General features: G+C 40.0%; 8 protein-coding genes and 1 long non-coding RNA gene across 11 annotated transcripts; 5 read left to right on the top strand and 4 right to left on the bottom strand.

The window, feature by feature from the left end:
- The first annotated feature begins 39,245 nt into the window (after window positions 1-39,245).
- LOC121902111 lies at window positions 39,246-49,240 on the top strand. 2 transcript variants are annotated; one of them, XR_006097465.1, is made up of 3 exons: window positions 39,246-41,470; window positions 48,407-48,519; window positions 48,856-49,240. It is a non-coding gene; the product is annotated as an uncharacterized LOC121902111 (long non-coding RNA). The 2 variants fall into 2 exon arrangements; XR_006097464.1 differs by having other exon boundaries at window positions 48,804-49,240.
- Window positions 49,241-81,538: 32,298 nt separating this feature from the next.
- Window positions 81,539-85,762, bottom strand: spry1 (sprouty homolog 1, antagonist of FGF signaling (Drosophila)). Its single transcript, XM_042419967.1, has 2 exons — window positions 85,085-85,762; window positions 81,539-83,589 (listed from the first exon to the last, which is right to left on the bottom strand). Exon 2 carries the CDS (start codon window positions 83,532-83,534, stop codon window positions 82,446-82,448), a length of 1,089 nt encoding a protein of 362 aa, XP_042275901.1. The 5' UTR covers window positions 83,535-83,589; window positions 85,085-85,762; the 3' UTR covers window positions 81,539-82,445.
- A 2,571-nt stretch (window positions 85,763-88,333) lies between these two features.
- spata5 (spermatogenesis associated 5) lies at window positions 88,334-211,278 on the bottom strand. The gene is made up of 17 exons (XM_042418430.1): window positions 210,351-211,278; window positions 209,066-209,190; window positions 208,648-208,805; window positions 207,856-207,914; window positions 206,258-206,905; window positions 205,538-205,667; window positions 205,335-205,391; window positions 204,728-204,851; window positions 198,567-198,668; window positions 198,100-198,253; window positions 185,583-185,737; window positions 178,414-178,623; window positions 174,653-174,706; window positions 174,248-174,327; window positions 168,097-168,223; window positions 111,175-111,339; window positions 88,334-88,554 (listed from the first exon to the last, which is right to left on the bottom strand). The coding sequence occupies exons 1-17, from the start codon at window positions 210,520-210,522 to the stop codon at window positions 88,375-88,377; spliced, it is 2,700 nt and encodes an 899-aa protein (XP_042274364.1). The 5' UTR covers window positions 210,523-211,278; the 3' UTR covers window positions 88,334-88,374.
- A 29-nt stretch (window positions 211,279-211,307) lies between these two features.
- On the top strand, window positions 211,308-227,134 carry nudt6 (nudix (nucleoside diphosphate linked moiety X)-type motif 6). Its single transcript, XM_042418431.1, has 5 exons — window positions 211,308-211,673; window positions 213,056-213,259; window positions 221,529-221,584; window positions 225,941-225,995; window positions 226,404-227,134. The coding sequence occupies exons 1-5, from the start codon at window positions 211,421-211,423 to the stop codon at window positions 226,784-226,786; spliced, it is 951 nt and encodes a 316-aa protein (XP_042274365.1). The 5' UTR covers window positions 211,308-211,420; the 3' UTR covers window positions 226,787-227,134.
- An 8-nt stretch (window positions 227,135-227,142) lies between these two features.
- fgf2 (fibroblast growth factor 2) lies at window positions 227,143-237,635 on the bottom strand. The gene is made up of 3 exons (XM_042418434.1): window positions 235,408-237,635; window positions 231,963-232,066; window positions 227,143-228,402 (listed from the first exon to the last, which is right to left on the bottom strand). Exons 1-3 carry the CDS (start codon window positions 235,583-235,585, stop codon window positions 228,217-228,219), a joined length of 468 nt encoding a protein of 155 aa, XP_042274368.1. The 5' UTR covers window positions 235,586-237,635; the 3' UTR covers window positions 227,143-228,216.
- Window positions 237,636-240,407: 2,772 nt separating this feature from the next.
- On the bottom strand, window positions 240,408-244,778 carry bbs12 (Bardet-Biedl syndrome 12). Of its 2 annotated transcripts, none has more exons than XM_042419421.1 (2): window positions 244,702-244,778; window positions 240,408-242,555 (listed from the first exon to the last, which is right to left on the bottom strand). In XM_042419421.1, exon 2 carries the CDS (start codon window positions 242,541-242,543, stop codon window positions 240,588-240,590), a length of 1,956 nt encoding a protein of 651 aa, XP_042275355.1. In that variant the 5' UTR covers window positions 242,544-242,555; window positions 244,702-244,778; the 3' UTR covers window positions 240,408-240,587. The 2 variants fall into 2 exon arrangements, with proteins under 2 accessions (XP_042275355.1, XP_042275354.1); XM_042419420.1 differs by lacking the exon at window positions 244,702-244,778 and adding an exon at window positions 244,153-244,285.
- Window positions 244,369-246,687, top strand: cetn4 (centrin 4). Its single transcript, XM_042419422.1, has 5 exons — window positions 244,369-244,473; window positions 244,743-244,898; window positions 244,981-245,109; window positions 245,542-245,679; window positions 246,413-246,687. The coding sequence occupies exons 1-5, from the start codon at window positions 244,471-244,473 to the stop codon at window positions 246,500-246,502; spliced, it is 516 nt and encodes a 171-aa protein (XP_042275356.1). The 5' UTR covers window positions 244,369-244,470; the 3' UTR covers window positions 246,503-246,687.
- Window positions 246,688-257,756: 11,069 nt separating this feature from the next.
- On the top strand, window positions 257,757-261,609 carry LOC121902408 (interleukin-15-like). Its single transcript, XM_042419694.1, has 6 exons — window positions 257,757-257,888; window positions 257,990-258,028; window positions 259,998-260,120; window positions 260,214-260,252; window positions 260,405-260,485; window positions 260,770-261,609. The coding sequence occupies exons 1-6, from the start codon at window positions 257,757-257,759 to the stop codon at window positions 260,788-260,790; spliced, it is 435 nt and encodes a 144-aa protein (XP_042275628.1). The 3' UTR covers window positions 260,791-261,609.
- A 19,641-nt stretch (window positions 261,610-281,250) lies between these two features.
- LOC121902011 (interleukin-15-like) lies at window positions 281,251-284,495 on the top strand. The gene is made up of 4 exons (XM_042419168.1): window positions 281,251-281,578; window positions 281,677-281,715; window positions 282,169-282,312; window positions 282,431-284,495. The coding sequence occupies exons 1-4, from the start codon at window positions 281,462-281,464 to the stop codon at window positions 282,560-282,562; spliced, it is 432 nt and encodes a 143-aa protein (XP_042275102.1). The 5' UTR covers window positions 281,251-281,461; the 3' UTR covers window positions 282,563-284,495.
- The last annotated feature ends 3,863 nt before the right edge of the window (window positions 284,496-288,358 follow it).

Genomic DNA, 288,358 nt, shown 5'->3' with positions numbered 1-288,358 from the left:
TTCACATTTGGCCATTACATCTGCAGTTGGAAAAGTCAATTTCAACAGCACATTATATAAGCTCAAATGCTGAGGCGAATGCTAAGGCGGATAAACAATTATATTTTTCCAGATGAGACCCCGCTGACGTTCGTCTACCCCCGCTGGTGATGAAATCGCATGAGATCAAGTTGCTGGAATGCACCAGTGGTCTCGGTTCTACTGGGACTAATCGGTGGGGTTTGCTGAGCCTCACATGGACACACGGGGCTCGCATCTGATCCCAAACAGCTGCTTAGCAGACAGGGCCTGCAACTGAGAATGCCCGATCCAAGGCCCTGCTCCAGTCCAGGCAGGCACATTTGAAAAACATTGCTCTGACCCTCAGAAGGTCTCGACCCCGCAGTAAATGTATTTTGGCATATTTGGTTGGGAAAAGCACCTGTTTCTCTGCTGAGTGTTTTTGGAGTGAGTTATTTTCAGCATTCCTTTGTGTTTGCAGCAGACCTTTGCTGGATCTGTTAGTAAGTAGTGTTAAAGGAAATTTTAATTCTTCGCAGACTTTTAAACTCCCACAATACCTTTAAAAAGGTTCAAGTGCTCCGTAGTTAGGAGTTAGATGTTAGGAAAGTTTTTATTCTGTTTCATTTTGTGTCATATGTGCAATTTCATCAGCGAAAATCACACACAGTATGTAAAAAAAAAACAAATCGAGAAAGACATGTGAATTCACTGACCGGATGTAGCAACACTGAGTAGAGTGCACAATAGAAACATTTAATGTAGTTATGATTCAGTTGTGATCTCATAGTGTGAACTCTGTGAACTACTGAGGTTGTGAATGTGGGCATTCAGGCCGAAAAACAGCTCTGCGTTAAAACAACGCAAGGGGCTGTGTTGGCGGGGGCTGCGTTGCTTCAGGTACCAATGAGACTGGAAATATGATACAGGAGGGCCTATCAGATGCCGAAACATTGCACAGCACTTTGTAATATTCTGAGTTATCAAGGTGACAATCATTTTATCTTAGTAGAGATACACTGTTCACATTACAAAGGAATCTATCAGTATTGCATTTAATGGCTAATGGAGCACCCCACCAGATGACGCTGCACTGCTTACATGCAGGTCACAAATGGTGCCACTGTCCTGTTTCACAAATGATTGTCACTCTCAAAGATAAATTTGCGAGTCCTACAGTCCCCTTGTCTGCCCGTGCATGGGTCGAAATTATGGTGTTTCTTTTGTTGAGTAAAATGTATCAAAATTAACGTGAAAGAAAATGATCTAAAATTGCAAATCGCAGCTTGCATGTTGCAAATTTGGTGAAATAGGCCCCTGGTTCAACTTTTACTTTTTTTTTTTTTTTTTAAGATGACCTTGCTTTTTTTTTTGCCAGAGCCCTCTGTGTTGGATCCCCAGCTGTGTCGTCAGACAGGCCTCATTCAAATGAATGAGAGGGCTGCATTTTTTCACACAGGGCTAAAGTTGGTCTGAAAGCGGATATATGACGAAGTGATAATACTGTCGGGTGAGTGTTGATTTCCTGTTGTTGTCATCTGGCAGCTATTTCACATGAGGATAATTAGAGAAATTAGCCACCATGTGGAATGTTTTCTCTTGACAGAGTGAGAGGGAAGCCTTCCAGGAGTGCTCTCAGTTCCTGATTCATAGTTCCTGACCGGCCCTCAAGACACACACACACACACACACACACACTTTATCCCTCAGTTTTACAACCACTATCTTTCCCTCTCAGCCTCTTTGGTTCTCTTTTTTTTTTCCTCCTGTAGATCACACACCATGTATGCACACACACGCTAACAGACACACAAAAACCAGAGCTCCTTTTCGAACTGAACCAGATGTTTTACATTAAAAAGCAGCAAGGCTCTCTTCTGAAACCCTCCACTGAAGAGTACAGTCAGTCTCCCTCTCATTATTCTTCTGTATTTACATCTGCCTAGATCTCCTTTGTTCATACTGTCTGTGTCAGACTGGAATTCACTCACTTATGTTCACTATCTGACACTGGAAGGGTCAACAAGTGTTCAACTTTAAACATCAACTTTTACTTTTAAATCTTCCCTACAACCTTTTTATCTTAATGCAGTCAAATGCAGTTTCCAGCCATGACACCTGTCATTCACTGCTTTTAAATAATATGTAAACCCACAGGCCATCCGCAATTTAAAAAAAAAAAAATTCTAACATTTACTAGATTTTTGGATGGGTCATATTAATTTTAATTGTGTTTAATTTCCTATATTATAACCTTTCTAGCATTCTACATTCTCACAGTAATGGTGCTGACCTGTAATATAATGGCCCTGCTCACTGTGATGATTCTCTATTGACGTGTATCAGTGTTCTGTTCAACATCTACATGCTTGCACTAGCTCAGATTATGGAAAACAACAACATATGTCACCATAATTATGCAGACGACACACAAATTTATATAACCGTATCACCAGGGGACTATGGTCCAATACATGCACTGAGCACAACGATTGGATGTGCCAGAATTTTATTCAATTAAACAAAGACAAAACTGAAGTAATTGTTTTTGGAGCCAAGGAAGAACGATTAAAAGTCATCACTGAGCTTCAGTCGGTAGTGTTAAAAACCACAAACCAAGCCAGAAATCTTGGTGTAGTCATCAACTCAGACCTGAATTTCAACAGCCACATTAAGACAATTACAAATGCAGCCTGCTATCACTTGAAAGATATATCAAGAATTGAGGACTTATGTCTCAGCAGGATCTGGAAAAACATGTCCATGCTTTTATCTTCAGTAGACTCGACTACTGTAACAGTGTCTTCGCAGGTCTCCCTAAAAAAAAATCGATCAAACAGCTGCAGCTGATCCAGAATGCAGTTCTCAGATCTTTACCCAGGCCTCCTTTCTGTTAAAGGATTGATTTTAAACTACCACTGTTGGTTTGTAAAGTACTGAATGGTTTAGGGCCAAAATACATTTATGATCTGCTGCTACATTATGAACCATCCAGACCTCTTAGGTCGTCTGGGACAGGTCTGCTTTCTTTCCACAGCATCAAAACTAAACATAGAGAGGCAGCTTTTAGTTTTTATGTTCCACATATCTGGAACAAACTAACAGAAAACTGCAGGTCTGTTGCAACTCTCAGTTCTTTTAAATCAAGACTGTTTGCCGCTGCCTTTTATTAAACCGAATTTGAGTTTTCGTTAATATCTTACACCGCACTGTAACTTTTACTCTCCTGTTATTTATTTATTATTTTTATTTCCAATTTAACGCTTTTTAAATTGTATTTAAATGTCTTTTTATATTGCCTTGTGTTGCTTTTATATTCAGTCTTGATGCCTCTTATGTTTTATCTAAAGCAAAGTGCTTTACATAGCCTTGTTGTTGAAATGTGCTATACAAATAAACTTGCCATGCCTATGATAAGGTGGCAAACAGAAAAGAAGGCGCTGTTTTTAAAACACTGAGTAATTCACCTTTAAGAGGTTTTGTAGTTCCTCCATAGCTGTGGATGTCCGTTTCACTCCTATGTTCTTATTATGGTTTGGCTATGGTCTGTCAAAACCCACATACTTGGCAAAATATGAAAACCACCAAAAGACACTGATTTGATAGAAAAATAATATAAACACTTCATCAAACCAATGGGAGCTTCAGTGTTTGATCTCAAAATGCAAAACTTTCTGCTAGTGATTTGCATAAAAAACGATGCTGCTAAACAGGCAGTGTCAGCTGAGTCACCAGGGTAAGTGGCATCAAACATCTTGCATGATATTCAGATTTGGATGGGGATTTTTTAGTGGAGTGTGAGTTTTAAATATTGCATGGAAGAATACACAACAAGAAGATTATGTAAACCAGTTAGATTTGCTGTATTTTGGATAAAAGTCCAACCTCTGACACATCATCAAGGTAAGCAACACTGCTCATTCTGCTATACCTATTGCATGTAAACGCACAAAAGTATCCAAATGTGATGGAAATTTGATCAGTTATTTTAACGAGAAAAGAAATGCATGTTGCAGCTTTCAGTGGTGTTTCAGCGCTTTGTAAATTTTGAGCTCCCCTCAGTGAGATTTACTACACTGCTGTCCATCCAAAGTCTAAGCACTGGGTGGTAGAACTGATACAGGAAGTGCTCTTAAATTAGTGCCATCTTTTCTCGAAACCCTCCTCCACCTCCACCTCATCCCTCCTAACTCCTACTGCTCTCCACCTAACCCTCTACTCCCACTTCCTGACTATGACAGCCAGGATCCTGTCCTGACATTCCAGCTCTGCCCTCCACCACCACCACCGCCACTTCTCATATCCCATCTCATCTCATCACACTCCTCCCGGCATACCTTTCATTTTAGTATTTTGTCAGAGCGTTATTTCAAATGCTAATAGGATTCCTCCTCGCAGGAATTCCACCAGTTGATGTTAGCTGGCGGAGCATGTACTGAAGGGCTCCGAGGTGAAGCACAGCAGTGGGATCCTCATATCTTTTTTACTCTTAATGGTTTGGTTTTAGATTAAGGCATTTTTGAAATAGAATCTATTAATAAAGAATGTGACACAGTCTGACTCCAGTGTGTATCCCAAAAATATTTTCTGTGAAATGAAAACACTAATAATGACTATGAGTTCATAAAATATGATATTCATATTCTGAGCAGTTGGATGTTTTTATCTGTGTTGAAATAACTCCAATTGAAAATGCAAAACTTTCACACACAAAAAAAGTTTCATAAGAACAAGCAAGCCAGCTTGCTAGCTTGTTGCCATGGTGTTTGGTGTTTGGGGTGATACTGCCATGATACTGCAGGTTTTTGCTGAAGTGTTACAAGGTGGTTGGCTTGTTTGATCTTTGCTAAATGGTTTCTAAGACATTTGGGGTGGCTGCCATGTTGTGGTGGTAAGGTTTTTTAAGGGTGGTTGCTAAGTTGCTGCTTGTTACTACGTGGTTGCTACAATGTTGCTTGGGCTAGCAGAGACTTCTGGCAGGTTGTTGGTTGCCAAAGTGTCGCCAAGGTTTTGCTAAATGGTTGCTAGGTCATTATTTGTAGTTTTGTGTTTGTAAGATCCTCATCAGCTTCCAGTGATGTGATTGCCAATTTTACTTTTTCTTTTTTCTTATTGCTACAGTACATGGTTGGTAGAATAGTATTTGTAGTTGCTATCATGTCACTACGTGTTAACTATGATTCACACCTGGGCTCTGGCTCTGATGTGTGAAAGCTGGAGCATTAGAGTGACTCCACAACAACAAATAACACTCACATTGTGTTTCTGCAAAGTATGAAAGCTGTCAGCTGCTGACCACAGCACAACTACTATGAAAATACATACTAATACTGCTACTACCTCCTATTTGTAATGTTATGATGATTAGGGAATTAAGCCACCTTCTACTGTTGCACACACTGTAAGTCATTCTGGATAAAAGTGTTACCTAAATTGGTGAAATGTAAATGATTATGATTGCAATTTTAACTGAAAGGATCCTGGGTAATTGGACACGGGGGTGGGGGTTAATGGGAGTCAGGACATGGTTAAGGTTAGAAATAGAAGGAGAGCGCTTTATGAGGCTTTTAGCCTCTGAATGTTACGGCAACGTCACTTTTGCTCTAAAGACAAATTGCACTGGAAATATATGGCCCATAAAGTCTGTCAAACCTCGGTGCATGTGTGGCAAAGCATGAAAACTTGCCATAAATGGAAACCAAAAAAAGAAAGAAAAAAGCAAAGAAAAATTGGTTGATGTCTGGTCGTGTGTGCCATGTGTCAGAGAAAAGGAGACATAGAGGGGGGCTCCACCATATGTGCATTTCTAATGCATATATTAGGTGGTTTAACAGGTATAACTGTTACAGTGTGGCAGTTCAACGTCAGCGTATAGACAGCTAAATAACTAGCTGCTGTTGTGGAAAAAGCATTTTTTTTCTTACCTTAATTTAGACTTTGTTTCATGTTTTATGAACCATTGAAACTTCTAACAAAGCTAATTCTTTCAAGCATAATGTGTCTGCTACTAAAAAAATAAGCCTTCCTTTCTTCATCATGAAAAATTTAATTTTGTGGCTATAGAGACATGCTCCGTAGCCTTTTAATAACGCTGATGCCTCGGCTGTAGGAGAGTTGTTCCCATGCAATATTGCAGGTGTTCTCTTTCCCTTAGTCACTGCAAAGTACAAATGTGAAGCCAACCATGATACAATGCCCTATGACCTCGCCATCATGTCCCATTAAGAAACTGATGTCCTGCAGGTGTAACTGTGACTCCATTATGCGTCATCCCTGTAATCTCAGATGGTCTTCTGAAATCTGAATTTATTGCGATAAATTGGGCTAAAATTTTGCATTTTTGTTATGACTCCATTGTTCATGAACCTGGATGACTCTGGAGATTGTATGCAGTAGTTTGGGGGGGGTGGAAATTTGACTAATGCACGATATAAAAAACATCTTAAGTTTAAACCACCACTTGTTTAGTAAGATAACCAACACCAATCTGAGTTGCTGTACCAGACTTGTTATAGGTGGCATTCTTACACAACCTTACACAACCCAACAACCCTGCATCCTCTGCAGTTGTTTCTTTAGGACACAGACATACTTGACATTGTTTTGGCCTTGCTTTCTCTTTGTTTATGTAGCTTCTTAAGGAAGTGACCTGGAACAATTGGCTTAAAATCAACAAGACTTAACACAGATACTTGGAAGTGCTTTGCAAAGAGGCCTGGAGAGAACATGCTTGAAGGCATTATTTCTGCCCGATAGATGAGATCCTTATTAAACAACACACACATCACCTGAATGTAGGCAGACAGGTTAGAGTTATGTACTGTGTAAATTATGGAAACACACAAACTTGTAGTGTTTGACAGAAAGTTGTATGAGGTTACGAATATACACATTTAATAAGGTTAAATAAATGCTGCATTGCTGTTGTATAATTTCCTTTTCACTCTGTTATCTATACCTTGTTATCTCGGCTTGCACAGAGATTGCAGCAACTCCCATCGGAATCTGAAAGTCTTAACGATAGGTATATTTGTTGGGTCAGTGGATTAGTGAGCACTTAGGGGGGACGTAGGGGATGGATATGGAGGGGACGTGAATGCGAAGCTTGAAAATTGTATCGAAGGATGCCGGTGTTGGGTTTCCCATCAGCTAGGCTAGCTGGCGTAACCCTCTCCCTTTCCAGTTCAGGGGTCAGAGTTCACACAACAGGCCTGGGGCCTCCGAAATGAGCTGGCTGGAGAGAGGTGAGGGGGACGGCCTGAGCATAAAGTGCACGAAAAGTTCACAGAGAAAGTAGATTGTAATAATTTATTGTTTCATAACTACCCACTTGGTTTTAGTGGTTAATATGGATGGTTACTGGACACAGAAACCCGAAAGATGCAGATTCCTGCTTTCTGAGCTGTTGACTACCCATCAAATATCTGAATGTTGCCATATTAGGAAAAAAAGGAAAAGTTCAAAATGCTAAATATGAGCACTTCTGGAAAAAGGACGTAAAATATCGAGGATTCAGTCTGCATTCTCAAAATATTCTTTCTGTGTCAACTAAAGACCCAAACCATTTATCATGTGATTTATCTTATATTTACTTTTGTTTATATGATTTCAGTTCATCATTCTTTTCCAACATCTAAATGGGGACCCTCTTGTTAAAGCTCTTTGTGCTTTTAGACATTATACAGGAGAGAATGAGCACTGAGTTGAAACTAGATAAGACAGGAACCCTTGCCGTCCTGGTACACAACCATTTGGATGACTTAAGGCCAACGTCATAGGGGTATGTAACCTCTGGCAAAGGGGTTAACAAGGCATTATGGTCATTACTGAAGGAGCAGCAGTCCCCCCTCCTTGAAAACTACCTGTAAATTATAGAGCTGATGCATATCAATTTTCAGGGCTACGCTAAGTACCACCTAAAGGCAAGCTAATCTTTGGCGCTGAGACACTGAACATGGGCTTAGGGTTCTGGGTGTGTTCACTTTGAGATAAGGAGAGATACTTTCTGTTCATGATCATGTGACAAACTCAGGGGTCAAAAGTTTCCACTACAGACAATGGTAGAGACTGTGTGTGGTGTTTTGTCAGAATTTCTATTATACAGCATACACAGTATCTGGGCAGCTATATCTGTTTGTAATGAACTAAAAAAGATTTAGATTTCCTAAGGTAAAGTCAGATAAAGAATAATAATGTCAAACAATTTTAATAACATTTTGAGGCTTTAATTTGTATTATAAATGTAAAACACTGTGCACAAAATATCAAGTTCTGCCTTTTCCATAAAATAAAATACAAATACAACAATGTAAAATTACTCCATTACAAGTAAAAGTCCTGCATGAAATATCCCACCTAAGTAAAAGTACATAAGTATTATGAGCTTGATGTAGTTAAAGTATTGCAGTGAAGTAGTGGTTTGGTCCCTCTGACTGATATATTATTATATATGACATCATTAGATTATTAATAGTGAAGCATCAGTGTTAGAGCAGCATGTTACTGTTGTAGCTGCTGGAGGTGAAGCTAGTTTCAACTACTTTATATACAGTTAGCTAGTTTAGTCCAGTGGTGCCCAACCTAGGGGTCGAGGCCCCTCCAAAGGGTCAGCAGATAAATCTGAGGGGTTGTGAGATGATTAATGGGAGAGGAAAGAAGAAAAAACAAAGTTGTGATACATATATCTGTTTTCAGTTTTTGGACTTTTTCTCTAATCTTTGATTTTTGGTGAAATATTGGATCATTTGAACATTTATTGAAATGAAAGCATGTGAGAAGTTTAGAGGGAAAAATCACTATTTGGTGGAGCTGTTAACAACTCATAGACATGTGAAATGTGACCCCGACTACACACTGTTTTTTGTAAGACGTCAAAAGCCAAAAAGGTTGGAAACCACTGGTATCATCTTTAATAATGTGTTGTATTTTAAAAGCTTGTTATATTATCCATTGTGTCGAATCTTCATCTGAAAAGTAACTGAAGCTGTTAAATAAACGTAGTGAAGTAGAAAGTACAATATTCCCTCTGAAATGTAGTGGAATAGAAATATAAGTAGCATAAAATGAAATACTTAAGTAGAGTACAAGTACCTCAAAATTAAGTACAGTACTTGAGTGAATTAACTACTGTAATTTCTGGTTTGGATGAATAAATTTAAAGGTTTTTAAAGCTAATCAACTAAGCATTTATGCAACAGAATAATAAAAGAAGAAAGAAAGACTATTGTTGGCGAGTCCAACTTTCTCTATTAACTCACTAGAGCTGAAAAAGAAAGTTCTTAATTTACTTTTATGTGATTTCATCTGGGTGGTGAAGTTTTTATACCACTATAAATACTATGGATTACTGCGGGAAATGTGGATTTGAAAAATAATTACTTTGACAGTGTTACTCGTAAAGATCTACCAACTAGCATCTACCTTTGTTATCTGGCATCAGCTGTCATACAGAAGTTGCTTCAAGCCACATACTGTATATGAAACAGTTTACAGGTTTTTGGGATAGCGGTGCTGGTTGCGTCCAATACGCAACATGTTGGTCAACCAACAAGTCCTCCGAATTAAATGACCACATAGGTCATTTGTACCTGCTCTCTAGAAAAGATCATGGTTTGGGTTAAAATGATCACTTGAAACATGATTAAACAAAGCAACCATTCTCGTCATGGCAACAGTAAACACCACATTACGGTTTTTAAAAAAAATGTCCCAACTTGCAGTTGAAAACATGACACACATAGTTGGAAATGGGAAGCTAACAGCAGCCTCCTGCAGCTTTTGTCACTTTTTGCCATCTAACTAACTATATAAACCATCCACCAAACCCGCCTCCACCTCATCAGGAAGTCACCTTATATTGACGTCATCTGAACTGCGTCACTTCCCCGGGTCATAATTACTATGGCCACTAGATGGCATCTGTCACTCAAACGTAACTAAAGGTCATTTTTGGCAACTGAATTTACAACCTATAGTGTCGTTATTCTTGGAAGGACAAGCTTTTTAATCCCAGTTCCCAAACTTCCACACAGCTACCAGAGAGAGAGTGGTACAAAATGTCCATCTTAAAGTCCTTTGATCTTTTATTCAGTCTTAAAATCTTTATTAAAACAAGTCTTTTAAAATCTGTGTAGGGATAAGTTACTTTGATTTGTTTTTAATAAGCCAGATCACTCCATTTATCTCAGAATAACGACTCTTGATGTAATCACTTACAGCATTTGCTGCAATCATACCAATTTGTTGGTGGTGGGGGGGGGGGAATACTGTAAAGCAGTCAGTATACAGTATGTAGTAGGATTCAAACAACTATCTAAATCAATAACCAGTAACTTTTTTTGGAATACTGGATATTCATAATAACATTCACAGGGTCTTTTCTTTCTTATTTTCCACAGCTGCATGACTGTCCAGCAAGTTTCATCAAGTACACTGCTCTTCCTTCTTCCACACTCTCTATCCCTTTTATTCACAACACCCCCGGCTCCTATCAACAAACCCCCTGAGCAATGGGGAATGGGTCATATAAAGGAAACCGGGAGTCTTTTTATATCCGTTTACTGTTAGTGTTAGCAGCCATTTATGACTCCACTGGCTCCAGTGACGTGGGATACGGGGCAAAGGGAGAGCAGGCAGTCTCCTCCAAAGCTATTCAGCGTCTCATAACCTTGAAGCCTTTTCCTTTTTACTGCCATTAAAGTGCGTCTGGGAGTAAACCCCCCGTGTGGGCCCTGGCGGTAATGAGGCTCCTTCTCGCTGACTTCAAATGATCCAGGGTGTCAGAGACCGCTTTCTTTGGAAAAGGTTCTAACGCACTTCCTGGCTGGTTCATTTAACTGACGGTGAAGCTCTGTGCTGACTGTATCGGTAATTGTGTCACTTGAGAATTAAATATTTATATCGTGGTTTGAATTCACTGTCTGATAGTTAAATTATCCATCTGCCATGAGCGAATAAGAGCACAGTTATGTCTGAAAAATAATATGGAAATATGGTAAAAATCTTTCATGCTATAGAAGCCATTTATAGATAAAACACCAGAATTAAACCTTGTCAGTATTCTCAACCTTACCATAACCAAATCTCAAAACTGAACTGAACTGAATTCTATTGTGATTACATTTGGAAGTGAGATATACCTCCTATCTTTATGAAACTTACAAAATAACTAAAAACATGAACGTTAAATCATTCTTGAGATACTTTTACACCATTCAACTCCATTAATATTTTGAATCCTAGTATAAGGGATGGAAAAACCATTTTTCAACTATTAGGATAGCTAAAAATTTGGGATTTAAGTCCTGAATTTAGAAAATAATTCCCAAATTTAGTCATAAAAAGACCAGTGTTCCAATACATATCTCTGTGCCAAACTGAGACTAACTACAAGGCAAATTCTACTGTATAATGTGAAAAACATGATTATACAGTAATTAATAAAACATAGGCTAATCATCAACAAACAGCCTCCACACCTCAGTTTCCGTTATACTCTTAGACATGAATTTATGACATTCTGCACATTCCAGGATGCAGTGCTGTAATTCACTTTTCTGGTGTGTCAACTTCTCTACGTGCTGCCCCACCTACTTCTGCATCAATCGGTTATGTCCTAGAAGTCCTGTCAACAACCCCTAACAGAAATTGTAGCTTTAAATCACATCTAAGGGCCTTTAAATGTAGCTACTGAAGTTGTAGGTAGAACATCATGGCCTGTCCAGAGCATAATCTTGTAGCTGTGCTACAGTCTGGTTTGATAATACTAGAAATTTGTATCTGTACATCGTCTACACTAGATTCTCATTGTGTAATTGTTGAACATGAGAACAAAATGGCAGGCTTTTTGTGAATGAATTTATATATTGCACTGAACTCGGAGAGAGGAGGTTGGGATGGATGGCAGGCGTACAACAAGCAGCACTTTGGTTAAGGTTAGTGACAGATCGGGGTTTGGCTTAAATGTTAATGAACATGTATTAAACCAGGACCATCTTTCTTTAATCTTAACCAAGTCATAACAGTATTAACATTTCTGAAACTTGCCAAATATGTTAATTTACAATATTTTCTCATTATGTTGAGAGAAAACACAATTTTAGCTAGCATTACCTTTCCTGCAAAACATAATTGTTTTATATGAACATCATTTCTAGGAGACACGGTTGCATTGAACCACTTGGAAGCATCTAGTGTACATGCATTATGTTTGCCCACTGTTTCTCTCAGTTATTTAGGTTTTTCTTTTTAAATGTCACCCAGACAAAGACTGTTAATTTGTTGGGAGCTATTAGTACAGTGTGCAGATATTTTTTCTTCCGTCAGTCAGAATTTTTGATCCAGCAAATAAATAAAATGTGTGCTCTACTTTACTCTTGTAGCTGGAGAAAGAATCCTTGAAATGTTGTCTGCTATCAAACGTTATGTCAGTAGTGCTGGAACACATTCAGTCATGATAACATCGTCTAATGTTTGTGTTAACAGTTCAGGTAGAAATAAGAAAAGAGAAACAATATCATGCAACAAACTGCACAGAAATCATCTAACAGGAGAACATCAGCAAAAACCTTTGTGTGTCTGTCCCTCTCTCGCTGTTTCATCCTTCCGCCCTCAAATCAAAACAGCCCTCATCTTCTCATCCTCTTGCCCCCCCTCAGTTTGAACCCCTCATTGTGCCCTGACAACATCAGCATGACCACTTCTCCCCTGCCATGACATGCAGTATTCCCAGATAAATCAGGTTTATACCCCGACACTCCCCTCTTTTACCTCTAAGAAGCTTGAGACCATCACAGCCTACTGAAGTCAAAGGGAAACCCCCTGGGAGAAAGGGGATCTTCGCTAAATCGATCAGCAGAACAGGATCTAATGTTTGCACAGAAATACTTCTGGCACTACTGGAGCAATTCATTACAAGTAATTGCACTTTTCTTTACATAACTCTCTTCCTAAAGTATCAATAAATATACATAATTGTGGATCCGGTGTTTACTTTCTACTGACAAAACATTAGAAGACAGCCGTTTCAGTGAAAATGCCTGTACAACAAGAAACCAAACCAAAACTTATGTCCGGCCTCCACCTCTGTAAAACAGAGGAAACACTCAGCTCAAGTCTAATTAAATACTGTGTACTTTGGAGAACTTGTAAATTCAAAATCTGTCTCAGAAAGTGAGGTTAAATTAAAGAATTAGACAAGTTGAGTGCACTCTAAATGCATATGCGAGCCATTAAGTCAAATATCAAACCGCAGATTTGTCAAACTCTTGTTCGCTCTTGCACAAACTTTTCCGTCATGCATCTTTTTAATGTCCTCTTATTCAGTTTGTTGTGGTCATCGCTTTCCTGCAGTGTGACAGGCCGGCCTCGTCACTCTTACGGGAGAGTGTAAAATGTCTTTCTGTTATGCACACTCCCCCTGACAAAAAATAACCCTTACCATGACCGAATGAACCAATGAACCAAAGTAGGCCATGACAGAAACACAGTCCTTAAATTTATTGAACTCAGCATCTTCCCTGGGTCACGTTTGCTTTTACTTCATCCTGCATGAACTCAGGGTCTTTAACACAAGTTCACAGCACAAACAATACAAGCCGCCTGTAATAAGTTCCTATGTGCTGACTCGCCTGGCTGCTCATGACCACCTTAAAACTGTACTATCACTGGTGTAATGTTTAACTAGTGTGTGGCAATTTTGCTCAGACAAAGAGGCCAGATACGGAGTTGTTCATTAAAAGCACCAAATTGATTATTTCCTTCCTGTTGTTTGCTTGTCATACAGGGCTTTCGGGTTTACTTCCGAACCTGAGCTCACACAATGACCTTATCTAAGCAAGGGAGCTGATTGTGTAACCATTGCCCTCCAGTTATCGCTGTACCATGGCCAAAGTTAATAGCCGCTTCCCTTTTTTTCGTGGAATTGGCACTAGCTGCAAGGCATTCGTCAGAAGTATTGGAACCAGCGGCCTGTTTGTGAAATGAGATATTGATTCAAAGGAATAGGTATACCTCAGAGAAAGCTATGGCAGAAGTAACTCTGAATGACTTGTTTGGACACGACTGTAAGACGAGCATGCTAGATGCTAAGGCTAATTTTGCATTTGGAAGGAAGTAAAGGAGAAAACTTGTGAGATTTATGTAGTAAACACAGTTTAAATGACTGCCAAACTGTAAATGACTGCGGTAAAACTGGCTTAAGTTGACTGTCTTTTATATTTCCTATGAAGGGGTCAACACATCCACATAATTAAATGACAGTATAAGTCTAAAATTCTGCCGGCAAAAAACGATCTATAGTTACGCTGATGCCAACTAGCTACCATAGTAATGCACTCCAGTATGACTCATAGGACTGTAATATGCCGCTTTCCAAAACCGTTACAAATCACTGTTGAAAAATAATTATGTTTATGGTGTGACAACACTGTGGTTACGGTCTGGTTAGGTTTAGGCACAAAAACCACTTGGTTAGGGTTGGGGAAAGATCATGGTTTTGGTTAAAATGATCAGTTGAATCATGGTTTATACTTCCCTAAAGTTATGCAACCTATGTCATCATGGAAACAGTAAACACCACGATGTTACGGTTTTTAAAAGAATGTTCCGACTCATGCTTGGAAACGGGAAGTGAACACTGGTCTCCTGCAGCAAAGTCCACTTTTTCCCCATCCACCCAGCCCGCCTTCTCCTAATAAGGCAAAACCATCTTATGAAGTCACCTTATCTTGACATCATCTGAACTGCGTCACTTCCCCGGGTCATTATTACTACAGCCGCTAGATGTCGTAAAGGTAAGTATTAGGTCATTTTTGCTGGTCTGAATTTTAGACCTATACTGTCGTTTTTCTTGTGAGGACGGGCTGGAAGGGGGCCTTTGTATTAGTGGAGACAGGTGTATTGTATAGCTCACCATACATTGCTGCTAAGAGTATCAAAGCAAACAACCACACCTTTTGTGCAGGTCATTTAGCTGTGTTAATCATACATGGAGCACACGCACGAGTAACTGTTCACCTGGCTTGCTGCTTTGGTGATTTGTGTGTGTGTGTGCACGTGTGTGTGCATGTGTGCTTGTATAATACAGATTACAAGCTGGTGTGTTGTTTCTGGCAGGTCCTCAGAGTTGTGCAGGTAAAGTGCTGAAGCATTCAGGAGAGGTGAAATCACCCGAGGTAGGTATTTGTAGTGTTTCATATGCCAAGGGGTGATTAATATCTGTCACATTCTTAGGTTTCATAGGTTGCCTGTGTGACTGTGTGTGAATATGCACTTGTGTTTGTGTTAGAGTGCAAAGCTGTAACACTAGCAATATTCAAATATGTAAGAGCAAGGCTAGAAAAAAAGAAGGTAGAAGGTTAAAGGTAAATTGAGCAATATTCTTAGTAAAAGTGAATATTCTGATAAAGATGCATTTGTTTATTTTTGTTTCTTATGTGACACAAACTGTTGTCTGTAGTCCTACAGTACTAGGCGACACAATTGCACATCACAATGGAAAGACATGCTCGGATGCAAACAGATGCAGATTTGCGTTAACTGAAAGAGTTGACTGAAATGAAGATGTTTCAGCAAAAAGTTAGCAAAGGTTAAAATACCCCCAACTGTATGACTCCACTTCATACATGATGATACAAGATGAGAGAAAAAAAGAGGGGGTATTGAGGAATGTAACAGAAACACCTGGATTTACTGGCAGGTTTTGAAATCAGCCTGAATCTGAGCTTATAAATATCGGTGCATGTTATTAGCTTGGTAGAAGAAATGTTTGTACTTGTGGTTCATTGTCTTTCTATGGTAAACTGTCCAGTATTCACATTTGCAATGAAAGAAAGTGAAAAAAAAGAGCAAAAATTTGCTTCACATTCAAATCTCATGGTGGCTTTAACTACAATATATCCCAACATCTGCTATTTTCACTTACAGAAAAAATTGACAAATTGACATTCCAACATCTGGAAAGGAGCGACAGAACATCAAAGTGCCATATCATAGCGACTTCATATGGAGCCCGTCAACACTCACCCAACATCTACCACATAAATGATCGTGATGATGATAGGACGAAAATAGAATACACTGAATACTTTACATTACAAATACTTTAGAAAAGCACACGGCTACTGTTGCGAACCATTTATCTGACCTTTATCTGACATAAAAAAATACATATCTAATAGTGGCCATGTACTATAACAAATCAAAAACGTGTCTGTAGATCAATTTAAATATACACATTAACATATTTTCCATTATCTGAAGATTAAATAAGTGAAAAGTGGAAGATACTTTGATCACTGTGGTAAAAGCTGTTAAGTATCTGAAATATGTGTAGAAATTTTACATATTATGCACTCAATATTAATTGAATCAGGAAGATTCTCAGCTGAGTTGCATTGAAATTTCTCAACCTATATGACTTTTTATAAAGGAAAAAATAAGATGTTTGATTGACTGTATATGTACATGTGCAGGTCACTTAAAGTTGACACAGAGTTAAGAGTTAGTGAAGCAATAACACTAGCCATATTCACATTGTGTTTTATTTGGCAAATCATTCCTTCATATCTAAGATCTGCCCCATTTAGGCATAAGGAGCTGTCGGGGGGGGGGGGGGGAGTGTTTGTGTTACTCACACATCCACAGTGTACAGCAGTGGTTAGTTCATGACTCATCTGAATTCATTTGACCATGGGATGAGAAAAATAATCAGTTTAAAAGACTCTGCAGTAAAAAAAAAAAAAACTTTATACAAACTTTCAACACTTATTTCCAAGAGTTCTGGTGAGTAACGCTGGTGCCAAGCAACACTGAGTCAACTTCCTTGGCAACATACGCAGGTCCAAAAATGTGTGTGTAAAAGCTCTGTGCTGTTTACATGACTCTGTTCTTTTACTCATGAGAACTCATGACCTCAAGTTACATTAAATGCAAAGGTTTTGCGTGTGAGTCAGCTGGGAAATATGCTAGGTTTTTCTGAATTGATGATCAAATGTAGTCAAATTTGGGCATGCTATGTATTCAATGTTTTTTATCACATTTTGTAGCTTCTACGTATAATCATTTGTGATTATGTGTTACATGTATTGTGGAGATTATGATTCACCAGCTTTCACTTATGCAGTCACTTTAGAAACAATGTGCTACCTGCCTGTGATGTAAATGTAAATGCAATGAATATGAACATATACATTGTCTCCAGCTTGTACAAGTGACAGCAATCATGACCACATTCTTGTAGGAAGATTTTGTTTGTGTGCCAAATGATGACTAATTGCAAGCGTCATGCATTAGGAGCAAATGAGTGCCTCATTAATATTTGTCACATGTGTCTCAAAGAAATTGTGTCAGCACATCTTGACTGCAAATGCACGGGGGCTTGTAAATCTCAGGCCTTTAGAGACTTATAACAACAAATTTATCTCTGGCGATTGCATTTCATGGGTCTGTGTGAAGTAAACCACACCAAAAGCTGTCATTAATGCCGTATTTTCATGGCAGATACAAAGTGGAGGACATGAAAGCGGCTCATTATTCAATATTTACACATGGCGCTTTGTAGTGCACTCCACAGAAGCTTTCCATTTAAAACTTGAAATCCATCAGAAAGATCCCCCTCGTTTCTCATCTGGTGGGAACTGCTAATAATGAATCTCGCACTATTGGTTATGGCTTTTATAGTGATTGGTAGTTTCTTTTGAAACTCTGGGCAAGATGGAAGCATTCTGGGCTATTAACACATTTCAAGGTCTGCATACCAAATCTGCAAACATGTTTTCACTCTGGTTGATGTTTTGAAGGAAATTATGCAGAATTCAGACAATTTACTACACACTAGGACCTCCAGGGGCCTAGACAATATGGAATCAATCATTACACTGACTCAATATTTGACTTTTTTTAGCCATGTAGCGACGTAGCTCTATGGATGCTAATGTAGGTTTCTCAGTTGGTCGGTCCACCACTTTGATCCAGACAACAACTATTGGATGGATTGCCATGAAATTTTGTACAGATATTCATGGTTCCCTTAGGGTGAATATTCCTGACGTTGGGGATACCCTGACTTTTCATCTAGTGCCACCAGCGGGTCAAAGTTTCCACTTGTGATGCTGTGAAATATCTCCACATTTACTGGATTGCAGTTGTAGAAAAATTTGTGTACAAATATTCAAGGCTTCCAGACGATGAATCCAAATGATTTTGCTGATCCCCTGACTTTTCTTCTCGCACCTCCGTGAGGTTGGCATGGTTTTTAGTGAAATATCTTGACAATTATTGGATAGATTACTATGAAATTTGGCACAGACATTAATTTCCCCCTCAGGATAAATTGTAATAACTTTAGTGATATCTTAATTCATCCAGCGCCATCATCGAGTCAATTTTTTTATATGTCCAACACTTTGGTTTTTGATCAAATACCTACAAAATGAATGACTTTCCCATCAGCCTCAGCTGTACTTGTGTTCAACGCTAATTAGCAAATGTTAGCATGCTAACACAGTAAACATTCGCATTTAGCTCAAAACACTGCTGTGTCAAAATACATTTTCACAGAGCTGCTAGCATGGCTATTGTCTCTTTTGGACTTTTGTCAGTAATTTTGGCCTTGGTGCATTGAGTACATGTGTATTTTTGAACACAAGAACTAAAGTCAAAGGCTATGCTCAAGCCAACGTGTACAGAAGATTAAATTAATTTACCAAACACTTCAACACTGACAACACCTAATAGTTGTTTTCCTGTCCATAAAACCGTTTTTCAGCCCCGTCTGTCGCGAACGTTAAAAATAATGAGCGCTTTCAATCCTATAAATGTACTCAAGATATTTTGCATGCTGAGTGCACATCCTGTGAAAAAGAATATTATGTCTGGTGCTAAATTTTCATTAGCACAATAGTAACTGGCAGCACAGCACCAATATAATAACACAGTAAGGGGGCGACATAAACCTGTCACACCAGCTAAAATGGATGGGCCCTGGCCAGAGGGGGCTAAACGGGACCTAAATCAATTTGAGTGAGGAGACTAGAGGAGTGGAGGAGGGCTCGCGGGGGGTTGTACTAGTGTATACCCTCGGACTTGAGGAGGGAGGGGAGGAAGAAGTATTTGTGTCTGTCTGTTGAGGTTCCCTATGTGAGGGTGTCAGTGAGGCCCAGGAAAGGCTCCAGGCTCAGCCTCCCTCTCCCTCCCGCCCCTCTGCGGATCCTCTTCTGGCTCCAGTCAGGCTCTGGCTCTGATTAATAGCCACCGGAGGTGTCCAACGATGGCTGATAAGGGACCCCCATCCACCCCTCCCTCCTCTGGAACAGAAGGGCTCGTAACAAGCTAGCTCTCTCTCTTTCTCCTCCTCTGGCACTCAGGGAAGCCAATTAACCACATCTTAAAACTCAGGAGCGGTGACAACTGGTCTGGGCCTCTGGCTGAGGGCCGCGATGTAACAGTGGTGTTCACTTGGAGGACACTGCCACACATTTAACCTTGAATCTAAAGCCTTGGGTCAAAGGTTAGAACTGCTTATGTGTCTCTCTTGGGGACACAGCGCTGCATTTCTAAGCTAATTAGTTAATCAATTTGTTTACCACGAGGAATCCTCGTTAATGCAGCCAAAGCATAATCATTTCCCAAACAATTCAACAACCGCAACTGCCCCCCCCCCCCTCTCTCCGCTTTGCTGAGATTTTGTTCCCAGGCTCATCGAGAGAGCAGAGACAAGAAAAAAGGAATTGCTGAATAGGAGAGGGGGGGTTCCTCTGTTCCAGACAAGAACACAAGCTTATCCCAGCAGCCAGTTTCTCTATTTTTTAACTTGATGGCCAACGTTACAGGTGATCAAAGGACTGAACCCTAGGAAGGGGCTTAGGGCACAGCAGTGCGGCCAAAGGGATTGCTTCCCGGTGATTTGTAAGCAGGAAAAGACTTTTGACATGAAAGACAGCTTAAACAGCAGAGGAATAACAATAAACCAGCTGTAAAATGCTTCTTGTTGCAGCTGAATTGATGCAGAGGGTGGCTCCCACAACTATTTTTCTCTTGCTTTTTTTGTGGGTGTCTGGCATTTCCTACCGAGCCATTTCTACAGTCACATGCACACAACAAAAGGCTACATCTGAGGGGGTGGGGTGCCTGGGGTCTTAGGGGTAAAGAGATGCTTTGTGCTGGGGATATTGTGAAATCAGATGACTCCCATTTCTTTTCACTGGAGCTATGTTCGAAATTTGGTCGTATTCTTTGCCGTGACAAAAGTGCAGTTTCCTATTGAAGGATTAGTCCCAAAATGCAATTTTAATGGATCAGTTGATTATAAGTAAAAAAAAAAATAGATGCTTTAAATGAAACAGATGTTGTCCATGTGGACCTACTCTTTTATCAAGCCCGCAAACATCAAGGACCATAGTTATTCTGTTACATTTCTTGTGGCACGATCATATTAAAGCACAATAAGACAAAGTAAAGCACTTATTTTCATTTATATGCTGCATTCTGTGCTGTTTAGAGTTTGTAGGAAGTATATCAACTCAAATTATATCGCCACTACAACACTTTAGATTTGTTATCCTTCTGTACAAACGTAAGCAGTCTAAAACAACAGTACAGCAACAACAAGTGGTGTCTCGAGGATCCACTATGCCATGTAAATTGAGGGTCACTGACAGAGGAAGCCATCAGTAGGCAGTAAGCTTGCTAGCTTGGCTACTGTACTGTAAAAAGGTAATCAGTGAAAGAGCAGACAACATAACTCCTCAAGATTAATTAAAAGAACAGTAAGTTCTATGAAACATTATTTACATTTCCCCATTTAGGTTGGATTTTCCATACAAGGAAATACTTATATTTGTAATATGAATGTAAGCCCAATTGCCAAGTTTTCCAATGTAAAATTAATGATCACAAGAGAAATAAAAACCTCAATTAGCAATTGTGTTACTTTACTAATTGCTCAACAACAAAAGTAATTAGCTGCATTACTTTCAATACTCAGCACAAGATACCTTTAAAAATTCCAAAACCTTCACACTCACGCACTGTATCTTCTTTTTTCTACACATGTAGAAATAGAAAATGAGATGCTGTAGTTTAACAAGCATAGTGCTATGATAGTCAGCTCTGGTGACTACACACTGAAGTCTGCCTAAGCTAGAGAAGTCAGAAGCACAGAAGTTATTGCAAACTAGCTTAGGCTATGCACCTGTCCAGTTTCTGTAACACATTACAAAGTAATTTATTACTGCACAACACTGTTCAGTACATAACAACTGCCACAGAATTCTCCTATTCTGGTGAACTGACAAAGCTTCTACCACATACTATGTTCAAAAGGCTTTGCTGTAAAAAGTATCAGGTAATTTTTGAAAGCTCTAACACTAAGTTGAACCCATGGTGATATATAACATAATAGTGAAACAATATAGTCTGCATGGCATCCCCTTGTGTCGCTACCTTGCTGAGGTGTTGAGGCTTGTGTGCCTCCGTGACTCTGAAGGCTATACCGGTGTGGGTAATACCCCCAGCAGGTCCAACCAAACCAGGCAAGTTTCAGGGTAGAGGCCCGATGATGCCAATGGATGCCAACAGTGACCACTATCTGGTGACAACTGACATCAAGCTGAAACTCCAGGAAGTAAAACAGCAGGGTCAATGCAGGAGACAACTCAACATCGGTAAACTGAAATGTCAGAATATCAGCAAAGAGTTTGTGTTGGAGCTGAGAAATTGCTTCAGTGCTCTTGGTGCCCTGGCGGATTCAACTGATGTGGAATATCCACACCTAATAGAAAACCATCAAGATCACCTATGTTGAGACAGCTGCCAAGATCCTGGGCTACAGAGAAAAGGAGAACAAGGAGTGGCTGACACCTGGCACTTGGCAAAAAATAGAGCAAAGAAAACTAACTTAAGGCCAAGATGCTGAACATCAAGTAACTGAGGCTTCAGAAACAGGTCCAAGAAGACCAAGGGTAAGGAGGTCAAAAAGAATGCAAGGAATGACCAAAGGGCCTTTGTTGAGATGTTAGCCTGCAAAGCAGAATCGGCAGCTGCAAGAGGTGAAATAAGTGTTGTATACAAAATCAAAAAACAACTCTGTGCTATGAACATCGGCCAGTCTCCTCTTGTAAAAGACGAACAGGCAGCGAGATGGGTGCTGTACTTCCATGAAGTCCTCAACTGCCCTGAACCGGTACATCCTGCTAACCCCACACTTGCAGGTAACATATTCAACATCAACACCAACCCCTTGACTGAAATAGAAGTCAAGAGTGCCATTATAACAACAAAGAATGGCAAAGCTGCAAGCATTGACTCCATTCATGCCAAGATGCTGAAGGCTGACCTCAACACCTCAGTTAAGGTTCTCACAGACCTGTTCAGAAACATCTGGGGCATAAATGTCATTCTTTAGGACTGGGCCAAAGGTCTGATTGTCAAAATTCCAAAGAAAGGCAATCTACAAAACTGCAACAACTGGCGAGGCATCACATTGCTATCCATACCATTTGCAGAGTCTTGCTGGGCAGAATTGACATGGCGATTGACACCAAACTGAGACAAGAACAGGCAGGCCTCAGGAAAGGAAGAGGGTGCAGTGACCAGATCTTTACACTAAAGAGCATCATTGAGCAATGCTTAGAGTGGAACGATCCATTACACATCAATTTTATCAACTTCCAGTTTTTGACAGCTTACACCAGGACACCCTGTCCTATGGAGTTCCTCCTAAAATGACTGCATTTATGAGGATGTTTTACCATCAATTTGAGTGTAGTATCACCATAAATGGCAACCTCACTGAATGTTTTCCCGTGGAATCTGGTGTACGCCAGGGATGTATCATCTTCCCCATTCTCTTCTTGATTGCCATCAACTGGAGCATGTGAAAAACCACCTCAGACAAGTCCAGAGGCATCCAGTGGACTTTCTTCACTCAGCTAGAACATCTTGATTGTGCTGATGACCTGGCTATCCTCTCCACAAATCAAGGTGGGTTTGAACATTAACATCTCCAAAACCCAAGCATAAATTTAACACTGCATGCACCAATCACTGTGGACGGTAACTCTCGATAATGTCGAAGAGCACATATTTGGGAAGCCTCCTCAGTAAGAGCAATGCATGCAGCAAAGACATCAGCATAAGGCTCGGGAAAGCTTACAGTGCATTTGGAAGCCTTCAAACCATCTGGAAGTCAAAGCAGTACAGCCTAAAAAACAAGATCTGGCTGTATAACAGCAATGTTAAATCAGTTATGCTGCATGGCTCGGAATGCTGGCAAGTGGTTGAGAGTGACATGAAAAAGATCAATGCATTCCACAATATATGTCTCCGGAAGATATATCACATCTTTTGGCCAGAAAAGATGTCCAACGAGGACCTGTGCAAAAACACATAATGTCGCAATGTGGTGCTAGAAATTAAACATCATCAGCTCTAATGGCTCGGACAGGTCCTCAGAATGGACCAGGACCGCATTCCTAAAGATGCCTTGAGATGGACTCCACCTGGAGAGAGGAAACAAGGGAGGCCAAAAACAATCTGGCGGAGAACTGTGACCTCGGAACTGAAAAGGGCTAATCTAACTTCAGGCGAGGCACAACATGCTGCACAGGATAGGACCAGATGGAAGCAGATAGTCACAGCCTTATGATCCACAGGCAACAAACAGGATTAAGTAAGTAAGTTCTTCTTCTGTATATTCTTGTTACTGTTCCAAAAAAATGTAAAAAGGCATCACTTCCTGTACATAAAAGGACTACATCTTGGAATGTCCTCCCTGACACTGGGAGCTTAAAACCGAAAATATTAAACTGTTTATTAACTGGCTGAAGCGATGGATGAAAATGTTGTATATTATTACTTTAAAGAAAAAAGTAATCAGATGGATCTGATATGTGGGAAAGAGCTGGAAGGATTTCAACTCCTGTATGACAGCTGTTGAAAATACCCTGTTAGTCCTGGAAATCCTCACAGCCCGGCTGCAGTGACACATGTGACATGTTAGTGTATTTCATGACAGAGATTTAGGCTGATGCCTAAGCCACTGGCCATGTTCAAAAGCACTGTCAGGACAGGGAGGAGGTGAAAAAAAAAGAAGAAAACGAATAAGGATAAACTTCCTGTGGGAGGAATGTGGCTGCTACCCATCACAGCTGGAATCTGCGGGGTCACATACCAGGGGAATGGTAAATATTTAACATTTAATTTCCTTGCTGTAAGGTAGACCGGACACAGAGCACAGCAACTCCATATTATAGAGAGTCTGAAACACGTAGGTGAGGACTCATGGGGGAAAAGATGTATAAAATGAAGAGAGGTTGTTAAAATATTTAGACAAAACTCCCAGCCTCTCTGGACTATAAGCCTACAGTGTCAATATTGATGGTATTTTTAATAATGCATGGCGAGAAGAGACTTTCTGCTGTGGAACGCATGTATTTTTTGAATCGCATATGTAAATATAGAAAAACTGGTCATTTTTAATACTGAGGTTGTCATTAAACTGCATGACCAGCTTACTTTGCTATGATTTTATTCCCTCAACATATGGATCTTACTGTAAAAGGGATTTTAAAGATGACAGAGCAAAGAGCAAAACAAACTTTGCCCTTATACAGTGTTTCTTCAGCCTCAAATTCCAAGATGGCCACCACACATATGTTCTCTCCTGCTTTACTACCTGGCCTTGCCTTACTTTATGAAGAGCCTATTGTGCTCTAACCTAGTTTCCTAACAGATGATTCATAGTCTGTCAGGGCTAGATCTGAAGTGTACACAGCAGAGGGAGACGGTCAAATGACAGACTTGTCCGTATCCTCGTTCAGACAAAAGGAAAGCTAAGAACCCAGCCCTGAAGGCACAGCAGAGAGCGACTTGACAAGTTTTTTTTTTCTTCTTTTCAGTCATCTGGCAGGGATCCTTTTAATATCAGGTGCTGTAGTGATGGGATATCGATATCAGCGAGGCTGGCTTCAAAGCTTGTATTTGGCTTTGTGCATATTTACATTAACCCATTCCATTGAGAGCTGTCTGTGTTGAGGAATACACTTCTGGACAGAAACATCTTTGTATCATGTAAGGTTTAATGTTAATGTGAGGATTACAGTGATGCAAGTGGGACTTTCCCAACAGCATGACAATAATAATTTGTTGTATTTTCATAAAAACAAATCTCTGTTTTGCCAATCCTCACAGTCATCAATCACATCAATCACTAATTAGTGATTTAAACTGTCAAGTTCAATTTTTGAAGCTTTCACATCTTCTGCTGTAAAATGTCTATATTTTCACTAGAAAAACATTCAACGAACCTTTTCAGACATGAATTACGCAACATTGTTGTCTTTATCTGTCTGTTGAAGTAATAGCTTTTCATCATTCAGACATATGTATATGAATATTTACAGTACATAAATATTTGCTGTGGCATTATTTGGACATGACCAGACTGTTAAGGAAAAAGCCGCAATGCAGTAATGCACCACGAAATAACAGTGTTTGCTGCTCTCTCACGGGCTGCATCAGTGGTGGATGTTAAAACTTCTCTTGCTGTTGAAACTTTAATTAATGACCGGACTTGTGCCTTATTAAAAGAGCTGCAGGAATTTTAATGTACAGTAACAGTCAAAAGTTTGGACACGCTTTCTCATTCAAGAGAATGGGAAAGTGTGTCTATGGGCGCCAGGTCATGTTTTAAAAAGGTGGAGCAAACTTGGAAAGATACATAATTAGTGGGGGATGAAGGGGGGGGGGTTCTCCCACAAGGAAAAAATTGTAATTTAAAACAAATTTCTTGCATTTCTTCACCACCTAACCTCTTGGAATAAGTCAAGAAACAGCCACCTGCACTAGTCTAGATTAGTTAGATTGAGGGTGCTGTGAAAACCAAGAATGCATCAAGAACAGTATATAATTGGACGGATCAGAACAGGAAATGATTATCAGAAGAATGGCTATTTCATTTTTATGGCACAAGAGGAGAGGCAGAGACGCTGTGCTGCTGCCAGAAGAGCCGCTGACTGAGATTACTCTGAGCAGCATGCATGGGAATAAATTACAATAAAATAGATTTGTGTATATTTCTCACTCTCTCGCTGATGGTCTGAATAACTCACTGCTGCACGGTGCTGTTGTTGTGTTGTGCTGCTCTGTCTTGTCTGTCTGCACTGTCAGTGTCCACTTTTCGCGCTGCGACTTTAACAGTTATAAATTTGTTTTCAACTGTGTGCGAAAATGGACGTGTGGCTTGAGAGCGTGTGATAAGTGTCAATTGTGTGAGTCTCATGGTCAATGCATGAGAGTTGACAGCCCTGTTAGTAGCCACCTTACACTTTAAAGAGCCGACTCGGATTCGGCTCCTTCGCGTACGTCCCATCTGCACAGCCGAATCCTGTCAGCAAGCCAACGTTAGGTGGCGGGCTGGCAAAGTTAGGTAACGCTGACTCGCAAATCAGTTCGCAATTCGGTGACAGTATAGTCCTATTTTTAGCTAATTTAAAGTTTGGCTGGAGTCATACACTACATACACTAGCCTATCTTTTCCTATGTTCTATTTTCAGTCACTGATCGCTGAAAGGTATGTATTTCATCTCTGTAAACAGTCTTCTATGTGGATTGACAGACTGTGATTGACAGTGAAAGCATGCTGTGGCAAATGATCAGCGACGGGTTTGACTGAACCAACTCAAAGGGTGGTCCACAAATGGATTATTATTTTTATCAGTTGCTGAAAAGAGTAAAATGATCACTGATATAGGCTGCTTAAATATAATCACCTGATTGTGGGGGCTGTATAATGGTATAATGGTTAATTTTTATAAAGAGAAAAGTGTCATAGCAAAACCCTAACTTTGCTCCTCCTAATGGAATACTGAGGATCCATTCGCTCCACTTGCTCCATTGCTCAGGCGCCTATAGTTGTGTCCAAACTTTTGACTGGTACTGTATGTCCAACCTGTAGTAAGACTGCCACTGGCTTCATCAGACTTGAGGCTGACATGTAATCGTCAAGGTGCATGTTTGTTCAATTCTTCAAACAATCATTCATTCAAATAAAGTTTTTTTCCCCTGAACAGCTATTGTCTGATATACCTCAGCTGGAGAAAAAAATCTGTAGTTTACAGGAAGTGATGTGTTTAATGTTTGGGCTGCAGTGGAAACACCAAAGGCATCACCAAAGTATTAGAAAAATAAACATAAGACAAGTCTACAGCCACACTTGCAGCTCTGTAAGGTTGTATTTCAGCTCAGTACTGCTTTGTGCTTAATGCTAACTCACAATGACAATGCAGATTTTTAGCATGTACAATGTTTACCTTGTTATTTTAGTTTTTTTATTTAAAAAATGACCTGATGATGGTGCTAGATGAAAAGTTAAGGGATCACCAAAGTTTTTACAATTCATCCTAAATGAGTCTGTAAATTTCACATCAGTCCATCTGATGTTAATTGAAACATTTCACTCAGACCCACAAATGTCAACTTCATGGTGCCCCCATCCAATAGTTTTTGAGATATTTCAGTCAGGGCCAAACTAGTGGACCAACTGACCATCCGACCATCCAAGAGACAGACCAGCTCTACCGTTTCTAGAGCCATGCCGGTAGTGCAGCTAAAAAGCTAAAAAACAAGAATTTCATCAAGTTAAATTCTTCAGGCCTTGTTGACCTTTTTACCTCAAAGGGACTGACCTGTATAAATAAAGATTAAATGATTCAGTTCCTTTCAAATTATGCTATAGTACTGCAAATCCTTGGCATAATCCTAAAAAAAATGTTGTGCTGGAAAACACTAGAAAGGATGTTCTGTTCATCTGAGAAACCCAGTAACAAGAGGATGTTCTCTCCGTGTGACAAATCCAGTAACGTGTCCTGAAACAGAACTGAAATGCGTAGTGTAAATGCTTTTGGCCCTAGTGTACTGCCAGTGAGGAAATTGAACAGTCATGGAAGTGAGAGGAAGGAGGAATGACTGTGTCTGGACTCTCTCACAGATATCCCTCCAGACTGTTTAGTTGACTCACTGAATGACGCAGGCTCCGGCATAGTTTCGCTTACTTCCTGGAAGTCGAGCGCTGGGGTTGCCTTGAAATTACTAAGACGACCATCATCGTGTACTCCCAGTCATGGAAACGGTGAAAACACTCACTGACTCCTCACAGACTTCTGCATCGTGCACCAAAAACGTGAAACATCTGGATCTTATTTTCAAATAAAGCTTATTTTGAAAATGTGGTGGGTTACTTTGGCACCATGACTTTCTATAAATATTTAGCTGTTATGAGCATCCAGAATAAGACATTTTAAGAGGGAACAGTTTCTGAATGTGCCAATTTTGCAGGTGTTTTGAAACAGAAACTTAAAACTCACTGATGACAGACTGTAAGTCCATAGAAATATTCAAATAGTGGCACAAAATTACAGGAATGCATTGTCAAAGTCATTCTAATCAAGAAATATCTTGATTGACAACATTTTGCTTAGGAAGATAAAATGCCCCTGACATATCTGGAAATAATGGTCCTAGATTTATTTTCTTGTCTTCATCACTTAAGTGGCAACAATAGATTTTGCATGTGAGCTCTCCTCCTAGAATGTAAAATAGCTTGAGTATGTTTTGATATAGTGTTTCCCCTCCACTTAGCACATAATGAGGCACAGCTTGCTTTGCATCTTGTCCATCCATCTCCTCATGCCAAACTGTGTCAACAAGTTTGTAAGAGAAACAAAGAAAAGTCAACTGAGGGCCTGTTCTCCACAACTGCACAACTCTTTTTTTAGCCAAAGCAGTGAAATGACTCTAGGGGTGACGATGTCTGTTGGTCAGTAATGAAAGTTACAGACATTCATGATACCCAGATGATGAAGCCTATGAACTATGGTGGTCTCCTCACTTTTCTTATGTCACCACCATGATGTCAAACTTTGTATTTGTGCAGTACTTTGGTTTATACCATGACCTTTGCGCTACCTGCACTCCCACTACTACTCCTGTGTTTTTGCACTATAATTTGCATGTTACTTTTTTTTTTTTTTTTTTTGCACATGTAACAACTTGGTGGTCATATATTATACGTATGTAACCGTATATTCCTTTTTTAATTTCTTCTTTAATGCTACTTTTTTATACTTTGTTCTATTTGATTGCCAAATTGATTGTTTTATTCTATTCTACTTTAATTTTTTTAATTAGTTATTTAATTTAATGTCTACGTGCTTAGCGTGGAGGGGGCATAATGACAATTAAAATGAATCTTGAACCTTAACGTAATGTCCATCAGCCTCAACTGTACTTTTCATGCTAATTAGCAAATGTTAGCATTTTAAACTGAGATGATTAACAATTACACGGTAAATATTATACCTGCTGAACAACAGCATGTTAGCATTGTCATATTGAGCTGGTTAACATGCTAACTTTAGCATTTAGCTCAAAGCATTGCGGTACCTTGGCTATAAGTGCAGCCTCACCGGGCCACTAGTCTGGTTGTAGTCTGTTTAAGCTACAAGCCATAAACATGCTAAGGAAAAGCCTGGTTGCAGCTTTTCTTGTTGAGGGATAGTTGAAAACTTGTTAGGTAGTGAGTAAATGTTTGCTGTGAGTCTGCACATGCTAAACACAGGGAAAAAGTAAGAATTAGTCACCAGTACTGCTAAGAGATGTGTCTGATGGACATGAAACCCGATACTCATTTAAGAAAAAAAAAAAAAAGATTGGTGTTGAACTGAGATTTGTCTCCCACACTTGTGCAATTGTACATCGGAGGCATCCTGTTTATGTGGCCATGGTTGTTCCGGGGGGATTGGCTCAGGCCGCATCACGGTGCTGCAGCCCAACAGCTGGGAATGGCCTCTCAGTCTGACAAGACATGCCGTTCCTATGACAAATACCCGTAGAGCAACAGTAACATGTGTCTCCCACCCCCACGAGTCAACCCCCCCACAATCCTATCCCATCCCACCCCCCCCACACAAAGCTGCACAGTGTACTTAATGAATAGCACACTTGGGGCTGCAGGGGTTTTTGCCGGAACAGTGAGGGGGGAAAAAAACGGCCCCCGGTGACCTCTGAGGGCCATCTGAGATAATAAATCCATGACCCTGAGTTCCGGAGTGCTTTGGGCAAGGTTGGGGTGGCAAATTTCCCACTTCCACAATATCAGATGTTAACGGTAATTCCTTTTAGCCAATGTGTAATAGCGCAGGAATGTCTTCTCCCCAGCCTCATCTAGGGCTGGTGGAATCTGTTGAAAATGTGTGACAGCTGTGAAAGTTGGCCAGCCCCAGCCTGTGAATGTATAAGATTTGGACGCGATTCAGGACTGAGGGGTGCAGGGTGAGGTGCAGTGGGGAAGGGAGGGAGGGAGGGAGGACTTCTGTTGTTGTGGTGAAGTTCGCTTGCTTGCTCCTCTTCTTCTCTCCTCCTCTTCTTCTACTGCCCTCTGCTCATTAAGGAGGAGTGGCCAAGAAGAACTTTTCCATCCAGTGAGAATGAGGAGTAATTCAATGAATGCGATTAGTTTGGGAGTGTTTAAGTGAATTAGTGAATGTTACCATACATTTAGTACGTCTTTAATACTTTTTTATGACTTTTAAAATTGTGCATTCCTACAGATTATATATTTGATGAGTTCTGTGACTGTCAGAACTATCAGCTTTTTTTTAGTTTATTTGTTTGTTTGTTTTTAGATGCGTAGCAGCTAATTTACTGTCAGGGGGCGGCAGAGTCTCCACAAGGGTCATTGTCAGACTAATTCTACACGTGCCAACTTGCAGCACCCTACAGTATATGAAAGGAAACCAACAGCAGGAACAGATGTTTCAGACTGCAGATGTAAACACGTCGACGTTGCCACCTACAGCCAAGGAGAGTAATAACTGTTGCAGTTTTTAACATTTATGCCACCTGCAGGCAATGAGTGTCACGGTTACAGGGGTGTTGCTGTTTTTGACATTTTACACTTACCTCTTAAAAAACAATTGATGCAAAACACTGCAAAAGACGTGTGTGTTATCTTATTGCCTACACATGGCACAGGTTGGACTGAAATTGCATGCGCCACCACTCTGCAGGATATTAGCTGGTGACAATAAGTGTCCTTATAGAAAACCATTTTCCACTCTTTCTAAAAAACTAACACACAATTTCAGATGGCTTTTTAGAGGTTTAAAGGTTGTTAGAGGTGTAAATATAAAAATACATTTGACTTGGCTCATGTTATGACAAATGTTTGAGCAAAAAGCAGATTTAATAGTGCTTGGCACTGGGCCTTAAGTAGATAAAACAAATAATAAGAAAGAGGGTCTAAGTCATCCAAACCATAAATAGATACTTGATGGATAACTGGTTGTGTTGTTGTGAGCAGTTCTGAGCAAAATTACTCCTGCATCATGATTCTGAATGAAAGTCTGAAACATATTAACGTGCTTAAAAAACAAAATTTGAAACCAATAATATAAAGACTATAATTATAACTCTGGCACTGATTTGGGGGCTTGTGCTTCCTCAAACAAAATACGTTACCCATAGAATGACTGCATTTACAGGCTCTGGACAACACGTTAGACGTCACCTTACATAGCAGAAATTAAAATGCTTTTCCAGTTGCTGCAATTTCTCAAGCTCCTCAACAGACAGCTGTGGCCATCTGCACGTCTGGAAAAAGGAAAAGCTTGTGGAGGAAAGAGGGGGAGGAGGAGATGTTTTGCTGGATCTTCGCAGATTCCACGGTGATTAGGAGCACCTTCTCTTCTCTTTTCTTCACGTAATGCCTTTGAACGCGAGGTTGAGGATTACTAATTGGATTAAATGGAGCCAGTGACATATGTATATTGCACTTTTCACCGGTGCAGAGTGTGTAATCTGGCCATTTACTGACCTTTTTTTCCCCCTATGATGTCCCAAAAGAACATCAGAGTCAACAACGATGAAGTCAAGATCACAGATGTTTGTTTTGTTTTTTTTTAAAATTTGTTTATTAATTTATTGGTTGGGAACATGAAGACACTATGGTGATTGCACTGTTCTGCCCAAAGATCACCTGTTGCTCAAACAGTGTGGGCTGGACTGTGATGTTTTTGTGGATGGCACATTCATGTTTATGCTAAAAATGTAACATGCATCACTTATTCAGGGCCGGGAAAGCTCTGCCTTATACTGGAAGTTTTGGGCAGTATATATGCAGTGAAAAAGGTAGAGAAGAGGCATTAGTTGAGTATGAGTACCAAGGCAGTCCTGCTATTGTGTTAAATTAGTTTGCAACAGATGGCAACATGGCAACATTTTTCTCATTCTGCTGGTGAAAATGCTGGAGAATATAACTTAGACGCAGGCTATGATGCAACAGGCAGTCATAGGTCCACAGGTTCACACATGGTCACCAAATATTCTATAAGAGTTAGTTTTGTTCCCTCTCATCCTCTACATGTAAATGGAAGAAGCCAAGCGCAACAATTGTCAATGGAGCTGTGGGACGTGGCACTGGCGCGGCACTCTGCCCACCCTGCCCCACTGTCGTAATCAGCCCAAGAGGCAGGATGGGGGGGTGGGGGGCGGTGGCAGCAGATAGTATTTCTCCTGGGCCAAAAGGCGCTGCCCAGACAGAGAGCTCTTTGTTGCCCCCCTTTAAGAACGGCTTTCACTTTGCAATTGTGGAGGTAATTCCAGCGCTGTGCCCCATGAATTTTTTTCCTCCTCTCCCCCCCCCACCCCCCCTGCCAAAATCGTGACCTGCAATCGGAAAGACCTTTCAGCCATGGTTGCCTGGTTGTCAGTTCTCAGTGAGTGTGCAGTGCGATGATAGCATTACATTACTAAACAAAGAGATTGAAATTTCAATGCAGGGGGGACTGAGGTGGGAAAACATGTTAAATGCAGGTTCAGTTGCCAGATTAAACACCTGTTTGATTACTCGAGTGGAGATTAGATAAAATACTGATTTACAAATCCAACGTGCAGTCTGAGCAAATTATCACAAACATGTTGAGACCCCACTGCAGGAAGACATGAACCACAAAATGTCAATTCTCCAGCACTTTGAAAGTGAAATAATCAACACATTGCTATTTCCTGTGATATGGGTACAACATGCCCTCAGGTAAGAATTTGAGTTATATAGCAGCACTATTCAAGGTGGCTTTAATGAGGAGGAGTGTTTCATCTCTACAGGGATCGAATGTTCACACTATTTATCAAAAAATGTTGGTTTCTGGCTGAAAATCTCCTTACAGATGAGATGGCAGACTAAGAAATTTAAGAGTGAAATACAAAAGCGTCTTCTATGTAGCTTAACTTCATTAAAGAGAAAGCTTAACTCAGTAACTGCTTCACCACCTCAACCCGCACCACAGACCATCAAGACGTCATTTAGGTTTGGAGAGTGTGCTCTTTTGTGATGACATACTACAGTACTTTGGGGTTTTTTGAAGTCCAAAAAATCCAAAGTTACCCCATGCTTACATTTGGCCCATGAATATGCCTGCTGCAGCTTTAAAAGCAAAGTTTGACCGGTTTCAGAAGGCTCAGTAAAACTGAAAAGGAGGTAGACTCAACACATAGTCACTCAAAAACTTAACTTAGCCAACAATAGGACAGTGTACATTACATCATCATTGAAATGCATCTCCTACGGAGCCTAGCAAAGGCAAAATAGCATTATCTATTAGTGTCATATTCTAAAGTGTGACAAATTCAAATATCATTGATTTTATGACACATTCTTTATGGCAGAAAATGCTTTTAAATAATACAATTAAAAGGCAATCAAATGTTATTGTGTTTGTGTGTGTCAGGACTGGCCATTGACCATTGATATATGAAAACATGTATGCATATTTAAAATATTATACATATCTAAACATAAGTCTGCATTTCATGTTTAGTATTTGTATTCATTTTAATGCCTTTTGTTTATTGTATTATTGTGTTATGTGTAATATGTCAACTGTAGTGTCACTAGTCACTAAGTCAATCATACATGGGGCAAACTGAAAAAAGTTTCACAAAATCATAACTCAACATCCAGTCCACTTGTTAGCTTTTTCCAGAACTTTCAGGCATAACTCACTGTCTTTACCAGACAGGCAACATCTTTGTCAAACGCCATTTGGTCAGTTGCGATGGAGAGGTCTCGATTTCATCACGTGACCAAAGTCTGGAACTTTGTTCACGTGATAACAGATGGTCATACAAGGGAGGGAGACCATAAGGCCTGTATCTGTTCAAGGATGGCCACTGGCATGACTGAGCAAATCCAGTCAGCCTATGAAGAATGTCAGTGGACTTTGGGTTAAGATTATTTTGTCAAACTATTTCCAAGTTCAAGATGAAACGTTCACACTCAAACTGAAGTATAAACTAAACAATGAGGGCATTGCATTATACTATTGCAGACTACATAAAAAACATCATGCAGAGGAAAAGGCACCTGTTATTACTGTATATTGATGCTACCGTACTGTTTAAAATTGTTAAAAATGCAAATACACATTCAACAGTATAAACAGGGATGTCAAAATAGGAATAAATACTAAAAGAGGGGAGATAAGACAAGAGAGGGGACTGGGAAGAAACGTGACCCACCAAAACTCCCTCCTGCCCGCCACTCCCTTGCACTTCGCATCGGTGTACTCCTCTCCTTCCTATTGAGGATGCATTCCTGGCGCACCACACCCAAGATCATTGTAATGAAAATTCCTGTGCCAATGCCAAAAGGATCCAGTTGCCACTAATCCTTTTGGGGAGCATCACCTGATCCCTGGGCCGGCGCAGGTTAGGACTGCAGCCTTGCCAATGATTGGAGGTGCTTGAAACATGGATGGAGTGTGTGTATGTGAGGGTTAGTGACAGTCAATAGCGGCTGAAAACCCATCTGTTGAAGAAATATTTCATGATACCTTCATCCCCTTGATTCACATCCACCTCTGCTTCCTCTAATATGTTCCTCACTTCAGGCTCTCATAACCTTTCCTGGAATTACTGTCATATATGATCATCATAGCAACACAGGAATATTTTGTTACTGTTGGTTCGTGTTTTTGCTATGAGCCTCACACTCTGTAACGTCGGGCTGTTTGTAATGTCAGAGTTTAATGTTATGTTTAAGCTTACTCCGCTGTCAGACTCATAGTTAGTCACACTTAATAAAAGCGTCAGCTGAATTTATGAAATAAAAAAATCTCAAAATGTAAACAGCTCGTCAGATAAACACTGAGTGTGAAGCGGTGGGAGAGAAATGAGAAATACATCTCACTGTTTTCCAAAAGAGCCAATGATTCAAATAGCTAAAACTAAAACAAACACACCACAAAATACAGTTTAATCATTTCCTCTGGCAAAGCCTGCATTGTCTGGGGGCATTATCATCAAACCGCAAAGGAAAGATATGTTCCATGTGATTTCATATGAGTCCGGCCCACTCAGAGAGCAGAAAAAGTTGTGTATTTTTGTGTCTGCAACACCAGGCTGCTCCTGTTACGAGAACCTTTTTGAGCGGTAACTTGGAAAGAGAACTTGATCTGAGTCAACTGATACAGGGATCAGTGTGGGAGTGAAAAGAATAGGGTGGAAAAGAGAAAGGATGACATTGCTGTTTTCGCCCTTTTTTTTACCTTCATTGATACATATTTTTCTTTAAAATTTCTTCACTTTGATCCATGGGAACTGTATGCAGTCATGACAAGTTTTGGCCATTAGAACAGTCACAGGTAGAAGAAGAAGAGGTACTTTATTGATCCACGTGGGGGAAACTGATCCTCTGCATTTGAGCCATCCTATACACACAGTAGGAGCATTGGGCAGCCACAGTGCAGCACCTGGGCACCAACTCCAGTTCTTTTGCCAGTGCCTTGGTCAGGAGCACTGACAGGAGTATTAATCCTTACATACATGTCTTTTGATGATGGGAGGAAACTAGACCCAGAAGAAACTCACACAAACATGGGGAGAACATTCAAACTCCACACAACTCCACGCCAGAGTTTGAACCCAGGACCTTTTTGCTTTGAGGCAACAATGCTAACCACTGAGCCACCATGCTGCTATAGTGGTCAAGAGAGTGGAGAATCTTAGTCATTTAGTTCATTTACATTCATTATGGAGCCTGGAACATACTACAGTTTATTGGGTGCTTGTTGGGTGGTTGTTATTGTGGTATCAATACAAAGACAAGGCGTGGGAATTTTGTTTTAGGGTACAGAGGTTTGAATGAGATGTGGTCGACTTCCCATCAGGAACAAAAACAAATTGGAGAATGCACAATAAATCGAAAGAAACAAAAGAACTCAACTTAATTTGCTGATAGTTTCAATGAGGTTATGAACTAAAGCAGAAATGACTCCTCCTGCTTTATTGTGGTTCTTCAGATGCAATGGAAACAAAAACAAACACAAATGTACTAAAAGACTTTGTCTTTCCTGAGTTGGCTCCTGAGTACAGTTTCTTAGAATTTATAGTTTGCAGAAAATAGTGTAAACTATGGGTTTCATATGTGGTGGTTGGATAACTCCTTATTAGAAGAAACAGAAGCATGAAGATGGATATCTCTCTTCAGCAGCACTACGCAACTAACCAATCAGAAGCAAGGAGGAGTTAGAATAGTTAAATGCAAGGAAAACCAAGGCAAATTCAACAGTTTATTGGAAAACTTGGAAAACTTAAATGTATAAATATGTAAATAATTAACCATGTCAACATGAATATGTAAATAGTTACCTCTGAAAATATTGTACAAAGTAATAAACAGTTTTAGTAAATTAATTCAAATATATGAATTAACTTCTAAACCTTACTATAATTTGTGTGTTTTATAATAATATGAGACAGGATTTAACATCAATGGAAAGTAATCATGACAATCATTATATCCTTTAGAAATACACTGTTCTCATTAAGTTGGAATCTACTCAGAATCTGTGCATATTCAAAGAAAGTAAAATCTGGAGTCAACAAAAAGGTTCACTTAGTTTATCTTTTTTTTTTCTAAGAGTAATTTATTTTTCTTCTCTGCTGCTACAGCAACATGCAGCACAGTCATCACTTGAACTCCCAAAAAATTTTGCACATACTTGGCATTGCATTGCTGGGTGATGTTGAACTGGGTTAAAGCAAAAGTTTAGCCATATTCAACTTTTTTTGATGGGTTGGCTCATGTTTTTTGTTTGTTTTGCCAATGTCCTCAACAGAACTTCAATATAATCTAGTGGTATTATTGACATAAATGAGACTGTGTTTTTTGACACAGCACTACTGTGACTGAATACAGCCTACCAGACTCTAATTGGTCAGTAAGACCTATTTGTTCTCCTTTTGTACTTAATCAATCATGATAAAGTCAACTCAGATCACCTGAGTGCAGAAAATGTTGACCCTCGCAAAGTCAGTGGCCTAAAACACAATGAACATCATCTTCAGTGTCAGAGACAAATAATCAGACGGGGAGATAAAAGACAGAAATATCAGTTCCTCCATCCACAGCAGCCTCAACAGACCAGAATGCAATGCAACCACAATACAGGTTGCAGTTAAGCTGTCAGTAACTTGTATAACCCAGATGGATACAACAAGTCCAGGCCTGCTCTCTGGAGGATGACAAAGCTATTCTGGGAAATGTAGGAGTAGATAATATCAATATATACAGTATATGTATAGCAAAGTAAGTAAAGTTTTCCTTTACCGTCATGGATATTGGTTAAATAAACATACCAACCTTCAACCTTCTTTTTCCTTAGAGTCTCTGTCTCCTATAATGTGTACCGACATTCACTTTTTTCATCTTCTGTCGTCCTCTCTTTCTGAGAGGCTTTCGTAAAAGATACTTTCATCTCCTTCATCAACCTATGGCAGTGAATGTTCTTGCTTGGAAATACAGCATATCTGATTTCTGCTTTCAGATCCTGATGAGCCAAAACGCATGTTTCCAAATCTTGATTTAAAACAAGCGCGCTGCTAAAAGCATGGAGGAAATCACTAATGAAAACTTGGCAGAAGCTAACCACCTATATATCACCCTCGCATGAATGTTACATGAGCTTTTAATTTACAGCATTAAAACATGCAACGACTGCATTACTATTTACCTTTCCATATCCGATAGCCCCGGCCGGTTGCCATGGGGTTTCAGTCATATCCAATCCCGGCCCCTTTGGCACACACTCTTATCTCTGTTTAAATATCCGGTTACTTCCCCCTCTGGTCCAGGCACACAGAGACATGTCATTAAGAGCAGTATCTCTCCCCAGTCCAGGCTTCCTTCCTGTGCGCGTGGTGACGGATTGATTTTCTGCGGTAGGGATCCACTGCAAGAAATATTCAACTAAACAGGTTATTTAATCTAGTGTTGAGTCCTAAAATGTCTTTTTTTTCTCCTCAAAGAAGGAAAAACAACCAAAAGGAGAGAGAGATGATTTCACTTTTCTACAATTGTTTCCAGAAAATTCTACAGCCAAGTGACATCAACTCAAAATAAGTGGCGTGATTGAGCTTCTTATCACATTTTCCAATAATTTAGTAGTTTTTTTAGGAAGTGAAGTTGCACAGGAAAAGAGATGAAATTGTGCCACATCACAATCAAACTTCTTAATTTCATGAAATGATATTTAAGTGGAATCAAGTCATCTATAACTTTTATCGACCTCCAGTCGTGACTATGAAACTGCAAAACTGGAATCTAAATCAGTATTGTACTGTACTGTTTGTACTTAATTTTATCTTATAATAACCACCTGGAGTGAAGTGAAACATTACAACCAGCACGTTCACCATGTTTGGAGATGCTCTGCATACACTGCTACTGACTGTAGTTTATTGGATTTGTTGGGTCGCAGCTGTCTGATGTTAATGGAACCAAAACCATCTCACTGCATCCCTACAATTAATAATATATTCTCAATTACATAACTGCACCGTTCAATGGAAATGTCATAAACAATTATTTAAACAATTATCGATACTTGCGTCTTCTCTATGATGGCTGTTTTTAGTGTGGCGGTTCTGAACAGACTCATCAGACGATGATGGATGACATGTCGTACTAACGCCTTCTTTTTGAGCAAATATGAAAGTAGATAGAAAGATAGTTGTTGAGGTAGTAACCTTTTAAACATGCTTATACAGGCTTAGTGTTGTTCTATACAAAACAGAACCAGCAACAGATTGAACTTACTGAACACAAGCAGCACTTAAATGTTGTGGCATCATGAGCAGCGATTCAAACGCTTACTGATGTGAGTTTAAACGATGATGCAATCAAACATAATCAGTGTCTACAAATCTTTGTACTTAACTGTACAATTTGAATAAGAGAAGTGATAAATGATTTCCACAATAATACAGTAAGTTGCAGTGAAAATCTCACTCTTTGCACTTGCAAGACCGAGCAACATGGAGTGTTAAAGTGGATATTTCTTACAGTGGAGTCTTGGGTCTGTGGCTTGGCGTCTGCTCTCCGGAGCAGCCCTTGGTACCCACAGGGGTCAAATCTCCCTCCTCTGTTTCTGGAAGAACAGAGGCTGTTAAGAGAGGCCTACACTCCAGTATCTTTACAAATCAATGGAAGCACTTCCTCTCTCCTTGTCCTCCACATGCACTGAGGACATATCGATTACAGCAATATACGTAATACATTCCCGTGTTTCTTCACTGCTTGTAAATATACAGCCTGATTCCTGGTCATGTAAAGAGGAGAACTCTTGCCTGCGAGGGTTTGTTCCTCATTTTAAGAGAGTTCATTTTTCATGCTTCACCAAAACCCCTGGTCATGGCTGTGGAGCAGTCTTAGCTGTATGGGGATAAATGCACAAGGGTTGCACAAGGGTTGCCCTTAAAGCCATCACAGCCACAGCTGTGCAGAATGAACACCCCAAAACGACACATTTATCTTGAGGTATAAAATTTTCTTTCAGCACCCCTGCTCTCCCACAGGTTTCGTCATGATCATGTTACACATCCTTGCCGTAAGAACGCGGGGAGGGGGGCAGCTTTTGCACGTCTTTATCATAAAAATGTTTGTCCATTGTACAGATGCCCTGCAGTTGAACTCTTAGGGAGAGTAAACAGAGGGGGGAATGGCTATGCAGGCCTTTCCTTCTCTTTCAGCTGCACTAATGATGTTGTGCCGGACCACAGCTGTTTCTTCATGGCAGGTGTGCAAGTGGGAGCCACAGCAGACTGCACTCGGCTCGGATCGGAGGAATGCCAAAAACAAGACGGAAGGAGAGGAGACGGGGCGCATAGCGAGGCGGAGAAACGAATATCCACACAAGATACAGCTCCCCGAGCTCCCAGAAAGCTGGATACAATATTCAATTGAGAATTTCCCCTCAACACCTGGCCACCGGCATGAGTAGGATATTGATGTGGGTCCCGCGCCAGAGCCCCACAGCTTGACTCATTTGAAATCCTCTGGCGATTTCATGCAGTATTTAGCCAAAATGCTTGGACAAGAACTTGTCTGGAGTTCTTTCCTGAGACGGGGGACATAGCCAGTATGTCTTGAATATGCACTCTGCTTGGTCTGGGCCATGAGGATAGAAATGGCCCAGAGATCATTTCCTGTTTGGAACTCTACCGGATCAGGAGCAGAGAGAGGGGAAAATATGCAAAGAATATTTGCTGTGTGGATTGGAGGAGATCACAGAGTGGATTACTACAAGATTATTGTAAGGCTGTATGTACTGTACAAAGGAAGAGAAACCTGCTTTTTAATAGTTTGAGGTGTAGATTTGATCTTTTCTTGAACTTCCTGAGGTTTTCTTTGAACTGCCATGAAAAGCTCAGATCTGAGCTAAAATCTGAAAACGCTGACATTATGTCATTGTAGAAATTCACTTTGTTTGAGACTCCTTTATTCTGCCTTTATTGCAGATCCTCTGATTTGCCTCTCGTGATGCAGTTTCATACTTACAACATTCATAATAATCACTCTCATCTACTTTTTCACTGTCAGATTCAAGCTGAAAAACTAAAATTAAAAAAACATAGTATCATAAATTATTATAATACTATTAAAACCAAACTTATTGAAGCTTAACTGGTACAGAAACCTTTATATGTATGAAGAAACACCACCCAAATCCAAGAATTTACCAGAAAAGATGCAGGAGTAGGAGTCCCTGGTGAATCTGTGGGCTGCAGCATGTGCAATAGGTTCAGTACTGGGGGTCTAATTAAGACTCATGACATATTTTTACTCCTCCCTCTTCCTTTTCCAATTGATATTCTCCGTTCTATCTTGTCTAATAAAGCAGTAAAAGGCTTAAAATATAAATCTTTGGATATTGCTTTTGAGTAGGAAGTGAGACCAGAGTGAGACCTCTGTTCTCCCTCGACTAGCACCTCTAGCTAATATTAAAGCCGAGGCCATACGTGGTAAATATTAGCTTTTCTCTCCCGTGTTGACAGTGTGTGCTTTTCCACACACACACGGAACAAAGGTCTGCCATATTGCACACCCACCTGGGAACTTAGATGGGACAGAGTGGAGGTAGGTGTTCATTGCTTAACAGTGGTGGCTTTTCATTGTGTGACTTATGATTATGCAGTTGAAAGGCCCCCTCAGACCGGATGTGTAATGTTGATAATGGGAACAGGAGGCTCATTCTGCTGCTGCTGTGGATACGACATCCAGATAAAGTGGAAATCTGTGTGATCCTCGTTTTGTATATCCTCTTGATCTTTGCTGCTAAGCGCTCGTTGTCCTTGCAGTCTCACTCCGTGTCCACTACTGGGATGTATTTTCGCATACATTTTTGTAGTTTAAAGAAGTTTCTGTAAGCGGCTCATGTTTCTTTGACTAATCAGCCGTGTTGGCTATCACTGCTACCCTGCCTGTTCTCTTTAGATTTGATGGTTTTCATTTTCTTCTTTTACAGTGTTTACCTATGTTGTCACTCTAGATTAAACTAATTAGAACCACAGGGTGTCAGACATTTTAAATGTATTTATATGTAAACACCAGGGATTATTACTTAAAGATCCCCTCCAGACATGTTTTGGGATATATAAAATCTGCTACTTGGAATAATAAATTGTGTCTTTTTCATTTTTCCAGGAAAAACGTTCAGATACGATCCTTCAAACTGCCACATCTCCTTCTGCCTCATTAAAAATCCAGAATCTGAGGATATGCAAATATTTTTCATTTTCAAGTCCATTCTCAGTGTATGTGCCCTGGAGGCTTCAAGTTTCCACATCACACTTGTGTAAATTGCACACTGGACTACAATTAGCTCCGAACTTGTTATGATGTCACAATTCATGCTCATAGGTACACGCCTTAAACTCAGATTTTCAATTTGCGCAGAGAAACTTTCCTTCTTCAGCAGATGAATTTAAAAACAGCCTTTTACAGTCAAACTCTGCATATACCGTTCATCATTCTGCACAATGAAGCTCAAGCTCCAACTGAAGGAACAAGAAGAAAAACACATTTTTGACTGGAGGGGGACTTTAAATGAAAATTCAGTGTTGTTGTTGTCTCATACAATCACACAGGTTGGACAAAAATACAAAATCGCTTATTTGGAGGTGGAACTAAAAGGGAACCGTCCTCAAAATGTTGGTTATAATCACTGATGGCATTCAGCTTGCTTAATGTTGCCAGCCTGACCAAACAAAGTTCTTGGAAAGCGTAATGCCTTATCTCTGGACCAATTAGTTTCCCCATTTTCTTTTCCAAAATACTGTGTTATCATCTAATCGCTTGTGTTCCATCATCTGTTGGACTCGATGTGTGTGTGGCGATGTATTTTTGCGCCCTCAGATCCAACCAATGGAGACGGTGAGTAAAATGTTACCATTGCCAAAACTATGAAAAATAAGTCCTGAGTTGTAAGAAAAAAAAAAGAAAAGAAAAGAAAGAAAAAGTAGAAATGTAAACACACTAGTAAATTTAGAAATGTTTGGCTGAATTTAGTTCCAGCCCAGTCTTGCCAACCGTACACATGCATGCATGCTCACAAACACATAAAAAAGCATTGCCTGTCTACTCAAGTGTTTTACTTAGCTATAGTCCCTGAAACCAGGGTTCCAATGCAGTATGGAAAAGTATGGAATTTGATTTTAGTAATTTCCAGGTCAAGTATAGAAAAAAGAAAAGAGAGTATAGAAAATATTTGCGTTTCCAGACTATTGCCCATATTCTGTTTTCTAGGATAAACATACAAGCAGAGTGTTTGCCATAGCGTTTGGAGCAGTTAGCCAGTGTAGCCAAAATGTTTACCACTGTGTGAGAGAGAGTGCCGGCCAGAGCGAGCTTGATGTCGTTGAATGCAAGGCAAGAAGTCTGGTGTGCAACTGAACAGGCGCTTCTACGCAGAGTTGCCTCTACACCTGTACGTCGCAGCCTGCAAAACAGCTCTGCCCCAAGTGCCTTATAACTGCACCACATCTGGACATTCGCAAATTAGTTTGAAAGAAAATGCAGCAATATCTTTGAATTGCATATAAACACAGCATCACAAATAACCAAATATTAAGCTGAACGTTTATGAGTTATGCAGTGATGTAGTTATCAGAACAGTAAACAGACTATCTTTCCTGCATAAGGAAACCATACCTTTATGGCTTCGTTCATCATCGTTTCCATGGACACGGTGAATCCATGGAAACGAGTCTGCACAGACGCCATGGAAATTGAATTATCTAACTTTTTTCAACTCATTTTTGGTTCTTATTTATAAAAAAGAATAAAAAATATGGAGGGAACAATAATATAAAATAATTTATTCAATATATTATGGGAAAATAATACAAGTATAGGTAACATCAGTTAGTTTACTCCCTCTTTGGGCAGATGTTTGACAGTGGAACATCGTCCAACTTTTTGCATAGTAATGTGGACTGAACAGCCACAACGGGTAAATGCAAGTATTCCAAGGGTTGGCTAGACAATCCCAAATATAAAGCCTGGTTGGCTAAGAATTCCAAATGGGAAAAGACAGCTAGATGCAAACTTTGTGTAAAATCGTTTGACATCTCCAACATGGTGGAGGCGGCAGTTGTAAGCCGTATGCAAGAGCAAAAGCACTGTTGTCTTGTCACGGCATCCCCTGCACTCAGAGTCACGTTTTTGGCCCAAACTAATGTGAGACCAAGACCGACCACAACAAGTACTGAACCTGCCAACATTTTATTTACATAATAAACATCTAGCTATTTGCACTTAGATGTCAAATATGGTCTGAGTCTAAGTCTAGAAATTTGAGTCTGGAAAAGTATGGAATTTTTTGAAACGGAAAACGTGTAGGACCCCTGTGAAACGCTTTGGCTTGGAAAACAGGGGGAGCTCAGATGGAGCTTTTCTCCTCCAGTTGAAAATGTAAACTAGAATCTAAAAGAAAGAGAGACGATTTCCTTAACCAAAGATTTTTTCTTTCACATTAGGCAAAACAAACCTAGAACATGCATCATTATCGCTCAGGTGTTAGCAAACAAACTGTCCCAGCATGCTCCTTGGCTCAGAGCACTGGAAGGTCAGGAGTCAGTTCCTAAAAAGAGCCAAATACCAGCATCAGAGGCCCTATCAGACTGGCAGCGCCTCCTCCCCTTCTCCTCCTTCCTCAACCACCTTCCCTAAGTCCCCCCCTCCTCCTCCCACTTCCTCCCCACCTCCTTCTCTTCCCTCTTTGGCCTGCCAGTGTGGTTTGCCTTGGCTGACTGATAATAAGAGACACAAAAATCCTCTTATCCCCCCCTCCTTTTCTCTCCGCTGAAATGAGTCACTTCCTTGCCAGGGCCTCGGTTGCTGGACCGCCGCCAGGAGATACCCTGCTATTTATTGCCCCGTTTCCACCCCAGAAAAGGGGAGCCTGGGAAGGCGTTTTCAGAGGAGTCTACACACACACACACACTGAAACTCTCAGCGTGCATCCACACAAATACAAATCCAACAACACATCCACACAAAGACACACACATACAGAGAAAAGCCAAGCATGCTCAGGCACACACACTTCCTGGCCTGGTTTTAAGCATCCGACAGGACCCAGAACACGTTCTAGTTGGATTCCACGATTGATGTTTGCGTTCCTCCCCCGAGCTGCTAGCCTGCCTGCCTTTAAGGTCTCCGTTTTCCGTGACGTCCCACCGGGAGCCGGGGAGATTTATGTCCCTTTCCCGGCATTTTTCAGAAGAAAACGGCCTTGCTTTTTCTGACCACACATGCGACGCACAAACACAGTCTTGTGAGGAGGCACACAAACAGTCTCTCATGATAAAACCAGATATGGCTAGAGCTATAGCACAGCATAATTTTTAACACAGACATTTTGTACACAGAGACCATCTTTCATGACTATAACAGATAAGCATAGGGCAGATCATACCACAGAAGCAGTCTGCAGCTTTGCATAAGTTTAAATTTTGCAAAGTGTTAAATTCCTGCACATACGTGGAACACGCTAACCTGGGGTCAATTCATCTATTCATACAGAGCTTCAGAGCATACTCATGCACACCCACACACAAAATCAGACACCCATGCACTTAACCCTCATAGTCAAATACAACCACATACACACACAGTCTCACACACAGGATCCTTGTGAATCCAAAACATTCCTTTCAGCTCAAGTTCAGGCACATCCCCCTAATAGAGGGGTTTGCACTTTTATTCATGGGCCTTTCTTTGGAATATGGCTGCTTTATAAGTATCAGCCTAGTACTTGTTGGGCCTTTTTTTCACTACACTACATTGTCCTTCCAGCATTGCTTTGGAACGCAGAGGATTGTGATTTAAATGGCTTTTGAGTACTCCTAATCCACCGGAGGCACATAAGTCACACAAAGGTAGCTCCGAAAGGCCGGGCGAATTCCACCGAGCAAAGAGGAAGTCTTAAATCCCAAGCTTCGCTTAAATACCACGGAGGTGACTTATTAATGGAATGATTTTGACTTGTGTGTATAGATGACTCTTGATCGAGTGTGATGGGCTCAGGTGGCTGGAAATAACACTAATAGAGCATGACAAAGGACGTAGACAAATAGAAATTCTTTGGTTTTCTTTCCAGTGTTCCAATGTTTCCAGTCTACAGGCAGAAAAGTCCACTTACAAAGGACAAAGAAACACAGACGTGTGTGCACACATCCAGGCTGTGATGTATGGGCACGCGAGCAAATATTAAAGATTTCATTCCGGTTTGTGTATATTCATTTTGAAGAGATGGCTACCTGACATGCATGAGTTTTAAAATCGGTTGCATCTCTAGTCGTAATAATACAGATAATGTACATTACCATTATTCTGTAAGCCCAGACATAGTTTTTGTCAAACTGAGCAAAACCTGTGGTATGTTTTATACTGAAACACCTGCATATGCACAACAAACGCACAATGGATGTCCATACAAACAAACACACACACAGAAACAACTTTTACTGTATATTTATATATATTTAGTTACATGTAATGTGTCTATAGGGATTTAGACTCACTTTAGGTCTTTCTGCATTGTACAACTTTCTAAAATATCAATTTTTCATTTCATTTTCCAATGAAATTAAAACGGAGAAACATGAAAATGATTAGAAGTAATAGAAAATATTAGAAATGAGAAATAAAGCAACTGACTGGCTTTTGAAAACGTGCAAAATATGATGTTGCTTCCAAGCACTTGTCAGTAAGCTCTTTTGTGCTGCACTGCACAGACCTGTTTCTGAAAGCATTTGCAAAAACTTTTTATACGGCTTGTTTTAGCCTCCCCAAGTGCCAGATGGGTGGGGTTTGACACAAACAGCAGGACAATGCACTGACTGTTAGGACGTTTTTACAATAAAACGAAAGCATTCGAAACTTAATGACTAATTTACATGATTGACAGCGTTAGACGAAAATATCTGACCTATCGCATAAACCCCACCCAAAAAAGAACTGATTTGATGATAAACTGAAACATCTAAATTTAGCTCATCCTGGAGGCAAAACCTCTCAACACAAACAAAAGTTTGGGTTGTATCTTTAAAGGAAACAAGCTCTTGCAGCTTTCCAATCCATCATCGTACAGTTGGTGCCGTTCCATCTAATGTCAGATATTTATATGATATAACTGAGATGTTTTGGCCTGTTTGAGGCTGTATGTAGCTACAGTGATTGGGTGTATGGATGGATCATCTTTTGTCTAATAACCTGTGTTCAATTCCCAGTGACACCAAGCAGCAACCCTACTGAAGTGCCTTTAAAAACATTCTGAATCCATAACAACTCCACAGTTGCTGTTCTCTGGCTGAACTTGACCTTTAACCTTCTTGGCTGCAAGCATGAATATTTCTTTTGGTAGTCAATATTACACAACAATTAAAAAAACCCACATATCTATTTCAAGTAAATGATAACACTCCTAGACACATATGAAAGCTGTGTAGTTTCAAAAATTATGCAAGATCATTTTCTTTCCATCAAACATGTGGTCCAACACTGATGATGCTGCCAATCAATGACTGACATTGATTGGTCTGATGATGAAGCTATAAATAAGTGTCGACATTTTCAACCTAATAAAAAGCTTTAACTACTGTTGACTCAGTTGCTTTTCTCTCTATCAGTACATTTTTAAGAGATGATGCATCTTAGCAGTAAAGTCAACATATCGCCGAGTTATGTGTTTTGAAGCTTTTAAACCTATAAACTATTAAAAAAAAACGTACGTGATTGACCTTAATGAACTAACTATGAACTAACATAACTATGTCACATATAATTTTATGTTTCACTTTTGTGTTTCACTTTTAGTTTTGGTATTTAATGTTTCTTCTGGTTTCAGTTTGTGCGATCAGATTTGTTTTTGACAACCCCGATAAGTATGCTTCCTCCCATGTGCAAGTATTGAGTATTTTAGGTAGTTCTTAAATTATCTGTGCAAATAAAACTCAATCAAATCAAAAATAGTCCAATTTAGTTTGAACCTGTGGCAACGACACCCAATGTGTTCCTTATTTCTTCATGCTTGGGAAGTGACATGGTTGTTGTTCATAACATGTTTTTGACTCACTCTTCCCTGCCAATTCACTTGCCTGTCATCATGCATCTATTTGCTCTATAAAATTGATTACCTGAGGGTAAAGATATTAAAGAGGAAGAGTGAAATGTAGATAGGGGGGCTTAGAAATGAGAACAGAGAGAGAAAGAGGGAGAATAGGAGGAAAGGGCAAGAAACAGGAGAGGAGGGGAGGAGGGTGACAGCAGGGATGGTGGAGGCGGACGTGGGAGGTGGTAAAGAGAAAAAAATCTGACATTTATTCTACACTTTCTTTCAGTTATGGAAGTCATCAAAGTCAATTTCCTTTACTGGCGAGATAAGATCAGTCAAATGAAACCTTTTCTGGGGGCTGGAGGGGGTTAATATGTTAGCTGGACTGAGAGTAACTCAGGCACTAACGGCAGCATGTTTTGTTTTTTTTTTCTTTACCTTGTCCTGAGGCCCAGGGTGATCCATTGCTGAAAAGAGCGCAGAACAGCTCCATGGTAACTGAGGGAGCTGTTAGTGTAACTGAGGCCTCAGACAACTAAGGACCAGATGATGAATGAATAATATCATGGTAACCAGTGTTTTTAGTGTATATTTGTACTCTGAAACTGAATAATGTTAAATATGTTGCATGCATGTATCTTTTTACAGTTCTGTATACTTTATACTCACTTATTTAATTACCTGAATACATGCTGCTGCTGCCATTTTACACAGCTTTGTGTACTTTTCCCCAGAAACATACATTCTAGTCAAATTGCAAGTTGCAAGTTTTAACAAATTTACAACAAATGACATGTACTTAACATCACAACTAAGCGTTCTGTTTACTTCTGTATGAAAATCTATTGCCAGAGTCTTGGAAACAAATTGAAGTATTTTTGAGGGATTGTTTTCCCTTTATTAGAAGGAGGACAGTAGAGAGCAGACAGGAAATGAGGGAAGAGAGAAGAGGGATAACATGCAACAAAGGTCCCTGGCCAGACTCAAACAGGGGACATTGCAATTACATGGTCAGCATGATGCCGCCAGACTCTTGAAACTTGCTTGAGTTATGTACCGTGCACATATCTGCTTTATAGAGTACAGAGAGTTGCATTAATATTTGTCAATGGTGCATTATTGTTTTGAGGGAATTAGATGCAGACCTTTCAAGTCAATCTGCACTTAAACTGCCTTACTACATAACATTAAGGTAATATTGACGTGTATTAATGCAGACCATATGATGACGAATGGAAACCAATGATTACATCAAAGTCTTTAACAGTATAGCCTGCATTTAAAAACAATCAGAAAAAAATGTATACATGGTTGATTGTGTATGTTTAAATAAACATAATTTCAAAAATGTTACATAAACTACGTTTTTCTTTGCTGTGTGCAAAGTTTCTTATATTTCATCATCATGTCTCATCGTAATGAAGCTAAAAGAACTTTGCTCTACTTGATCTCCAGGCTTTACATCATGTACCAAGTCGGTTTTCCATTTTTTTTACTTCTAAATTAAAATTACATTAGATTTATAGGTACGTTTGGTAAATGTGCATGTTTGGTGGGTTCAAATGTCTCAAAAGAAAGTTAATGACCTCAGTACTCAGAAAAAGTAATAACTTTATTTCAATTGCACTTTTGAAAACCTGAATACAGTCCTGCAAAAGTGATGGGATAAAAGTCTACGGTCAACAGTCTCACTGTTGTTACTCATTCATGCTTCTTGTTTTTCATTTGGATGAAATCGGGTCAAATTTTTGTGTCAGTAAGAAGGGACTTGGCACACTTCTGTTGCAGCCCTATTTTGTAATTTAAGATAATTCAAGGGTATTTTTATGTCTCAATCTGTTTTAAATGTTTTGGCAACATCTACTGACGGCATTTTCTTGAGATGCACAGGTTGTAGTCTGCACTTGAGTAATAAACAGGTCACATATAGTATATTAATGTGATGCATCAGTGGGTGTAAGACCTGCTGAAGGACTATATTCCCCTGTTGGGACCATTGGTGGATGAAGTATTTAGATCCTTTACTTGAGTAAAAGTACCAGTACAGCTAGCTCAGTGTGTTAGCAGCATGTTACTGTTGTAGCTGCTGGAGGTGGAGCTAGTTTCAACTACTTTATATATAATTAGCTTGTTTAGTCCAGTGGTTCCCAACCTAGGGGTCAGGCCCCTCTAAAGGGTCACCAGATAAATCTGAGGGGTTGTGAGATGATTAATGGGAGAGGAAAGAAAGTTATTGGACTTTTTCTCCAATCTTAGATTTTTGGTGAAATATTGGATCATTTGAACATTTATTGAAATGAAACCATGTGAGAATTTTGGAGGGAAAAATCACTATTTGGTGGAGCTGTTAACAACTCATAGACATCTGAAATGTGACCCCGACTACACACTGCTTTTTGTAAGACGTCAAAAGCCAAAAACATTGAAAACCACTGGCTTTATCTTTTATAATATGTTGTATTTTAAAAGCTTGTTATATTATCCATTGTGTCAAATCCTCATCTGAAAAGTAATTAAGTAAGAAAGTACAATATTTCCATCTGAAATGTAGTGAAGTGGAAGTATATAGTAGCATAAAATGGAAATACTCAAGTAAAGTAGAAATACCTCAAAATTGTAAGTACAGTACTTGAGTAAATGTACTTAGTTACTTTCCACGACTGTTTGGGACCTTAGAGACAGAATGGAAAGCATAAACACTCACTGAGCCCCTGTGATGTTTTTCAAGTGCTTAACAGCTCAATCTCTCTTAAAATAATTACACCTGAAAGGCAAAGATCCATCACAACTGCCCCGGTCTGGAAATTGCCCTCAGATGGGCACACACACAGAGAGAGGCAACATTTGTAAGCTATTATGACTAGCCTTTCTTTCTCTTCCCCTTCCTTCTCTATCTCTTCTTCTTCTTTTTAAACCTTTACTCTGTGGATGATGATGATGATGAAGCAGGATGTGGTTGGAAGACACAGACTGACCATGTTGAACATTGTGTCTGTATGTTTGTGTTTTTGTTTCCAAAAACACATGCTGAGATGTGAGTTGAAGTGGTATAAGCTTTGATATTCTATATTTAGCAATAACATTAGCACTGACATGAATTATGATTTTAGATTTTGCATTTGCATTAGAATTATTGTTATTATTATTAGCATACTATTATTAGTATTTATGTAAGTGTATAGCAGCCAAGTCGAAACATTTAATAAGTTTAAGTCCTATTCATTTTCTCCATAGGCGACATAAGGCGACCAGCAGTCAGGGCACTATCAGGGCTTGATTGGACATTAAACTCTCCTGGTTGAATCATCAGTAAAAATAGATGAACAACTGTGTTAGAAAACATCAATTTATTTGACAAACAAAAATATAAGGACTAACTATAAGACTAAGTTAAGACACATCCTATCCCTGACCTAGAAATTTTGTTGCAATGAGCTGAATCTCAAGATTACACCTTGTAATGACTTAAAGGAAAACTTGGGTTTGATCAGTTATGATAACACTGTTTTTACCAAAGTAATTGCTGAAATCTGGGAATATGGTGACTAAAAATAAATCAGATATGGCAAGAAACACAAGCAGTCCCATGGGTATAACCATAAATGTTATAAACAAGGCCCCGTTCAGACGTATTGGAAAAGAAAGCCAAGGTGAACGGTGGCCTAAAATTATTAAAGGAGACATATCATACACATTTCCAGGTCTATATGTATATTTTGGGGCTCTAATGGAATATGTTTGTATGATTTACAGTTCAAAAAACTCTTATTATTCATCTTATTTATCTTATACTGGCCCTTTACGCAGCCCTTCAGTTCAGCCTCTGTCTGAAAGGCTGTTTTAGCTCCTGTCTCTTTAAGGTCCCCCACTGATGAGCTCACTCTGTTCTGATTGGCCGGCTTCCAGAAGCTTCTTCTCAGCAGACTGTCGCAGGCTATGTAAACAAAAAGCAGTAGTCAGATTACAATTCTTTTTCTCGTTCTTTACTCAAAATGGAAACTTTTCAAATACATACGTACACGATTAACCCGTTAAACAATCTTAGCAACAAAGGCTATGAAACGGACGGCCATTTGTGGACCTACGTGAACAATCACCATCATGAAGAGGAGGAAGTAGAGGTAACACTGCAAATGAAGTGAAATGAAATGAGTTCAGAGCAGGCTAAAGCTGTGGCTTTTGACTTGCAGGGAGCATTTACATATGTTAACCTCAAGTTTTTCAGATAGCATAGACATCTGACATCATAACAGTCTAAAAATAATAGAAAATCACAAAAAACATGATAAGTCCCCTTTAAACAAACTATAAACTGACCTACAGTACTTCACTGTAAGTCAACAGACAGCCAGAGCTACAAAAGTAAATCCCAAATTCTAATAAACCACGCTTATCTATCTCAATAATACATTGATCGGTTTAATCCAGTTCACTTTTAGATTCTGGGTCAACTATGGCGCGGTGTTTGGTTCCCAGTTGCAACAACAAAGCTTTGCTAGCTGTGATTCACACCTGTAGCTCACATCTTCATAGCAACAGCCAGTAATATTTAGAAACATTCGCCATACCACACTGATGGAAAAAATGTGACCACCAGATAGGCCATAACATAAAAGTATACCATCGTAAACTATCCGGGAGACTCCTGTGTTTCTATCTTGAGTAACATCATTAAAATAAATCCTTTAAATGCTCATTTACATCGGGGAAAATAATTCCAGAGTCAGAAGCAAGTAGGAGGAGTACAGTATTTCTAGCAAGATTTTAATAGGTGGCGTGCTTTAATCCAAGGAGCACTTTTCAGAGCTTTTCAGAGATTAAACACCATACTGTCAAAACATCCTTCACTGGAAACTACCAGCATTAGATTAATAGTTTGCTTAAATAAAGCACACTGTTGTGCTCAGCCCCTGCGGTACACTGTCCCATAAAAGTGAAGCATACAGTACAAGTTTACACTCTAGGCCTAAGCATGTTACAGTCCAAGCTGCTGTTGTTCTGAAGGCCAGCGATACAGAGCTAGTTAATGTTTACCCAGAAAATATGTAATTGCAGACTTCCCCCTAATAAACTGTTCCAGAATGCAGACCACAATCCTCCTCCTGTAACATTATTATTATCTACAGGCCTCTGGGACTGACTCCCTCTCTCTCCCTCTGAGCCTCTTACACACACACAAACACACATATGCATTCATACACACATCTTTAAATAGAAAGATGATACAACCAAATGAAAAACATGTTTAACTAAAGTTTGGATAGCCTGTCCAGCCTGTTCTGAAATGAAAACTCTTCCACATCTTGACCAACCACCGCATACGGAACCGCATTTTGTTGTTTTGTAGATTAAGCTACACAACTTTGATATGAGGCCAAAACATATTAAGTTTTTTTCATTTGCATTTTAAAAGGTTAGATTTCTTAACAAAGGACTAACAGTCCTTAGCGCCAAAAGTACTGTTGAAGTCGTTCTACTTAGTCTCTGCATTTACTGTACTTTGTCTTTGTAGGTGAAAGCTTCCAACATACAGATGACTGAAATCTAATCTTAAACTATTGATAAATGAGTAAAACATACAGAACACATCATGCTCTTTGAACTCTGTCTGATGAAACGTCACAGCATTGCAGCAGCAGAGTGTAGAGTTCTGGTGTAGGAGAGCAAAATGAAGCCAAATAGCCCAATATTTGTTCATGTTGCTTCCTCCTCAGGATCCATCATACAGTAATGAAGTAATGTAGAATACATTTCCTAACCCTAATATTTTTTTATTGCTTTATGGATCCACCAATCATAATGATAGAAAAGGAGGAACTCCAATAGCCAATGCTTGCCAAAAATTGGGCTGATATTTCTCTCCATGAACAAACAAATATTAATCAGAAATGCATACGTCTGCCAAATTACGTTTCCTCATCTGTGAGAAGCCTCGATCATCAGACTTTCCCTTGAAGAAATAGTTCAGCATTTTGGGAAATACACAAATTCACTTTCTTTCCGAAAGTGAGGTGAGAAGATCGATTTCACGCTCATGTCATTAGCTTAGCTTAGCATAAAGACTGAAAGCAGCAGAAAAAGCTAGTCTGGCTCAAGTTAAAAAATCCACTCAACAAAACATCTGTTTGTTCATTCTGTACACAAACAGAAATGTAAAGAAAACAATATTTTAGAAGTTTTACATACTATATATGCGACCTATACTTGACGAACAACAGACAGACTTCCAGGACTTGTCTTAACAGTGACTTTGCCAGGCAACGTAACTCTGGCTTAAACTGTGAATTGTAGTTTTTACGTTTCTGTCTGCATATAGATCAAACAAATGAGAAACTTGTAAATTAGTGAGCTTTAGAGGTGTTGGTAGGTGCATATTTGAACTTTGAACAGAGTGGGAGCTATGCTAATTTTCTCCCTGCTTCTAGTCTTCATGCTAAGCTAGGCTAATTGCTTCCAGGCTCCAGCTGCACATTTAAGACACAAGCATGAAAGTGGTTTTCATCTCCTCTTTTTACTGTTCGAACAACAGCCAATAAGTGTTTTTACCAACTGAATAGTCAACTTTTAAGTAATTAAACAATACATTCAAGTCTGTGGGAGACTAGAAAATACTTCTTTCATTTGAGAAACATGTGCAGTTGCTCTTGAGGCTTTAAACGATTTCCACAGCGACAGGGAATTTCATACATATCATCCAAGCCACAACAGGTGAATTTGGTCAACAAAGGTCAACAGGAGAGCTTGTGTGCAGAGGAATAAATCAGTCCTTTCAATCTTGCAAACATCAATATCATCAGGTAAAAAATATAGCAGTAAAACCTTCTTTTCATTTTCCCTTGGATTGAAGACTGACATGGTTTTGTATATGTTGAGAACAGTAAACAACTGAAGTGTCTGAGTTACCTGGAGAAAATCTCATTGTGTAAATACAATCTCATTTGGAAAATACAATAATAAGCATTCTTTTCTTCATTCCTGAAAAAACACATTTTGCAGATATATGGGTTTTCCGTGACAGCAGTGATATTTCTTAAACACAGGCTTAGGGTTTTACCCAGCAGCTCCGGAAGAATGTTAATATTCAGGTCAGATAAAAAAGTAACTCCCCGTTTCCGGCCACAGCTGTAATTTTTACGCCGCAAAGTAACGCTGGATCTCCCAGTTGAGGCTGAGGTTGGCTGACGTCGCTTACATTCATGATTGCCGTCTGTAACATGTCTTTAAAAGACCATTTGGGATGGAATTATTTTATGCTGGATTATTTTTACATTCTTCTTGGGCTTTTTGTCATTTTGGAGCACTAGCTGTAGCTGACTCCTTCATTTTCCTGTCCTTTTCTCAACAACTTATTGGTTTCTGCTCTGCTTTCAATGTAATAAGAGTGGGCATCTGCCTCCAAGTCTGCCCAGTTTAATATATAGAGACAAATTGCATTACCTCAGTACTGAGAGCCGGTGTAAACAGCCAAGATGGCCACCATGTCATTACTGGGACTTTCCTTTGTGAAGGTACTGCACAGCTGTTGCTATTTGTGGTACAATGGTGAAAAGTTAAAGTACCTGGAACAGTAAATTATGACTGCTACTTCCCCTTTCGAGTAATAAATCCCAACCTAAGAATGTTGTTCAGCATTGTGAGTAGTGTCATTGATCCTCCCTCAGGCCACATACTAGATGACAGCCCTGAGAAATGTGACAAATTTCTTTCCTTCTTTTAGAGGCTGCATATCTCCCCGATTCTTCAACTACTGTAGAGAAGCCCTGTGCAGTTTTTCCTGCTCATTCAATCCAATTTCTCTATCTTCACTGACTGATATAATGACGAGAATGAAAATGAAAACCTCAACTTGTCCTTTAGATGTTCTTCCTGTAAAATTTCTAAAGGGCGATTTTAGTACAGTTCACCCCCGTTCTCTGTTGACAGGTTCTGTTCCTGAATTTCTTAAAACTGCTCTTGTTCAACCACGCTTTCAAAGAAACGTCTCTTGATCTCTTGTATTTTAACAATTTTAGGCCTATTTCTAAGCTCCCATTTTTAGCTAAGGTTTTAGAAAAGATTGTAGATTGCTTTAAAAAAAAAAAAAAAAACTATTGAAACCGCTCTTCTCAAATAATAATAATGTCTTATTGCTGTCAGCTGATGCTGGCCATAAATCCATTCTTGTTCTCCTGGACCTAAGCGCAGCATTTGATACCATTGACCATGATATTCACTTGGACCATCTTGAAAACTGGGTTGGTACCAGTGACACTGCTCTGAAATGGTTCAGGTCCCACCTAAAAGACAGATGTTTCTGTATTGGTATAATAATGGCTACAATGGATTAGACCCTTTCTTTTTGCCAAAAATCTGTTAAACTCTCATTCACGCTTTCATAACCAGTCGACTAGACTATCGTAATTCTGTGCTTTCTGGCATCAGCAAAAAATCCCTCGCCCACCTCCAGCTCATCTTAAACTCTACTGCCAGGATTTTAACTCGGTCTAGGAAACATGATCACATTTCACTGATCCTGGCTTCCCTCCACTGGCTACCTGTTGCTTTTAGAATAGATTTTAAGACTTTATTGATTACTTACAAAGCTCTAAGAGGCCTTGCCCCAAGCTATCTATCACATCTCTTATTGCTTTATGTCCCTTCCTGCTCCCTCAGATCATAGGATGCGTCACTTCTTGTTGTTTCAAAGTCCAGATTGATACATAAAGTGGATAGATCCTTTGCGGTCAGGGCTCCTAGACTTTGGAACGACCTGCCGGAGTAGATCAGGGCCGCCAACTCTATCTCCTCTCTTAAATCACTGTTAAAAACCCTTATATTATCTTATATTTTATGGCATTTTAGTTTAATGTGCTTAGATTTTATGGCTTTCAGTTTGTTTTTGCATTTTAAATGTGTTCTGTTTTTATTGTAAAGCACAAATGAAGGAGATGACACAGTACCAGTACCATACAGGCCTAACAGGATGCAGACTCCATGCCTTAGCACCCATCAATAAAAAACAAACAAACAAACATGGAGCAGGGCAGGTGAGGATAACAATAAATCACAAGTCCATTCAAATGGCTCCTGATGCCAAAGTCAAATTCAGTCATTGAAACACAGTGAAGGGAGGTGGGGTCTATGAAGAGGAGTGTTTTTCTTCTTCACTCCTTGTGGGAAAAAAAGGGGGCTCAGGACATGCTGGCATCCCATGAAACACTGAAAGGGGGTGGATGGTGGAGGTGGAGGTGGTGGTGATGGTGGTGGGGTGCAATTTCTTTCTTTTTTCTCCCCTTCCTCTAACTCCACACTGCCTCACTGCCCTCAACTCCGCCCCTTCCGTGAGATGGGAGGTGGTCGAGGAGTGTGTGCGTTGTGTGTATGTGTGTGTGTTTGTGTGTGTGTGTGGAAAGTGTTGGGGGGGGCTCTTGTTGAAGCCGAACGAAGTGGAACCTCTTGCATTGTCTCCGCTCCTGCACCCCACCCCCTCATTGCCTCACCCCCTGTCTCCCTCCTCCTTTCTCCAGGGACAAAGAATGCCCTGAATGCCTGGCGTCTCCTGCAGTGTCAAATAACTAAAGGATAGGTGGAGTGGTGCAAGCGCCCAGGAAGAAAAGGAAGACGAAGATGAAGAATCAGAGGAAGTTATAGTTATAGTTGAATTAGTCATTATTTCTTAGGTTGTCTATTTAAGTACAGTATTTATGTCTGTCTGTCCAATATCAACATTGTCATTACCTTCCAAAACAACCCATATGAGTGATGTCTAATCTGCCACCTATGGTTGAGGGTTGGTTAAGCTTAGGCACCTAAAACTACTTGTTTAAGGTTAAGGGAAGTTTGCAATCATGGTTTAAAGAATGGTTGCAGAGTGAGACACTATGTGTACCGAACCATCCACCCAAACATCTCTTCTAGGAAGATCTGCAGCAGTAAACAATGTCATAATCCTTCCACCTTTTCTTTTGAGGCTGGAATCATGGATTTCCAGAAATAGATGTAAATGTCTCTGCAGGTCTATTCAAAGAAGGGTGTAGGTCACAGAAGCTTGCAGACTATCCAACACACACACCTCCCAAATCTTAATAACATGTCATGTGGACTTGAGTGCCAAGCAAGCTGATTGATTAATCCAACTCCTACGGGGAGGTGGGTTTGTAATGGAAAAAAGTAAAGGTTATACTAAAAATCCATACAAATATAAAAGAAGCAGCCAGTTCAATGACTCATTTCATATTACTTATTGAAAATGTTACTAATTACTCAACAGCAAAAGTAATTGGTTACATTACTCATTATGTTTTTATTATTTATTTATTCATTGGGACCATGTGCAGTGTTACCATTTGATGTACGGTACCAGAGTTAGCTTATAGCTAATTTTCATCTGCAGTCCCTTCAGCAGGTCACAATTAAAACATATAACAGCACAATAACAAATAGTACAAAGCAAAAAAACACACAGGACACATAATACAAAATACAAAGCTACTAACAATAGCACATCACATACACCCACAATGTCAAGAAGAAATGACTAATGTATTCTTGTCAAATTAAAAGCAAGACTTTTTAATTTGGTTTTAAACATACTGATGGAACTGCAGCTCTTCATATCATCAGGTATGGCATTCCACTGAGTTGTGGCTTTCACAGAGAATGCTGACTGCTGAAATGCGATGCGACGAAATGGTATGGCACAATCTCGTGTAGAGGATGTTCTGGAGGATCTAATAGAATTTACTGAGTGATTGTACAAAAAGTCATGTAGAGGAGGAGGGGCTAAACCATTTAAAATTTTATTAACTAAGCACAAATTTGAAAATAATATAAAATTCTCAAAGCTCGGTAATTTGTATTTCTCCAGTACCCTACAGTGATGGAAATACATTGGCTGTCCAGAGGTTTTAGAGATTAGAGGTTTTTGTTTGTTATAACAACTCAAGGGGTCTTATGGTTGTTTCTCCAGCCTGCCCCCAACATGTGATGCAATAAGACATATGGGAAAGAATCATAGCATGCATAAATATATTGGCTGCATCCAAAGAGAGACAGTTTCTAATATGTCTAAAATTTGCTAAGTTGTACTTTATGGTTTTAACCATTTTCTAACATGTCTCTTAGTTCAAATTTGCATATGGTGTCACACAAAGATATTTAAAATCAGTGACTATGTCAGTCCTTCGATGAGAATATCAGAGGTTGTACCATGGTTTTAGAGAAAAACATACCCTTTGTCTTGTTTACATTTAGACTCAGACATGATTGATCAAGCCAATGTGTGATCCTTTCCAATGCAATTGTTAGCTTAGCAGCAGCTAACTCAGCTGTTTTTGCATGTGTGTACACAACAGTGTCATCTGCATACATTTGCAGTTCTTCATCATGACATTGTTGAGGGAGATCATTAATATATAGGCTAAATAATAGGGGACCTACATTACGTTTGTTACACAGATCTGTCAAAGATGTCTTTAAAAGCCTAAACATTCACATACCATATTTTCTGTATTTAGCATGTGGAAAAAGAAAATGAGATACAGATATTGTTTTTTAACAAGCAGCCAGTCTATGCTTAGGCTACGGTAGTTATTTACCATCAATGGCAATGTGGTAATGTAGCCTATGTCAATGGCTAACATTAGCAAGCCAGCTAAGAACACACAACATGTAAATGAAACGACTTTGGAGTTACCAGGAAGCATCTTTACTCATCTCTTCATAGAAGCTAACCACTTCCTCCCACCTCTAGCTAACATGTATCCAACTAATCTGTCCACTGAGCGCACAGAGAGGAAATTGACTGCAAGCCTCCATCAAAATCCCACAAAGACAGCAAACAAGCCAACCTCCCAAAATGCATCACTGAGAGTATTAACTGTAATGTACTTATGACTGAAAAACATAATCACATTTCTGTAATTTGCTACTAAATAATGCCTGTTACTGCCCAACACTGGAGATGACAGATTGATGCTGTTGTGATTAAGGAGTAATGAGGAAAGACACAGGACAGAGAGATTGCGTCAAGTTCAAGGTTATTACTGCACAAACAATAAACCATAAATTTACAGTCTGTCCTTTTACAGAATCATAATTTCCTCACAGCCCAGCAGGAGATATTCCAAGGCCAGGGTTTGGAAACCACTATTTTACTGTATATGTCCAATCATCTACTCTACTTCTACCCTAAGACTTTTCCAAGGGAGTAAAAACATGGTGCTTCCTTCTTTGTTACAGAAAGCATTTAAATAAATGACCTATGCCGTCATTTCTCTGGAGAGGATCATTATTTGCGCAACCACAAGACGTTGCTTGTCAGGTTGCCAACAATGGTTGTTTTAAGCATTGTTGTTTTTTCTAGCAGCTAGGCAGTAAAGCTTAATATATGCATGTAGAGTTGTTCTGATAGCAATACCAGTATCAGAAATGCCTCCAATACTGCCTAAAATGTTGGATTGGGTATTAGCAAGTATGTGAAGCTGTGCGCCGATCTGATACCACATCATTTATTAATAAACTTTAAAATAGTTTCACACCTGGATAAAACAGCAGTTTTCCCAGAATTCAGTTCTTCTTCGCCACTCCAGAACAGCAGCCTACACAGCAAGCTGCACTGTGCAGCCACTGGCAACTACTGTTTTAGGGCGGTGAAGAAGAATTGATCTCTGGCAAATAGTTCAATGGGAAAAATGGTATCAGAACATCTCTATGTGCATCCAAATCAGTATTATTTATCAGTATTATGCCTCATGATGACTGATTATTTTAACATTTTTCTTTTCCCACAGTTTAGATTTGAACAAGTCAAACTACATTAATCCCCTTTTAGTTTGATTGAGGATGAGAGTGGATAGTTCCATTTTTTTGATTTCATGCAGCAAAATAAAATCCAATAATTTCATGGGATACTGATTTTCTTCCTGCACTGAACAGCTCTGAAATGTTCACTGGCAACGTTTAAACCCGTATTTCACTAGTTGCTGAAAACATATCCCAAAGTAGTCTTATGAAACTAGTAGTGTGGTTTTAAAATTATGTCCCCCGAGGTTTACATTCACATCTACAAACACACACATAGCTCTCTATTTCACATGCACACACCCACTTAGACACACTGCAGCCCTATCATACAGTGAATGTAATGGGTGACTGTGCTAATTGCTGCAGCACTCCAAATTATCAAGAACACCACGGCCTCACAACCACATGAAATCATCTTATCCCGCAAGCAGTGCGTACAGAAAAACACCATCCATCAAGCTATCATACTAACCCCATTCTCTTCCAAAGGTAGGAAGTGAAATTCTCTCATACGTCGTGAGAAGTATGACTTCATCCTCAAAGCACACCATCCATTACAGACCACAGTTCAAAGTCAAACTCGAATTGAATACTTTGGTTTGTTTTCATCCGGACTGTGCACCGGACGAGCTGGACTTACTGCATCAGAACAACTTGAATTGTTCTAAATATACTGTCAGCCACAAGAGAGAACAATGATTTGATGTTCAGACTGGCCAAAGTTACTGGTACTTTTTGTATTTGCCAATGTGGGAAAAAAAAACTCACTCCATCTGGTGCACACAGATCAAAACAAAAGGCAAGAAATATTTGGACATAGCATCTGAACAAGCTCTGGTTCAAATTCCTTTTTTACATGCATATAATCACATAAACCAGGAGTTATCCATGAGATGTTCACTGTTTTGACAGTATCTGTATATTCACTTCAGTTGAAAGTACCAAATAATATGACTCCATCCAGATCTAGTTGCGCAAAAGCAGGTATGTTCAGTAGTCTATTTTAAACAAAGAAATCATAAAACTGAGGTGTTACTGGCTACAGACCAACACTCCCAACATCTCCCAGTGCCCTCCCATTTTGTTGTATCTCCTGAGAAACTACAGTAATTTGCATGGCCCACAAACTTTATGATGAATAATCATCATACACGGATCCATAAGTCTTGTATGTTTGTCTGACGTTACCCAAGTCGCCAGATCATCCATGAAACACAATCTATATACACAATCCACACACTACATACAATTTCAACCCATCTGTCACCACAACATGGCAACCAACAACCTACAACCCGATTCAAGGGGTATGTGCGCAGCTGCTCTCTGCGCAGGCAGGCGGGCCAGATAACTTAGCTGTTGTCAAAATGTCAGGACTAAGAAAGCCACATGTGCATACTCATACTCACTTATACACACATACTTACAAGCATACAACAACAACACTCAGAAGCAAATGCATATGTAGACACACTTATTAATATTATGTTGATGGAATGATAAACATTAATATAAATTGATATGTATTTTCAAACCTAAATGTTGGCAGGTATGCTAGATATGTTAATAAGCAGAATTTGATGCAACTACTGTAATTTCAAAGGGGCACTTTACTATTAACTAGGCTATTTTCAGTTTACTCATCATAAACGGCACTACTCAACCTGTGAAAACTGTTGTATAATGTCTCCTCTGAATGGACTTTGTATAGCCTGAGAAAATGTCATCCGGGTTATCCTTAGTTTGGGCTTAAGACTTCAAATGTTTAACAGAAAGTGTTGAAACTGTGTTACAAACTCACACTTGTGGTATTTGAAAGATGTGTTTTTACCATGTAAGGAGAGTCTGACCAAAAGGTGCTATTAATTGCATTATGGGTAATGAAGGATCCAGCATTTTTGCCCCATACTAGAGACTGAAAACAAGAATATATCAGCATCTGCAGCATCCATTTCCACAATTACTTTAAAAAAATGTGTCTCTCACAAGTCACTTAACTTTATGGAAGTGCAATACATTTGCTGAAGTCCCCCACTAATAGTGAACTGATGACATGTGTTTGGGAACAAAGCCCATCTCACTTTAATGTATTGTACAATAAGACATTTTATTGCACAGTTTTAAGCTGTAAACTCATACTTAAATATAATTTAACTGCTAGTGAGTTTTGTGTACATCAAAGATTTATAATACAGTTTCTGTCGGCAGGGTCTCATTCAGGTTCTGAAATAAAGTAGCATCAAAAGGACTAAACATGTGTAAACCTTTTGAGGAAAAGAGATATACACTTTTCATTGCAGACATTGTGGTCTTTTATCATCAGGATTATATATAATGAAATTCAATAATCATCCTATATGCTATACAGTGAATGCACATATACTTCACCAATGAGTTAACAATAAGTTTTTAAACATATTATGGTGTATCATAATTTTTTTTCCTCTCCAGATACTGCTTTTGAACAATATAGATATTTGCCTTAAGTATAAAATGTCATTTGATTCAAGTTTTTTGCCAGAGTTTCAAACCAGTCAAGGACCACCAGGTGGCATCGTGCAGATTTCCCTACTTTTGGTGCCATTTGGCAGGATACCACCAACAGTGGCTTACCAGCAGAGATAGGATGAAAGTTTGGCTTAGTGCTGATCGCTGGCAAGATATGCAACTGCTTAGCAAATGGTCCATTCTACAGAGGAAAACTGCAGTAACTATGCCACAGCGTGACGTTGTAACTTTTTTTTTCTTGGTCAAATAAATTTCTTTCATCTGTTGATCAAAACCATGGTGGGCTTCAGATATGAGGAGACTGTGTAGAAAGATTTGGTTTGGTTTCAAAGGGTTTTGTGGATAAAGTTGGACTTCTGTCTGTGCAAACTCACTCTCTAACCAAGGAGGTTGAATTTCTGAGTTCACTGGATAGATATGCTGTAGAAAGATAGCAAAGTTTACAACTAAAACAAAACGATAGCTTTTAAAAATGTATTTGTTTGAAAGAATAAGATTGTTTGAACTGAATCAATGTGTAATAAACACGTTCTATCATTTTTATCATACAAAAGCAATCAAAGTTTTGCCAAAAGAAAGAAAATTTAGTGAAAAAATGAAGTAAAAAGCAGCTGCAGTAACAGACACAATGACAGACATGGATGCAGCAGACACATGATGTTTGTATTGAGAAATAATCAGACTGCACTTTTTGTCTGCTCTTGCTGACATGAGATATGAGCTGCAGGATGGAGAGGAAAAGCAGAGGGAACGGCTGAGAGCCAGAAATTAAATGTGCATGTGTGCGTGTACAGAGTGACAGAGTCCCACAGTTTATGAGGTTTTGTCCCGTTTTCCCATCAGACTGGACTGTTAAAAAAAAAAAAAAGACTGAAAATCAGGCAGTATTACCTCAGGTCCTGTGCTTCACTGCCGGCCTATCAAATACACAAAGTAGTTAAATGAAATGACTGGAAAGTGCACTTTGAACTCAGCCCCTGGCAGAGGTCCTATTCAAGCAGAAATGTAAAAGTTCCTGTCCTTGGTGGGGCCCCCTGTTTGGGGGTGTCCCCATAAAAAGACTTATAGCTGGTTACAGCAGCTTGGAAAGAAGCCCATAGATGGCCCAACAAGCCTCGACCAGCATTATTTCCTACCGGCCTCTTTGTTTGGTGAAGCCTTTTTTTTGGCAGGGTTCCTATTGCAGTGCTCGACTTCCCATTGAGAAAACAAGTCCCCCCCCCCAACCCCCACCATCACCACCCTCCACAGCCCACCCCCCTCCCCTCAACACCACCCCACAACCACCACTGAGCATGGCACTTGCAATTCTCCTCCGAGCTCCAAACCCCAAGCTAAATTACTCAAAGCAATGTATTTATTTTGTATTTTTTTTTCATTTTTTACAGCATCAAATTAAATCTTGTTTCATATAAACTGCATATTTATCATTGATACTTTTATCACAGGGCTTGCCCCCCTCCAGGAGTCGTCGGTGTAAATGAAGTAGCACCTCCAGGTTATTGTTTTCAGTGCTTTTTATGAATGGGCCATGCAATCAAAGTTCACTATTGTTTTATTATGGGGGTAATTTATCAGTGTTCCAAGAGTTAATGGTTTCCTTGCCTGTCTAAACAGCTTGTAAATAACTGGAGCGCTTAATGAAGTTTGAGAACAATTTATAGTTAACTGATAATATAAAGTTACACTCTATTACCATAGAAATTACCTTAAAAGGGTTCTGTAAACAATTATATTCAATCAGGTTTATTCATCCCTCATGCACATTTCTGAGCAGAAATGACTCTTGGACGTTGGACTGAGTCATTTGAAGTAAATGAGCCGCAGGGTTAAAACAGGTTGGCATAGTTCGGCATGTCAGTCACAGTCCACAAGCAGAGCACAGTAGCACCTTTCCATGTTGCCCGGCCGCCTGTCAGCAGCAGCATTAAGCCATTACACAAGTGTGGAAACCGCCCCCGTGGCTGGCCCACACCGGCACACATCCGCTCAGGGATACATACCATAATTATCCCCCTACTTCATACTCATCTCCCCTGGCAACTGCAATCATACAGCCCAAATAGCTTGGGCTAATTCATTACTTTGGTGGAGGGAAGTTGGCTGCCTGTAATGACACCAATTGCCCTGACCTAAATGCTGTAATAGGACCTCTCGGTACACTGGCGAGGAAATGGCTGCAATTGAGGCTCTTCCACTTCCTAGCAACCGAGGCTCGGGCCTACAATTTGAAGGGGGAAATGCTTTGCATTACCTGTGCCCCGCAGCTTGAAATGCAGCCTAATGAAGGCGAAATTGTACGAATTAAGCAGACTTCAGGGGGAGGCAACAAACAGAAAAGTGGAAGCATGTGTGTCAAATGGGTTTTCTCGTTAATTTGGTGACTGTCTAACGGCTAGATTAGAGCCGACCGGAATTTGCCTGGTCGCGCAATCAGGAAAGACCAGAGGGGAAACAAACACAGGCCGTCTGTTTGGTCCATACTGGACACAGAGGCAGAGAAGAGGAGGAGGAAAGGAAAGGTGGTGGTGGTGGAGGGACGGGGGGGAGGGGGGGGCTCTCACTATAGTTCCAAAGAGTAGAGTCCAATATTTAACAGCAAACTGCAAGGATTAGTTTTGCAAGACTGATCTTAGTCAAATAATATTAACAAATACTTTTTATGATGTGTTATATACTGATTAGATGCCAGATGGAGAGGGCGCACCGAGCTGGACAATACAAGGAGTGAAAAAAAAGTTCGGATGAGCAAAAGGAAAGTTTCTAAAATTGTCAAGATAAAACACCCGATCCGAGTGGATAAACTCCTTCCAAAAGAGACTCCAAACAGGCTAAATTTAACATTTTTGCAAATACAGCTGCAGGAGGAGTGAGATATGCCTTTTACAATATGAATGTTTTTAAAGGGCTGTATCACCTACATTGCTAAACTAACAACAATAACAAAAAAAAAACTCATTTATCTGTGGTGGGATCTAGTGTTTTTATAGTTTTTGCTTTAATCTGCTGATTTTTGAGATAATCCAACTGACCCAGTACAACAGAGATGAATGGAATGGTGCTGACATAAAAAAATGACTTTGAAATAAGCAGAAACAGTAGATCCAGCTTCATAAACCGATGCAAAACAACATCTGTATACTCTAAAGGCACAGCCACAGCATGAAAACTAAACTCTGCTCAGCAGCTGTATGTGCAGTGAACACTGACATGCTATCCCCGCTCAACATTACCTCAACAAACTCCACAAAACACGGGTTGGCCCCATTTTAGCGCTGGATCACGTCCGTGCGCTCCTATTGGTTGGCCTTCAATAAAAGCAATGTGCTCTTTCTACTGACTCGTCTGTTGGAAAGCCTACCTGTGGGATGAGGTATGGATCCAGGCGTGTGATTGGTTGGGAGATAATGTTATCTGGCTGATCTTCAGTCAGGCAGGATGAGGCCAAGAGCTCGACGGGGCCAGAAAAGCGTTCCAAAGGTGGACTGGTGAGCAGATGGAGACCAGGAGAGTTCATCTTTCTCCCTGTAGTCCAGGTGGAGGTCCAGGTAGTCTCACCCTCACAAAACCTGCAAAGATCATCAAAACCACAAGCCAGTAACAATGAATTTAATACTTATTTTTATTGTTAGATTATTATGTGTAATGGTTTTATCTGTTTGGCTGTTTTGATAAGTTTTAACAACAAATTTTATTGAAATTGCATTATTAATTAATGTGCTCTGTGACCCCTGGATAAACAAACATCTGCATCTTTAGTGCAAGCACCTCAGACATGTAGAGACAGTAATCCAACATTAACAATACCAGTAACCTTCTTTTTCATAAAATGCATTCATTTTGATTAGCAGCTAGTACGCAAAAACTCAGTAGCATTCACTAAAAACATAAACACAATAAAAAACCATCACAGACATCTAACAAATTTATTTTAAATTACTTAAAAGCTTACTTGCAATCCCATGGGTGCAACCATTCCCAAAAACTGCTTCTGAAATGTTGAAAGTTGCAATGAACCGGGAAGCTTTGAATGTCTGGAATCAATTTTTTGTCCATTTTGCACTCAACATGTGTAACTATTATTTCTTAAACTAAAACACATCGCAAGTGGAAAAAATGAGGATGGACAAAGACTACAAAATATTCTGCATAGCTTTTTTCAGTGAACAAGCTTGTTGAGCTCACACAAACTGAAGAAATATCCTCCATCACTCAACTGTACAGAGCGTTTGAGGCCCTCCAGTGACTTCTTGTTTGCACGGTGAATCTGGGATAAAATATATCTTGCAATTCCCAGGATGCATTCACATTTCCAATGAAGTGCCAGAAAAGAATCTCACTTCCTGAATGTGATGTATTTCCTGTTGAAACAGGATGTTGGAGGCTGGACATAACACAGTAAAGAGATTAATCTAAATTGTAAACCAATGACATATCAGTTAAGGAGAGAAAAGATGCCTGATTGGATAAAAGATGCAAAGGGGTGGAACTTCTTAAAAATGTGTGATTCTTTATTGGATGGAGTTTTATGTCTACTTGTGCAAAATGACAGTTTTCCAAGAAGTTGTACCAATTTCATGGGATCACTATATTATAACAAGGGAACATGTATTTAATGGTTTATTTAACAGGGAAAACATACATTTTCTTTTTCTCTTGTGCTAAAGTAAGGTTTATCTAACTTATTCAAAAAGCTTTTTTTTTAAAAAAAAATCTCTAATCCCTATGTTAGCACCATGGCCATACAAGCATATAAGTTTTTTATAGTCAAAGCACTTGGCTGAGGTTTGGGAAACATGGTCTTGGTAAATATTGTATTATTAAGATCTACAAACTAAAAATATTTATAATCAATACCTCCATCCTGAAGCCTCATGTCAGCATTTACTTTTTCAATTTTGAACTGATTTTTTCTTCACCTTTGTCATGTGTTTAGTAGACTTACATTAAACACACTGGTACAAGGGTCATGCAAAGTTAAAAATATATATATATTTTAGAAAACATACGCTAAATGTGTGAAAAAAGAGGATGGACTTCTTTAGAAAAACATTACTCTTTTGTTTTATTAGTTATTAAATAGATCCTTTCTTTAAAAAAATTATACATAACTCCTATTAGTCTGGTACAGTTCACTGTGATGTACAGTATACTGTGAATATGGACCTAAAATGTTACAAAAAAACCCTGTATTTTTTTGGGTGTAAATGGATGAGGTGGAACTCAGTATGACTGGATCAAATTTTGTATTGCAGTGATTCTCTTTTGTATTTTCCATCTGCAGGCTGAGTGTTTTGTGCCACTCTGAGAAGTGGGTCATAGCAGCAGAGGAGCCCACCACCAGTCACTTTTGGCCGCTTCAAGTCACGTCACATAAACAATGGCACTTCATGGGGAGAGGCTCGTCTTCCTTCCTGCCTGGCTTCCTGTCGATCGTTCTGCCTGACTTGGCAAACTCAATGTGTCTTACCCCCCTACCCCCCTTCCTCCTCCTCCTCCTCCTCCTCCCTCTTCAACCCACCACCCCATCACCCATTCCTCTCCCAGCAGACCTCCCTCCCTCTTGAATCAGACAGCCAAGTTGGTCAAAACTGTGGAGAGGAAGCAAAAAGGGGGATGACAAAGAAGAAATGATAAACGACAACAAAGCTACAAGAGGCTTCTGTGGAAGTGGAACACACCAAGTCAACAAGCGGGGTCCATTGACATGTAGATTGCGGTGGCGGCGGGGTGTGGAGGTATTGAACGTACTGTTTGGCACCTACAGTGCACTAAACTTTTAACCCCGCCCACGACCTCCAGCTCCTTTCTCATGCAGGCCCTTCTGACCAGATTGATGATAGCGGTGCACTTCCTCTGCAGGGAGCGTGACCTTTGGTTTATAATAGCTGACTGTTGATTAGCCTGTCTCATTACCATTCAAGGCTAGTTGTCATTGTCTGAGCTTCCAGTCTGGAAAATGATGAATTGCATAATTATTAAATTCAGCATGATGAGGTGATAAATAGGAAATAATACTTCACAGTGGGAAACAGGTGCACTTCTGTGCTGAATTTCAGTTGGGCGCAACTTCAATTAATTATGTATTCATAATTTTATTTTATTCTATATTATATCCCTTCTGTTTGCATCATGTCTCCTTTAAAAACTGAAAAGCCTCATGTTAAAACGTGTCAGCAGATTTGTCAGTCCATACTTGCAAATAAAATTCAAAAAAACATCAAGACATGAAGTTACTTTTTCATCCATTCACTCTTTTTTTTTAGTAATATCTTTGGGGAAAACAAACACTAAGAAATCATCCTATCAGACTTTTAAAAATACAAATAATCACAATGAACAATGTAGTTCAATCAATGACCTTTGCAAGTTAGTTATTCACTTTTAAGAGCTGCAAACTTTTACAGTATTTATGGGGTGTATTTCCTGAGGATGCAAGATACCCTTATCTGTTTTATAGACCTATTTAGGTCAGTAATAGATCAACATGTCTGGTACAGTGTCTGAGAAGAACAGCAACCTTTAGCATGATGAGCTAAAATTTTACCTAATCAAGACGATTTATTGCCATTTTAATGACATCTTGACAACTTTGTTTTGTGTAACTTGGATCAGTGATTGTGAACAAAAAGTCCAAAGAATACCTGGGAGCAGCGGGACTGACATCATCGGTCTGCACATCTTCAGATTATGAGGCAAAGCTGAAGAGCACTTGCAGGGGAAGACAGGCGGTAATTTGTGTCTCTGTTCAGTGTTTGAGCTCTTCAGAATCTGTCAGTAACGTTCAATCACGAAAAGTCTTTTGTGAAGCAAAACGTTGCCTCTCTGTCTCTGTCATTGTCTTTTCTCAATTTGTTTCTGTGTCTCTCTGCTCTTATCTATACTGCAGTCCATCTGTGTATAAGTGGGGGTTGCTATTGACATTTTGCATTTTTAGGCAAATTTACACTCTAGAAAGACTTCTTGCAGGTTTAGGCTCAATTTGAAGCTTTATGTTTAGGAGTTTATAAAAAGTTTCATTATGAATCCAAATTTAGCAGAATGCAGTTCCTTTGATCAATGTTTTTTCATTGTCTTCTTGTTATATTTAATTATTTAATTGGCAACATTCTGGAGTCATGGTTTGATTGACGCGTATTGGTGCACGTCGACATTTTTTCCTGTTTCCTTTATAAAACAATAGAGAATGCTTTGATCAATGTGTTTTTTCCCTCGTACTGTTCTCTGTGATTTAAAGAAAAAGCTCTATCTCCTGGCCAGAACAACATACAAAGAGTCTCATTCTTCAATCATCATCATGACATGCAACCGATAGTACGGGGTGCAAAAGTCAGAGTCATAGTGCCCTGGCATCAGATGCAACAAAATATTTCCCTGACCTTGCAATCTTCACATGAGAGTAAAAGAGTGCTGGGAAAAGACACAGAAGAAAAAACACAAGCAGAGACACATAGAGGGGATTTTTTTTTTACTTCAGGCGTCCAGCCGACCTTGAATGAGAACTCTTTTAAAGTTGCACCTGTATAGCATGGTGGGGGTAAGTCTGGAGGCTTGATGTGGGCGCAGTGTGTTCTCTACCCCCTCAGGAAAGGAAAGAATTAGAGGGGGCCTTTGTTGTCTACACTAGCTACACCTCATATATATTTTAAAGGCCCAAATACAAGAGAGCAGCCTGACTTGGACCCCCTCCCCTCAAAAATCAACCTTGGCAGAACATCTCTGATATTCCTGTAAAGACAAATTGAGCATTTGATTGTGGCCAAACATGGACGCGGTTATGAGCATGCGCTGCTGTACCGTCGTAAAGATGAGGCACTTCCAGACAGCTGGTTTCACTTTTTCGTTCACTCTCTCTTCCTCTCTCACGTTCTCTCACTTTCCTTTTGTTCGAACAAAGTGTTCCTCTTTTGATTCATCCTGAGTAATGGTGTGAGATTCACAGGGCAGCTGAAGTTTCCTTTCAACTTCTCACACGGCCTCCACAGCTGGCTGTCTCCAGAGCAGGACCCGGGAACAGATGCAGACAAAAAGCTATAGGCCCCTGCGTGACAGCTATTTTTTCCATCTGCTTCCCAGTGCCTGTTGGGCTTGTTGGAGATGAAACTATATGAGCAGGAATAAACATCATTGTAAATGTAGGTATTAACAACAGTTTAGGCAAACTGGTGAAACTCCAAAGTGACTTTCATGTCATCACTGCATCCATTTGTAGCATCAGTGTCACACAGGATCTGAAATCACCACCCACCAAGCACCACATGCTGCTCACATTTGTGTATCAAATAAACTGTTATCTGTCACACTGGCTGCAAACTTTTGGAGTCAATAAAACCTGAACATTTTCTGTTGAATACGACATTTGCCTCTTTTCTAATTTTGTCTCTTCAGGCCAACATATACTTGCTGCCAAAAGGCGCTTGATTAGGCGCCTGTTTTGTTGTTCAAGCAGCTGCGTCCAAAATTTGGTTTCTTTACTACCTGGATGCTTAACAAACCAACAAGAAATTGGAAAAATATACTGAATTATTAAATGTATATCCTAAACAAACAAATATGCAGTATCTATTAAAATGTCATTTTTAAAAAGTATATTTACATATATTTTGCAGAACATGCCAAGAGTTTTTCATTTTTCGTCTAGAATACATCAGAGATTATAATAAAAATGTGAATACTATTTGCAATATAATGGAAATTGGCAATCATTTGTATGTTGTGCCATATATTTTTACTCTACCTATACATTTAACAATACATCGCAAACTTCTTATTAGATATATGCTCACTTCCATGTATGGACTATGTGCTGTATTTATGTGCCATGTGTCAAACATTTTAAGTGCTAAGAATGCACACAAAAAGGTGCAGACCAGTGTGAACCTCCATAAACTGGAAACAATCTCCTATACCACCCTTATAAAGGCAATCTAGCAAAAAGTGTATGGGGAGTAAATCATGCCATATTTTAAAAGTGTCACAGTGTTTTTGGTCTAAGGTGTGAGTCAAAAAATGTTACAAGAAGATAAACATGTGTCCTGAAAATATTCTGGATCAAAGTTCAATATTTACGGTTTAAATTGCTTCCTTTATGCTGTAAAACCTTCCTGATGTCCTGCTCTGTTAAAAAGGCTGAATGAAACATTTTATCTGCTGATTTACCCTCTAAAACCTGGAGAGATTAGACCAGCCTGCACAGTAGTCTACAACAACAAGTTTGGGGTTGCAAGGGAAATTACTTTGGAAATCTGGGTCCAGTGAGAGAGTATTGAAACCACTGAAGTGTTGTATCTGTTCCACATGATGGTGTGCAGGATTGCGTATCTGCATAATACGACGATGAATATATAATGTTCAAAATCCAGCTTTACTTCTCTACACTGAAACTGCTTTGAGTGGCAAATAGCAGCCTTTGGATCTCAGCAACTTAACACATGCACACACACAACGCTCCAACCGAGCGGTGATGTGGAAAAAAATTTTTCCCGGTGGTACACCAGCATTTCTGTATACTCCCTCAGAGCCTGCACACATCCTACAAGGTGCCAATCATGCCATAGTTGACCATGTCTTAGCCTTACCAGGAGCTGTGATTGACAGGTTTGTTTCTATGAAGGGGTGTGGTCTCCAAGAGTCAAGCTGGGTTGTATTATGGAGGGACATACTTAATAAGATCTACAGCAGGGAGAGTGCCTGCCCTTAAGGTCCAATTTCCCCTTTGGCATAATACAGCCATTGAACGAGATGGAGATAGAATCATACCTCTCGCAGAGTTCAAAATTGAAATGTTAAAGACCAGGGCGAGTGGGAATAGAAATGATCAAAATCTCCAGGGTTTTTATGTGAGCAAAGAAGCAAACTTGCGAAATACTGCCAGAGAACGGCAACCCTGGTTGTCAGTTTGGAAACAATTTTCTATTTTTTTTCTCCCTTCCACATTTGGTGCATTTGTTTTCAGTTGGCCACTTAACGCCCTTGTTCTCTGCCTTTTTTCCCCCCCTCATCTGCTCTTACTTGTTGCTTTCACTTTTAAAGCACCCCTGAAAAACTGTACAAGAACACCCCCAGTTTCAAAGACCTGGAAGAACAAATGCATAAAAAAAAAAGATGAAAAGGAGGAGATTCAATGATCCAACCCTATAATTCCTTGACACATTTCTAGAACCCTGTGCTTGAGCGTAAGCCTAAAATCAACAACAGATAAGCCTTTTCTGTGTCCTTTCTCTTTGATCTGGAGGGGTGTAGGGGGTGGGATAAGGGGAAGGAGGGGGGTACTCCTAAGCTTCCTGTTCAGGACCCCCCTGCTCTGGATTTGGGGCTGGAGACCCTGGAGGGAGGGGAGGGAGGAGTTCAGGGTCCCTGCTAAGCAGATGCCCTCGAACTTTCTACAGGGCCTGATTCTTTCACTGTAATGGGCTGACTGTAAACAGCCAGTAGCGTGATTATTAAAAGCATTTTAAAGAAACTTGATACAGAACCGCCATCATCTTCACTGACCAGCATCCATTCATTTGAACCGCTGGACAACAAATGTATCTGCTTTGGCATGCATGATGATCCTCAACCAGGTTTTATTTGCATGTTATATGTTATATTTATATGGCAAATAAAATGAGCTATAGGTGACATTTAGTTTTATGATTTCTATGATATCCTTACATAAATATGTATGTATATATGTATATAGCTAATGTATATAAGTGCATATCTATGCCTAAAAATTGTAAAACACATCACACACCTTTACATTTCTTATCTGAGTTAAATGGCTCAAGTGTAAATTGTAAATGTTTGTGGAAAGGTAGAAAAGAAGAAGTAAAAGAGGGAGCGACATGAGGTCAGCTCCTTTATGGAGGTAATCAGAGTTGTCTTCCTGTCTATTCTCCCCTATTCATACAACCTGGCCTTCATTCCCAAAGTGAAACTGGACACCAAGGGTTTTGTTATGGGTTTACAGCTCCAGAGGACAAGGAGACAAACAAGACAGCACAGGAAAAAAAAAGGCTGTGTTTCCCCTGGAGTTGTAGCACTGCTGTAAAACTGACACTAAAGTTAGAAAAATAGTTTCCATAAAAAGTTAGACTTGACTCTTTCTGAGTGTTGTTCCTTTGACCAAGATAGTATTCTGATGGCAGTGTCTCGTGTTAAAAGTGATTAAACTAGTTTGTGAGGTTGTACAACTGAAGAGCACAACCACAGCAGAAAAAGAGCCAAAGTTGTGGGTAGATGTCATGTCTCCAATTGGGAAACTATTGAAAGTACCCAAGGGGATCAGTAGTGTTTGAAATGGTCTGTGCACTTCTTGAGAATGTCAATAAAATATCTTCAATATGATTTAAAGCAAAGCAAAAGTTTGTAAATCACTGCTGATCAGAGCATTGTCTAAATGCCTTAATTATAATGTGTTGCAATAACAGCAGACTTACAACCAGGCATGAAAAAACCACCAACACTTGTTTATTTACCAATATTTATGACTAAAAACATTTATTTCAGAGGGTAGACTCATCAGTTAACCTCACTGTTTGACTCCTGTTGTTTTAACATTAATATTATACTATCTAAATCCTCAGGCCCGGTCGCATTCAAAGCAGCAAAGTTTTACGATGAATCAATTCATTTTATTGGAGCTGTAGCAATCCATGCAAATCTTTTCCATAGCGTTCAACAAGGGTGAACTTTGACACGTCAGTTTGCACCACTGACCAATAGCCCTGATGAGCTGACATTTGAGGGAGAGGCTAAAACAGAGGAAGCTATCATAGCTTATTATCTGTGTTACACCATTTAAGATATTTTAATCGCCTCTCTTGGAGTATAAACTGCCCCACAAAAGAGGAATCAGTATGAGGTAGTTGTTATGATGGTACAAAATGTACCATCACATGAAAACACTTGTTAACTTGTTGTCTGGTTAGCAACCATGCTAAATAGCTTGCTAAGTAACAGTTTACAAGCTAGCTTGCATGGAGAGCTATAGTGACTGACTGGTGTGTGTTCCTGGCTGGCCAGCTACAGTACTTCATCAACCAGCCCTGTGATTAGTCAATACGTCACCAAGCTTCTCGTACCACATATTTTGCAAAGAAGTGCAGATTAATTTGCCACTTTCTGGTGTGACCATCCTTTAATAGGCTATTAGGCTTTGTATTAGTTAGTCAGTCACCTGTAAAGCATTTTCAGCTGCACTAACTTGTATGAAATGTGTTATGCAATAAAGATTGAGTGAATAATTGATGCAAATGGATAAATATGTGACATGACTTGTGAACCCTTTGAAAATGTTTTAGGAGATTAAATCTAAGGACTCTGATTAGGCTATATGACCTCATGATCTGCAAGAAAATAATGACGTTTTTTAAGAAAAGTTGGCATCCAAACTGTAATCATCTGATCATACACAAGTACATTCACTTTTTTTTTTTTTTCTTGAAAGGAGCTCCCTTTTGTTGGCCCCAAAAGAGCTTTAACTGATCCCAGACCAGACAGAGAGGAGAAAAACTTTCTCTCTGACCATGTTGAATTTTTGGAGGGCGCGCAGGTCTTTAACAGGATCAAAACCAGCCTGATCCAAAACTCAACAAAGACCGAAATATCTCAGCAAGCCCACCTGTCGGTCGACCACACAGCAGGCTCAAAGGTCCACTGATAGTGTGGAAGATTAAAGCCTATCTATCTGTGTCTGGGGAGACTCTTGAGGGTGGGGGTCATCAGGAAAGGAAGGAGGAGGAGGGTTTGGAGGGTCAAAGGGTGAGCAAACCAGCAACTGGGAGGTTAACCATCATACTGGGGATGGGATGGAGGTTTTGGTGGGGAGGGAGGGAGGAGGGGTTGCAACTTCCACCCGGTGACTGGCTGACTGATGAAAAAAAAAAGAAAGTCCCTCATGACCCCCACCCTGTTGCCCCCCAGCCGAGAAGAGCCGGATGGGACTAAAGCCCCCCATTGTTGTCCCCTCACAGAGGATCACCAAGGCCCCAGCAGTGAGAGAGGGACAGGGGGTTGGAGAAAGGATGGGGCTAGTGTGTGAGTGTGTGTGTGTGTGGGGGGGGGGGGGTAACTATGGTGTGTGTGTGTGTGTGTGTGTGTGTGTGTGTGTGTGTGTGACAGTAGGAGGGGGGGTCGGCCCGCCAGCTCAAACACAATCGTGTGATAGGACTTGGCCCTATCTAATCAAGGGCAGGAGGTCACTTCCGAACAACTGGGCAATAAAAGATTATTTCCAGCCACATAACAGAGGAGCCGTTGGAGGGGGGAAGGGGGAGAAAGAGAGAGAGAGAGAGAGAGAGAGAGAGAGAGAGAGAGAGAGAGAGAGAGGGAGAGAAGGAGAGGGGAGGAAAGGAGGGAGGGAGAGAGAGCGTGAGGGGGGAAGGGTGGCTGTCTGTGAGGGGAGGAAGTGAATTGAAAAAAGCCAGCAGACGGGAACCATCTGTCTGGATGCATAGTCTAATCTCAAAAAAAAAAAAAAAAAAAAAAAAAAGAAAAAGAAAAGAGGCGGAGGAAAGGGGGGATAAAGAAAGAGCAAGCTTCCTCTTCTTCCTTGCAAACACACACACACACACACACACAAATCCATCTATCAATCCATCAATCTATCTTTCTAGCTATCTATATCATGTGCGTATGAGATGCTTTTTGGTGTTCTCGGTTGAGATATCGAAGGGAAAAACAGAACAAAAGTGGTTGCAGGGGGCCTGGAATGCAGCAAACACACAAAACTGTCCCCTGGGGCAGTTAAAAGAGGAACAAGGACGTGATCTTGTCAGAGTTAGGCTATGTGAGAAAAAGTTAAAGCAGCTTGGAGACACAGCTGTATGTATTTGAAATGTTCTTCAACGTGGATACTGGATTTTTTTGTGTACTTCTCAAGGTTCTTTTTTTTTTTATTGTCAAGAGGTGATTTTTATGGAAGGCAGACTCTGTTTTCTGTCATTCTCTCACGTTGTTGTCATTTTGAAATATCTCCTACTATAAAATATAGTCTCTCTGTATCTCATGAACCATTTTGAGAGTATTCTGGGATCAAATTTAACGACTCTTGACAACTGTCTGTTTAACAGCAACAGTCTCCAATAAGAGCAACACTGAGACAAACACCCCGCTGATTTAATTAGCGAGCAGAATACAAAATCACAAGCTAGTCTATTGGTGCCTGTGAGAGCTGGCAAAGGCTTTTTGCGCTAACTTTGCAGGAAGGAAGTGACACTTTGAATACTGATGAGTCAATCGTTCTGATAAAATAGGAGCCATTGATCAACAGCAAATCTTGTCTGTAGCCGAAATAACGCCTGGCCATTAATTACAAAAGGAGTCTTTTGTAATGATTGCTAAGGGTCATGTATTGTATTGATCCATGGGCCTCCTCCTCCTCCTTCTCATCATCATCATCATCCCCTCCAACTGGCCTTTGTCCATAAAATGGCAGACAAAGACAAGAGACAGGAAGGGGGCTTGGAAAAGAATGTGGTATCAGATAGCTAGTAACGCTGCATAGACACATAGCAGGTAAAGAGGGGGGTGTGAAATTTTTACACTCAGTTCCTGTGGGTGGGTGGTTGTGTGTACCCAGGAGCAAATGCTTAAGAGGCTCAAGCCCCAATGAAACACCTCCATCTTCAATAGCCCTCAACACCTGATAAAACACTGGGTCGTCCCTACAGGCCCTTTATGGCTCCTGTGGAGGAAGGAGGCTGCTAAATGACTGTCTGTCCTCTGACACAGTGCTCGTCTGACAAACAGGAAGCAGCCAGTAGCATCTAAATGTGGTTTTCTCCAGTGTCAGTCACCCAAATGAAGAACAATAAACATTTTTTGCACTTACCTATGTAGCCATGCATATAGGTTTGGTTTTATTTGCTCAGGGTTTGAAGATATCTGTTTCTCAGATTTCTGCTTCAACCCCAATGCAATGGAAGATTTTATTTATGGTGTTCACAGTAAAATGACACTTTGAAAATGTATCTCATTCAAAAAACAATGTCCCTCTGGACAATCTACAGAATACATTGTAAACAGCTTTCTTGAGTCTTCTTGAGATTCTTTTCTAACCTAGAGTAACCAAGACATTGTTTCTGAAAGACTGTTGCTGTTGGGTTTTTTAAAAATGTGTTTTTTCAGTGCATTGAGCACCGCAAATGAAATTATATTCTTATACCTTCACTTCATTGTGGTGGAAGCAGAAATCTCAGAGGCAGATATCTTAAAAACCTGGACAAACAACACCCAAACTATTAATGATATATTTCTTTTTTGTAATTTGGGTGATCTGACCCTTTACACCTGAAAGAGTTCACCTTACTACTAAAATGCTGCGGTCAAGTTAATTTGTATTTGCAAGGAATTATCTAATCTTTCAGGACATCCCTCCACAAGATTTCCTTGATCTACTTTTCGCACAGAACCAGTTCTGTCAGAGTGTAGAAGTCAATCAGGGGAACAGCAGTTATAATCATGTTTACCTTTTTCAGTTGATGGCTACCTCTCTGAGCACCACAAAATCTGTTGGCCTTTCTGTTGTCATGCCAAGAACAGTCTTTATAATACCATCTCTGTTAGGTGAAAATATCACATCTCCAAGTTGAGGGGGATTTTCATGTTTTAAGTAAAATTGAAGGATTACATGTTCCTCTGTGGGTTGAGAGAATTCTCCAAACCAAACCCTTTTAAAACCTGTTACATAAACTCTGAGATGCATGGTGGTCGAGGCAAACACAAGGCTGCTTTTCTTATTTACTAAGATGTTTACATTGTGGATATACAAGGTTTTCGCCCGACAACAGCCAATGTACTGTGTTTTCCTGGTATTTTGGACACAGTGAATTATAGTAGTGACATTACCAAGACCTGTACTAGAATGTTTTATGTCTATCTAATATTTTTTTAATGTCATTTTAATCCTGTGGAGGCCGAGTGTGGATGTTGGAGGGGTTTCTAAACACATCAGATCTCACATGTCGCTCCAGCACACCGAGATCATCCAAAAACCAAATATCTAAGGAGATAACTTCCATAAACTTTGGTCATCATGCTGATGTCCAAAAAGGCCGCCTTCCTCTCCAAAATCCACCGTCCCCACGTTTCCCCTGATTGCTAATTTCTATTTATATGCCATGAGGGGAAATAATGAAAACCAGATGAGGAGGCGGAGGAAAGCTGAAGCAGGCCTTTTGGTGATGAATGCTTTGGAGGACGATGACTGTTTATAGAGTATCCTGCTCCACCGCGGCCGTGCCGGCAGCGGTGCCCTGGCTAAGAAAAGGACTGCCCCAGTAGGATGTGTGGGTTGGAGGTTCCACCATGACTCACTTGGTAGTCATGTGTGTTTGCACTTGCATGGCCCCAAAAAACCCAAAGCTGCAACAAGGGACCCGCCAAGCCTGACAACTCCAAATAGCATTACGTGGGTGTGTGGAGCTGCTAAATTTACTCTGAAACAAGTGCAAAGAGGAGGAGGAGGAGGAGGGGGGTTGTGACCATTTATACCATTGAATTACTTAATAGTGACTCAGATTTCACTTTTTTCGCAGTGGAGTGGTAGTCCCGTGATGTGTAAAATATGATGCAGTTACAGAGCAGTTCACGTGGCAGGGTGACTGAAAAGTGAAAGAAACTATTCAGAGGCCTTAAAATGTTATTTTAGACACCCCCGCCGATTAGATCAGAGATTTAAGAGACATGTTGAGGACTTAACAGAGCCAAGTTTTGGAAATGGTGGGAGTAGGATCTATTTCCTTATTTGGCTTAGGCTGGAAAATATCAAGTAAACACTGTCTTCCTGTTCGCCGCCTTCTGAATACAGTTTAGATCTCTTCCACCCCCCCTCATCTGTACAGGGGAACTATAGTGAAACCTGAAAAAAGAGGCCTCCCATTGTTTGCTATCATCCAGGAGCCAGAAGCAAATGGGGCTCGAATTGCAGCTCTGAAAGGTAACAGGAAATTGACATCGCTAATCCACTCTTAACTATTCAGGGCAACAAAAGGTACATTCCACCAAAAAGGGAAAGAAAAGCACATTAAGTACAGAAGGCCCATTTGGAGGGATGGTTCATTTAATGCAAACTGCTGACAAACTGCAATAAGACTGTATGCTAGTCAAGTCTTAGTGAAAGCCTGGTCAGCTTAATGACAAAAGCAACTAGATACTTCCTTTGTGCTCATGTTTACCATTAGCTTCTCATCTGTGAAGTGTTTAAACCAAACCTTAACTACTCACAACCACTTCAGCTTTTAATGTAGGGCTCTAACTGATCAAGAGCTTCACATTCCCATTTAGCAAAACTCTGAATCCAAAGATCCCAAGCCTGTTGCACACAGCACCTGAGGGCACCACCATCACATGTAGCTGATTATAAACACGGTTGTGTTTTCTTGCCAACGCTGCAGCTTTCCAAACCAAAGCCGCAGTATATTTTTTCCTTTGTCCTAGAGAATTTCCTGGTCACAGTTTGTATTTCCCCAACTGTTGGCATTTCTGGCTGACCAACCAACTTTCACAGTGATGATCTCATCCCCTGGGGGCCCGGAGGTGGAGGGCTGGGTGGGTGTCAGTGGGGGTAGGGGGTCAGCGGACTTCCCAAGTGATAAATTCACTGACAAAAAGAGGCGGCCAAATGGGGGAGTGTGGGTTGGGGTGGGGGCTGGATTTGCCGCTGTCGTTGCCTTTAGTGCAGGAACCACGCCATAAAAGCCCAGCATTGATAGCCCTGGTTTATTATCTTTGAACAGGTGGCCCCAGCTACTCGTAATGGTTGTTCCCATTTCTCAAGGCACACACTGTTGGGCTCCACAATATGGAGACCATTTGGGAGTTTGGGAACATCCCGATCTAGCCGCGTTAAAGCCCAGGGAATAAACTACAGTGCATAGTTTTGTGGTGACTTGTTGGCTGGTGACTGGAGTGGGGGGTTTAGAAGGAGACTTCCTGTGAGCATAACTCATGGAAACGTGGAGGCTCTGTTGATGCTAACAGCTTCGGGGCTAATCGTGTCAATGACCTGTATTGTTTAGCTTTCAAGGTTACCGAGGAGAATCGCAGCAAAGAAGCCCTCCAAGAATGTAAACAGTCACATTTTGAGCTACAAGCTGTTTCTACTCACTGCTGAAAATTTTTACCAGGAATTCCACACCCATCATGAACACACACACACACGCACGCAGAAAACAGTGATTTGCTGTTCGCCAATGAACCCAAACTCAGAAACAGACCGGTATTCCCTTTAAATCAGCCATCAGTCAGACCTTTCATTCCTCAAACTGCTCACTGTTTCTCAACAGCACAATCAGGACACCAGACAGAGCTATTTTTTCATTAATTAATATATTTTCTGCATTAAAGTTAACATAGTTTTCTTTTGTGCCACCCTTTAATTTTTCAGTAAGTATTTGATATTTTGTTATATTCAGACATGAGTAAATTTAAGACTGTCTCTTGCAATAAATATCATAAAATAATAGAGCTTCACATAATAAATATTTTTTACAACAAAAAAAAAATGTTTTAACAGACATTTTTCTTTAAAAAATAGCCAGAATTCCTCTTATGGATTTTGAGCATACAATTTACACAAAATAAAGAAAACAAAACAAAACAAAACATGGGAGAATGCCACAGAATGTGTATGAAGAGTTCAGATGGGTGGAAGAAGAGAAACATATCCAAGTGGAGAAAAAAAATACTATGAGATGGATGTGCTTTCGTTAATGCAACATGAGCATAGGAACCACGGTTTTAGTGTGGTAGCAACCAATAATTCAAACATACCTGCTTGCTATGAATACCAGGTAACAGCTACATAATTGCCCTATAGTAGATCGTCCTTCACAGATTTGGTAAGAGGCAGCTCCCACCGGGCACAGAGACCCAGAGGAAACTGCCTACCTAAAACGGAAGAAAAACTTTTTCATATATATATAAAAAAATAGTGTTAATGAGGAGCTGAGGATAGACATAGAAACAGTTAAGGCAAACACTGGTCTGTAAAAACATGGTCCTGATCCAGAAAAAATAAAAATAAAAATTGAGTGGTTTTCGTTACTCCTTTGCTTAGCTCCTTAGGGTTCCGCAGCGAGGAGGGGAGGCAGGTGGGAGGTGCTTAGAATGTTTGATAAACATTAATTTGTGACTATCATCATCATTATCATTGTCATCATAAGATCCACATCAAGAGTCTCCCGCGCACACGCAATCACAAACACACAGGGGTGATCAGGAAGGTTTTTCTTGGGTCTGTGGGGGCCAGTTCTCCAGTTTGCAATAGACAGTGTTGGAGTTCTTGCAGCGACAGCCAGGCCTGTTAACCCGGTCGTAGCAGCCCTGGCACGCCTTCAGACACCCCTTGACAGGCGGGTAGCATAGCAGACAGGGGAAGAGTACCGACATTAATCCCATGCACAGGAAACGAGAGCAGCAGTGGGAACGTGACAGTGAGCAGGGGTGGTCAGCACACGAGTCCCCCTCATCATCATTGGAGCAGTGGTAGAAGATGCCTTTGACCAGGCACATGCACGTGCCGTGCTCCAGCGCGCTCTCAGCAGAGCAAAGGCACTGGCCGTTGCACGCCAGACATGAAGGCAGGCTCCTAGGAGCCGTGCAGTCACTGCACTTGCACTTCCCACAACGCTCACAGATGAACTGGTGCCCGGCAGCAGCCACCACCCCGTTGCCAGAGCCAGAAAAGTCTGATTTCCCTTTGCCCGGGGGCTTGAGTGGAGCCTCTAGTGGAGGCTGGTGGAAGTGAGGTCCCTGCTGGGGCTGTAAAAGGGCCTTGGGCTTGGGCTGAGTCCTAACAGGCCGCTCTGCTCTGTGGTGGTGCTGTAAGTTCATGCCGGGCCTGGTGGGGGGCGAGCGTGCCAAAAGTCCCTGCTCAGAGGAGGCACTACTGTTGCTCCCTGAACTGGCGGCACTTCCTGTGCTAGTGGAGCGGCTGAGCCCCGGCGCCCGGGACCCGCCATACTGCTGTCCCCCAGCCACAACCACCATGCCGCCCCCGACATGATGGTGATGACCTGACGGCCGGTGCTCATAATTGTTGTTCACATTGACGAGGATGACCTCGTGAGTTCTCTCCTGCTTGTCCTGCGGCCTGGGGGCCATGCGGGGTGCAGGGGGCCTCCGTACCACCGAGGGCCCCTCAGTGTACTCGTTGTTGGAGCGGATGGCCTTGATTTGGTCCAGGGAGAGAATGGCGGCATGCTGGAGCTCCCGCTCGTAATCCGACCTCTGCCGGCTCTCTAGGGAAGGCTGCTGGATCACCACTAATGAACCGCCGGGGCCATGTTGACTTTGGAGCTCCATCTGGGGGGATCACCACTTCCGACATTCACCGTGGACTTGGCATGCATCGGAAAACCTGCCAGAGGGGGAAGAGAGGCCGGGGAGAGACAAAGGAGAGGCAGGGAGGGAGGGGACATCATCAGAGAGAGCCAAAACATGGCATAACTGGCAAACAGACACTGTCCTGATAGGAGAGGGGTTAACACAGTTCCCAGGACATTTCATATACGTAACCAAGTGAAAAGAAAAACTGTATTATTGCTAATCTAATTATTGCTATACAGTAATATAATTACAAGTATACTAAAACTGAGAAAATAACACATGATAAGATTATAACAGTGAAATGAGCAACAAGATTAATTGTAATATTTGAAGGTGTAGGCTTTTTAACAACTACCCAGAATCACTGTTTTCATCCTGTCAACATGACAATATGTCACTTTTGATCCCGTTAAGTGAGGCAACCCGGGAAAAAAGTTGACTATTAACAAGACTTTTTGTACCTTCCTCCCCAATACGCACACATCTAAACTTCAGTAGGGCCTACAAATACTTCCCCTCCTCATTTACATTTGTATGACTAGTTAACATTTAAATGCACCGCGGCGACGAAATGAGGACACGATCCAAGGGAACTAAATGAGCTGCCTCGCTTAGTATTCTATTACTACACCAAAAAGGATTTCAGGGAAATGGGGACAAAAGTAGAGCAAAAAAACTAAGGTCAGACCAAGTTCCGACAAAACTCAGACTTTAGTAGAAAAACGAGCCGAGCGCTAGAAAGTTTTCGGGTTTAAACTTCAACTCAAACTAAAGCAAGACATATTTTCGAGATTATCTGGAGCAAATAATTTGTCTAATACGCGTGTGTGTGCCATAAACACCACTATGAATATGGGTTCGGGTTATCGGAGATGTTATGAAGCAAAGCCGACCTGCACGAGGCCAAAACCTACATAGTTTGCAAAAACATAAAGCCTGGCTGTCCTGTAAAACACATCAAACCTCACGGGAAGAGACGCTGCAGCCAAAGTGATCGATTTTGCTGCTTTTTTGTGCTTTGCAAATAAACAAACGCTTATTTTTAATAGTGTACCCGTCAAAGGGCGCACTAGGCTATAAGTAGGATTATCCGCACAGAGCGCGTTCAAAGGAGAAGACGTCGTGCGCAGTAATAAAACCAGGATCCTATAAAACCCACAGAGCCGGAGATCAAGAGACATTAGAGGACGCATCCAAATAGACGGGGAAAAACTTATGAATGAAAACAACCGCCGTGGGGGAGGGGTGTTTGTTACAGCGGAGCCACGGAAGGACACAGGCATGGAAATCCATCAACTTCATCAACTAATCGCGATGATTTTAACCCACTGCGGGTGTTTTTTACGTGCCATACGCATAGAAAATGCCACGGAAAGTCTTAGACTTTGTGCACCAGTCTAACGAAACATATACATCGCTACAGCGGCGAATACTACGTCGCTACGTGCGCTACTATCGGGCAACAAATACTGTAAACCCAACTAATATGCGTAAAACAAGTGTAAAATAGTTAAGAGGATACGTACCTATATGCAACCATCCATAACGTCGAATCCATCAACCAAATAGCCTACCAAAACTCCATCCAAAGGGAAGGGGCAATGTCCAAACGTAGACTATGAGGCATACATTCACAGTCTGTTAATCCAAGTGCGAGTGTATCCCTTTGCGTTATTCCCTTTTCTTGGTCAGTTTTAAAGAAAAGTTCAGCGCGGGTTACGCATGCATTCGTCCCAGGATAAGACAAAATAAATCCACGAAGGAGCACTGATGGAGTAGGGAGGGAAGGAAAGCACCCGGAGAACTGCTGCGCACTTGGAGGCCGATCTCTAGGCAAGACAACCCAGTAATAGAAGTCCCGTAGGAATTGTTGTAAAATAAAAATAGCGAAAACAACGTCTCGGAGAAATAAAATTAAAGACGATTGAGCTTATATCCAAGAGTTTCTCCTCTTCGAGTATCTGTTGAGAGTTGAGTTTAAGTTCTGGCTGTTACTTATTGTTGCGGGGAATCTGCGCTCTTGTGCAAAAAGCGTCGTCGGGTCGCAGATCGCGGTGCGCTCTCTCCAGCTCTGCGGGCCTGTTCAGCACTGAATGAATGAGAACGCAGGGCTCAGTGTTTGCTCGACAAGCCAACTCCCATTGGCCATTCACTCCACTGAAAAAGGATACATCGCATCCGCTCCTGATTCATTGGGCAGATGTGGAAGGCCGGGCGATAGAGATGTGTGCACTAGTTAAGGTGGAACGGCTTTGTCTTTTGAGTTGGCTCGACGAGGGGGCTCAGGGAGGAAAAAACACTAGTTTCCGGTCTTGTGGGCTATGAATAATGAAGTGAATAAGGTTAATATGACTAATAGTGACGCAATAAACGCCACATTTATTTATATACTTGCTGATTTTCTATATTTGGTACTAAGCCATAGCTACATACACGGGGCAAACAGAAATTGAAAAAGCCCCTTTTCTTAAATGTATCCTTATTTGAATCGTTTTGTGAACTGCTGCTGGAACATTATCTTAAATGCCACATTGGTTCATACACATATGAGCTTTTATAGACACTGAAAGTATTTTATTACTATAAATAAACTAATGAGTGATAAAGGCATCTTCACAGTCTTGCTTCAGAAGTCTAATGAACCTTTTTCATAACTGAAAGTCATGTTTATGACTAAAGTTTTGGGGTGGAAAATTAAAGCTAACTTCAACTTGTAATGAAATATATATTTTTAGATGAGGGGTTCAGAGACTTTTAAAAAAATATATAGATTAAGGAAGAAAAATGTTGTGCTAAGAAATTAAAGATTCGTCTGGGATTCTTTTTTTTTTTATAATGATAATCCCTCCTGAACAGAGTTTCAGAGACATTCAAGGGTCCTTAACAGGCTTTAGTACTGAGTTTATCATGTCTGTTGTATTTACTTTTACATCACACATTCAATTATTCTTAGAGCCAAAGAAGTGAAGTAAATTTAACTTAGGAACTCATGGGTTACTTCCAAAGATGGTTCTGGGACCTCTTTTTGAAACCGCTGTCTGCACAGACAACGTGTTTTTATGGACAATTAAGGGAGATAACATCAACAGGATGTCTTCTCCTCTGTGGAATGTTCCCATTACGCATTTACGCATGTCATCAGAGGAAATAAAATGTGTAACGATGAGCCTGCAGCTTGCATAACTCTGTGATAAGGGCATTTTCCCATCATTTGAAGAGTTTCGTGGGTAGATTTTTGAATGGGGGGGTGGAGGGGAGGTGGTGGTGGTTGGGGGTTTAGTTCTGGACCACCTTAAGAAAAAAGCAGCCCTGCAGCCAGGGGAAAGACTCCCCCATCACTACTGCCACCCCCTCCTCTCTGTTCCTGACTGTCTGGTTTGATTGGTGTCGCGGATGCGCTACATCCGGATCCATGAGAAAAGGAAGTTCAATACAAAGTCAATTTATCCTATTCAAATGGAAAAATCAATAGATGAATGACCCCCAGTGCCATTTCGGGTCAGCAAATGCTTAAAAAAGAATACGAAAAAAGCCCCAGTAGAGTTAACAGACTGTTAAAGTGACTGTGTGGCGCAGTAAAGACTGAGAAGTTTTTAAGGCTGGATGTAAAAATTCAGCTTCTTGGTGATAAAGCAAATCCTGGTAGACCGACAGATGGCCGCCTGGATCCCTGCTCTTAGTGGTCGGAAGTGCGGACGGAAATCTCAAGATTATAGCAATTAGCTGATTTTCCATGGATGGATGTGATGAATATACCAGCCGTGGCTGTTTTTCTCCCCGTGGATTTAGAGCAGCGGTTCCTCAAACTAGGGGTCTTGGAACAGTCAGGGGTCCTTGAAGGGGGTCCAGAAGGTCCCCAGATAAAAAGGCTGATTCCACTATTTCATTCAATAGATATTAGTGTGGTGGGACATATGCAGCATACTGATTAAATGGCTCATGCTCTCCACTAACAGCATAATCGGTTATAAAACGTTCTCACCAATTTAGGGTTTATTGCAATCTTGTCAAATATGGGACTGAAGTCTAATCTGTCATCCCGAAAACATTTCAGAAACCTGTGATCTGACTGTGCAGTTATTCAACATCCCATAGGGAAGTTGTTTTTTCCATCTGAAGAGCCACAAATATTTAAACAGTGAAAACACAGTTTGAAAACATACAGAAAAGACAGATTCTCTTTGGATGTATTGTAGGTGAAAGCACATTAAAACAGGCCAATGCCCGGGAGGTCTTTAACTCAAGTCTACACCAGTTGTTCCCAGAAAAGTGCATTTTTGCAGTGATAGTGTGTTTTTGATATTATGTTATTATGCATGGGACCTACTGGTTTTGACTAGATTTTACCGTGACTTTACAGACTTTTCTATTCAGTGGCAAATTATGTTTTAATCTCAGGATTTATTCAGAATATTCTGCAGTGTTTATTGGCTTTTTTGTGATTTTACTGTACCATTTACCTTTCATTTCGCTGTTAAAAAGACAAGGCAACCAAATGAAAACAACACATAAATAATGCACTCATTACATTATTAATATTTAATATGGTCAAACATTAACACTTCACTCATTTTTCAGACCCCCCCTTTGCAACAGTAAGGTAACTCTTACAGCATCTATACAAGAGAAATCTATTCTTTCACCAGTATTCATGGTGTTTAGCTGGTGGATGGTATCAGTATCTTATCATATGAGCTGATGACAGTTATGTGTTCAGAAGACCCAGGCAGTTGAAAAACTATGCAATTAAAATAATATCAGACGGACAAAAAGAAAAAAGGTTCCTTAGTTTTTATTTTGTCCATTGCAGCAGTGGTCAGAAGAAGCACAGGCCGCTTTGTCGCTGCTGATAGCTGATATACGACTGGATGAGAGAGTCAGGGATCCGGGGCTTCACAGTGTTCAGGGCACTTTCAAAGTGTCTGGCCTCGATGTGCTGAGCTTTGATGTCCTCTTGTAGGGCCAGAAGGGCAGCCTCTCTGCATACTGCTGTTATCTGGGACAGGAAACAGACACAGATATTCAGCTGTCAGGCAGAGCGGTCCATCCACCGAACACCACACAGTCATGTGAGCAGAGCACAGTTAAGAGGCCGATCGACTTCGGTGACAGACTGTTGAGAATGGATGTGTTATGGTAATGAAGGAAACTTTATTTATCATCTTCTGGGAAATGTCTTTATCGCAGACACATCGAAAGCCTTGCGAGACAGATGAGCCAAACACAAGCAAGACATACAAAAACCTAACAGTCTGTCATCTCTAAAACCATCTGTATTAACAGACCTGTGAGGCAAAAATACATTCAATACATACTGTACATACAATTTAATTTCACTGGGAACAAGTTGTCTAAACATTTGATCCTTGCCGGGAAGTAGAAGCATTTCAACTGAAATAGCTTCATTGAGTATGTGCTAAAGAGGGTGATTTGAAGAGAACTTTCTTAGTAATGATGTAAATTACCCCGTTTCACTGCAGTACAAATGATTTAATACGAGTACAAAAGAGAAATTATACAATATCCCTAATTTAATAGTGATATATGATTACAAATAAATGAGCAGCAGTTTACAGAGGATTTAAAATGATCATAAGCTTTAATAATGAACACGGTGGGATGTTTAAGAGTTGGATGGAGCCACAGCAAACTAATTTAACCGTTAGCCATATGTGGAAATTTAGCTATTCGAACATTTATTGGGCTCTGGAGACAAAATATATGTATTTAACAATGTAAGTCAATGACACGATGCAGCCAAAGAATCATGAGTTGTTGGAACATCAGTCAATTCCCTCGCAAATTGAAAGGGTGAACGAGAAACTTGAGTCAAAATATAAAGTGAAGACAATTTAAAGCTGGAAAGTCAAGTTATTAAATAACCATAATAACAGTACAGCTGCATTTTCCAGTCATTAGAAAGTGTTTGGCTGCATTATGTTTGCCTTGTTCTCTCTTACAATCACTTTTTCAATGGACTAACGTATCTGGTGTTTTCTGGCTATGCCCTTTCGGATTTGACTTATTTCTGCCTCCAGAGCAGCTCTGTCAATGAGAAATATCTATTGAACCAGCATTTCTGATCTGCCATTCCTAAAGTGTAAATACAGTAGTCCTCTAATACAGCACTGATGGAATTATGCAACGGCTGACACGAAGGAGGGCCGCAGTCAGTGTGGGTGACCTTTGGGAGATATTCTGCACACGCCAGAGGAGTGACTCACTTCCGAAACGGTGGCGACGGCTGATGAAGGCCAGGCACCTTTCCCAGCAGTGCCACCCTCCTCCCTTTCTAGAAGCACAGCTTTGTTCTGAGCCAGGGCAGCTTACACAACTCTCTCCAACAACAGCCTCGCAGGAAACTATTCGCCTGTACAACCACTGATAACGTCTGGTGGGAGGTTAGTGGGACTGGCGGTCATGTGATGCAGCAGAATATTGAACAGTGAAAGTATGCATGTAGAGCTATGTGGGTCTACTGAAATTGTTCACTGGACCGAAGCACTGCTCAATGCCCCCCTTCCCTTTGCAGCTGCACTGTGGCACTCTGTGTGACATGCAAGCTGATACTAAATATTCACATGTGCAGTGAAGCAGTTTGTATATCACATATTTTAATGTGCCTTTACAGTGAAAGTGAGATACTGAAGTTTTTTGTGTTTCTGATGTATAAATACTGAAACACTACATTATCATTCTCCATCAACAAAAGCATCAACAAATGGAGACTGTGCATTTACATGAATGAATAAGTAATAATGAGCTTAAAACTGCAATTATTACATTTTTTTCTAAATTTTGGCTCTTTATTTTTGGTTTTTATTTTTAAAACAAACAAAAAAATGCTGATGAATCAGTCTATTTTTGATATCCTCTCTTATTACCTTACAAACAGGGTCCGTTTGACCTAGCTTGTTTTCTTATTAGCAGACAGAATGTAAGCTAGCTAGATAAGTTAGCAAACTTACATACTGTTCACCCCACTCCCACCATGTGTTGACTGTTTTTTAAAATGTTTCTAGTGTTTTCTGACAAGGAATAATCATTCAACTAAAATTTTTGGTGACAATGTGAGGAAAAATCATTACAGTATTTGTTAGCTCACTAGCAAATGTTAGCAACTGAGCAAAGCCAGGCTGTGTTCGTTTGTCTGTGTCTGCTACTACTGCACCTCTCTGAAAAAAAAATATAGCATAGATATGTTTCAAGACAAAACTGGCTTTTGATTGGTTATGTTAAGCTTTGTTGGTTGTTTGTTGACAAGCGGTGAATGTGTTGTGGTTATCCAAGGCTGCTCTCAAAGCGTTAGCACCTACAACAACAGTGCAACTTAACAGAAAGTGAAAGTAAAGTGAAGCAATTTAGTTTACTCACTGAGGTCAGCTGAGGGTGAGAAAAAGCTAAAAAAAGAAAATAGTTAATAGGTTGCTTGCACGAGTGTTCATTAACCCAGTTTTTCATCAAAAGCATGTGAAGCTAAGAGTCTTATTCCAAAACTCTAGATAAGAAGTTTATCACTCAATATCTGTAAAACATGTTAATTGCTGAATATCTATACAGATGTAGAAGCTCCAATCGAAAACAGGTACAGGAGTATTCTAATATTCTTGGACTACATTAAAATGCACACAATATTTTAAACAGACACAAGGTATAGACAGGAAAAAACACAGCAGAGCTTGTCAACTGTTAAAGCACATGACGGTCATGGCGTTTTTCAAGGCCAGAGAGTAAAAACGAAGGGGGGAGATAGCTGTTTGAATGTGCTCTGGACCAGCTAGCATGCATGGCTCAGGACAGGTGCTTTGCAGATGTCAGGATGTGAGGCCTATTTTCCCCCTTTCTTCTTCTGTTTCAAGCCAATGAGCAACATGATTTAGGCAGGGTAAACACACGGGACCGGGTTAATTTTCTATGAGGCTTTCCCATCATTCAAGTCATTTAGGCCTGTCAGTAATAATGATGCAAAACAATGAGGCCATGTATCCTACTTCCCTGTTTACAAACGGAGAGAGGGCAAGCCAGCCAGGGGGAGAGTATGAGAGAGAGAGAGAGCGCGAGAGATGCCACATGTTGAACAATGTGATGTAGTGTTGTTTCCGAGCAACATCCATAAACAGGAACAGACAAACGTTGCGGCACAATCCAACTGTAATTTCGTATTTACGCTGAAACTTGACGTACAGGACATGTTAGCCCCCTTGTGTCTCAATCTCATGATTCAACGGCTAATAATTATTTGGTTGTTTACTTCCACAACACCCCTCGGGTTTATTAAAAAAATGGGGGGGAAAAAAGAAAAAAAAAAATGTCCAGAGCTGCTCTGAAGTACACAAACGACGCACACACACACAGGCCTCCACATTCATGCTTGCTGGGTTTATGAGCTGGTCTGTGAAGGCGATCAACAAGCCAGTGTTTCCCGCTGTGTGTTTGCCCATACAGGCCTTGAAAAAAAATAAAGCCACAAAGGCAAACAGGGCGAGCGAAAGAGCCAGTTTGTTTGTAAACGTGAAGGCATTCCTAGACCGGAGCCAAAAATCCTGCGCCGACCCCCCCCCCCCTCCAGCACCACCTTGATACCCCTAAACCCCCTAAAGATGGGCCCCCCGCACTCCTGAGAGGAAAAAAAAAAAGAGGAGGAGAGGGAGAAGAAAACTGCAAATGCACAGAAATGAGGTGGTGGGGTACGGGTGAAGGGTGGGGGGAGGGGGGAGGGTGTTGTCGATGGCGAAGAGTGCTGACTTGTGGCGGCCCAAATAAATTACAGATCTCTTTTTAAAAATTTTATTGCAACGCAGACTTTATTTTTCATTCCCTTCATAAATTATGTCAGCAATCACTTAAATATATGGAGAGGGCTATGCTGATGCATTGCAGTGGCTGCTCTCTGGTGATGTGGGCGAGCTCAGAGTTCCTGGCAGTGGCACGTAGCCAGTCGTAAAGGCAAAGCAAACAAAAAAAAAAAAAAAAAAAAAAGGAATCATCAAGAGCCTTTCAGTTTGGAGAGGGGGCTAAAAACTTGCTGACTCAAGATGACCCGAAAGTCTGCCTGATAGTGAGTCAAAGAGAGAGGTTTTGATGATGAAGCAAAAGCACACCGATGTGTACAGTAAGCTCTTCCGTACTGGTTCAGGTTAAACAGTGATGCATCTGATAAACTCCTACATATTCACTGAATCATGGTCTTCAATCTTGTTTATTCAGCAGACTTTTGCTGACAATACAAAACATTCTCTGTGATATCCAGCTCTTGACACGAGGTTTTCATGGGTTCACTTGTTTCCTAATATCTGAGACATGACCCTGAGACTTGAGTCAGGCCGGACCCAAATTAAATTCAGTCTAATCAGGTCTGCTAAGGTCCTCTGAGGTCTCTGGTCTGTGCCTTAATATGTCTATTAACCAAATAGAATCGAGCAGACTCTCTATCAGCTGGGATCACATGATGCATCATAGTCATCATAGGGGAAATATGTGTTTTTTGAAGTGAGGTGAAGAGTGTGAACAGTTAAGTGCAGGAAAAATGAGCACAGCTGCTTGTTATTGGTGGAGGAATCTTTCTGCTTAAAGTGTTGGCCACTCTTTGGGCTGTTTGGGTCCACCTTATCCTAATTATTCGTTAGTCTAATTATCTTGTTCAGATAAGGTCTAACTGTCCTTGGGTGCCTTTAAAGTAGGGGCTAAATGAATTTATCCATTATAGGTTGGGGAAGGGTTTCCGCAGGTCCGTTTCAGATCAGGTCTGAAATTTTGGACCCATTAAACCTCTAGCTGACACATTTGGGAGATGCCTGTTACAACCAGTCCTCTACTGGAGGCTACTGACAAGCTCCAGTGAGCAGGACAGGCCTAAATGCCTTGCTGAAGGGCACAGTGAAGGCGGAGAACGGTTATGCTCAAAACAGTTCTGTCATCATAGATAGGGACAAGACGCAATAATTGTTCATACATGGGGATAATAGGGCACAATTTTTGACAATCCTCTCTTTCTTAAAGACATTCATGGTTTGTACTCATTTGCATGTATGAAAAGTAATGAAAGTAGTTTAGTGAAAAGAATGAAAAGGCTTCAGAGAGATACTGTTTGATGATCCGATAAGTTATCAACTTGATGCTTCGTGTTAAGGTAATTTTAATTATATAACCCAAAATCACAAGTTTGTTTCAGAGGGCTTTTCAATCGGCAACACTCTTTATAAAGATAAGGAAAAACTTCGGAAGGGCAGACATGTATGCACAGAGTAGACAGAAGGAGAAGCAATAGTATTACGTAAATAAAAAGTATATTATAATATAAAGAGCATATAGCATAATATACATTTCATAGCCTTTTATACAGACCCAAAGCTTCTTTCTATACCACCGCCACCACCAGTAGAAATGTCTGGAATCCTTGTGTCAGTCATTCCACCTTAATAAAATGTCAGCAGAGCCTCTTAAACCGCAGAGCTTTTAAATGGGTCGCTGGAAAAGTGATAGATACTCAATTGGAGCGCCCACCACATCCTTGTTTCCACATATTCCTCTAATGACAAGTTTCCCCTGGTGGTTCTCAAAACCAAGCCTTGCATGCATGAACATGCAAACACAAATACATTATCTTAAATAGTACATTATATGCAAAAACATATGTAAACACAGAATTAACCAATACTCATCAGAATATCCAGTAAGTCAAATGCAGTGGTTGAGAGTGGTGAGAGGGCAAGGGGTCAGGATACCATAATGACATGTTTTCTGGAGGTTGGCAGTCACATTTGCTCATTTCATACACACAGGGAAAGCCATTTAGATCTCCTTTAGATCTCTTCAAGAGAACTAAGTCTCTGAAATGAAAGGGAGTGAGACAGACAGACGGGTGACGAATTAAAGGAAAAACCGGTGCAGGTCTGAATGCTTGACCCCTACAGTGAGGGTATGCTGTTGGGGGGCATTTTGCTGGCATGGTTTGGGTCCACTTGTCCCCTTAGAAGGAAGGGTCACTGCAAATCAATACAAAGTCGTTCTGAGTGATCACCTTTATCCTATGATGAAACATTTCTATCCTGATGGGAGTGGTCTCTAGCAGGACGACAATGCCCCAATCCATAGGGCACGAGGGGTCACTGAATGGTTTGATGAGCATGAAAATGATGTGAATCATATGCTATGGCCTTCGCAGTCACCAGTTCTCAACCCAACTGAACACCTATGGGAGATTTTGGACCGATGTGTTAGACAGCGCTCTCCACCACCATCATCAAAACACCAAATAAAGCAATATCTTTTGGAGGAATGGTGTTCATCCCTCCAGAAAAGTTCTAGTGATGTAGAATCAACGCCAAAGTGCACTGAAGCTGTTCTGGTGACACATGGTGGTCCAACACCTTACTAAGACCCTTTATGTTGGTTTTTCATGTCACCCGTCTGTATGTTAATTGAGCTGAAATTAATTTTGGTAATGTTTAGAGCACTAGAACAAGAAGGGGGAAGTCTGGAAAAGACAGCATCAGTCTAGCTTATGATAGTGGACTTCAGCAATCAAGAGTCGAAGAGCTGGAAAAAACGACAAGGTCCAATAGACCATCAGGGTCTAGAACTGGATACCAGTTCATAAAGCTATTTCATTTTAAGAGACACTGCCTGATATTAAAACCATTTGTGCTAATGTTGTAAAGTTGGTGAAGCAGCGAGAAGAAACAAGTATCTTAGCAGACCATACCAGTGTTTCATATGAAACCACAGCAGCTTTATTCACTTCAGTGGAATATGAAGTGGAATCCATTAATATCATTATCAAATTATGAGGCTTTTTCCCATTTGTCTTGGTTTTATAGTATTATTATATACATATTACATATTAAACTTTTTAATATGACATGCTTTATAGGGTTTATAAGTTGCGACAAATTGATTAATAAATGTTAATAAAACACTTTTGCTTTACAGATGAGTAATAAGCCATTAATTAGAACAACATCTGGGATGTCATGTTGCAAAACCCTCTTTTACCTCTTACCTCCTGGAAAATACTGTAGCTACAGGGCATTTGGACTAAAATCCACTTATTAACAATTTATTAACATTTGAAACCGGATTATTGACAGAAACCTCTTTGTTACAACTTACTAACACTTGTGATTGAAAATGACTTCATAATATTTGCTAGTAGCTTATTAGAAAGTAAGAAAACCATTATTAATGACTTTATAAACATTTGTAACTACAGAATTGATGGCTCATTAGAAAGCTTTACCATATATTTATAACTGTTATGGCTGATAAGAACATGAGAGACTTATGAGTATTTATTAATGGATTACTGATTGCATACTTCATAGTTTCACTGTTTATTATAAGCCATCATGTTTATGATTAGTAATTAATTAATAAAGGTTACTAGCTTTCTAATAAGATAAAAATGACAGATGTGCAATATGACAGATGACAATGTCTTCAATAAAACATTTTTACAATAGCATTCTTAGAAATAGTTTATAATTAATCTATGTAATATTAGTAAATGATCAATTAACCATTAACAAAGCCATTGGTTACAACTCATAAACCCTTCCAAAAGAACATCTTGTTACAAAATGGCATCAACTCTGTTTTCTATTTAAAATTCTAGTACTGTGACAGATGAAGGCAAAGGATTTCGGTCAGCGAAGCCATTTTAATGGGGTAATGACATGAGGACTGGCACGTGCAGGGCTCATTTAGCTCAGGGCTGCAGACCCTTGCTCGCCTCCCATGCTCCCAGCCATTAGGGTGCCACAACACGAAACCCTGGATACAACAGCGGCCTTTATGCTCTATTGGTCACTGCACTGCACTTCCCTCCGTAGCCACAACTACAACCTATATCATGCTGCTTGAACGCACACAAGCTACAGAATGCTGGATACAGTACGCGGAGTGATATACCACTGCACGTCCCGCGCTGTATGTGAGGTCCTGTTGTCCTTGTAAGATAAGACAACACGAAGCTTTAATGACCCCAGAGAGGAAATTAGGCCGTTGTAGCAGCAAATGGTAACAAGATACAGCAAAGAATAACAGAATATAAATAAGGACATAGCGAAGTGGGGGTTATATAAACACACCTGACACTTTTTAGCACTAGAACGTTGTAAGCAGAAATATATGAGTGAAATAAAAAGTTATGAGTGTCAACATTTAGGTTGGGATGCAAAATAGCTGCAGTAATAACCTGAAGCCCTTTTGAGGTCAAGAAAAAAAAAATTATAAAAATACCCAGAAATTTACAATATTTAAGGAACACAGGAGCAAAAGTAAGGTCGTAACACACATATAGAACGTGAGTAAATGAGCTTTGATGACCTACAGAATAAGTACAGTGACCGTGTTCTGTGTGTCAGAATAATAAATGAAAAAAACATTCATACAGCCTTATTGTATTGTAATGTGCTCGAACTGTACATGTGCATTTATACATCGTGGAAAAGTTAATAATCTCCAAAATTGAAAAGCACGAGAAACTATTAACTGTTCTGTGAAGCACATTTGATTTGATTTCTTTTATCAAATTGTATTTATTCATTTATTGTCATGTGATTTATCTTGTTGTACTGTCCCCGACTTCGGTCATGATTTGACTGATAAACTGCTCTGTGGTGTCTGTAATTCCCTTGCTCTGGTTTATAAATAAAGTTGTTTAAAAAAAAAGTTACTTTATGAATGCAACAAACACACTGTACACACATGCACACACACACACACAAGCATGCACACTCATGCGCAAAAACCCCCCCCAAATCACATCCCAAAACACCTTTTACGTGCATCCTACACAGCAAAATAACTCCACAAATCTATATTTTTCCCCGGAGGAGGTGAGAAGGGGCGCGTGCCATGAAACAACCTGTTCAGCACGACAAAAATAAACCCTCCCCGAGAGGTGGAGAAAAAAAAAAAAAAAAAAAGCTTGCAACTGCTTGGCAGCGCATACCAACGTTCTCAGGTCAAATCTGTCTGGTGTACTTTTCGCTTCCTACTTCAACAAAGGCGCTCAGTGAGTGTATCAGACGGCCTTAATGAAGGGCTTGTTAGCCAGGCTACCGGCAGCAGATCCACTAGACCCGGAGTGTGTGTTTACTATCAATCCGCCCTTGTGTCTACAGCAGGCTACATCCAGTCCTCCCCCTCCTCCCCGATGCCTCACCCCTCCCTCACACACAAACGGCCACATTTACAGGAGTGAGCCCCAACCCTCCGACACTCCCCCCCCCCCCTCCAACCCCCTCCACCACCACCACTCTGCCTCCCACAAAACCTCTCCTCCATCACTCCACAAGTCCTGCACACATACTTACAGCGTACCGGCATGTGCACACACACACACACACACACACACACACACACACACACTCTGGACACACTGCACTTGCTCCCATCGAGTACATAATGCGACGCAGGCATTAACACACATGTATGATACTGCACTGCACTTGCAAGAGCACATACAGAGATGGTGTAAAGGTCAGTGTACATACACCATAGTTATGTGTAACCAACACATACATATGTACGCCCTCATACACATGCATACGCTACACATGAGTCTGCATTTAAACATGTACATTCTTACACAGGAAAGTGTTGCACATACCTAACAAATGAATGTTTGCTTAACTAACAGCGAACATTCATTTCACCCTCAGAGGTTACAGCTACCGGTGACGGCGTATTCTCGTCTCTCTATGATTTATTCATCACTCATAACTTGTAGAAATACTGGAAGTGGAAACGATTTGTCTCAAGTGAACCAAAAACTAACCAGTCAGTCTAAAAAAACTGAAATGTAATTTTTAGAAAGGTTAATGAAATACAGAAAGCAACAACTGTTATTGCTGAAATTTTAATGATAAACACATCTTTGAGCAAAATCTAGTCACACATAAAAAAAAATGAGGACTAAAACTGCAATTAATGATTATTTTCAATATAGATCAACTGATTATTTTCTCAATTAATCAAAGGATTGTTTGATCACACAAATGCCCATAATTTCCAATTACAATACAGTCCAAAACCCAAAGATATTTGGTTAAAGATGATGTAAAAAAAAAAAGAAAAAAGAGAAAGCACATTCGAGAGGTTGAGAGGTTGGAACTAGCAAATCTGTAGCTTTTCTGCTTCAATATTGACTTAAGATCAATTATCAAAGTAGTTGAAGATTTATTTTCTGTCATTCAACAAATTGATGAATTGTGTCAGTTTTACTGTGCACAAAAAAGAAAAAAAATGAATAATGAATTGCTGAGCTTGATGCCAAAACAGCATTACTAAAACAACTATACAGACTCTGGAGATGCCAGAGACGATATTGGCTCAAAGAGGAGCTCTTATGCAAATAGCAAAATATGAACTCAGTCCCCTAAAATTGCCCCATATTTCAGCACAGTATCACCGACATAACCCCACGACTCGTTCATTGAATGAAGAAGAAGAAGAAGAAGAAAAAAAAAGAAAAAGAAGCCACGCTGCATCCAATTTTCAGAGAGGAAATTAAATAATATATAAATCAAACGACGTCGGGGGTGCGGAGCCCAAAACTCTCAACCAGAAATAAAACGTTTCATCCTCCAAAAAGGCGAAGAGGAAGTGTCTGCAGTGACATGCCTTCGCCAAGAGAAACAAGGCCTGACCACAGCTCCATGTGAAACCTATTTAGAATTACAAGGCGAGAGAGAGAGAGAGAGAGAGAGAGAAGGGGAGAGAGAGAGAGAGTGTGAGGGAGGTGAGGTTAAGCATGGAGCGAGGAGCGTCACGTGGGGAGAAGGGGGAGGGGGGGTGGGGGGTGGGGGGGGGTTGGGGGAGAGGAGAACGGAAACATGGCACATGATCATAAATAGCAGAGTGGAGTGAGTGTGTGTGCGAGCTGCGGATGAACGTGCACATGCTTGTGCTCTCGGCAGAGGAATTTAGATTCCATAGAAAAACTCTATGATGATGAAAGTGCGATCGTGTGGGCTTTTCCTCACTATATGTTACACCTGAGACAACAGAGACGAAGGGAAGATATTACACACGAGTAGTCCGCCACACAGAAAACCTACTTTGTATGCGAGTGCAGAAACGTGTGCTTAAAAAAAAAAAAATTATCGACAACTTCGATTTTACTATAAATTTCACATCACTGTCTCACTACTAAAGGTTATTTCTCTCAAAATCTGCCTCCTAATGTATCTTTTATTGTGTATTGAGATGATGTAAGCATTCAGATGTGTTGTTTATTCTACTAAGATTCTGCTTCTCTCAATAAGGTTGATTCAGGCTAGCAGTGTACTTAAATTATGTACAGAATAGTATGAATTATTACATAGGATCTGCAAATTTCATTATTTCATAACTTTTTTTTATCATTCTGTAAGATTTAGACTGATAACACTCCCTAAAATTTGAGTTTGATGTATTTAGTGGAGGCAGAGGTGTGGTAAAGGCAGAGAAAAATCTCATCATGTTAACATTTAACATAAATGGGCAGAGCCATGTTTCTCTGAGTGATGTGAGATTAAAGCCCACTGAAAAAAGTGAGGGGTAAAATGGAATTTAGCTGTAATAATTTACCTTACTTAGAAATTACCTTCCAACCATTTCACCGTATTTCCAATTAAAGAACGGCTTTTATTACAAATCCAGTCTGCGACCTGTAATGTACGTAGGCTGCGGTGCTGAGTCACATGTTGTGACAGTAAAGGCTCGCTGTGGAGCAGGTTTTCTAGCCACACGGGAAACTTTTGGTAATGAAAGTGGAACAAGCTCCCCCTGTCGCATGACTCAATGATAATGTACATAATGTGACAGACTAGTTTCAGATGGAACCTCCTACAAAAGCTACCGAATAACTTCCACGTCAGGCCTTTGTTGTTACCGTCTCAGGCCCCTACCCACCTTATGTTTTGCAAAGACCCATGTGGGGTAGCACCTGTGTTGGGGCTACACAGTGTTAAGGTTGAGTGTGTGTGTGTGTGTGTGTGTGTAGGGGGGGGGGGGGGGGGGGGGGGGTATAGCTGGGCCTCGCCTTTAAGGGCATATTTGTCCTCGCCCCTTAATCAGGCGAATGAAAGCTACACATTCTCCCTGGACTTGGGAAGGCAGGGATGGCATATTTACCAAACACACCCACACTGAAGTGACCTGTAGACTTAGCTGTGTGTGTGTGTGTGTGTGTGTGTGTGTGTGTGTGTGTGTGTGTGTGTGTGTGTGTGTATATGTGATATGTGTGTGTGTGTGGTAATGTCAAGGTAGGTAAAACTCCCACCTGTGTGATGTGCTCCACTGAAATGTTCTTTTTCCTGTTTGCTCCATCTGTCATAAAATACACAGTGCATGCATACATGCAGGGAATGTTCACATGTGTAATGTAAATACAAACAACATACAGCACAGATGATCATTTGATTTACAACTGTTACGACTGAGGTTGAACTGATTCTGATCTGTTTCATCTACATCAAACACGGTGGCGTAAAGAAATCCTGCACCTTTCCTTACAAAGTATAAGCCTTTTACTTTTAGAGATGTGTGGATTATCCAAAGCAACCAGGACAGTTTTTCAAATGTCATTTTTCAAAGTTTTATGCAACAACAAATGTAATTCCATTAACCTTCATTGTATCCCAGAAATCCAAGAAGTGGATGTCAGAAAACATACGATCAAAACTAAAATCAAATCAGCTTGCCGACATCTAAAATGTTTGAAAAAAACTGGCGTCCAGTCAAATGTTCAGACGAGGGAGACTGAAGGACGTGCACCGTACATGATCACCTGCAGCAACGTGCATCCTTTCACATGTCAAAGTCACTCTGTAAGGTGAATATTCTGCGGGTTTCTTCAACGTATTGAAAAATTTTGCCAAAATAGCAACAAAGAAAATAGCCGAGAAACTACTTATTCTATTTAACAGAAATTTCAGCGCATCTTAAATAACTTTTGTCCAATAAAAATGAACCCTGTTTGGGGTCATGGCAAATGTACATAAATTACTTAAAAAGGTCATGAAAACCTATTTTCTCACTCAATCAGCTCATTACTTTTATTATATAAATGAGAGGGTGCTACATGAACACACTGTTTTCTGCCAAAGTTAGAAAGCTTTTTGGTTATTTCACCTGAGAGATTTCTGTATTTCTGTATTGGGATTTAGCGAGAAGTAAGGATTTAGACCAGATGTAGCAGCGTTAGAGTTCTTGGCTGTTAAACTCTTTATAAATAATACCTAAGGATGTTTTTTTCCTAACTTTAAATTTGATTGTTGCTTTTATTATAGAAAAATACAGCCAAGTATTTCTCCTTGGTTTCAATCCCAGGGGGCTTTAAATGTCAATTATTATTTGTGTACGTACGGTTTTTGCATTCGAGAGAGCTAAACTGCTGACGTTTTTTTTCTTCCAGACTTTCAAAGCTGAAATCCCGTTTTTATATAATTGAAACTAAGGTAACGACACCACCTCTCTCTCTCTTCCTACCTTTTCTCTCACTTCATCTATCCTTTCCTACCTTCCTTGCTCCATTTCTTTCTTTTTTGGCTTTTGCTACCCACGTTCTGTCTTTCCACCAGGCCAAGGGAAACAGCCTGACGGGTACGCTTGAGGGCTCATATTTCCCAGGAAAAATTCAATTTGTGCTCACCATGTCCTCACACATAAACCACAGTGAAGGCTTTATATATAAAAAGTAAAATTAGGGCCTATTGGCGCCATTTCCCTCTCAGCAATCACTGGCCTTTTGCAGGCCCTGCTGGCTGAAGTGGTGAGGGAAATATTTTCTTTTTTAACCTTTATTTAACCTGCAGTGTCGACTAAGAGCAACATATTTGCAATGACAAGAAGCAAAAAGGCTTGTTGGAGAGGAAGTGAGGCGAGGTGTTTCACAGTCACACAGAGTTACAGAGGTGTGAAAGGCTTTTTTCCTCGGAGCCTTTGTTGAGCTGTTGACTGTTTTCCATGTCGACTATGTTTTTCTGAGTGGCAGCGTGACTGCCTCTGTGGTCAGCCGCACAGAAACTAAAACACACACACACACACACACACGTACACACACTAGACTAGAGGTTAAACCATATTTTGGAAAATGACTGCCAACTTCAGACCTCGTCAGACACGCATTCCACCAAAGCTGACATGTTTACTTGATGATGATTACACATCTTTTTCTTTCCCTCTCTGGTTCTGGATTGATGGCATATATCAGCCTCGTACATTGTGTAATGTCACTGTTATTCAAACAGCAACACGTCTATTGATGCATTTTTTTGCGCCTGTGTCCTTGGTGATAAAAATCTTTGCAACAACAAATACCAGCTCATAAATCAGACAGACGACGCACAGAGCCAGAGGAGGAACAGCCACAACCACAACAGGTGTTAAGAGGAAACCATTTGTCTTCCTGTGAGGGTGGTTTTGCTCTCTCTCTCACTGTCTCTCTCTCTCTCTCTCTCTGTCATTTTACAAGGTCTTATTTATGATTAAACTCTTTTTCTGTGTCTTTTAATTGTTGCAAACAAGCTTCTGCAAATCCAGCGCATCTGCTCAGGCTTCTATTTTATAATGCGGGGTTCAACAAAAACTAATTATCATTCCAAAACTCCTCGCACGTCCTTTAACTAATGCAAAAATTGCACCGATAATACACTGATTCATCGAGGTATAATTTAACAAGTTGACTTTGTTGACAGGGAGCTGCAGAGATGGTCAGTAATCTCAGAAAAATGACTGTTAAGCACCACAGGCAGCAAATTGACGTCAAGATAGACTGTTGATCTGCAGGATTTGTACGTCATGCATTGGAACAGACTTGCTCCTGCCAGTGTGAAAAAACACAGAGTTAAGAAAACAATTGCGCCAGTGAGCTTGAATGGCTGTCAGCCAAGCATATCAGACACCTGGGCTCGGACTAAACAGCTCTCCCCCTGTTGGAGGGAAAAAGACCCACCGCTACGGAGGTCGCAGTCGGTCAAAGGCATCTGCGACTGAACACAAAGATATTCAGATACGGCTCGACGCTGCAGCTAGAGGTTTTTATTAAAATGCCTAACCCACCCGCCGCCCTCCTCCTCCTCCTCCCTCTCTTCTGGGGAGATGGATGTTACAACACTGTGGGATCTGAAGGGGAGGGTGCGCTGCAGTGTCGGCGCTGTCTGTCAGTTGTCGTCACTTCTACGTGTTCAGCATCTAAACGGCGACTTCCAGCTCTGTCCTTAATGTATTCATGCAGGGAGATCCTGATTTTCTTTTTTTCCCCCCTTTTTGTCGACTACCTGTCAACATCTGCTAAGTGCCTCGTTGCTGTGGTGTTTTTGCCCTTCGCTTCCTGGAGGTCACCTGTCAATCAAACAGCAGGAAGGGCTGTGACGCCCTCTGTTAAGAAACTTTGAGTTTCTGCAAGCATAATGACTCCTTTCTTTTGCTGTTTATTCCAAACAAACAAACTTGTGTTAAAGAATACATATCAATCCAGTTTGTCTGAGGATTTTTCCAGGAAAAAATATCTAAATCTATCTTAAACTGTGCACATATTCAACCCTCAGTGACATACTCTTACTCACCGTTGCACATTTTGTTTTCATTTGATTCTATGTGCTGAAGAATTACACTGAAACTAAACTAAACACTGTTTCTTTCTAGGAGTTAAAAAGAATTACAAAGCATTGCAAGTATTGTTAAATGACATCAGACCCCGGCAGGAGCTTAAGGTGTCTATAGACAGTGTGATAACAGATCTTACGAGTCACGACGTGTCAGATGGGTCTAATAAAGCCTCGGCTGCAATCTGTGTCAGACTCTACAATATCAATTTTTGAGGCACGTCAGATGGTGCGATGAGTATCCCGCCGATACGATCTAAAACCGCTGTTTTTGATTGACAACCGAAGATTACACCGTGTCTCTCTTAATATTGTCAACTTTCATTTGGGACAGCTCAAAAGACAACCTGTTTGGACCTTTAAAAAAAAAAAGTTAAAAATGAAAGAAGTAGAGGTTGAGATATCCTGACTGCATCCACTGCATCCTTCAATAGACCGTCTCTAACTGGTAAACAACAACATCTTTCAAACTCCATGCCTCCAGTTTGTAATGCAGGCGTCCTGTTGCCCTAACAGTATTAGAAGTTGACCTTTAATTTGATCAACACAGGTGTTTTTTTTGGACACGTGTCTTGATGTTTTTCTTCTGACACACATATGAGCATTAACCTATCGCTCTCTAACTAACAACACGTTGGAAGGTTTGTCCCGAGGCGTCTTAACAGGCTTAATTTGTTTGAAGTCATTACAACTTCCAACAGGTTTGTGAATACTGAAAGAACTTCCTGCAGGATCAGTGCATTTCTATTTATTCCCCCGGATTCAGCTCCAGTGTCATCTAGCCCAAAGACTAATAAAGACAGTATGTTCAAACCCCAAAATGTGAGTTTTGTCGCTGTTTTTGTTTAGCTCAAGCTCAAATGAGATGAACTTCTCCGGGTTTTTGAGACTTATGAACCGGGGATGAGACAGTGTACATAAGTAAATGTTTACATGTCTTACCTGCTGATTCTCTTCATTAAATAAAACCGTGTGAGAATAAATCTGTGTGATCAAGTGATTTGCTCTAATGATTTGACACAGATATCAGTCCTTTTATTTTAAAAAAAAAAATACATTTACAAGCAAATATATAAAAAAACAAAACAAAAAATGAAACCTCTTAATAAAAAAAAAAAAGGGCTGTATTGAAACCTGATAGGGCTTCAGCTTTCCAGCGAGGCTACGAACAAGGCCTGGAACTGACTCGGTGCAAGTGACAGGGTGCAATAAATCCTCCAGGTTTTCTCCTGTCAGGGCTTGATCATAAATAGAAAAAAAAAAAAAAAGAGAGAGAGAGAGAGAGAGAGAAGTGGAGTAGCATCACACCTTCCTCCAGGAGCAAGTTAAGCCCTTCTTCTTCGTGACAACACTGCGATTACAGTATCAAATGTTGCTTCTGTTTAGAGGAGTGATGGCAGAGGTGAGAGGAAGGAGAGCCGGCAGCGATTTTCTGTGCTGAGTGTGAGTTAAAAGTGTGTGTGTGTGTGTGTGTGTGTGTGTGTTGTCGGTGGAGGGTTTAGTGGGAAGGTGAGGGTTGGGGAAACCAGATGTCACTCCGGGCAGATAGGAAGACAGGTGATTTTAACAAGCTTCTAGCTCTGAGCTGACAACATCTGCGTCCTCCTGCGTAACCCCCGACCCCCCCCCTCCACCTCCACCTCCACCTCCACCTCCTCCTCCTCCTCCTCGCCGACCCTGCCTCACCTTCCTCTAAAACAAGTCTGAAATCTCAGGAATGTAATTAAAGTCAAAGCTTCAGGTAGTCAGACTGCCGAGACCGAGGAGCGAAACGTGCTCGACGCGCCCGTTCGTGCATCGCCTCTACAGTAAACGCCATCAGACAAACAAGTAATCAACCCTCCGCTCTTGTCTCTGAGTTTGCATAAGGAGAGATGTCACGGTACTCTGAAAAAAAAAAAAAACAGTTATGCAACAGCAGTTCTAAATTTACTGCTAAATTTAGGGCAGAGGTGACTTACAGGTTAAATAAAGCGAGCTTGTGACCAGGTGACAGGTGATAAATCTGGGTGTGGACTTAAAAAACTTGGAGTTGAGCTTCAGCTTTGAGCGGTTGCTTCAATTGTTTTCATGTCAGTGGCCGACAGATAAGACTGCGGTTGTACTGGCCGGCTTCCAGGTGTGAATGAATGGAACTGTGTGTGCGTGGAGCAGGGCGTTAATGAAAAAAAGAACATCTGTGCTCGATAATAGGCAGAAAAAGGGGGCCTGACTTTCGAGTGAAGTCATTTGAATATTACCTGAAATATGCAATTATCATTAACAAACAATATGAGACTGCGACAAAGTCTTCAAAAACTACAGTTCAACATCTTTGGAATAGTCTGAAACATTAATATAAGCTTCATTGTTGTTGTTGCAGGGCTAGTATATGTGATTCTTGCATACTGTATGTGTCCAGTCCTGCTGTTTAAAAGGAAATATGTCCTGGAAACAACAAATACTGATAGAAATATTGCTAATATGGATCAATATACAGGTAAGCAATCAATGCAGCAGACTGAAACTGAGCGTTGTCTATCAGGAAGTGGGGCTGCAACAAGAGAAGACCCCCGAATACTTTCCTGCTTCATGATGACACCAGCTGCAGCTGACAGAAGATTTGTCACACAACTGCAAAGCCTCCATATGACTAGTCGACAGCCAGAGAGAGACAGACCGATGCGAGGAAGTGAGAAAGATCGAGAGAGAGACAGAGAGAGAGAGGGGGGGGGGGCGGGTGGGGCGGTGGGAGTAATTCAGCGACAGTGTGTGTGTGTGTGTGTGTGTGTGTGTGATATGAAAAATGAAACTGGACTCTACTTTGTGGCCTCCGGCTTCAATAAGCATCTAACTGTTGATTTACGAGCCCACACTCATCCAGCTCGCTCGCTGGCAGCGTTAGCCTGACGCACGGCTGACCGATGCTCGTCGGCTGCGGCTCACCCAGCTGCCTACTGCATTACCGGTTAGCGTGCCAAGTCAAATATAATGGCTCAGTGCTCTGTCACACTGAGGCGGAGAGGTTCAGCTACTCTAAATGTCCACTGCAAGGCGATCCTGCAAGTCGTTCCTCTCCGTACGAGATGTTTCGAACTGATATAGGATGTGTGCAAGCTTGTCACAATACCGACTGAAAAAAAAATGTGTAAACATCCAGGGTAAACTTCTCATGTGCAAAAATGTTATTGCATAATACTGTATGTAATAATATCTGCTGCATGCCAAGACTGGTACGGGAAGCATCAACAGATAATCATAAGTGTTGTTTATTATGTGTTAAGTCACTGAGTAAAAGGAATCGAATGTCATAATATTTTTCCTGTAAATGATACTGTTATCTTCTTAATCATCTCAACAGCTATGTCCTTGTGTTGATGAATATTTCAAATACTTTTTTTAATTTTATGTGAAACTTTTTTACATATTAACCCACAGGGGAATCATACAAACAGCCTATAAAGGGGAGGATCTTTGGTTTTTTTTATTTTTCAAAACACAGTCCGAGAATGGTCTTTGTTTATTTAACACGCGGATTAAAAAGCCAATAACACACATGAATCTTGGTAAAAATGGAATTTCCAAAACATTATTTGTAGTGCAAACAGTGCGGTTTATCTTTTCCTGTTATGTTTGAGTCAGAGGAACTCACATAATTGGCGGCTGATTTGGCTGATTTCTTTTCAGCCTCTATGACCGTAAGCGTTCTCAACAGTGGTCAACGCTGCGAGAGGACTTTACTTACTGTAAATTGTGGTTAGTGGTGTCTTCCTGCAGAAGGAAGCACAACAACTTTTTGGCTGTGGGTGGTCATAACATCCACATACAAAAAAAAAAAAGAAATCTGGGTATTGATATGCTAAAAATATATATTATCCATTAAAATGACTTTAAAAGGCCAAACCTCCTGCTGCCTGCAGTTTGCGAGACGAGATGCGACCAATCAGCTATCGCATTTAGTGTGTTTATTTACTTGATTCACTGATTTGTTTTATTTGTCCCTCGGTCCTCTTTTCTTGTAAACGCTGCATTATCTTCAGTACTGTGTTGCTCTGTTATCTGTATCCTGTTTTTTCTCAAACTTCCCCTCAGTGATCAGGGAAGTTTAAAGTTTCATCTAATCTAATTTCATCTATAGCGTGGGTATGTTAAATATAATACGTACACACAGGTGATACCCAGCTTCTTCTTCTTCTTTTTTTTTTTACTCTTATCAGCTTGACTGTGGCACGTCTTTTGAATATTTTCGTGGGGTTTCAAGAACTCGACGGCAAGTGACTGCAAACCTCCATTCCGCAGATGAGACACTATCCCAGAAACCCCGATGTCAAACACAACACCTGATAGTGGGGGATTGGTTTCTAACTCGCATACCTCCTCCAGGTGTACGCCTGCTTAAGGCTGCTTTTTTTTTCGGGTGGGGGCTGCCTAGTCTGGAAGCAGGGAGAGAGAGCGTATACTTTAAGGATATGAGAAGGACCTATAGATAACCTCAGATTGCCCCCTGGAGAAGGATCGTTATGTCAAAAGAAAAGACGGAAACACCTCGACACCTCGCTGTCCTTATCGCTTGATTTTTATAACTGATAAACTAGTTTTCTGAGCTTTGTTGAAAGGGAAACTGATGTGTAGACCTGCATGTGTTTCTACATGTTAAAGCACCTGGAAATATGGCTTCAAATCTCAAGTATTTCTATGTTATTTAACATAATTAAATAAGTTATAATTTATAAAGAATTCAACACAAAAAATCAGATCCATGTGGGTAAGATTTGATCAGATTTGATTGTAAGTGGCGCAAACTAGGATGGCGACTGAAAAGCTAAAATAAATATAATCAAACATATAAATCATTGAAAACTGTCCGTTGTAAGTTTCTAAATGTCAAGGTGATATCTTTAACTGTCTTGTTTTGTTGACCAACAGCCCAAAACCCAAATATAATCAATTTATAAGTATAGAAAATAAAGAGAAGCACTCAAATGATTAATCAAAAACAAGTTGTCAGTTCATTTTCTGTTGATAGACTTCAGGATTCTCATTCTTACACCCTTAAATCCTGATTGGACATCAAACTAAAGGTCTTTCTGGCTCTGCTCGGTTCCTTTTCTGGCCTTTTCGAGGAGCTTTCTGTGTCGAGATCAAAAACAAACTCGCGCTATCTCCGGCGAACGAAAAAGAAACAACATATCACAGATTCTTCAGTACACGGCAGTACTCACAAACATGTCACATAGAGAGAGCATGACTGGGACAACAATGAAATCTGTGTTTTCACAGCCTGCCAAGGCACGCTAGCGTCTGAATCACTTAAAAACGGTTATTTTCCAAGCCTGTCAGACCTGCATGACATTTCTATCATGTCCGTAACCCTTAAAAGTCTAAATATACGGCGGAGACTTACATTCAGGGGGAAGGACCGCGCATTTTAGGGGAATGTTTTTTTTTCTGACGCATGGTGTATGAACTATGAGTCACATTGAAGGTCAAAGACAAACATGATTTCCCTGACAAAGAACAAGACAGATAGAGAGAAACTAAACAAGGGAGTGTTTGCCAGACTCCGTACAAAAAAAAATACATTTAAAAGCCACTGAAATCTAATATAAACCTTCCTGAACTTCCAGTAAGACGATTGAGTTCGTTTGCCAAAAAAGTCATTAACGACACAGTTTCTTGTAATTCCTGAATGATTTCTGTTATTGAGGACTGTTGCAATTTCTCCGCTCGAGACAATGTGAATCACGCGGCGGCCGACGGATGCAGAGAGACAAATCTGTCACACAAAGGAGCGTTTGTACGATTATTCCCAGTCCGCTGTGAGATCACGAGTGCGCTCTCTGTGACACAGTGCAGACTCCACACAGACATCATGGAAAGCACAGTAACATCTCTCTGCGGCGCGGGTCACAGAATGTCATGTCTTCTTAAAATGAAGTTGTATTTGGGGGGTCAACGGGTAGCCAAAAGTTTGAAGACGCCTGGCTTGTCAAATCAGAACCTCTGGACCTACAGTGAAAATCTGGGTAGTGACAGCGAGGGAATGCAGAAGGCTCTTCCTACTGATCTCCTAAAAAAAACATGAACATGAACATTTAAAGGCATGAGGTCACATTGACATACGTAGTGTTTCTCTTGTGAAAGGTTTTGTAACGTTAGAAGGCAGGCAGAGCCTTCTTGTGGGATATTTGTGCTTTGAATTTTACTTCCTCAGTGCAAGATAGTCAATGAAAGAAAGTCATTATCTTTTATGTTAGTATGATTAAATCATATTGTTTTCTTATCACAAGGTAAACAGTCACTTCCGTGACATTATTAAACCTGTTTCAAGGTAACTGCTCTTGTCGTAGTGAGTAATTCACTCTTATTTTTCAAGCTGACACGGATGTCTGAGAAGTGAACGGCGTGGTTGTCACACTCAAACCCTCAAACATCTGTCCAGAAACAAAAAAAAAAAAAACAACAACTTGTTATATCACGAATCAAAACAATCTAAAAAACTATGCGAGGCAAAAAACAGCACTGCAATCTTTTTTTCTTTTTCTTTTGTTGACTTTGGAAAAGGCAGCAGCCTTGCAAAAACTCAACTAAATCTAAGTAGGCCAGATAATCTGTAAAATCAAGTTGGACTTACGGCAAGCGGCTGGATGAGTATTAAGAACACATGACGCTTGAATCTTGAGTTTACTTCTTGTGTGGAATTTGTTTTAATACTTGTTTTATAGTCAGATATTTCTTCATAGTGGAGTGATTTTTATGCAAAAATATTATCAATGCATTTGTTTAACCCCTTCACAGAGCTACAGTAAGTCATTAAACTCATAATAAGTTTAATTAAGTTGATTAAAAACCTTATTTCTGCAACAGACTGTACTTTTATCACAGATGTTCTTCATTTCATAAATATTCTTTGGTGTCATTCTTGGGAAGCGATGAATGTTTGTCTCGCGTATTGTCATGGTCACTGCTTTTTTGTTTATGTTTATGTTTCTTTTCCTGTTGCACTCTTCCAAAATTAATCTCAATAAGAAAACATGACTCACCTCCGCTCCGGAGTACTTGTTTGTCCGAGTCACCAGGTCGTCAAGAGACACGTCTTCGACCACGGGCATGTTACGAAACTGGAGGGAAAATATTTCCCGTCGGGTCGGAGCATCCGGGAGAGGCACGTAGACGATTCGGTCGAGACGACCCGGACGCATCAGAGCCTGTAGGACAGAAAGAAGACGCTCAGCATCTGACTTACCAGCTTGACCTTTGACCTCCTTACTGCTTCCTTGCAATGAGAGAAGATCTAAGAGCTACAGCTCAGCTAAATATCTAAAATAAAAACTGTGAAATTTCAGTTTTCCACTTCCAGCAGTCAGTGTGGGGAGAATGTTGACGTTATCTGATAAACCTTCCACTTCCTACAGATCACATCTCTGTGACCCCAAAACAGTCCTCGAGTACCCGAAGCCGCTGCTGTCTCGCTTGTCAGACGTCATTAAGTGGCAGGCGCCTCTCAAACACAGACAAATATGCCCCGTCTCCGTTCGCTCCCCTCAGCCGGGGCCCGTGACAAGCGGCGGTGATGTTGTAGTATTGTTAGGGTTTGGGTTGCGTATCCGTTTGACCGGCCAGCTAGCTGAAGAACAGTGGGGATTTTTAAAACAATATAATTTCTCTCAACGTGAAATTTGCATTTAATTTCAGCGCCGGAATGAAAAAAAAAAAAAAAAAAAAAAAATCAGCATAAAAACAAACATCAACTGGAACTGACAGTTTCATTGTTGTTCTTCTACCGAGACTCAATGAAGCCTGGTTGTAAAGACAGTGGAGCCCCTGGCTTTGGGCCAGACAGGCCACAGCGGGGCTAAACCCCGGCCGGCGGAGACGAGGCAGGAGACACACGCAGACGCAAGCCATGCAGGAGGTCACGTCAGGAGTGATCAGTGAGGGTTGGAGGGACTGGACCAGCAGCCTTTGAACTCTTGTTTACATAGTCATCACACTGCTGTTCCCGCTCTTCTGCATACAACACAAATCTCCCCGGCCCGACGGCCTTGTTTCTTTTATATACATGGACTATGAACGCTTACGGCACGTCATCCTGTCTGACAATTTGGATAATCTATTAATTGTGAGTCATTGATGAAGCAAAAAATGCTGCACGTTCACCGGTTGCAGCCTCTCAAATGTGATTTGCTACTTTTCTCTGTTTTATATCTTTGTAAACTTAATTTATTTGGGTTTTAAACAGTTAATCAGACAAAACAAGCAATTTAAATATGTCCGAATATTATAATGGGCATTTGTCACTGTTTTCTCATTTTATAGAGTAAATGATAAAATAAATAATCAACGGACATGACATTAAATGGAACTTGAGCTGACGTTTTTTTGGTCAACTGCTGTTTCCGAGTTAAAGATTGAACTTTGAAATTGAAGTGGAAATTTGAACATCTACTATTCTATAACACTGAGCAAACATCTGCTGATGAAGACCATGTAATATAATCAAGAAGGTCCGGAGCAGCTACTGAAATGTCCGGGAGGTGAGATTCTTTTGTCAACTGCTGTTTTCAAAGTCAAGTATGAAATTCAAAAAAAATAGTTACACTCGGCCTTATCGCGGCACCTTGAGCAGCCCAGCACTGGAGGTACAATAATATAAAACATCAAATGTTTTCTTTTTTTTGTGTTACATTTTAAGTCCATCTGCTCGGAAAATGTGCCGGATGCAATTTTAAGAGTTTCTTTTAATGGTTTTCTTTATTTCCCCTCTGGATAACCAATTTCCATTTACAAGGGCGATGGACAGTTTTTCCTGCCTTTTATCTGTTGCTTTGTTGTGTTCCTGTATATGTATGTGGAACATGAGAGGATGGAAACTGGAGACAAACATTAGTAGCTACCCTTAGGTAACCACAACAGAGCCGTGACTGACAAAGGAGCAATGGATCAAGAGAGGAAATGTTCTTGTTTTTCAGGGATTCTTCCACTCGTTTAAGAAGAGGGGTCTGGCTGTGTGTGTGTGTGTGTGTGTGTGTGTGTGTGTGTGTGTGTGTGTGTGTGACGAACCACTGGTATAAAAACGATTACAGAGGAATAACGTCACCGTGGAGGAAGAGTGGCTGTTGGAGAGACCTGCTGGGAGATGGATGGATGGCAGGTTTGAGGGTTGCTGTGTTGAATTAAAGTCGTACGGGCTCAGAAAAACTTGGGGGAACTTGATAGGACGCCTCTGGCGAAGCAACGATAAAACAACACATGAGAGTCTGTTGTCGCTGCTCTTCCCGCAGGTTAGCGGGTATTGTAGGTTTGTGTGTGTGTGTGTGTGTGTGTGCAGGAGGTGAGGCGGGTGCAGCGGGGATTGCAGTCTGTGGTTGTCACAGCAGGTCGAGCCAGTCGCGGCGGTGCGTATTGCACTATGCAGAGGACGTGCCAGGGACACTTCCTGAGTTGCTCTCCCTGGAGCGATCTGGCGGCTGCATGCCAACACAAACCTGCTGACCCCCGGTTAAATAACACACACACACACACACATGCACGCGCACACACACTGACAAACAAATGCACATACACAAGCATACATGTAAGCAAAAGTAAAGGCAGAATTCCAGTAAACGCTCTTTGACTTGGTTTTTTTTTTTAATTTTTTTTTTTTTTCTTTTGCAAAAATGCCGCCTGCTACTTTATCAGTCGTTAATTCTCTCCGCACACATAATGGAGAAGTGCCCGTTCTGTGGCTTCCAGGCGCTCGGGCTCCAAGGGTTCCAAGGCGCTCCCAAAAAGCAGAGCCGACCCTCAGCTTTGAGACTGCTAAACTCATCTGACTGCCCTGGAGGGAAAGAAAGGCTTTTTTCCCCCTTTCCTCTCAGCAAGAGCAGGGGGCCCATCCATCACTTAACAAGATATACTTCCTGTTCTCAAGGATCTGGGGGTGGGGGTAGGAGAGGAGGAGAAGGGGGGAGGAGGGGGGGGAGGGGAGGAGGTAAGGGGGGACCCCGAAAGACAAATACTTGGCTTGGCATGCCGGGCAAGCGTTGACGGGCTCTTTTCGTAACGGCATCATTCCACCTGAAGTCTTGGCTCGACTGGCAGAAGGCAGGAGAAGAGGGACGGGAGGGAGGGAGGGAGGGGAGGGAGGGGAGGAGAAAAGAGAGGAGAGGACAAAAACAGCCAGACCAAGGGGACCCAGACAGCCCACTTGAAAGGACCACAGGACTAAAACCATACAAACAAACACAGATAAGTGGCGTGGGAGACAGCGAGCCACCATCAACAAAACGCAGTCTCTGTTTTTCTTAACACAAGTCTGCATGACGGATTGCATCCACCTTGTTGCACCACTGACATGATAGGCATCATTACACATGAGCCATTAGTAATTAGAAATGCCCCTAGGTAAGAAATACTAACTAGCTTTAAGTCAACACTGCACCATTTATACGCCACAAAAGCTGGGGTGAATATGGGCTGTGGACTTCCCTGCAGGGCGAAATTAAGCACAGTGCAATGGTGAGAAAGTTTTGAAAAACAAGTGAGGCCTACGCCGGATCAGTCAAGCTGATCAAAACACACAAGGAGAGAAAACAGAAAGACAGGAGAGGAGGAGAAAAAAAAAAAAAAAAAACTCATCCGCTCTCTCTCTGCGCCAAGTTTCACTGCAGTAATCATTCCAGGCATTGCAATCCTCCTCTAGAAGTGATTACCCCCTAATGACAGACGACTTCCTATCTGTGAAGGCCGGTACCTCTCCCTAACCAGTGAGGAATGCTGGGAATCTTCTCCTTGGAGCATTGTTGCTGAGCACATTCTTGGCCAGCTTCAAATCTGACCTGCTCCGTCTACAAACTGTTTACAAACGGACGCCCCCGCAATTTCAGGTGTCTTATTCTTAGATGGAGGCTTAGACACGGTGCGGATGAATCGAGAATAGATCTGCTTTGTTACTCACACTCCCTTCAGATCAAATAAAAAATTTAAAAAAAATGATAAGAAAGACCGGGTGCATGATACTGAACATGATGACTAAGTTCTTCCTCGCACATCTGGTGAAACATTTCTTTAAAAACTCTTTTTGTAGGTGTTTTTTTTTTTTTTTTTTCCGATTGTGCGGGATGATAGCAGGTTGTCTGGCTTGAATAAGTGGCTTGCCTGAGGAGACATGAGTTGACTTTGTTCCCTGCCTGAAGGCATTCGCTGTATGCGGTTTCCTAACCTGTCAGTCCGCAATCCTCGGAGGCCTTCGGTGAGTCATACCGACTCGGAGATGGGCCACCCTGGATTTATGCGGAGCGCATGCCAAACAAAAAAATGCAGAGAGCGCGATGGGAACCAAAAGCTCACAGAAAGGTCAGAGAGGTCTTCTTCTGGAGTTCAGATTTAGGGAAGTTAATACAGGGGGACTGACTTCATGTTGGAAAATGTTGGCGTCAACAACAATCTTTTGGGTATTATGGTGATTCTGAAAGTCTACTTTGCTGGTAAATCAAAAGGAAGTAGCTGCTAAAACCTTGATGGATTTTGCACACTCTTTAGGGAGAAGCTCAATTTATCTACTAGTGCTTTATTTACTAATACTGTGCAAAAGTGAGGAAATCCAGTCATGCTTGGGTATGCGGCGTGTCGTAATGCAGAAGAACCTTATTGCTTCATTAGTGTTTTTTTCATAACATGTTTTTTTTCTTACTGATTGATACTTCTTATTCAACTTGAAGTGACGTCTGGAGCGTATCGCGTACTGCGTCTGAATCCGACAGCTGCTTTCGTACTAAAACATACCAAATACTTGCAGAAAACTGGCCTCGGTGTAGAAAAAACTTCTCAAAGTGTGTGAAAACATCCTTAAGCTTCATGTCATCCGTCGGCCGTAAGTCAAACAAAACAACTTATCAGATATGTTTTGTTTTTCAGTTCCTTCGAGTCCCGCTTGTAGACTTGTAACTACAGCGGGTTTATACTAACTACCGAAAGAGTTTTGCACACCACATCTTTCTAAAAAAGATGACATAATTTTGGACGAGGCCGTGCTGTGCTCAGAGGGACTCTGGACCTGCTTTATGTCAGCCCTGATTTTGATGTGGGAGAGGATCAGAGGAGGAACGGAGCGGGGAGAAAGAGAGAGTAAATCAGAGAGAGGAGGGGACAGCGCGGAGGAGAGAGAGAGAGGGATGAGAGTGACAAGGGGAGAGCGAGCGAGCGAGCGATAGAAAGAGAGAGAGAGAGAGGGAGGGAGGGAGAGAGAGAGAGAGAGAGAGCAGAGTTGGCAACCAGTCAAAAACATGAGAGGCTTTCACTCTGGATTTTGCCCTTGAGTCAAACTTGCATCCGGCAGGCGAGGCCACCGTGTCCAAGAACCAAATAACTCTGGTGCAGTTAACCCCCTACTGTCCCACATACTCCGCACAGCCAGGAGGAAGTCAAGATTTGTAGTTTTAAAATGAGGTTTAAACCATTTGAACAGGTGATTTCTGCTCTTAGAAAAATGACTGTTTGCCACGGTAGAGCAAAACAGAAATGGTCTCAAATTAGTTCAAGTATTTCCCCCTAAAATGCAAAAGAAATGCTGAATGGCTCCTAAAACAAATACATCTAGTTTTGGAAAAACATCTCCAAACTGTGTTCAATCTTTTCATTTGAACTTGTTCTCGCTATCCAGTCTAAGAATCATTGTTGAACACCTTTAACTAAAGGTGAATGGACAGAATTTCAGCATGGCTGGCCCATTAAGTACTACAGGAATGCTTATTTTTGGATAGTTCTTTATATTGTCTTGGCCATCATTTCAATGAGTGATTATTGCATTGTACTTACCAAAATAACATGTGAGATGTGGGTAAAAGGGCAACATCGCTACAACGAAATCCAACAAGGCAAGAAACACGAGTGGTGAGATAATCATACAGGTCAACAAACCCCCAGTTAGATTTCTAAACCACTTTATTTGGAATTAAAACTGACAATAAGATCACATGTTGGCACTACTTCCTTAATTGCTGAGGAAAATTGCACGCATGCACAACTACTGTACGGGAAGTAGGTTTGTAAGTGTGACTGATTTTACAGAGTATAATAATTTCACCATTTTCTTTTGTTTTACAGTATCTATAATAAAATCTTAGCGCCACGATGTAAATAGAAAAAAAAGTATACGAAAGCAGAGGCGCATCATCAGCTCACATCATCCATCTGCACCGCTGTGATGCTTTGAAATTGCAGCAAAGTCACACAAACTTCTTCTTCATTTCACCGCCATCTTTTTGGTTGTCGTGCGCCCGTATTAAAGAGAACTTTATTCAAGAAACTGCACTTACGAAATGTCACGCCGGCCAGTGTATTCTGTGTCATTTCATGTTGTATTCTGATTGGTTTGTTTGTAGATGTGGGTCGTAGCAGCAGTCACATTGTAAGACTTTGGTCTTAAATTTGTGACATTTTCAGAGTTTTGGCTCCAGCTTTTCTTTGGTCGCCGAAGCTCCAAATCGGTCGTCGGTGGACAAGTCTAACAGTGTGATATAGGACACCAACCAAAGATTTAACCATGTTTTTCTCACAATTGTCAACCAGGGACCTTTTGCCACATGGCTGTGTTCCCAGGAATTAACTTGGTGAGCAAAAGGTTATTATTACAGAGGAGCGACGGCCAAAACTATGAAAGAAAGACCCGTGTTGTAATAAACACGTACACAGTGTGGTGTTTGTTTTCCTCCTACATTGTCGTGAATTTACACATTTAATTTTTTAGTATGTGTGGCCCCAGCGGGAGTCAGACTCCAAGACCACATAGAGGTGTGTGAGAGAGGCTGTATATGTATGGTGTTGCTAAACATAAGGTCATTACAGAATTAGATGTCACACCTCTTTTACCTTTTATGGTGTGTGCATGTGTTTGTGTGTGTGTGTGTGTGTGAGGGTCACGATCATATGGAGACCAGGTGAAGGGGCTGAGATGAGGGGAGGAAGAAGGGGGAGAAGAAGTAGCAGCAGCTGTGTTGCTCTCCTTTTGGGGCTGGGGGGGTGGAGGATGAGGTGGTGGTGGTGGGGGGGCACTCACACCCTCGCAGCTGCCCTGGGGGCCGCAATAAAGTCCCCGAATCTGTCAAAACAACTACGACTGGCTGGCCCTCACACCTCCGTGACAATAAAAATGGCCACTGCACCCTTATTTTTATAGGAATAGGTGGGCAGAATGTGTGTGTGGGAAGGGTCGTCCACCAAGAAAAAAAAAAAAAAAAAAAAGGGGGGTGAAGAAAAGCAGAGGAAATTAGACCGAGTCCATGTTGAAATGTCGACTCATTGGAGCCCAAAATAAAAAAGCAGTAAAGCGGCTGCCATAAAATACATGTATGTTTGCTTTACAAAGAGGCGTTTCCTGTGAGCTGTCCGCAGTTCGCAGTTCAATTCTACGGGGCCTTGCGTTCAGTGTAAACTTGCCGGGTCTGGTTTCCATAAGCCGCCCCAGAGCCTGTGGGTACCCTCCAAACTCCCCCGGTTGAGTCGCTGCGTCGGACTGAACGGCAGAAACGACTGTCATTTCCCCTCCAGCTCTTCCTGTCTCATCGTCAACATCGTTACTGTCTCGTTCCTGTTATACGGTACCTGCGTTCTTCTGGTGCGTGGATGTTCAAATTTTCATCGAACGAGCGCAGTTCAACGACAACATGCAGAGCTGATCTGGGTATGATGTATCTGTGTTAGGACCTAACAGGAAAAGAACTGCGACTTCACAGCTGCGTATGCTTACAAGTGACTCTTTGCCTCCTCTTCACCTCTCTCCTTCCCATCACTCCTTCTTTACTTCCCTCGCTCATCCTTCATTCAAGTACACGGGTTAAAATTTGAGCTCAGTCTGTTATATATAATGTAGATGTAATGTATTATATTTTATTACTAAAATTTGGTTTTCACAGTGAGATAGGGCTAAAATAAAGGCGTATATACCTCATAGTCAAATAAGACACCAAATTACTCAAAATGTTGGGATAATTTAGAGTAATATACACATATTTGCTGATATACTGAGCCTTCTTGTGATCTATTCTGTCCACCTCCAATATGATGGAGGCTCCATAGTTTACAGATTGATTCCTGATTTTCTTTGCACTCCTATATTGTTTAAAAAAATGCAAATTATATGCAAACGTTTCCCAGATATCTGGATATTAGCAGCTTCATAAACACTGTTGTCATGCTTAAAAACCTCAATTCAATAATTTAAGCCTTAAATTAATACTAACTGGAAAGTGAAAGTGCATAGATGCTACCATTTACCACAACAAGGAAAACTTTTAAAGAATCTCATATTATCAGTATAATCTTGTGCTTCCCGTTCAGTATCTCAGTAGATGCTGTAGCCTCGGTTTTGGATGATAAATATCTTCCTCTTCAACGAGCGACCGTCACACCGACCACGCTGACTAACAGAGGTCAAATTATTGGCTGTTGACAGTGACGTCTTAGCCCTCCCATCTAGTACATGCATGTAAAAACTCACATGCATGCATACTAATGGTTTCTGTTGAGAGCACACAGAAACACACACACACACCTCCCATCCCCCCTCCTACACCCACCCACCCACCCACCCACACACACACACAGAGCCCCCACTTTCCCCCCAGAGACAGACTGCAGGTGCCAGGCCCACCTCGGGGTCCCTGCCGGGCTCTCGTTAGGCCTGGTGCCATTCAGGTGGCTCCTAACACGCAACCCTGAGTGCTTTGTGTTTCTCTGACAGCCCTTGTCGTCATGCAGTGGTGCAAAAAAAAAAAAAAAAAAAAAAAAAAAGCGGAAAAAAGGACTTGAGGGATTTTTGCTTTGAAAAAATGTGCTACGAGGCTGAGATTCACCTCGCACTTATGGCAAAGTTTTTGCCCGTCTGCTACAAATCACATACTTTTACTACGGCATAACGCAGGAAATGGTTTTCCGTATGGTTTTCATTCATTTCCTTATGGTATTAAAAATCATCTGCATAGACTTGCATGAGATACATCCATCCACCACGATGAACATCATGTCTTGCATCGATTTTGTCACTTAACTTTTTAAATCAGATATCACGTTCACTCTAATAAATGACCTCAAATGTGACATGAATTGAAACTGATAATTAGCCAGATCAAAAAACACTACTTCGTCTTGAAATATGGTTGCTATTAAAGTTACAGAATTTTGCAATAAAACGGACAAACTCGACAAATAAAACATATCAGATCAATCAGATTTCATTGTTGACTTGCACTGCTCAGAAACAATAACAAAATAAACCCAAAGGCCTTGACTGTGCCAAGCTAATCCTTTATAATATCATCTGTTTATTTTTTAATGCTTCACCTGATGTTGTTATTTGAGGACAGTGTTATGGTTTAGTTTTGCAACATTATGACCGATCTATGTCAGACTCCTTTAAAAAAACATCGTTGACAACACGTTGGCAATAGTTGCACCATGAAATATTGAAAACTTTTATGTAAAATCATTATTTTTGCAGGCTCACGTTTTATTGTGTATTTTGAAAAGCTGTTGCTTGGTGACAAAAAAAAGATGACAGTATTATGTATGTAGCCAAAGATCAAAGTCCAAATACAGATTTTCACTTGTAACTGCACCAGCATCACTATCACCACCGTTACCACCTGTACTGTTATCTCCACCCCCGTCTTCTCTTTGACCATCATCATCATCATCATCAGGAGGTCAATGTCTGTGGGGGCCAGAACTTCCCTACACCAACCTGTTTGCAACATCCTCCCGCTCTTAAACACAGAGGCTTCATATTAAGGCATGTGTGCACCATCACACACACACACACACACACACACACACACACACTTGAATGCTCACACATGCTGCCACTCACAGATACTTACCGAAGAGACAAACATAAACAGGCGTGTTGCTGAGTGACAGAGCCGACTCGGACGGATCGGTTTTCACTTCCATGAAATCTAAACATTAGCTTGTTTACCCTCATCCTGAGCTGAGACAGGGCTCGGGTAAGAGAGGGGAGTGTGTGTGTCTCTACATGTAGATGTAGGTGTGTGTGTGTTTTTGTGTGTCCAGAGAGACAGAAAACAAGAAATAGATAGATAGAGTCACACAGAGACAATAACACAAAGGTGGAGTAAGACAGGACCTATCTAATCCATCAATCATGATGTCAGCGTTGACACCTTTTACACACCGCTACTTTCTACATTCTGCTGACAGAGTGTAGGAAGTAGCGCTCAAACGATTAGTCATTGTAAATTGATTATTTTCAGGTTTTGGACAGACAGCCGGACAAAAAAATGGTATTTGAAGACGACATGTTGGGCACTGGGAAGGTGTTATTGGGCATTTTTAACACTTTTTTTTGAGATTTTATTGAGTTTACCCAATACTTACATTGCTTAAGTCACACCTATAGCAATCAACAAACTACATGCAATTATTTTATGCCACTCATGAATGCAGCGAGTCAACAGGAAGTCAGTCTCCAACACGTATACTCTCAACTGGCTTGATCAGAGAAGGACTCTATGCTCTACTGGCCAAAGTGGGAGCCCCAAGAACTTTTTTTGGCGTTTGCACCCGGTGAATAACTTTCAAAGGAATGAACGGGGCGTTATTTTGGAAAGTGGTGAACAATTTTTCTAATACTTCTGTGGGATATACAAATTAAACACCAGTGGAAGTCCTCAGCTCACGGCCAATAGTAGCTGTCTCTGCAGAATACATATTTTGATTCAAACCTTATTGTTTCACCACTATTTGTTGACATAATACACTAAGTATCACCGTCATGTTGTGAGCACATCTTATTTATGTGTTAGTCGATGTGGAGTACCTCCTAGAAATAAATGTTGCCATTAGCAGTGGATGTGGTTGCGTTATAACATTAATATGTGTTGCCTCGGTGATCTGCCTGTTGGTTGTTGTAGGCTCACAGGCCTTCCCACAATGCTTTAGTTTATCATAGTTTCCTAAATTTGTCAGTTTCACCACTGTATGCATTTTTGCAAACCACACGACAGCAGTCTCCATACTTGTTATACAAAGAAAACAATGATTTAAAGTAGTACTATAACGGACCTCCATGAAGGCGCTAGATATGCTACGACACTCATGACACAGCTGCACAGCATCTGTATGCATCACTTGATATGTATAAATTCAATGAGCTATGCTGTTTACACACATGGAGCCCCGTGACCCTGATATGAAATTCCAAGTGTTTCATGACAAAGACTTCTGTGAACTTTTGTATTTCTTCATAAGTTGAAGATAAATACGGTTTAAAAGACATTTTGGGGTATTCTTATACGATGAAACATTCACAATTCTTTCTGTAGCTCTTTGACTTTCACAATGTCAATTGCAGATCTTTAAAAGAATTTATTTAATTTCCATCAAAGGCTTTCCAGGTAAAGTTAGAGTTTGGAAAATCAGAAAAGTGCGGTTAATAGGTGGAACTAGATTGTAAAACTTAATCAACAGGGTCAATATAAAAAAAGTTTTATGAACTGTAGAAGTGCTGTTTGAATGTTCCTGTGGCTGTTTTTAAACTATACCAAAATAACAATGCCTCTATTATTGCCCTGATGCAAATTTGCAGAATTTTTCTATGACTTTCTATGAAGTCAAGCTCCTCTCTGAGCTCAGAATAATATTCCTTCAGGAATTTATTCAGCTCTTTTTCTGCTGCTGCTATTTTGGCTTGATGTTGAGGAAAAGCTGAAAACCTGTATCTAATGTAAAATACATTCAAGTGTATTTTTGTAAAGTGATCCGATTTGTACGTTTCTCCAAAAAAACGAGCAGCTTTCCCGAAGAATTAATCGTGTCTCACTCTATGAACCTGGAATATATTTCAACCGTATCTACGTTTACGTCTTACTGCGCTGCACACAAACAATATGAGCTGCACGCTAAATGTAATCTACAACATCAGAGCAATTAGCCACCTATTGCAGGAGATAACAAGACGGAGTAAGAGAGAGAGGGGGAGGGAGGGAGGGAGGAAGAGATAAAAAAAAATCCCCCACCCAGCATGTGAAAACCTGTGTCAGATTTCGCCACAGACAAGGTCACCCTCTCTTGGTCTCGCCTCAATGCCCTGGCTCGGTAATCGGATCCTGCGCAGGACGGCGACAAACCTGTTTTTGTCACAGCAGAGGTGCCCACTTGGTTTATATGTCCATTGTGTTTACAACACCTCTACATTTCAAAAAATTTCCCCTTGTTCTCTTTCATTGTGAAACTTTAATATACCTGTGAAGGGACTCAAGAAGTTTTGTATAACTGTGCACAGCTGTGAACACCCCTCAAACTCTACACACACACACACACACACACACACACACACACACACACACACACACACACGTGCATACAAACATCCAAAAAAATAAAAAAGGCTTTCCCCAATTCCAGAGCCAAACTCCATCATTGGTGTTATGCTGCACAGCCAAGTTAACACTTGGTATGTTTGTAATTGTGTTGCCTATGAAACTGCACAGTAATCCCTTCCAGCTGCCTCCCTCACTCACCCACCCACCCTCTTCTTCCTCCTCCTCCTCCTCCTCTCTCCCCTTTCAGAGAAACTGTAGCTGCAGCTCTGAGTATGTTTTCCATGGGCCCTGGTGGATTCATCCTGTTGACAGCGCCAAGCCTTTTATGCATCGAAAACACAGTATTCCCTTTCAGGTGGAGAGACGATGGAAGGGAGAAGGGGAGCTGGGTTGTGGGAGGTGGTGGTGGTGGTGGTGGTGGTGGGGGACGGCCAAGGACGGTCCCCGCAACAGACTTCAAACTTCAAAATCTTGGTCCTCATCTCTCCACAAAAAAAAAAAAAAAAAAAAGAGTGAGAGACAGACAGTGAGTAGGGAGGGGATGAGGGATCAAGAGAAGAAGAAGGGGAGGCAGGACAGGAGGAGGGAAGGAAGAAAAAAAACAACAACGGCACAAAGGAGTGCGTAATTAAGACAGGAAATGGGAGAAGAGAGGAGGGCTCTGGGGGCTTTCAGAAAGAGGCTGGCTGGGGTCGCTTTTCCAGAGAGCGGAGGAGTGGGGCCGATACCCGAGCTGTCTGAATGGAAATCAGATAATCTGTTAACACAAGGCATGGCCCAGATCCTGCCTGCAGACTGACATGGATAGGCCAGTTCCTGTTCCAATCCGCTGCAGTGGCACAAAGTGTTGCCAAGGCAACCAGCTGTTCCAGCCAAACTTTGCCTCTCTCTCCGAGCCGGCGGCAAAAACGACAGGTGGGGCTGCGAGGTGGGTAGAAGCAGCACTGAGGCGCTTGTGAAAACACAAAGCTAGTTGAATGCTGAGACGACACAGGGGTAGGAACTTAATACCAGCAGCCATGCAAACAAAATGCTGCTGAACTCTGGCAGTGACCAGTGAGGTGGTCTCCTCCCTCAGTTTTTGTTTTCGGACAGGTGAAGCAGTTTGTGGACTTTCTGATCCCTTAAAGAGTCGGTTCACCCAAAATACAAACACATATTTCCCACCTAACTCTTTTAATATTTATCCACAGTTTTTTTTCCCCCCATCTCTATCATTTCTGCTGCCACCCCAGTACAACAGAGGAGAATGAAATTTCATTTGGAGTGTTTTCAGCATTGAATGATTAAAATTGAACAGGAGTCTAAGAGTGTGCAGCCATGTTAGCGGGTCTGTGAGGCTGCACTTAGACACGGCTGTGCTTTGAGCTAAATGCTAATGTAGGCATGCTAACATACTCACAATGACAATGCTAACATGCTGACGTTAAGCAGGTGTAATGTTTATCATATTCACATTCTTAGTTTAGCATGTTGGCATGCTAACATTACAGCTGAGGCTGGTAACATGGCTGAAAACATTCAACAGCAACGTAGCTTTCCAGGATAATCCACAAATCCTGCTGTGAACATTTTTTTTTAATCAAAACTACTTTCTACCAAAGAAATAGTCCCCATGATAACTTTTGACATGATTACCCACATTTTTTCCACCGAGTACATTTTTAAATGTTTTGAGCACCACAAATTTCCATTCAACTTCAGCTGATAAGCAACAGAAATCTCAACGAACATCTTGAAACCTAAACGAAATAATTGTCTGCATGGCTGGATATCAACTAAGAATTGTCAGTAATTGCTTTTTGTATCGTAATTTGGGTGAACAACCCTTTAACCGCTCGAACCGATGAGATGAGAACAAGTTGGACTCCTGCCTCACTATACGATAAACCGCTGCCCTGATCAATGTCAGGCTGCTACTGTTGCTAACTAGCCATATTATCACCATCTGGCTATGTGATCAGATTTTTAGCACCTCTTCTATGATCTAACTCAAACACAGCCTGAAACACTAAAAACAGCTACCTCAGCCAAACTCAACAGTCTCCCTTTTCCACACTTCCCCAAATAGTGTATTTTACAACTTTATGCTCATTTACATTTTTGTGTGCTTTGTCACAGTATCATTTGCTGCTGCACTAAAAAAAGAGTCAAAGCGACTGATCTACCTAACAGTGGTGTTGGTCCCAATGAGGTGTTAGGATCAAACTCTCCCCACAGTACCATAAACGTGTTATTTACAATGGCCTGAACAACTTTATAGATTCCCCTGGAGGTGAACAAGAGGCCACGGCTCTAAATCAAAGCTGGTTAAAGGTAGCTATTTCAACCCTTTTTTCAATTTAAGCTTCGTTCATATTTTAAGAGTGGCGACTTAACAACAAGAAAGAACAAATCTCCGGCAATAAAGCCCCACCACTTGACCCGTGTTTTCTCCCAGCGTCGTCTTTGATTATCAAATATCTGAGCAGGAGGAGATGAGGGGGAAAAAAAAAAAAAAAAACACCTCCTAGAGGACCTCTACCTCTGCTCCCACTTCAAGAGCAAGGCGGTGCGACATGCAGCGGCGTACCGCAGCTCAAACTTCCCCTTCCTCTTGAGGGGAAGCCATTTTATTGTGTTCCACTGAGATAATTGCCAATCCTTTAAATGAAAGGGTTTTCTCAGTGCTCTGGTAATTACTAGATACGCAGCAAGGGTCTGGTGAAGGAGGGGGGAGGTAAGGGGGGGGAAAAAGAGAGAAGAAAACATGACAGGCAGGTATTAAAATTCAATGGGTGGGGCAGGAAGGAAGTCGAGAGAGGGATGTGTTGAAACAGAGAGAATGAGGGAGGGCTGGAGGGAGGGAGGCACGCTGTGCTGCTGTAGCCTCCGTTTGGGGTTGAGGAAGGACATGTTTATGGTCTGAGGGTTGGGCTTTTTTTTTTTTTTTTTTTTTTTTTGATCCGGGAAAGCAATCCTGTGCCAAGTGCCAAAGACACATCTGCTCCTGGGCAATCCTTTGCCGTGGTAAGGTGATTTATGTGGTGATCGCTGACCTCTTTTCCTAAATCACTGATCTTTTTTTAGGAACTTCCCATCAAATTTGGAGTAGCAGAGCTGAGCTGAATAATTCTTTCAGACAGCGCAAATTACATACTGTGCTTCCTACTCGGTGTGTTGAGGAATGTCTCTCAGTGATGATGGAGAGATTGGAAACCAAAGCAAACTGTAACTGCACATACGGTTATATACCTCAAAGACTTCTGGATACACTGGCACAGTTTCACAGCATAGCTCGGTGAATCACCTGAGGTAAACACACACAGGCCAACGGAATAATTGTGGGGTACAGTCGTTAGGATTACACACTTATTAACTATTGCTGTTTCACTCTTTGTTTAAAATAGATAAAACAAAACTTTAATGTATCAGTTGACATGGCAGCGCGCATTAACAACAAAGATTGAAAATGATTCACCAACAATCTTAAAAAAAAAAAAAAAATTATGGAAATCTTAAAGCTGTTGAATGAGTGCATCCATTAGCAGGTTTTTTCCTGTTAAGGCCTGTTTTTCACTGTGATGCACTGCATGTTCTGAAAATGCAGTATGACAAGTGTCTTTCCCTCCAGACCAGATAGAAAAGTAAGTAAAAAAAACAAAAACAAAACACAAGCCTGTAGCCAGACAAAATTTGAAATAAAACCTCAAATTATATCACATGAGTATGTTTTAATTATTTGTTTCTACAACATATGCACAGGGCAACTTCACTATACTTGAAGTATGGTTCAGGTTAGGGTTTGTAATAGTTTCTATGGAGATTCTTTTTAACAAATTTCAGGTTTACTAAATATAAGATGTAACATAAGAGACAAGAAAAGGCCCCTAATTCAGAAAAAAAACTACAGTGGTTATGTGAGTTTCTGTATACTATATGTCCTTGGGCATAGAGCATGCCACTAACACCTAATTTGTATCCCACTTGCAATGGTTGTTGGCATTTTTAGGTTACAATGACAACTACTGTGAAACACAACAAAAAAAAGGTACGATATATTTGAAATGAGCTAATCTGACTTTGTTCAAACAACAGTCTCACCTCCTTTGAAACATTTCTTTGATAGAACAAGGGGACGGTTAGACAAATAAGAAACCAGGGAAGCAGAAGAAGAAGAAATTGAGCTTTAAGCAGAAAGTGCAGAACTTAAAAATTTGCACAGGTTTTGTAGGAATGTTGACTATGAAACACAGTAAGAAGAGATATGAGACATCCAGGGGCAGCGCAATTTATAACATGATGCATAAGCACAAATAGGAAATCAAAGGTAACAGCTAAGAGCTCCAAAGGAATACGGTGGATTTACAAGCTGTCACTGAAAAAGCATCACCACTGTGTAGTTCCTACACTTGTCCAAGTTAATTTAGCTCCCAGTGCAGTGCGGTTGCCCCGTAGTGTTAACAGGTATGTCTGTCTATCTGGACCTATCAAATGATCTTTTTACATGCCATCAGGTATCATTTACACACTTTCCCCTGTGGTCCCTGACCCTGGAGAATGGCCCTTCAGATGGCCCAAAGAGGCCCCAGGCTTGTCAAAGGATTGCCTGTTGAAGGCCCTGCTGGCCTGGTGGAAAAAGGTGTGCTCTTAGCTTGTTATGTGACACGGAGGGGAGACAGGCCAGAGGAAGGTGAGGGGAGGAACGTGGGGTGGGGGGTCAAGGCGCGCAACAATGGCCCCTCTCAAGTCGGGAGGGCCCATCAGTTAAGTGTGTTTTCCTGCAATTTGAGAAAGTGGAATCTGGTCAAATTGGTGTCCTCTTGAGTTCCAATTGCATGAGTTATGTGAGTGGGGGAGGGGAGGAAAGAGGGTGTGTATGAGGAACTGGTATTGCCTTAATTGATACTTTCAGCTCTTCCGAAAGAGGAGCGAAACCCTGAGTAGTGCTGAACAGCAGCATTCCAGGTCAGACTGGCTGTCTCCATGGCGACGGCCGGGGGGGGGGGGGGTTGGTTGGGGGCGAGTGCCGCCATTTGTGGATGAGATTGGATGCTGGAAATGGATATGGAGTGACAGGTCAGCGCCACGAGCCACATAACAGGCTGCAGCCACAAGGTCACCGGACTGAGGCGGCTTAGGCATCCTTCACTCGGGCAAAGAGATTCGATAGCGGGGTTTATCCAGAGGGTCAAGGGCCATCACAGCATCGCAGCCATATGCTGCATATACTGAAAGCCAACACGGTGGACATTTACAGTTAATCAATGCTGTAATGCTTTGCAGTTGGCTCAGACAACTGATAGCCCAACTCGATTAAACATCCGTTACAGTTATCTGAAAAAAATGGCTCGTGTACTAGTATGAAGGATCTTTGCATCTTCAGTGAGGTTAGTTGAATTAATTAAAAACATTATTTATGTTCACACTGCAGATGAACAATTTCTAGTTTGGATTTTCTTCCCCCATTACACTCCGATCCTTCTTAAAAGCTTGACAAGTCGTGGTTGTGAAGATGTGAGCATTAAAACCACACGGTGTATGAATGGTAACATCAGAATTTATTAGGACTCTCAATATGAATTGGTTCCAATAGATGGTTGCATTTTGGATTTGACATTAATTTGGTAATGTACCATATATTGTGCCATAGACAAATGTACAGAACATTTATGTAGTTATTCAAATAAATTATTACAAAGGTTAGGTTCTTGGAATGTCGGTCTTTGGAGTTTTAGTTCCTAAATATGAAGATACTTTGAACTTATAAACTGTTAAAAAAACTAAACCTAAACCGATTTGATAAGGTATCGGAAAGGACTTTTCATAGTTGTCAACAGAAGATGTACTGTACATCTTGAATCATTCACCTGCAAGAAAAGGCACAAAGCCAGTGACATAATTCCACAGGCATTTGGACAGACGCCAAAATTCAGTGAAATTTTAATGTGACATATGTGAACAGACGCTGGGTACTGAAAGGTACTGAATCTTGTTAGTAAGGTTGTGCAAATGTGGCACAGAGTATCAAAAAACTGTCACGTACCAATAATTGGCACTAAATGTCATTTGTTGCATATTTTTACTTACTCTTTAATCAGATATTTACAGATTTAAATACTTTGCCAATTTCAGATTGTATTTTATATAAGCTTGCACAGCTGTTTGTGTTTAGACATAATTTGATATTTGAGAACTCTGGCTTCTTTTGTCAAATGAAGAAACTGTGAAGAAGGAAAACATGTTTATATTTCTTTAAGTAAGGTATCAAAAAAGTATTGTTTTGGTATATGCACCAAAAACTAAAGTACTGTATCTGCGCTAGTATTGAATAAGTACAATACCCAGCTCTTGTACTGAGTAATAAAATCAGGAATCTGAATGCAGCCGGTGCTTAATGTCATATAGTCAAATACAGTGGAACAAGATCACACTTGCTCTATCTGTACAGCCTGGGAACTACAACAGTGTACTTTGCATAGTACCAGCCTGTTCAGGAATACTGCGACATGATGTATGGATGTTTTGTAGGCTTATGTGGACCGGGCATGTTGAGTGTGTGACGCTAACATAAAATCAATCAATCAAACGGAGCTGTCCCATCGACGGGGAGGCATTTAGAGATCTCAAAGTAATAATTGCATTATATGCAGTCCTATCTTTTCAGTCAACTCAGCAACGCCCTGTTTGCAGAGACATATATCCTTCCTTTTACAAGGGGATATTATTTTACAGTCTCATGACCTTGGGTACACGGAGTGAAACACAACACCGCCCACCAGTCTATTTCTGTATTTGTCTTACAGTAAGCTGCCGGTAATTGAATCATGCTTTCCAGGACTGCTAGACATGAATGGTGCTGTGGACTCATTCAGACTCAGTCACAGTGGTTAAGAACAAGGCATAATCTTGCGGCTACTGTGTTTAGGTCGTGTGACTCCAATTATGTTTGTTTTTCCTTTGCTTTGTTTTTATTACTTGAACTGCAAGGCTTTATATGCTGAGTTAAGTTCTTCGACACTGGAAATCAGGTGATCTGTATTAAAATTTTGTCTTAAGATGTTTTTTGCACCTCATTGATTAATAAGCTCTTTGAATTTGGTTCTTGCACTCATAATCCGAAAATATAAATGCTCTATATAAGATCTTTAATAGTCACAGAAGTGTGTTGCACCTTTCAAATACCATGGAAATGATATGGAGAAAGTGCATGTTAGCAAGTGAATTTGGCATCAAGGTTAATTTTTCATGACTCACATCTTATGTATGCAGTGTGTTTTGACAGATTACGACTAAGACGTTTGATGTTAAATAGTGGAAATAGAGACACAGGTAAAAAGTGGGCTATCAGATACCGAGGGCAAAGTTTTTCAGTTCATTTGCGTATCAAACTGTGCAGATGCAGAAGACGTTGGGTGAATAAAGAAAAGCTTGTCTACTTTGACTTCCGTCACGTCTGCTCTGTAAGAAATCCACAAACTAACCGCACCTCTGGTTGTGTAACAACTCCGGATCTAGGTGATTCCCTTTGGCAAGAAAACAACAACCCTCAGTTTCTAAAGATAGATAAACTGGTCTTTTCGCATGCTGTCAACTGCTTAATCTCAAAACTAACAAACCACAAACTGAAAGTCACTGGCTTTCCAACAACAAGCCTCTGCTCCTCCACCTAAGGTCAGGTTTTTGAGCTGCTAATTCACCTAAGTGTGTATTCAAAATAACTTGCAGAGCACATCAACTGTACAAGCATGAGGAATGAAAGTGTTCGTTCAGTAGGAATGACAATAGCTTAATGGTGCATGAAATTGGACCTTATTATTACCTGAGGAAGTTATGTTATTGCTTCTTTTAGTTTGTCTGCTTGCCTTGTCAGTAGGATTCCTCAAAACCCCTACACACACACACACAACAAACCTATACCACGAATGCTGTTGGGCAAAGAAACAACTGGTTTTTATGATAATCATATTCCTGCCATAACTAAGAAGCTAACAGACACACCAAGGTGATGCCAAAGCCTGAGGGGTATATTTGCAAGGCCAAGAAATGTATTTAAAACTGAAGTGACAGGACTTATTTAGGTGTAAAATGTAGGTGTGTAACAAGTTGGAGAATCAAGGTGAATATTAAAATGTGGTCAGCGAAGGGCAGAAGTTTCCCAAGCCTCTGTTGTGAAGGCCCATGAGAACCTTTATACAGCTCCCCCTGTTACTGCAACTACCCAGCATTACTGCTACGAGATTGCTCAAACGATTCCTCTTAAGGCTGGTGAGAACAGAGCGGCAGCAGTGCATCAATCACAAAAAGAGAACAACTTCTTTCGCTGGCTACCATCTGCTTGCAATTTTGTGTAAAATCCATTCTAAGAGCAAAAGTCTTCCGAGATAAAGATCTTTTGGGGCAAAACTTTCTCAGATGAGGGTCCACGCTCTAATTTGCGTCCATTATCTATATTTACGTCCTCTGTAGTGCAGTTAAGCAGTTTGTGAAAAACCTGTTTGGTAATAGCATTTACAGTAATGCATAAATTTTGAGCTGACTTGACTTGGGGGGTCCTCAGGATGTGAAGGACTGAAAAGCGGCGCTATCACGAAGTCTGTGTGCGTTCAGGTTTAGCAGGCTGTTGTAGTCCGGGTTGCGATTAGGGCTTTGATAAGGCATTGTTGATGGGCTGTGGAAAAGCGTTTTATCACTGGAGCATAATAGCGTGCATAAAAGCCATGAACCTGCGCTGAATAAATATGAGGCAGCACACGCCCACAGAGAGACAAATGTGTGTGCACGCATGCACACGCACGCACGCACACACACACATACACACCTCATGTTCACAGCACCTTTCCTGCAGATTATCTCTGTGAAAGAATGGCGGGATCTAGGGGCTTTTTTTTTCTCCCCCCCCTCCCTGCCTCTCTTTCCCTATGTGTGTGTGTGTGTGTGTGTGTGTGTGCATTGTGTCTCCATGCACCATCACACACACACACACACACACACACACTCGCTCTCTTTTTCACCCTTTCCTATCTCTTTCCACCTTTCTCTTGGCATATTCCTTCCTCCTTGTCTTTCTGTTTCGCCCTCCATGCCTGAGTGCAAGGTGAGGATCACAAAAGGAACACCTGGCAAACACGGATGTGGTCCTCCTCGTCTCATTGTCACCCCCCCCCCACCCCCACACCCTCCCTCCCTCGCTGCTCCTTCTCCCCCTTTCCTCCCCCCCCTGTTGACTCCTTTTTCAGAGAGGCGCTTGCAAGAATGGCAAACAAGGCTTTCAGCGGGAGGAGAAAGGAGGAAGAGGAGGAGGAGGAGGTGCCCCACACCACCACCACTACCACCTCCACCTCCACCACCACCACCACCACCACTCACTCCCTTCATCCCTTCCCTCCCTCCCTCTTCTCCCTCCCCAGCTCGCCTTTCACACGCCAGGAAGTGCTATTCAGACCAGGAGCTGCATGTACATGTCCCTCTCAACCAGTAACACCTCACTCTTTCTCTTTCTGCGAGTGCACATCTATACATACATGTGTGACTCAGTTTGTGTATCCGAGACTGAGAGGAGAAAAGGGAAAAACAAAGGCAAAAAGAGGAAATAGAGAAAAACTACAGTTTGAGGTTTATCTTGTTATAACGTCCCAATGAAACTTTAATTTTTTTTAGGAAATTTACTAGAATACGTTTCATGTTCTCTGGGGCCACAACTTGCTGAACACAAGCAGAGGCAGGAAAACTTTCCATTGAGATGAATTCAATTTAAAAAAAAAAAAACACAAAAGATTGAATTATTAGGCTTTCACTTCTATCTGTGCACTGGCCTGACAGTTTAATGGCTTAACAAACAGAAAAACCTTCGCCTTGGGTTCAGCGTGTACAGCCACCACTGACTGACTGAGCCTCTATATACTGTATCTTATTATGACTGTCATATATCTGATAAAAAAAAAAAAAAAAACTTTAAAAATGCACACAAGGCTCCCTAAGACTCAACTTTACTCTTTTAAATGTTAAAATACCACTTAGTATTTAGACTGGGTTCTACATGACCTTGGGTAAAGGACTTGACTCTACAGCCTACGTGAGATCATGTAAACTTTGTAATGAGTGAAATAATGAGAAACAGAAGATCTCGCCTCTATCTGGGGTCGGGTCTGATATTTGAAATGTTTCAATGACAGAAAACCTTGGTTTCAGTATTAAGCTGAGACATCGGTTCATTCAAGCCTATATCTTGTTATGGCTTTCAGTCATTATAGTGATAAAACACGAGAGGCACTTTGGCACAGGCACAAGGTCGACATTGTTTGATTTTAAAATAAGTCCTAATCAAGCACGCGGGTGCATTCTTTTATTTGGGTTTCAGGACTTTGAAAAAATAAATGCTGGTGAAGCTAATGTGTGACTTTTTGCAAAACAGCGATAACTCAACGACGATGCCGTAACTCAATGAGACGTTTGTCTGGCTGCTGAGGTTTTCACATGGGAAAGTTTTTTTTGAATTACTTAAACATGCAGACATAAATTCTAGCAGGGCCGGAAACAGTTTTTTGGTGAGTATAGCTTGTGAATTTGATACTTTTTAAGCAGAATCAACACCTACCAGAGTGTCTGGATGTGACTGTAGATTTATGATTGTTGCCGAGTGATCATTTCTCTCTTGTAATAAACAAGAAACAAGAGGAATGTAAATGTAAAGGAGGTCAGATTTGTCATTTTATCCATTCTCCTCTGTAAAAAAAACAGGTTGCAAAACAAAAAGGACAACTGTGGTGACTGTTTTTGACTTTTTTTTAACTTTTTAATGACACAAACCAAAATGAATGCAAGGAAAAAGTAACTGTTAGTAGCTCTGAATCACAACAGAGAAGAGTTGAAATGACTAGTAGTCAATTGATAAGTCAATCAACAAGTATTTTGATACTTCTATTAATCATTTATATAATTATTCATTTGATAGCTGTGGGTATCAGCCTGTGCTGCAAAAATCTAGACAAAGAAATCTAGATTTACTTTATCTTTTAAAATAATTCATACATTTTTCTCAGCTGATGGTCAAATGAGGTGTTTGGCGTCATTAAAGTGATGACAAAGCACAGAAACAAACTGGTTTCCTTTCATGGGAACCTCACGGGGCCACCGTCATAGCGAGATAAAACCCTCAGGAGGGTGGCCTCTTGTCGGCACCCTTTCTCCTGTCCTACCACCCTTTGTAAAATCATAATAATAAAAGAAAAGAAGAAAAAAAAAAAAATCCATGACAAAACACTTGAGAGAAAAGAGCTTTTGTTCCTGAGCTTTCAAAGAGAAGGGAATCAGGGCTTGAACATTAGCGGCACAGTGAACACTGCTCGACATGATTAAGCTCCTTTCACACTTCAATACAGGTACCGGTATGTTATACGTTTGAGAAAAAAAAAAAAAAGGCTTTTCCTTTGCTGTGAGAGTCTTTGTTCGGGTCAGGATGTTGATTTAAGTCCGTCCCCCGACCCCAAACACCAACCACAGATATTAAAGCTATCACTCTAGTCTCTTTTATACAGAGATCCTGCAATATCGCCTTAAAGAAGACCCGTCATTATGCTGGCTTTGCTTTTTTTACACTGAACCAAACATAACGCTGCCCCAATGTGTGATTTTAGATAGCGTGCTGGCGTGACATGTAACACAGCAGCGTCAGCGTCTAGTGTGTGTAGTCCCGCCATGCCGGCTGTTCCTTTTACACAGACATCGATCCGGTAATGTGACTACCACCGCTGCCGGCTTAATGGCAGAACAACAATGCCAACAATGCCCCCCCCCCCCATTCCGTGTTCGTATCTTTTATACGGAACGGCGAAGCGGAATAACGGTGCAACATTCCTGCCTTGAACAGGCGGTGCAAAAGGGGCTTGTGACGCATCAGTGGCAGACAGCTTGTATGTGTTGGAAAGAGGGCCATAAGGGGAACTGTGTGCATTATGATGGATCATATGTGTGTATGGGTGCCTCCTCATACTTGACACTGAAGCACACACAGGTTTCTCTGGGTAGGTACACAAGAGATTCAACTTTACAATAAAGTTCTATCCCACCGAACAAACCGCCTTCAGAGAAGATGCTGCTTTTTATGTCTGTCTTAACCACAAAGATCTAATTGCCTTTTCTCCTTATATGGTCGCCTCAATACTCGTCATACTGCTTTTAAGTTTGAGCTTGTACTCAACATGTAAGCGGGATGACACATTAAAGGAAAAGGAGAAAACTTGAATAAATTAGTGGAAAAATATAAGAAATGCAGATGCTGCCAGGGTTCACTGAATAATATGATGTGAAAACACTGAATGAGGGAATATCTTTTGAAAGAACCATGATCACCCCTAACCCATAATGCTGATTAAGCCTATCACTGCCACCAGACTGAATCTCTCTGTATTTAACAGTATACTGGAGTTTGCATCGGGTTTGACATTCCCGCGCTCGCTGGATGACTGCATACTGCACATGCTCTATGGGCAGAGAGCATTAGAGACTTCCACCGGCCCAGCCGGCTCTTCCGGTTAGCACTCTGCTAACCTGAATGGGGATAAAATAATTTAATCGGGTGGCTCCTCTAGACTTTCTAAATATTATTGGAGAGAATGGATCAGATTCTGATAGTGAAACGAGTCACTTTGCAGGGGTTGTGTGACACTCAAAATAATTTATCCACCGTTTTACAGCCGCAACAGTAGCGATGGAGTAGGCTACGGTGGAGCCTATCACGTAAGCACATGTCAACGGTGTTTTTGTAATTACTCTCACTGCCAGAAGGGGGAGACAAAAGTCCCGCACTCCAGCTTTAAGACTGGTAAGTCCTGGAATTCTCTGGAAGAAATGTTCTGCTGTAATGTTTGTTTTCAGTAAAACTGTTAATACCATCACAAATACATCAACCTGTAACAACACAAGCTGACACTATTGTTAAAGGAAAATTCTGCTATTTTTCACCGTGGCTTTTATTCTCATAATTATGTTCATTCTTACTATGGATCATGCTAACTTTGCACTCACCACCTCCGATGTAAAGATGCAGAAAATTTCCACTCCAAGAAAGATTTATAAACTTGAATTGAACATTATTAAAGCTTTAAGAGGCTTGTTTGAGGCTGTTTGCCCCAATATACGTTTATGCCGGGGTTCGTGAGTGCAAATTTGGCAAGAAGAGGTGTCAGAGTAATGAGAATATAAACCGAGGTTGAACAATAAAGAATTTCCTTTAAATCCCTGACTCATTATGTGTCTCTTGTGTTTCTGTCCATCGGTCAATTCTTTGGTTCCCAACAGAGGTTGTTAAAAGTCACAAGTAACTTAATGGCATTTTAACTGCAAAAATCTGATTCCACTATAAAATTAATTTTAAAGAGTCAATCCGTAGCATGCACACACACACACACACACACATACACATAGAAAGCCAACACAATAAAACGTGCTATACATTGTGACAAATAGAGCTGGCCAGACGTCCTCTCTTCCAAGTAACTTCCTGTTTACACAGGAAGTAACTTGGAAAGTAGGCAAATAGGGGGCCTGAGGATTGATTGTGTGTGTTATATATATATATATATATGTGTGTGTGTTCATATGTGAGTGCATGCTCGCTTCAGGAAGACTGTGACAGCTTTACTGCGCTGTCAAGTATTTATAACCTACAACCTTTTTAGAGCCCCTAACCCAGGACCTATTCCGCCTCTCTCCGTCTGAGGCCCTCACCACAGCGGGCCCCCACTGTACTGTAACTCCACAGCACTTCAGACCCTGTAAATCTCTCAATGAGGGGACTGCTGCAGTGTGTGTGTGTGTCTATGTGTGTGTGTGTGTGTGTGTGTCCTGCTATGACAACAGACGAGCCATCACAGTCTTAAGAGCGGCTATTTGCCTGTCAAACTTAATCTTGGCTCGAAGTTCGACTGGAGGTGGCTTTTACTGTCTGTCAAGAAAGAGAGAAAGAAAGAAGGAAAAAAAAGGAATGGAGCGGATATTTCAGGGGTGGAAAGTGGTGCATACCATAAATAGCTTGACTTTCACAGCTAGGAATCCCATTTTCTGTGGGAGGCATGTTTTTTTTTTTTTTTCTTTTTTCTTTTTTGGTCTGTGTGCGGAAATGACTATTTATGTACCAAACACTGTGATGTGTAATTTGGGTGATCTTGTTTCAAGCTGTGCGTTCTTGCAATTTAGATAATATAATACTTACAGTCTTATATCCTGTGGGTTCCTTGCTTTTCATTGACACACTCAAACACACCATCCCTCTCTCTCTTTTAACCCTCCCTCCCTTTCTTCCCTAGAAGGCCGCAAGGTGCCATAAGTGCCTCCGATATCTTCATCTAACAAATCACCGGCGTTCATGAAGGCATTTCCACTCTTTAGTGTCAGCATGGTGAGCGTATTTCATGCAATACTCCGTCACCTCAAAGCACATGTTCAATTTTAATATCTCAATTTATACCGGAGTGTGCACTTTCAAATCTGTAACTCCTTCCTGTTCGTGAAAGAAGCTGTATTTCTTCAGCGGAATATCCTGAGTAAGAAGACTAATATGTGCTGTTGAAGACATTTTCTCTTAACATCTCTGTAGCAGATCTGAAGTTGACGTTTTTCCCTCCATCACCTCCGTCGTCCACATTCAGATCCCAGAGCAAAATAACTTATTATAATTTTTTTTTTTTGGTCATTCTATGGCATTAAAGTCCTCAGTCAAAAGGTGTGCGCTGTGTAAAGAAGAGCTTGTAAACTGCTTTTCCAGTTATCTTCTGCATCTCGGTACTTCTCAGAGGGACCGCTCACAGTAATTCATCCACATTGACAGCCATATGGTATACTGCTCTGCTCCGCAAACACTCTTAAATGCAAAGCCACCAACCAGGGAGAAAGGGTGAGGGGGGAAAAAAAAAAAAAAAAAAAGAAAACACATATCCTGACAGGGCCTCTTTCCTGCTATCTCAATAAGAATGCAAACATTTTCAGACATGCTGGCAGTGACACACACACACACACACACACACATCGATATTAAAAACCCCTGATTGAAATACGGCTTCAGAAACGTCCCCCCCCCCCCCCCCCCCGAAAACGGAAAGTGGTCCATGCATCTATAATTTGACCATACATCTATAATTTGTACCTATCGGGTAACATTTGTTTATCTAACCATCGCTTCCAACTGTGTTTGGGCATATAGGGACGGTAATTGCACCGTTGGTTAAGTGACTGTTTCAGGGAAATGGAGCACCATTCCATGAGGTGGAATGCAGGATACATATTTGCCAGTTGAAATAACTGTAATATGGCAAAAGGGGGGGGAGCAGCTCAGTCAATCAAATTACTGAGTTCAGTCAGAGAGAGAGAGAGAGAGAGGACAGACGAGAGAAGTACAGCTTTAATTCAAAATGGATGGCATGCTCTCTCAGTGGGTTGTGCGGCAAAAAAAAAAAAATTATACTATATGATTGTGGACGGCTTGTGCGGAGATGACCACATTTCACTCTGGAGCTATCAAATGTACAGAGCTGCAGCCTTAACTTCTTAAATCCTCTATAACCAGCAGGAATGCAGTGGTGAGGATCTATCCACATTAATGATGATTTTGTTCTACTGAAATCTCTTTTGTGTATACTGCAAAAAAAAAACCTCTCCCTATCAAGTTATTTCTGTTCATAACTTACTCCTAAAAACCTGTTTTTTCGGCCAGTGTCACAACCTTGCAGTGTAATGCAGTAAACAACCTGTTCTTAATAGAAATCAACTTGTCTGTCTAGATATAAGTCTCAGTATCTTAAAGCAAGATATGAATAAGGCAAGTAACTGCACTAGGCTGCAAAAAAAAATCACTTTTGTATGTAAATGAGTCCCTGAAATTATGTTTTTGTAGTTAATGTGAAACAATATGCAGGAACAGTTAAATTTGTATCCAATACAAATCAAGTTTGAGTAGCCTACTTTGTAAAATCAAGTGTTCTCTTGATCCTAGTGCCACTACCTTACTCTTATTGTGTTTTTAGAAACTGACATTTATTTCTAGAAAATCATTGATTTGCATCTGAAATGTGTACTGCACAGGCAACTCTTCTTTTGCTTGTGATTTGAAGGACTCAATCATAGCATGAAATAATCATTTTTTACAGTAGAATACTGACTGAATGTGTCGTTCAGCATAGTCAGATTTGCACATGTTATCTTAAGTTTGATTGTTATCGTGTACTGTACAGCAGACGTCAGAACGTTTCCTCTCCGACGTCGCCGATCGATCGCTGCCCGTTTACTTCACCCGGTAGTCTGAGTGATTTCGAGTTGAGCTCTGCTACTTGTTGACTTTGCACATTCTAAGCAGATTCAATGTTTTTACCTCGGGGTCATGGGAGTGTCATACGTCAAACTAAGTGCTTCCTGAGGTTAGCCATGTGCATACACCAAATCACTGTCACCTGTAAATCACACTTCACTAAATGCCCAAAAGCATTCCACTGCAATCTGAAGGGAGGAGGAGCAAAAAATAAAAGTGATGACGTTACATCACTGCACATTTTAGTCATTTAGATGACTCTCTTACCCAGCAGCGTACTGTACCTTGAACCATACTACTTCAATACCTAGATCAAAGACATTACAATCAACCAGGAGGTTTGATTTCAGAGAAATATGACAACAGAACTAATAAGCACTTCTTGCATCTCCTTGGTGGGGAAAAAAGTGTGTTATCCTTAACAAGATAAAAGTTCAACTCTGAGAAACCTCTTGTTGAAACTACTACAATCAAACCTGACAGGAAATTAACTATAAAATATGTGGTTTGCGTTGATCATAAACATGCCTAATTAAGAGTGCTATTTGCAGATCAAGATTTCCTGTCCTGAGGCTACAATGTCGACAGTCAGCACTAGTCAATCTGCGGATAGCTTGAACCACAAATACGTGTACTTCGTCACTTGAGGCAAACCCAACCAATAATAGCATGTTCAAAACGGAAAGACAAAATCCATTGTGGAAACACACTTTGGCAAAAAAAAAAAAAAAAAAAAAAAAAAGGATTTGTCATTTTCATCTATGTTTTGTGTCACTTTTCCAGCAGATTATGTTTAAGCAGCAACATGTGGTGACGAAATATAAGAAGGGCTTATCATTACAAAAAAACTTAAAGGGATGTATTTAAAATGTTGGAAATATCAGTTTTTGTTCATCTTATAACTTCTTAAACTGACTGTAAAGTCTGAAGCACTTTTTATGTTTTACCATAAATGGTATAATATGTGGAAACATAGTCTGGCATTGAATTCTGGGTTTCCTTACATGTATATAATGCATGCAAAAAGAGTGCATGGATATCTGATATCTTTCAAATCTACATCGCTCTCAGATTTAAAAATGAAAACCAACTGGGGTCAAAAACCACAAAAGCTTCTATAAGAATTTGTTTCGTATTCTTGAAAATTACTTCCAAAAACCAAAGAAAAAGACAAAACGAGGAAAGGATTAAAAACGTTCTCAGCTTATCTTGAATCAAGAGATATCTTTTTTGACTACATGTAAATGTTTAAACAAGTGCAATGAACTTTTTCTACTATTAAAGCAAACATGCATTCAGTACAGAATATGCTAAAACCAAAAAACAAACAAACAAAAGAAGACATGTCAAATCAGCCTTTAATTAGACCTGATCGACTTGTTTGTAGAAACAACTTGGGAGTGACTTTCAGGGAGCCCGCTGAGCGTTGTGTGAATCGTCATTTTCATTGTGCCTGGGAATTTAAATTATTCATTTATTTGTTGGTCTTCCACTTGCACCACCCACGTCTAACCCCCTTTTCCTCCCATCACAGATCTTCGGCTCCTCTCCATCTTTTTGCCGCCAGTGTACTGGCAAAGACACAGGGGGTGGGAGTTACTGTGCAGTTGCAGGGCCCGGTCCCGGAGCCCATAGAGTCCTAATTGGTGCCCCCACCACCACCACTACAACCTCCTCCCCCCTCCCCCCCCCCCCCAAAACCCCAACCCCTCCTCCCCATCTCCTCCATGGTGTTTATCCACTAATTGGGCCACTTCCTGAGACAGAGGCCAAACAGGGAAGGGAGGAATGCATGGCAAAAGGCCACTCAGACAAGCTAGCGTCAGGGTTAGAGGGGGGGTGGTGATGGGAAAGGGGAGGGGGTGGGAGTGGTGTACAGAGATAGACGAGGGCAAAAGATAGAGAATAAAACAGATAGACAGATGTTTTCTTTATCTTTTTTCTTCTTTTTTGGGTAGGGGGCAAGCCCCTGCTCGTGACATAACATTTCATATTCCGCATGAGCACTTCCTGCCACAGCAGATCAGCAGCTCATGCAGCTTGCGACGTGTGCTGGCGGCGCTCACTATTAACTGTAATGCACGCGAGCCTTTGCGTTTTTTGACCACCACCCCTGCGCTCCCTCAACAAAATGCTGGTTTTTAATGGGGAGAGATTGCATATAAGTCATTGGACTGACAAATGGGAGGGTTCATGCTCATTTTTATCCCGGCTGACCATCTATGCGCTCGGTTTCGTTTGATGTGCTGGCCCTTTGAAGTTGGCCTACAGGGTCTATTGGTGTTTTCCTGGGGTTAGAAGTTGAGCCCCCATGGCATTTAGGACTTTTCAGGCCAGTTAAGGGATGCCAGATGAGTATCCCGCAGTCCCATGACACCATTGCATTTGTTTGCATATATGTGAGTGCCAGAGTCACCAGAGTGTACACCAATGACAAGAGGAAAAGAAAGAAGGGGAATGCTCGCTAGATATGAAAATGTAAATAAGGGAAACTACACTGTGTAAAATGACATGGCATGTGAGGAGCAGAGTGGGCAAAAACAACAACACAGAACAAAACAAAACCAAAGAATGCTACAAATTTGCTTAATCTATCACTTGACATTTAACTCAGCTACCTGCGTTAATCCTGACGGGTCCCCGCCTCTTGCTTTGAGCAATGACCAAATGTCTACACTTCTAATAATAAGACAACATTGAAATCTGTTGTTACACGTGTCGTCCGCCGAAAACATGCATTGTTTTTATAATTCTCCTGCTGGGAATTAACGTACACACATCTCTACAAGTCTACCACAGCGAGCGGTCGAGAAAAAGTCCTGCTGATAGCGAAGAGGCCGGAAAAAGGTCACATGGTGGCCATTTGGACAGTGAAGAATACAAGGCAGCTGGACTGGTGAGAATGACTCTGAATAAACAGACCAGGCCAATCAAGGAAGAAGGAGGAGGAGGAGGAGGGGGGGGTTTGGTCGAGACAGACACAAACCCTTTCCTGTTGTCCTAAATAGCAACAACCAAGGGAGCGCTATCTCCACCAAACTTCCTGCTCTATCAGCTCCTGGGGACTCTGAACAGGGAGAGCCTGGCTGGTCAACACTGCGTTACCACACTGGAGGTCAGGGACAAGATTCTGAATAGTGATGGGAGCATAAGTTGCATGATTATATGACATGAGCTGAGACATGTTCTATGCCTCAAATCTAAAAAAAAACAAGAGCAATTCTTTGTTGTTGTTGTTTTTTTCCGTATTATCGTTACACACGTGCAGCGCAATATGAAAAAAGCGAATGTTAGTGTGCTTGACAAATAAAAATATAATAAATAACACTGTGTTGCTTAATGAAGAGCAGAGTAAATATTTGCACGAGATGTCACAACCAGCAAATACTGGCTGTGTTTTCACTCAAACTGGAGAGTGAATCACATGCACTGAAATTCTCAGAGCGTAGAGTATGTAATATGTTATGGCAGATATTTCAGCTCAAATCCTCTCTTTTTAAGGACTGATTCCTCATCCAATTTCAAAGATACATTCCTCAAGAATGATATAATGTTCTACAAAGAGAAATGGAAAGCCAGCCCATGATTTGAGAAATAAGGTAGAGCGGAAAGAAAAAGGGGGCATAAAGAGGAAAGCGGTTGCCATCAGAAATTGGAATTTAAGTTTAGGCTTTAAGTTTATTTCATTTAAACGATGAGCTTGTTTTGAAAGCAAAATTTAAATGTGCAGATAGAAAAAAAAAAATGAAAGGGAAAATAGTATTCTGACAGAGGAGGAGACAGAAAGCAAGACAAAGAGGTTATGAGCCAAACTACAGGAGGTGTGTGACGTTCGGCTGATGTCCCCTGTCTATTGGCAGATGTGATCCTACAGTCTGCAGGTGGCGTGCAACAGCCTCGGCCCTGGCCAATGGCACTCCAAAACAGGATGTCTGAAACTCCCCAGGCTTGGGACTTCCTCTCCCGGAGCGCCATGGCCCAGAGTTCAGCCAGCTCCCAGCCCGGAGGAACGCATTACAGATCTGGCACGTGAAACAGTCTGCTGCTCACAACTGAACACCCCTCCACCCCCACCCCCCCTCCCTTTCTCTGGGCCAATCTCCTCCTTAACAATTTAAAACTACAGAAATAGTCCCCCTGGTGCTTTTCCAGAGGAAAGAGCTCTTTTTCTACTTGCTGGGTTTTGCGTCAGCGAGGGCATAGAGAGTGCACCCTCTGCACCGTTAATGAAACTGGGCCTCGGCAGCCAACATGCCAAATTAAATCCAATGCTGCCTTTCCAAAATAGAAAAAAAAAAAAAAAAAAAAGAGATGTAGCCTTGACAGAAACTACAAACGACCGTAAAGTTCACAAAGAGGATGTGCGTATCTTTTTATGACAGAACAGAATAGACCGAGCTCCCAAAACACAAATCTGTTGATGGTTCACTTTTATCTGCATCACACAGAGTGTTCTGGGTCACAAAAACATACACTGAAGCATAGGGTTTTATGATCTTACCATGTGGTCACAACTTCCTGTTTGTTAAAAGATAAACTGTACCTCGCAATATCACTGGGCTTGTAAACTAAATATTTGGCATAGGTTTGAAAGACATTAATACCCCTCCCTGTTTCTACACAAAAAAAAAAAAAAAAAAAAGTTCTGCAAGTACTTTTTTCTCTGAAGCTGTTTAAGGCCTCGCAGCTGTGGAGGCTGTGTTCACAAGCATGAGCTGTGTTAATGCCATTAGCAAAGATAGATGAAAGATAAATTTGCCTTTGAAGGAGTGAATGAAGCAGGGAGGAGGGGATTCGAGAATAAAAGTGGCCACATTAGAGCAAAACAGCAGTTTGCTGGGGGCTAAAGGGCAGGCTGGGAGGGTTAGCAGTATCCTCTGGCCCTTCGCAGGGCAGGCACAGCTTCTCGAATTATCCCCCTCCATACCACCCACCCACCCACCCATTTGGATCACAGTGACTTCATTAAGATGGCACGCTGTTTTCCCAATGTGGTTCCAATCGGGCCCAAACTGTACATAAACCCCGCAGGAAATGCAGCTGGGTGACAGACTATCCAAAAATAAAGAGAGAGGCAGAGAAACAAGGAGTGAGGGTGTGTATGTGGGGTGAGGGCTGGGGAAAATAAAACACATGTGAGGCGACGCGGAGAGGGTGGGGGCATGATTAACGATGCCGACACTTTGAAGACAGGAAGACACCTGGCGACCATCTTGTCTCTGTGGGCCCTGGACAGACGGTAATGCTTTGGTGTGTAGGAATTAGGCCCTACGCATCTCCCAGCTTTAGCACGGAACCGCTGGCCAGATGGGGACTAAGCCAGTGGGATTGCAGAGGACTCAAGGAATGAGACACGACGGCCGGCTCGACCAAATGCAGCGGAGGCTCCGTTGACTTGGCAGCATGCTTAGAGAATGATGGATAGTTCGCTAGCCGGTGAGCTAGTTCACTTCCCTTATTGACTATGATTGTGTTAAATCCCTCCCATACAGCCATGCTTGAGAAGACTAATGAAGTGACTGAACTATGTGTATTTTCCAGAAAGGATACTGTACACTTCCTGCTTTTGCCGATCCACAAACAGCCATTGTTTTATAGTGCTTTGCAAACAATAAACATCAGGCGCCTAAAAAGTCTCCTGTCTGCTTGACCTTAAATATACAAGCATTAAACCCTGACTGGTGCATGGCTTACTGACAGCTAATATGAGTTCTGTGGTAAACATCCTTGTTTAACAGCCCTATCATTTCAGGAAAACATAAATAGGATGTTTAAGTATCACTAATGGAACCATTTCCCATCTGTGAACTACTGCCTTCCCCTGAGCCTTTGAGTTCAAACTGTACAGGATACATACAATGATTTCCTCCCATTTTTTCCCATGAAACAGAAAAAAAAAAGACCCTGAAAACTATATTTGTCAAATCCCCCCCACCAATAAACACATTGTAAAATGTCAGCTTCCCAAGCCAAAGATGGCAATAACAAAGTCTTGACAGGAAAAGTGGCGACACAAAGCTAGATTTGGAGCTGAGAATGGCCTGAGGGTTTCAGCCAACAGTGGATCAGGGTTTAGGTTAGAGCTATTAGACCAAACGGGCGGATAGATGCGGGGGGATCTGGGATTGTTCCTGCGGCAGCAGCATTGAGTGTCTCTTCCTAAGGTCGTCTTTGTAAGTAATTGGTCTGGTAGTTAGCCACAGTTAAGCATCTCCACACTGGACCCTGAGGGCTAAACCACTAGCAACGTTGTCATTACCAGGCTCCCTTTGAAGATTGAGTCTGACCATTCGTTACGCTCTTTATGCAGTTTCTGGAGAAGCCTAGTATTGCTGCTGGTGACAAACCTCTAATAATGAATACCCTGGCGTGTTTGATGGATGCATGAGGTGTCGGACTTTGACGTGCAGCACTTTGGGACGGCATATTTGCCTCGTTTCTTCAGCCTGATTTAAACACAATGATCTAATTTCACTTGGAAAGTACCGACAACGTGATTTGAAAACAAATACAAATCTCATTAGTATGCATTCAGCAAAACCCTTACAAATCAATCTATAAAAAGAGGAGCTCCGAGTACTGGCAAAAACATATACACATGTGAGGAGTTGGTGGCTGCAATTTAATGGCACATGAAGAAGAAAGGAGATAAAACCCTTAAAAAAATCTATCATTAGGTCCGGAAATAATAAAGTTAATATATAACTCAGGAAGGCTAGTTTAAGTTAAATCAATGTTCTTAATTATCTTAGTCAAAGAGGACCGTAACTATTTCAGTATAGTTTTAGTCTTTTTTAGCCATCAGATCATATTGAACATTTCAGTCAATCTGGCTAAAACCAATATTTTTTGTCATTCTAGTCAAACTTATTTCACATAAGATTTTATCTTATCATTATCTGATGAAAAACACAGGTTGAATGATTAAGAATGCAGCTTTGCAAAAAGTGCCAGGTCTGATGGTATCGATTTAAGGAATACATCCAGACATGGAACATGTTCTGATTAGCATATTTATTTTGAACCAACATGATTCAACAACTGGAGGCCCAATACTCTCTTTAAAATTACACTATTATAAAACAAGGTGAGCTGTACAGACAGTAAAATGTTTTGAAACCAATGTTTTAGTTGCCCAAAGTACATGATAAACTTACCTTTCTGTTTTGATCAACAGAAATAAACATAGTTAGCCTAATAGAATTGAAAATAATACGGTACAGACACCAATACAACCAGCTTGCATTAAAAAAAGAAAAGAAATAAATCTGAGGTCAGTGTTAACAAGTTAAAAAAAAAAGTGCAAAAAAGTGTGATAATGACATGGCAGGTTAACAAAATTGCTGTCTAGCAAGCTGGTTCACATGGCATCAATATTAAAGGTTAAACAAGGCAAGGTTTGTTAGAATAACAACAACCATGATAAAGAAAGGTAACATTATACGCTGCTATTTTAATCAAGGCAGCTGTCTACACAGGCAGCGTAATGGCTTGAGTTTCATTCACACTATGTACATGATAACATGACCTGGAGTCTATTTCCCTCTGTTTTATGCGTGTAAATACAATCTTTGGCTCTGAGCGCTGCCAAAACATGGGTGACCTACACTCAACACTGCATCTGAACGCCTCCGGTGTAGACGCACAGACGGAGCACTCACTGCTGCTGCTGCTCTGTTAACGTGCTACTCGGGCTACGCCTCCCGCGAGTCTATAATATTTTGTCTCCTCTTTTTTGTCAACTAAAACAAAGAGAAATTTTTGGTAAAGTTTTTATTTTTTAAACTACATTTTAGTCTTGTCTTTTTTTGTCAACAATATTGCATGTTGTTATAGTCACAGTTAGTGTTTAATGACGTCGGCACCATACCGTCATCTTCTCCTCTTAGTCGTTGACAGACATGTTTAGTCATAGTTTTTGTTAACAAAAGTAACATTAAGTTAAATGCGATCCTAGCTGTAGCAAATAGTTTGGTTGGCACTTAGTATAAAATACAGTATTCTAGTTTCCCATGGCCTTAATAATGATACAGTTGCATTAAACATTAAGCATTTATAACTAAATGTGTAAAGTTGGGTATTTATTGGAATTTGTTGTACATTGCTTTTGGTATCTACAGAGTTTCCAAGGACTCAAAATGGAAAGTAGGTAGTAGCCAAAAATTCTACAAAGAATTTTTTCTTGTTGCTTGAGATTTACACAGAATTTTTGTATAGCGTCTCTGGCAAATCTAATTTAAACAAATGTGGGTTCAACACCCTAAAAATGAATTATGCTACAAAAAAATGTCCACACTCACACTTACAAAAACAGTGAGCGCTGGCAAGTGGCTGCCTCATGTCCTTAAGAAAGAACAAGTAGTCCATGTACATGTGTCATGACCCGGTCTCTATAAATATACACATGGTGGGCCAATACCCACAAAACATGCCACAAGAAAGAATGGTCCTTTGCAGCGGGTGCAGTGGAGAAGGCAGCAGCCCTGGAGCTCCGCTTTAAGCAGGTCTCAAATCAGCACTTGGGGAGAGCAAAACATATGTTAGCTATGTTATGGTTAGAATTAGCATCCCTGGTTTTCAACGGATGTGGGTTTGATCCCTTTGGCCTCCAGGCTCAATCAAGTCAATCTAAAATTAGTGGGCTGCCTCTTTTTTCCGGAAGACAGATAATTCCCCCTTGATTGTGGAGAAGGAAAAACATTGGGAAAAGCAAACATGGTAAGGAACGTGGAGAGTGGGCGAGTCCAGAGTATGGACGCAACACAGTTATGGTGTCGCCGAAAATAGCGACAGGTGCAGTGACCAGCAGTTGCCAATAAACACATTCGGACTAAAAATACACAGGGAACAGGAATAGGAAAGCTTTGTGTCAGCTTTTAAAGCTGTAAGTGTTTATTGCTGTGGGCATACTGCATGTGATGCCAGGGAACTAAATCTTAAAACTACATTATAAGACTGAGTCACTTTGTCCTTTGTTTGACAAAGTCAAGCTAATATAAATTTGAGGGAGGGGTGACTGTTAATACCAATAGCAAATTTTAAAAATAGCTTATGTTTTCAAATAAGAGTCCATCATTTAAGAACAGGGTGGGATATGGAAGGGTAGTCTGTCAGCAATGTTGCTGCCATTACTATCAGGCTATGTGTTACAGGGTGGAAACTGCTAAAAATTGATCTCAAACTGGGCAGTTCATCAATGGGCTACTGTGACTATGACCAAAGGGAAAAGGACACAGTCACCTCTGTGTCTATAGCCTTCAACAGCGCCCTTACCCTGAACAATGTGGCAAAGCCCATACTGGCCTGAAAGACAAATAAGGCCTTCTGCCCACTAATTACAGAGGGGCTCAGCGACCGTTAGCCCTGACTGATTCAACATGCAAATCACATCCGACTCGGTGTCAGTTGGCTCCTTTGGCCAGAACTGTAATGCGAGGCCTGTTTGCTTGCTTTGGATTTGTTTGCACCCTTTCTTTTCTGAAAATGGGATGAGGTCAGCACTCAACGATGGCCATAAACAAACTGCTAAAATAAATGTAAATATAAATGTATCAGTACGTTTACTTGTAAGAACTGATTTTGTGATTTGCAGGATGAAAGATTTGTGGGTCAAAACCTGGACAAATTTGGTTCCCACAATGTCTACGTTACACATAACTGCCATTTCAGCATCTCAATGACTTTATTTCAACATGTGGTCAGGGACCAAATTGAAATATAGTTGAAATGTAATGTCAAATCAGCACTCAGTTACTAAGGTTTGGGTATTGTTGAATGATCACATTAAAAAGCCATAGACATAAATCCGAATACCATGCAGACAAGCCTACAGAGGAAAACAAAAGAGTAAAAACACTGCAGCCTTGGCTGCTGATGTCACTCGATTCTCAAGTGTTGTTTTGTCTCTAAAAAAGAAAGGAAAACTGACACAAGAAATATGTTGTGCTGTGCTATCCTGTTTTGTACATTTCCTGAAATCCAAGGTGTAGGGTACAGGAAAAATCCAGTTCGAGAGGGAACGTCAGCCCTCGGTGTTCGAGGTCTGGAAAAACCATTAGATCGAATAGAAGGGAAGAGACAAGGTCTAAGTTATTTCCTCTCTTTTTTCTTTTCTCTCCATCATTTGAGAAAAGGGTTGAGGTGGAGGGGTGGGGGGGGGGGGGCTTTATCCTCCTTGGAGTGTCGCAGCGGTCACGGCTGGGAAGGAAGCAATGACAAGAGGACTCAGGACGCACTTGTGTATTGCAACAGAACGGGACAACTGTTCATGCATCTGGTGCCCCGGGGTTACAGGGTCATGCAAAAAGTATGCGTATGTTGTGTGCCTCGGTGTGTTTGTGTGTGTTTCTTTGCTTCTTGTGCATAACAAAACATTACACATCTCAATAATTGGAATAAATCCCTTACAGCCAACAAAATCAATACAACTACAGGAAATTCATTCTCAAAATAGATTTTATCAAGTGTGTGTGTGTGTGTGTGGCTATCATTAGTCTTCATGTACACTTGTTACACAACAGCTTGAGGTAAAAGGTTGCCAAGAGGTGTTAGGTAATCACCTGTAAAACAATGAGCGAGAAATAGAATCAGGAAGTGGAGCTTTATATAAAACAGGCAAGGCCCCAATTTTTCCCAAAGCCTCTGCTGATAAGATTTTATGTCAGAATGACTTCATTTTTTTCATGTGAATGAAACGGTATAAATAATGAAACTTTTCAGGCTCTCCGTGTAGGCAACAATGTCAGCAGAGTTGTTTTAATCACATTGAAACATTGCTGGGGAAATATTTGAATAGTTTTATGATTCCGTGGCTCACTTTGTTACCTATTTCTGGGAATGCTGCCCATCCGCTTTGACCGAAAGAAAATGCCTTGTGTAACCTCATCTCACAATAAGAGAACAAAGACAAGTGCTCTGGGTCACTCAGCCAAATGAACACCATTACTCTGGAAACGTTTCACGAATACAGGCCCTAGTCTTTTGTGAGCCCACTGTTCAGTGCAACCCTGTGGCTTTCCTCAGGTGCTCAACGTTTCCCTGCAGCTTTCCAAAGCAAGCGTATTGGTTAACCACCCAAACCACTCGAGCATAATGCAATCTCCGATTCACAACACACAAAATGTATTGGCAGCAATCCACAGAACCTAATCCAGGAAGGGGAAACATTTCTGCAAACAGACTCTTGTTGAAAACGTCTAATGAATGGTTTCTCGTCTATTCTGAATGATGTGGAGTCTCCATGATTTTTCCAAATTTCCCCAGTTTGTACTTTTTTGTTTTCCTCATTCCAAACTACCAACAAGGGAGAGGGGTAGACAGACAGTGCTGCCTCTGTGCACAAGAACTCTCCAAACACAGAAGGCAGCTGTCCTGGAATGTGGACTGGCGTACAAGCAAGCTCTGAAATTATGGCCCTGGCCATTGCTAAAGAAAATAAAATTGATGCAATCTGTCGAGCATGCAGCTTTTAATTAGTGGCTTCCGTCTCCTAATTGGTTTCTCTCCGTTTCCCTCCGCCTTAATTCAGGATTGGACCAATTGGCCATGCTGCATTTAGTGTGCTTTGTTTGTCTTGAGAGAAACCGTACACCGTAATCAAGGCACAAAATGAACGTTTTCAAGGGCAGCACAAGCGAATCGGTGCACAGAACAGCCTCGTTCTTTTTTTAGTTTTTCTCATTTTAAGGAAATCAATCTTAACGGATTGTAGGACCCGACAGAGGAGAGGCTGTGTGTTGCGCTGTAAACATAAGTCGTTCTGAGCATGTGGAAGAATGAGGAAGTGATTTGGGTTCATGGCAGTGTACTTACATTCTTGGCTTTTTTAGCTTATCATTTTTCAAAGAGTATGACAGCAGAACAAGCTCAAATACCTTGATGGCCAGCATTACTAGCAAGCGGTGCAGTGGGGTCAAAGATCAGAGCCACAGTCATCCGAAAAAACAAGACTTACTTCAGAATGTGTATGTAGAAAAATGCTTGGAATACTGCATGCTTAAAGAAAAACATAATAAATACTTTTTAAATTCACTATGGATATGCTGCACATGTATTTAACACCACTGAGAGAAAAAATAACGCCGCATTCATGCCGAAGCTGGGTTTTTGCCTATGCAATAAGCACCCTTTATAATGGCTTGTGGAAAGTGCATTATCTGAATGCAAATGTTTACCCATGACCTAACAACTGAGTCATGTTTATTGCATGCAACAAAAGCTAACAGTGAGTGAAAACACACAAGAGATCACAAAGCTAAAGCTTACTGTGGTATGTTTATAGCCAGGTATGTGGTCTTTTAGTGGTTTTGTGTCAGAGCGCAGACGAGTAAACACTCCCACGTAGCTTTCCATTCAAGGTGTAAGCATGGTACGGGGCACAGGTAAGCCAATGATGGACGCCTCTCGGTTGTAATATATGTTGACTTGTGTTTGAATGAGAATAGTTGAGGCAGATGAGAGAGGGGGGATGCGCTGCTGGTTGCAAAACACAGTCGGTTTGATAAATCTTTTCCCAAACAACTACCGTTAGTCACTGAGGAGGGCTGGAGAGAGAGAACTGTGGGAAAGGAAGAGAAAATAGTGAATCAAACAACACGGATAGAGTAAAAGGAGATAAAACCGGGGGAAAAAAGAGAGCAACAGGCAACTGCTTGGCTGCTGACGGCTTACAGCGCAGGCTTTAGGGAGCAATCATTTGAGGTCAGGGACAGGTCTGGTTGCCTGGCACTACAGGATTCTCACTTATACACACTCACTCACTCACACACACACATTCCCTGTGTCATCCTCCCTCATGTTTACTGTTTCCACCAGCCAACAAACGCATTTCCTTGTTACTGGGGCAACTTGAAGAAATTCACTCCTGCACAGAAATCATATTCTCCACACAGCAGGCCAGGGCTGAACTGCAAGTAATGTTAGAACGAGCACAAATTGAATGCAATTACTGGAATGTAATATAGTATTTTGGGACTCCTTATTACTTAGAAGGAATTTACAGAAGTATTTTAAGTGTACGGGAATAATTTTACCTCTAATAACACTTTAGCTGCCTGAAACCTAAATACTAGATACTAAATATAAAAGTCTGACAAGTTCAACAGGTGAATTCAATTGATTTTACTCGTTTGACCACTAAAACACAAAACAAGAGCATCTAAATTCAATGTCGATGGTGGATCAGGAAACTGGTATGTTTTATTATTGTGTGCACGTCTCCCTAGAACTGGAACGGACACGAAACGCAACAAACATGTGACTCCATTTCTGGAAAGCAAAACAACATAGCAAGCATGTAGCTGGGCTCTATTAAGCATCCGAGGGCGTAACATAATTCCATGCAACATTTAGCAGTGAAACAAGACACAGATCGCCCATGGATGTAAATACTGCCTGAATTATTAGGGGCAGAAAATAAAGAAGGCGGGGGAGGGGGGGGGGGGATGAGGGGAGCAACCGGATAAGTAATAAAGATGATGGAGATATGAGAGAGAGAGAGAGAGAGAGAGAGAGAGGAAAAGGAGGAGGGAGACGGTTGAGGAGGGAGTCCAAGAAAGAGACAGAGTTGAGAGTTCCTCCATTCTGCTTTCTGTCTGAAACCAGTAGGTTTAATGCTTGAAAGTCCCTCTCTCTCTCTCTCTCTCTCTTTCTCTCTCTCTGTCTGTTTACAATTACCGTGCCGCGAATGAATCTTCCACGAATGACCGCTCAACTGGCAGCCCTGACTAGTCAGGAACAAGGGAGCTATTAGTGGAGGAACTGAGGAAGGAAGGAAGAGGGGAAAGCCAAAGGGAAGGCAGTCCAGCTCAGAGGCCCAGGGAGAGGAGGGGAAGGGAAGGAGGGAGGGAGGGTGCAATGGGGTAGGCTTAAAGGGGGGAGGGAGGGGAGGGAGGGAGGGAGGTGGTGGAGCAGTACAGAGGGATCAGCGGAGTTACAGAGCAAAGAAGGGAAGGGCAATAGAGAAGGAGGGCTCAGCCACATCTCCCTGAGGCGATCTGCTCGACAGAAGCAAAGATCCCCAAGGAGGAGGAAGAGGAGGAGGAGGAGGAGGAGGAGGAGGAGGAGGAAGAGGCCGTAGCATCCCCTCATCCCAGCCCGCCCATCTCCCTCCCGCCAGCAAGAAGAGGAGATGAAAGAGATTAGTTCTGGGGTCTGGCCCGGAGGACAGTGGACCAGGCAACCTCTGAAATTCTTTCATTTCTCAGGCAACAGGATTTAGGATGGGACCTCCCCATGGCCCTTTGACACAAGAAATACATGAGAGCATTTCATGGGTGTGACACCCTCTCAACCCCCTCCATCCCCCATACTAACCCGAGTCAAGGTTTTTTTTGGGCATGAGAGCGCTTCTGGGGACTTCCTGACAACCGTAAATTACTTTGGCTTCAGAGATGACAAGCAGGTAAAAAAAAAAAAGAAGCACTGGTACCCTTTACTGCAACACCTACACACACACACACACACACACACACACACTACGTACGAACACACTGAGGCTCAATCCCAAACCTAAGAAGCAGCCGCCTTTCACACGGTCATTCATCAAGCAGAGCCTGTGAAAGAGGAAATGAAGTGACACTGCCCCGTCATCCTCTTTCCGATGCATCTGCCAAGTCCCTGTAGCAGGGCCACAGGGCCTCAAAGACCTCAGACATGGTTCTGTCTCACTTTATTATTGTATCTCCATCTGACCTTATGGGTCATGCTTTAACTTTCATAAAATTTTACTGCTTAGCTTCATATACAAATTAATTTTAACTGTTCAAGAAAGACATGGCAGTCCACTGGTCTTTTAAAATTTGCATTTAAGGAAGGAAGGAAGCAAAACGGGATAGAGTAGTAAAGACACAAGCCAGGAGCCAGACTTAGCCAGATTCAATCCTGTTCCAGGTATTAGCATGTTTTTCCAGGACCCAATTCATCGAGGAATTTTTTTTTTCTTTTTTTCCAAAGATGCTACTTACATTTGGGGCCACCAATGTGCAACGTGTGTTGTCTAGTAAAACTTCAGCACATAGGGAGTAGCTAATGTAAATTTTGAGACCCCCTTTGCATTAAATTTATTTGTTTAGCGGTTCGGTTTCTTGCTGAGAGCAGCCGCCAGCAGAGAGTCAGCTTAGTTTAGCTGGAAAAAGAGGGAAACAGGTAGCCTGACTCTGTCTAAAGGTAACAAAATCTGCCCATGCTCACTAATGAACACATTATATCTCGTTTGTGTAAGTGTAATAATGTAAAATTGTAGTTTTAGCAAGGCACAGTGACTTCCTGGAGTCTCTGCTGGTTGCCTGGCAACCTCACAGTGATATTTACCATAGACATGAGAGTGGTATCAATCTTCTCATCTTCACTCATGGCAAAAAAGAAAATGCATGTATTTCCCGAGCTGTTGAAGGATTCCTTTAATGGTTAAAACAATTCAACAAGTAAAAATGTAACAAATTTGCTGGTTTCTGCTTCTGAAATGTGAGGATTTGCTGCTTTTTACTCACTTTAATCACTGTAAATTGAGTGTCAGGGTTTTGGATTAATGGTCAGACTATCTGAAGATGTCGACTTAGGCTCTGGGAACTATGAGGGGGAATTTTAAAAATGTAAAAAATGTCAAATTAGTTAGTTACTAGCTGCAGATGGGCCTAAATCGAACAGCTACAGTCCTTATAGCATCAATGGAGTCTACTTAACCACATGCTTAACCAACACTGATATATATATACATACAGCTCCAGTACATGGAAACACAACTCCTCCTCTGACAGCCAAATGGTCCTCCTCACAGAAGGGCCTGGTGGGATTGATTTCATTTCAGCTACAATGGGTAACTTAAATCTTGATGAAGACGGCTGAAGCCAGCAGAGGATATACATTGGGATACCGTTTCTCCCCCAGCCTGTCCAGTGCGCCTCTGAAATGACTGCAGCAAATAATAGCCCATTTGTTTAGCCATTCTCCAAACATGGCACTGGACCTCGTTGAAGTGAACAAAAAAAAAAAAGGGGAGTACAAACCTGCTTTTTATCACAGGAAAAAAAGGAGACACATTGTAGCTCCCTTTGCGACATTACCGTACCCCCACCTCCTCCAACTCCCATTTCAAATCCCCCCAAAACTTACACCTTATCCACTTGTAAGTAGCTCTTAATGTGGTGTTGGGATCCCCGGAGCAGAGAGCTGGGCTCAGGGGGCTTCAGCAGGGGATATTTGGAACATACAAAGGGGGTATTATTTGTTGCCCACCACCACCCCCCACCACCCCCCAGCTGGCCCCCTACCAGCTTCTGTTCTGTATGTGGGTCTGACTGTATCCTGATGGTGGCGAATGATGACTCCTTCCTACTCACTGGTTATTATGAAGACAAGAGAAAGAGTACACCGGCTGGCTTATGTCCTTCTATGATCCATATGGTCAGGTATTAATCAGTCAGTCGAAATTCAATATCTGTTGTGGTAAATGTGCTTCCAAGATATCAGATTGATCTCAGCATATTCTGTAATGACATCAAGGCAATGCAGTTAGTGAGGCATTTTGTGTTTCACCAAAATTTGGACATAGTTTCCATAATCTTCCCTGTGTCCTCTTTGTTTCTTTTGTTAATGAGTTTAAAGAATGGTAAGAGAGAATGATAGTAGCATCAAAGTAATGGCAGCTTGACTGACAGGTAAAATGGTTAGGTAGAAGAGAGGTGATGGGGAAACTGATCATTTTGTCTGAATCGTGTAGTCAGCTTGACAGCTAGCTAAAACTAGCGGTAGCCTTGATGTGTACAGTTGTTTTGCTAAGTTTACCTGCTAGCTACAGTAGTTGACAATGTTAAGGTTTACTATGCATTTTATTTAATTACTATGTGAGAAGATTTGAAGAAGAAACAAGTACGTATGACAAGCACATATGAGACCAATAGACAATTTATTTTCTCACTGGAACACTTCTGTTGTTAGAAAATTTGATTTCTCTTTGATCTGCAATGACACCAGTTTTTTTTTTAAGGTAGGTGTACTGCCAAATTGTTCATGTACTTCCATGAAAGCGCCTTGTTGCTGACAGATTTGTGACAACTGTGAAGCCTCTGTATTGAAGCTGGAATATACTGGTTTATATGGACAGGCCAGTTTGCAAGCGTGGTAGCTACAGAGACACTTGTGCACATGTGCCCATTAAAGATGAACAACATGGACACAATTTGCTATCATGGTTATATGTAATTCCGTGTTAAAATATTTATATATATATATTATGATACAGTTAGAGATTTGATACTTGAAAAACCACTTCAATCCAATATTGCCTGAGCAGGCCTGCTCAGTGATTAGCAACATTGCCCACAACGGTTCAAAATAACCACTCACAGTAAAAGGACAGCCACTTTGGTATAGGCAGTCTAGACAAAACTTTAAAATTTTACAAAGAGCTAAATAGAAAGAGGACAAAGGAAATTCGGAGACAGAGCAATAAAGACAGACACGCAGAGATGTAAAAAGAGGAAAATATACCAGCTCTCCAGCAGTATTGCAGGAGGGGGGTTAGGAGTAGCATTTATGAGAATAAACGAGATTTCCTGAACTGAGAGCATTCCAAGGGCGCCGGTGGTCTCTGCTTGCCAAGAGGCAAGACGACACATGCTGGAGATGTCTGCCAGGTAGCAGAGCACAAAGAGCCCTCATTTCCTCCCTATCCCTCCCTCCCTCCCTCCCTCCCTCTCTCCCTCCACCCCATCCCCTCACCCCCCCCCACCACACACACACACACACACACCTCCCCACACTATCTTCTCTCTCTTGTTCACCAAAACAGAAGTGAGCTGCATCTATTGACTTGTAAATGACAAAACTTACACTTGTTCTGCTCACCTTAACATTAACAAAAAAGAAAAAAGAAATACGAGCAGTGTCTTTTCGTGTCTTAAATTGTTACTTTTTTCTATTTTAAAAGTTTTTCTTAAAGTATGAAGACGGCTTTCTACTGCAGATGTCGTATTGCATCAGAAGAGGAAGTCCTATATCGTTAAAACTTTTCTTTAGCTTCATGAAGTCTAACTGTACATGCTATTACACTGTCTTCAACCAAACTATATCTTTTTTTTTGTGGACAGATAACCAGAGTTAGTCTGGTCATGCAGGTTTTCTCTGCGTCTGCTCGGCTTTTTCGCGGTGGTATTCTTGCATGCACACATGTGTAAGCTGATACTAATACAGCCCTTGAAGTTTGATACTTGCCTGGGGATCCTGCTTCCCCAATGCTCACAAACACACATACTCATGCGCACAGCTTCCCAGAGCTCATCCATCCCTAGGTGGTATCTCATTACTTGCTCACGAAGAGACACACACACACACAAACACACATACACACACTTTTTGTTTTCTTTTGCCACTGTAACTTAACTAAGCCACAAGCCAAAACTCTCACTCTGCCTTCTCATTACTGCATCTTAGATGCATAACCATTGCATGAAATGCTTTGAATGCTCTTAAAAACAGAACCGCGAGAGAACAGCATTTAAGCAAGGAGAAAAAATACCAAAACCGTAGCTAGCGGTCAACATTGAGAACTTGTCACAGAATAATGTGTTCTGGATGAAAACGGTTAAGGAGTTAAATTTAGAGACGAGAACACAACGTTTAAGCAGAGAGATGCTACGAGCTACAGTGTGGGTAGCATTGACAACTCAGCTCAGCCTCAGCAGAACACCCTGTACTGTGGCAGCGGGGCCCTATTCAGAACTGTGCAGTCAGGAAAAAACAGTGAATAAGCTCTAATCCTTTAAGACAGCACCAATAGAGATTCCATCATGCTTGGCTCGTCACGAGAGGAGAGCAAAGCTTGAGAGATGATAACGTCAGTCCAACACAAAATAAAATATGGCCTGTTTTGACTGGCTGGCTTATAGCCGCTCTTTTAGCTAAGGGTTGTTTCCTGTTGAGAGGAGGCATGGCTCAGGTGGAGGTTTCTGCCAAAGAAAAGGCAAAACAAAAGGTATTCATGGAGTGAAACGCTGAGGATCCTTCGATGCCCTCGTGTGAGGACAGATCACAAGGACTGAAATGTTTTGAGTGTTCATGGGAGGCTTCCTTCACTTAAGTCTTGATGTATAGTCTTTATGAAAGTAGGAATTAAGAGGTTTTCATATAAGTCATCACACACAAACAAAAGCACAATTACATACACACATTTACTTTGGTGTCACATAAAGTAGTGCTGCACACATTAGTTGATTATTTGATTGACTTGATGTAAAATTAATCAACGATAATTTTGCTAATTAACTGTCATTTATCAAGCAACAATAGTGAACATTTGATGGTGTTCTTTGTTCAATATCTTTGTCCTGAAGATGTAATTTTGGCTCTAGGACCGTGTCACGGGCAAAAAGAAGAAAGTAAGAAAATTACTGGATTAATCAACCTTGCAAAAAATAGCTGGTTGCATGGCTGGTAATTACATCAAACATGACAGTGAGTTCCAGTCTAACAGTCTAAATAATGAAATGTACCTTTAAGACATACTGTGTTGGCTATATATAAGAGAAGCAACGTCATCAGACAGTGCCTTGTATTCTTTGAGTTAGTTAGGAGGTGCACATGCTACAGATGGAGGCATATTGTCAAGCTCTTGTGTCCAAAGTGTGACGTTTAGGTTTACGTGTGGCCTCTGTTATGTTCATGTATGATGATATAGTAGCCGTACGACCGGGCTCGGTAAGGTTGAACGTTAGTAATAAACAACGAGCATTGTGGAAATCCCAGTGCCGTTGCGGCTGTGAGTTTTTGACTTCTTCCACGCTCTCCAAACTACCTCAACCAAGAAACACGGACTCAAACTGTTACAAACCGCATCATGTAGAATATAAATATCAAATTTATTTTATTTTATTATATATAGTTGATTTATAGCTTATTTGACAGTTTCTCAATAGCCATGTGGTGGGAAATCCCACCATTCAGGTTCACCACACAAGTGATAACAGAAGCATAAATTATTTGCAAAACACCACTGATTAAGATCTGGGACACAAGCATGCAGGCATACATGAATGGAACAAACACACACACACACACACACACACACACACACACACACACACACACACACACAGAGGCTGGCACTGAGGCACCGATGTGAGCTCTGAATGCAAAACGGAGAGAGAGAGAGGAGAAAAAAAAAAAAAAAAAATCAAAGCTACACTTAGCTAATGCCCGAATATTTACCAAGTGGCCCACTAATTACAGTCTGGTGGAATTCGACTGTGATTACAATTAGCAACGTCCAGACTGGCTCGGAAAACACTGGCAGATGTTCAGCCTGCTCCAACTGGCCTGTATTTACTTTGCATGACTCCTGCTAAGGCCCAGTAAGCCACAGAAGGACTTAAATAAAATTTATGCACCTTTATCAACACAGGCTCTTGTTTAAAAGAGGACACAGGGCCGTATGCAGCTGTCATGTGGTTGAAATTTAAACACACAGAGGATGAAATTAAGTCGTTTTGATCCACTGAGGAGGATGTAACCGGTGAATGTTGTGGATTTTAGATGAAAAATGAACACTGACAAACATGATAAATATGACCTAAAATGATGAACGGCGACTGAGAAATAGTCATATGTCACACGGTTACGATGCCAGTTTGTGTTAGTAGAAATAAGTGTTGGGACACAAAACCACAAGACCATGAAGGCTCATAAAATATCTCACAAGACCTCACGCTTCATCCTCATGTTTCGGTGTCATACGTCATGCTTGTACGGCTACATTTCAGTGAATGCCAATAAACCGGATAGAACAACCAAATCACTGCTGAGTGTAGTGAGACAACATAAGCTGCTATACATTACATGCCGCACAAAGTATCATAACACCAGACTACAGACTATTAAATGTTACGACATGATTTTCAACCTTTTTTTTTTAATGTGGTAAAAATTTATTTAGTGGCATGTTTCCTGCTGTTTCTAACCACAAAGAAGATTGGCTACATCTGACATTCAGGCATCACTTTTATCTAAACTCTTTACATCAGTATGAATGAATACTTTTAATACAAGTGTTGGGATAGTTGGGATTTAACCTCCTTACTGCAGAGGTTTCTTATTACCAAAATGGCATGTTTGCATATTTTTTTTCTAAGCCTGTGTGTTTACTTTTACAGGTTTTTTAATCCTTATGACTGGTGAATATAGAAAATAGTTGTGAAAAGAGAACTGACCCATGTCAGATTTGGCACCATCTTCTGTTCAGAAGTCACACTGCATTACTGAGAGGCTGATTTGCAGAGGGAGGAGCTTGTGAGCATGAAGAGGGGAGAAAAAGCCAATACAGACCACCGTTGGACAGAGAAGACAAGATAGTCTTAACCAGTCGGTTTAATTAGTGACACGCCATCACTGCTGGAAGCTGATAGAACAAAATAAAGACAACTACATGACATATAAATGCTGTGGTATGCTCTTTAGTATGTGAAAGATACAAAACAAAAAACCACAAAGAAACTGCTTGTTTTTTTTCTGCCACATATGCATTTAGAAATAATCGATTCACCTGCTTCATATTCAGACATGTTTCACTGTGCAAAACTTTGATTAAAGCAAAGTTAACTTTAATGTCTTCTGGCATAATGTGGCGTATGGTTTTCTCAGGAAGGACGCTGCAGTAATTTTACTATCATTTATTTGTTGTCATTCTTCCAACGTGATAACATGCCCGGGGAGCTTTTAGGTGACTCAAACAACATTCTGGCACAATTTCACCCACAACATTGTGAGTGATATAGGCAGGTAACAAAGAGAAAGAGGAAATTTGTAAGTGGGTGGGCCACTGTGCTCAGACCTGCCGGGACATGATCCGTCTGTACAATTATAGTTTAACAATATTTCTATTTATAAAATGTAAATATCACAAAGTACTTCGTGTTTCGACAGTGTGCTGAGAAGAATGTGATTTTGGGTCCTCGAGTGGATATTTATGAATCTCAAGTGAATCCATTTGTTAGTTTTGAAGCTATCTGCAACTGTAAACATACTGGTGGATGAGGGAGAATTTGTTGATTTAAACTTCAATATCAAAATGCTGCTATAGTGAATCTAGATGTTGAAAAGTAAGATTGATTCTATTGTTTTTTGCACCAAACAACAATAAAAATAGCTGAAACAAAGAGTAATCAAGAACTCTTTTGCTAATAATTTTAAACATCTGTTCAAGTCATTTATGAAGAAATGCCGGGCGTAATCTGGTTCTATTCAATTTCTCGAGTGTAAAGATTTGCTGCTCTTTTATATCACTGTAAATTAAATATTTTGGGATTTTAGACAAGTGTTCAGACAAACAAGCAATTTAAAGATATCGGTCAGTCTCTGGGAAACTGTGACGGACATTTTTCACTATATCTGACATTTTACAGATTAAACGATTAATGAAAATACCCTCCAACCCTCTTTTTTCATCTCCAAATGACATATTGACTGTTATATGTGATATTATGTATGTATAGGACATATAGAAAGTGGCAGAAAAAGTCTTATCAACTGAAATACAAATATGCTACTTGCACCTACAGAGAGTCTATCAGGGTAGATATACTGTCCTTTCTATCAACCCTAATTCTATGGCCTGTTTTTTTTTTTTTTCACCCCTTGATCTGATAAGAGCCCAGTTGGTAACTTCTGGACCCAAACAAAGACCCATCTGCTAGTAATCTTCTCCACTGTAACAGTCCTGCCTCCTGATAGCATGGATGAAGCCCAGCGCACATTAGAGTAAACAAATAGGCTATTCAGTGAAACAACAAACCAACACGACCTTTCCTGATGAATAAGCCGCCAATAGATTTGCAACACCGAACTGGAGAAGCAAAAAAATGTCAAGACATAGTTTTAAACAAACTGTAAAACGGTGGTGAAAGGTGCATCTTGTTCCGAGCGCGTGTGTTTATGTGTACAATCGGCGAGATGGACAGCTGCTCGACAAACAGAGCAACAGGGGGGGTTCTTCCTATTGAACAGGCTGGATAAATATTCCCTGGTGGTGCTAATCAATCACCACAGCCCGGTCACGGAGGGTCAGAGGTGGGCTCGGGTGATTGGCGCAATACAAAGGAAAGAGGAAGTGTAAGAAGTTTTTTTTTTTAAGGTGGAGGGGTGCAGCGGGGAGGTGTGAGGAGGGGGGTGGTGGGGGGGTTTGTTTAGTGACATGTCATCATGCAGAGGAACTAACCTACTTTGCATCGGCCACTGCAGCTAGTTACATTACCTCACGCAATTAGATCCACGGCATTTGTAGCAGATGGTGCTGTTGAAATGAAAAAGAAACAATATGTCTGGCACAACAGCAGATAATCCTGGTTAGTCTGCAGCTCTGACAAAGCAATAACACACATTTCATTTATCACCGATGTTATTCGAAGGCGAGAGGAAGTAATGGGACTGTGTGTTCTTATGTCAAGATGATCTGTTTTGTTATCTTTTGTTATCCTTTTGTTAGGATGTGATTCAGCTGCATTAGTCACACCATGCCTGTATGTTGTTGCATACCTAGTCGTGTTTTTCACTGAGGTAATACAAAGGCGAGAGGAAGTTGAAGGACTTGGTGCGTGTGCAAAAGGACTAGATGTCTTAGTTAGACAAGTTAGGCTTCAGCATTATTATAACTGCAGGGGATGTTTAGTTTGTGTTTGCAAAATGCAGTTTGCATATAAATGATGAGCATTGTGAGAATGGCCACGTTTTTCATATTAAACACCTGGAAAAAAAGAATGCTACCAACACATTTTTATGTTATACTAAAACTTATATCGTTCATTACTCCTCATTAGGGCGAGGTTACATATTGATACCGTATTAATAAGAATGTTTTTTTCAATATCGATACATCATGATAAAAAGAATCATATATAAAAATAACTAGATGACATGTTTAGTACAAACAACTGCGTTCCAATGTTATGAACAAAACTTAACTCATTTAAAACTAAAAATTTGTGTGAAAACACTGGAAAACAAGATTAAATGAGATAAAAATAAGATTATATCATCACAATATGATTCCAATTAGCAGTTAACAGTTGCCTATTTACACATTCAGCAGACACGGAGAAACATCAGTATTTATTTGGAGTGAATGTGAGATGATATATTATTCACTCTCCTTGTAGCTCTGATTTGGTTTCCATCGACTGCTGAGGCAAATTTCCGGCTCTTAGCTGCTGAAAGCTCCGCTGTGTTCACCAGCTAGTCGTTACCTTCGTATGCTGGGCAGGTAGCATACAGCAGGTTTATCAAAGCTTTTTTTGCTGAAAACAGTTGCTTTCTACTGCTGGAAATGATGCTGATGAAAGCGGTGAGAGTGAACCAGAACAGTAAAGTTGTGGGCTATAAAACCAAAACAATGAGCTGAAAGACACTAAAATCCTCTGTAAAGCTGAGCAGAAGTGCAGAGTCAGGGTTTATCACCATCAGTTACCTTTTTTAAACACTGTCATCTAATGCCACTATAAAAAATATTGATTAGACCAACTTTAAGGTAAGGGATAAAACTTTGGATTTGACAGTTTATGCTTTATAGAACTGATTTTCATTTAATCCTTCTGACATAGTTTCCCGACTCAAAACAACCTTTGAACACAGAGAAACGACATGATAAGAAGCGGAAATCTACGCTGTCTCGTGGCAGCGGTTGAGAGATGGACGACAGGCCTGCTCCTTTCAAACTAAAGTAAACGCCACTTTCTCCCCTCTCTTCCTCTCTCCATCCCTCCCACTCTGTCCATCAAACAGCTGAGGCCCCCAGGAGCCTCCTCTGCTCCACCAACAGCCCGACAATGACTTCATTGACACCCAAGCGTCCCATTAATCTTCATTTGTCCCATCATATCCTGCCATTGGCATGGAAATGCCTGCCCATCTCCGGTGCGAACTGACAGTCAGCGGCGGCAGCGGTGGTGGCGGAGGGGCGGCAAAGGGTGCTAAAACCGTAAGGGGTGTGGGGCGTGAGCGGGGTGCCTATCTGTCCATTTGGCAGCTTCCTTTCCCCAATATATGTCATAGGTTCCTGATTCAAATGACTTGAACCTTACTAAGCAACCACACCAACACACATACTCGGTAGGGGGTGCGGGCAGAAGGAGGTAATCTGATTTCTCAGCTGCCTGGGAGACCACTTCCTGAGAGGGAGGCCAGCTTGTGGAAGGACGCCTGGGGTTTCCCATCTGTCCACCCAGGGGCTTGACCCCCTACCTACTGTTAATAGAGTTCCTTACTCTCTCTCTCTCTCTCTCTCTTTTAGATCTACACACATGCAAACACACACTCAGGCTGTTTCTTAGCCGCCATACCGCTAATGGAGTTTGAAATGAGACAGCAACCAGTTGCAGAAGCGGAGGAAGTTGCTGTCATTCCCCCACCGCAGCGATGGATCAATTCTCCACAAGTGGGCTAGAAATGGAGTTGGGGGGGGGGGGGGGGGGGGGGGGGGGGGTGTGGAGTGTTAGGGGAGGGGGGAGACCCAAAATTTGTATGTGGAGGATTTCTCTAAGGAGTATCTAGATGGATTTACAGATGGCGGTTCCCAGTTTATATGAAACAACTGCAGATGTGCAAACCTTTCTTTTTTTTTTCTTAGTTGGGATATGTGATCATTGTGTTTACAATAAATTTAGGATAAACATTATGTTTGTGTGGGACAGTAGGGAGCAAAAGGTAATGGGGAATGTAAGGAGAGGGATATATAAGAAAACATTTTTTTTTTATTCCTAGGAATGGAAATACCTTACCTTGGAATTGTAAATAGTTAAGAAAATAAAAATTATGGCTGATGGGAAACTTGGATGTGTGAGCATATCATCTGAGTTACACCTTTTATGTTTTTTTTAATCATTTTTTTTATGTTTGACTTGGAATTATTTTAATGATAGTAATATACAGTAGGTATTCATTATGCTGGTTCGAACCACAATGAAAACAAGTCTTTATTGTCTCATATTGACATTGTTGGTAGTTGTGTATCATTGAACGTCTCCTTTTCATAATGTCAGATAAACTAAACTAAATACATTTTATAAGGATATTAGCACAAAACATTTAATTAAAGATAAAACTTGTAATTGAAAATTGTCAACAGCTCAAAATTCATCATAATTTCATCTTCAAAGTGATATTGTCTAGTTTGCAGATTTGCAAATGTGCAATTACTAATCTAAAAAACTTGTAGTGTCCTTGGAAAGACCCTCAGCAGCACTATTCTTGCCAGAGTTTGTAATTTCTCACATCTGAGGTGGTAAACAATATGTTATCATTACCAATCATCATCAACGACAAAAATATGAGAATAAATCCCAGTTTGAAAAGCACTAGAATTCCCTTTTAAGTCATTTTCTTATGAATTTTACATTAGTAATAAACTTATCATAATAGACGCTAATGTCTTTTTTGATTATGGATCTCCTATTTTAGAATGAAACAGAGATACAACAGTTGTTTTTAAGATTAAAGTTGAAGACCCAAGGACAAAAAGTGGAAGAAAGACAGAGACAGAAGTCTGCCTGAGCAGGAGCTTAAGGAGCACCGCGACATTCTACTTTCCTGTGTCCTTTTTGACGAGGCACAGACTCCTTCTTTGATCAGCACTCAGGAAATTTCATTAGGACGGAGATGGGTGGATAAGAGACCAAAGAAAGCTTTTGTGGATAGGAAGTGGAAGAGGAGGAGATAAAAAAAGGGTAGAAAAATAGAAAATGGAAGGGGTGACGAGTAAAAAAGACTGATAGTAGTTTGATCTCTCTTCTGTCAAATTGTCATTGGGGAGGAAGAAGAAAGAAAGAAGAGACACATGTTTTACTGGCAACTATAAAGTGTTTATATGAACTGAATCAGAATTGATATTGTTCCTCTGTTGTAGTTGTTCACTGGTTTGGATTGAGCCTAATGAATGCTCACAACCTGTACATGATGTGAAACATTCATGAAATTAATCTGACACAGTGAATAAAAGGTGTAACCTCCTTATTTTTAAGTAAGTTTTCGAAAACTACTTGATCCCAATACTAATATAGAGTGTTGTCTTTTTTTACAAACAAATCTTTGTAGAGCTGCAACGAGTAGTCAACTAATTGATTGGTTGATCGAAAGAAAATCATTGACAATTATTATGATAACCGAATAATCCCTTTAGTCATTTTCTGAGGAGAAATGCCAAACGGTTGCTGGTAGCAGCCTCTTAAATGTGAGTATTTGAAGCTTTTATGTGTCATACATGATAGTAAACTTAATATCTTTGGGTTTTGGACTGTTTGTCGGAAAAAACTTTTGAAGACATCATCGTGGGCTCTAACAAATTGGAACAGGCGTTTTTGTTTCACATTTTATAAACAAAATGAAAATCGAGAAAATAATCGTCAGATTAATCGATAATGAAAACACTCGGCAGTTGCAGCCCTAAATCTTTGGTTGAGCGGAGACACCGGCTTGCAGAGCATATTAACCAGACAAAAGCCTAAAGTTTCAACAAACCGTTATGCGATTAACGTTATTTTGTTACAGCTGATGCTGCGTAATCTGTCTGTGACATTTGTCCTATTAACTGGAAAAGTCAAAGCAAAGCAAAATGGCTTTCCCAAAAATGGGAATTTTGTATGTTGCTCTTTGTTAATAAAAAAAGATGACTGAGAGATAAAAAAAAGTTTGATTTGAATCTTGTTAGAATCAAAGCTTAGCTAATTGGGATGTTTTGGCAACTGGGAAACAGACCCAAAATGGAACCGGCTGTGGTAACTCAACCCTTGTTTAGAGGTTGTGAATGCAGAAAAAGATACAAACTATTTTATTCCAGTATTTTTACCTTTGCTGGTTTTCTTTATAAAAATATAACTAATCTACAGAGCGCAGTTTGTGCACGATGAGATGTGTCTTCAGATGTAAACAGCCATATCTTTATACCTACAAAACTTTAGTGTTTTGATGTTGTTCCCTTTTCCTTTGTGGTCCTGACGAACCACACATCTGGTCTCTTGGAAGAGGACAGAAAGTTTTTTTGGTGCATTTCAGCCAAACAAAATAACTAAATGAGTAAGAGCTCCGGGGTAGACTAAATCACTCCAAACATGTTTAAAATGAATGCAACCTATACCAAAACAAGTTGTTAAAATGTGTGATTATCTGATTCCGCAGCACCGAAACAAAGCAGTGACAGCATCCAAAGAGAGAGTGGAGAAAGACAGACCGGAGCGAGCCACCTTTAACCTTATCAATCATGTACAACAGAGGAAGGGAGGGAGAGGAGGAGACAAGGGAGACACACAGACAACATCTCCTCAACCTTATCAATCACGGACCAAAGAGGAGGAAGGAGAGATAAAAAAAACAGAGAGCTGGCGTCTGTTTACCTTATCGATCATGTCGGGCCGGTTGGTGGCGGCCAACACGGTGACGTCTCGGAGCTGCTCGACGCCGTCCATCTCTGTCAGGAGCTGAGCCAGGACCCGGTCGCCTACGCCGCCGGATCCTGAGGAGCTGAAGGAGTGGACGGGGAACATAAGATAGATGAGTGCGAGAGAAGGGAAGAGAGATGAGATTGATGTATGGATGGATGAGCAAAAGAAAGTATGGATGAAGGAGAGGGAGATAAAAATATTGAAATGTGACATGATGGATTACAGATAGATGGTGGATGGATGGGAGGAAGGGAGGCATGGAAGATGCAGAAAAGAATTAATTGAAGAAAAGATAGAGATAATGGGGATGAATGTGTGACGGATGAATCACTGGACAAATAATATGAATAGCATCACATAACTTCCTGAAAACATGGAGTTACATTCATCACCATTATTTGCGATATTACCAGTTCTGAAATACTTGTGTGGAACTTTTAAATAGTTAAATTGACACTGTGAATGAGTTCTTTCATTAGCTTAATTCTTCTTCTTCAAAAAAGCAAAAGTGAGTTATCCTGCCACTGACGTCCTACAGCGCTGAACTCAAAACAAGGCAGCGGAAAAACAGGTCATCCCTCTCAAATACAGAAGCCCTCCTTAAGAAAATGTTAACAAATGTGTCATCTTGTTTTAACTTGACTAAATGCAGTTTAGCTAATCAGGCAAAGTTTGGAAATGCAGGTTTATAATCAAAATCAGGAGAAGCGTCTGATATTGTGTGTGTGCAATTTTTGGATCATTTAAAGTCATAATTCTCCAGAATTTCATTGAATCAAACCCAATTTATTAACCGAAACCAGGGATTCACATGTACTTGATGGGGTGAGGTATACAAAAGCTGTTGCATTTTAGTCTTCATTATTTAAAAATCACTTTCAGATTCACCACAATTCATTCGTGGTCGATACACGTGTTATTTTAATGTAACTTTTGTTATTAGAACGTACTTATCATTGCCATCGGTAACCACAGGTGTCGCCAAAACAACAAGGACCAAAATCTTAAGCATTATAACTTTACATACTTTACTTTGGTCAAATATTAACAAAAACAAAACAATGGAAAAAGGAGTAAACAATAAAAGCTACATCAAAAATAAAATAAGGATACCATGATCATGCAGTTAAAGAATAAGGTTAATATTATTCTATATTTCAGTCATTGTTAATAAATCCAGTGAAATAAGTGAACAGTTCAGGTTCAGTAACTTCCTAAAACAGTTGAGAACTGTTGTTTTCAGCATATGTTAACACATTTAATAGGGACTATTTTCAGCCGTGGATTAATACACATTTAGTGCTCCAGCAAGAGGATGACTCAAGTTATACATAACCCATGTTAATTGTAATGAGGTACTATGTCAGCCAGTGCAGCGGCGTGGCTCATTGACATTGATTTTAATAGTTTTTGGACAACAACAGAGCTCCGCAGCACAGAGGAATAAGATATATCAGGCTTTGGCTACGCAGACAATTCTTGTTAGTGGGATTTGTTGGTTTTGGTCTTTTCATGGAATTTGTTGACAGTAAGAAAAAAATACAGAATATCGCCAGCCTTATCCTTTAAGAAACTCATCGCTGTATTAGACACTGCATTACAAGGTGGTTATTTTCCACAGCGCAGTGCAGACAGCCACCCTTCCCAGCTCAAACACACACAGTCTCTGTTGACAGGGCCAGCGGAAGTGCCAGACGTCATTAGCAGAGACAAGGCCGCAGAGGAACACAAAGGAGCTCTGTCACTGAGATATGAAGGGAGAGAGAAAGAGAGAGAGAGAGAGAGAGAGAAAGAGAGAGAGAGAGAAAGTTTGAGTGAGGAGAGATAGCAGGGAGGAAGGGATGGAGGAAAGGAGGATTAGCAAAAGAGGGAGATGGAGCAGAAAGAGGAGAAAAAGGGGGTATGAGAGACAGAATGATGAGGTGAAAGAATAGGAGGCGGAGATAGAGAGGAAAAATAAAGGTGGTGACAGAGAGTGGGGTGAGAGGGAGTGCGTGAATGAGCAACAGAGAAAAGGATGAAAGGAGAAAGAGGATGTGACAGAAATACTATAGTAAAAGGGGGGAGAAAGAAAACGGGGGAAATAGGGGTTGAGGGCAAAAGAAAAGGAGAGGGGGGCATTCATTAAAACATTTCACTCTCTTCAGTCATGATCCTTCGCTCTTCTAATCACATTTCCCTTTTTTTCCTATGTTGTCTGTCAAGTCTGCCGTGAGTTTATTTTCAATTCAGTCTATCCTGACTTTTTCTCTGTGTGTCTTTTCTCGTCTGTCAATTTTTTTTGCCTCCATCTAATGTTCTTCGTCTGTTTTTATCTCCCCTATTTCGCCTCTCTTCCTGTCTTCTTCATTTCATTCCACTAGTTTGGACTCGTGGCAGGTAGGCTGACAGATTTACAGGTGCTTCTCATCTCCTGCCCTGAGAGGGGGGGGAAAAAAACACACACACATACACTGTGCGGCGGAGGCTGTCTGGTTGTGTCAACAGTTTTGAATTCTTGCTGGCGTGCATGAGCCACTTCATTGATTAAACATGGCAGGAAGCAAAGACCAATAAATAACCTTTATAGATCAGAATTAAGTGCATTTTTAAAATGGTGAGTGGCCTCGAGGCGCGGGTCCAGCCTCACGTCCATCCTGGGAGCTGACAAACTCTCACGCCGCACTGCATTATTGTGAATGCTGACTGCAGTTGGGAGGAATGAGTCAGCTCTTACTGAGTAGATTCCCGAAACTGAGCATAAAGTTAAACAGTGGGAAGTTCAATCATACTGTGAAAGATACGGGAAATTTCTGCAACAGCAGTAAGAATAATTATAAACTCCCAAATAATTCTAAAGCCAAAGATGTGTATAGATTGGACACAATCTTCCTGAAAATGTTTAATGAGTGTTTGTCTGGTCCATTAACAAATGCTAGGGGTCTTTCCAAGATCATGGAAGACAGCTATAATAATGCCTATTAACAAGAACAGGTGGTCCCTCAGAGGTATGCAATTACAGGCCAATTAACATAGTACTGATTGCGTCAAAGGTAATTGAAAGATATGTAGCAGAACAACTTACTAGCCACCTTAAACAGCAGCCCTTTCAGACTGTGCAGTTTGGTTTTTAGATCCACCATTCAATGGAAACTACTAACTGCTTTCTCTTGGAGAATATGAAATCTCAACTAGATAAGAGGGGGAATTGTTGGGGCCATATTCTTAGATCTAAAGAAAGCGTTTGACACTGTGGATCATCTACTTGCAAAGCTGTCAATGTTTGAATTCTCCCCTAATACTTTTAAATGGATGTAATCCTGTCTGAAAGGCACAGCACAGAGGGTCAAGATAAATGGTGAGCATAAGTCCTTAGTTGTGATATCGGTGTACCTCAGGGTTCAATTGCGGGGCCCCTGTTGTTTAGTCTTTACATAAATGATCTTCCCACTGTATGCAATGAGTCTGAGATTCAAAAGTACGCAGATGATACTGTCAGTTATGTACATTCAACGACCAAACAGCAAGCATCCATGTAAGCCCACGGCAGTGATAGCCCATGTCACACAGTGGCTTAATAACTCCTGTCTTCACTTAAACATAAAGAAAACAATCTTCACTAAGAGGTCAACAGATAATCTCACACCTAATGTTTATGTTGCAGGAGAAAAAGCTGACAGTGGTATCTGTTTTCAAATATCTTGGTGTAACAATTGATTCTCATCTTACATTTAAAACACAAATTAAGATGGTAACAAATGTAATAAAGTTCAACTTGAGTTCAAATTTCCGCCATATCAGAAACTGTCTAACTACTAAAGGCAGCAACACTATATTTCAATGCCATAATCATGTCACATTTGTCATACTGATTGACTAGCTGGGCACAAGCCTCCTGTACAACACTCAAACCTGTACAGCCAGTATACCACCAGGCTCTTAAGGTGTTTGACTGGAAGCCAAACACCCATCACCATTGTTACTGCCTAAGAATTTATAATTTACTGAGCTAGTACATTTACAGATGCTTGTCTTGTCTATAAGATTCTGGATGGCTTGGCTCCTCCCCCCTTAGTGCTTTACTTTTTCGAAAGCTACTTGCTCCCAATACTAATACTAGTATAGAGTGTTGTCTAGGCAGAAAACAACTGATGATAGACACACCAGGTCTGTGGCAAGAGGGGATTGTACAATACCTATGAGGAGGACTGCCTTCAGACAGTCAGCTTTTTCAGTGAGAGCAGCTCACACATGAATCAGTCTGCTAACACTTATCAGAGAGTGTGACACATATTATTAATTTAAAATGAAATTAAAATAATGGTTACAAGACAATGAAGTGTGTGACCATACTCTGTAACTTCAAATAACCTGAAGCGTGCCTGTTTTATGTATTGTTGTCCTTGTTTTAAAGTATTTTATGTGTTCCTATGAAGTGTGCTCTGCTGTATGTACTGTATTGCTGTTCCTGTTTTAATATATTTTGGATGCCTTTTGTAGCTGTCGTTAGCCAAGATGGCTAAACTGGCACATTTAAAGAAATGTCTATTAATGTGCACTGTCTCTTAATGTCCCTGTAACTTTAAACTGTATAAATAAAGTAAAGCTAAGAGAACTTGTCAGCTGCTATAGAGTTGCTATAGAGTTGTATCCTGTACCCTGAAAACGAGTCAAGATTTCACTGGACATCAAAGTACAAAAACTGTGTTCCAGGTTCCTTCAAAAACATTTTAGAAAAATATCCGGCCTGGCTTGGCTTATGAAGCTTAATAGTGAGAAAGAGGAAATTTAATGAGATAGAAGGGAAGAGAAATAGCCGCCCAAATAAATATGGTTTCAGATTGCAAAAAGAAGAACAAAACATCCTATCTGTCAAAAAGAGGAACTGGAACTGAGGCCAAGTATTAAAAATTTGCTACTGGATGGTGTGAGTCACTTGGTTTAACGGCAATTGGATGCAATTTCATTCTTTAATTTAGAGATTCCATTCAATAATGATTAATATTTTCCTTTCTCAGTTTGATTGGAAAAACATGATTCGATGATTTAGTTGTGATCATCAAATACTGCTTCCTTTTTAATAAACCTGTATAATAAGGTGAAGCTATTATTGTCTCCTTCATGATGAAAAATAGACAGTAGAACAATATTTATGTTTTTATTAGAGATTTTTTCATTGAAAACAGCTGCCTGCTGCTGCTGGAAACGACACTAATGAGAACTGCAAGACGTAAAACCAAACTAATGTGCTAAAAGATGCTAAAACCCTCTGTAGAACTATGGGGAAGTGCACAATTAGGTGATAATTCTGTAAGTTTATCCCTAAATAAGAGTCCCCCCCTATCAAAAATATCGATCAGTGCAGATTTAGTGATCAAGGACAGTTTAACAAATGAAATGGTCCAAAATATGTTTAGTGTTTTCCACTGAATTGAATTTGAAGCATCAGACCAAAGGCCAACATTGAAATACTTATAAAGCCGGCCCAATGGCCTTTCTGTGCTCCTTCCTACAACATTTAGTTTCATCAACGGGTTTACCAGGAAGCATGCTGCATATTTGGCCTTCCCCATCTGCCGTGTAAGGGCACAATGAAGTGTTTGTGCGCCTCCGGTCTATGTCCTCTGTCCGCCCCCCCGTCCTCTTTCCTTTAAGCCACAGATGTTCCCAGTGCCATCCCACTAAAGCGCCTCCGGACAAGACTGTGCTCTGTGTTCGCTGGTAGCAAGAAAGCCGCAAAAGTCCAAGAGGACACCATGGGAACCGAGTGGTCAGCTTTGATAGTGCAGTCATGCAGACTTTTTGGGATGTTTGCGCCATCCATTCATAAATGAATCTTTGTGAGACATGCTGGGACACCATCTAGGGGGCAGTAAATTAAAGCAGACCGCAGCAATGACTGTGCATTTGTCATCACTGGACAATGAATGACCACAGTGCTGAAAATAGTAAACACAGGACAGTAGCAGTGGTGAACAGTGAACAATTACCCAGGCAAGGAAATACATATTGACTCATGTGGGCAGTAACCCTTTAGTTGCATCAGTTGTGCAGTCTCCCAGCATCTTTTTTGTTCTAATTCTGGGCCTCTCTCAACGACATTAAGAAAAGCAACCTACTTTACCTTCCTCTTTCGCTGGCAAGAGCGTCGATCTCATCAAAGAAGACGATGGAGGGAGCGACGGTCCTCGCCTTCCGAAACACCTGCAAGCAGCGTCAGCAACAATGGACGAGAGGAAAACAGGACAAATCTTTAGGAGTGGCGATGAATCGTTCTCAGCTGGCAGTTTGCACAAACATACACAGGAAATACAGCACTTGTTAATGTCCATGTCCAATGTTCATTACATAAACAACTAAAAATAATCAGGGAGGAACCACAACTTTAACACTTCAGTTTGGTGGTGATGAAATGGTCCAGAAAAGTATGTCAGCTTGCATTCATTTCCATTAAGATAACTAAAACATTGATAAATCCCAGTAAACCATTCATTGTAATAACCAGTTACAGGAAGTTAATTGCACTTACCTCTCTCACGTTTCTCTCTGACTCTCCAACATACTTGTTCAGTAATTCTGGCCCCTGTAAAAATTTAAATGGTATGTAAGTTTTAAGATTTGCTGTGTAATATGACATGATGACAACTTGAACTATTAATTAATTATCAAGATAAAGTGGTATTTACATATTACACATTAACAGTGATGTTATAAGTGTGTGTGTGTGTATCTGTGTGGTATACTAGTTACCCAGTACTGTTTCAGTGTTCACAGTCCACTATGTAGTGGTTTTATGTTTAACATCTGTGTTTCAGTTGGCGAACAAAGAAATTTCTCAGTACAGTCACTAAACCACCACTGTCCTGTAAAGCTGTCCCCACTATGACAAATTGCAGTACCGCTACTAACATTGTTGTTATGCTACTAACGTTGTTGTTATTACTACTGCTGCTGCTGCTATTACTGCACGTCAAATAAATATCATTTGACATGTTATTAAAAGGCGAGATGGCAGGTTTGTAACCAAAATAAAGCATTAGATTTAGCTCTGTGCAGGATGGAAGGCCCAACTTCTCTGCACAAACAAGAGCAAGTTTCTGCACAAAACACTACCACATGCAAATGTTAAACAGTGTTTCATGAGTGATTGGGAGTACTATATATGATTTCTACAACTTTTACTCTTACTACTACCACTGCTACTAAAGGCCTCTCTACACAGGAGACACCTCAAACAGATTTAATCAATACAGCTGTCAATACAGTTGCATAACATCTTGTGTTTCACTTGCACTTTAAGCACACAATGTCGCTAAATATATTTCAACACCTCTTCCATTTTATATGCATAACTACAGTAACTGCATATTGGTCTGTGAGCACTGCCAAAATGCGGGTGACCTACACTCTGCACTGCACTTGAACTCATCCACTATAGACACTGATGGAGAACTGAAGCTGCTCTTGCTGCCCTGCTAATATCCTGCTTTGACTATGCAGCCTGTATCATATGAAAGTACGTCCACACTAAGCGAGCTAAATCTGAACATGCATCCTCTTCTCTTGATTTTTTGGCACTGTGTCAATACTAAACCAGCGTAAACAAGCTTTCCAAAAATGCTCACCAGAGAATACATATTAGTGCAGACAGGAAAATTTGAGCTTTTCAAAAATGATGAAGTACCCCTCTGACTGTCTCTGTGACCGTTCTTTGCGAGCATCATTAAAGTTGATGACACAATACAGCTGTTGTCAATATTCTGTATTCATGCTTATGGTATCTGCTGACCGAAACAGGACAAAGAGAAAGAGATTTTGCAGTTCCTGCAGTTTTCATGGGGATCAAAAACTGGAAACAGCAACCTGAGAGTGCAAGTTTGGATACACATCTTTTTCACAGGTAAACTGCATCTTCAGTTTTAGCCACCTAGCGTGGATGTAGCGTTCTACTACAAGTATTGCCATGAACACCTCTGGTTCTACTACTCCACCGCTACTTGCACAACTAGTTCACTCCGATTACTAGGGCTGAAACTCTTCTCTCTTCTTCCTCTAACTTTCCAGTCCTGTCCTCCCTCTTCTCTCCCTCACTCAGAAGCAGATAAACATCCACTCAACCCTCGGAAGAACTTCCTCCCTCTGCAATCCACCCTTTCAACACCTCCGGGCTGACGGAGGAGACGACACTTAACTCCCAGCCCTTTTGTCTCCTGCAGTAAGTGTGGAGGTTGACTCATTAATCCCAGGTTCCTCTCTGTGGCAGAGCCAAGGGCCGGACATGGTGAGTTTAAAAACCACTGACACTGTAGAGATACGAGCCGTGTGTGTGTGTGTGTGTGCGAGTGTGTGTGTTTGTGTGCACGTATGCATCTGCGGATGTGAGTGTGTCTGAGTGGCTGCAGTGGGAGGAAACTGAAATTGACAAGATGATAATAGGGCTTTTTCACACAGAGGAAACAGGCTGAGCCTTAAAGTATCCACATTTAAATCTGGATAACGTATCTATGTCAAAGCAACCGCTGCACTGGAAAAACCTGATACTGTTATTGCAGATGCTGGAGAGCAGGCTTTCAGCGGGAGGGACAGGATGTTTTTTAACCTTTTCATAGAGCAGATACTCTTCGTGATGACTTGAAAAACGGTTGCATAAGATTGCAGTGCAACTCATTTGTATCACCTTTGTATCGATCACAATGCATAGTTCAAACAAGTGAGTGTCTGTTATGTCTTCTCAGGACCTGATTGAAAATGTGATGATGTTCTTTTCCTGTAAACAATAAAACTTGTTCATTTAATTGTCAACCTCACTTCTTCTCTTTAAGTGCACAAACATTTGAATGTTCATGTATCCATCCGAAAATATGCCCTGGCCCTTTCCATTATGCAATATGTGTTTTTCTTGTTTTGTTTTGTTTTCATTTTCTAATTGTATGGTTTGAACTTCACCATGTAGGATTAAATACAGCTGCATCCAATTGAACTGCACTGAACTGAAGTGATTTCACCTTAATCAGACATTTTTGGAGAAATTACCTTTGCACGTTCCATTTGTTTCCCTATGCATTTAGAAATTTATGGTTAATCAAAAGTTGATCTGGATAAGAATAAAGTGGAAATGTAATTGGAGGCTGAAGAAAAAGTATTTCAAGAAAACCTTGGTAACTTTATCCGTGTGCACGCCACACCATTATATTGCTAAATAAGAAAAAAAAAAAGCTTGCAAGTCACACCGACATTTTCCGCTGGCTAAATGACGCCAGTTGAGAGCTTCTGTCGCAGCTTTCTGTCTCACATGGCAACAGCTTTGAAAGTATTCACTGATCAACAATTCAACGAGCTGATCAATCAATCTCCGTCGACCGGGTCTGGACGGGCGGGCGGGCGGGGGGGGGGGGGGTCGAGGGTGACGGCGGGGATTGGCGGAGAGGATGGGGTGATGAATGAGAGAGGACAAACAAAGGGTCAAAGGTCAGACAAGGAAGCTCTCTGCAGAGGAAGTCGGGCGGTGAGGCCGCCCCTCGGGTCATCGGGGGAAACATATCCGCTAGTACTCTGACACATCTGATATACTGTGTATGTAGATGTGGATTTATGTAGATTTAATTTGTATTTGATACGTGTTAATATGGTAAACAGTTACATTAAACTCCTAAACCCCACTGGCTCATCAGTCGACCAGTTGTTGCATAATAGTTTCCAAAGATACCAAATTTATCCTGTTAACTTTTATCCTCTACTGTGAAAAGTTTGTTTTATACCGAATCACTTTCATTTCAGAAAATGTCTTTTGGTCACATGGTTATTTATTATATAAGTTAAAAGTTGAGCTAAAAAGGCCTCGACAGTGAGATTAGATTGGATCATCAATCATCAAGATGATGGCATCACTTCAGAAAACTTGCTCATAGCATGTTGGCAATCAATAAACCTGAAATACAAGCGAGTCGAAGTCTTATCTTGTTTTGTTGAGGGAGTTTTTGGAGCAGCTCCATTGCCTTATTTTTTTTCACAGACTCTTATGCGGTTTTTGGCAGATCGTTCAACCAGAGTATGATATGAACAAGCACACCTGCATTGCATTATTTGTTCATATTTGTGTATCAAAGTTGGGGGAAAAAAAACAACAACCTTGTTTCCAGAACTTTCTTTGATTTGAACTCATCATCTACTTCAACCCAGGAAAAACAAAATTAGTTTTTAAATCTTGTCTAGACAAAGAAAACAGAAGATGCCACTCTGGAAAAAAATAAATAAATAAATAAATGGAATTATGAGTCGATGAAAACTCACTTTGATAGCGAGGAAGTTGAGCCCGCTTTCATTCGCCAGGGCCTTGGCTATCATGGTCTTAGAGCAGCCTGGGGGTCCGTAGAGCAGGACTCCTTTAGGTGGTTGGATCCCCATGCGTGTGAAGGCCTCGGGGTGCCTCAGAGGCCACTCCACGGCCTGCTTCAGTTTCAGCTTCACCTCCTCCATCCCGCCTACGTCTGACCAGCGGACCTGGAAGTAGTAGGGCATGAGTACGTTACAGAATTAAGTTAATTATGACCGAGAGATGCCCTCTAAAGACCCTTTAATCTTCATTTTCCCCTTATACTAGGCTATAAGCAATTCAATATCTCATCAACCTTGGCATTTCATGTAGCATGCAGTAAGTGTTCATCATCCAGCATACTAGGATTTAACCAAAATGGGCTTTTTATGGCCAATTTAATTCCAGTATGTTTGATTGGAGCTGCTGATCTCAAATATTTTGTGTCAACATTCAAAATATGATTGAATTTGACAAGTATTCATACGCCTCATAACACATGAGACAGCATTTTGACCATCATGTATGTAGAAACACGTGTACATGTATGTATAAGAATTATAATGAACAATGATTAAATATAAAAGTAAAGGAAAGAAGAAGAAGTAGAAAAAAATCTGATTTAAAAGTAGAAAAAGAATTAGAAGTAGTAGAAGAAGAACAGGAGGATTTGGTTGTACAAGAAGGAGAAGAGGATAAAGATGAAGAAGAAAAAAAAAAAGATGTATCAATTAATCATTTTAAAAAATTTCCGTGTTATTAATCAACCACAAAAAAAAAACATGCAAGGAAACGTATTGGAAAGGAAATGTATTATACTTGAGATGGACAACAATGAGTGGCCACGTCTAATAAATGATCAACACTGGTCCACTCCAGTTCCTCTGAAATTTCATACAGGCCTAATCTGTGGCAGCTCAAACGCAAACACATCGCCAACAATAAATGCAACAGACCAAACAAACTCTGATTGCACGCTGATGTCACTGATGTTCTCATGTAACCCACACAGAAGACCTTTTTAACTTTCTGAATGGTTGAGTAAATTGCAAAGAACTGCGAGTTCTTCCAGACTAATGACAAGGGTCAGGGGGTGGGGGAGTAGAGAATGAAATATAAAAGCATATTTGGAACGAGATGGAGGAACTGAGGGGCTCGGGTTGAATCAGGAGACTCTGGACGGAGTGAACAACAACAGAGGGAGTCGCCCAACAGCTGCCTGTCTGACAGATGGAAGGAGAGAAGGAGGGAGGGAGTCCGGCAGTGAACAACCGGAGGAGATAAAGCAGATAAGAAAAGAGAAACCCTCATCCAAAACCTTTCAAAACGCACTCTCATCCTCCCTGACTCTTTCTTCATTACACATCCTTTCTTCCCTCCCTTCCTTGCTTTTTCAGCTCTGTTCCAATCAAACCCCTCTCTCCCTTCCTCTACATATCCCCATCTTTCTTTCTGCACGCCATCTCTATCTTTTTTTTTTAATCTACCTTCTGACCTTTTTCTTTCACCCTGTCTTTCTGTTTCTTGTCCGTGCTATCTCTCTATCCAGTGCACTTCTTTTCTTTCTTCTCTCACTTGGCCCTTCTGTTGAGTATGTTTACATGCACACAAGAAACCAGATAACTGAAATACTGTAAATCAGGTTACAAAGGAAATCAGACAATGTCTTTTCTTGCATTGTAGTAACCTTGTCATTGTAAAATCTGTATTGACAGTACATGTGACATGTCAGTGACCTTATTTTGGAACCATGTAGTGTGGGCAGTTAATCTGACTAACGTACAGTGGATTTACAGATATGGCTGCAATTTAAGATTATTTTTTATTATCAATCTCTCTACCATTAGAAAACAATAAAAAATATTAATCACAATATGCTAGAGCACACAGTGATGCCACTGAATGTCTTGGTTTTTCCCATCAACAGTCCAAAACCCAAAAATATTAAATTTACTATAAAAGTTTGATCGATTTTCAAAGTAGTTGGCAATCCGATATCTTTCGATCGACTGACCGATTCATTGAATAATGACAGCGGCTCTACTTGCAGAGGCTACTTAGTGTTAGTTTCAGCTTTTGTTGAACTTCAGATTAAATAATTCTGAATACGAGGATGCGTCGCTACACGTGATGATCCTCTCTTTCATCTCGCTGCTCTGCTGTCACATTGATACTTTCCTTGTCTGTAGTTTTAGTCCTGCACATGCTCACATGTACAAAAGCCGATTAGACGCCAGGTTCCATGCCAAGATATCACCTTTGTTTTCAGGAAAAAATCTAACTGGGGTTTAACAACTAATTAATATCAATTACATAATTATAAGTTGTTTAAAGGGAATGTTTTTTGCTTGGAGCATCTCAATTTAGCTGGTTTTCTCTATTCTACATGTTTGTCAGTGTAATGTATTCTGGTTTGAGACTGTTGGATAGACAAAAAAAAAAGCAACTTGAAGACGTCACCTTGGGTACTGGGAACTCGTGAGTGGGCACTGTTCATCATCTCCTGACATTTTATAGACTAAACAATTATATTTGTAATAAAAATAATCCGGAGCTTCAGTCTTTATCAGATTATTGCAGAGAGCCAACAGTAACCTGGTTACTTACAGTAACTGCAAGTAAAAATAGTGTTCGTCTACCTTCTCTTCACCCCCCCCATGTTTTTGTTTGTTACATATCTTATCTCTTCTGCAATCCCTTTCTTACTTCTCTCACTTTGCCCTTTCACTATCACATCATCTCTCGCTCTCTCCCTTAAATACTGCTGCTTACCTCTCTCTCTCTCTCTCTTCCCCTCTTTCTGACTCTCTCTCTCTCTCTTATGCTCATCCCCCCCCCCCCCTCTTTTACCCTCCCGCCGCTCTCCATCCAGAGGTAACACATCCCAGGCCACCGGCGCCGTCTCCGGGGAACGAAGCACCTAATGGAAACCTGGCGTCTGGCCACATACTGTAAATACCGAACAATTTATGGACAGCGCCGAGAGAGAGAGGGAGAGAGAGAGGGAAGGGCGGATGGAGGGGTGGGGAGGAGAGGAACAGAGAGAGAGAAAGAGAGAGGAGTGTTGCAGAGATGAGGAGATAGGTCGGAAAAGCAGGTGAACGAACCAGAACACTCTTTCGGATGAGCAGAGATGAATGAAATGAAATAAAGAGTGGAGTGATATAAAAGAAACAGTAAAACAGGCTTTTGAAGAAAGAGGAATGGCGGAAACACGTGAGCAAGAGAAAGACGGGTAAAGAGACGGATGAAGAATGCAGAAAAACAAAGAAACAAAGAAGGGATTTGAAATGAAAGAGGTTTTGTTGTTGTACTTACAGTACAATAGCAAGCATTCATGGTTAGTGATATTTAGGAGGCTTTATTTAAATGTAAACTTTAACAAGTTTCACAATATTATAGCACATTATGTTATATTAAAATAACTTTGGAACCTGCTTTAGACTGGTTTTGAGATGATATAAGTGCCCATTTTTCACCAGGATACAATGCATAACTTCAATCTCAACTGTAAACCAATAGCACATTAATAATAAGTTGAAAAATGAAGCTGTTTCAAACAGTTGAAGGTCCAGAACAAGCGAGTAAGTGGACCTTGAGCTGAGGATGTTATACACATGTTATATACATGTTTCGAATGCTTGCGGCAGAATATTTTCCAAAAGAACATCATCAAAAGGTTTTTATAATGCCTTCATACTTTCAGTGATGTGGCTGAAGCGTTCAAGGATACTCTAAAAATCTGAACTTTTGGAGTTTGTTTCTGTAAAGCATCGCTTTCACAAGCTCTTTTGTGTTGTTCTCTATATTGTGTGTATTATTAAACCCAGAAGACGAATCTTAAGCAAACAAAGGGCGGTGGGATGGCGTCAAGGTACGTGTTTTTGTTTCTGTGTTTAAAGGGGTTGTTCTGCAATCTCAGGAGTTGGAGTTTACTTGAAAGCATCACCAAAAAAAAAAACATTTCAATTTCTTTACTTACAGCTGCGTTATTCTAGAACAACAAACTAATTTAATATAACAAAAAATAAGTGTACCAAACGTCCGACTCAAGCTAGTTTAAGGGGTCTGCAATTTGATTTTCACACTAGACTGAAGTCAATTAAAAGCATTGGCAGTCTATAAGGAAGGAAATCTGTCTAACACCTTATGTACTCTGGAAATGGTCATCATTAATGTAAAGTATGCATTGTCTGTACTTTATAGGCGAAAACATGTATGAACACCGATAACGTCCTTCCTAATGGGTCTAACAGGCCTCATATGAAGGTTGACGTGTGAGATGGGTCAGGTCTACGACACCTAAGTAGACAGGTTTTCCTGATGTTATATGAATAGTGTTCATGTGGTAAGTAGGGGCGGGTGGTAGACACATTCATTTCATGGTGTATATTATCATGTGGACACATTCTAGGTGAACTCCACTCATCGGGCACAGAACACAAATGTTCAATCTATCCGTGCTCACTAAACCAGATTGTGGTTTTGGGGCTTTATAGGCCTCCAGCATCTGAATTTACCAACAACATCCTGAGACCTCAAATCAATCACTCACCTCTTTCCGCCGAGGAAGCACACATCCAACACAACACTTCACACTCTCATCTTCCCCCCTTTTTTGTTGCATTTTTTCGCAGCAGACTTAATGGAGTCATTGTAATAAATAACAACATAAACTTACATTAATTGCAAGGTGCTTTTTTTTTTGTCACGAGTGAAGCGTCTGTGGAATTAGAAGGCGATGTTTTGACTCACACCTCGTTGTGCTGTGTTTCCCCCCACCCCCCCCCCCCTTCATCTTCCCTCCCTTCCTTTTTGTACGGGACCCAGTTATTATCTTTTACTGTTGTTTTCTGAACTTTACAAGAGGCCTCTCAGGCTCTGGCCCTTTGATGGGGTTGAAAGGAGGGTGTGGGGGACTTCTCAGACAAAAAAAAAAAAAAAAAAACTCAAGAGAGACGAAGAGTAAGTTTAAAAAGGAGGAATAAATGGGCTTGTTATACAGCTGCCAAATGAAAATATTAAATCCAGACTGCACGGTGGAAGACGATTATTTAAAAAAAAAAAAGGAGAGATGCTGGGTAAACAAGAAAGATGTCAAAAAAGAGGAAGGATCTCTTGTCACAAAATAAACAAAGGATTAAGAAGGAACTTTAAATTTATTTACATGTAAATTGAGAGGCATAATCTGTAAAACTGAAATCTCCTGATACGTGATCTGAGATGGTTTCCGAGGAACTTGAGGCGTGTATTCATCCGGCACCACTGGAAGTTTCTTATATAAAATGGATTAGAAACAAATGTTTGCACTCATGTGGATATAATCAAGTCCGGGGCTCTGCGGCTGGCCTTTCAGCTGAGCTGCGCTAGGGGGATAAAAAAAAAAAAAAAAAAAATTCCAAACTCAAGCTCACTCCTCTCTCTTGTTTCCAGGAACCAGCCGCAAGGACTGAACGTCTCTGGGTGAGCTCAGTGCAGAGTGTAGCGGAGAGGCGAAGAGGAGGGAGAGGGAGGGAGGGAGGGAGGGGGAGGTGGGTGAGGGTGAACGGATAGGAAGGACGTTTCTTCTTCTTCTTCTTCTTCTTCTCCTCCTCCTCTCGTTCTCTTTTTTTTTTTTTTTTTTTGGTTGCTGGCAGGAACCGTCAGCGACCCGATCTGCTTTCAATTACCGGTGGAGGATGATGTTAGCCCTCTTCCTGTCCGTTATGTCTTGCACATGCAAACTCCAAAACATCCTGGAGTCTCACCACTGTCCTCTCATCCCTCCCTCCCCTCCCCTCCCTCCCTCCCTCTCTCTCTCTCTCCTTCCATCCGCTGAAAGCAAAGTGATTCATCTTCATTTCAGCGGAGGGTAAACTGGCCACGGGGTCATTTCCACTCTTCCTCAGCTTGACCCCTTCTTTTAAGCACTGGTGATTCAGTGGTCAGTGGTCCAAAGAGGAGTTAAGGGACTTTGGGGATGTGTATTAGAGGGGAAAGGGAGCCACGGCTGCTGTTGATGAACTTTTAGTTTTTTCCTCGTGGCGACAAGTAGTGATGCTGTTTGGTTTATAATTTGTTTTGTAAGACGGTATGATGTAAACCAGTTGGCTTACTACCAAGGCCATTGCAAGGTTGAGTGCAACTGAGACATAACTAATGCTGATTACAAACATAGGATCCAATACAGATTGTGTCATTAAAGATGATGCTATAAACCAGACAGGCATGTGCTGGGAAAGTCTTTGGAGACCATGTGTCTCTTAATGATTCTTCTCTTTTTTTTCCCATGTATGATCTTTCCTTGAGTATTCTATGGCATGTCAGTGTTTTACATATTTGAAATATTGTAAAATGGCCATTTAATTGAACGTAAATCAGTTATTTCTTATAGTTTCTTCTGTTTTTGTTTTTTATACAGTGGAGAAACATTTCTAAACTCAAGCCTTCTGTATCTAAGGCTAAGATGAAGACCCACCTGCGTAGACTTGCTTCTTTGTCTGTTTATTTTTTCACTTACATATTGTGTCTGTATATCATGTCTGTTGCATTTGTCTTTTATTGAGAAACGCTTTGTGATGTCTGAGCCAGACAGGTGCTATAAATAAAATGTCTTTACTTATTTCTTTTGAACAGCTGCACTTCGCTGACTCCTGTTGGCTAACTGAGCACGAAATGAGGACAAATTTTAGCAAGGGGAGGAGGAGTTATATCTGTCATTTTTCTAAGACTGTAAAGAATTTTGCAATTTTATGTCTTTTCTTCTGCTCCCTGACCACTCTAAATACAGACAGCCCTTCATTCACACTCACAGCTACTGCAAGAACTTTTACAGGGGACAAACAACCATTTTCGCAACTCGGCACCTTACGTACCTGCATTTCAAACAGAGGACACAAGGAGTAAATGTCCTCTGACAAAGTTCCTGATGCTAAGAAATGTTCTTGCTCTAGAGGTGGTATTTTCTGATGGCAGAGTTTGCAGAGCAAAACCCAAAAACAAAACTTGCAGCTGCACTTGTGCACTTGCAGCTTCATTTATACAATAAAGGAAGCACTCTTTCTTTAATCAACATAATGTTTAGAGCTTAAAAAACAAACTTCTTCCGTCGGCTTTCCTGAGCGAATGAGAAAGAGAGCGAGCATTGACCGAGAGAGCTTTACTGTACCTTGGGGACATCGATAGCGACCTCCCTCATGGCGCTGGGCTTCACAGCAGACATGGCCCATTGGAGGTCCTGCAGAGTGACAGTCACCGTCCCCATCAGCTGCCGGTCCGACGGTTGTTGGAAACTTCCCAATGCTCGCCGTAGCGCGTGCAAACCTGCAAAAAAAGAGTGTTTACCTGTTATATTTCTCAATGAACCAGGGGGAAAGTGAAAGCAAGATTATTTGAACTTTTTATAACCTCGCTGTACGAGGAGGAACAAAAACCTTCAAGCTCGAGACAGGCGAGCACAAAAATATGAAATTATACTAGACTCCCACCCGCCCCCGGAAAAAAGATAACAATATCATGGCTTAGAGAGACGGAAAAAAAATATCATCAGTCTTAACCAAGTTTATAAACAGCAAGTTTAATTTCTTTCTTAAAAGTCATTCAGGCCTACATATTACAAGGGAGAAGGTGAATCATTTAGAAGATTAAAGACTGTTATTTGAGATATCTTCCCAAATATAGAGAGGGATATGAAACTGGTGTTTGTTTGCCTAAAGAAGCAATTCTAGTGTAGTTGTGGCTTGAGGGTTTTCTTCCCAAACCCACATGCACTCAGTCCAATTTTTTACTCAAAACATTCAGGCTTGTACACGCTGTGGTGATACACGCCTAGTGAACTCACATCTCAGAATGAACACTAATTCCCCTTTTGATGGCGAAAATAATTGGGCCTGCGTTATTGGGGGAAAAAGGAGAGTAGGCCGAAGGGAAGGGAAGTGTAATTGAAGTGCTTAAGGTTTGAATACCCTCAGTTTCAGAGACTTCAGCGTCTGAACAAAAAGAAGACGGCAGAATAAACACGGATGTGTCAATATCAAAAAACGAGCCTTTGTTTCGTCTGCTAAAGAGGTCACAGGAAACTGAGTTGAATTAGAAAGGTTCTGGGCACAGTCAGCTCAGAAAAACGGTGAGGTGATGAGTGATTACAGTCATACAAAACATACTTATAAAGAAAAGTCACTGAAGAAGAATGTATTTATTCAACACACCAGTAGAGTTGCAAAGAGCAGTTATTTTAAGGATCCAGGGTTTCAAAATAAATGTTAATTTTTCAAATATACACAGTATTAGTAGACTGGCATTGGGGCACTACCCAGGCTTGAATGCACATGAAACTGTATTATCAGTAAAAAGGCATAACAACCTGTTTATTTAAATAAAAACTCAGAAGGTACAGACCTGTGTGCATAAAAACTTAAGGATGAGTCAACTACCACCCCTAAGGAGCATTTTGGTAAGAAAAATTCATTCAGTGAACTTAAAATATGTTGCATGCACAGCTAACAGTTAGCAGTAGCTAAATATTATGCTACATTTATCATTTTAGACTGGCGTCTTATCCATAACAACGCCAGCTGAAAGCTCATGGGTAGTATAGTATTTAGAGGCATTTAAAAAACTGTTAAAATTACCCAGGAGATTTCAGTTTTTCTATGTTGAGGAACACTGATGATATCATGAAAAGAAATGGAGTTTTACAGTGGTAGAAGGATACCCATGGCTTTGGGCGAGTGCCTTGCTCAAAGGAAGCTAAGCAACAGTTGTTGAAGGGAAGGGGGATCATTCCTTACTTCCTTTTCTCCTTCCAGTTTTATGCAGATTGAAACCAGTGACCTTCCTGTCATAGGAGTTTTGTTTCGACAACCACTTGAGTTGTTATCTATGTCAGGGAGGGAAATGAAGATTGATTAAGGACTTCTTTCAGGAGCGCCTCCTCGGTGACGCTGGAGAGGATGTTCTTTCGGATTTGTGTATTGTTCAAGGAGACTTTGCGGTAATCCTAATGAGGGTTTTTCAAAAATCCGAGAAAAAGCTTGATATGCTGGTCAGATGTCTGCAAACATCTGCACCATTTCTGAGAACATGAGCCAAGTGCACCAACTGCTTGTAATTTCCTCCAAGTCACATTACAGAATAAACGGGTCTGCAGGTAAGTCTGGTTGCAATATTGCATTCAATCATTACTAAATAGACAGAAAAGAATGTGTGAGAAAAGAAAAATAGAGGCGTAAGCCGCCATGTGTACATCAGCTTGCATCCAGCTGTGCAGATTTAACCCCTACAGGTGGGAGGACAGGTCTTGTGGGCAATGATTAGTAGTTACAAAACCAGCCCACAACCACGTTTCCAACCCGAGAGTAGGGTAACAGTATATTAGACACAACCATTCCCGATACACATGTGCACACATCACACAAACACACACATAAACTCTTGGCTTCCTCTTCTGAGCTAAAAGGGAGTGGGGGGGGGGGGGGGGCTGGGGGGGAGTTGGGGTGGCGAGGGCTGGAGGGGAACGGACGTGGTCCAGGGCTGGGGGCCAGGGAGCAGACGAGAGGGGATTTACGATCAGACAAGACTGCATCCTGTTTATATTTTCCAGGACCCGTCCGACTAGGCGAGGGACAGACAGAGAGAGAGAGAGAGAGACAGAGAGAGAGAGAGAGAGAGAGAGAGGGGGGAAGAGAAGAAGAGACGGAGAAACACAATGAATGCGAGCAGGTTTGTCTTCCATGAGTACGTCAAGTGGAGGTCAATGTGTTCCCCAGTCCAGGCTCCCCGGTGCATGATGTCTTTCTCTCGCTCTTTCACTTTCTATCTCCGTCCACCCACCCTCCTTCTTCTCGCTCTCAATCCCCAGAGGTCTAAGCATCCACATCATTCCACCTGGCTGACGCTTCAGCTCTTCATCTGTGTTAATGCTTCAGACTGCCGCCGCTCAGACTGCACAAAAACATCTGGTCCAAGTAGAAGGGACTAGGCAGGACAGGACAGGATGTGGAAGGAAGCTGGGGCGAGGAGGGAGATGAGGAGCACCAGCCACAACACCATATGCACTAACCCCAAACCATCAGCTGCCTGCCCTGTGAAGGTGGAGGCCGCCGCCGCCGCCTCCTCCTTCGGTGCCGAGAGGACGATGGGATAGGGAAGAAAACCTGAGAAACTGCTGTGTTCTTGATCTTGTTTGAAAAGATAAAAGATGCTTTGTGGACAGCTGAAGAAGGCCCACACAGGAAGAACCTGCATACGTACATCTATCCATTATTGAGCCTTCTATGGGTTTTCTCATTTCTACATTTAGAAATCTACATGTAATGAACAGTTTACACAGCATGAACTGAAATGTTCAAGGTCTGATAAAAAGAAACTGATGTATACACACCAGGGCAATATACTGTATACAAATACACACAAAAAAAGAAATATATATATAATTATAGAATAAAAAAACCACAAAAAACTAAACTAAAAAACATTTATCACGAGCCTCAAACCATTTGATCAACCAAGAAAAAGGTTAAATCTACAGCCACTGGCGAAGAACACGTGCAGTTCAATAAGTAAAACGTTTTGCATTGATAGCATTCTGCAGGATTATGATATGATGTTTTATTAGGGTCAAAAGTTTGCTTTTATGGCTTTTATCCGTGGAACAATTTTAAGAGGTTTGGAGCATTAAGTGCTGAAACTCTGCATTTCTGCAGAGGTTTAGTGTGTAGATCCTGATCCTCTATCCAGCACCTAAAGTTGGGTTTGACTTTTATTGTAGTAAATATAGACTGACAGCTAGTTTAAAGGGTCTAATCAATAGTACGGATGCATACAAGCCCCGCTGACTGAAAAACGCAGCTGACATGTTAAATAAATGTTTCACCCAGAATCTTCTCAAACTGTCTACAGTGAATCTAGCACTTTGCCAGCAGTAATGACAAGCCTCACAGAGAAACAGCCCGAACAGAGGGGAAATGGGGTTCATAAGCCACAGAGCTTCAGTCGAGCCTGGACGCCCGGAGGGCAGCGGAAACTTGATTCAACGATGTGACTTTAACATTTTGCTTCAGGGATTCTCTCTCCTGACTGCTCTTGGCTGACTCCGAGCACACATTTGGTTTAGTTATGAAAACATCCGATGGGAAGGGAGGAGGAAAAAAAAAAAAAAAAAAAAAAAGAGGGAACACAACACAATTTAATCTGAACCTTATGTGGACTCATTTTCTTAGTTCTTTCTTTTTTTGCATTCCTCCTTTCCAGAATGCTTCGTATTCGCCAGAGATCTAGTGGGAATTGAGAGAAAAAGGGGCCCCCTAAATGTACAAGAATGCACATTTGCAAAACATCACACCAGGGCCCAAACTAGGTATGGAAGAGAGGGAAGAACTAATTTCACAGAGTTGAAGCTGGCCTGGAAGAAGTTATTTGTGGTTATTCAACAGAGGTGGTCTTAATTATGTGGGTCTAAAAAAGACCTCCTCCCCCAGATGAAGGCCCTCTCTTCAGGGATCACCTTCGCTGACCCTTGCACCAAATCTGCCTTTGGTACTCAAAAGAATCTGAATGCAAAACATCATACTCACCGATACTTGAACCTATGATGACACCACAAGTAATTTCCGACAAGCTGTTTTTATCAAACACATGGATCCTCAAATATTCACAAGCTTTGATGAAAATATCAACAATAAGTTTCAACAAGCATCAGTGGTCCATAAATCAGTTTTAATACCATTGACGAGGGTTGGGGAGTGCTAAAACGCAACCTTGGGGAGCTGTGTGGTTGTCTTTCACAAAAGTTTACAGCCATAATTGTGCAAATTTGAAATCTGAGCATCTTGCTCAACAGCAAGACTGATATCTCAAGCTAAAAGCTTGGGATCAGGCTCAGAGCTGATCCAAGTATTTTATGATGAGTCCGTGTCAATCTGATGCATTTACTTGTTTTCTCCAGATACTCCAATGTCAGAAATCCCACTGAACACTGTTCATGGAAAAGAAACACAAGAAAAACAGAAGATACAACACAACCAACACGATTAATGATATGTCTATGTGTTGTGAGAGGTGTTGGGCTACAAACATTTGGTTTGTCCTCTATTTCACCAACATTTCTCAGGTGCACCACACCTCGAAAGTGCCGTTGTTCAACTGAAGTTCAAACTGTATTTCAGCTTCTGGAGCTGAAATACAATGCTGGATTGAAGAGAGGCTGTCCAAATGTTTCTCAAAGCCTTCTGCCACAAAAGATCCACAGTAGAGCCCCACCGATAAATTGGCCTTGGCGACATATCTGCAGATATTAGCTTACAACACATATATCAGTATCTGCATATTTGTAGGCCAATTAGAAACAAGAATCTGCAGAGCAGAAATGTCAAATATTTGTTTGTGGTAGTTGAGAAAGAGTTTTGCCATCACAAACAATAGCTTGTCCACCGGAGAGAAAGGGCGAGTTTATTATTCGCTCAGTATTGTGGTCACAATTCTTTAAAACGGATTTAGGGGATCACCACTGGTCTCAAAAATCCAGTACAACTCGCGCTATAATCCACACTAACGCCTCTCTATCAACTGGTATGCAAAACACTGTAGAATACTGTACAAAATATCATATGCACTGTGTAGCTGTAGCATGTATGAAAACTTAATACAAGTGTTTCATGCATGCAACTGCAACATTAGAGACTCACGGAGGAAGAAGGATGTGTGCAAAGGTTAAAAGTTACAGAGGTCCATTGTCAGAGACAGCAGATCATCACCCACAGAGTCTAGGAAGGTGTGTCAATCCATCTGCACTTCAATAACGCATTCCACATTTCAACAGGGAAGAGTCAGGGCTGTGTGTTGTGTTGTGTTGTGTATTGTGTAGCGCTATGTCAAACAACCGCGAGCCACAGCTCTCCAGCGACGCTGTCCTCAGATGAATTGTGAAATACTTTGGGCATTACACCATTACAAAACCACAGGAACGTTTTCATTACTCGTCGGGGCTTCCGGAGCACTCTTTGCACCTGTATTTACAATACCCAACATCTGTTCCCGGAGTCTGAAACACCGCAATAATATGTGCTCTTAAAGTGCACACACACACACAAACACACACACACACACACACACGACAAAGACAAATACACGTGCTCACATACTCCAAACATGCAGAAAACGTGTGCACACAAATACACACGCACATACAGTAAACGCTACATAACACACACACACACACACACGCACGCACGCACACACACACACACACAGCTGTCACTGAGTAAAGGTAAGTGCCGGGGTTAAGGAGTACAAGCAGCACATTTCCGGATTTTATAAACAGAGGCCTCAAATAAACTTCACATGCTGATCCGACTGATATTTATGTGACCTGTCCTGAAATTCCTAAAGTGTCTTTAAAAGGACAAACGAGTCGGGAAAAGCGCTTTATAAGGCAAGGCTGCCGCTGTAAACATCAGCGAGCATTTAGCGCTGGTTGGGCCATTTAGTCTTCCACTGCAGAATTTATGTCAAACACACAAAACTCTGCTCGATTTTGACGCCGTTTTTCCTACTCGTTCCTACAAAAGAGGAGTAACCTCTAGGCCTCATTTCCTGCTGTTTCCTCCCTGATGGCCAGGAAGATCAATAGTTTGGATTAAAACTTCTCAAGTACTGACTATTTAGGTTTGGGGGGATTTTCACCAAGCGTGTTTGCCAAATCACTTTGCACACTCGCCGAGTAAATCATTTAGGCCGTTTAGTCTAAGTTGAAGGAGTGGATGTTAAATATCGAGCCTGAACTTTGCCGTCAAATAAGAGGCTAACCGAAAAAGCTTTCAGCTGACACAATGCAGAGTTGTATGTTTATTATTCCACATAATCAATTTTACTGGCCCTTTTTTGTTCCAGTGGGCTTCCCCTGTTTAGAGAGGCTTGTAAACAGTGTGTCCGGATGTGGCACAAACCAAACAAGCACGCACACGCGTAAACACTCGCGCAAACGCGCACACTCACACACACAATTTGCACTGTTTAGACTGTGGAAATGAGTCATCTGCTAGCGCCGAGATCAGTTGAACACCAACAGGATGACAGAAAGACGCCCAGAGTCTATGAGGCTCCACGAGACCACATGATAGCTGCCAATACCACACAAAGCACCTAGAGGGATTCATTATGAAAAGCTGTTTTGTATAATCGGTGCCGAGCTGGGAACAGGGTCAATGTAACATTTTCGGGGGGGGGGGGGGGGGGGGGGGGAATCAGAGGAAATCAGCACCTATGTGGTTGTGTAAGAGGAAATCTTTTCAGGGATCCTGTGCAAAAAAAATATACATATAAAAAGACACACATCCTTTGGTGTTTGGAACTGCTACTGCTTTTTCTCTTTTTTTATACTGTATATACATCTTCAATTTTATTTATGCTTTTTATTATTCAATTACTGCATATTTTACTTTCTTGTTTTACCTAAATCATCAGCCACTTAATGTGTAAATGGACTGAGATTTCGTTGATTGTAGTTTATTGTACAAACCAGTTGTAAATGACTAAAGTCCGGTGAGCCATTTGATAAAGAATAACAAAATAAAAAGTCGGGTCTTTGCTCAGCTCTCGTGCTGGTTTTTACGTATTAAATCTAGCATTAAAACAAAAAGGGTAATGAGGGTTGAGTTCTGTACATTATTATTTCATCACATATGAAACCTGTCAAACTATTCCTTGCACCTTCTGATAGATGAAAGGCAGCTGAATTTCAACTATCAAGTGGATCACATATGGAGCCGCGGCGCAGCAGTGCTGCAGTCAGCAAGCTATAAAACATGGGACTTCTACAATGGCTCTATCTGTGTCAAGCTATCCAGTAACAGTGTGCATGCTGACACACGTCTGACATAAAGCCCGGTCAGAACGACATGACGAGGAGCTACATCAGATACAACAGAAACACTGTCAGAAAAACCTTCATAAATAGAGTTACTAACGTGCAGGCTGTACTTTTTTTTTTCTGCTGTGACTAACACAGTCCAGCAGATCATCTTAATGTGTACATAAATCTGTCAGCCTGTAAGAAACTAGGATGAAAGCCATGTCCACTTCAGACACTCAGACAGAATAAGTTCAGAGGGGGAAGAAGGAGTTTGACTGAAGGTCAGCATCCACGACTGCAGAGACTGACGGAGCGATGCGGTTTAATTGCTGTGAGTAGTTCGTCTACTGAACTTGTAAAATCCTGACTCGCTTATTGTTAAAAGTTAGACTGATAGAATCGAGGAAAAAGAAGCCTTTGCATGTTAAATCTTGCAAAAAAAAAAGCGGAATAAGCCACTTAGGCTGCATCACTTCAGCAACCAGCTTTTATCATTTTGTTTCTTTGCTCCAGCAATATAACATTTGCCCACTAGAGGTCCTTGTTCAGGGTTACCACAGTTCAGTTTCAGGAGAATGACCTTTCTCTCCTGCAACAATTTTGAAGCAATGAAGCAATTTTGCAATGCGATTATGTACTCTGATGTGTAGAGATACTTGTACTGAAAAATCAGAGTGTAGTTTTCCATTTGTTCCACTGCAAACACTACTTTCTAAGCAACTCCACCTTTATCAATCAATTTGAAATCCAACATGATAAGTTCACTAAAAATACTTAAATTCTGAGGTTATCTGGAGCAGTGGCGGTGGGTTGACACCTCCAGAAGGGGTTTCAAGATGAAATTTAAAATGAACAAGAAAGGAAAGTAGAAGAAGAAACATTTGCACCACAAAAATTACCTTTACAGAAAAAAATATACATACAGTAAGTAAGAAATGGGTGTACCACTAGCTACAACGGTCAGGTAAACAGGACGGCGCCTTCTTAAAACTGAGTTACATTCCAGTTTTTTCTCTCCAGGTTTAAAAATCTTTCCTTTCATTAAAGGGTCAGGGCGTTCAACCTGGATTCCCTCGGTCAGTGCACATGATGTAACGCGCAGATTTTCTTAATAATTTGTGTGCTCAGTGGAGGCTTAAAAGGGATTTGAGGTGACCTCGATGAAACAGACTTTAATAGATTTGGTATGAGTGTGCTCTTGCGTTATACTGCGTTCGAAACTGGCCGACCTGTAATCAACTGCAATTAAGTGCTGATTATATAACACATCTGTCGTCAAGAAGTTGTTTCTGGGTCTCGGTACTTCTCTGACTGGACAAACAAAAACTTCCTCTAATGACATCAAGATTTCCATCCATTCATATGCACAAACAAACACGCTCATAAACACGCACAGAACACCACCACTTGGCCTTGTAAATGCCCTTCTCTCGAGATGAAGACTTGATTTAAATAGGCTTATTCTCTGATCTATAAGCAGGTTGGTATTGTATTAAAGGCAGGAAGTGAAACCCCCACAGCAACTTGCTTGTGTGTGTGCATCTAAAGTCAAAGACATAAGTGTGTATGTGTGCATGCTTTTCTGCAGCTGTGCAAGGTGGGGATCTTGTGCGTGACCAGAGCGTGTCGCAGCCACCTTGGTATCGTCACCTCATTTTTATTTTTCAGGAAGCGGTGCGTCGGAGCGTACGTTCCCCCAGCAGCTCATTGTTACCTGAGCAGCAGAAGGAAACAACTGCAGTTCCTACTTGATGTGTTTTTGTGCCTCTTCGGCTTTTGTTCCTTTCAATGAAAGCAAAGAAGGAAAAAACAGATATCAGCTTGTGGGTATGTGTGTATGTGTGTGTTTGTGTGTGTGTGTGTGTGTTCTGCAACTGTATGCGTCTATTTATGTGCATGCAAGCAATGTGTGGGGGATACGGGTGTTTGGTGGGGTTGGATCTTTACCCATAAGTCAAACTCTATTTACAACTTTTCATCTTTGCATCAACACCTTCAACTGGGAACAGTTCTTAAGATTACTAAAAACTACAATGGCAATGTTTCAGAGCTATAAAGTTGATAAAAGTTGATATGAAAAGCATGAAAGCTTAAGCGGAAGATTCAGACTCCTGAAACCGACATGATTCAATCGAGTACATTACTTTTCTTGAGAAGAGTCGCAACTCTGTTGGTCTGTAGCACAACAAAAACACATAGTCGAGTTGCAGAGTGATGTTTCTTTTTCATCACAAACATTTAGAGCATTGATGCAAGCTTTTATAGTAAAAAAGTTTAAATTTTTACCTACAGAAAAAATGTGAAGTGTGCTAACATTACATGAATGTTTTCTAAATGGCTATTTGCTAATAAAGAAGAGGGAGGTAAGATTGAAGGTTTAATAAAATATTATGTGACAACAGAGTTTTAGAAATCCAGGTATTTTTCCAAACGGGAACCTGATCCAAAATAGAACTAGCTATAATGATGCAATCTGCTGATAAAAGACAAAGAAACAGAGGTACAATGATAAATTATATACGACCAGTGCAACAAAGACTGTAAACTCTGCATAGAACTGAAGGTGAAAACTTTATAACACTGACAGTGAACTGAGCCCTGATGAACTGGATTATAAAATAAATAGTGTAGCTCAACACACTATTTCACCATTTGCTGAATAAATAGCAAAGCTAGATGGGTAAAGAGCTAAGATAGTTGACATCCATAGCTAAGACAAACAGTGAGATAGACAGTTGGCTAGAGGGATATTTATAATTTCCATAAACTGATGTTCTGTGAAATGTATGTGATGAATAGTGCTGTAAAAATTCCCCACAGTGGAAAAAAATGTAATGTCCATAGAAAGTACCCTGTTTTTTGCTGCCTATCCCACAGTGCAATACTTCACCTTTGATGTGTGAAAAGTTAGTCGTGCGACACCTGCAATGACACAAAATGATACTGATTCATAGGTTTTTGGAATATAAATGTATGTCTCACAATACAGTAAGTGACACAAATGAATGAGTGAAACAATATTGACTAACTGACTAATTTTAGCCACAGCTCCATATTTCAGGTGAAGTTATGACATGTAGATGCCAGGAAATTTGTTGCGCAATTGCCAAGACTTGATGTATGTATTTTATTTCACTTAATTTTGTGTTTTTTTTGTATTTCAATTCAAGACCTGTGAACAGAAGGAACAAGTGAAGACGTGAACAGAAAGAAATAAAGACAGGAAGAAACCCTACATGCAGATTCTGAATCTGTTCTCCTGTGGCGTACTTAAGAAGGCCTGTGTTTGTCTAGTGATTTTGGTTTTGAGATTTTGGGAGAAGCGAGCAGTCAAACAGGGTTGGGGAGGTTGTTGTCTCCCTCCGGGGCGTGAGGAGGTTTCTCAGAAAACACTACCAGTCACGCCTGGCTCTCTGTGGACAGTAAATCACGCTCTTCGCCAGAGTGCTTCCGCACAGCAGCCCCAGCTCCCTCCTCAGCTGGAAATGCAATACGCCACGTACCCCAGGCACTGGGACCACCCAAGAGGCATGTGGGGTCACACACACACACACACACACACAGAAAAAAACAAATGTGCATGTGTTCATACAATCACACACACACACACAACCAAAGTCAAGCACATGCAGATACACACATATATAAGCCACTATGCTTGTCCTCTGGATGCATTTTTATGTGAGGTGGATTGGTCTGTGGCATTAGGGGTGAGGGGGCAGAGGAATTTCACAACAAGTGGTGGTTTCAGTGGTTTTAGTCACTGGGATCTGAATACCACTGAAATTCCCAACTTCCTCTTTGGCAAATATCAAAGGAAGGTTGGCCCTCTGTGTTCAAACGGGCTTCAGGCAAGTCAGAAAAACTGTTAAAAACTCATTTTGGAAGAAATAAGTTAATAGGAAGTGCGGTTTGGGCAGAGTACTACAAGCAGAGGCAAGGTCAAGACATAGAAGGAAGACAATATAAGTACTAAAATGTGCCTAAAATCAAATAACATTCTCTTATTTGTATGCTATTTGTTCGTTGGTTGGATGCCTGAGCCCACAAGGCAAACCAACTACTAAAAAGATGGTGAGCATTTTTGGGTGACTTTGTTTTGGTTTCCAGAATCATGCTGGTTTCGGGAAGCACAAAGAAGAAATCAATGCAAAGAGCAGCCCTGATGTTTCATAAATAGTCTGAGTGGTTGTGGATGTTCATCTTGGTTTCAGTGGCATTTTTATGACACCGATTTCATGACTTTATTACAATCTATTGTGACCTTAGAATTATAAGGTTCTATAAGCAGCCCAAGTGTTTTTGAGTATACGTCTACCACCGTATCTCACCGTCTTACCTTGCCAGGCAGCTGTCATTTTTTAAGTAATCAGAGTAAGTGAAGTCAATAATAATAGACACCAAGTTTGAGATTGATTTTTGAGGTAGAACCTTTTCTTTCTCAAATTTTAGGGCCAATAATGCATAAAACAAAAAATACACAAAATGATACTAACTTCTCCAAGAATAGTTTCATATGAATAGGGAATTTGTTACTGCTTCTTTAAAAGCTACTTTGAAATCTAAGATGTTACTTTTGATGTTCAAAACTTCAAAAAGTTACTAATCTTTCTGTAATTTGTTTTTGAATCCAGGAAGTGTATTTGCCTTTTGGTCATTTGTTTTATTTTGTATGTGATGGAGCCTAAACGGGATGGAAGAAAATGGAGAAGATATACCATGTTCAAACCCAGTATATCAAGAGCATGAATCAGGTCCCTAAATCTGGAACAACTGTTTCTTTTTTATCATAAAGCATTTTGACTTTCTACATGACAGTTGGACAGTTTTTACTTGCCTGCTTCCTTGCAAACAGCTGCAAGGTCTGCACCTACGTATCCATGAGCAGTGTCAGCCAGCTGCGTCAGCTCCTCGGTGGTGGCGCTGCATGGTACCAAACTCAGCTGCTTCTGCAAAATATCTGCACGCTCTGCAGCACCAGGAACTCCCACCTGCCATCATGAAATCAACAACAGAACAGGTTATACAACTGAACACTTTATTTACAGTCAAAGAAATTGTGGCAGAAACCTGGAAGGAACCCCAAACCATAATGAGACGGAGTACTTCAAGACACTTGGCAGATATTTTTAGCAGTGGGTTCATTATTATCGATGGCAAACAAACAAATATCTTCCAATATTTACATTTTGAGCATTTGTCTGACAATTTTTACCAGACCAACTCACAATGAGCAAGCAGGAGGGTCTAGAATGAAAACACATGGCAGCCACCCACTTCGCTGCAGTGGCTGGTAGTACGCACCTCTAGCTCCTTGTCAAAGCGTCCTGGCCGACGCAGGGCAGGGTCAAGGGAGTGGGGTCGGTTTGTGGCCCCCAGGACCAACAGCTGACCTGAATGACCCTCCTGGACAGGAAAGAGAGGAGAATCAATCTAGTAATTCTGTTTTAATGTAGTTTTTGTAGTTTTTTGTACCTCCTAAAGTGGCATGTTTACACATACAGACTCAAAGTAGCAGGCTTTCTCTTGTTTCTCACGAACCTCAAGCTTATGGGAATGTTCAATGTTATGGACGCAATTTACATGCTCAGGTCTGGCTGGACAGTTATTTTCTTCCATTGTTACTATACAGGTGCATGATGAAGTAATTCATTACAATGTGTTTCCAAGCATTGTTTTAGCAACGCTAGTTGCAAAAGTTAGTAGCAAAGCTAGAATATACACCAAGAAAGATTGTTGCTGATGTGTCACCAAAATCAACTTTCCAGGAACCAAGAAAAACAGCCCTGTATTTAACTTGATGACCTTGTATTTGTGACTCTATCCAACAGGGTTGTAGTGTTTCATATCCCTGACAAATTTGAAATTTCTAAAGCCTCAGAGAATTTTTGACTGAAGTGTGGTGCTAAACTTGAGTCAGTCCTAGGTTTCTCAAGGTTGTCTGCCTTTAAGATAAGAAATATATTTCCCACCTTTCAATACTGCACGGAGAACTGAAACACAAATAAATTAAGGTCAATTCATATTTTCCACTTCCACGTGGCCTTGAGGGTCTGCGCAGCCCCTCTGCAGATGTGCCGCATGGCATGCAGCCTAAAATTTGTGACCGCACGGACTGTACGGAAAGCAAGCGCGTCAACTGCGCATGTGCTAGAAAAGCAAACAGCAAACAGGAATGCCTGTCTTGTCTACTAAGTGTTCTACAATTAGTCTACAATAGTCTACATGATAAGCAGGTATACACCGTACACCCACCCACCCAAGAAAGCTCCAGGATTTCCATATACCCATTTAAAAATGCACAAGGATTCATAACAATATAGTTTTGTGAGAGAACTTTCACTGTGATTTTGTTTTGCAAATACCAAGTATAGTATAACTGCAATAAAATAAGTTTTGCAGGGGAAGGCATCTCCTCCATTCATTTCCAATTATAAAATTCACCCTGTATGCTCTTTGTCTGTGTTACGAAGCACAGAACGTGGTGGCTTCCCATATAGGAGGCTTTGAGTTTGGCCGGGAACAAGAGCTGACGTCACCTACCAACCAACACAGTTGCTTGATGGTCATTTCCCCAGCTCAACAGTACCTCTGTAGCATTGCAAATTTAAAATTAGCTAACATTAATGTAGAATTAATATTCTATAATATTGTAGCATACACTACCAAAGGAGATATGAAATATGGAGACATGGTTTACTTCTAAGTTGCAGCACTATGAAGTCAACTGGCGTCCTCACAGAAAAAAAAGAGTGTCCATGTCTGAGGAGTCTAAGGCTCTAACAAAATCAGAGAAACAGCCCTGGCCTCCTTGAGGACCCAGATTTGATGTCATCAGACATACGGGAACACGAAATATCTCAGGAAAAGGGTGGACACAATTTACATGGAAATAGGGTGAGAGCTGAGTCAGAGACTGTGTTAGCTGAGACAGATGCTGTATTCAGAACAGCATACTATCTTGCTAAGATGAACCAACTTTAAACTGACCATGACAATCTCACTGAACTTCAGGGGAAAAAAATGGTGTCAACATGGGCACTAGTCTGTACTCAAGGTGCTGCATGAACCACTGTTTGGAACTGGCTGTATCTGATGCTGTGGATGAGGTTCAGTTAATCAACCACTTCAAAGCATTCAGAGAAGATCTACAATCTCTACAGTCAGTACAATAAACATTCACAGGGACTTCTGGAAGCAGCGCAAGAAGTGGGCTCATAAGTGCTGAAAATCGGAGAGATTTAAATACACAATGGCTATCCAGCATCTTCCGTGCTGTAAAGGCTGTGTGGAGATCGTATGAAGCACTCAACAGACACTTTAAAAATGCTGCGGGAGACCACACAAGAAACGGCAAAGAGAGACAAACTTACAGAAGCAAGGAATTTCTGTGTGACCTTGGACTCATGTATGATGTATTGTCTGAACTTGCAAACCTGTCTCAGCAACTCCAGGCCCATTCAATCACACTTTTGAGAGCAAAACAGTTTCTGAAACACATCATCCGAGTGCTGGCGTCATTCAAAGACTCTCCAGGAGAGAAATCGGAAGAGGCATTGAAAGCACAGGCTTCGGGACATTTTGGATCGGTTTTCTTGGATTCAAATGCAAATGTCACACCAAACAATGCAAAGCACTTCTTACAAAGTCTGATCAACAACATGGAGAAGCACCTCTCATTTGAAGGTGAAATGCTTCGTGATCTCAGCGTTCTGGACACAAGCAACTGGCCATCAAAACCTGGCATACGACACGGTGAGTCACAAGTGAAACAACTGTGCAGGCGGTTCAACGTTTCTGAAGAAAAAGCAGTTAATGGTATGACAGATTTCCTTGAGCGCCCACACAGTGAGCCTGAAAACCTACAACCACTCACACGATGCATGCAGACCATCCCTTGCAGAACGTCTGAGTGTGAAAAGAGTTTCGGTCTTATGAATAACGTGAGCACGCACAAGAGATCTACAATGTTGTTGTCCGATGTAACTTGATGGTTATCAGCATGAGAAGCCATCGCTCTGTCACGCAAGCAAGGAGGCAAAAAACACTTCAGATGCCTGAGTACAAACATATTTGGAAAGCTTTGTAGTCTACCAGGCTAGTTACCCCACCCATCCCCTTTCTTACCCCACCCTACGAACATTATATTAGTGCTCTGTAATGACCCCACCCCTTCCCTTCTTACCTCACCCCTACGGACACTATGCTGCTGTTCTGTAGCGATACTGGGCCTCCCCTTTTTACCCCACCCCAAGGACGCTGCCAGCAAACAGAAGAATCTGAACCGGGTGGAACAGGAGCTGGGCCGTCTCTAAGCGTTCTAGCCTTTTTCCAGGGCTTGTGGGCTAACACGCAGTGAACTCAGTATGCATAATTTGATGATGTTGATAAAAGCCTTTTCAGCCTTTATTTACTAAGAAGTTCTGTCTCTGACGCTTATTTGTCTTGCAGCTGTTCTTGGATGCTTTCCCTTGCATTTAATGTGATACATAGCTGGCGCGTAGTCGTGGGTGAGCCTAGGTGGGCCCGAGCCCAGCCACTTGGCACTCAGGCCAATCCAATCAGAAGACTTCCTTTTTTACTGGATCATCCAGTGAATAGCAGTCAACGAATACTGTTTCAATTATCTGACTACATGACCAATAAAAATAAAACAATTCTTGTTTCTTGCTTGTTTTTTACCATGATGATGTTGATAGGTCAGATTTTTTAGGCAGCAGTGCATTTCGCAAATGCCAGAATGAGAGCACTCAGTGCACAGCATTGCACAGAGAAACAGAAGACTACAGTCCGCTAGCTATCTGCTTTTAATGTAATTTAAGATAAAACCATGGCGAAACAAAGCAGTCACAAAAAGACGTGAGAGGAGCAGGAGGAAGAGAATTCAGCCAGAGAGTTCAGCCATCATTCTCGACTCAGACACCTACTCCTGTGCCAGTTTCTCCTCAACAAGTGCCAAGTAGTAACAACATGTACGTGGCTGCTAATTCAACCCTTTCCCTGTCAGCAGCAGCAACAAGCTGTACTGTTGAAAGACTCTTTTCAACTGTCAGTCAGATAAAATCTGGCATCAGAGCATCAATGATGACATACAAACTGAACTCTTTCTTCCTGCCCTCCTTTGAAAGAGAACTGACTGAAGCGTTGCACTATAATGAAATAATTTCAGTGTTCAAAACTAAACCCACGTTATCTCCTGTTGTAATCATCAAAAGTAAGCTAATTTACAATTTCAGACTTTAGTAGCCTATTGCCTATTTCAATATTAATGTTTATTGGGTAGTTTTATGTTGGGTGTACAACTGGATTTTATGCTGATGTTGCTGCATCTGCCAGCTGTGTGTGTATGCATGTGCGTGTGCATGTGTGTGGTTTATGTGGCCGCCCTGCCAGGTTATGTTCAGGTGTCATTTTTAAGATTACTGAGCATGTTGGTGCTGGTGTACCTCTATCCATACGCTGCACTGTTGCGTCTGTCAGCTGTGTGTGTGTGTGTATGTGTGACCACCGTGCCAGGCTATGCGATGCTATTAATGTTCGTCTTGGTGCCTGTAATATTACCTCTGATGATGTATAAGGCTTGTATGATTAAACTGTGGTGCATTCAGGCAAGTATGGTCATAATGGCCTATTTTGGTTTACATATGCATTCGAGAACCTATTAAGTATGATTGGTCTTGGATGGGCTAGGCCTACCTGATTTTCTCTGTGCCCACCCACGCTGTAATTTCTGCCTTCACTACTGATAAATAGCCTAAGTTTGACAATGGTTTGGAAGATAAGTGAACATACTGTTTTAAATGCTGTACTTTCCTCTTTGTATTTTTTTCCCACTCTCATCCAGACCACGATTAAGAAGCCCAAAGATCGATCATTGTGATGAACCCATATGTGAAGCGCAACACTGACTATCAAAGCAGTGAACTACTGTCTCCTCCAGCCATGCAAAATCACCAAGTATAGTGATTAACACCAAAACAGTTGAAAATTAGTCTAGTGTTTAAATCTCCCGATCTGTAAATGTCATTGGCTGTTAAAGTCTTGTGTTGCTTATAATAAACTGTTGAGAATACCCAGTCATTCAGAATGCTCTCAATTATGTGTGGATGCATGTATTGTATGCGTTAGTGAGTGTGGTGGTGCGTATGGGGTGTCACTGTGGGATGGGTTTGTACGAGGCATCACAGTATACCCGCTGCAATGAACTAGACCACACCACTGCATCTACTGTATGTTATATACTGTATTCCCATTGCCATTGAGCTGTTGCTTTTCTTCTTCTGACTTTGCCTTGTTGTTTAGCAACATACAGGAACTCCTCAGGTGCATTCAGACTGAAAACAGCCCTGTATAAAACAATACAAGGAGCTGTGTTGTTTAAAGTGCCAGTGAGACAACGAAATACGATCCAGCGAGTAACAGATTATTGCATTTAGAGGCTGATCAGAAAAAAACACTGCACAGCGGTTTGTGATACTCACAGAGTGCATTTTACAACTCTGGAAAGTTATCACGCTGCAACCCTGTTTACTAGCGGGCACATGTGGAATGTGTCTGTGTCCGCAGACCTCCGAAAAAAGTATGAATGGAACCGCGTGTGCATCCACAAGACCGCAGCTGTCCATGGACGCCGGTTTGCGGAAAGTATGAATTGGCCTTTACAGTGCAAGCAAGTATGCTAAGGAGCAGGAAGCGCTCCACAGACTCCACATTACATAAACCAATCAGTGCTGATGACCTTGGATCCTCCGGTCTGGAAAACAGACAGGAGGGGAACTGGGAGACAGTGAGTGCATCTGTGTAATATCACCAATTCAAATGTGGGCTCTTTTCTTTGCTGATAAAGTTTTGCCAAATTGGCAGGTCATAGCATCCTTAGGTGATTTGTTTCCCAGGCTCCCATTGGGCGTGTGTGTGTGTGTGCTGGGGGGGTTGGGGTGGGGGGTGGGGGGGTTGATCTTTTTTCTCATCAGGCACTGAAAGAGCAGTCTGCAGACAAACGACACCCCAGAGACACAGCCCACAGTGTCTAAAGGGCGTCCAGCATGCAGAGATGGTTTCTGCATGACGATCTGCATTTCCAATGAGGACATATCCTGACAGAGCCACATTCTGCCGCTGAAGGCCATGCTCTTAAGTTGTGTGTCTGTTGAACAAGCAGTTGTATCTCAACAATGATCGTGATACAAAAAGGCCGCGGTTGATGGAAAAAGACATGCAGCTGTCCATTTCGGTTTAGATGGAGTAATGGATTTTAAGGGAGCGGAAGACCATACAACGTCATACATTTTTAAAGATTTGGGGAGATCTATAGGGCAGAATTTCTAGGACTGTGCATATAATAAGTGGATTTAGGGTTAAGTACCTCTAGTTGTTTGCAGTGCCACTATTTTAACCTAAGAATCAATAGTTAACATAACATATTGTGGTATAAGGGAATAGGGTTTCCTTCAAGGGATACTTACTGAACCAATCCCATCCATCAGAGTCAGGAGAGAAGCGACAACTCGTTTCTCCACCTCATTCTGCGCCCCCTCTCGCTTTGGACACAAAGCATCCAGCTCATCAATAAAGATTATCGCAGGTTGCCTGTAAAACCAAGAAGAAAATGTGAGAAATGCTTCAGACAAACACTATATAAACACTGTAACTCTACGTTACAAAGTGGTCAACACAACCAACAAGACTGTAAGAATGAAAATCATATGCTGTAGCAGTTGTACGTGCATGTTTTGATTTATTTATTCATTTTGAACAGTTCTTTATGTTCTCCTTCTTTAGAATTTATTGGGCTGCAGTCTTATTTTACTAATACTGTAAATTCTCAGTATAGTTGTAATATGAAGTATGATGACTAGCATGATGGTGTCATGTGAACTGTGTTTTTACTGCACAAGACAAATTTACACCGTTCAACAACTTGTATATTTCATATAACACAAAAATGAAACATAAAAGCCATAGAATAAACAAAATCAGTGTTCAGCAAATACAGAACTATAGTGTCAATGATTATAGCATAGTGATGATGATGTTGATGGCACAGCAAGCGAGATTAACCAAAAAGTTTACCTCTGAGACGCCTCAGTGAATATCTGCCTCAGCCTTGCTTCTGTTTCACCATAGAATCTGCAAAGACATGAACCTTTAAGTGAATGAAATGACTACAGATCATGTGATAGTTACTGAGCATTATCAACATTCACCAATTTATTTTTTTCATTTTGTTCTGGTACAGAATCGTTATACTACATTTACAAGAAATATGACCGTACTTGCTCATGATCTCTGGCCCGTTGATCACGGTCATGTGAGCGCCGACCTCGTTGGCTATGGCTCGTCCAATCATAGTCTTCCCTGTGCCCGGAGGACCATACAGAAGAACTCCTCGAGGAGGTGGGATCCCTGTATAGAAAACAGCTTGTATTTAGATTTTTGATAATGGCAAATAAGAGCCTTAATTTTAGAAAAACCTTTATTATTTTATACAATGAGTTAATCTTTAGATGGGCATCTGGTAGCCAAATGTTGACTGTTTTAATGTCTAACATATGCATGTGGACACCGAATGACAGATTTAGGGGTAAAGAGTTGGTTTTTTTCCCCCACAAACATCTTCCATGACTGCACATAAAATACAAACAACTGCAAGCACAACATATTCCACTACTAGAACCATAAAAACCTTGTGCAAGCTGCTCAGTGAATCAATAATCGATGACAAGTCGTAATGTTTACTTGACTTTTAGGAAGAAGTGATATTTTTTCTCAAGGAGAGAGTTGCTCAAGAAGGATTTCCAAACAAGGACCTCTGGTGTTGTGTAGAGTCCCTGTCGAACGAATCCCATGCCAATATATCCAAACAAATCTTAGAATAAACAGCATATTTGATCTTTTTCTCTGTAAACTTTTAAAATATTCATAAACAATTAAAAACTGAGGCTGAGGCTGAGTCACATCACACACTAGTGCAGTCTTTTTATCAGGTGACCTACCATAGTTGGAGAACAGCTCGGGGTGTTTCAGAGGAAGCTCAATTGTTTCTCTGATAACATCCAACTGGCTGCAGAGCCCGCCAATCATGCTGTACGTGACCTTTGACCTTTTGGCTTCTGCATCTGGATCTTCCTGCCCTGCTCTGTCTCTGAAACTTACTTTAGTGGAGCAGGAGAGGCAGTAGAAGGTGTCAGTACTCAATGCACCAGCAGGGGAAGCTGTGGGGATTTTCTCTGCCTGCTCTGAGCTGAGTGAGCCCTCCAGACTGACAGTGTTCCCCCCTGTCCCTGCAGGGGGATTCTGGGAGTTGTAGGAAGGAGTGGTGGGAGCAGAGGCTGAGTACAGAGAAGGGAGGTTGGCCTGTCTGAGTGGGGTGCTGGCTGCTGGACAAGGCTCTCCAGGCATCCCTGGTGTCCCGTTATCATCCACAGTGAGCAGGCTGAGCTGCAGGGAGAGGTCAGCAGACGTGGAGTCCAGCATGGAGTTCATCACGGAGGACTCCTCAGTGTCAGGGCCCAATCCTGACGGAGGAGGTGGTCTCTGGAGGGTGATGCCGTCCTCCCCTCTTACAGCTTCAACCCGGAGACTGCATGACCGGCCAAAGTAGGTCAGGGAGAGGACGTTTCCTGGCAGAACGATGTTTCCAACTGGCACAAGACAGACAAACCAGGAAAGTTATTCCACCAAAGCAAACAGGGCCGTCTGGACAGTAATAAAACACTGAGTGAACAGCAATTCATTTTTTCTTTTTTCTTTTTTTTCAAAATTGAGGTAAGGTACTGAGGGTTGTTTCATAAAGGGGGCCAGAAAACAGGGCTTATTGTGAAAAGCCTGTCTCGAACGAGACTGACAAACTGAACTAGAATCCAACCGTTTCATAAAACCAACACAGAGTTGATGAGTTCCAACTAATTTGTCTGGTTCAAGAACTGACTGTGAAACGCAGACCCGAGACTTCAAGAACAGATTACATCAGTTCACGGTGGAGAAAAATGGACATCTAGAGACAAAACTGTGATGATCTCAACCACAGAGCAGCAGAAATTAAACATACAACACTGAGACTAAATATTACAGTGAAAATTAGCCATGGGTTGTTGTTTATTGGCCTTAATTTAATTGCAGTGCATTTAAAAGCACATAAATTGACTGGAATACTGTGCAGTTCTTACAGACTAAAAAACATTATGAGCTCAGATTTGAAGCACACAATCAGTGCAGCCCTTTTCAAAATGTACTGTACTGAATAATGTTCACAGTTCAGCAGAAAGGAAGAACCTTTAAGGTGTAATACTGGTTAAGTGAAGCCTGAAGTGAAGCTAAACCTGTAATCCAGCTTTATGAAACATCCACTCTGGTCTTGAAGTCTAAGGTGGATGGATAACATATAAAAGGAAGGGAAAACAAGATGCAATACAATACACACCAATTATCATCATGTATCTACTTACTGTGTATAATCAGCAAATTATTGATAATCAAAAGAAAAAAACTTAAGCACAAATTATTCATGAAAAGGACAAAAATCCCATCCTGTAAAAAGGTATGGCTTTCATATTGACAAACCTGTAACTATGTGAGGATAAGACCGACTTACCCAAAGACCTCAGGAGGAAGTTCTTGAACTCGTCTGTATCTAGTTTGTCATCTTTTGACCTGAACAAAAGTTACATGCAGTTGAGAATCATCTACACACTTATTTAACAGAAGAAAATATTTTTTATTGAATATTGACATTTGAACTGCAGTTGCAAGAAGCAGCCAGCAGATGGCAGTCTTTACTTAAAATACATAATAAAAAAAGCAGACTAAGTCTGTGATACGATCAAAAAGTTTTTCGAAAGGTATAAAATGATTGTTGAACTTCTTGTATATTATGACAATGACTTATTACACATAACTCCACCACATATCTGTATTTAGATTTTAAATTTCAGCTGCAGCTGTTTTTTTTTTTTGTTTGTTTTGTTTTGGTTTGGTTTTTTGTTTTCAGTTTCATGATATTTCTAAGCAAGATGACAGTGAAAGGAGTCATATATATACGTATATATTCAACTCTCATTGATATAAAAGGGATGAATCAAATATCAGGACCACCTCTGAGTATAACAGAACACAATTCAACATCAAAATCCTCCAAAAATGACCATGAAGTTGTATCGACACCTCTCTAAAACATCATATATACATATATAGTATAGCCTTCATGGAGGTACAATCTACTGCAAGGCTGCTGTTTTGAAAGCATTAGTTTTAGCCTAGTGTACATAATAAACTGGCAACTGATTGTGCAATAATTATAATGTAGTGTAATATAAATTATATGATATCATAGTATGTATAATATGTATCCAAGGCTTTTGGTCAATGAGAGCCAAATAAACGTTACCTGGCAGAGAGAAACACCTCCTCAGCCTGAAGCACAGGACCTGTTAGTGGCTGCAGCATCACTTCATCTCCTGATTTAACTCTCAGGTTGTTCTGGGTGCATTTCTGAAGGCCAACTCTCCCACCAGGGAAAGAGGCAACAGGCCATCCCAAACACACCTGTAACACAGAGGAAACAGAAAGATGATTATCACAAGATTTGAGACATGTTAATTCCTACTAAGTTAAGTTAAAGGGGGGAAGGTTGTGTCCAGTGAGAGAGGAACATTCAGCAACCAGCAGCAAGACGCCGAAGAGGAGGGAGACGCAGAGAACGTCCTTTCTTGAAGAAAGGACACAAAACGTGCAGAAGAGCAGAACTTCAGAAGGAAAATACAAGATGAGAACAATACAGAAGAGAAGAGAAGAGAAGAGGATACCTCCTGTTGTCCTGTGGGACTCGTCAGTAGGACTGGTCTTCCGATGCATACGCTGGCTGATTTCATTGAGTTGAGGCTCAGTTGGGCTAAAGATGATCTGCAACTTTTGGGTGTTTTGTCATCGGCTGTGAAGAAAATACACAAACATATAATGTAAAATCAGACACAGAAAATCCTTTACTTAAATAAAAGTAGCAAATATTGCATCATTAGAAGCGCCACATTTAGACTTCACTTAAACATACAGTAAATAAGTATTAGCAGTAAAATGTACTTAAGTACTTGTTAAATTATCGATGTGCACTATGTCTAACTATTACATATAGGTGTAGATTATTTGCATATATGTATACAACTGTAGAAATACCAGATGACAGAAATAACATGAAACTGATCTTCAGAAAAAAACAAAGGAAGAAAAACTAAACTAACGAATACAAAATGACTGAGCAAAACAAAAAGAAAATAATTAACAATAAGAAACGCACAAAATGAGCAGAAGAGTAACCGATCAGCAATAGTGCTAATGAATCTGTTGATTATTTTCTCAGTTAATCTATTAGTTGTTTGGTCGATAAAATGTCAGAAAATGGTGAAAAATGTTAATCACTGTTTCCCAAAGTGCAAGATGACGTCCTCAAATGTCTACTTTTGTCCCGACCTACAGTCCACAACTCAAAGATATTTAGCTTACTGTCATCGAAGACAAAGTAAAACAGAAAATATTCACAGTTAAGAAGCTGGAATCAGAGAATTTGGACTTTTTTTGTTTCAATGACTCAAAATGATTAATTGATTATCAAAATAGTGGGCAACTAATTAATTAATCAGCAGACACCGTTCCAATAAACAAAGAAATACATAAAGATATGAAAGAAAAGAAAAGACATACTATTACATAATAGGCATGTCAACATACCTCTTACGTATATTAATTGTTAAAAAGTCAACTTTTCCATGAATGTGACTTGAGCACCAACAGCTGACACTTTCATAATTTTACCAAAAAGCTGCAGTTATAAATAAGACACCAAACAAGTGCTCAGCTATTGGTTTTAAGCTGTGATCAGCTGGGTAATTAGCAGATGGGTTGGTTTATGCGCACTGCTCTGGTGTGTTTTCTCTCATCTCACAGCATCACTTCAGCATCACTTCAGCATCACTGAGCGACAAGCAGCAGATGTTCCGTCTTCATACAAAGCTGATTTCAGCTCATTTGCTGAACGTACACTGTAACAGAAAGGTCTGTCAAAGCCTGTAAAACAGTTATGTACTAAATTCTTACCTTTCTCAATGAAATCAATGACAGTGAAGGAGTTGCAGTTTGAACTTTTGCAGCTTCCTCCGTCGTGGCCGGAGGTTTGCAGGTTGGAGTCATTTGAACCGTCCTTCAGTACGAGTGAACCGTCTCCTTCATTTGCTCTTTTTGATTTGCTTTTATTTTTCTTTGAAGACATTTTAATAGTGAAAATCTTCCCCACGTGAAAGTGCAAACATGTGTAAACACGGAGCTGTGTAGTAAACTTCCTGGTTAAAGTTTAGTCCCGCCCCATTTTACCGTAAACCCCTGCAAGTTATGGTTCATGTTTTACTGCTGGTGATGTGATGTTTTTATTGTTTGCATTGTTACATTTTAAATTGGTTACATTTTAAATTCAATAATAATTGCTTTATAATAAAAACACGGCTAAACGGTGCAAATAAGATTGTTTTAACAGTGAGAATGTTAACTGTAATACCCTGAAACCAATCTGCCTTCAAGAAAAAGTCATTCAGAATTCAATTGAAAATCCTATCATTTTAAGTGTCCTTTATTACCTGTGAATATTAACACATATTTCAATATATTTAAATATAAAGCACAAATCACTAAGACGCAGTCTTGGATTCGGCATAGATTTTAATACACAAAATAGCGTTTTCTACGTGTTTTTAATAATTATTTTTCAGATTTCTTGCATGTCTGCGGGTTTCTTTCCGCAAGAGGACATCGAGAGTAAAGCGCACCAATATCTATGTAAAGTTAAAGATGTTTAGTGATTTAAAGGGGTAAGAGGCAGAGCACGTGTTAGCCGAATTGACCACCAGACCGATTCTTTGGTATCTAACGGTAACATTGGCCAATAACTGTTTAAGCATTAATTAGCTAAATGGTCAGATCTGTGAATGAAGTCTGTCATTGCAGTGCGGAAGAGCACACGGGTTCTTCTCGAGCTATTTACCGGAGCATTACGGTATTTATGCAACTTTCAGGGAGGACGTTTACGTAACCTCACTGCTCTCACACATGCCGGTCGGAAATTGAACAAAGTGTTCCTTTAAACGGTTAAAAGGTTGTTTAGAGTAGCGGATAACATGGCTGCTTCTGCTTTTGTTTACAAACTGTTACCTCTGGTGAGAGGAAAGTGTTGCAGGAAGCCGGTTTGTCCCGCACGCACAACTGTCCGTGTGTTTTCGTGCACTGCAGGTCGTTCCCAGCTGCACCAGGTGAAGGGGAGCGGAGCTTTGACGGGGAAAGTGGACCGATTCGGTGGAGTGACAGTGAACCTGGCTGACCCCGGTTTACCGGCGGACATCAGCGAAAGTTCATTCAGCAGATTACTGAAAGGTTGGTTGACATAATGTCCGCTCTGTAAGAGACGGGAGTCCGATAGACTGTGCAGTTCAGTCCTCTCAGTGTGGAGAAAACATCAACATAAACAAGTCATTGACCCGCTTTACATTGACCATTAACCAGGACAGCTGTCTGTAATGTATATTTGCACAATAAAACTTTCCATATAAGGAAGTGCGACTTAAATCATGAACTTATTTCTTATTAAAGGTGCAGGTGCACACATGTGCAAGTATTGCATACACTCTCTCTTTGCTTGACATTCCATTGTATCCCTTGTTGTAAAATGAGAATATTATTAAAAAGAAATAACAAAATTTTTCTTAAATTTCTAAGCCAGGTTTTAATCTTGGTGTAGTGCATTTGGAAGTGAATGTTTGATTAATATTTTGCTTTGAACCTTCACTCTGTAAAGTTGTTGGTCCAGGCGGAAATTTAGGAAAACCATGCATGACCGTAGACAGTTAAAAGGACATGAATACACAAAACAAATGTCTCCTTAAATGTTTTGATGTGTTCAAAGGCGAGAGAGGAGTCAAGAGACAGGTCATCAATTCACTACTGAACTATAAGTAGAAGCATATGTTCTTATTATTGATTCCACTTCACAGGAGAAAGATGTTCTCAGCAACCCTCTGCTCCATTTAAACCATACAGTTGAACTCGTTCCTACTAGGACATAAAAAGGAGGCATTTAGTTCATTGCTCAAAGGTTCTGATTCACTTAGGGCTGCAACTAACAATTACTTTCCTTATTGATTAATCTGATGATTATTTTCTATGAAGTCTATGAAACAATATAAATTATTGAGAAAATGGCACTCAAAGTTCATCCAAGGCCACAGTGATGTCTTCTAATTTATTGTTTTGGCTGACTGACAGTTCAAAATGTAAAGATATTCAATTAACTGTCATATATGAAAAGGAAAAACAGCAAATTCTTACATGTGAGATGCTGGAAGAGTCGAATATATTTTGCAGTTTTGCTTGAAAAATTACTGAAACAATTAGTCTATTATCAAAATAATTGCCAATTTATTTTCTGACGATCAACTAATCAGTTAATATACAAATCGTTGCAACTCTTCACTGTCAGTATCAGTCCAGTTACTAATATCAACCACTTTTCTCTTGCTACATCTTTAATCTCGAGGCTACTTCCACCAAATTGTCTCTGTTGTTTGTCATCTTCTCTCTTATCTTGCTTAAATTCCCAGTCTTCTCTCCACAATCAGATTAAGCAGATATGTCATATTAAATGTTTAATTTTGTCTTGTTTTCCATATATTTCCTGTCTGTTTCTTTTAACAAAGGAAATGCATAAAGTACATCATTAAACAAAGCTTGTTGATCCCTCTGACTTCTGTACTTGACAGATTCTTTGGTCCAGTGGAAAGCAGAGGGGAAGGTCGCTGTATGGCTTCGAGTTCCCATCTCATTGAGTCGCTGTGCTGCCGCCGCCTCTACACACGGCTTCACCTTCCATCACGCCAAAGATGACCAAGCTGTCTTGTCTCTCTGGTTGGGAGAAGGGGAAAGCAGACTGCCGGGGTTTGCAACTCACCAAATTGGAGTAGCAGGTAGAAATCACAGATATAGTTGAGTTATACTGCATGTGCACAAACATTCATGGTTGCTTGTAGTTATTTCTTTCCAAGATCTGATGTACTAATCAAGGGATGACACACAATAATATTTTGGCTTTTGTAGGTCCTTCAGCACTCATGTTATAACCATTTTTTAGTGTTTATTTAGGTCCTGGTAGTTGTTACCTTGACAACAGAGTACAACAACAAAGTACTCTTTCTGGGGTTCAAATGAATAAAAACAGTATAATTAACAAATGCTCTCACTAACGTACAGTATAAAATATTGTTACAGCATTAATCTCCACCTCTTTAAGGAAAATTTAAGAGGTGGAGATTTTTTATTGGGTAAAAATAACAGTGTACTCACCGTGCTAATTGCTGAGATCTGGGAACACAGGGACGTTGCTAAAAAAAGAAGTCTCATGGGGCAAGAAACACGAGCAGTGAGACAGTCTGACAAACAAAACCCAGATTAGACAAGCCTATTTGGAAAAGGAAAAAAGGCAAAGTCAGTTTTAAACATTCATTACAGATTACAGACTGACCTTCTGGTTCAATATTGACCTACAGTACTTGCCATAGGTGTTCAAATTTCCAATTTTCCTGTGAAATAAGGAATCATTACCGACACATTGGCTACGAGTCAGTTTTACATCCAAAGAAAGTGGTTTCAATAATCTGACTAAACAGTTGGCTTGATAATGACCTGTCGGGTCTTCTGACCGCTTGTGTCTCCCGCCCTGTCACATTTCTTTTTAGTGATGTCGCTGCCTTCCCCGATATCAGCAGTTGTGTTTATGAGTATAGGTTAACATAATCAACAGAAATGACGGTCAAAACTACAAAAATATGTTGTAATAAAATGTAATTATACTATAAGACAAAATCACTATGACATCAACTATGATAAAATTACATCAAAACCAATATATGGTTTGCAAAATGTTAATGGAACATTGACCAGAAAACATAATGGAAAAATATCTTAATCCATTATCATATAAATATGTATATATATATATATATATATATGCATATATACTTTTGTGTTAATCTTTGTAAATGAACTTAAACCTGTAATTTTGTTTTTTCTGTTGTTGTTTTAGTTTGGGATTTTGGTCACTTAGGGGAAACCCAACAAACTGTAAACACAACACTGAGAAATTATCACCTTATATAGTCGCTATAGTGAACATGTAAGCACACAGACAAAGGGCAACATAAGCATTAATTTGCTGTTGTATTTCTAGCCACTTGATGAATATAAGTCCAATATTCACTCACCTTTTAGCTCTGGTTTTGGTCTGCAACAAGTCCTTAGGGAAATATTTGGGTCTTTAGCTGCTAAATGCTCCAGTGTGTTCACCAGTTAGTCACTCACATTGTCTGTAGTTTACAGTGAGTTTATCAGACCTTTTTCACTGGAAACAGCTGCCTGCTGCTGGAAACAGAGCTGATGAGAGCAGTGACGGTGAACCAGACAGTAAAGTTGCGGACCGTGAACAATGAACTGAAAGACACTCAAAATAAATAAAGCTGCATAGTCTGATGATAATTCTCTGTTTGTCACTACAAGCAACCCCTTTCACATTATTCTCTACGTAGTCATTTCATCCATTGTTAATATAAAAATACTGATTAAAGCAGCTTTAACAAGAGATACAACATAGTTGCTTAGACCTATGTTTAAACTTTTTAGTGGCATCAAACACACTAATTTGGTTGCTGACTACAGGCATTTATTGAGCTTACCCTCTGCTGTAAAGACTTAAGACTGTGACTGGCAGAGCTGCGTCTCGTGTTTCATTACTGACCAAGCTGACCACAAGCTCCAGGGACTCACAAACCCAAATCGCTACTGATATGGAAAGCAAAGTTTTCATTACCCCAGCAGTGATGAAAACTGGCAACAAGCTGCGCCAGACAGAGCCTGCATTTATTTCTGAATATGAATGAATCCTTCAGGTTTTGGAAACTGTTACACTACAGAGACTGATATAAACTTGACAGAAGTTTTAGAGGTGTTTTTAGAAGAGGTGGATGTGTGTTATAAGAATAAAAGTCCATCCTGTTCCCACTTTTTTAAAATAGTGATAAAAATAAAATAAAACCTGGGGTAAACTTCCACTAGGTTATCATGCGAGAAAACGTCATCAGGTTATTATCCTTTTTTAAAAACCAGATGTTGTTTGTCTGGTGGGCTGTTATGCATTTTTCAACTTTGGCCCATTTCACTTGCATAAATGGAAATTTACTCATCAGGATTGTGAATGTGGAGAGAACAGTAACAAAAGGAGGAGTTGCTGACAGTGTATGTGCTATGTCTCTGACTGTCCAGCAGAGGGCAGAGTGCCGTTTATACCTTTACCAAAGAGTGGATGCACTTGAAGCATGTCAGAACATGTCCAGAGCATCCTTCAGTATGTAATGGGGTCCAGAAACTCCCAATTTGTTGCCAGAGTGCCCCCTTCACAAACAATGATGAAACTAAGGTTAGGAATCTGAAATAGGCAGCTGGTTAGATCAACTGATACTTGTGTGCCTGCTGTCCTTGGCTCTTTATTATTTTGACAAAGATGGTAACAAACACAGTCAGGCCACAAAGTAGCCTATTAGAGAGAAATCATCCATTAAATTAGTTGTCAAATATATGTCTGATGACCTGCAGATATCCTAAATATATTTTTAATATCCACTGTATTCTAGTTTAGTTTAATTGCTATTTTAAGGAGAATCCAGATGTTTCACAGCTTCTTATTCTTGTAGTTTTGACCAATACACATATAACTGAGCATAACACTGTAAATACCACCATTAGAGACAAATGCTCTTATAAAAACAGATTTACAATGGTGTGCAGTGAGGAAAAGCTTTTAAACCAACAAACCTGAACCCAAATGTCGAAAGCAGTCGTCTGGAGGTTGAAGTGACCTGCATTAACTGTTCAACACTGAGCATTAAAAGTTAACTTAATAGCATTTAAAACTATCTATCACATCACTAAGTAACATGTCTATTGCAACTGACAAGTTAAACAAAACAAGAAGTCATGTAGACTGTTATACTTTATTTAAAACAATTTCCAGCAGAGCAATTGTGTTCACAATCACTACCATGATAGGGATTATCATGTTAACCTATTTCATAAGGAAATAGATTGCGATTTGCTGGCCTTATTAAACTGACCAGGTATGAGCTATATAAATTCAGTTATTTGTCAATGTCATTGTGTAAATTCATAGTTGCTTACAGTTGCCTTTATTCAGTCACTCACTGCAGGTACCAGAACCCTTTTTAGTGCTACAGAAATCCTTGGTCTCGTGTCACCTTACGTATAAACGATTCCATTTAATTTCAATGAGATGTACAGATTTTAATTTTGGGTAAAAAGAGCAGTGGTGTTGGATCAGTACTCAGTTTCGATTTACTATGCTGAGTTGAGGTATTAGAATCAGTATAAGAAGAGAAAAAGTTGGATTGGTGCAACGCTACTATTTTACCTACAGCAATAAGGTCCAGGTTGTAAAATGCGGGACATTTCTTTTAATTTTCGGTAGGTAAGCAGAAGTTGAGAATCCTGTATAAGAAGGAGTGGCAATAATACAAGTAACAAGGTAACGTGTTAGATTCAGAGACTGTTCTTCGTTCAGAGAAGCTGGGCTAAACCCACCCATTAATGTCAACATCTGTCCTGCTGAATTGTCCTTGAGTATAACGCTGAAATCCCATCAGCTTTGCCTGAACTCTGAACTCTGTTTATGTCAGTAAAATATTACTTACTAATATTACTATTATGAATGCTATTATTATATACATGGTATTCTGAGTCTGTCTGCACCTCAGATTAGCAAAGTATCTGAATTAATATCTCTACTCAGCTAAAGGTTGAGTAAGCTGCCCTTCACACAGTCTTAACAAGAAGAAGGTGAAGAAAATAAGAAAATACATTTTGGCCGATATATGCACAAATTAACATCATTATAGTGATTCAAAAGGAGTATTTCATGGTTTCATCCATCATATAGTGACTTATGGAGCCCTTAATAATTTTATTTTGGACTACATTCACTCTCCTCAATGCCGTCTCACCACCTTACAGTATGTGTAAATACTAAATCCGCAGTTGTGTAACAGGTTTAATTCTGCACTATAACAAAACATGATTTAAAAGTCAGCTCAGTTGTTAAGTAGATGTTCTAATCAATTGATTTTCAATCAGATCAGATCACAATTCTAGATAACAACATTATAAGCTGGTCAGAACTGCAGAGTCAGAATCATTGTGGCCTCATAATAGACAATAGATATCACAAATTATTACTGTGAACCTAAAGTAGTAGTAGGAGAAGCATGTATGAAATATGAGGTGAGAGGAGACATTTAAGTCTTTTTGTTTGGTTTTTTTGTGGCTCTAATGCCAACTGTAATCCAAAGACGTTAGCAGTTGTTTATTACAAAACACACAGTTCCACTCTGATTATTGCTTCTGGGCTTTTGTCTCATAAGTCCTATTCCTTTTTTTCCCCTGCTCTTTTTGAGCATTTAGTTTCCTGGACTGAAGGCTACATAATGATAGCCTCCCTTAGCAGCAACCAGGCCTCCTCCTGTGAAACGCCATATGGCACAGGGATCGGGGATGACATCAATTTCCACTTGGAAGTCCAAGTCAGGCCCTTAAGACAACCCATCCCTCTTTACACATCTGTGACATTCATTTAAGGAGGCCCGTCCTGGTCGGTCAGACGTACTGTAGCACCGGAAAAGAAAGTAGCCCATTTTCCCTCCTCCTCCTACTCCTCCTGAGCTGTCAGCTGCAGCACATAGCTGCCTCTCTTAGTCACTACCTGTTGAAAAAAAACCCTCAAACAGAATAGCAAAAAATGTTAAATCCTGAAATGGGATGTCCACATCATTTACAAGTACAGTTGAGTCACTCATACTCTGTTTAGACTCCGGAAAGTAAAGAATGTTGCCTTTTTCCCATAACATGTTTTATTTTAACCCCATCGTCCATATTTTTGGGAAAAGTAATATGTTTATCCATATTTATTCGAAATGTAGTGTTGACGTAAAGATTAAGACAGCTATTCGATAGATTCTCATCCAATAGTTCATACATTCATGGTCCCAGAGGATAAATCCCATTAACGTTGATAATTCTTCGCTTTTACAAATATGATTTAAAATTAAGTTCCATTGTTAAGTAGATGTTCTAATCTAGATAGATTGCCATGCAATAGTACAGACATATATGGTCCCCAGAAGATAAATCCTAATGACAATGATGATCCTCTGACTTGTCTGCTACCGTGATGTTGACATGTGTGGTTTTGGAGGAATTTTTTTCAACAACTATTGGATAGCTTGCCATGAAATTTGGTATAAACCTTCATGTCCCTCACAAAATTTAAATTTATCCAATACTTTGTTTTATGACCAAATTCTTGCAAAAGTAATGACGTACAAATCAGCCTCAGCCATTCTTCAGTTCTAATTAGGAAATATAAGCATGCCAACATGGATGGTGAACATGGTAAAAAAAAAAAAGCCTAAGTGCATCCTCATAGAGCCATTTGCATGGCTGTGGACTCTTAGTCTTTTTTTGTAGCGTGGAGTTCACTCACACACTTGGCTGTCGTAACTGTCAAAAGAAAAGCAGTTTTCATTGACAAATTTTCAAGGTCACCCCTGCCATAGGCTCAAAGGGTGACTTGCTCAAGGTCTGCAGGACCAGTGGCAGGTCCCATGCTGCAGCACGCTTTACCCTGGGGGGGCATAACCTTCTGGTACAATGCAGAAACTGTGCCACCCAGTAATGCACACCGACAGGCCTGCCATCAATATGGCCATGGTTTAAAGATAAAGCTAGAGTTGAATGAGGCTCGGCAATGGATGCCAAACCTTCCCATCCAGCTGAGACAGGAGGTAAATCTTCACTGGGAGCTTCCAAGGATCTCCATCCAACAGACTAAAGAGTGTGGAGAACCACATCCTCGATGGCCGCTTTGGGGCCACTAGAAGGATGCTGTGATCCAACAGTCTCACCCTGTGAAGCATGGGCATTATCAGGGGGATTGGAGGGAATACATTTACCACTGGGGACTCCAATCTCCCTGTACTGACCTCTTCTGTCATACTGCCCCCCAACCATGAGGTGAGGCATCTGTTGTCACCATCTCTCGCCACATTTGGACTGAGTCGAGAGTAACACCATGCAGCAGAAATGTGCTGTCCCTCCACCGGCGGAGATGACTAAGGCACTTGTGAGTGACACTGACCTTGATCCACCTGTGTAGAAGATTATCCATGTGGAGGCTGTTGTACCACCTCGTCAGATGGTGTAGATGCAGCAACCTCAGGTGTGTCATTGCCAACAGCCTGATCCATGTCTGGATGGTCAAACTTGCCCCAAGGTGGTAAGACTGTAGTAGGCCCTGAATCCTCTCTACCAGCTTCACAGTCAAGTGTGCCGGCATTGACACTGAATCCAAAGACAAGGTGATGAAAGTGGTCTGCTGTGTTGGATGCAACAAGCTCTTCTCCTATTTACAGACATGCCCAGTGCCTTGATATGAGCGAGGACCTTGGATGTTGTTTGTTCTGCCTCCCAGTACAAGGGGGCGCAAACAAGTCTATGGAGGTGAACCACTCTTCTGTTGAGTAAAACCCATCGTTCTGTGTATGCGTGTGTACCACTGTGATAGCCTTTTTGTCCAGGAGTGTGGCTATCTCCAGAGACAAATACAGGGCTTTCATGGGGTCTGTGACCAAGTTCACTTTGACCCCTGAGGGTGGTGGGGACCAGCGTCAGAACTGCAACCTGTAACCCTGGGACAGGGTGCTGTGAAAATCTTCCCACATCTGGCCCGAGGCCCTCAGCATGTGCTTTGAGGGTTATTTTGGGGCCTGGGGGGGGTGCTGATTATGCTCTTGTACCTGCTGGAGCCAGCAAGGTGGAGCATGCTCACCTCTGAGCTGACGCCAACTGCCTACAGCAACCTGGCTATGTTGTGAGGGCTGCAGCAGTGGGCATGGGTCCCCTGCGCCACATTTCCTGGAGCGCTGAGCCAGGGGTCCCATGCCCCCATCCAGGCCATGCTCCCCTGTGTTGCGCATGGAGGCCAGGGTCCTAGCATCCCGACCCTGCCATGGTGGCCAGATGCCCTTGGATATGCCCAGCAATGCCTCAGCTCCTCCAAAAAGGTTGGTGAGGGTGGAACTTCAAAGGATGGGGCTCCAGGAGTCCGTTGAAAGATAGGTTGCCCACAAGGTGAGTACCCGGTGCATCATCCGGTCCAACCTTAACCAGGGTTGCACAAAGCATCACTCACAATGGTTAGGGTCCCTCCCCCAGCTCAGTGCTCCCAGAGCTCCTGAGGGAAGTTTCTGAGCTGTTGAGTTTCTAACCTCTATACTTGCAGGCTCAGCCCCCTGAAATGACAATTCAGAGGAAGGATCCTCCCTGGGGCTAAATGCACTGTCGCAGGCTTGAAACTGAGAGTTTGAAGCCCTTGTTGATATTACATCGTCCCCATCCTTACCCAAATCCTAGCTAAAGACCAACTGTAGACTTCAAGCTAGCTGCCTGTCTTAAAAGTAACTTACCAAGCTAGGTTAGGAAAACCAGACAAGAGCTGTGGACTAACCACTGCACATGACTGGAACATCTAGCATTTGAAGGAATCAACCAGCACAACAAACTGTTGAAGACAGTTTGTGTAACTGGTGAGCCAGCCAGCACAAGTCAAGAGTGCTTGAAAACCTCCAGACAGGAAAGAAGGAGAGGTAGGATAGCTTGACAATCTCAGCCTAAGAGGATGAAAAATTGCACTCTTACAAAAGAGTCACAGGCAGGATGAAAAACACTGCACCTGCAAGCAAAATACAGAACTGAAAAACACCAATCTACAGAGCGATTTAACCTGCGAGGAACATCAGGCTCACAGCAAAAAGGTCAAAGAAGCTGGATGTAGGCTACCATGTGGTATTTATAGCTGGGACGCGCAGGTAGCCTACATGTCACATGTGACTTTATTTATACTGATCAGTGCAGAGTGCAAGGAGACATCCACTTTGTTTACTGCTGCTAGCAATCAGGAAGGAATGAAACAGAACTTTGAACCAAACTGCCAACAGGTCTCCCTTTGAAGTGTGCTCACAGTAACCACTCTACTGCGAAATGTGGAGTGATTTTATATTGGCAGTACAAGTGACAATATTTGATGATTGTATGATTTTTTTTTTTGTTGTTGTTGTACAGGTGCAGTTGTTGACGAGTCCAATGGAAAAGTTCTTGTCGTCCAAGACAAAAACAAGGTATTTTTTATTCTTCACTGAAGAATCAGTTCTGTACTATTTTGGCCCCACATATTAGGATTGGGTGATATGATGAGGCGGCAGAGGTTTGTCAAACATCTACAAGATTTTGTCATACTATTTACACAGAGATATCTATTTACAATCTATACTATACAATCTTTCTACAATCTATATGTTGGCTTAATAAAAATAAGTCATTATAGTCATAATTCCCTGTTTCCCTCAGAAATCCAGAGGACACCTAGAACTACAACTCAAAGTTGTATTATTGTTACTTTAAACCAGGCCTGAACCTCTTGTTTTTTCCTATTCTCAAATGTAAAACTACACCATTGTCTCACCATTATTTAATTAATTTGAATTCTATAGTATTAATTTCACGATAGATTTTGATTAAATGTATAAATGGGAAAGCTATAAACACAGTGCAGAAATTACACAGTATACTGCATATGGATACAGTTAATAATTTGGTAGAATTACACATCTCATAAAAAGAAAAATAGCAATAGTTTGGCGTGTAGGAAGTAGTCTTGGCAGAAAGGTCACTAGCTCATGAAAGTGAGCCAAAAAGTTAATAATGGACACGGATCTCTCCATCGCCAGTGAAAACAAAAAAAAAGAAAAACCTATTAAAATGTCTGTGATTAGTTTGTTTATTTAGTGAGTTGCATCTTGCCTCTGTTTATTCAAACGTGGGTGGAAATCCAGTCACTGGCCCTCAGCTCCTCACACTTAACTTAGCTCCACACAACATTAGTTGACCTCAAGCAAACATGTTGTTTACATGGGCTGAATGCACTCAAACAACTTTGTGTGTGTGTGTCTGTCAGCTCTCACAGAGCTCGCTGTTGTGCTCAACTTGTTATGAGGTTGACTTACAACAGGCCTCTTTTAAAAACCTCTTGACACAGATCTGTTTGCATTCTCACTAGGCCAAAATGAGATTTCCACCGATTTTAAAAAGTAATTGCACAATGACACTGTAATTTGGAAACTAATTATGTTTTTAAAGGTACCAGCTCACACGATTTGACATAAATGAGGCAATAAGTAAAGACCCTTTCACACGTATTGTGCATTCTCTAAACTAAACTGAACTGTCCCAACTGTTCTGATGAAGGCTGAGGCTTCTGTCCTTAACACAAGTAATGTAAAGTAATTGTGACTATTTACACACCAATACCACTAAATATGCCAAAAATTAGAAGAATCATCCATCAGAGTCCTCGCATTGAATGTAACACTTTTCTTCACACAGATTACCAGTATGGAGCTTATGTGCTGTCGAAATGCTGTAACTATAGTATTAGTTCCTTATTCACGTATGAATCCTTAACAATAAACCACTGTCAGAGACTCTAAGAAAAGCATGCTAAGATTTTAACTGCCCATAGTACAAAATACCTGCAGAGGGTTCATATGGTTGTTCATTAAGATGGGAACCACAGGGTGCTTGCGATGTGAGAACATTTCTCATTGAATGATATTTTCACAGGCAATTTATTGGAAGAAATGTATATACGACACCTCCCTATATCTGTGTAACTGAAGATAAAAGTAGCAGTACTGAAATGATAAGTGAATTTGTTGATTTGGCAATAAAAAAAATAATGCATTGGCTAAAATGTAGATATGTCATTTACAAGCAAAAAATGCCAAATATTCTCCAGTTCCAGCTTCTCAAATGTAAGAATTTGCTGTTTCTATTTTATATCATAAATTGAATATTAGATCGTTGATCTAACAAAACAATCGATTTGGAGAAATTTTGATAGGAATTATTGTGTTTTGATATTTTCTAGATAAAAACATATCAGATTTAACATATCACATTCTACAGATTAACTCAAAAAGGAAATAACCTTAGTTGTAGCATTGTATACCATGAAACACACAGTCTGAGCCTGTTCAACACATGCACAACAACATGAATCAATACGTCATAATTTTGGTGTCCAACAATCATACACTTAAATGTTTGGCAGGTCATAGGGCTGACAGAATTCAACTGTCTGCTGGAAAGAAAAGGAATATCTCTGCCTCAATAACACACCAGAGAGTATTAAGATATTGATGCCAGAGTTTGGTATAATGAACTGCAATTATTATACAGCATCACAGTTACTCAATATGCTCCAACACTATTATTTAAAAAATATTTTTTCTTATTCTCTGTTAGTGGTATCTAGACATGCAGATATCTGTCTGAGGTTACCACAGACAAAATTATATTCACTTGTATCATATTAAAGTTGAGGCAGGAATCTGAAAGGCTGGCATATTCAAATCCACAATTGGGGTACGAGAGGATTTTATGTGTCATTTGGGTGAACCAACCTTTTACCAGTAGCATTTTTCTCAAAAAACATTTACGTAATGTAGCACTTGATCATTTGAAATCATTTAAAGGGGACATATTATGTTTTTTTGTGATTTTCTGTTTCATACTGTTATGATGTTGGATGCTTTGAAGGCTTTTTTGCAATGTTACCTCTACTCCCACATCAAACTGACATCAGATCATTAACGTATGCCCACAAACGACTGTCCGTTGGTAACCTTTGTTTGTCTAAGGTTGTTCTATGTGTTGTCCACATTTCAGATCAGATTCGGGATCATGAGTGATGTCTTTGACAAGTTTCCACTTCAAGTAAAGAATGAGAAAAAGAAGTGAAATCCGACTACTACTATTTGTTTACATAGTGTCACAAGCCACCTGGCCAATCAAAATGAAAAACGGTCATCGGGAGGGGGTCTCAAAAAGACAGGGAATAAAATGGCCTGTTACAGACAGAGGCTGAACTGACAGGCTGCAAAAGAGCCAATATAAAATAAACAAAGAGTTTTTTGAGCTGTAAATCATGCAAGGATATAACAGTAAAGCCCTAGAATATAAACATAGACCTGAAAATGTGCATGATATGTCTCCTTTAAATCCCAATCTCATTCAGTGCCAGTAAATTTGTCAGTGGATTTGCAACAGTCCCTCAAAATTTTCAGAATCATTTTTCTTTAGTCTCTCGGCAAGTTCCAGTAGAAATACAGTAGACCGAGAGGGACCACATGGAAAGGGTTACTGTAAAATTTGGATCACATGACAAATACAGTTCACATAATAACTGACAGAATCTAAGTGGGCCTGTGAGCTGGCCTTTCATTGCACACGTGACATGTATCCCAGCCAGGGATCTTGAGAGCATGTAATGTATCTTGATGGCTTTTGTCCAGAAGCAGAGGGAAACAGTTAGTGGCCTGGAAGTGCGGGGAGTGTTTTATCTCTTCCTCTCCTCCTCCTCCTCCTCCTCCTCCTCCTTCTCTTCCTCCTCCCCATCGAGCTGTTTACTGGAAATGGGCTTTATAACAGTCTGGCCTTTGGCAAGAGAGAGTCTCTGGCAGACCGAGCTAGTTCAGAGCTCACAAAGGGTTACGAACTTCCTAAAAAGAAACCAGGACATTCTCGTTCTGACATCAGTACAAAAGACAGCTGACAGACCCGCAGTGGACAGAAGGTGATTTCATCCATTGGGGGGCTGAATGATGTAATGGGTAATAGTGTTGAATTGAATCATTTGTCAGTGACATTTACACATCATTTCCCAGCAGATTTAGTGTGAACAACTTGTGTATGGCAGGCGTCCTTCCAGCAAGGCTTTGGGATTATTATTTTCACATTCAGACCTGACAGGTCCCGCAGGGATGAGATGTTTTAGTCAGAAAAACCACACTGATTACATTTATGCAAAATCTCTTTATTTTTTCCTACCAGCACATCTGAAACAGCTCCAAAAAATAAAGTATTTTGTTGACAATACATGAAAATAGATGCCGTAGTGCATTTGTGAGGAAAAATCTTAAGATGTAATAGCATTTTTGAAAACAAGCGCTGCATACAAAATTCTTTTAAGTAACTACAAAAATATATATATACAACACTGACATCATAATTTAACCAGCAGCATACTGTTATTAAATATCAAGGATAAGTGGTGAAAAAGTTTTGGAAGACACACACTTCACCGCATCAAATGTCCCAAGAGGCAATGAATATAAAACATAAAATGAAAGGATGCTCAAATCAGAGCATTAAACATCTCTCTGCCTGTATAATTATTAGTTCAGATACATAAAAAGATCGCTTTGAACATATTATCTACTGCTGACATTTTCTTTAAAAAAAAAACAAACAATACTGCCTTAGTGTAAGATATCACCACTGATTAAAAGAACTTGAAAGAAACAAGTGACTTTAAACACTTGCAGTGTATATGTTAATATTACTCTCAGGTACATTTACAGCAGTGCCAACCGTCACAACTGATGTTAAATTTTAACTTTTCTCTTAAATTTCAGACAAAGAATGCTTGGAAGTTCCCCGGTGGTTTGTCTGATCCAGGAGAAAATATTGGTGAGTGTCACGCTCAACAGAGCAAAAAACTAATACAGTACATCTAGCTAAATCCTGTGATTTAAGTATTATGCTTAAAGGTGATACATATACATTCATTTGAACTGTACAAAATAAGGTACATGATATATGCAAAAGACCTACTATCTGTTCCCCCTAATTCACCTTTTTTAACATTTAAAAAGCAGCTTTAATATTATATACATGACCCAACCCAAAAAAAGCAGCGTCAGATGTTTACAAAAAATATATGTATTTTCCCTTTTCCCCCACAACTAAAAAGCAGTCTGCAGTGATTCTGACAAGGGAACATAAATATATTCCTTGTGTCAGGATCTCTTGAATGCCTCCACATACATATGTATATATATATATATATTTTTATATATTTTTATGAATCTTTCCCAGGTGCTACTGCAGTTCGTGAAGTCTTTGAGGAGACCGGCGTTCGTTCTGAGTTCAGATCTCTGCTCAGCATCCGACAGCAGCACAACCATCCCGGCGCCTTCGGCATGTCGGACATGTACATTATCTGCCGACTCAGCCCGCTCACCTATGACATCAACTTCTGCACTCAGGAGTGTCTACGCTGCGAGTGGCTGGACCTCGCCGAGCTGGCCAAAACCAACGAAACCACGCCCATCACCACTCGTATAGCCAGGCTTCTGCTTCACGGCCTGGAGCAGGGTTTCGATAAAATAGACCTCTCCATGGAAGAGCTCCCTGCTGTCTACTCTGGGATGTTTTACCAGTTATACCACAGGCAGCTTCCTCTAACACTAAAATCTTAACAAGCCATGAACCTGACAGAGTATCATGGATAGCTATGCTGACATATGGCTGTCAGTATTTCTCATATTTAAATTGTATTTATGACTGGAATTATGTTTTCAGTGTGTTTCACACACTAACTGTTACTGTTGAAGAAATATAATGCAATAGATGTACAAAAACATTCACTTTGTGGTTTTTAAAGCAGCCACTTTTAAAAACAGCCACTATACTACCTACAAGACCGCAGAGTTTTATACGGTTTATCTTTCCATGTTTATCTATCCGTGTTGGAAGTCCACAGCTGTCTGGCAGTAGTGGATGTGAGCAGCTGATTTAACTATTGAAAGGTACTGAATTTTGCTGTATTTTTGACTGGGAACAGATCATTTCATGATCGGTGTTGACTTAAGCTAATTTCAGCTTTTTAACAAGCTAACCACCAGTGTCAGTTGACCATCTATTAGCAGAAGCTAACGCTAGTGGCTAGTAGTTGCCATATTAATATTGGCTGCCCTGCTAAACTAGCCCATTGGCTTGTTTAAAAAAAAAACAAAATCATATTTTCATTTAAGTTAACTGCCTGTCATTGAACTGAACATCATTCACCACAATTATTTTGTATTTATACGTTCTGTTCCAGTGCGACGGAAGATTAGACTTTTTGCACAAATCTCAAATTATACAAGAGAGAAAGGGAATTGCAAGTTTATCAGAAAACAAAGACAAGCTCAGGAAACCTATTAAGTTTCCATTAATTGTGTTAAGATACTGAGGAGTGTAAAAAAAAAAAAAAGTATAGTTAGTGCTTGGGTTTTCATTTTAGTGTGTTAGGCATGCTTATTTTTTTAACTCTGTACCACAAGTACAAAACTCGGTAATTTACTTCAATCCCTTCTCCTGTCTTATCTTCAAGTTTCAGTAACTTATAATTTGAGTGAACTTTCTAAACCCTAACTTTCTAGGAGACATCTTTAAACAAAATGCTCCTCTGTGTGTCCTCTATCCTGCAGTTACATTCAGACTGCAGTTTACACGGTCATAAACTGAAGGTTAACAGGCAGACTTGTGATCACAAGGTAGCTGGTTTAAATCCCTCAGAGGGAAGATTGTAGTTTTTTGCGAAAATAAACAGATAATGCTATGCTGCCATACTGTTGGGGTGCACTTGAGCAAGGCACCTGGCTCTAATTGCTCAAGTGTAGCTGTTGGCTGGTCCACAGTAAAGGCCTGGTTTTACTGGGAAGCAGCAAGGTGTGAATGTGTGCCACAGTTTGAAAGTAAAGCTGAATAAGAGCACATCAGGATAAATAACTGATAGAATAAAACAGTCAGAAAGCATCACAGCTATTTTGGGCAATGTTGATGGAACACTTTGTCTTCATTGCCGTCACATCTTCTTCTTTGTCATTGCCACTAAGACGTTAATATTTCTTCCCCCGATCCCAGATTAGGACTTGGCAGACATTGGAAGAAAGAGAATGGCCTTCTGACCCGGTCCTGTTTTGTTTCCAGACTTGTACTGGCCAGTCCGCTTCAGTGCCACGTACATGTTCGGGTACTTCCTGGAGCGGTAGGTGTTGTAGTTGTTGCTCTCAAGCCGCTCTAAGAAGTAGCATTCATCTGTTGCTCGTCTCTGAAGAGAAAGGCACAGAGGAATAACAGATAAAGAAATAATAAAAGGATAAAATAAAGAACCCTGACATCACAATGCACTTTCACTCACTTGCAAACTGAGGAAGAAAACTGTGAGTGAAACTAGTCAGTAAAATGGTGCAACACTCCACACTTCCTGTACCGTAATACAGTACAACAAATGGAAACTGCTGTACGGGCATTCAGTCTACACATTTCATGTTAATTTAGTTTCAGTGTTTGTTTTTCAAAAATGCTAATAATCGTCTCTGCTCACTTTTGGTAATTCCCCTAAACCAAATCTCTTTTCAGTATTCTAATTTCTGTATAATATCAACCAGAAGGAAATCTGGTTACTTGCTGTGGTATTTAATTAAAAAAAAAAAAAAAAAAGAAAAAGAAAAAAAAGATTTGCATGAATGATTGAATTTGTTTGATATACTGTATGATATGTTCTCAGATGTGAAGAAATTGTATAATGCAGATACTTAATGACATTAAATTAACACCTAAACCACCTCAGATCTAAATGTAATTGTTGTTTTACAGGAGACTGTTCAGTGTTCAGTGCCACTGAAGACATTTTTAAAGTTGGCCAGAGACATTAAAACTGTGTTAAAAAAAGAGTTTTATCTGAGATAGTTTTTCAAAGAAGCTGAACTAACATTAAATATGAAGGTGAATGATTTAAGAAGGTTAAATATAATATGACAAACAAATCAAGATGTTAATTCAAGACATTTGGATTTGATGGGAAGTTTAAGGAGGGCAGAACATGAAGATCAGTAAAAACATGACGTGATCTGACTCTTATGTGGTCAAGTTATCATCTTATCTATTTTAGTACTCACCCTATCCCCTGTCTTAACATTGTTCTTTGCTGAATACATGAAGAGAACATTAATTACAGAACGTCTGGCCAAAAACTTGCTGGCTCGCTGGGCGTTAGCTGCCCTACACCCTGTCCAACAAGGGGCTTTTGTTTTAGTTTCTCTTTTTAGTTGACCGTGACTTCACAGCAATGGAGCTATTAAAGTCAGTCGCAACAACAACCACCCAGGGATACTTGGATCAATTCATAATAATTTCAAATTCATGTAAACAGTATTCAATAATGTCATTTTAGTTAAAGGTTTGGGGGGGGGAACTTCCTTTTTTAATTAACCCAAGAGGTCAAAATTAGTTAATTACATGGTCAAAAATGTATTAGTCAGAACCTAATATATATCAAATGTGCCAAAGATCAGAGTTCAGACTCTTGCACATCCAGTCAGGGTGCTGAATTAGAGGGAGAGGGAAAAATGTTTGAATAGTTTCATAATTGGCTGCCTTTTCATCATTTTAATCATTAATTTCATTATATTAAAATAGATTTTCTTAATTAAAATACTGACTGTACTCTCTCATCACACCAAATGAGGAGGATAAAAGAATGAATCAGCAGCTTGTGGATTTTAATGATTTTCTAAGCAAAGTTAAAGCAGAACAGAGCGACGCCTTGGGTGGCAGCTCACTGCTGTAGCTTCTCATTAGGCGGAAATGCTCTTTGCCAATTACATGGACTGTGGACAAGCCTTCACAACCACCAAACCACATCAGTCACCACACTTCACGCTTCCACTGCTGCTGTGAGCAACAACACTGCGGTTTTAAAAGAGAGTGGTGCCAAACTGGTATTTGCTATTTCACATAAGCATTTAGAAAATTGTTTGAGATCGCTTCAGTAACAATATTACACAGAATAAAAAGGACTCGCTTCTTCTAGACACAAGTTAAAATACAGTATGTCCATCAAACTGGTCACAGCATGTGCAGCGGCAGATTCTGTCTTGAATTTGTTTACACTGTATGAAAAACTACCTGATTTTTTTCTTTCTCACATGTGGAACATCTGATCATCAAACAACCAAAAACAGCAAATTTGTTTCAAGACACTCTGTTGGTTAATCAGTAAGATAGATCTGTCAGTTCTGCAAAATATCTAAAACCTATAAAAAAAAAAACCAACCAATTGCCCACAACTGCAGGATAGAAAGAAATAATACACACTATCATTACTATCTATTCATGCATCATGGTGCATCTGGTGCAACTTTAGTAGAGCTGCAAACATGAGCAGAAGTCTTGGTTCTAATAACTAGTCTTTACTGAAAGTTCAGTAAGGAAGATATTTTTTGTTCAACTTTATTCTTCTACTGATGACTTCCTATCTTGTCCTGCTAAAGATGTAGAAATTTCAAGCCTCTCTATTATTTTGGTTTTCCCAAATTTGGACAGGAAACTTAATTCCTTGAACCAACCATTTGCTGGATGCAGCTCTTAAAACATTTCTGTGATTCTTTCATTCTGTATTTCAGACCAACTACAGCACAACCTTCCACTTCCCCTATAACCACTGTCAGGTTGTCCCCGTAGATTCAATGAATTCGCTATAAAAGTCTGAAAATACTAAAGGTCCCATAATTCACCTGCTGGCTCATCTCCATCACCAGCATTTAGACTCCCAATCTCTCCCTACTGAAGTTGAAAAGGGAATATAGCTTATTGTATTTGGTGCCACAGCCAAATAAGCTGCATCTTCTTACATCCAGTATTTGTTTCTATGCCAGTCTGTATGAGTATGTGGTACAAAACCAAGCCCCACGTCATATAATGTAATTTGGATTTGATTGCTCAGACCCAAATTTGTCAGCATTGCCATGACTAGTCTCATCATCTTGTTGCTCACAGCGGTTTGGCTCGCAAAATGTTAATGCTCCAAACAGGAGAAGTTACTTTGTTGTTTCTCTGCTTATGCATGTTCTTCATAGTGACTTTTGGTTACAACATCTTTGCAGGCTAAAGGCTTAGCTATAACGGTTTGGAAATAAACATGAAGCCATTAAGGGAATTGAACCTGTGACCCTTTGAGACAGTCTCTTTGAATCCCATACATCTATAATAAGGGTTAATTTGAACCTGGGCCTACGTACTGTTGTGGTAAACCTTTTTTGGCAGGGCCGCAACGGTGGGGCCAGCCCCATAAACGCCAATGTCCGTGACTGACTGACTGACTGAGTGATGAAGTCACACCATTGTAATGGTTCATCACTTCATCACTCACCTTGGTTGGGTGTTGCCATGTGTCACCACTTCCTGTATTTGTCGCTTCAAATGAAACACCTTTTCATACATGGTCCAGCCATATACTAGGTTTTTACCTAGTCTTGTAATCCTGTGCTGACTGTGACAAGTGCAGCCAGAAAGGCTATCGACCTAATTATCTTGTTGGGTGACTGATAAATATTTGGTTTCTAAATCACAGCAGCCTAAATGCTGCTTATGACAAGAGCAATGGCATCTATTTGCTTTTCAGCCAAGCAGAAGGCATTTATTGTGGGTGTTTAATAAAGATTTGTGAAAAGGGCAGTGACCAAAACATTCTTTGAGCACTTTCAGGAAATGCCATTTGATGATTTCATCTTGCTACATCTGTGCATTTACAATAATCTCGAAATTCTACAGAAGAGAGAAGAGAATGTAACTTTCATTAACGGAAAGATGATAATCAAACTCACTCACCACTCCAAACAGTCGTCCATCTCTGTTCATCGCCAGATAGCGGTTAGCACAAACCCCTTTGATAACCACCTCCCCGACTGAGGTCGCCTGCAGTTGAAGCTTTACTGAAGAAAAAGACAAATTTTTTGTTTGAACAAGGTGAGCAAAGACACAAATCACTTGTAGTTTCACATTTTAATGTTTAATCAAAAGGAAAAATGCCATGTTAAATGAATATATGAGGCATAAACATTCGAGGCAATGGATCCCTAGATTTACTCACATTGAAACTGTAACTGCTTGAGAAGTGAAAGTACAATATTTAAGTTTTGTTATGGAACAGATGGTCAACCTCTCAAGAAACACATCACAAATATGCAACATTATAACATGAAAAAATTACTGCAATTATTTTGAGACATCACAGTAACAAGTCAGACCATCATGGTCAGAAGGCGGCCTACTGCTACTGTCCTCTACAGAGTATTTTATGTTGTGTGTCACCAAGTCGCATTTTGGAGGGAAATCTGGATCACTCTATGGCAAATAAAAAGAAAGGGTCAAGTGTTCTTCTAGAGAAAACAGTGCTAACATTTCCAGAGATAATGACACGTTGACGCTAAAAGCTACATGAATCAATTTTAGGCCACTAGGCTTACAAAGTTGCTAAGGCTAACATGCTGGAACTCATTTGTAGTTGTTTTTCCCACCACCTAATTAAGTTAAGTCCAATATTTACTCTCATATTAGCTCTGGTTTGATCTGCACCAACTCCTAAGGAAAAAAATATCTGGCTCTTTACTCCCTAAATGTTTCACTCTCTTCACTTGCTAGCTGCTAACTTTGTTTCCTGTTTGGTGCTGGGGAGGTAGTGTACAGTGGGCAAACAGCTGGGAACAAGATGGATGAAAGCCATGAGAATGAACCATGCACTAAATTTGCCTGAAACCAAACAATGAGCTAAAAGCTAAAAAAGCTCCATAAAGCTTAAAGAGTTAGTGATTACTACATGTGATTTCGGCACTACAAGTGTCCCCATTCATGTAAAAGGACGTGTAATATAAATGCAGATGCAATGTTATAAATAAAATGGTTATTGTGCTTTAATGGAGCTTTAAATGTGCTCATATCTGATTATTGTAGTTTTCATTTTTCCAAAAGATAGAAAATTAGGAATGTATCTGTTTATCTCTGTTGCATAAGTGGCAGCCTATTTGCACTTTCCTCTAAATTTTCTTTCATTTTATATAACAAAGTTTTTTCTATGCTGTGCTAATTGCAAGAGGACTGCATTTAATTTAAGTATGATCAGTGTAGCACCATCAGTGTCATCATGTAGTAGGAAACATATCAACTTTTGGTTGCAGGCAGACATGAAATCCAGGTGAAAATTGAAATAAAACACAAAAAGGATGAGCTGCAAGATGCTGCGTTTAGCATCTTGAAATGTTTTCCTCTTTTTTTGTAAACAGAAAAACATTAGCTCGTGTTCCCTCACTTCCTGGCAAAGAACAGCTGCCCTTTTGTTGTGGTTTTCCTCCACGTTTTCACAGATTGGCTGACACTTTATTTGCAGTAAATGAATGAAACACCATTTATGCCAATAGAATCAGCCACTACACAGTAGCGGTGAAATACACTAAGGCTGACAGCAGACAAAGTAGACAGAACGTGCTGGCTGTCTGACAACCTCCACATAGATCAAAATCATTCTCATATATATATATTTATTTTTTATAGAGACAGTGCTGCTTGCCAACGGAGCATACTTTGCATGAGGCCAAGCCACCAAAAAGGAAGTAGGGGCCCTGTAAGGTAAATTAAGGGATCTGTCCAGAATTAATCCACATTAAAACTTCAGATAGACACACATCTGTCTGCAGTTAAGCTTGCTGCCCAGATGATTCGTGTCACAGATCAAAGAGGTGTGCTTCCCTGAAACAAAAAAGTATAATTGGTCTGAGTGTGCTGTGGTGTGTTCAATGTTTACTGGGCATGTTATGTCCCACAGCTATTGTGAATACAGAAAAACTTTCCCTCGTCTCTGTATGGTGTGGTCCAGGGCTCCTGTCTATGATTGTCCTACAGTTGTGGCAATGTTTATGGACAATATTGTCCTCAGAAAACTTTGGGTATGAAGGTAAGTTACAAAGAACCCAAATGTGATGGAAAAGAACCACATCTAAAAATCCTACTCGATGATCCTTGGGTAACAGTTCCCACTTCTGACTGGCAGGTATGTTACGCTGGCAGGTCTATCACAGCCTTAACAAAAGAACCATTGATGAAGCACAGCTCAGGTCGCAGAAATTGGATGAAACTATGATGGTGAAAGGCTAATGATTAATACTAATTCTTGTTGTATGACTCATTATAACTGTATTCCTTTCTGAACCTACATTATGTCAACTGCCTCTTTGATATCCCAAATAAAATAGTATTTTTATAAATATCTTTTATATGTAAAAGTTTTTTATTGCAAATAAACTAAAATCACAACTTGCTCACATCCTTCCAAAATGGTTACTCTTCTGGTTTATTTCACAAATAAGTCTGACTAAATGTAATCGACGGGTAATTGAATTACCCTAAAAATAGCTCCTCTTTCCTTGAACTGGATCCACATCGAGCATTTGTTAAGGGGCACCTGCTTGAAATGTTACACTATATCTTAGGCAAGAAATTCCCAAGCTTTAATTTTCCTTGGGAAAAAACACAATTTCATGACCACCCCCCTCTTACTGACGCAATTTAGGACACATACCAAATGTAATTACTGATACAGAGGCAACAAAGGGTGTCGCAGTTGTCCAAGCCAAACAAGCATGTTAATGTTCACTTCAGTAGCTGCTAACTTATTAAATGTATTTAAATCTAAGCACATGAAAAATCCTAAAACTACTATCACTGTCTTATTAGATACTGACTGCTAGTGGAGATCAGTAATGTATAATTCATTATATTTCCTCACATAACTTTTAGATATATAAGTTGCATACTTTCATTTTCCTCAAAGACTGACATGGTCCTCTAAATCAGGAATTCACTTATACTGGCTTTTAACTCCATGTTGTGCTGTCTTATGTGACGTAAACCACACAGTGAGCAGTGTAAATGGCTGTGACTCAGCATGGTGATCAACAACATTTACTAAAAAAAACGTCACGCATATTCCATCAAAGTTCCCATTGATTAAGAAAATTTGAGGTGTTCTTCTTTAAAACCAGACTTATTATACTTTCCATAAGTAGACCTACACACATTTGGTCATAGTGTTTACAAGTGGAGAACAAACCTCAGTGAGCTGGAAAATTCACATCGTTCCTCCATGATTTTTTTTTTTTGCTTCACTTTTACTCCCCTGTTGTATATTAAAAAGAACATAAAGAAGCTTTGTGTGAGCTCTGTGCAAAGGAAGTAGAAGAAGAAGAGGAAGAAGAAGAAGAAGGGGACTAGAAGAACTTACTGTGGGGGTCGTTCTTCTCCCGGATTCCATCCACTCCCCCGTCAGACTTTATCCTCAAGAAGAAGCCCCCGTTTTTACAGTACAGCCTTTTGGGATCCTTGAAGCTCCCAGGAGGAAAGCTGCCACTGCCACCATCTTCAGGTGTGGAGGGAAGTGTTGTGATTTCTCCTGTGGCCATCTCCTCCTCTTACCCCGCTTCCCGGCGACTGCTTCGTCTCCTTCTTGAGCAGTGCAGGAGCCCCACCGTGGCCTCCCACTAACTGTTGCCTGTTCCCTCCTCCCCTCCTCCACAGAGCTTCACAAAAAATGATTCTACTTAACCTCAGAGGTCACTTTGCTTTACAACCCCCCTTTCAGGGCAGCAAGTGCCCTTTGAGAATAAGAATCTGAAGCAGGAGACCTCCTGGGCGAGCTTCTGCCAAACAGCAAATGTCTAAATCTACCATTTGTAGCTGCTCGTCTGCTGTTTGTAGAGCTGGCAGCTGCTTTGCCAGCAAACTTTGAGCACACTGGTAGGGGGATGCATGCGGATTCCCCCTCTCTTTCACTCTGCTTGCAATGAAGTGTTTAAATCAGGGCAGCTGGCTTAGATCTGTGTGGAAGGCTTTCCCCTTTGGGCCTCAGTTCGCATGCGCCCTAGGAACACCACCACACACACACATGCTCACGCCCACTAATGCTCAGTGTTTTAACCAACCAAGCAAGCAGACGTCGAGAAAGGAGAGGAGGGCAAGGAGGGGGACGTGCAACTTGGACTGTGTCACTACCATTCAGAGCGCCAGGAGCAGTGGCAACCATGTGAACAGAACCAGAGTTTTCATTCACCCAGTCTGTTCAAGAGCAAGAGAGAGACAGCCAGCCTTTTCAGTGATTCAGACTCAGTGCTATTCATAGGTAAAAAACAACAATATGAAATGAAATGCCAGCAGTTTTAGATGAAATGACCAACATCATGAATGAGTGACTTTAATTGCTATTCTCAGCTTCCTCAAGTGATGGGAGTTATTCGTGCAGGATTTCTTTCTTTTTGATTTTAAGACAAACAAGGCCACTCATTTGTCAAAATAGGCACTTGCTGGTCTGGGTTTCTGGGCAAAGGTAACCACATCTGAAACTTGTGCTGGATCAGTTGACAGTCAGCTGTGCTCTTGGTTGACGTCATGATGGTGACCCCCCTGAAACTGGTCAGTGAAACATCTGACATCCAACCAGGCCATTCAAGTGACTAAGACTGGAGACTAGAACAGCTGTAACACTTGTAGTCAAAATAGAGTCAAACCACAGGAAGGGTTCAGATGGTTTTGGACATCTTTAGGATGTGTTTCCAGGGACTGTATCAATCCAAAAACCTCCATAAAGACAGGACAGTTTTATCCATTTTTTGTGCAGAGAAGGTTTGCTGAATGCACATATTCTTTCCATGCAAAGTCCAAAGAAGTATACCAAGTTGTGCCATCACAAACTCTCATTTAGACCTGTACAGCAGTGTGCAAACACAATAATTCTCCTTATTAGAGAGCCATGTAACAGAAAAAAGATTATCTATGCTTATGTGCGACTTTCGGGCATTTGGGTGACGGACCAGAACCTTTAGTGCTGCAACTCATCTCAAAATTCAATGCTCAGAATTCCTCTTTTCAAGATATCAATCTCCAAAAAGACAAAACATCCAGTGGACTAAAAAAAGAGCATGAGAATGTAAGTCAAGCCCTCTTCAATTAGACTTAGACTGGCACTGACCCGTCACATTCCACACAAGTATGCTCAAATATTTTAATTAGTATTATGGGCCTCAGTGGTTTCAGAGTCCCTCGGTCTAAATGCACCTTTAGAGGTCTTTTCACACTGTTATAGTCAATACAGTAATTTCCAATTATTATATAATGCACACATTATTTAGTGTTTGTAATGTTCATATATTACAATAGCTAAGCTTCTGGTACAGAAGATGAAGCAAAATCATCATTAACAGTGATCACTGCCTTTGAACTGTTAGGAATGGACTAGAGCTGAAACGATTGGTTTCTTCATCGAGTAGTCATTTCATAATAGAGAAATAATTTCAGTAATTTTAAAGCAAAAAGACCAAATATCTGATGGCTCCCGGTTCTCAAATGTACTCAGATGTAAGAATCTGCTGCATTTCTGGGTCTTCCATTATAGTGAATTGAAAATTTGGGGGTTTGGGACTGTTGGTCGGACAAAACAAGCATTTCAAGATGTTTGATTGGGCTTTAGGAAATTGTGATGGGCATTTTTCACTGTTTTGTGACATTTTATAGACCAAACAATTTTAGATTAAATAATCAGTAGATGAATTGATAATTAAAATAATCGTTAGTTGCAGCCCTAGAATGGACCACCAACAGAAAACAGAAAAGACAACCTACAACCTTACGGTGTGGCTGAAAGTGAATTTCGACATCTGTCCATTTATGATTTAGATACAAGACGTGTGAGCTGTTTTTGATTTGTGTTGTTTTGTTTGTTTTATACTGCATTTTTCGTTCTTGTTTTTGTTCTGAATGTTTAATTTTTGTTTGATTTGATTGATTTGATCAAGTTGTGTATGCTGAACACTGGGGCGGAAAGTTGGAATACGTATGTTTAACATTAAGATTATTGATAAAATATAAAAACGGGTGGGACTTGATAAGTATTCACTTCTTCCTACGCCTTTTCAGACATGAAATATTTATTTAGGTTCTTTATTGAGAGTTGGACATATATGTTTGATGTTCATTTTATTGGTTATTTTTGTTTTGTTTTCTTACTTATATATATATATTTTTTTAACATGTTCAAAATAAAAATCTAATCTAAAATCTAGGTAATTTTCAGTCTCAGTGTTATATGAATTATAACAAAACAGATGGGGTTTTTTGGAGGGCAATCAATGACATGTACATTAATCAGACTAGTAGGTGTAGTGTATGGTATTCTTTGATTTCTAATGATGGCCTACACCATAAATAGCACTACAATATCTGACTGTGTCTGAGGGAAAAAAGCAAGATTTATGGTTTGCTACTGGTTTTAGGCACATTAACATAACTTTCTAAAAATAAGTTGACAACTTACTGGTGTCAGTATGGCACCTGTTCCCACACTGTTGACTTTATTTTAAAACCTGACAGAAGCTACCTGTGAGCTCTGCAGGCGTTCTGGTGCAGTAAAAAACAAATTTACAATTGTAGTTTCGTGAACCAGTATAACAGTGGAACAGTATGCATCAGATTTCATTTTTTTTTTTGTTTTAAGGGGAGGGGGGGGGGCATTTTTTGCCTTTAATGGAGAGCTGATAGTGGAAAGCAGACAGGAAACAAGGGGGGCATCCCAAGCCAGGGTCCCAAGCCAGCGTCGAACCAGGGACGCCGCAGTTATGTGTCATGCACTGCAACCATTTGGCTTCCAGGGTGCTCCAAATATTTTTTGTGTTTTTAAAGTAATCTGTAATTTTGCACATGCATCAGACCAAAGATGCATGTACTGTGGAGATGGAGCAGACAGTAAAATGTGGACTTAACCTGAACTCTGAGATGCATCCCAATTCCCTTGTCAATGTTGTTTTTCTGTTATGTCATACCCCACTCTCTCATTGCCACAACACTGTTGACTGATGCCTGAGTCAAGGTTGTTATGGCTCCACGGTGAAGCCTTTGTAACCTTTTTATTTCACTGAACTATTTTTAGAATGTGACGAGAAGCTTTCTCTCGATCTCAGAGGAAATGGAAGGTCTCACGTGTCAGCGCAACTAACACCTCTGAAACATGAAACTGTCGTAGGAAAAAGTATGAAGATTTCCAAGTGTGCTTCTGAGCATTTTGTTTTCACTGCAGTTTTTTATTTATGCAAATGGTTGACATCTCATTTTAGAATTACAGATTCTCAAGTTGTAAAAAGAAAAAAGGTCTTCAAATGATCCCCTATTACAAGTTTTTTTTTTTCATTAATTTGCGAATGAACCAATTTTTGTCTAGCAAAATTGAGGGTTACAAGGGTCAGCACATTAGTGCCTAGTTAATATTCCTGTGACCTTTGAATGATCATGTAGGAAAGGAAATGTTAGCTAAAGAAAGGTCTACTGGACGCAGTCAACTAAAACCTCCAGAACTTGTAATTATCCTTGTTTCTTTCTTTTTTTTTTTTAATGACAGGACCTAATGACAAAACTGAAAACATTTACTCTGTCTGGAGACGTTACTTCTCCATCAACCATTCCCATTATGACAGAGCAGGTCATAAAACCACCACGGTTGGCAGGGAGTCACTTTTCAATGTGAACTATGTTAGTCAAGCTGGAGAAACATAATGAAGCACAGGCAAATATTGTCAAGGAAGTGCACCAAGACTAAAACACATAATGGCACAACAAAATTCCTCCCATGCTCCATGAGAGGGAAATTTAATTGTGGTTTTGGACATGTAGTGTTTGTTTTCCCTGGCTGAACTGAGCACGAAGACAAGGTGTGTACAGCATTATGTACAAATAGTGTCAGCTAAGTCAGGCTTGGTTAATAATAAAAATAAACTGCCATTTTTGGGTATTACCTGTGAGAATAGTAAACAGCAGCTTCAAGAAAAAAAATACTATAACTACAGCAACATGTTAAATAAAAATACGTGGAAAGACGTAATTAAATCTGAAAACATTATACATATATCTTTCATGTATGTTTCTAACACACTGTGCTCATTTGCCAGGGCTTTTCACTTATTTAGGAGGTCAGGATGGTGAAGGTCGAACGGGTAATCACTTTAAAGTCGGGGAAAAAAATGAGGGAACTTAGCCCCTCATGTTTTATTGGCAATATCAGAATTTAGGCCAATTCTTTTGTCATATTTATGTACACCACATAAATATGACCGAGAGAGAAAACTCTACAATGTCAATTAATCATTTGTCGCCACCGCGTGGTAGAAAATAGGCAGCATGACTTCCCTGATATTTTTTAATATAGTCCTTTGACTATTTATTGATGACAAGAAAGAATACAAAAACAGTTTATTCTTTATTCTTTTACTTTGTACAAATAATAAAAAAAAACTTAATTACATATTAATTAACATAATGAAGTCTAATTAAACAACTTTTTTTCTATTTTGGTACAAAAAAAAACAGAAAGTTGTGCACAATCAAATACTACATACAGCAGTCCCACAAGATGCTATATGAAGATCATAAAAGCATTAGATCTGCATGTGCACCGTCAGTGTTCTGGTCTACTCGTGTAATGACCTCTGCATCAGTCTGCAAGACCAGGAAGACCAGATCTAAGGCTTTCCTCCATGCTTCCTGCTTCACACAAAGATTGTCATAGATTTTTACAGCTGCTGCTTCACCGGAGTTCATAGCTGAGGAAACTGCACTATCCACAGTTCCACCCTTTAAGGAAAGTTGTGAGAATTTTGCAGCAACGCCTAGACTTCCATTGTAGTCCTGTAGTTGTTGGCTCACAGCAGTCCTGGCTTTGACTTTTGAAATCCCCCCAGTGTTAACCATTACAGTTGATATGTAATCTATTAGACCATCTGCCATGAGACGCAACACCACACCCCTGTAGGGGTTAGCTGCTGTCCCTGCTTTGGTCTGTTGGACAGAGTCATTATTCCTGTCTCTGCAATGCTTGACATGCTGCTCCGCTTGCTTTTCTACGTGATGGACACAAAGCATTTCTGTCACTCCAGCACCGGGCAAGAGGGCTTTGTCTTTCAGCGCGTGGTGTAAGCGATAAGCACAAGCCCAAAACTGATCTTCCAAGGCCTGCAGCTTGCCGTGTACACAGCTTGTGAGGATTACTGTGACCAATGCGGTTTTCCCGACAGTGGAAATATTCACAGCTGTTGTAGACGTCCTCTCATTGCTTTTGAGGTCCCTCCGTGTGACAACTTTAATTCCACTACCAACACAGTGCTTACTCAACTGTGTGGCGTAAGTCACCGGAACAGCTCCTGTTGAGTTTGCGAACACCTTTAAAACGGAAACCTTCACTTTTTCCACCACAAGTATGTGATGTCTACAACAGTGCTGAATCACTTTCTCAGTAGCAAGCCCACTGACTAGTATCAGGTTTACTTCCAGGTTCAACAGAAGTGTCACGACCTTTTCCAGCCACTTTTCGTCTTTGCTTAAACTCGACAAATCCGACTGGTTACGCACACGTTGTATACCTGTTGGCCTTTTAAAGCCAGGGTGGTGATAGGTGTCTGATAAATCTCCATTAATAAGAGCAACCTTCACGTGTTGTTCTTTGAAATGATGTGCAACTGCAGCCTGTTCAGCATGTAAGAGAACCACGCAGCCTGGTAAAACGCAAGCATGTTCCTCTGGTAAACCAGGCAGCACACAAGTCACCACTTTAGTAACATCAAATGTGGAACACCTCACATCTTGTTCATTACTTTTTGACTGCATCCGGCTGGCTTCAACTACTAAATTCATTGCTTCGACACAACCATGGCTCAATCCCTCAGCAATGTGTGCAATGTCAGGAAGCTTAGGCTGATGAGGCTGTGGTACCGTGGAAACATCTTCAGATTTGTTCTCACAAAAATGTCGGCTTAGCTTTATTTTCCTTTGTCCGCTGGTGTTGAAAGTCTTGTGACCAATTTTTGTTGTCCTTTGTGAGTTTGATGGTGCCTGTGAAGCCTCCACAGTGGGTTTCTGTGACAGGTGAAGTCCTAAACTTTGAGACGTTACGGTGCAGCTCTCTGATGGCGCCACACCAAGAGCATCAATTGAAACGCTGCTTTTTCTGCAAACATCCAAGCATATATCTATTCCCTCAGACATAGCTGAGATGATGTGTGACACTGAAATTCCTCTCTGAAGGCAATCCAGAGCAGCACGGCTCCATGCTCCTGCGAGAAACAGCAGGCATCCCGACCCTGTATGATAAACCTTCTGGTGTGCTTGAATAGTCTCGTAAACCAGCTGACCCACCGCGCAGGTCAGCTCCAGGTTCTCAAAGACGCGGAGGCATGAACCCGCGAGCGCTGACTCCCCGCTCGTTGCATCTTGGATAAACTTGTACCTTTTATAGGGGCCCAAAGAGGAATGTGTGATTCCTGCCAGCGCTGAGAGCTTCTGCAGTCCAACATGTTGCCGCTGGTTTATAATTGTACTTCCCAGCATTACTTGAGGTGCCTGAATTGTAAAAGGACAGGTTAAGTTTGTCTTCCATGTAGCAAATAGAAAACCCAAAAATATTCTCTTTTTAGTTAGTAAAACTACAAAGTTCATATTGTCTGTGTTAAAAGGTAGTCACACACAGTGGTGAACTGCAAATATATTTACTCAAGTACTGTACTTAATGCAAATTTGAGGTACATGAGCAACTGTATACTTCCACCTCACATGTCAGAGGGAAATACTGCTTTGTAATTCACTCCATTTATTTAACTGCTATACTTATTACAGATTAAGATTTTGCATACAAAACATGATCAGCTTATGAAATGTTATGCATTGTTATATAATTAAATAATGCAACAGGAATTAAAGTTAAGAAGTTAAAATCAGCCCCATCCCAAGCAGCTGCAACATTTTGATGCAGCATACATATTAAGACATTAATTATAAATTAAACCATATACTATTCATAGTAATAGAACCCGCTGAAAGGCTCAGTTCTGCGTAATTGGTCATTTTACTTTTGATACTTGAAGCTAGTAGTTGGTGATACATACATGAACTTTTCTTGAAAGTATAACGACTTCTTGCAATTGAGTAAATTTTACATTGTGGTAGCCTATTGCTACTTCTACTTAAAGGACAGGTTCTCAATTTTTCAAATCTGTCTCAAAACAACAGTCAGGTGCCCATATGAACACTAGAGAGGTTTTGCTTGCTGTAATCATTCCTCTCGTTCATACTGGCTATTAAAATATCACATTCAAATGTGCTTTCAATTTCAGTGTTGGGGGCCGAAATCCACAGTGTGTCTACACAGTCATTTTATGCAAAAATGTATTTAAAAATTATCTGAAGCTTATATGCGGCTTCAGCAGTTTGAGTTAGTCATATCAAGTGGATATCTGCCACATTGACTTTTTAGCAAAAAATTCCCCTTTTGTGTTTCATTGGACAGTGTTTCCCTGTTTAGCTGCAGTGGAAGTATAGTAACAAAAAGAGGTACTTTGGTACTAAAAAGACTGTAACATTGAAAGATATCTACTAGATTTGACTTATTTGGACAGCTGAAGCTTCATATTAACTTAAGATAAACTTTAAAATACATTTTTGCACAGAAGGAGGACTGTGGATTTTGTCCTCCATCACTTACATTGTAAGTGCATTATGAAGAGATCTTCTGATGGTCAGTAAGAACAGGAGGAATGATTATGGTTTAGAAAAAAAACAAAAAAACATATTGTTCACTTGGGCACCTGACTGTTGTTCTAAGACAGACTTGAAAAATTGTGAACCTGTACTTTAAGTAAAGTATTTCTTCCACTACTGGTAACTAGTATGGTCAACAACATTAGTGCAAATGCATCTATAATAGTAAATTTATACTGCACTACACAAAACACCAAAATACCAAAAGGATTAAGTGACAATAAGAGAAACACATCAATACCCCGTAAGAAGAGGTTTGCAAGCTAAGCTAACATGCTAATGTCTTCAGAAAAAATGTTCTTTACTCCTAAATTCGAATGATGGCGAATGTGAACTAACCCACAGGGGAATCCCCAGAAACTGCAATACATACTGAAACTACCCATAAAGAATACAATGATACCTTGAGTTAATAATATGATACTTCTGTCAGTTCCCCATTGCCGAGCTGCCCGGCTCCAACGGTTACACACTGCGCATGCGTTGTTTCCTGGTTGCTAGGAGACCAAAAAGGATCTCAATAATTGGCTGACACGATTTTGTCCCGCCTAGCTCTTCTTGCGATTGGCTAAGATGCGCGCGCTATGGTACTTTTAGGGTTTCTATTGGCTATCTCCCATGTCACTAACAGAAAAATTACAACCGTTGATGGCGACTTTGTTGACATCCGAGCATCAACTGAAGCTGAACTGAAGCTTTCCTAGCTGAATCATTCATTTAAATGGTATACCTTCATATAAATGTCAAATATTAAATGTACGCTGTGTTCACTTAAGAAGCCGCTGTGAACAGTTGAAACGTAGTTTGATTAATGTGTTTACTTTAACTCCATAACGTGGAAGCTAACGTGAGCTAGCATGGTAGTAGCTAATTAGTTAGCTAACGTTAACAGTTGACTAAAACGCCAAAACATCTACTGTATGTATGTGTGCCACATATTCTAACTGAATACCTTGTATAAAATAGCCACCACGTCTTGTTTGCTTTTCCCAGGCGTCAGGCTACCGCAAATCAGCTACCTCCGCTAGCCAAAGGAAAAAAGCAGCTCCCAAAACCGAACTGACTGAAGAGCAAAAGCAAGAAATTAAGGAAGCTTTTGACCTATTTGACACAGATGGCACTGGCACAATAGACGTGAAGGAGCTTAAGGTTGGTTTCTGGTTAGTTTCTATCAAATACCAAGGGAAGCATGCCACAGCAGCCTCAGATGTGTTGTGTATCTTTGCCGCAGGTTGCTATGCGAGCTCTCGGGTTTGAACCAAAGAAAGAAGAAATCAAGAAGATGATTGCAGACATTGATAAAGAGGGTTCAGGAACAATTGACTTCAGCGACTTTCTCAGTATGATGACACTAAAGATGGTGAGTTAAATACAGAGAACCTGGAACCTATTATAAGTTACGTTTGTGCTTTCTAGCCACATTTTTTCAGTTTTTAACTTCTCAAGTTTGGCTGTCAGGTGCTCTTATTAGTACTGCAGAAACAAATTTCCTCCAAACCATTTACTGTAAAAGCGAGTGTTTGAACATGGACAAATACTAGTGATGCAAATCACAATCCTTTTTTGAACAATCATACAAAGTTAGTTGCAGAATTATTGTACTTGTATTTATTTTGGTCTGTAAGGAAATACACAGACAATGACACAAAAAAGAAAATTATTTCCAACAAAACAGTACAGTAGAAAACCATACAACACAGTAACTCAACCTGAAAGACTCTATACAGGCTGAAAGAATAAACTGATGTGTCAATCAAAATGTGCTTGTCATGTCTTGCTTCATTGTTAATAGAGTGAGAAGGACTCCAAAGAAGAAATATTGAAGGCTTTCCGGCTGTTCGATGATGATTGCACGGGGAAGATCTCATTCAAAAATCTTAAGAGAGTTGCCAAGGAGCTGGGCGAAACCCTCACAGATGAAGAATTACAGGTATTGTAGATTCTACTGACATGGACTGTATTTATTGTATTTTTGGTGGTCCATTTTCCAGATATGTCAGATTAGTAAATTAGACAGACAGACAGAGTGTACTTTATTAATCCCAAAGGGAAATTACAGTGTTACAGCAGCCAGTTAACATACATCACAATACAAGAACAACAAGGTAGGTAAAAAAAAAAAAATACAATTACAGGCTAAATTATATACAATTACTAAATAAACTAACTCAAATATAGACATACCCAGAATAAATAACAATAGAGACTAGAGATAAAACTATAATATACTATTAGAGCCAGATACCACAGAAAGGTAGTAATAATTTTATCATATTAAAAAATAACAATTTTAATGTGAGAATTAAAGAATGACTGCAACTAATGATAGGTTTGTTTCTCACTATTGTTAATAATAAATGGTTAAATCAAATGGCCAACCTTACTACAAACAAGACTGACACACCTGTTTCACTTCTCTCTCTCATCTCCCAGTTCCCCCTATTGTATTTTTTTTCCACGTGGTATGAAAATAGCAATTAAATAGTTAGTGATTTCTGAGGATCTTTTGCACTGAGATGCCCTGTATGACACATGTTGTCAGTTCAAGTGTGAGTTTTTGTCATATCTGTCACCATTTTGCTGCAGTCAGATCCCTGAAACAAGGTTTTCACTCGTAAATGTTTAAACATACTGAAGCAGATTGTCTTTTTTTATTCTTTTAGGAAATGATTGACGAGGCAGACCGAGACGGAGACGGCGAGGTCAACGAGCAGGAGTTCTTGCGGATAATGAGGAAGACCAACCTTTACTGAACTTGAGTGTTACAGTCTTGTTCCTGGGACCTTTTCATAGATTCACTGTAGGTTTTGTCAAGAACAGTTTATACATTAGCATTAAGGAACTTAGATTTGTTTGGTTTGTAAATACATATTTTAACATACTGTATCTTTATACAGATTTTTCTACAATGCAAGATAAATAAATATATTTCATCATAGCTGATTTGTCTGATGTTACTTTTACATTAACCTTACAGTTTCCCAGTGTTAGCATTGTGTTTAAAGTGCATGTGAGCATGCAGTTCCTAATTTCAAGAGATTAATATTTCTCTGGGCCTGATGTGCATATAAGAAATGTTCCCCTTTGATTCACAGTGTTTGATGATGTCTCTTCATTGAAAACCCTGGGTAATAACTGGAAATACAGGGGTTGTGATTTTGAAAATCCTTGTGAAGTTACAGTACAGTTACAGTAGGTTGCAGTACATCCTGCACAGCGATGCATGCCAATAATAATGGTCAGATGTCAGGGAACAGACAGTGAAAGTCATATGACTAAGTCAATCTTGACTAACCAGAATCATGTTACTGTAGACAGAAATGACAAACATGACTTTGAGATGAGTAAATCAGTAAAAGTCACTCTCACTTCGTGTTTTGAGTTATTAAACCAAGTCATCGTCTGTAGAAGATACATTACAATGATCTTTTACCTTCATGTTCTGATTATCTTATAGGAAAGATGCTCCTGCTGATTGATTGTAATATACAGCGGAAGTCTTGTTTTGGCCCAATCACCATACCATGTTAAAATAAACAGGATATTGTAGTGACGTGTTTTTCCGAGCCGTCAGACGGCTGTCTATTATTTTGAGGATGGTTGCCACTGATTGTGAAAGTTGTGATAATCTGTTCTAGACAGCAAAGGAACATCAGGTGGAAAATATGAAAAGTTTTGTCCCAAGATGAGAAATCCATTTTTAAAAAAATATTCCCCATATAAAATGTTGATGGTATAAAAACAAGAGTTATGAGCGCGTTGGAGGAATTGTTGATTTACAAAATGTCACAGACTGTCCTTCGGATCTTAGTGGTACTTAATAGTAAGACGGGGGTTTTTGTATCTTTTGTATGTATAACTCTGAAAATACCTACTGTAAGATACATTTGCAGAATGTAGAATGCATGTCTTTTCACTTAACACTTATCCTCACTTTTTACCTGATTAAAGTGCCCAAATTCAGTTTATATGGATTCCCTTAATTTTACTCCGCTGTTAAGCTGAAACCTCGAATTGATACAGATGAGCCAAATCAGAAGGGCAGTATCTGGAGGCTTCATTTTATGTTACCCCTATGACTCAAATCCATCCACCGTCTAGGAGTTCAAAGCGCACCACTCAACAGGTGAGAGTTGAAGAACAGTACTGAAGCTCACTTTCAGTGGACAGACAAATATAAGTTGGCACCTTAATGAATTATGTCCTCATATTATGGAAAAATTTCTTCCTTTGAAAGCCATTTGATCTTATAATTGAAGATATTTCAATGTGTTTCAACAGCTGTGCAGCATACAAATCATCGCATTTGAAAAGACACTGCTAAACTCACCAGTATTTCAATACATTAAATGTTTATATGAACAGAAAAAGGTCTTCAGTAGAATTATCACTTAAAAATAAAAAAAAAAGAAGAGTGGGTGTTGTTCAAACAGTGGATGTTAGAACAAAACTTTCCAATTGGGATGTTTTCGTGAAGCGTTTCATGGCCTTTAATAGTTTCACAGCCCCTCAGCTGAGTGTTATTCCCCTTCTGTTGTGGTTAAACAGCGTTCGCATCACACGATCTGTTCAGTACTCCCACTGCTCCGCTGCTGTTCTGCTCTTCCCATAAAATGATCAATTTCCAAAACAACTAAGTGCTGTATGTCTGGTTGTTACTGGTAAAAGATGATTAGATTTTTAACCCTAAAAGGTCAAAAATGTGTCACCATAATGCACACAACCTATTTTCACAAGCCCCCTTTGAGTAAGAGAAGTTGAAGACAAACTAATATCCGTCATTGTGCCTGGAAGAAGCAGAGTGACTGCATCAGTGGTATGTTTGCTTTTTAACTTCAGTCCTATTTGCGAAGTAACTTTCATTTAATTACTGACAGATAGAAAGGATCTTAAATCTTTTTCAGTATGATGAGATAGCTGATATGAGATTCCTCTTTGAAGTCTTTAGTGTTGTATTTGACTGACATATGCTATCATCAAATTGTGGTTTTCATACATTTTATACAATGAGCTTTTCAAAGATACATAACAATCTGGTTATCATTTGAACCTTTGTAGCCACGGTGTTAAAAGCCATAATGACTTTGAAGATGTCGCTGCGAGTGTAGGTGTTGCTGACAGAGCTTCATATTTTTTCTAATCCTAGTGCTCACGCCTTGTATTCAGAATTTGTTTTTTTTTCTTCTTCATGAAGTTCTGCGGCACACCTGACTCTCCGACATGCCTCGCATTTTGACACTCCACCTGTTTGGGGGAAGATTGGTTTCCATGACTTAACCAATCACCTTTGAACATTTGGGGGTACATTAGGTATGCCTATAACTATGAAAAAAAAAAAAAAAAGCTCTGTTGACAAGGAGTATATAAGAGCTGGAGCAGTATTGTGTTGTACTTACCGCTGTACTTGAAGTTAAGAACTGCTCTCAGATAGTGGTGCTACAAGCCTCATTAGATATGAAATGTGAGAAAATTCTGTCTTTTGTATTTTATTGTATGCTTTCACCAAGCTTAGAGTTTTATTATGAGTGCTTATTTTACAGTACTTATATGAGTGTGTCAGGAGGTAGTAGACGTCCCCCATATAGTGAGAAGCAGGTTGGTTAATTTGGAAATGAAAGCTCACAATCTCTAAGATAAGATTAAGTAGCTCTACATTTTTCTGCTTGATTAGATCATGGGTTCAATTTTCTGGCTTTACCTCTGGCAACTGCTCATGCTTAAGATAATCATGTTGAATGGGCTTTGTATAGGGCACGTTCACAGCAGGAATGTGTCGATAGAGCTTTTACCCCTTCAGCTCGGTTCATTTCTGTCTCAGTCTTCTAATGAAACTACAAGTAAGGTTTTACAGAAGTGAAAACAGAGTCTCTGCAAATGACCCAAAAAGTAAGAGGTTTCACTCTAGCTGGAGATGATTACAATATCTTCACTGCAGATTGAGAATGAATTGATTATTTTGTCATTTGGTCAATAATAATCCCCATGCCAATCACACCACCAGAGAATATACAGTGCAGTTGCAGCTTTATGCTAAAATCGTTTGGATTCATTTTTTACCTCATCAATCTACACTCAATACTCCATAATGACAAAGTGAAAACAGAATTTTAGAATCTTTTGCAAATTTATTAAAAAAGAAAAACTGAAATATCACATTGACATAAATATTCAAACCATTTACTCAGTACTTAGGACAACCATCACTGCAACACTCCACTGATCTGGGCTTTATGGCAGAGTGTCAGGCAGAAGCCTCTCCTCAGTGAAAGACACAGGAAAGCCTGTTTGAATTTTGCAAAAAAGCACCTAAAGGACTCTCAGACTGTGGGAAACAAGATTCTCTGGTCTGATGAAACCAGCACTGAACTGTTTGGCCTCAATTCTAAGCTTCATGTCTGGAGGAAACCAGGCACTGCTCATCACTTGCCCAATACCATCCCAACAGTGAAGCATGGTGGTGGCAGCATCATGCTGTGAGGGTGTTTTTCAGTGGCAGGGACTGGGGGACTGGTATCTTTAATATGAAAACCTGGTCCAGAGCACTCAGGACTTCGGTCTGGGCTGAAAGTTCACCTTCCAACAGGACTATGACCCTAAGCAAACAGCCGAGAAAATGCAGGAGCAGCTTAGGGACAACTGAGTGTGAATGTCTTTGAGCGACCCAGCCGAAGGCCTGACGTGAACCCGATCGAACATCTCTGGACAGACCTGACAATGGCTGTCCACCGACGGTCCCCATCCAACCTGATAGAGCTTGAGAGGATCTGCAGAAAAGAAAGGCAGTAAATCCCCAAATCCAGGTGTGCAAGCTTGTTGCGTAATACCCAAGAAAACTCGAGTGTAATCGCTGCCAAAGGTGCTTCAACTAAGTACTGAGTAAAGGGTCTGAATACTTGTGTCGATGTGATGTTTCAGTTTTTCCTTTTTAATAAATTTGCAAAAAGTTCTGTTTTCACTTTGTCATCATGGGGTATTGAGTGTAGATTGATGAGGGAAAAAATGAATTGAAACGATTTTAGCAAAAGGCTGAAACAAAACGAAAAGTGAAGGGGTCTGACTACTTTCAGTATGCATTGTAAACTATAGCAATGGGTGCAAACAAGCTCATCTTCCTTTATTAAAAGTACTTGTGACTGGAATCAGATTTCATGTGACTCTTCAACTGGCAAAATCTAACTCGTAAGCTCAAAAGTTAACAAAACTTTACAGGAAAATAATCTAATTCTGAATTCACGCGACTTTTAATTTGTAATTCGGCGGCGTGACACATAGTGAACCAGTGCAACAAAGGTCAGATAAAAGAAGAACTGTAGGTGTGATCCCACATTCAGATGACAAGTTAAACCTCAGCATTACTTTTCTGAGTGGATTTATCGGATCACTTTGATATGTCACTGAATAAAAACACCCATCAATTCAGCACTTTTTTTGTGTGTTCTGGTCACATTGAATTGCAGACTGTCCTCTCCCATTTGGAAACATTCTGTCAAAGCAGAAACGTTATTTTTCCGATTGATAGTCATGCCTGTTGGAATCAAAATATCACCTGCCACTCACTATTTTGGTATTGAACTAGTTTTATACAAAATAACCTCCTACGACCAGCTGGAAACTGGCTGACATTGAACTATGAAGTGTATTACACCAGACAAAGATTCCCTGTGAGAGGTTTTTTTTTTTTTTTTTTTAACTGTCCCTTTTGTTCAGTTTCATTCACGATATTGGTAAATAATTTCCCCAATAACATCATTAACAAGTCTTCGCTTTTGGTAACTGAAGTAAAGCTGAATTTCATGTTATTTTTAACATAACTAGCGACGTGTTTGAATTCACTAATGATGACAAAATTAATTTATTGTATAAACAAGCTGTGTCATTCCTGTTGCGGCGCTGGTAAAGAAGACCAAAAGAGGCCATCCCCCACCCACGGCCTCTTTGTCGCTTCCTGTACACTTACGGTAATATCAGGCACCCTCGCTTTTCTCAATCACTAAAAATCACCTTCATTTTGTCCTTGTTCCGTCTCTTTGAAAGGCTCTGAAGAAGCAGAAGACTTCTACTTGTATGTGTTCTAAGCAGACTAGTTTTAAAAAACAAACAATCATTGCAACATGCTGATGTGTTTATGCAATGCATGCCAACTTTGAACCTCGCACCCACTCACCTCGCACCCCTGAAGTGCAAACGGTTCACTAAAGGGGAGACCGCAGTGTAGGAAATCATACTACTGCAAGTGGGAGTAGGAAGTAAACTACATCATTAGGACAGAGTAAATAAATCCGCCTGATAGAGTAATACTTTGTAATAAAATAATCAAGCATTTGTATTTCAGTTTTAACATCATGTACTTATACATAAGTCTCAAGTGTGGGAAAAAGACAAGAAACATGACTAATATTCTTTTCAGTCACCCACACACATTTAGTTTTGACAAATATCACAGCAACAGTGCACTTGTGAAGTTTTTAGAGATATGTTTTATTTGGCTTGGACAATACAAAAGGCATGGTGAACATACAGCGAAAAAAACAAAACAAAAATGACATCATTACAGTGTGACTGAGAGACAACATCAAGTCAAAACAAAACATAAACAAAATGACGATATTGATGAGCAACAACTGTGGCTGAGGCTACGTGATAGTGAAATACAATATAGTGTACATCACATCATGATCAAACAGCCTTACTGTATGCGGAAAGAGAAATACATTTAAAACCCTTCTGGCGGAGAAGCGTCACATTTAGCTCTTTTATTGGTCTGGTCTCGCACACGTGTTTTGAATATAAATATATAAAGGAAACAGAGGAAATTGTGTTGTGGAGTGTTACAAATCAGGCCAATGTTGACTTTATTTAAATGGGTTAGTCTGTTTCATTTATTATTAGCATGACGGAGAAATGTCAGTAAAACCTTCGATTTTATTTTTTTTTATTTTATAAAACGTGTCTGTTAAAGGCAGATATGTATCCCGCATTTCTTTCACATTGTCTTTACATGATTCAATGCTAGCCTATCAATGCCTTACAATTTCACTCACATTTTACATGAAAATACATTCTTCAACAAAAGTGTTGCACAACGGATAGAAAAACAAATCTGACAGTGATCACGTGGGGAAAACACACACAGGGAAACACATTTTATTGTAAAAACACAAAAATCAACCCAGTAAGTAGAATACACAGTGTTCAAAGAGGTCTCCTCTTCTCTCCAATTTGATGGTTGCACCCAAAAATGAAAGGTATTATTCTTCAGAAACCAAGCCACATCAAACTCTAGATGTGACGTGTTTTAGGGCTACAGGAACATTACGTGCATAACTTCAAACAAACTGAACTTGAAGGTGTTTATTCCTGCTGCAGCTTTAACACCTTCATTTGTTCTACAGTGTACAGATATGTAGGTGGAAGGGCATCCTAATAATGAAAAAAAAAAAAAATCACATTTTTCAAAGGTTAGTATGATTATTTACAGTGTTCACGTTTTAAAAAGAAGGCCTGCTCACTGTGTTCAAACTATTTACAATGACTTCTTTCCTGTGCAAACAGTTGACCTCTATCTGTCAGTATTCTCCCGTCTGCAGCCTCACTTCAAGTCACACTTTTTGCACTGCGTTTAACACCCTGGCTGACCACAAAGAGCAACTCTCACTGTGTGACATGTCTTTACACCAGGCCGACAGCTTTAGTCATCACTAAAAAATGCTTTAGCACAGCATTGTTTAACTAATTTCATGGAAAAAAACTTGAGTATTCAAATGCAGATGGGGCGTATATGACGATTACATTTCTCCACCTTAAACCACTATTCTTGAGCGTGTGAAGATAGAATAACAGTCATGTTTAGCCGAGTAAAATAACTGGTGAAAAACAGGGTTAAGGTTTTGGTGATGATTGCATTAGACAAAGGCTTGTAACTTGTACCTAATGTTTTTTATTAATGTTTCGACAATAAATAAAGGAGCAATGCTTCATTGATCAGCAATATATCATTGAGAACAACATTTGGGCTGTGAAAATTCTCTTTGACGGTGTTTCTCACACTCTAGCATGACTCTCGTTTTGTCTTTTTAGCTCACTCCTCAATTCATGAGGAAAGCCCCTCCAAGTTGTAAATGTTAATATGTTATTAATAAGTTTATTTTAGTTCAGATGCTCTGCAGGTCTTTTTTTCAAAAGGTATCAGGTCAAACTGTTAATAGACAGGGCCTTCCTTCCTTCCTGGTAAACTGAAGAGCTAAAAAGACCAAAAAAAGAAAAGTCATCCTGAAACAGAATTACAGCCGCACTGCACTCTTTGCATCATGTCTGGCCTCCTGCATGCTCTACCCGGGTAGAGCATGCAGCAGATACGCATCAGACACGGACATTCTCCTGTTGTGTGAAAGTCTCCTACATGTGTGAAAGGGCGACTCCAGACAATGCCCAGACCTGATTCTCATTGTCACATTGTCCAGAGTTCATATGAGAAAATGGCTTACTTAACCTAGAAGTTACTCTTGTTAATGGCTTATAATTGTTTTGTAAAGCATTAAATAATAAGTTTAACCATTAATAGAGACATTAATTACATACTTATTTAAGGGGACTTATTATGCTTATTTACAGCTCTATATTTTTATTCTGAGACTCTACTACGCTACTCACTAGAGTAGCTTTGCATTATTCACAAATCAAAAAACTCCTTATTTATCTTATACTGGCCCTTTATGCAGTTCAGCCTCTGTCTCTTAACAGGTAGTCTTATCGCTTGTCTCTTTAAGGCCACCCTCCCACTCTGTTTTGACTGGCCAGCTTTCTGGAAGCCTGCCGAGGGGCAGCCATATCAGAGTCGTATTAAGTTGCCGCTGATGCAAACCCCACATTTCCTGCTTTACTGCCTCAAATTAAAAGCTTTTAAACGACAAAATAATCAGAGACTTTTATTGTGAAGAATTTATAGGAAGTGAAACATGTTCCACACAGAATTAGCAGAGCTTCATTAGTGGCGCTAAAACCGGTCAAAATAAGATATGGAGATATTCGGAGCTCTTTATTTAGTGGATCAGTTAGAAATAATGCAGGGAGGAATTGTACAAGCAGAAACAGCCACAGTGATGATGATGGAGTCAAGGCTCAGCGTAACTACCCCCAAAACAATGGAAAAATGCCATAATGTTAGTGGAGCGGAGCAGTGAACTGGCATGCTGTGTGGAGCAGATGACCATCTAAAGAAATCCATCATGAGCTGAAGTCAGCTTGGACTGAAAGTAGAAAAAAAACACTGGAAACTGAGCACTGAAGCCAGTGCTTTTTGCTCACAGGGATTACTTCTACATACGTTTTTTGACATGTTGGCCACTTTTAACATGAACATCTGACATTGTAACATTATATGTTATATGTTATATATGACTGAAAATAAGGAAAAGCATTAACAGGTCCCCTTTAACCTTAATTAAAGAGTGCCTTATTAGAAACAGTGCTGATAGAAACAAACTTCAATCACACACACACAAAAACCCACTTTGTTGCTTGATTTGGGAGGAACCAGGGCTGTGAGACCTGAAAATAAATAAAAGATAAAAGCTGAAGATAAGTGTTTACACCTTTGATTTTCAATGCACTATTTCAATATACAGCCGCAGTCCCTTTCTTAACATATACACATCCTCTCCACATTATCTTTCTGTGGTTGAGAGGGTTCCGTTTCTCAGTCTGCAGGAATTTTCATTTTGAGACCACATTGACAAACTTATTAAAACCATTTATTCACGTACACACACACCACAGATGGGTTAGGATAGGTTCCTTGATGGTGGCCAGTGGAGGAAAATTCTTTTGAATTTTCAATCTTGTCTACCTGAGGACACTTTTTCCCTTATGTACACGCATCACAGAAGGAACTCCTGATAAGAGCGGGAGCTTGAGGGTGGTGCACCTCTCAGACCAGTCGGAGCCCCCACCCACCTTTTCCCTTACGCCGACAAAGACAGAGAACAGACGAGAGGGGTTTTCTCTCTCAGTCTCACTCTCACTTCCTCCCCTCTGGTTGCAGAAGATCGATGTAATGATTGTGTGGGGAGAGCATGTGCGTGAACACTGACAGGGCAGACAGACTGTGTCAGCTGGTTTAGTACATGGACACACTGACTAACAGGTGTTGCCTGCTGAATTTCCAAACTGTCATGCTAAGCCATGTTGGAGTATGATGACAATCACTGGAGAACTAGTCAGTGATATTTCTATAAAAATTCCAATGTTGTCACTCACTTGAGAGCCTTTCTATATGCTGTATCTATAGCATAAAGATAAAGCATATGTTAAAGTACAGCGCTATTGCTGATTTAATTTATTCTTATTTTTCAAACAATTAATTTTTTCTCAATTTGGGATGGGCATTCACAGTGCAGTACATGTATGCGCAAACCTGCAGCTGCAATACACTGCCAACCATAACTCAAAGTGTTCAACTACCACTGCCTGCAGAGTGGACTGTAAATGTTAACTCTTGTATGTAAAATATTTAACAAATAAATCATTTTGAAGTATTGTTTTTAAGCAATAATAAACTGACATCAACAATACGTGTGTAATTTTTATTTGTGAATTTATTTACAATAAAACAGAAGCAATTCCCTTACTGAAATACTAACTGTGAAGTGAGAGTTCCCTTTCTTGATTTGCACTATTGAGACACTAAAAAGTTGCTTTCAAACGCATTTATTTAGCATTTTGGAATCAGATTCATGTAATAGAATTCATGGTTCCAGAAAGAAAAGGGAGCTGAAAGTTTTCTTTACAAGAATGAATAAGGATTAATGTGTTTATCTGTACTTTTGTACAGAGAAAGTATAAATCATCACCCTCCACACCATTACTGATTAATTTATCAATAATTCTTCATGGGGATTTCTCTGATGAAAGTACCTCGTAGTTCTCTGCAATTATGTTCTAGAGGATTACATTTTGAATGCTCCAATGACTTTTAAACAACACAATAAAATACTAATACAATATTTACAATGAACCCAGAGAATGTATCTTACTCTGAGTGTCTTTAATGACTCATGTGACCTGACTCATTCTTACGAATGCCTTGGACTACCCACGTGTCGGTCTTTACAAGTTACTTTGTCAACAGAAAGTATTTTATGTAAAACTACTTTTGTGGTAGCTTTTTATTTGTACATTTTTTGATGACTGATGAACTTTTAAGATTGCTTCTGTAAGAGAACATCTGAATTGGAGTAAAGCACTGCTTATCAGTCTGCTCCTTTATGTCAACAAGCTGAACAGCCGAGCAAACAACAAAACTGGCTTGCATGAGACATGACCACAGAAACTTCCTTTTGTCTTTTCAAACGGACAGAAAGTAAGACCTCTTCTAGTTGATGACTAACAGTGAGATGAAAGAAGTGAAGCTGCACCATCACAGGAGAGTTCTTGAGATATTAGATAATATTCCTTAATTTGGCTATAATTTCTCCTCTGTCCAGTGGTGGACTACCTCTTGCACTGAACAAAACATATATATATTTCACTCATTCTGGTTTTTCATTAATATTTAAAAAGAGTTTCCTGTTATTGCATTAACCTTTCTGTTTGTGTGGGTGACCATGATGCAATGAATATATTCAGGTACCACACCTACGAAAACTATCTATGACACGGTATAGCAGCGGCTCCACTGATTCAAAATGAAAATGGGAAGTGCCGTCTTCCTGTAGTTTCCTGCCGGGTGCACTCAAACAAGTTTACGTTCACACACACTTGTATCTATAGGCCCCACGCACGCGCGGCCTGACGCCATTCTCGATACGCGTAGTGGTGACTGCCAGTGGAAAAGAAAATTTCATTACTCACACACACCAGTTTCTGCGCCTTTCCAACTCTGTACAAGTGGTTTTCCTGTGTCCTCAGGGATGAATATAAAAAGGTAAGCGACACAACTCTCTGCATATCCAGTAAATCTTTCGAAAAGCATCTTTTGGTAATCTGGTACCTGCTCCTGACACTGAGACTATGAAGCTGATTGTTTTGTACCTTCTTGCAGTTTGCTGCTATTCTCTGGCCAACACATCGCAACAAACGATTGAGCAGAGAAAATTAAAAGAAATCTTGAAGGACTTGAATGGAGTGCAAAGGAGCCTGCAGGTAGGTTTATCTACTGTACATTTGTGTTTTCACAGTGTTGTCCATGTACGGTTGCAGTTATAAATACTAAATACAACGTTCTCTCGGTTTCTGTCTTGCAGCACAGTACGATGATGCTCAATACTCCACAGAATATTGGGGTAAGCAAACCTATCTCTAACTTAACTCTTATTCAAAATAATGTTGACAGCATGGTCACCGCCGCATTTAATATTTGTGGTTGCTTAGTCATTGTTACTCTCCCACTTACTGTAGTTACTAATTGCCGTTTGCCTGCTACTGTAGGAGTACATCAAATGATGTGTGAAATCACAAAATGTGTTGGGTGATAGCATATGCAATCAGCTGTAAACTGAAAATTAAAGGATTCATTTACACAATCTTACAAATAGATATTAAAAATGTATATTTTGATAATTTTTCAGCTAGTTAATATCACTAAATTAAAACGAAGTACTGTACAGTGGTGGCAGTGAGACAGTCGTACCTACTCTAAATAAGCAGTGGGCCAACAAAAATACTTCACACATGCATACTTTACAACCAAACTTGAAATGTGTGCATATATCATTTTTTTAATTAAGTATTTTTTGTCTCTGGAACAGCAAATGTAATCTAAAAGTAATAAGTATATCAAATTATTAATTACAGTACAAATGTAATGTTTCTGAAGTTTCATGGTACAAATACTTAAGTTAAACAGTGTTATAGATAATAAACTAACAACAATTTCCTTAACCATAGAAAAGCCTGCAGTGCATCAGATTCACTTAAATTTGAAGTACTAAAACTGTGTTTCTATGTCATTTCATATAATTTCATGATATTTAGCCTTACTGAACATGCAATTTTTGTATAATTACAAAGTACCTTGTAAAAAACAAATCTAAACAGTTTTCAGTGTTATGCAACGTTCTATTGGCCAAAACAATCCCACATAAAAATGTGATTATGCGCTCTTAACTTTAAATCAATTCCAACTAAGATCAACTGTATTACTTGTAAATCCAGATAAGCCCTCTTTCTTGTCAAGGTTACACTCATGAGTGAGTCAACTCAAGAGCTTGCTCAGTGTAGTTTTCTATTTTCTCACAGCTTCCGTTGCACTGTCAAGTGAAATGTGATGAGTAATCAAGCAGAGAGCAGACAAAACCACGGCACTTCCTCACGCCACCTCACAAACTCAAAAGGTTCACCGGCATGCTAGAAAATATTTGACTCAATCTTGTTTAAAAACTGGCAAATTACAGCTTATCTGAAACCAGGAATGATAAGGACTCCTGAGTGGGTGTGGAGCTACTATCAGTGTTGAAAGCTTAATATTCAAAATGAAAATGGCTATACTACAGAGCAACAGAATCATTGATCGTCAAAAAAAGCAAAGATTTTGAAAAATAATTCAAAAATTAAAAAAAGAAGAAGACACTTTTAAGTCGGCTATTATTATTGTTTCTCTTGTTTAGCTCTTGTTCTGACAGAATACCCTAACATACCAATTCTACCGGTAGACATACTGCTGATTTGACCCAAGCTAGTTTTGGTTTATGAGTGTCACACTTTGCAGTACGAGTAAACAGAAAGAAACTGTTTAACTTGGAAAAAATGTGTCATATCATCAAAACTTTCATTCAGATTTCTGGAGGGAAAAACATCCAAAGCACTTTTGGGAACAGAAACTTATCTATAAAATAGCGGAAACTTTCTTTGGTTAAGTTTCAGTTTATGTAAAAGTGTTTTGTATGTATCTGATTGGAAAGTCAACTGTAATTATGAGGTCATGACATGAAACCAAGAAGAGCAGCTTTCTTGGAAATGTTTTGATGACAGTGATGGAAGGATTTTTTATACATAAATAATTATATATAAATATATGGAATTAAATATTTTGTGTTCTATTTTGAACACAATTTTCTATTTTATATGGACAATTCATGCTAAATATTTCACATTTTTACACTCACTATGGTACTTCTACATAGAAAGGCATGAAACAACTGGTCTGTGCCTTTTTTGAGAGGCCAAACTGAACAAAGTGCATTGAATATTAGTATGATATATTGGTGTGGTATTGATGTTTTATTCACAAATATTGTCTTCTTTTTATAACAGGACCACTGCTCTGTGTCAGCCTTAGAATGCTTTCAGGAAGAGTTGGAGGATCACTTTAACATGAGCAAATCAGAAGACAGAACGCAAAAAAAATTTTTCAGGAGCCTTGGGCGTCAAATTACTGTAAGTAAATATTACTAAATAATATATTCAAAGCATATCTCAAGTTTGCAGCACAGTACAATTCTAAAACCACATTTCTTCCATCCATTCCAGGTGAGCGCAGTGAAACTTGGTGAACAAGGATCTGCAGCGGTAAGAGAAAATATGTCAATATCTTTCTCCACTTTTACTTCTGTTATTTCCTATTTTATTCACTACAGATATTTTAAGCGTCGTCCGGCGCACTCGTAGTAAATGCCCATCAGTAAATTTATTTCTCCTGTGTTTGCCCATTTTCTCTGTAGTCCAACTGCACAAAGTGCAACGAATATCCGAAGGAAAATGTGGCGCAATTTTTCGAGAAAATGAAGTCTCTTATTCAAATGGTAAGTGCAATTTTTTCTGCAGACTTAAAAAACAAACAAACAAAAAAAAAAAACGTAAAAATATTAGAATATTTTGCTATTTTTTTTATTGTAACATTAGGAAAAGGTGGCTGAATGTCTGTACTACTACTATTCATTCTGTGATGATGAGAATATATATATATATATATATATATATATATATATATATATATATATATATATATATATATATATATATATATATATATATATATGAGAAACAATATCTGGTGTGAAAATTAATATCATTTTTTATCTCTTAGGCCCTAGCCAGACTGAACTGAGAAGAGAGGAAGGTCTACTTGTGATCCGAGGATTGAATGTAGAGAAGACACTACGCTGAAAAGATGCTAAACATGGCAAAGTCTGCATGTTGTAGCCTTCTAAATATTTAACTTATTTAATATTTATTTAGACAGTGGTGGTGAACCCACTCAAGCTAAGAATATATTCTCAGGACAGCTGCTTTTCTGCCACCCGGTGGACTTGGCAGTTCCTTTTAGTTTTTTCACTGATTGTGAAAGTTAATTTATATATTGTAGTTCTCAAAGAATATAAGGTATTTAATGACATTTATACTATGTATGACATGTGTTGGTACATGAATACTTTCATTTAATAATTGTAACCATTTAAAAATATTAAATATATTAAAACTAAGGTTTTGGTTTTCTTGGTTTATTTGTAGTACAATAGATCTTTTTTCTAACCCATCCATAGGTGGATACTCCATCACTCAAAGTCCTTAATCTAAGATTTAAACTTTAATCTAAGAAGTAAATACTATGCAAGACAGCAAAGGGGAAAAAGTCTATCATTTCTAAAAAATACAAATTCTTGTGCTAAATTAAATCAGATAGATATACTGTTCTCCATTTTCAGCAGTAGGTGGCAATATGAAACCTTCCACCTGATACTGAGCACACTGCACAAGAGCAAAATTGTGTTTACACTTGGGCTTAAACATAGTTTTATTTTACATTGTTATATTTTCCTCATTTAAAACCACGTATGGGTTTGCCAAATAGATACAGATGGGTGACGAATTGAAGGAAAAACCAACATAAAGGGTCTTATTAAGGTGTTGGGCCACCACATGCCGCCAGAACAGCTTCAATGCACCTTGGCATTGATTCTACAAGACTCTGAACTCTACTGGAGGGATGAACATCATTCTTCCAACAGATATTCCCTCATTTGGTGTTTTGATGATGGTGGTGGAGAGTGCTGTCTAACATGACGGTCTGAAATCTCCCATTGGTGTTTAATTGGGTTGAGATCTGGTGACTGTGAAGGCCATAGCCTATGATTTACATAATGTTCATACTGATCAAACCATTCAGTGACCCCTCATGCCCTGTGAATTGGGGCACTGTCACCCTGAAAGAGACCACTCCCATCAGGATAGAAATGTTTCATCATAGGATAAAGGTGATCACTCAGAATGACTTTGTATTGATTTGCAGTGACCCTTCCCTCTAAGGGGACAAGTGGACCCAAACCACGCCAGCAAAATGCCCCCCAAAGCATAACAGAGCCAACAGATCCCCTCACTGTAGGGGTCAAGCATTCAGACCTGTACCGGTTTTTCCTTTAATTTGTCACCCGTCTGTATGTGCTGGACACAGGCAAACATTAGGACTCAGTGTTTGAACTGTGACTATTTTAGATGTTTTACTTTGTCATGTTGTTGTCATAAATGTATCCTGGAAACTCTGGGAAATACAGTAGCATCGTTACTGATTCGACTATCCTGGTGAAATGAAGTTGAAATGATAAAACATAATTGATAAGACTTGGATCACTGCCTGAGGTCAACAGGCCAGTTCCTCCTGGTTGGTCCAAAATCTAATATGAAAATGATAGGTTCCTATTGGTTGTCCCAACATTTAATTTGGGACCAGAGATCGGATTGGGTGTTCCAAAATGCAATTTAAAAACAACTACAAAATCATAATAAACAGATGAAGTTTCTTAAAGGCAAAAAAACCCTACTTGAGGAGCTCAAGATAAATAAATGTTTAGCGTCCCATTAAAATAACAAAATATGGACATCCAGTAAATGCTGGCCGTCTCTGTTATCCATTAAACCAACCACTTCAACTCCTCTGATACTGATAAAGAAATTGTTTCCTCCTAAGAGCCAAGTCATATCAAGTACCGCATTACATGTCAGGTTCTCAACAGTGAATATTCAGACTAGCTCGGGTTAAGGACAGATAAACAACATGAAATATTTGTATATTATCTCTGCTGACAAGCTTGTGTTTTCAGACACTATAGCCAATTGTATTATCCATAACATTAGCAAATGACAGGTGCTACATTATATCAGTGATGATATAAAGTTAGTTTACAGAAACAAACAGTAGTCAATGGCGCTCTCTTCTGGACGGTACTTGTTGTTTCTCTGGTTAACTATGAATTCATTTTCAGAACTCTGTCAACAGAATCCAATAAAAACAGTTTGCAGTGAAACACACTACAGCGACTTGGTTTCAGTTGCCAAAGGTGGGCAATTGGAGCACAATTATGTCTGTATCATTGAACATCCATTACATTTTAGATTGCATAATGTAATCCATAATAATATGTGTATATAAGGAAAGTTGTATGTGTATCAGAAATGCAACTCTCAACTGAGACTGGTTTACAGAGGCTGTGACGCCCTGAGATGACGAGCAACACTCTCCCATCATTACATCATACAGTAATATGCTGGCTACAACCATGCAAAGACAACACGAAAATTGTGTCCATGTAGTACCAGTCAAAAGTTTGGACACACCTTCCCATTCACTTGAATGAGAAAGTGTTTGTCCTGCATATTCTGCCCATATAATACAAATTATGGTTGAAAATTACTAAAATGTCAGCAGTCTCACTTTTATAATATTTAGGGATCTTTCATTGTTTGATCTCATTTTTAGTATTTACTTTGTTTCTTGATTTCCTTTTACAATATATTTATCAGATTGTCTTCATTGACTTTTCCAGTGGCATCACTCCCTTTGTAAAGTGTTCAGTGTTTTAAAAGCAACATCGACCGACTGAAGAACCCCAGCACAGCAGCACCAAGATGAAATGTGAAATCCTACCATATGGTACAAAATCAAAGAGTATCAAAGCTTCACACCACAGGATGCCAGACACAAATAAAATTAGTATATACTATCATATCATACTTGATATTTTTAAACTCTTGTTTCCAGCACATTCCTGTTATGGTATGTGCCATCATTTTTTTGGGTTTGCTATAACTGATCAACTCCTTATATGCCAATCACATCTTAAATTGTCTTCCATGCTATGACGAGAATAACTCTTCAGTTTCAAAACAATATTTCATAGATTATTATTGTCTGTCTATGCCTTGGCAATTCTGATCAATTTTGGTGCCACTTTTAAAATTTGCACATGTAATATACTGTTTTTTTTCTTTTTTTTTTTTTTTTTTAAACATTTGTCTCTTAAAGAATAATCTCACATTTCTACAAGTTGAAAGCACATGGGTTTAGGACATTTCAGAGGGTACACAATAGAAAGAAATTCCTTCTTAAACATGTTGAGGCAGGTTTTAAAGGAATTATTTTATATGAATTGTCCTTACCCACCACTAGAGGGCACCATTGTTGGAGAAGTTTTAGGCAGTGTGATCTACTAGGAACTGGAAAATAATGTACCAATCCAGCTTTTACTATTCAGACTCATTTAATAAATGTTCTGTGTTATGTTGATGTTATGTTCCCAAAGTGTCTTGTTCATTTAATAAATAAAACAAAACTAAATCAGGCTTGTGTCATCTGAGGGGAAGACATTGTATTTGGGGACTTTGAGCAGCAAAGATAAGGTAATATCATTATTTACTTTAGAATAACTTTTTTTTCTGTCCATATTCACCTCACCATCGTCTTCAATCACTAAAACCAGGCAGATGTACAATAGGTGCAGACATGTTTGAATTCTGTGGCAAGAAGTTACCACAAAAAAAGACTTCAACAAACAAGCATACAGCAACGAGGCAATTCAAATACCACTGTCAGCTCTCACAATGACAGGTGCAAACATGTTTCTTAAGCAGGTGTCATCACTATAAACACCACTACTGTGGACTTCCCAGATGACAAAGGGGATTTCAGCAATACAAAAAAACTCATCAGATTTTACCAAGATGTATTTCACACCTATGAAACAAAAATTCTTGCAACACTCAAACCTGTACTGACATAACTCACGAGATAAACATTGATATAAGCTGTCATCAAGCAATAAAGACATCACTGTCAAACAATGTGCCATGTAAAACAGGAAAATGCAAAATTCCAAGGAACAATCACTGATTGCTGATGGAAATGCAAAATTTGTTCAATGTATTCATCATGTTGGCTATAAGTTACTGCAAGGAAAATTCATTTTGTGTTGATTTTGGCGGACCCTGTGGACAAAAGTTGTAGTGTTGAGTGAAGACTGCATTTCCCATGAGCGTGTTGTGAAGATCTTGGCTAGTGCATGAATTTGTTTTGGAAGCAAGTGAAAGAAAGACAAGTAAACCTTGTTTTAGTATTGTTCATTACACCTAGGTTACATGTAAGGCTGCATTCACACCAAATCTGTCAATGAAATGAGTTGGGAAGCCGACAAGTCTAACGTTACTTTTAATGTTATCAGATGAAGAGAAATGTCCCCCCCTTGTCCTAGTAACGTCTTTATACTCACTCATGCTACAATGATACATGTAATGTAAACATCGGCTCTTCTGCGTGCCGTAAACCATTTTGTCCGATTCCACAGGGAATCTGACCCGGTGGCAGAATTTAGAATAACTATATAGAGAAAAACAATCCTCTTGCTGATGGTCTTGTTTGCTTATGTGGGTCATATAGAAGCATCAGCATCAAATTGAGACTGTTTCATAACCAGTTAAAAACTCCTTGTAGATGCTTTTATTTCTTTATTGATCTGATCAAGAAACACTAGTGTATGAACACAAATGTCCTTCACATGTTTTCCTGACTTCAGAATGTGCTGATACAAGAACATCCAGAGAGCTGAGGTCATGATCAGTTCAGAAGTTGAAGTTGATCTGATTGGAATAACTTGTTGATCTTTAATAAAGTACATGGTTGTCTGTCCTCACATGTATTATTGTTCTCAATGTTTTGCTGATGTTACATCCACCCTACTTAAGGCTTGACACACATCATATGATTTGTCAGCTTATAATAAATAAAATGATCAAGATACAAATGGCCTATTTCATAACTATTGGGAATACTACCTTTTTACCCTAAATTCTTTTGGGGGAAACAAATTCATTGACATTAACTATGTGAAGAAAATCACCCTGAAATTCAGTGTCAGATAAGCCCACCTGCTCTTCCTCTCAAGTAGTAAAATGAATTGTAATCATAAATCATAGTTTTAAGAGCTTGTTTTCTAGTCAGTGTGCCACTTTATGTAGCAAGCTGCGTCAATATCCCAGTACAGTAAGTATGAACCTTATATCATGTGGTGTTATTGTGATTAACAAAGATGCCACCATGATTATAACTGCCTCATATCACCGTGCCAATAATTGGCTGGAGTCAATCTCAGCTGACACGGGGCAAGAGGTGAGGTAGAGTCGACCGGAGTGGTCGCCAGTCAATCAAAGGGCTTATACACAGAGACAACCATTCATACTCACATTCATACCTATGGGCGATTTAAAGTTGCCAGTTAAGCTATACTGCATGTTTTTGGTTTGTGAGAGGAAGCTGGAGCACCCAGAGGAAACCCATGCAGGCACGGAAAGAACACGCAAACTCCACGTAGAAAGACCCACCCAGCCAGGCAGCCGGCGTGGTCAAACAAAGAACCTTCTTGCTGTAAGGTGACAGTGCTAACCACTGCAACACTGTGCATATTTAAATATACTGATGACCATACAAACAATTTTGTTTTTTTTGTTTATGCCCATTTTAATTTCTGAAGTTCTCAACATTAAAATCTACAACTGCTTAATAGTCAAGTCAAGTCAATTTTATTTATAACGCCAAATCACAACAGAGGTTATCTCAGGGTACTTTTCCACATAGAGCAGGTCTAGAATGTACTCTTTAAGTGTTAATTTTATAGTGTTGAGTCACTCCAGTCATTTAATCTTTCATCTTCATCATTAAAAACAAAACAAAACAAAACTTGATGGTACACTGCTGGAGCAAAATTTTGTACTGCACTGTGGAATTGCCTTCTTCACACCTGAAACCACATTGTGCTGAATGTCTGCAACCCAAGCAGCTGTGTTGCACGAATGAGTATGAGTACACAGCCAAACAGCTGTGTGGCTGGTAAACGTATTCATGAGACCATGAAACCATTATGACTCTCTCGTGGTCACTATCCTATCGTGTGTAGCAAAGGGTAGCATAAAATGTGTAACACATAAACCAAAACCGAACCATGTCTGCAAAAGGAGGACTGACAGGAGTCTCACAGTGTATCACAGTCAGCTGTGGGGCTGCTGGTTGCTCATCTCACATTCATTCTGTAGTCTAAACATTGACTGCTATGTTGGAGGAAATTTACAGTTCAGACCGCAAGTATTTGGGCAGTTACACAATTTGGGTTTTTTACATTTAACATATAGTAATGGATACTATATTCATATAATCATTTGTATGATGAAGAAAAACCCCTTCATGACTGCACAAAAGTCAAGAATGCTCAAGATATATGCGTACATGTTTCCTTGTCAACAATCAAGACAGGACTTAATGACCAGAATCTCCGAGGATTAACCACAAGATGCAGACCCCTAATAAGCCTCAAAAACAAAAGCCAGGTTGCAATTGACAAAAACATATAAAACTAAACTGTTCTGGAACAAATTCTTGTTCTGTGGACTGGTGAAACAAAAATCAAACTGTATGAAAATGATGGAAAGACGAAAGCGTGGCGACAAAAAGGAACAGCTCATGATCCAAAGCAAAGCACCTCATCTGTCAAACATGGTAGTATTTTTGTTACAGCTTGGGCATGTACAGCGGCCAGTGGAACTGGCACACTGAGCAGTCTGTGTGCTCACTTTCAGCCAAATGCATCAAAACTCATCAGACAACATTTCGACGATCCTAAACACACTGCCAAAGCAACCAAAGAGCTTTTCGGGGTGTAATATTGTCGACCGGCCGAGTCAATCACCTGATCACAGTCCGATTAAGCTGCATTCCACTCATTGAAGACTAGTCTAATGGCAGAGAGAGCCCACAACAAGCAAGAGCTGATGGTGGCTGCAGTTAAGGCCTGGGAGAGCATCACCAGGGAGGATACAAAGCGTCTGCTGATGTCTATGCGTCCAATACTTCAGGCAGTCACTGACTACAAAGGATTTTCCACAAAATATTAAATATGATGATTTTGTTTGACTTCACGTGTATCTGAACGTTTGAACCCCAAAACTTTAGGCGCTATGTGTTAAAAGGGCTATACCTCACACACAGTTCTTTCTATATTGATGTAAACCTACTCAAATTAAAACTGACAATTTAATATTTTTCCCCCAGTTTCAGACAATCCATCCTCCATTTAACATCACATGTAACAAGACTGTTTAAACAGACTGAGTGGCCTTGCAATAGTAGTATTTTGTTTTTGTTTGTGGTATTTTTTTGTACTAGAAATACAGACTGCTGACTAGTTATTTCCTCTAACCCTAACCATTTTGGAGTTTTCAAGTGCAACTTATGTTGTGATGAGACATTCTTTGAGATGTGTTGGGTATGCCAGGGATCCCCTATCTAATCTCACTTTGTATTAGTTATTAGTAATCATGATAACAATCATATCCAATAATCATGATAATGATCCAAATAGGGAATGTTCTGTAGGTACTTCAAAGCAAGGAACAGATCTTGAGATAAAGTTACAAAACCCACCACATAACGACTATTTCCACCAACACACAAATAACAATTATGATTTCTTTCATCCGGGGTACATTTTTGCAGAGATGTGGAAGTGAGAGAACTTTATTAAAGTGCAGAAACGTAGTTCTCTACTGAAACCTGGTTAAGTGGACAGTTTTTTATAATTATTTTTTCTCCTGCCACAGATTGCAGTTGTACGAAAACATTTTATAAATAAACTCAGTGAAACCAACAAGCAGTGATTTGAATGAAAAATAAATACATTTAAAAAAAAATTACTTGACCAGAAGGTAAATGATTATAACAATTTAACATCCACACTGTATTTTATCTCCCAACTTTCATCATTTGAACCAGACTGTAACTGCCTCTGTCCAACTTGATCAAATCAGTTGTCACACCCAATCATAACTAGAATCAGTTTGATAAGTGTAATGTGTGTCCCTGTCTTAACTCTTCATCACAGAGTCTTTGGTGTTTGACAGATACCTGCCCCGCTAAATTGTGGTGAGACATGCATTTATGATTTTGTGTCACAGACCCCTCTGTAGTACTCTGTAGTACAGGATATTGCCCTGCCCCAGTGTCTCTGCAACTCTAAGACTGTGTGCTTTCTGGGTGTCAAGGACTGCAGCAAAATCAGATTTCTCTGACCTGATCTTGTTTCTACTGGACACCAGCCTTAAAGTCATCATCTCTGGCCCTCTCAAGTTCAAGTTCTTCCCACTCACTTCACACTGAGTGTTCTCGGCCAGACCCTTCCTTTTTGCATGTGACGTTGGTGTCCACCTCAGCAAAATAGGTTCTGACTTCCTGCTAGATAATATCTACACCTGTTTTGCCCCCTGATACTCCACTGTGGTAGGGAAGTGTTCTACTCAGGTAACCGCATCTCTGGTTAATTGTGCTTCCAAACACCTTCTGCCTCCTACCACATTCCTGTCATATCTACCTCTGCATGGTAGCCCCTCCCAGTGTACACACAGTGACCTCCACCACAACATATCTGTCTTACGTAATAGAACTCAAGCAAGTGCCTACACTGTACATCAAAGAAGTAAGGCTAGGACAAAAAACTTAATGCAAATCAGTTTGAAGAAGCTTGATTCTACACCTTCCATGTCCTCCTCGGATGATCTGAAGTTTACATTATTGAACATAAGATCACTCTTTAGTAAGAGATTTTATATAAGTGATTTTATTTCTCAATATGATCTACAGTTTCTATTTCTTAGTGAATGTTGGCTCTTGTCCACTGCTTCAGCAACACTTACTGAGACTTTTTTTATTTTCTGCTAAACAAGGCAAGAAAGGGGGTGGAATAGCAACCATCTTTTCTGACTTGGTCAAAGATTTCTCATCCTTTGAATATTTTGCCATGTTTATTAGAACCTAACAACACAATATTGCATTAACCATCTATAGACCCCCGAAGCACAATACTAATTTTCTGTCCGAGTTTTCTGAATTTCTGTCAGTTGCTCTTGACAAATACTGGGTGATTTCAACTTGCATGTAAATGACTGTTCAGATTCTAGAGCAGTGGAATTTATAGACCTTGTTACTAGTCTAGACTTAACCCAAAATATAAAGAATGACACGAGTAGAGATGTTGATGTTTCATCTGTTTTACAGTTTCCAGTTTCTGATCACTCCTGTGTCTTTTCTGAAGTTTCTCTCTGCACTCCAACTAAGCGTTTAAAGCCTGCACATATACTTATTGCTGTATTAACACTACTGCTAGGTAAATACTGGCTGAGTGTTTACCTGATATATACTTGACTCCTGTAGTGCAAATTCTGATTACCTTAATAATCCCACAGACAATCTGAATCATGCCTTGCTCAAAACGCTTGTTTCTGTTGCTCCTCTTACAACCAGAAAACATACTCAGATTAAATCAGCGAAATGGTTTTCAGATGACACCTGTGCACTCAAAAAGATTTATAGAAAGCTGGAGCACAGGTGGCGTATGACAAAACAAGAGAGTTATCACCTTGCCTGCGTTGAGAGTTTTAAGAGGTATAAATGTGCACTTTCAGCTGTTAGGACTGCATATTTCTTTCACTTGATTAACATTAATAAAAATAATCCACAGTTTCTGTTTGATACTGTTGCTAAACTCACACAGAATATCCCTGCCGATAGCTCTTCATATATTGCTGATAATTTTCTGAAATTCTTCACATGTAAGATTGACTCAATTAGAGATAAAATCACTGGTCCACGCAGCTTTTAAAACTGCCATTATTAAACTGCTGCTTAAAAAAACAAGTATTGATCTGCAAATTCTGAACAATTATAGACCAATTTCCAATCTTCCTTTTATGTCAAAATTACTTGAGAGAGTAGTTGCTGATGACCTTACTGCCTACTTATCCAACAACAATCTTTTTGATAAATTTCAATCTGGCTTACAGTCCTGTCATTCTACTAAAACTGCCTTGACCTAAGTAGTCAATGACCTACTAATTACTGTTGATTCTGACCTAACATCGTTACTGCTTCTTGACTTGAGACTTGAGTGCAGCTTTTGATACCATAGACCATAGCATACTTCTAGACTTGGAGAAGCATATTGGTATCCAGGGGACGATGCTTTCATGGTTTCATTCATATTTATCAAATAGAACTCAACAAAGTTTGGTGTACCCCAGGGATTGGTCCTTGGCCGTATGCTTTTTTCTATCTTCATGCTTCCCCTTGGTGACATCACTTGCAAATATGGTATGAATTTTCATTGCTATATTGACGATATACAGCTATATGTACCTGTAAAGCCAAATGACCCTTCCCAACTCCTAAATTTAGAGACATATCGACCAGAAATTTTTAAAAATGGATTTTGTTGCTAAATGCTGATAAAACAGAGCTATTAGTTATTGGACCAACCAAATATGAGCATTTGTATGAGAATTTGAGGGTGAACATTGATGGCTGTATCATTTCTGAAAGCTCGACCATCAAAAACCTTGGCATGATTTTTGATTCTCGTCTGACATTCCAATCTCGTATCTAGGCTATTACCAAGACAGCATTTTTTCATCTTAGTAATATTGCCAAAATCCAAACTACTCTATCATCGTGTGATGCTGAAACCTTAATCCATACATTTGTATCTTCCAGACTTGATTACTTTAAATAAAATTGATGGATTACCACTGACGTGTCAATGAGCTAAGCAGTTAGCCCTGACTGCTTCAGCTGTATTAATAAGGAATAATAAGGTACACCCATGCAGGGTGTACAATAAATTAATCATCACCTTCAAGGTCTTAGCATTTATTGCCCTTTTTCCAAAAACAGATCTGGGATTACCTCTCTGACCGAAATTGTCTAAATTGGTGGTGATGAATCAGTCTGTCCAGTAAAATCAAATCAACTCATTTCACTTTCTGACTCTCCAGAAAAGCTATTGAGGTTTGACTGGGGATGGGACATGTGATTAGCCCTGTCTGGCAAACAGAAGGTCACAATAAAATTTACACGATAAATCAGAATAGATGACTTAAACTCTAGTCTAGTACTCTCAAACCATGCGAGTGCCCAGGAATGGAAACACGTGGACTCTCAGCTACCCAGGATCAGAGTCATAAAGACCAAAAATTATTGCATTATGCATGACAGAAAATGTATAATGTAAACTCAAAAAATTCCCCTTGACTAGGAAAGAATACATCCTCATCTCCTTTAATGACACAAGCTATAATAATAAATACAAATAGATTACAAGTTTGATCATCTTTGCATTACAGCTGACTCAAATGCAACTCAGCAAACCCACTAACTGGGTGTGATACTACGCTGTGGTAGCCTGTCGTAACCAAACTTCCACTGTCTCCACTGACATCACTACTATCACGGAAACCAACGTTTTTAATTTTCTCTTATCCTTTCTGACAGGTGAAATATGGAGAGAGCAGTGACGTTCAGGTTTTGGGACATAAATTCTTTTCTGGTCAGTGTGTAACTTAGATTACACCCACACACAAAGCGTCACAGGAAGTGAAACCTTGATTTTTGCAAAGACCACAAAATTACCTCTCCTTTGTGAGGCACAGTAGAATCCACTATGTTTCTCTGAAAATAAATGAATACATTGTTTTCAATTACCATTTTCCATAAGCGTTTGATTGTAAGAAATTTTCTTTTAATGCAGTTAGCAATACGTGCAAAGATGGGACCAACTGTTTGAAGTTTGTTATTCTTTAACTTTATTGCTGTCTCCCAGCCACAAATATCACACACAGTTTCACTAATTTAGAGAAAACAGGAGAATGTTTCAAACATGATGTGGTTAGCTGTCATAAACTGCAGCTAAAATTTTGCTTAATTCATGGTAGAGCTAAAACAATAAGTCAAAGTGAATATCTTTGGACTGCTGATCAGAGAAACACAAGAAAGACATCACAAGATGAAATACATCACCTTGGACTCAGAAAATTTTTGAAATTTTATTGACTAATCGACTGATTAATTACAGAAATAACCTGCATATTAATCAATAATTTAAATAATCCTTAGTTGCAGCTCAGAGTTTGGCAGATTTCTGACCATCAGTTAGATCAATTTAACTACTTTACATAAAGTATACAAAAAAACAGTGACTTATACAATTAATGTGTTCAAGAGACATTCTTAGCTAAACAGGAATTGGAAAGACTAAATTCTTTACATAAAGACTTTTATGGGGCTGGTGAATCCACTACACCTTACCAAATAGTCCAAGGCAGGATATGAGGTAGAGTTGCCATTTTATGGAATAAAAAATATGATCAGCTGGTTAACATGGTTAGATTGGATGTATATATCAATAAATTGGCATGTCATGTTTTTTATTCAGGGCAATGCTTCTACCTGCATCTATGTTGCTGGAGATATGAATGCTGATGTCTCTCATGTTAATTCTTTATTTACTAAACACTTAATGCAGTTTTGCTCTGATGGTGGTTTGATCCTCTATAGCAAGGTGCCTATGCCTGATAATAGCTATACTTATATAAGTGAATCTTGGCACACAACCTTATGGCTTGATCACTGATATGCAGAGCTGATGCGCATGAGTCTTTAAAAAGCCAGTTTACGCCAAATATTCGAGACGAGACAAAAATGTTTTAGAACGTTGCAGGGAAAAGTTGCAGCGGTGTAAACTGGCCCGTCTCAGCTCAACTCAAGCCGGCTGGTAGCGTCGCCTGTGACTGGGTCAGAGTATCTCCAAAATGGCAGGTTTTGTTGAGTGTCAATAAAAATGGATTTTTCATATGTGTAAATATTATATACTTATAAGTATATAATATGGTGGACTCATACATATATGTTAGTTGTGTTGCTTGCTATTTTACTTTGATGTTGACTGGTGCTTTACAGAGTTCTTATCAGTATGAAAGTGAGCATCATGCCAGCGTTGGTTTCCTCTATTTATTTATTTATTTTTTTAAAAATGAACAGCTTGCAAGACCACAAACTTGTTTCATGACTTTCATTTCATGTTTTTTTGGTTTGGCGTTAGCTGGGGCAGAAATGGTCCGATCAGTCCAATCAGTGGAGGGCCCACCTCACAACTTACAGGATATAAAGGATCTGCCGCTAACATCTTGGGACACCTTCAAATGTCTTGTGGAGTCCATGCCTCAATGGGTCAGAGCTGTTTTGGCAGCATGAAGGGGACCTACACAATATTAGGTAGGTGGTTTTAATGTTGTTGGTTGTCATCAAATATAATGCAAATAAGAGTAATATTATGATTGTCAGAAGTAGGGAAGACAGAAAATTAGTGTTTCCTGATTTCTTCCTGCATTGCATTGCCCTTAAAGTGTGTAATGACGCTAAATATTTAGGCCATTACATAACCAATGATCTCACAGAACAGAATGACGTTTACAGACAGCATCAAAAGTTGTTCACACAAGCAAACATGTTGGCTCGTAAATTTAGTATGTGCTCAGTGACTGTGAAGACCTCTCTTTTTAAAGCTTTTTATAGCACTTTACTATAGAAAAGGCTGCATGCAGAGACTCAAAGCAGCTTATAATGACAGGATGAGGCTGCTGTTTAAAGCTCCAAGAAGCTGCAACACATGCCAAATGTTTGTTAATGTTGGTTTACCCACGTGCTCCGCTGTAATACAAAATCTTATATATATATATATATATATATATATGTTGATGTATGTGTAGGTTATCTGATTCTACAAACGGCAATTTTTCAGCCTTAACCAACCCCAAACTGAGTTCCGTCAGCTTCTCATCTAGAACGTGAAACCATCAGTGTTTCAGCCTGTATGCAAATGTCTGATCATTATTGTGCTGGACCCCCTATAAGCAAGAGGAAGTTCCCAAACATGGACAACATGATTTACATGCCTTGTACTATGGGTGTTTTTGTGCTTGTGGTAAAAGTGACTCTTTTCTAGAGCTCTTGAACTTTCAAAAAAAAAAAAAAAAAAAAAAAAAAAATGCATGCTGTCCCTGTCATGAAGGGTTTCCAGTGATTTATCTGGCTATCTCACACTATCATAATCTACCACGCTCAAGCATTAACATTTTATGAGACATCTGTTGATGATAGTTCCCTTTAAAGTAATTTGTTGAGCTAAGTCAGAGAAAGTTCTTAGAAGGCTAGAAAGTAGGGTTACTTGTGGGATACGGAAGATTTTTATGACCAATTTGAGATTGAATAATACATAATAATTCATATATTTTTTTAGGATTATGGTTACAAACCTGCAACACTGACATCTCAGTGAACATAAAGGCATATAGAAACAGGAAATCTGCACAGGGTCAAATTTGAGTTCAACCTCGAATTTTAAATTTAAATTGTGCATCTGCAGCAACATATATTGCAAAAATTGAATTTGGATTTGGTTTATGATTACTTTAGTTTACCCACAAAAATAAAAAAAAAAATAAACACAAATGTGATAGAAACGTCAAGAGCATTGTAAATGAAACATATTTGACCAGACTGGAAAGTTAAAAAGGTACTTCCACCTTGATATCAAAAGCTAATCTTTAGTGTGGGCAAGGACTTCAGAGTAAGACACGGAAACAGCAGGGATGCCCCAACATTGCAACAAATTCCATGGATAGAAATTTCCCCACCCTCTTCATTCACGTCAAAATCCAGTCACATTCATTATTATTTGGTGACTCCTGAAGAAACCTCAAAACTGAAACCTAACCGGTGAAGCAATCAAAGACTGAGAGACGGAGAATACCTGATGACAATGTCTAATGTGACAAGGTGTGATAAGCAGAGGTTGTTGACACGGTCATCTCTGTTCTGGGATTCTCGTGGGGAAACCCCAAAACATGTGAGTGTAAAAGAAACCATGCATTTCATTTCTTTTATCATCATACTCCTGTCCATTGTAGTTACTGCTCATTTCAGGTAAATAAAGGCCTCTATTCTTACTGGGATGGCAAAACAAATCTTTTTACCTCCCAAAATAATGTTATGCAACAAGTAAAAAAATATATAAACCAAACCTCCCGTCTTTATTGCTACTGCTCTGAATCCTAAAAGCTGCAGTTCTATAAATGACAGCACATAACTTAATTGGATCACATTTTCTTTGTTGTTTGTTTTGTTTTTGCATTCCAATGGATGCTTTCAGATAGTCTTTTTGTTTTTGAGACAAAATGCCAGTGCCATTTCTGCCCCAGCTAACGCCAAACCAAAAACACATAAAATGAAAGTCATGAAACAAGTTTGTGGTCTTGCAAGCTGTTCATTTTCAAAAAAAATAAATAGAGGAAACCAACACCGTCATGATGCTCACTTTCATACTGATAAGAACTCTGTAAAGCACCAGTCAACATCAAAGTAAAATAGCAAGCAACACAACTAACATATATGTATGAGTCCACCATATTATATACTTATAAGTATATAATACTTATAAGTATATAATACTTATAAGTATATACTTATAAGTATATAATATTTACACATATGAAAAATCCATTTTTATTGACAAAGGAATGACAATCAAGAAACATCAGTTAAAAATGATCCGTTCAAATGGTTGAACTTTTTAGTAATCATTATCAGAAAGGGAACTCTTGTGCCCACCTGATGTTTTCTGACTTTGGGTTTTCACCATGCAGTTGATGAGGGAAAAATGCTACATGATTAATAGGAAAAAAAAAAAATCTTACAAGAGCACACCTTTCACTCCACCCCACTCATTTTCTCTGCTGCTCCTATAAATAAGCAAAGAAACAAAAGGGAGACACAATCTGAGCTATTGGAGATCTTCACAGGAAAGTGAAATCAAGCTTTTTAAGAACTTCAACATGGAGCACTGTTTCAGAATCGCCCTGGGGATGTTGTTTCTTGTAGGGTATCTTCAAGCAAAACCTGTCACCACCCCGTCCACTATCCTCATCTCCGACCTGCGCATCGATGATCTACAAGAAAAAGTCTCATGTGTAAGTTATTTTATGATAAAAGGCATCTTAGTCTAACAAACATTTAAGCCTATGTTGATAGAAACTATTTGGAAATCCTATACTCTTTTTACTGTAAACGTTTTGATTATTTGATTTTACAATAAGCACTCTGCGTTGCATTTTATGTATCAATAGAAAGTTTTCTATTATAGTTATCACTATCATCCTGTCAAGATCAGGTGTTCCAAGAAAGGAAATGCTTGAACTGAAATTTATGAGTAAAAATGTCTTTTCTCCATTTTGTTGTAGGAATCCAACATGAAATTCGTTTCTCCAACAAATGTGGAGGTAAGGGATCACTGCAAATCAAGCACACATTCAGGATGTTAATGCAGCTTTCACAGATAGCAGCAACCAAGCCTGACCTCAAGGCTCTACAACTATGTTTACATCACCAGCAGAGACTTCTCTCTCTCATGTTGGCTTTTGTTCACAATCCCAGTGCCTACCACAAGGGGGTGAAGATTTATTTTCTCAATATTGATATTTTTCTTAAATATTTTTGCAGGCGATTAAGAGATTTAATTCCCACTTTCTTAAACTAAACTCTACTGTACAGTAAATCTTACAATAACACATTATACTTGCAATCAGCTTTTAACATTGATGGCAACGTCAATTAATTTCGATTAAACTTTTCACTGACTTTTGGTTGACAATTTGGTTGATTTTCATCATTGGACTAAAGTGTAACCCAAAGAATTGCTATGTCTTTGGCAGAGAGACTGCTTTGCTGCAGCCTTGGAGCACTTCAGTAAAGGTCTGAAAGACGCCCAGACGACGTGTGAAGATGATGGAGAGTATATCAACGACAGTTTGGACGCTTTGAGCCTCATAAAAGTGAGTACTGGCAGTGTTTTATTGTTTAATAAATGATTTCACTAAGATTTGAGCTCCTCACTCAAAATGCATGATCCAATACTAAACCGGCCTCCTCTCCTCAGATCAAGGCAAGCTCTCCAGAGTGCAAGTGGGAATCCCGTAAGGAGTTTAAAGAGTTCGTGGGGGACTTAAAAACGGTGGCTCAAAAAATCAACCAACTCACGCTGACGCAGGGACGCTGACCCAAAAAGATGTTTCCTCTACTTTGTCACTATTTAATATTACACACTGCAAAAATGTAATGTTGTCTCTCCAAGTAAGAGTTAAGAAACACTGAAAAAAGTTCTCATACTATATTTATATATTTATTTATTTATTATGCAATTGATGTACCACATCCAATTTACATAATGTTTAAATTTGCTAATAAAATGTGAATAAATGCAACTGTGAGGCATGATTTTTGTGTTAACTAATGTTGCAACTACTGCTCACTTTCTGGTGTATGTGGTGACCCGCATACATGTCACCATGGTTACAAAAAGTTCTCATGTAAACACAGGCCATACATACATATATAGATTGTGAATTCCCTTTTCTTAACATGATGATCAGCAGATGGATTTCACAGTAGATTAGCTCTTGAATTTGTGTTAAAATGACATCAACTATCATAAAATCTTGTGTTCATCAGCTCAAACAAACTGGGAAAAGGCACCAGAGTTCATTTGAACCTAACAAAACAGATTAGGTGAGAAAGCACCCCAGAAGCACGTACTTGAACACTAGTCTTTAGTATTAGTTTAGGAATATTATGAGTATTTGTCATTGCATGTTAAGTTTTAAATTTGCTCAAAACGAGTCATGGAAAAGGGCTGTGGAATATGGCATTGGAAATTGTAAAGACCCCGTTAAATGTTGCATTTTTTGTACAACACTGAATGCTCATAACTAAATAAGCAATAGTCAAATTTAAAGTTCGGAAAAAAAAAATCCTTGATATTATGTATTAAGAGTTTAAGACTTAAAGCTCGATTAATTTGCTTTCAGTGGCCTGAAACCTTGAGCAAACAGTCCCAAATTATGCTAAATCCTGATCGGTGCATGGAAGTATCATTGTGACATGTTTTTTTCCAAATGAGCCCTGCCCACTTCAAACCAGGGACAAACACACAGACAAAAGTCCTTTTCATACATTTCATATGTAACATCGCTGGTTTCATCATGCCTTTAAAGTGATAGCTGATAGTCATTTAGATATAGGTGACGTAGGTGGGTTTATGTTAATGTTCCTTACAGCTTTATTCACACATGAATAAGTTGCTACTTTCATTTAATTCATATTAGCTCACTGGTTGTATGTAAAGCACTTAACTGGGTATTCATTTATTCAACAATTGGCATTAATGAAAATTAAATATACTGTATAGAGGGCATGCTAGTCTGACAACTGTGTTTATAAAGAGTTTTTAACCTCTTCTGCTCTAATTGCACCACAAAGGGAAATTTTGTTTTTATAGACTGATCTGATATGATAAGACTGATCTCTGATCTCAGTGTTTCTTTGTTTATTAAACCGATTTTGTGCACAAGAGATTATTGAGATTGTAAATGTATTACAGTAGTTAGAATGTGAAACCAGACATTTCTTTCTCTTTCTCTCTCACTCACTCTCTCAGACATGAGATTGATAAAGTTAATTGCAATCAGATTAAATAAAAAAGTGGTGCATGTCTGACTGGAGCTAAAAACACAAATCCCTTGTATGAAATAACCAAAACTTTTGGCAAATTTATGATTGTGGGCTTTATAAATAAAAAATGACTTCATTTAAAAAAACAAAACACAAACATTGGTCACTTTGTTCAATGACCAATTCTTTAGTTTTGCTCATGTTAAAACTGTAAAACTGATTACGTTCACTTAAAAAAAAAAAAAAAAAAAAAGCAGAAAAGTAGTGTGATGTGAGGTCAGGGTGGATGGATGAGAGACTGGAGTTCACAAACAGCTGACATTAGTTTTCATTAACCAGGTTTACCCTCATCATAACCAAGTAGGTGTATTAAAGTCTACTAATTGTATCATTGTAACAACAAATTGTAATTTTAATAATGTCACAAAAAGGGCGATGGATAAAAAAAATGCTATGATGTGTTATTGTAGAATTGCCCACTTGGCCACTAAAATGAGGACTTATTAGGGTTAGGTGTATTAAGTTTAAATTAATATCCAGAAACTCCATCTTCTCTGTGAATACTGTTTTCCTGGCTTCATATGTGAACATTGTTCAGACAGACCTATCAGTTAAGCTGCTTAATGACTGTGAGAGTCATCACAGTAATTTTGTATGCTGATGAAATTCACAGATGATGAACATCGGTGGGCCTTGAGAAATCTTACAGATTAGGCAATAAAACACTTTTACTACTTTATTATTCTGTAGATTTAAGAAGAAATTTAGATTTAGAAGAAAACAAATGATAACCGACCTCTAAAGTATAACTGCCTTCTCCCACTGTAATACAGAATAAAGTAACAACTGAGTATGTAAAGAATAAGACCTCATAGTCTTTATGATGATAAGTTGATTTGGAATGCCATGATAACATTTAATGTTAATGTTTTATTGTTTTATAGTATAATTACCTGCGTTCAGAAGCAGGAGGAATACACCAGCACATGGTGGAGGTGGTAGGAATACACCCACACATGAAAGTAAAATGGACTATGTGGAAAGACTGAGTGGAAAGACAACTAGGAGCAATGACTGATGATTGCCAATGAGGCAATTAACCAATATAATAAAAGAAAATCCCTCATATCTTCTGTTATTTGAATATAAACTTTGAACTCCTGGATGTCGGTACAACATGCCAAAGATGCAAACAAAGAAGCACATTTATCCCACATGGTATTATTCAACAAACTTTCAGTATTAAAACCAGCATTTCTGTATATATTTCAATATACATATCATTAAATTATATGCTTATATTATGCACTTTTCCATGCTGACCCAAGCTTGCTATCTTTTTCAATATCTTGAAAATTTGGTTTGGTTTTAACACCTCGATGTTGGTTCAGCGGTTGCGAATATTATCCACTGATTAAGGTGTGATCAGTGAATATTCCACTGATCACATCATGGTGAATTACTTATTGGCAGATTTGAACAATCCAGATGTAGCCCACGTTGTGAGTCAATTAGCCAGGACATCTTAAGATGTGTATAGTATTTCAATTATTTTAGTTTTTAGTCTCCTCTTCTTTTTACTCCTGTTCTAAAAAGGTGCTATATACACGAAGTTTGCTTGCTTGCAAAACAGATGCATAAAACTTGCATGAAAATAAGTTCAAAGCACAGTTAAAAGCTAATTTGTGCAGATCAACTTAAGATAACACAAAAACCACCAGGTTTTAACATGTATAAAAATACTGAGTGCTACACATTCATCACAGAGCAAAGAGAGAAAGTGAGAAAAAAAAAAAACCCTCTGCACCACAGCCAACCTAGTTTCACAAAGAGGCTGAACTTAAAGTCAGAGGGATTTTACCACGTTGTAGTAGCATCATGACAAAAAAAAAAAAATCCCAAGAGTCACCTAAAGGAAAAAGAATGCTGTATGCATTAGGTGATACACAACTTATTCAGCCCACCCTTTCCACCCAACAGCAATATAAATACAATGCAGCCCAGAGGTTAAGTAAACCAATACAACACTTTCACTAACCAACTTGCTTATTACACTGACAAGCCTTCAAGACTGAATATGGAACACTTTATCAGGATTGCCTTTTGGACTGTTGCTCTCTTTGGTTGTCTTCAAGCAAAACCTGTTGTCCCCAGTGACTGGAATTTCGATTCTCTGAGGAATGAGGTCAACTGTGTAAGTAATTTCAAGCTGAATATTGTTTTTCTGCTAAGTGTGCTTCATACTTTCTGCCAGTTGTTAATACAGTTCAATGTTTTCTTCTGTCCAAACAGCTGAGTGATTCAACTTTCTATACTCCAAAAAACGTGAAGGTAAGGGTACATTTTGTTATCTCAAAATTAGACTAAAGCAGTATTTCTAAACTATAGAGAAAGAATATTTGAGATAATAGATAACAGTGAAAAAGTTTTAGATTTACAGTACTTTAAACTATAATAATACATTCCCAGAAATTTCAGTGAGTCGCAAGTAATAATGAAATATTGTATATATATGTACTATCACAAACCAAATATGATGATGATGACAGACTGATCAGATTGTGAATATAAAGTCAGAACAGAAGAAAGTCATATTGGGTACTCCCCAGTATCAAAGAGGCTCATGCTTCAGGTTTAGTTGAGCTTTTCTAAACCACATTTAAAAGGTTCTCTAGTACAGGAAATGAGCTTGGCAGGTGTTGGTACTTCTCACAGCTGTGACAGCTTCTTTTCTCAGTCAGAGCAGTAAAACAAAGCTAAAACATCTTTCTCTTTCACACATAGGAAAAATGCTTTACTACAGCACTGGACTGCGCTATGAGAGAACTTGATGGAACAGCCAGAATCGAATGCGATGACCCCCACGGACACATAAATGACATGGTTGAAACTATGATTACAGAAATCGAGAAACGGAATAAGACCTTCGTAAGTATTTCTTTATTCTGTGTTACCAAATCATGCGCCAATGATTAAAAAAGTGCGATTAACACAACATGAACTTTGCTCAAAAGGACTTAACTGACTTATCGTCTTCTCCCACTAGCCTCTGACAAACTCCAGTGAATGTGCCTGTGAGGGATTGCCTGAAACTTCTTTCCAGGACTTTCTGAAGGAAACGAAATCTTTATTTCAACAAATAAATGGTCAAGAGAGAGGAAAAGCCTCGGGTCAATAAGACAGGGGCAACCTTTATGCTGCAGCTTCAACCTTTGCGCCGCAGCTTCACCATCAGTACAGCAAAATGCTGCAGGAAGTCTATACAGCTACAGTGTACTGCAAAGAATGGAGAACTAAACGTCAGCTGGTAGGAGATGGTGTAATCAGCCACTGGTTCTAAAGCAGACCAACTTTTCAAGAATGTATCAAAGTGTTTTATGTAACCAAGCAACGTCTACACATGTTTGTATTAACACTGCTCTAAAATATTTGCATTTATAACCATGTCACTGTAATATGGAGACAAGGCAAATATTCATATTAAATGTTTTGTTGTTTTTTTTGTTTAAGTACTTATTAATATAATCTTATGTTTTGACAATTACATACAGTACCAGTCAAAAGTTTGGACACTTTCTCACTTAAGTGAATGTGTGTCCAAACTTTTGACCAGTACTGTATATATTTCTGTAATTTCTATAAGAAACTGATGTGAATTGTATTTAAAAGTTCTCAGTACATGTCCAACAATGAGAATGTATTTGATGTAAGTTCTTGTGAAGCTCTAAATTTCTATTTATATATTTATTGTTTATTTAATATGCTGTATTTTGGTGCTCTAAACCTGAAGATATAACTTAATAAATGTTGTCTTAAAGAGTTCTGTGTATTGCCAATATTAATATGTATAAATAATGAAAAACAAGCTGACAGTAGAATGTTTTGAAGGCATGTCCTTAGAAGATTACAAATATATTTGTCCGAAAAACTGTTTAGCCCTTGTGTATTAATTGATTAATGCATCTCTGCATTATGTTTTGGATTGACCTACCCATAAAATAAGATACAATACAAATTCTGTCATAGAGACAGATATTACCTCTTAGTATTAGCAGAGATGACATCAATGTGGGAGAGGATTAGGTGTGTGGCCTCTGTAGGCGGCTGAATTTCCTCAACGTTAAGGGCAAATGAAGTAGTCAAGCTGTCCGCAAGTTGTATGGAAAACCAAGTCAGTGATTAGTCATTGACACTGTCAAGTTATTTTAGGAACAATTACAAATTCTGTACAGTCCCATGGCGCTTAGCAGAAAAGTAGGTCAACTTTACTGTTTGTAAGTTGGCAGGTTAGCCAAAATCTAATAGTGGTCAGGTCCTCTCACTCCAGCACTACTTTTAAATCTCATTTTAAGACCCATGCTTTTGTGTCTCCACAATTATTAGCATGACTACGTGATTGTTTTTATTATGTCATGTTACACAAATGTACTCATTTATTTCCATTTTAGTAATTTAAATGTATTTTAAATGCCACATTAGCTAATAACAGGCCCTGATTACACTGAGGAAGAGATAGTAGAGGCAGTAGTAGAGTACAGGAAGAGATGGAAACAGATGATCCGCATTGGTGGCCCCTAACAGGAACAGCCGAACGAAGGATTACACTGAAATGGATGTGCAAAGTACAAGCACAGAAAAAGTCAACCTTTTATGATTATGATGAGCATCATTTTTTAATCAGATTTCTGAGTAGCTGCACAGATTCCAGCAGTATGTTTGTGACCTCTGTGACAAAGTAATGACACTTATAAGGCTGCAAACTAACCACTCGGGTTCAAAGGGTTAATGCAAGTAACTTAGTGTAACTCAGTGTAACTTACAAGCACGTTTGAGTCTAAAATGCAACAAAAACCTTATATCTGAACGACATAAAGTGTTGATTGTCATCGTCTTTCACACTTACACTTATGAGCGTTTTCTGAACTACTGCTCATATTGGCAGGATGTCAGTTTGTCAGTGGGTTCCAAAACAACCCATGTGATAATTATATCATAAGACAATTCATGAGTATTTTCTGATCTGCCACCTCTGTGGTTCTGTTTTAAGTTTATTCAACAAAATCTGGGTAAGGTTACAGCATGGTACAGTTAACAAAAGGTCATGCATTGACCAGCTTTCCATTAGCCAACTATTGCATGGTTTCAAGTTTCCTTTTGTTGCTAAGTCCCCGTTTTAAGGAGAAAGTAATTCACCTTTTTGTTTATTCAGTGGATGGTTATCATCACCAGTTTTAATTATTTCAACTTTGTTCCAGAATGATAATGTTTTATGTTTTCTCTGTCAGTTTGGCATGACAGGCAGACTTCAATATGAGCTTTGGTGCCGCTGCTGTGGATAAGCAGCCAATCAGAGGTACCAAAGCAGTAGCAAATTCAGTAAGCACCGCCGTTGCAATGACCAACACTGCACCATAAAAATCCCAAACTATCCACATTACATTAGCCAGAAAATGTGTTTGGATAGTGTGAAATAGAAAAAGACAGTTTTCATAACCCCCACCCCCACACCGCTACTTTAGGACAATCTGTAGAGCTCGTTGTCATTTGGACTATCAATGCAGTAAAATGTAGTTCCCCTGAAAATTGCCCACAGGCGGGTAAACTGATTAAGCAGAACAACAGGTAGATTTCTGGAAAGACATGTTGCTGCTGAGTTTTTCAAATCTTTTAATGCTAACAGCACCTGTTTCCACTGGATATTTCCCGAAACCTTACTATTCAAGACAAATCAAATGTAAGCTGCAATTTGCAAACTCTACAAATTCATCAGTGTACATCAGTGCAGCGTGCACTGCTAAATGTACTGCAAAAAAGCTGATGTTATTTTAAAGTACATTACATGAGCATATAGACAATATTACTATATAGATATTTATTATATGAAAAGGGTGGCATAGTAATATGGTTTGTGTCAAATTGGACTAGTGACAGTCTGGTCACCTCCCAAAAAACAATGAACACTTATTTATGCCATGGAGAGTTACTATTTTGAATATTTTCAGATTTTTAAGGGTTTTTTTTTGCCTTTTTCTCACCCATATCATGAAGAAGCCATTTTGTGCGTTGTTACATTACTTATAGTGATACGCTGACATAATTTATTTGACCTTTTGTTTAAACATTTGCTACTGTAGATTTCGAGGAGAAAACAGTGGCAATCAAAATACACCAAGGTGCCCAATGAAGTTCTAAATCTAACCACATTTACAAGAATGCAGTATACTACAAATCCTCTTGCACAGCACCTCGGCTTAGGTGCTACAGCTTCACAGAGCTCAGGTCTCAAATGTTTTCACTTTGTAACCACATCAAGAAAGTTGCGTTTCCTGTTTATCTCTAAACCTACTAGTAGCACCTCAGTGACTGATGCCAGAAAGGGGGATGGTTGGGCTAAGTAACACTTAACTTTCCACACATTATAATGTAGTTGTCAGCAGATTCAGGTTTTTATTCATTTATTTCACAACTACTATAACTCCTCCTGTGGGCACCCATATATGGAGGCTGGTGTATAAATAGATAATGTATGAAAATATAGTGAAACCACTGGTAATTATATAAAATATTTCTTAAAATAGTTATTAAAATTGTTGAAAACTACTGTGCATTAATAGACACTTAAAAATATTCTCATATCTGTCTCAGGCAGATTTACTGGATGAATCTACGTCTGTTATGGAAGAACTGAATCACAGATCCTAGTGATACATGACAAGGCTCTGACTCACAAATGTAAAACCTATAATGTAAAAACTACATAAATAACACTAATATTAATAACATTAAGGGTAGTAGGCACAATGAGAAATGCTACGAGCCAAAACAGATTCCAGTCCAACACAAGAAACAAGAGAAGGCGGCATTTAATTAATAATGACACATAGAAATTACACATTAAGAATCAGCCAAAATGTCAGAACTAAAATATTGTGGGTTGGTGACATTTTCAACTTCGAGCTGCCATTTTCAACTTTTAGCTGCCTCATGTTAGTCTGTACTCTGCACTTATGGAATGCACACAACATAGCATTAAGGAAGTCTTCGAAAAGGACGGTTGGAAGGGAGGATTTCTTTAGGTTTGGGAGATGTCCCTCTTCTAATTAACAGGACAGATGTCAATTATTTGTCTTTCAAATATTAAAATTGTCCCTGCTAACTGACAAACAATAAATTTACAACATAAAATATTCACAAAATGTACTGGCTGCAGCAGAAAGGAGGGCAATTTACATGTAGCGTCTTCCAAAACAAGGCCTTCTAGTGTAAGGTACATCAAGCCAACACTATTTTATTTTATTTTCTTTCTACATCACCATTTAATGCAAGTTGGTCGATGATCGTGACTTTCTCCTCAAGAAAATCAAATGCAAAGACATCGGCATCAGATAAAAAAAATGCATTACACCTTAGAGTAACACTGCGCTGCAAGTGATGCAAATGCAATGAGGTAAAAGGGAGAAAAATATATAGTATGAAATCTGGAGCTGTACATACAATGGAAAGGTTTGATCCTTGGACACCAGCTCCTGAATGCACAGGTAATTCCTTCTGTAAGCCAAACCAGTAGGAAGTAAACACACCACTCCATTCACAAGACTGCTCTGAAGAAAATGATCCGCTGCATTGCATACACAGGAAACCAAAGCATTTCCTGAGTGCTTATGTGTAAAGAGAGGCAAACTTTGCATCAACATGAGAGGTCAACTGGTTTGAATCCAATGACAATGGCAGTCAGATCTTTGCATAATACAGTCTGTTTTTACAAAAACCTGTGGATAGGCCTTGAAGAGCCAATTCACACTACAATGCCCCCAAAAAGATGTGAAATCAGCACTTATCGATATCAACTGCTGGTAAATTTACTGCTGGTCTACCAACCAGTTATAGAGAGCAACAGCAAGTTGTTTAAAGTTCAGCAAAGGCTACAGTATCAGTCCAAAGTTTGGACACATTTTCTCATTCAAGGGAATGTGGGTCCAAACTTTTGGCTGGTACTGTATGTGTAACTTTAAAATTAGTTTAGTTTGCACATAGTGCAGTAGGAAGTTACACTATATCTTGCAAAAACAATTTACACCATACAAGTTACACGTCTCCTGAGCAAGTGCAAATCATTCCTTATTAACTGTTGACATGCAAGAACAATGGTTTGGACTAATGTTACGAAAGCAAGGGAAATTTTTCTTGTAAGGGAAGCTAACACATGTTGCATGTTAGCAAGTTCACATGGGATAGCAGATATTCAGTTATCTTTTTCAATACAACAGTCTATTGTATATCTTACTTTGTCAAAGCAAGTTATAAAAAACGATCCATCAGAAGACTGACTTGTAAGTTCAATGCCAATCGACTGATCCTTTTAGCCCTATCTGATGTACTGTTTTGGCTCAGCCATGTTTTTAGTCTTGTTCGTTTCTGGGTGTTAGCCAGACCCTTAGCCAATGTTTTTGTACCTGGTCTACCCTGGATGTGGACCTGAGTAGGGTTGAGTACCGAACTCTGTACTTTTAAGGGTGCCGGCCAAATTACATTGACACCACTGTGCACTGATTCATGTTAGAACAATCAGTGCCAAATTTCGGTACCTAGCAGGACTGAGAGTGACAGAGTTACCACAGCCCCAAAATAAGTCTTAAAAAACACACATCTACCGACTGAAATATCTCACAAGGAGGCTCCAACACTGACAGGAGCACCAACTCGTGGATATAAAGAGATGCAACAAATCCATTTTACCAGCCTGCACTGCGGCTAGCAGCTAGTTAGCATGGCTAGCAGTGTTAGCATAGCTATGCCGTGTGTAGCCCACAGACTGTATAAAAAGGTGTAGCTGTAGTTACTCTGGTTTAACAGCACCGTGCGGGGCAGGTGATGTGTGTTTGCGGTGTTTGTGTGCTCTAAAAGATGCCACAGCGTGGATGTAAAGTCACACAGCTGACAGACTGTTAGCCTAGCATGCTAATCCTACGGTCTC

This window comes from Thunnus maccoyii, chromosome 8 (assembly GCF_910596095.1).
Source record: "Thunnus maccoyii chromosome 8, fThuMac1.1, whole genome shotgun sequence".
NCBI classification, from domain to species: Eukaryota; Metazoa; Chordata; class Actinopteri; order Scombriformes; family Scombridae; genus Thunnus; species Thunnus maccoyii.
This window is presented reverse-complemented; position numbering and strand designations above follow the sequence as displayed.

Excerpts from the sequence above, each read along its gene's own strand:
- spry1 (XM_042419967.1), bottom strand. The coding sequence starts at position 83,534 with ATGGAGCTCCAAAGTCAACATGGCCCCGGCGGTTCATTAGTGGTGATC.
- spata5 (XM_042418430.1), bottom strand. The coding sequence starts at position 210,522 with ATGTCTTCAAAGAAAAATAAAAGCAAATCAAAAAGAGCAAATGAAGGA. Across the intron at positions 207,915-208,647 it reads GAGGTGTTTCTCTCTGCCAG|GTCAAAAGATGACAAACTAG; the intron begins GTAACGTTTATT and ends ACTTTTGTTCAG. Across the intron at positions 205,392-205,537 it reads GGGCCAGAGATCATGAGCAA|ATTCTATGGTGAAACAGAAG; the intron begins GTACGGTCATAT and ends ATGTCTTTGCAG.
- nudt6 (XM_042418431.1), top strand. The coding sequence starts at position 211,421 with ATGGCTGCTTCTGCTTTTGTTTACAAACTGTTACCTCTGGTGAGAGGA. Across the intron at positions 213,260-221,528 it reads TCACCAAATTGGAGTAGCAG|GTGCAGTTGTTGACGAGTCC; the intron begins GTAGAAATCACA and ends GTTGTTGTACAG. Across the intron at positions 221,585-225,940 it reads TCGTCCAAGACAAAAACAAG|ACAAAGAATGCTTGGAAGTT; the intron begins GTATTTTTTATT and ends CTTAAATTTCAG.
- fgf2 (XM_042418434.1), bottom strand. The coding sequence starts at position 235,585 with ATGGCCACAGGAGAAATCACAACACTTCCCTCCACACCTGAAGATGGT. Across the intron at positions 232,067-235,407 it reads GGAGAAGAACGACCCCCACA|TAAAGCTTCAACTGCAGGCG; the intron begins GTAAGTTCTTCT and ends CTTTTTCTTCAG. Across the intron at positions 228,403-231,962 it reads ATGGACGACTGTTTGGAGTG|AGACGAGCAACAGATGAATG; the intron begins GTGAGTGAGTTT and ends CTTTCTCTTCAG.
- bbs12 (XM_042419421.1), bottom strand. The coding sequence starts at position 242,543 with ATGCTGGGAAGTACAATTATAAACCAGCGGCAACATGTTGGACTGCAG.
- cetn4 (XM_042419422.1), top strand. Across the intron at positions 244,899-244,980 it reads TAGACGTGAAGGAGCTTAAG|GTTGCTATGCGAGCTCTCGG; the intron begins GTTGGTTTCTGG and ends TCTTTGCCGCAG. Across the intron at positions 245,110-245,541 it reads GTATGATGACACTAAAGATG|AGTGAGAAGGACTCCAAAGA; the intron begins GTGAGTTAAATA and ends CATTGTTAATAG.
- LOC121902408 (XM_042419694.1), top strand. The coding sequence starts at position 257,757 with ATGAAGCTGATTGTTTTGTACCTTCTTGCAGTTTGCTGCTATTCTCTG. Across the intron at positions 258,029-259,997 it reads ATACTCCACAGAATATTGGG|GACCACTGCTCTGTGTCAGC; the intron begins GTAAGCAAACCT and ends TTTTTATAACAG. Across the intron at positions 260,121-260,213 it reads GCCTTGGGCGTCAAATTACT|GTGAGCGCAGTGAAACTTGG; the intron begins GTAAGTAAATAT and ends CATCCATTCCAG.
- LOC121902011 (XM_042419168.1), top strand. The coding sequence starts at position 281,462 with ATGGAACACTTTATCAGGATTGCCTTTTGGACTGTTGCTCTCTTTGGT. Across the intron at positions 281,579-281,676 it reads TGAGGAATGAGGTCAACTGT|CTGAGTGATTCAACTTTCTA; the intron begins GTAAGTAATTTC and ends CTGTCCAAACAG. Across the intron at positions 282,313-282,430 it reads AGAAACGGAATAAGACCTTC|CCTCTGACAAACTCCAGTGA; the intron begins GTAAGTATTTCT and ends TTCTCCCACTAG.